Source organism: Mirounga angustirostris, unplaced genomic scaffold (assembly GCF_029215605.1).
Source record: "Mirounga angustirostris isolate CCGP_5_RB_7025 unplaced genomic scaffold, mMirAng1.0.hap1 SCAF_1, whole genome shotgun sequence".
Classification (NCBI taxonomy): Eukaryota; Metazoa; Chordata; class Mammalia; order Carnivora; family Phocidae; genus Mirounga; species Mirounga angustirostris.
The window spans coordinates 125,711,630-125,999,987 of record NW_026991709.1 but is presented as its reverse complement, the minus strand read 5'-3'; the positions used below and the strand labels follow the sequence as shown (position 1 = coordinate 125,999,987).

The 288,358-nt window shown below is 41.0% G+C and overlaps 5 protein-coding genes, 1 long non-coding RNA gene and 2 pseudogenes across 19 annotated transcripts; 5 read left to right on the top strand and 3 right to left on the bottom strand.

Moving 5' to 3' along the window:
* The first annotated feature begins 25,629 nt into the window (after positions 1–25,629).
* On the top strand, positions 25,630–43,363 carry CDV3 (CDV3 homolog). 7 transcript variants are annotated; one of them, XM_064587537.1, is made up of 6 exons: positions 25,631–26,256; positions 27,003–27,079; positions 35,672–35,817; positions 39,388–39,547; positions 40,987–41,036; positions 41,442–43,363. In XM_064587537.1, the coding sequence occupies exons 1-6, from the start codon at positions 26,017–26,019 to the stop codon at positions 41,456–41,458; spliced, it is 690 nt and encodes a 229-aa protein (XP_064443607.1). In that variant the 5' UTR covers positions 25,631–26,016; the 3' UTR covers positions 41,459–43,363. The 7 variants fall into 7 exon arrangements, with proteins under 7 accessions (XP_045759716.1, XP_064443607.1, XP_064443614.1 ...); XM_045903760.3 differs by lacking the exon at positions 41,442–43,363 and having other exon boundaries at positions 25,630–26,256; positions 40,987–41,435; XM_064587544.1 differs by lacking the exons at positions 40,987–41,036; positions 41,442–43,363 and adding an exon at positions 39,984–40,741 and having other exon boundaries at positions 25,632–26,256.
* A 7,977-nt stretch (positions 43,364–51,340) lies between these two features.
* Positions 51,341–54,468, top strand: LOC123862936 (cyclin-A2-like; annotated as a pseudogene).
* Positions 54,469–72,942: 18,474 nt separating this feature from the next.
* On the bottom strand, positions 72,943–145,320 carry TOPBP1 (DNA topoisomerase II binding protein 1). Of its 5 annotated transcripts, none has more exons than XM_064587520.1 (28): positions 145,147–145,320; positions 144,437–144,527; positions 141,512–141,646; positions 139,675–139,818; positions 138,625–138,806; positions 137,366–137,562; positions 135,810–135,989; positions 134,949–135,118; positions 132,748–132,911; positions 132,351–132,598; positions 117,911–118,227; positions 117,086–117,258; positions 110,648–110,859; positions 109,094–109,380; positions 100,764–100,937; positions 100,564–100,673; positions 95,478–95,601; positions 94,757–94,903; positions 94,536–94,638; positions 92,389–92,581; positions 90,572–90,792; positions 89,581–89,747; positions 89,236–89,347; positions 85,850–86,013; positions 84,716–84,853; positions 82,690–82,779; positions 82,361–82,522; positions 72,943–73,700 (listed from the first exon to the last, which is right to left on the bottom strand). In XM_064587520.1, the coding sequence occupies exons 2-28, from the start codon at positions 144,518–144,520 to the stop codon at positions 73,557–73,559; spliced, it is 4,542 nt and encodes a 1,513-aa protein (XP_064443590.1). In that variant the 5' UTR covers positions 144,521–144,527; positions 145,147–145,320; the 3' UTR covers positions 72,943–73,556. The 5 variants fall into 5 exon arrangements, with proteins under 5 accessions (XP_064443590.1, XP_064443595.1, XP_064443593.1 ...); XM_064587525.1 differs by having other exon boundaries at positions 134,949–135,103; XM_064587523.1 differs by lacking the exon at positions 145,147–145,320 and adding an exon at positions 144,881–145,133.
* Positions 113,314–117,059, bottom strand: LOC123841232 (glyceraldehyde-3-phosphate dehydrogenase-like; annotated as a pseudogene). The gene has a single exon (XR_008505814.2). The product of XR_008505814.2 is annotated as a glyceraldehyde-3-phosphate dehydrogenase-like (transcript).
* Positions 145,321–161,303: 15,983 nt separating the features above from the next.
* Positions 161,304–203,219, top strand: LOC123862935 (inhibitor of carbonic anhydrase-like). The gene is made up of 13 exons (XM_064587506.1): positions 161,304–162,056; positions 173,908–174,080; positions 176,995–177,103; positions 178,048–178,209; positions 179,459–179,618; positions 180,470–180,525; positions 188,448–188,626; positions 190,006–190,177; positions 191,100–191,242; positions 193,887–193,977; positions 195,166–195,207; positions 198,210–198,365; positions 201,771–203,219. Exons 1-13 carry the CDS (start codon positions 162,014–162,016, stop codon positions 202,028–202,030), a joined length of 1,746 nt encoding a protein of 581 aa, XP_064443576.1. The 5' UTR covers positions 161,304–162,013; the 3' UTR covers positions 202,031–203,219.
* LOC135364033 (inhibitor of carbonic anhydrase-like) lies at positions 203,203–208,125 on the top strand. The gene is made up of 5 exons (XM_064587512.1): positions 203,203–204,209; positions 204,417–204,681; positions 205,208–205,392; positions 206,681–206,867; positions 207,914–208,125. The coding sequence occupies exons 3-5, from the start codon at positions 205,375–205,377 to the stop codon at positions 207,946–207,948; spliced, it is 240 nt and encodes a 79-aa protein (XP_064443582.1). The 5' UTR covers positions 203,203–204,209; positions 204,417–204,681; positions 205,208–205,374; the 3' UTR covers positions 207,949–208,125.
* Positions 208,126–227,416: 19,291 nt separating this feature from the next.
* Positions 227,417–265,538, bottom strand: LOC135364025 (uncharacterized). 3 transcript variants are annotated; one of them, XR_010410454.1, is made up of 4 exons: positions 265,215–265,538; positions 261,571–261,743; positions 240,343–240,452; positions 237,786–240,259 (listed from the first exon to the last, which is right to left on the bottom strand). It is a non-coding gene; the product is annotated as an uncharacterized LOC135364025 (long non-coding RNA). The 3 variants fall into 3 exon arrangements; XR_010410455.1 differs by lacking the exons at positions 237,786–240,259; positions 240,343–240,452 and adding an exon at positions 227,417–227,958 and having other exon boundaries at positions 265,215–265,532; XR_010410453.1 differs by having other exon boundaries at positions 237,786–240,452; positions 265,215–265,534.
* LOC123863811 (serotransferrin) lies at positions 233,045–288,107 on the top strand. Its single transcript, XM_045903756.3, is given in 26 exon segments — positions 233,045–233,184; positions 235,038–235,210; positions 241,457–241,565; positions 242,319–242,495; positions 243,213–243,360; positions 244,175–244,230; positions 244,774–244,955; positions 245,747–245,924; positions 247,185–247,339; positions 248,924–249,014; positions 249,609–249,647; positions 251,006–251,164; positions 254,169–254,313; positions 255,613–255,677; positions 258,665–258,849; positions 260,069–260,258; positions 262,706–262,714; positions 263,981–263,987; positions 265,458–265,531; positions 265,534–265,704; positions 266,454–266,548; positions 267,383–267,460; positions 271,091–271,173; positions 275,764–275,900; positions 277,163–277,217; positions 286,839–288,107. Coding segments are annotated over 26 exon segments (3,012 nt in total). The 5' UTR covers positions 233,045–233,141; the 3' UTR covers positions 287,047–288,107.
* Positions 288,108–288,358: the final 251 nt, after the last annotated feature.

The window sequence follows — 288,358 nt, the reverse complement described above, 5'->3', positions numbered from 1 at the left end:
CTTCCTGGAAAAGTAGACCTAGAATATTATCTGAGCTGGTCAATGTTGTCTGAACCTCCAGGGTTTGGGAGTAAACAGGCATGGTGACATCATTTAGGATCACATGCTACTAAAGTAATAAGGTGGTTAAGTGAATGGCTTGGAAGAGATCCAGAATGTAAGAGTCAATGAACCTGACCAAAACTACCTGATTCTTTGAAGCTAACTCAGAATGCAAAAATACTTCAAGGCAACCTATCCCCTCTGTTTCCTACTTTCATAAAGACAGAGCTTGGTTACAGATCAGATTTTCATCTATCTCCCTTCTGCTTCCCATAAGCCCCCTGCTGCATTTATTCAGCATAAGAAAATTTCTATAAAAATGTATAAAAGCAAAGACTTCAAACTTAAGTACATTTTCTCATGCAAACAAAGCAATTCTATCTTCCTGTTGAATTTTTGTCTTCTAAGTCTTTAATTCAGACACAAATCACCAATTTAAGAAGTGAGAGAGGAGATATCACTATAGATTCTACAAAGATTAAAAGGATGATAAGGTACATTTATGAGCAACTTTATGTCAATAAACTTGATAATTTGATGAAATGGATGCATTTCTTGAAAGACACAAACTACCAAAGCTCACTGAAGAACAAACAGATAACCTGTGTATCTATTAAAGAAATTAATTTATAGTCTAAAACCTTTCCATGAAGAAAGCTCCAGGTCCAGATGGCTTTACAGGTGAATTCTACCAAACATGAAAGAAAGAAAAAATATCAATTTTATACAAATTCTTTTGGAAAATTGAAGAGGAGAGATTACTTAGCAACTAATTCTATGAGGCTAAAATTACACTGAAATACAAAGACTTTAGATCAAAATTAAAAATTGCACTTAATATTAAGGGAAGAAAAATATCACGACTTTTGTAATGTTAGCCAACATGGAATCCTGAGCTCCTAGCAGCCACAGGAAGTAAGCAAGGTTCATTTGTGTCCCTTTTGCAGATAAAGAAATAGTTGGAAAAAGCTCAACCTACACACCTTTCCTCTGGTGTTAGGGAAGGCAAAGATAGGAGGACACCAAAAATAAACTATTTCACAATTTCTGTGTGAATGACGTTAAAATGTTCAAAGTCACCAGAGAATGTTAAAGAGGGTCCTTAGAGATGGACTTCAGAGATGGCAATTCACACCTCATGGGAAGGGTTTTTTTTTAACTTTTTATGACAGAGAATTTCAAACTTATCTAAAGGAGATAGAATATAATGAAGCCCCATACCCATACCCAATCCCAACCATCAACCTTCAATCAGTCTATGCATCCAGACCTTCATCCATTTCCTCTATCACACACTATTTTGAGGCAAATCCCACCCCTAGTATCACTTTGCCCATAAATATTTCAGTATGTATCTCTAAAATAGGACTTCTCAACCTCAGCACTGTTAACATTGAATGCCAAATAATTCTTTGTTGTGAGGAGCTGTCCTGTGCATTGTAGGATGTTTAGTGGCATCTGTGGTCTGTACCCACTGGAAGCTGGTAATACTCTTTCCCCTCGGTTTTGACAACCAATAATGTCTCCAGATGTGCCAAATGTCCTAGAGGGCAAAAATCTCAAAACTGAGGACCACTGCTCTAGAAGATGAGGACTCTGTTTAAAAATATAGCTATGGGGGTGCCTGGGTGACTCAGTTGGTTGAGCGTCTGCCTTTGGCTCAGGTCATGATTCTGGAGTCCTGGGATCGAGTCCCACATCAGGCTCTCTGCTCAGCAAAGAGTCTGCTTCTCCCTCTGCCTCTGCACCTCCCCCTGCCTGTGCTCTCTCTCTCTCTGACAAATAAATAAAATCTTTAAAAAATATGTAGCTATGATACTATTATCACATATAAATTATTAATTATTTCTTAATGTAATTAAACATCCAGTGTTCAAATTTCTAATTGTCTCATAAATATTACGAGTGGATTCTTTCCAATAGTTTTTTTTTTTTAAGATTTTCTTTATTTATTTGACAGAGAGAGACACAACAAGGGAGGGAACACAAGCAGGGGGAGTGGGACAGGGAGAGGGAGGCCCCCTGCTGAGTAAGGAGCCCGATGCGGGGCTCGATCCCAGGACCCTGGGATCGTGACCTGAGCCAAAGGCAGATGCTTAACGACTGAGCCACCCAGGCACCCCACCAATAGTTTTTTTTAATAAGAATCCAAATAAGGTCCATACACTGGGATTGATTGATATATCTTTTAGATAGCTTTTAATCTGTAGGTTTCCCCTCCATTATTTTATTTATTCATTTATTTATTTTTTTCCCGAAAGAAAAGAGGTCATTTGACCTACAGAGTTTCCCACAGTCTGGATTTCACTGCATACACATTCATAGTGCACTTTAACATTTTCTCTGTGCTCCTTACTTCCTGTAAATCGGTAGTAAGATGTAAAAGCTTGATCAAATTCAGGTTCCAAGACTACTTCAATATGACGTTGTGTTCTTCCATGGGGCACCTGATGTAAACAGCCACTGATGATCAGTGTCATTCTAATTCTATCATTCTTTTTCTGTGTATTAACTAAATTCTTCTGTAAAGGGAAATTTTCCCTGAGAAGCAATTGTTTTAGATTAGTACTGGCCACCTGCACCTGCAAAACTAGGATGATCAAGACTCTGAAGCCTCGTCCAAACTCAGTAGAAAGAAAGGCGAGCATTGATGACTGATGCCTGACATGGACATGTGACTGAACAGTGGTAGTTAATTCCTACCCCCTAGCTAATTTACTCCCCTCTTTTAGAACTGAAGACTCAGTAGAAAGAAATAAGACCATTAAGAGTGGCATGGGGCGCCTGGGTGGCTCAGTTGTTAAGCATCTGCCTTCGGCTCAGGTCATGATCCCAGGGTCCTGGGATCGAGCCCTGCATCGGGCTCCCTGCTCCGCGGGAAGCCTGCTTCTCCCTCTCCCACTCCCCCTGCTTAAGCAGTGTTCCCTCTCTCGCTGTGTCTCTCTCTGTCAAATAAATAAATAAAATCTTAAAAAAAAAAAAAAAAGAGTGGCATAGAATGGGACCCTGCTCGGCGGGGTCTGCTTCTCCCTCTTCCTCTGCCTGCCACTCCCCCTGCTTATGCTCTCTCTCTTTCTGTCAAATAAATTAAATCTTAAAAAAAAATAAAAGAATGGCTTAGAATGTGTTGAATGTGATTATGGAGTCAGGGTGGGCTCAGAACCAAAGTGCTTGGGGCGCCTGGGTGGCTCAGTCGTTGGGTGGCTCAGTCGTTAGGCATCTCCCTTCGGCTCAGGTCATGATCCCAGGGTACTGCGTCAGGCTCCCTGCTCCACCGGAAGCCTGCTTCTCCCTCTCACACTCCCCCTGCTTGTGTTCCCTCTCTCGCTGTGTCTCTCTCTGTCAAATAAGTAAAATCTTAAAAAAAAAAAAAAAAAGTTTGCATATCCTTTGACCTAGAAATTCTACTACCAGAAATTTATACAAGGGATGTGCAGGGAGACTTAGCAAAGATTGTTCAGGGCAAGCCTGTAATAAGGAAACATTGGAAACAATATAAGGGTTTGCCTAGAGGGGGTTAGCTAAAGGCAGAATGCTATCTAATCCATGACCTTGCAGTCATTCCAATATTACAGAATTCGTAAGGGCATGGAATGATGCTCGTGACATATTGAGTGGAAAAAAAACAAGCCTGAAGTAGTATATTCAGTAAATCTCAATCCCTATTTTTAAGAAAGGAATTTACACATATAAATATATGCGTGGGAAAAAAGGTCACAGTAGATGTACCAAAATATTAATAGTGAATTACTAATATTACCTGATGGTAAAATTAGGAGTAATTTCTATTTTCTTCCTTTTGCTTATATGATTTTTCAAAATTTTCTATAAGTAATTCACATTATTTTAAAGGAAAAAGCTTTACTAACAAGTACTTTTAATTAGGGTTGCCAAATAAAATACACCATGGGAAACACTTAATACTAAAAAATCATTGTTTGTCTGAAATTTAAATTTAAGGAGGCATCCTGTATTTTTATTTGCTAAATCTGGCAAGCCTACTTTTCATGCAGAGTAATCAAAGGAAAAGGGGTGCCCGACTGGCTCAGTCAGTAGAGCGTGTGACTCTTGATCTTGGGGTTGTGAATTTGAGCCCTGTGTTGGGTGTAGAGATTACTTAAAAATAAATAAATAAATAAATAAATAAATAAAAGACTTTTTTTTTTTTTAAGTAATCAAAGGAGAGATTGGGGTGCTTGACCCTGATGTGCTGACCCCTTTGAGGACAGGAGAGGAAATGATTGCTCCAAGTCCTTCAAGCCAGGAAATAGGATTTAGCGGAATAAGAAAAGAACAGTTTGGAAGCCACACAGTCCTCTGAAATTTGGACTCTACTACGGCTACCGGCATCACCATCCCCCGCCCCTCCCCAGCCCCATTCACCCCGTAATCAGTATGTCCTGGGGCAAGTTACTTGTCTTCCCTGAACCTCAGTAATAATGCCCGTCTTGCAAGGATCGAACGAAAAGTGTTTGATGGCACTTGGTAAATTGCAAAGTGCCAAGCAGCACGTTATAATCATGTTAGTAAATTATACACACAAGGACGTGTTGAACAGGAACAAAACATCTGCCACAGACGACTACAGAATTGTTCCTTGCAGCAGATTTTTGATGGCTCTCTGAGGTCAAAACAACTCAAGGTTTAGTCACTCGGACACTGAACCCCGATATTAACATCTATCCAAATTGTTCTTACGATCCTATCTATAGATGCGCTGATCACTGGATATTGTGGGAATACTTTGCCGCAAGTCGGTTGCTAAATTGGTTGGCAAGCAGCGGGCCGCGAGTGGCTCAGAGGAAGCCTGTGTGCTCTCCGGGTTTGGCAGCTCATCACTTCAGGCCCTCACCTTGTCCTCACACACTAGTCTCAGTCACCTTGGAAACTGCCCTATTCTAGATGCAGAGCACAGAACGCGCAGGCTGGCATGGAATTAATCAGCAGCCGCTTCTCTTCTGGTCCATTACTGAAAAACCATCAGTACCTGTCAAGCCACTTTGGGGAGGGTCCATGGTGGGGTTTCAAGGCTCTTCCCGGGGGAAATTAATGCCAGAGGTTAGGGTTTAGGGAAAAATGGAAAAATAAAATAAGGGAGAAAAAAATTAAGGGAGAAGGAAGAGGAAAGGAGGGAAGGAAGAAGTAAAAGAAGAAAAGGTCAGAAGGAGGAACATGAGATATTATCCTGTTTTACAGATGAGAAGGCTGAGGCCCAAGCTCACATAACCAGGAAATATCAGAGCTGCATTTCAAATCCAAGGGAAATACAATCCCTGAAGGAGGGGAAAAAAAAATCCCTAAGATGATTGAATTTTCCAACGTCCAAAACAGTTCCTGGTGGGAATCAGACACTCCGGAAACAGTGCATCCAAAATGCAACATGTGGCAGGGGACAGAGGAGGGACTCGGTGAGAGGCAGCCCTCTGCGAGCCAGGAAGAGGGCCCTCACCCCAATACTAACCCTGATCTTGGGCTCCCCAGCCTCCAGAACTGTAGGAAATAAATGTCTGCTGTTTAAGCCCACCAGGCTGTGGAGTCTGTTAGAGCAGCCCGAGCTCACAGAGGCTGCACAATTTTCCATCCCCGCCCTCAGTGTTTGAGGAGCGAATGCCAGTGTGGAGTCCCACCAGCCTCAGCCTCGGTCTTAGCTCTGCCACCGACGTGACCCAGTCACCTCCTCTCACATAACCTCTCTGGCTTTCAATGTCCCTACTGGTAAAATGGGGGTGATCAAGTTGATGAGGGTTGCATGGATGACATAGGAAAAGCTCCTAGCACACACTACTCCGTACATGTCAGTCGTTTCATGGTTGTTGCCGAGAGAATCATGAAATCTCAGTGTGGGAAGGGGCCCGATAGGCACAATAAATGATTTTACTTCACGGATTATCACAGCAGGATTCTATATCGTGCGTCCTGCCGGAAGGTCCTCACCACCACTCACTGTGGGGCACAATGGGCCAGAAGCACCCACTGGACATCGGATAGCATTTCCCAAGTGTGTTCTTGGAAAGTTGGCTTTCACAGGGTATAAATGAGGATTATGAAGAGGGAAAAAGAATTCTGAAGTTCGATAACTTTAGGAAACACAGAGTCAAAAACACCAAAGCAGGTTTCTCTCCTGCAGGACTTCTCAGAGCATTGAGCAAGATAGTGCACTTTGAAACCATTAATGAGGAATGGAGATGGCAACATTACCTCAGCTTCCCTGTCCTGGGAGACCTTTCCCAGCTGGGCAAAGTCTGCATCAGGAAATGAGGCATCTGTCTACACAGTGCAGAAACTGTGTACAAAGTGAACCTTAGCCTTGAATTCTAAGTACTCACCCCAACCACAGCATTGCAAAATTTTCTCCTTTGCCACTTTATCCCAAATGGCAATTTAGAAACTGCAGCCACTGCGGCTCTGCAATCCTCCTTAGCGTCCCCAATCATCCCTGCTGCATGACGCCAATCTCCCAAGTGCAAATTCGGGGTGTTAGATAATCTTCCAAGGCTGAGAGATGAGGGTCACCTTGTCAAGACTGAGGAAGTCCACCCTCCCCTTCCCCATCCTGTAGCAGGTCCTGGACAAAAGTGGGCAGAGCTAGGTTTCCCTTCTCAGCCAGGTTTTTCAACTGCTGAGTTCAGTAAATGTCCAGAGCACTCGCGTTCTAGGGTTCTGCCATTGTCCCTTTGTATGTTAATGCACTTTTTAAAAAATCCATAGTAAGTTTAGGGGCCATAACTAAGAGATCTAAGGAATGGTCAGGATCTGGGAGAAACCAAAAGACTTAGTAATTTCCTGAGACACGAGGCAAGGGGTTGGAGACAGGGTTCCAGAAGACCTGCCCTCCATCATTCACATGTAATGCAAATGCAAATAAATTACCCCCTTCTGTTGCACCTTCCAGAATGGTGGATAATTCCATCTCAGATGGTGACCAGATAAAATGACTCTCACTTCACATATAAGCTTACCTTGAGTCTTCTATTCTCAGAGGCACTGAGGAAACTGAGGCCTTTTTCCTGAACTCTTTTAACTGAAATGAAAAAGACGGTCCCAGGATGACCCCAAGACAGGAACAATGGCACCAGTGAGTCTTCATTAAGCACGTACCATGTGACAGATGCATGTGGTCCAACAGCCAGAGAGGAGAGCCAACAGCACGCGAATGCATACAGCTGGGATTAGTCCTAGCGGGCCCCAGGACCACCACCAGCAGCTCCTCCAGACCGTCTGCTCAGCGGGAGTTTGGGAAACGGAGCAATGTCTGCTATGTAAGGAATCCAATCCATCCAACCCTTATCAAGCCAGTCAGAAGGCAGCAGTTGCCAGTGAAGACTTTGGGGAGATTTGCTCAAGTACGAAGCTGGACGTGGGACTTGCACCAATACGCTTGAGGGGAGGAGGCACTGGAAGGAGCAAGAAGAAAGGCTAGCTGAACGCTGCGGGTGGGGCAAGGTGGACCTCTGCGTGGGAGGCAGGGGGCCGGGCTGCAGAAACTGTGGGGTGGCACGCATCTCAGGCCCTTGCATGCCCCTGAATCCGCAGTTTGGGGCAGCGACAAGTGTGTTGAGGAAGAGAAGCAGCCCGCCGTGGCGGGGTAAAAGGTCAGCAGCGTGGCTGGACCCCAACAGGCTGGGTGATCTGACCAGCTCATTCCCCTTTTCTGACCTCAGCTTCCTTGTCAGCAAGAAATGAGATGGTTGTTCCGAATCTGTGGATTGGGACTTTTTTTTCTTGTAATAAAATTCATGTAACATAAAATGTGTTGTTACTGACATTTGGTACATTCCCAGTGTTGTGCAACCATCATCACTCTCTAGTTGCAGGGCATCTTCATCACCGCCAAAAAGCCTGTACCCATGAAGCAGTCACTCCCCAGTACCCCCTCTCTGGGGCCCCTGGCAACCATGAATCTTCTTTCCGCCCCTGTGGACTTGCCTGTTCTGGATATTTCATATAAACGGAATCATACAATTCTATGGCCTTTTGTGACTGACTTCTGTCACTTAGCACAATATTTGCAAGTTTCATCTGTGTTTGAGCATTTAGCAGCACTTCGTTTCTTTTTAAGGCTAAATAATATTCCATTGTAGAGCTATACTACTTTTATCTACCCATCAGTTGATGAACATTTGTATGGTTTCCACCTCTTGGCTACTGTGAATAGTCAAACATTCCAATATTTGTGTACAAGAATCAGTATATCTGTTTTGAAATCTTTGGGGTATGTACCCAGGAGTAGAATTGCTGGGTAACATGGTGTTATGGACCAAATGTTTATGCCTTCACAAAAGAAGTCCTGAGCCCCACAGTGCTGGTATTTGGAGGTGAGGCCTGTGGGAGGTAATTGGGTTTAGTTGGGGTCATGAGAGTGGGGCCCCCCGATGGGATTACTAACATAAAAAGAGGAAGAAATCAGAGCTCCTTCCCGACTCCCATGTGAGGATACTGTGAGAGGCAGCCATCTGTGGGCCAGAAAGAGGGTCCTCACCAAGAACCTAACCCTGATCTCAGACCCCCATCCTCCAGAACAGTGAAAAATAAATGTCTGTTCTTTAAGCCACCCAGTCTATGGTATTTTGTTGTAGAAGCCCAAGCAGCAGACTAAGACATATGGTATTGTGTGTGTGTGTGTGCGTGTGTGTGTGTGTGTGTTTAAAGATTTTATTTATTTATTTTATTTTAGAGAGAGAGAGCAATCACATAAGCCTGGAGAGGGGCAGAGGGAGAGGGAGAGAATCTCAAGCAGACTTCCTGCTGACCATGGAGCCCAACATGGGGCTCATTCTCATGATCCTGAGATCATGACCTGAGCTGAAACCAAGAGTTGGATGCTTAACCGACTGAGCCACCCAGGCACCCCTATGGTATTGTATGTTTAAGTTATTGAGGAATCCCAAACTCTTTTCCACAGTGGCTGAACCATTTTCCATTCCCGCCATCCATGTTTGAAAGTTCTGTTTTCTCCCCAACCTTACCAACATGGGGACTCTTTTAAGCAGGAAGGGCATTTAGTAATAAAACTGCTTCTTTTTTTTTTTTTTAAAGATTTTATTTATTTGTTTGTCAGAGAGAGAGAGAATGCAAAAGCATGGGGAGGGGCAGAGGGAGAAGCAGGCTCCCCGATGAACAGGGAGCCCGATGCGGGGCTCGACCCCAGGACCCTGGGATCATGACCTGAGCCGGAGGCAGACGCGTAACCGACTGAGCCACCCAGGTGTCCCAATAAAACTGCTTCTTATAATAAAATCTTTCTCTGAACCTTACTATAAGATAACAGATAAAAGAGAAACCGTTGGGGTGGAGGTGATAGTACCTCTGAGGAACCCCTAGGACTCTAAGAAACAGTGTGAAAACCATTTGCTCCAGATAGGTTTGTTGGATCCTTCCTGGCTTGGAATCCACAGATCCCATCTTGACTTACTTCCCTGCATCCAGGTCCTTGGAGGTTTGGCCTAGAGAGGACTCTCCCCATCTCCATCCCACACTTCTAGGGAAGGCCCGAGGTTACAGTGCTCTTCCAGTTGTGGTATGGGGCCCATCTGTGCAAGAATCATCTGGATCTTGTTAAAATGAAAATTCTGGGATCCCACCCCAGTCTTACAGAATGGGAATCTTTTCCAGAAGAACCCTGGAATTTGCATTTTTTTACATACTTCCAGATGATTTTGATGTCCCCAAATTTGAGAACCACTGGCCTGGAAGGGGCTGAGAGGTGAGGGATTTGCAGGTAGATGCTTCAGTGGATAAGGCCAAAGAGGAACCATCTTGCTGAACTGTGGTGAGCTTCCTCCCTTGCTCTTTAAGTGAGAGAGAGGTGTTGGATTTTGCTTTGGGATCCAAGTGCCAACTGGGGCTACCCAAAGGTCATACTGGCACCACCTCCTTCCCACAGGACTGGGAAGTTCCAAAGGATAAGGACCCTCTTATGCCCCTCAGAAACTGTGCACAGTGTTTAAGCATTTCCAAGTGCTGTTATTTTTTTTAATGATGGTTATTATGGTTACTTTTTTGAAATTTGAAAATATAGCCGATCAGTCATAAAGCAATGACTATTTATGCAAGTTTTAGCAGCGTTAAGCAATGCCTTCCTTGTGCTGAGAATCAACATTATTTACTTTGGGAATCTTGCCCAGATTTCTGTTAACTCATTCACACATAGCTTCTCCTCCCAGCCTTGTGACTCAGTGAGGTTTTCCCCGGCTGGGCAAGGAAAACTGTTATGCACAGACCCAATCTAGTGCAATGAACTCATCAAGGATCATCAAAAGCCCCCTATTCCAGTTACACCCCCAGAGTAGAAACCCCCTCTTCAGAGAGATCCATTTTGGTTATCCATTGCTATGTAACAAATCTTGCCGAAAATTAGTGACTTAACACAACAACCATTTTATTAGTCCTCACTGGTCTTTGGATTGACAAAGCTCAACTGAGCAGTTCTGCTCCTTCTGTTGGCTGTTGAGGCTACAGCCATCTGGGGGCTCAACTGGGCTGAAGAATCCAAGCTGGCTCACTCACATGGCTAGGAGCTAATACTGGCTGTCAGCTGGGAGCTTAGCTGGGCCTGCTGGCTGAAATGTCCCATCCATGTCCTCCTCACGTGGCTTGGGCTTCCCACAGTATGGCAGCTGGGCCGCAAGAGGGAGTATCCTAAGATCAAGTGTTCCAAGAGGGAGGAAGTGGTTTAAAGCACTGATCTGGGATTCACCCCTAGCTCTAAGACCTTGGATAAATCATTTAATCTCCTAGAACCTAAATTTCCCTATCTACCACATAAACATAATGCCTTTCTCATCAGAATGATTTGAAGACTGAGGGATGCCTGGGTGGCTCAGTGGGTTAAGCATCTGCCTTCTGCTCAGGTCATGATCCCAGGGTCCTGGGATCAAGTCCTGCATTGGGCTCCTTGCTCAGCAGGGGGCCTGCTTCTTCCTCTGTCTCCTGCTCCCCCTGGTTGTGCTTTCTCTCTCTCTCTGACAAATAAATTAATAAAATCTTAAAAAAAAAAAAAAAAGAGCATGTAGAATGATTTGAAGACTGAGATGGTGTATATAAAGCTCTTCACACAGTGCTCACACAGAGTGAGTTATGATCATGGGCACAGCAACACCTAATCCTAGGACATGCTGGATAGTACATGCTGGATCTCTCCACTTTTTCTCCCAGCCTTACCCAGATTCCTCAGTTGCCACCTCTCATTTGAAGAAAAGGGGGAGGTTGCTCTCTTTAATGGGATCCTGTAGGTCTACATGCAGAAATTAGAAACTATGACATGACTCCTTGCAATTTATCTTAAAAGGAAAAACATTTTACACGTATTTGAAGATAGCTGTAGGAAAATGTTCCTTGCAACAGTGTGAAGAACATGTTACAATAACATGCTATCAAACTAAATGTCTATCAGTAGGGGGTGAGAAATGATAACATTCATATTCTACTGGATATTATTTGCTCTTAGGGCATCTAACAACCGATCATCCTTCCTCTTAGGGGAAAACTCTAAGATAGGAAATAAACACCGCTGCTGTCTGCTAGAGGCAAGAGGAAGGCAGATAAGGCCACTCCTGCTCCCTGGAATGCATGTAAGCTGAGTGTCGCCAGCGAAATGCTCTATTTTCAAGATTGCCAAGTGACATGTAGCTAAGTGTCTGGTGGAGCAGAGCTGACCTAGACAGCTCAGCTTGGGACTGTTGTGTGCGAGAGAAACTTTCTTCATTAAGCCACTCTAAATTAGGCTTTTTATGTTATAGCAGCTTAGCTTATACTAGTTATGGTGACTTTAGAACATGGCCACATTCCTTCTGTTGAGAAGAGAGTCTGTGTTCCCTCCTCTCAAATCAGGGCAGGACTGTGACCACTTAGATCAATGGACTATAGTGAAAGAGGACTTCCAAGGCTAGGTCATGAGAGGCCACATAGCCTCCTCCCTGCTTACTAGAACACTAGCTCCTGGAGCACTGAGCCACCCTGTAAGAAGTCAGACTACCCAGAGGCTGCCACACTGTGAGGAAGCCTAAGCCATATACAGAGGCCCTGCATACGGGGTCAGTTGGTAGAGCTCATGGGGCGCCTAGGTGGCTCCATCAGTTGAGTGTCCAACTCTTGATTTTGGCTCATGTCATGACCTCAGGGTTGTGAGCCCACGTTGGGCTCTGTGTTCAGTCAGCTTGAGATTCTCTCTTCCTTTCCCTCTACCCCTCCCCCCACTCTCTCCCAAAATAAATAAACAAATTAAAAAAAAAAAAAAAAAAAACGAAAAACCTTCTACCTCAGCTCAGGGTTCAAGTCATCCCAGCCAAATCTCAAACATGTGAATGAAGAAGCTTCCAGCTGATTCCATTACCCTCTCCCGACAACAGATTTCATCTCTTACTTTGAATTTTCCCAGCCGAGGTCCCAGACATTGTGACATCATCCCTGCAGTATCCTGTTAGAATTCCTGACCCACAGACTATATGAGCATATCAAAATAGCAATTGTTTTATTCCACTAAGTTTTATGAATTGTTACACTGCAATAGCTAATAGAACACTAAACTAACATATAATAGATTCTGTGGGCTATCAACACTCTTTCAAAAAATTCCTCTTTTGCTGATTCAGTTAACCAGACTTGGTTGCTGTCGTTGCAATCAAGAATCTTGACTGGTAGATATACAATGAAACACTCCAAAATGCTTAAACTGATGGAGCTCTGTATTAAGTGTCACAGAATCACAATGTAGTTTTAAGTGAAAATGGCAGGTTCCAAAACAGGTACAGAATAGTTCTATTTTTGTAAACTAAAATTATTTTTGCATAGAATAAATTCTAGGATGCTATGTACTAAAATTATACAGTATTGTGTTTAGGTATTAGAATTACAGGGTTTTTGTGTTCTTTGCTTATCTGTATATTCTAATTTTTAAATAATGAATATCATTACATGGTTACTTGTATAATTTTTTAAATTAAAAAATATTTTTTAAAAATTAAGCCAGCATTATAGATCAAAGAATTTGAGAGTATTTGGCATACCTCTCCACCTTTGAGGATTTTGTACATTGCCCAGTGAGAGACCCAAAAGTACAGTCTTTAGGAAGTATGATAGTCCCTAATAATTCCTCCTCTCCCTATAAACATATGTTGTTTCTCACATCAAGTAGTGTTTGAGGGCGCTTGGCTGGGTCAGTTGGTAGAGCATGCAAGTCTTGATCTCAAAGTCATAGTTCAAACCCCATGTTGGGCACAGACATTACTTTAAAAAAATAGTAGTGTTTAGGGGCGCCTGGGTGGTTCACTTGGTTAAGCGACTGCCTTCAGCTCAGGTCATGATCCTGGAGGCCCAGGATCGAGTCCTGCATCAGGCCCCCCGCTCAGCGGGGAGTCTGCTTCTCCCTCTGACTCTCCCCCCTCTCATGCTCTCTCTCTCATTCTCTCTCTTGCAAATAAATAAAATCTTAAAAAAAAAAATAGTAGTGTTTAGTTACCCTTTTCTTAAGTCTGGGCTGTGCCTGTGACTGCTTTGGCCAATAGAATACAGCACATTTGAGGATTTCTGATCTCAAGACTTAGGAAGACTGGAAGCTTTTTTTTTTTTTTTTATAAAGATTTTATTTATTTGAGAGAGAGAATGAGAGAGAGCAGGGTCAGAGGGAGAAGCAGACTCCCTGCCGAGCAGGGAGCCCGATGCGGGACTTGATCCTGGGACTCCAGGATCATGACCTGAGCCGAAGGCAGTCCCCCAACCAACTGAGCCACCCAGGTGCCTGACTGGTAGCTTTTGTTTCTTCCTCTTACATGCTTGTTCTTGGGATGTTCCCTCTTAGAACCTAGCCCAACCCATGTGGCAGAGAAACAAGATTCTCCAGTTGGCAGCCTCAGCTGAGCTCCTAGCCAACAGCCAACAATAACTGCCAGCCATGTGAGTCATTTGGAATTTCAACACAACCAAGCCCCAGATGACTTCAGCTCTAGCCAACAATATATAGGGCAGAAAAACCACCCAGCTGAGCACTGTTAACCCATAGACTCATGAGAGGTACTAAAATGGTGGTTATTTTGGGGCACCTGGGTGGCTCAGTCGTTAAGCGTCTGCCTTCGGCTCGGGTCATGATCCCAGGGTCCTGGGATCAAGCCCCGCATCGGGCTCCCTGCTCAGCAGGAAGCCTGCTTCTCCCTCTCCCGCTCCCCCTGTTTGTGTTCCCTCTCTCGCTGTCTCTCTCGCTGTCAAATAAATAAATAAAATCTTAATAAATAAATAAATTAAATTAAATGGTGGTTGTTTTAAACCACTAAGTTTTGGGATAATGTGGTAGCCAGCCTCCAAGATGGCTCCAATGATCCCCACCTTCTGATATTCACACCCTTGTATAGTCCCTTTGCACACTGTACCAGGGCTGGTCTTGTACATACAGTAGAAGTGATGTGTGGTATGTTACTTCCAAGATTAGATTATAAAAGACCTCATTGCTTCTCTCTTGGTCACTCTCTCAAGTGACTCTTCATGTTGTGGAAAGAAATCTACATAAGATGACCAACTTGTCGCCAGGTTGCCCAGGACTTTCCCGGTTTTAGACTGAGAGTCTCATTCTGAACCCCCTCAGTCCTGAGCAAACCAGGATGGTTGGCCACCCTACACTCATGTGGGAAGGAACTGAGGTCTTTGGACAACAGTGTGCTAGAAACTGAGGCCTCTTGCCCATAGCTGCATGTGGTGTGCCATCTTGGAAACAGATCCTCCAGCCCCAGGCAAGCCTTCCAATGACTACAGCCCCAGCTGACGACTTACAACCTTGTAAAAGACGCTGATCCAGAACTACCCAGTTAAGCTGATCCCAAATTCCTCAGCCCCAGAACTTGTATAAGATAATAAATACTTGTTATTTTAAGATGCTAAATTTGGGGTTATTTGTTAAATACCAATAGGTAATTTATACAGGTGGTCTGTTACACCCAAAAACAGAAACAGGCATGTTCCTGTTCTACACCCTGCTGTAAACAGCTGTGATGATCTTTCTGTCTGGGGACTTCCTCTCCTTTCCTGAAAATCAACCTGAGGGAATTTTGCCTCTGGAGTTCCTGAGGGCCCCTGCTTGCTGCTGGGGAAGCTCATTCCAATTCTAATTGTCTTCCAAGCGTTAACAATGAATCTCTTGGGCTCACAAGGTCCTCCCACTTCTCCATTTCCAAATGCTCTCTGAGGCCCTCCTGATTTCCCAGAAGGCCTGAGGTGCTTACCGGACTGCTTAAACAGCCTTCTCTGCTATAAAGTACTCTTTGATCTCTGACAACATGAATATCTGTGTGCAGAAAACAATGCATGGGGTGTGTGATCTGCAGGGCTTGCAGACGGTTTGTGAGGATCTGGGAGACTTGACCTCAAATCTTTTCTGACCAGGCACCAAAGTATTTGAGATTTCACCTTTTGAATGTGATCAATTCACTTGGAAGGGCCAGTTTATTCACCAGCACCTTCTTCTGGTTGAGCTTTGAAGAGTTCTTCCCTGCCCAGGGTAGCATAAGAGCAGTGGGGAAATTAGTCCAGGGGAGCACAAAAGGCAGGGGGGCCCCCGGAAAGCTGATCTTGGCTCCATTTCCAGTCTCATATGGGGTGACACTGACTCTGTGTGCAGGCAGGCTATGGGCCGCACGCATGCAGGGCGCCCAGCATGCTCGGCCAGTCTGCTCTGTATGCCCGGAGAGCAGAGACCCCTGTAAAGTGGGTAAAGATACAAGTAACATGTGCTGAGCTATTGGTTTTCTGGAGCTGCCATAGCAAATTATCACAAACTGCATGGCTTAAAATAACAGAAAACTATCCTCTTACAGTCCTGAAGCCAAAAGTCCAAAATTAAAGTGTCAGCAGGTTTGGTTCCTTCTGGGGCTGTGAGGGAGACTCTATCCCATACCTCTCTTTTAGCTCCTGGTGGTTTGCTGGTAATCTTAGGCATCCGCATCACCCTGATCTCCTGTTCATATGGCTTGCTCCCTGTGTGTCTCTCTCTCTGTATCCAAATTTCCCATCCTAATTGACCCCATCTTAACCTCATCATATGCAAAGATCCCATTTCCAAATAATATTATATCCACAGGGACTAGGAGTTAGGACTTCAACATCTGTGAGGGAACACAATTCAAACCATAACACTGAGCATTTAGTAAAAACAGTGAATATCCATGAAATGCCAGGCATTTGGTAGGATAGGCCTTTTATATACATCATTCCTGCTCTTCACAAAGATTTCCTAATTTTATAGCTATAGAAACAGGATCAGAGACACCTGGGTGGCTCAGTCAGTTAAGTGTCTGCCTTCGGCTCAGGTGGTGATCCCAGGGTCCTGGGATCGAGTCCTGCATCAGACTCCTTGCTCAGCAGGGAGCCTGCTTCTCCCTCTGCTTGTTCCCTCTCTCTCTCACAAATAAATAAATAAAATCTTTAAAAAAATAAAAAATAAAACAACAGAATATTTAAAATAATAATAATAAAGAAAGAGGATCAGAAAGATTACAGGGCTTATCCTAACTCACATAGCTAGAAAATGTAGGCTCTGGAATCAGATAGCCTGGCTTCACCACTTAGCTGGGAAGGAGGCCTTGGACAAGTTACAACCTCTCTGAACCTCTGTTTCTTCATTTGTAAATAAAGTGAAGATAATAATCGTACCTCCATCCATGCTGAGTTGTTGCAAAAATTTAAAAAGATAATGCACAGAGCCTTACACATAGTAATTCCTGAACTCATGTAACTGTTATGATAAGTAGTGGGGTCAAGATTTAAATCCACATCTCCTTAGCTCTGATACCTTCATTCTCTCCTCTATGATGCAGCACAACCAGGTGCCAGGCACTTCTTCATCCATGATCTCACTGAATCTTCACTGTATTTTATGGATGGGGGAACTGAGATAGAGAGAGGTGAGGTGACCTGACTAAGGTCACCTAGCAGATAAAACTTTCTAATCTAGCTCTGCTGACTCTAATAAATGTTCCACTATGTAACCCCTCATCCCAACGCACAGATACAATGTAGTAGAACACTGTCCTCTATCATGGTTTGCTAATAATCTCTGGACCAAAGGAGTCAGCCAAGATTAAGAGTTCAGTCAGTGGCCTACCCCAAGACTATGGCAGGCAAAGAATTCTGTTTCCATAACAGCTCCTGCCCGTTCAGAAAGCTCAGTCCAGAAGAGATACTATTTTTTCTTGAGAAAGTCCTTCGGAAGGAAGAACTGTCTCTCTCTCTCTCTCTCTCTCACACACACACACACACACACACACAGAGAAAGCTTATACGGGGCCTCACCCCTGGAACAAAGTAACTAACCATTGAAAGGGGATGGGTTATATAAGATTTCTCAGTTAGAAAGCCTGAAAAGTAAGAACCAGCTGCTAGGCCCAATCCAAAATTCCCTGGCAAACGAGGATAGAGAAGATTCCAAAAGGCAAAAATAAAAACCAAAAAACCATGTAAACACCTCAGAGGTAAGCTCCTTCAGATTTCTCTGTCAGGACAGAGAGACAAGGCAGCCAGGTTCTCTGGCCGGGCCTTTCTCTGATCTTCCTTCCACCACCTCTGCCCCAGTGGCCCTTCCACACCAAGCTCAGCCCTACAAACACCTAAGTAGAGCGGCCTTGGAGTAAGGCCTCTTCTGGCCCATAGACAAGTTGGTTTAGCCTGCACACAGTTTTTGTTAGTTATTAACACTTTCAAAGTGAGACATTTCACATAAAACTTCTTGTTTTTGGCTTCTTTTGGAAAATCAGAAGTTCTGGCCAAGTGGCTCTGTGTCCCTGAGTGGCCACTGTGAGCCAAAGCTGAGTAGTGGCTACCTCCGAGTTGATTATTTTTATACCTATCCCACTTGACTCATTTATCTTCCTTGCCTCACCCCTCTAGGCACGTGAGGTTTTCACTCAGGCCAACTGAGACCTCCCCTCTGCTACCAGATAAAATAGATCTTGCCCTCCCCTGGCATTCAAAAGTCCCTCACAGCATGGCTTACTCAGACTTAGCACCTGTGACTATACTTCATTCCAAATTTATCTACTCCTTCATCTCCAAACAGGTCCTGGATTTTCCCACATTGGTTCTTTGGCTAGGGCTGTTTTATTTCCTCCAAGATGTCTTCCACCCCAGCTCGGCCAGAACTCTTTCACCACACCCTGTAAGGTCATATGAAGATCTTCTCAGAACTTCCCAAACAGATGCAAGCTTTCTTTCATTCAATGCTCGAAAGCACCTTGTCATTTGGAAGTCTTCTCACATTTGCATATTACAATTTCTCTTCCTGTGATTCTTCCCCCCGCCAGCCAGTGGCTCTGGCTGGGCCCAGCCTTGCAGTCGGCTTCACCACAGCATTAGACCCGTGAATAAGGACGCTATCTTGACCCTCCAGACCAGCCCAGTCGCCACTGATCTAATGCCTCAGTTCATGCCACATGGAGCAGAAGAATTGCCTGGCTAAGACTTGCACACATTTCTGACTTTTGTGACAACTGTGAGAAATAGTAAAAAGGTTGCTGTTTAAGCCACTAAGTTTTAGGCTAGTCTGTTACACAGCAGTGGATAACTGAGACAGTTGGGAAAATAACAAAGTGTTTAATCTTGTTAATTATTTTCTTCAAGTCTTTTTACCAAAAAAAATATGTGTGTGTGTGTGTGTGTGTCTACATGCACACACAACTTAGAGAAGGGGAAGAGAGCTAGTATTTATTGAGTTCTTTATTTGATTTCTGTCTGGCCATTTTACATGCATTATCTGTAATACTCAAGACAATCCAGCTTATTTTTTTTAAGGTTTTATTTATTTGTCTAAATAAAGTTCAGTAACTAGCAGATGATCACACAGCTCATGAGTGGGGGAAATGGGAATTGAATGCCCAGTCTGGTCTATCCAGCTACAAGATTCAGGTTTTTGTTACCACCTCACCTCCCTATAACACCTCTCTGGGCTCTGACTGTGGTCTACATTCCACTTAATGTGACACCATATGTGGTCTCTTCATATTGCTGCAAAGCCTTCAGACCTTCCTATTAAATGGCCATATACATATATTTTTTAAAAATTTATTTATTTGAGAGAGAGAGAAAGCAGGGGAGGGGCAGAGGGAAAGGAAGAGAATCTCAAGCAGACTCCCTGCTGAGCACGGAGCCCGACACAGGGCTCGTTCCCACTACCCTGAGATCATGACCTGAGCTTAAACCAAGAGTCGACACTTAACCGAATGAGGCACCCAGATGCCCCAGTAAATGGCCACATATTATTCTAATTATAGTTTACATACCATTCCCTTCCTGTTGAGCATTTACGTTCCTTCCAGATCTTTTTTGCCATTAAAAGCATTCTGACAGTTGCATCATGCCACAAAGAGTAGGAATTCTAAACGGCGGGGTGGGCCTTTCTTGGGTTTCTTGGGTCTTACCAGGAATTTCATCTACCCGACTTCTCCAGCCATCCTCCTCTCCACACTGACTGCCATAGTGAACCTGAGTATGCAGTTGCCTAGGGAGAGTGTCCTAGGTGGAGCAGAGAAAGAGGAGAAAAAGAATTGCCTTGAAACTCACACCCATTCAGCCCAGATGAGTTAATCACCTTTTATCAAGTTAAGGCAGACCTCATTGATCTTAAATAGCTTTGACAGCTGGAAAAATGAAGATTATGTCAGGATTCTTGTTGATTTTAAAAAGATTACAAATCCTGTTATTTCTAAAGGGCCAGGTAAAAGGTTTTTAAATCCTGTTAAGAATTTTAGCCAATACCCTGAGAGCAGTGGGTAGCCATTAAATGGTTTTAAACAGAGGAATGATGACCTAATCTGATTTTTATCTGGAAAGAACACCCTGGATGGAGGGCAATGACAGGATTTAGTGATTGAGAGGATGGAGGGTGGAGGTAGGGAGGACTCCAGCATAGCTGGGTGGGTAGAAGGAGAAGCAGGAAGGGAATAATGGGACCAGATGAACTAGGGGTGTCTGGGGGCAGCACCTGGGCCAGGCTGACTTCTGCCAGGACCAGGGACACAGACCTGGGAGGGAGGGCCCCAAAGGCCAGGAGGGAGAGAGATCTGGAGAGCCACAGCAGGCCCAATAGGAGAAGTGAGGACATGGGGGAAGGCCCTGAGGCCTCAGCAGTCCATGAGGCTGCGAGCCCTTTCTTTCCTAGGAAGGGAGTCCTGAACCACCCCATCTTAAGGGGCTGTTTGAGCTGGTCATCACGTCCCTGGAGGATTTCAGTTCAAAGATTCCCATGGATTTTATACTTAGGGGAAAGCACTACCCCAGATGGAGCCCCAGGATGAAAATCCCCTTGTTTCTGACCTCCCTTCCTTGCCTACCTGTAGTTTTCTTTTTGCCCTCTTTCTTTTTAAGCCTAAGAGGAGGAGATAAGGTATGTAAAAGTAAATCTATAGAACACGAAACCTATCATCTTTCAACAGAAAGCCAGTATTCACCAAATCTACAGGAGGGCCAGTGGTGCTGTGAGTTTCATGGGGGGGGGGGGGGAGCTAGATGGGGCCAGGTAGGCAGGGTCAAGGAAGGAAGTCCAGGAAGGGGCAAGCCTGGGCAGGGGACTCTGGGGACAGCGTTTGCAGACAGAACTGGAACAGAAAGTCCTCAGGGAACCCAGAAGGTTATTAGTCTAGCTACATACTTAGAGTCGGCTTCAACTGAGTCTGGTCAGGCAAGTCCAGGTCATTTTTGTTCCAACTGTCATATTTAAGAGTTAAGAGGAGATTTTTCAGGCTTCACATTTTCTATACCCAGGCAAAGAGGTTCCCTTCCATGTACGCTATCCTGGGAAATGTGAAGGGCCTAGGGATGTGGCAATTGGGTGGGTAGATGGTGATAAACCCTCTTGGAACAACTGCAGATCTGCTGCAATTTGGCGGGTGGAGCAGGGGTAGGTTGGGATCAGAGCTTCTTTGCCATGGGCGGGGGGTGGGGGGGTGCAGAGGGAAGGAAGAGGCACAGTATCACTAAGAGCCTTTAATTAACTTTGCCATTTTACGGAGAATTTACGAATGGAGTTATTCTTGGTCCAGCTATGCTTGTCAGCAGGTTGAATACATAACATATAATTGTTACATAAATTTACAATTGTTTACAAATACATGACATGATACTTGTTCCTCTGGGGCCAAGACCCACAGATGCCAGTAAGAAGGAGATTTGCCAGCAACAAGGGAGAAAGCCCCAGGCAAGCTCACAAAAATTTTCCAGTTTCTAACCTTTCAGCATTCCTTAGGCTGGGCCTCCTATTGTGTGGAACGGTCCCCTGAGGCTGGTGGGGGGGGGGCTTGTTGAGGGGGGCAGATCACAGAATCACACCATCTAGGATTAACTCCATACAGGAGGTTGGGTCATGGTCATCCAAATGCTTTCTTCTGTGTAATCATCTGACAGGAGGCTTATCAATGACTACCTGAGGAGACCCGTAGCTTCTTCCCTCATACGCTGAACTGAGGAGTAGTAGGCCAGTAAGTCCAGTTTGTTTGGGCTGAGTGGGAGAGGGACTCCCCAGCTCAAAAGATTGAGTGGAACAGCAGGTAGTAGTGAAGTGCTCAGTCTGTCACTAAACAGTGTTCTGTATAGCGGCCATTTTGATCCAGACATCTTGAGGTCACAGATGGTTTAACGTGAGTAAAAACTATATAATCAGATTTAAGAGAAAATACCAAAATACTAAGTTACTTCATATTTAGTAACTGCAAATATAAAGCATGACACTTTTTTTTCTGTCAACTAGTGTTCAGTGATTGTCTACTCTGGGGTGGACACTTACTCTGTAGGCACTGAAGACCCAGTAATGAAGAAGAAGCAGGATTAGAGAGGACAGATACAAGGAACAGTCACCAAACACCCCCACAGAACTATGATTCATGATACATGCCTTAGCAATAACATGAACACTCTTGATAACAACAATACCTAACATTAATTGGGTTGACAATTCCAGGCACTGAGCTGAGTGGTCCTCTATTCATTCCCTCCTACAGTCCTCACAACTCCACATGCAGGTGTGTTCATCATCCCCTTTACAGATGAAAACACCTGAGCTGCAGAGAAGTTACGAGACTTGCTGGGAAGAGGCAGAGCTGCGATTTGAATCCAGGTCAGATTCCAGAAAGCAGGCACTTGACCCTGAAGTAAAGAGCAGAAAGAAGAAATAAAGGACTTGCCTTTGGCATGGAGGAGATCTCTCTGCGCTCCCTGTACCCTCATCCTTTCCCTGCCTTCTTAGCCCAAGTAGGAATGATGATTCCATTGACCTACTGACCTGGTAACCAGGGTCAGAGAATTTCACATCTACTTGTTGGGTCATGAAATAGGACCAGGAATGGAGTCGGAGTCAGGAACAGGATAATCGTGCCTTTCCAACATAATTACATCCTTTGCATTCTATGATCAAAATGATTGAGTCATAAGGTTGTGCTTAGTGCCAGAGCCATCTGACTTGCTCTCAAAGAGGTCACCCAGGGTTGTTTTACTTTGATGAATTTACCAGAGAGCTGAATTTGTTTCACAGCCAAGTCGGTGCTCTGAGGTCCAGCTGCCTGGAGAAGCCTGACTCCCAGCAATCCAACTCATAGGAGGCTGAAGTATATAACCAGATACTCACGTATTCATTCACAGTTGGTGTTAGTCCTTCAGTAAATAGAATGCTCCTCCCTCAACTGGGGCACCCTTTTCCCAGTATCAGCAATCAGAGAGCCAAATCAGCCATCAGCTGGCTGGTTGGTGAGTATATCCCAAGAGTTAGCTGTGGGCAGATTTCTTTTAAGTCAGGGTGGGGCTTAGTGAGTAGGTGCTCATTTTAAAAAATGTCTTACATAAATGAATGAGTGAGTGAATGAATGAAGTTAAACAACAAGCAAATCATGGAAATACCAGGAAGGCATCAAATACCATACCAAACAAAAGGTCTCTGGACCTTTAAAGGTCAGGAGCCAGGCTGCCTACAGAAGTCAGCCTAGGCCCCCCAGAGGAAGTGGCCTGAAGGCATTTGCTCCCCAGTTGGAAAAGGTTGATGGAATAGCTCAGGCCGTAGCATAGTCTGCCTCACAGATGTGAGAGAGGAAGCCACAAACGACAAGAAGCCACAAATGAAAAGTTGCTCCCTATTTCCTGGCAAGCTCTTTGGCCAGCATGAGCTGCATTCCTTTGAGCTGAGCATGTGTGGAATTTTCAGCCTAGGTAGCAGAATGGAACTTGGAACAAATAGCTCAGCAAAAAAGAACCCAGGGACAATGGGCTGGGTCCAGCTGCCCTTTGCCAGCTCTTGAGCTCACAGAATGTTGGCTCCGTGGGCCTTTTTGAGGGAGATAAATGATGTCCTTTGGATTGTACCATTTCAGAGGGCTGAGAGACATTTCCATGTTCAGACAGCACTAAGATCCTTAGAAGATGTGCTGAAATACCTGGGAATGGTCTGAGTCCTTACCACTGTTCAACTTTCCATCTAGCAAGGAAAAGTTAAGGTCTGTTTTGGGGAAGGTCTAAACATTGGAAGGCAGAGGGGAAGAAACCAGCAAGAGGGAGCTGGAGGATGCTTCAAGGTGAGGGCAGGTGATGATGAGGGGATGATGGCAGGATTCATGGCCCTGTGTAACCCAACCAGAGGAGGGTAGCAGGGGAGATTGAAGAGGAACTGGTGGGAATGTTTGCTGTCAGTTTCAAGGCAGAGGATTCAAATAGGAAGGGATCAGCTTTTTGGAGAAAAGAATAACTACAGACAATAACACAACCACAAAGATACGGGTGTCCCTGCTGGTCTGACCAGTACATATGATCAAGTTCTGGGAGCATGTCATGAATCACACTGGAAAATGTAGTGGGGAATTTTGTGGTGTCAAACCTCAACCGCTATTCCTTCTCTACATTTTACCAGTCCTTAATTCCTTCAAGACACTGATATAGTGATGGGGACCTAAGAAAAGGGCGGGGGGGGGGGGGACTGAATTCCAGTTATTCATATCTGGAATTTCTTGATTATAAGGGAGTTGAAGGCAGGAATGACAAATTACTCAACCTAGAATACGGCACATAACCTTAAATATAGCTAAATAGGTGCTTCATAGATGAGGAAAGGACAAAAGTTAGAAAAGGAGGGAGAGAGGAAGGGAAAGAAAGGAAGAAAATGAAATTTATCAGAGATGTTAAGGGAGGTGGGGTGGGGACAGTACTTAACTTGGCCTGCATCACAGGAAGATAAGTGGTGTCACAGAAGGAAGTTACCTGGGGCCCATCCTGGGTGGCTGGGGGCAGGTTATATCTGGGGAATTACAACTAAGCTTACTGTTGCCCAAGGCTAGGTCCTTGATTTACTTTGTTGACATATTCTGGACTTAGTTCTTTAATAGTAGTGAAGGTGGTGGAGGGAGGGAAGACAACCTTAAATGGGAAAACTATAAAGGAAAAGACAAAGAAGTCACTCCTTTTACTGGCTGTACTGTGTCTACCCCATGAAGCTACTAACATAGTCTGAGTCATTTCCTCAGTGGCTGCTCTCTCCTTTGTCCTTAGAAGGAGGAAGTTGAAAGTCTAATGCTTGACATTAGGCCACCGATTTCAAATGAAAGGATTCCTTTCATTCTCAAGTCCCCAAAAGTACTTAAATGGTAAAACCAGGTTTAACATGGGTATTTTATCCCTATCCCTGTGACACACCATTCTCCTCCTTTTACCAGATATAAAAGCTAAGGAAAATTGCAGCCATCATCTAGACTCAAGTCAGGGCAGGGAGCACTATTTAAATGTATTAAAAAATCACGCATCTCGCATACAGTGAGCCTTAAGCAAAGCGCTGGGCAGCTAACACGTCCTCTTTCCCCACGTATCTTACTAGAGAGAATACCCCCATTTTACATATCAAAAGCTCGAGGATCAGATTTTTTTTAGCTTGACCTTGGCAGACCTCTAGCAGAGAGGGTGGAGTTCAGACAAAATTAATCCCCTCCTATCTACCTACTGGCTTATTAAAGATCTTTTCGTAAACAAGACCAAAACTTCAAGCCCACTGCTCCTCTCACTTTCCTAGTACCCATCCCATAAAATGAAAATTAAAAGTTGCCAGACCAGAGGGGGTGAAAGTACAGAGTGCAGCGGAGGAGCAGTAACCATCTTTAACATAGCTAGCTTAACACAAACCCTTTCCGTTTCGCTAAAGTTCAAGCCACAAGGCCACAGTTCGCTCTGGGCGAGCAGACACGCGTGCACCCTACGCATGCGCTCAGAAGGGACCCAACCCCACCCGCCCCTTTCACCGGACCTCTTCAGCCAAGTCACCAATTAGCCCTCTAAATGCCCGCCCTCAAGGCTAAACCCTTGGCCAATCGGGAGGCAGGAGCCATCAGGCCCATCACTTATTTAGCATACACCCTCCTCTCCCCGTCCCAAGGCCCCGCCCCGTCTGAGGCAGGGATTGTCGCCTAAGCGCTTCGTTCTGGCACCTGATTGGCTCCTTTGCCAGCTCCGCCTCCGTCTCCTCCCGCCGCCCTCCCCTTTGCGCTCCCACAGCGGCGGGCGGAGCTAAGTACGCAGGCGCGGGCACCGCCTCTCTCTTCTGGTGGCCCGCCCTCCCTCCTCCCTCTCCCTCCCCTCCCCACCCCCTCTCCCTTCCTCTCCGGGCCTGCGCGCGCGTATCTTCCTGCTGCACGCGCCGGCGCTAGGCAAGCACTGTCGCCGGAGCCTCTGGCCCGCGCGTTCCTTTTCCCCTCCGGCTGCGGAGCGGGCGGGATCCTGTTCCGCGAGCGCGGCAGCAGCGGCAGCCCCGGCGGCCTCGAGCGGCGGTAGCGGCTCGCGATCCCCCCGGCGGACCGTACCACAGCCCGCCAGCACGCGGGGGGAGCCGCCCGCCCCGCCGCACACGCCTCGGCGACCCCGCGGGGCTGAGGCGTCGCCGCGCCCGGGAGCGTGAGCGCAGAGCCGGCCTCGACCCCGAGCTCGGAGCCCCGCGGGCCGCGCCCGCCGCCGGCCCCACCCATCCGGGTCGAGGAGGCTGCGGCCATGGCCGAGACGGAGGAGCGGAGCCTAGACAACTTCTTCGCCAAGAGGGACAAGAAGAAGAAGAAGGAGCGGAGCAGCCGGGCGGCGAGCGCCGCGGGCGCGGCGGGCGGCGCCGGCGGGAGCAGCGGAGCCGCGGGCGCGGCGGGCGGCGGGGCGGGCGTGGGGGCCCGGCCGGGCGACGGCGGGACCGCGGGCGCGGGGGCCGCCGGCCCCGGGGCCGCCACCAAGGCCGTGACTAAGGTGAGGGGCCGGGAAGGCCGGGATTCGGGGCCCGGCCGCGCGCTTGCGCCCATTTGCCCGCCCCCGCCGGCCGCCCGCCCGGGGAAGCGTCCGTCCGGGAGGGGCCGGCCGGGGGGGCGGCCGGGCGCGGAGGCTGGCCCTGTGGCGGGGGCTTCCCACGCCGGGCCGGCGCGCCTCTCCCGGCGGGACCCCCCAGCCCGCTTCCGCCCCGCCCCTCCGCCTCGTGTCGCCGGCCGGGACCGAGACCCAGTCGGCGGGACCCTCGAGGGGAGACGGGTCTGGGTCCGAAGTAGCCGGCCCGGAGCAGCACTTAGCGAGTGACGTGTTCTCGGAGTAATTTGGTGTTCTGACTTCAGCCGGGCAGTCTGAGCAGAATTTTCTAACAGTCGCTTTTGTGGTAGCTTTAATTGGCATGGCTTGGCCTCTGAGCCCGTAACAGAAGAAGTCTCATGACAACATTGCGGTAGACATTGAGTTGTGGGGTTACTGTTGACTTTTTCATTCGACTTTTCCTGGTTGCTTTTAAAGTAACAGCTCTCTGGAAGGAAGCCGGTGGAAGTAAGAGGGTTGGACTGCTGGGCACGTTTGTCCTCCTGCCTAGTCGGCCTCGGGATCAAACAGGGCCTTTGGCCAGAAAACGAGTCTATGTTTTAGGTTCCAGACACTTGATCCCCTTTTCATAGTCTGATACTTGCCTTAGTTGTGTTTCAACAAATAGCTTTAATTGATCGAACTGTGTTTTACAGGATGAAGATGAGTGGAAAGAATTTGAGCAAAAAGAGGTTGATTACAGCGGCCTCAGAGTTCAGGCGATGCAAATAAGGTATGGTCTGGTTACAGATGTGTTTAGATAACCCTTAGGATAGGTATTGTAGGTTTGGTTTTTCTCTGGCCCCAAGGCCGCATCACAGTGGCCTCCTGCTTTAGATATGCGTAGTAGGGCTCTAATGGATTGTGTCTTCCTTCTGTGATGGCAGCCCTTCTGTATACTGATCAAATTAGCTGCCAGCCCCAAAATCCTGTGAGAGCTTGCCTACTTATCTGAGACAGCTAAAATGAAATGGGTTTCGTGGCCTCAAAACTTTCACTTTTAACAGTGGTGCCTTGAACTTAGGGTTTTGGTTTGTTTCAAAAAATAAGGTGGTTTTCAGATCCTCTCCAATAAGCAAGTTAATGTGTATTTTTGTAATTGAAGTACATCTAACAGATACACAGATTTTATTATATGTTCACACAATGAGACCAATCTGTGTAATCAACAGCAAGGTCAAGAAACTGAACGTTACTCCTGCAGAGGAAACCTAAGCCCTTTTAGTCACTGCCTTCACTCCCAAGAATAACCAGTATCCTAACACTGAAGATTTATTCTCCCTAGAATTTTATAGGGATGGCATCAGGTAATCTAAGCATGTTATTTTTAAAGCTCAAGAAAACGGGCGCCTAGGTGGCTCAGATAAAAGGTTAAGTCTGCCTTCGGCTCAGGTCATGGTCTCTAGGTCCTGGGATCGAGCCGTACGTTGGGTTTCCTGCTCTGCAGGAAGTCTGCTTCTCTCTCTCCCCCTGCTTGTGCTCTCTCTTGTCTCTCTCTCAAATGAATAAAATAAAATCTTAAAAAAAAAGTTCAAGAAAACAGTAATTTTTTAAAAATTGGGTTGGTTGGTTTAGGGGATTTGAAATTAACGTAAGTCCAATCTGTGATAGTTGGTTTTAGATTCATGTGAATAGATGTCTTATTTTGATGGGCTCATAAAGTAGAAAAAACAGGTGAATATATGGTTCCACCGTTTTTAAGGTTAAAAACTCTTTTATTCCCAGTTTAAAGAAATAAAAGATCTAATGAACCGCCTCCAGTTCGAAGTTTGCAATTTGTGTATACCAGTGACCACGTGGCATGCTGGCTTAAGTAATTTTCCTTAACAGAATACTGTCTATTGACTTCTCCAAGTGGTAATATTTATGGCCTTAAGTAAGTTACTCAAATTAAAAAACCAGGGCTAATATTTTTGACATTTGTTGAATACCTCCTGGAGCACCAGGCATTCTGTCCTAGGTTCTTTGACCTCGTTTCATGAGCTTAACCAGAGTGAAACCTGACTGATTATGGGAGACTTTTTAGGAAATGGGGCTTCTCCGCTCTTGAGGTTCGTTTGTAGTAATGTTAAGTAGAAGTGATTAGACTAAATTTTTTTCCCAACAACTTCTTGAGTTTGTTAGATGTTTCTGGAGAGGTGTAGTGTAGAAAATACCCCTGTGTTCTCCTGGGGCTTGACCTGTGAAAATGAAGGAGGGCACGTGAAGTTCTTAGCCGTCCATCGGGGGTTGTGGCACTGCCTTATGTGTGTGGTTCCTGTTTGGCTGTAGAATAAGGCTCTTGGTCAGGCTTTCCTGACCACAGGTTCTTAACTGCAGATTCTGAAGACTTGAGTGACAGGAAAAATAGTGTTTGGCCATGTTGAACTTAGTAAGAGTAGCACTTTCTGAGGGGAAAGATTTCAGATTCACTGAATGCTAGAAATTGATTTTATTATATTATGGAGGATATTTAAACTGCCTATTTTTCTGTCATTGATTATATATCCCATATCCATATTCAAGGTTATTTTTTCTTTCTTTATGGCTACTCCAGAGATGATGAAACACTTCTTAAATCATTTATGTCTTTCACCTTTGCCAGGGGCATAGGTAAATCTCAGCTAGTATGAGTGTGTAAGTTCTGCTTGACCTGAAACTGGACCAGCTTTTATGTTGTGTTTTCATTATTCTTAGCATGTAGTCTTACTCCTGAGTGGTCTGCAACAGGTCTTCCTCTAACCTGCTAACGTTGAAAAACATACCTTCGGGAAGCTGCTTTTGTGGATCCTCAATCACTGTGGAGTCTAGAGTCTGTATTTCCATTGCCTTCACAACTCATTCAATAAAGAGGAATCTAACAGTCTTCAGGAAAGATTTGAGTGTGAGAAGTCATCTGAGGTTTAATAATAATGACTAAAATTTTCACACTATATACTGAATATCCTTGTAAACTTTGTATTAAATGTTCTTGACAGTGAAACTCGGTAGGGTTAGGGTCCCCAAGGAGAGACACTTTGGTTCATAGGAGTGGAAGTAGGTTACTCACATAAATGTGATGGAGTTGATAATGTCACAAAAACATGGACTTTGGGGAAAGACAAATCTGGGTTTTAGCCTGCTGCTTATGTGTGACCTTGGGCGAGTCACTTTACTTTTGATCTGATATGCAGAATTGAGACAACTCCTAGGATGTTGTGAGGATTTTTGAACAGGGTATTTGTAAAATACCCAGTCATTAATATTAATCATCTTCTCTATTTATTGGGTAAATTAGAATAACTTAGTGTTGGCACATTCTGTTATTTAACCATGAGGCACCTAATTTATAGTACCAAGATTTGAGGACAAGGGGTAGTGGAGGTACACTACCTACTACTATCATGACTAATGTTAGACTCTGGTGAGTCAATTCACTGTGGACCTAATAGGAGGAAAATGACACGTTCGGGTTGGCATTAGTATGACCATACAAACAAAAATCCCTCTCAGGATGTTAAACGTCGCTTATAGACCTTGAATTACTGTCTTCTATAGCTTGGTCCTACTCTTTTAGGCAGAAGCCCTTAGGAAGGGGCAGAGAAATGAGTTAGCTTTTCTTTGAGAAGTTGGGGGCAGGTGATTCTTTATGCTTTTCGTCTGTTAACCTTTTTCTACCTATGAGAGAGGCAGCCTTGCTATCTCAGTATGAGACAAGGGAATATGAAAACTTTGGAAGTTGACTTAAAATACCTTGAAATTTTCAGCCTTATAATCTTAAGTTTTTTCATCCAACTTTTTGCTTTGAAAAATTAGAAACCTCAGAAAAGTTGCAAGAACAATTAAAATAAGTACCCATATACTCTTTGCTTAGATCTTTTGATCATTTTTGTCACATTTGCTTTATCTTTAGTCAGCTGCAAATAGTGCATATAGCCTTAAAGTTCTTGACACTGGACCTTATAATAGGTTAGAATGCTGGACCTTTATTGAAGATAAGTGCATTTGAAAGGAAATTTTTCAGTAGCAGCAAACATACTGTATTAATGTTCTATCACATTTACCAACTAGCTCAGGATTTTCAGTATCAAGAGTGTTATAAGGGCTTGTGTCAGATTTTGTGTCTAAATTAATAGATGTATTCAAGGTTGTCATTACGTATAGACAAGTTCTTTAGAGGGATGCCACTGGGATAGTGATAAGGGGCCTAACACTGGAGCTTAGATTGTTGGTTGAGCAGTCTAAATGGGACCTGTAGGCCTCTCTGATCCTTAAAATGGATTTTTGGGGGAAAGAAAGATTTCATTTAATATTTGGAGGTTACTAGATGTTGAGCATTTGTCATGTTTCAGGAATGAATGGACTTCTTGGAGGGGCGCCTGGCTGGTTCAGTAGGTGGAGCCACATCTCAGGGTTGTGTGTTCAAGCCCCACGTTGGGCTTACTTTTAAAAAAAAAGTTTTTGGAGCCCAGTGGTTTTTTTAGGAAGCTTCTTAAGAAATCTAGAACTTTAGGGCGCCTGAGTGGCTTAGATGGTTAAGCGTCTGCCTACGGCTCAGGTCATGATCCCAGGGTCCTGGGATCGAGTCCCGCATCGGGCTCCCGGCTCAGCAGGGAGCCTGCTTCTCCCTCTGCCTCTCTCTCTCTCTCTGTCTCTCATGAATAAATAAATAAAATCTTTAAAAAAAAAGAAATCTAGAACTTTCGGGGCACCTGGGTGGTTCAGTTGGCTAAATGTCTCGCTTGAGCTCAGGTCATGATCCCCAGCAGAGAACCTGCTGCTCCCCCTGCTTCTGCTCTCTGTCAAATAAATGTAATAAATTTCTTTAAAAAAGAAAGAAATCTAGACCTTTAAACCCATTAGGTAGAGCTGGTTAAATTGTTCCTTGAAGAAATCACTCCAGCATCCAGGCTGGATTCATTGTAGCAAATACTGTGTGACTACAGTGTGCCAGACATCAGCGTTGTAGAAATAACTCCTACTAAACAGTAGATCATTTCAGTGATGGGCAGGATGCTGTGGAACACAGGAGACAGACACTTGGTCTCCCGGGAAGGGATTGAGAAAGAGTCCTTAGAGGAACGCAGTGCCATTTTGAGCTGCCAGCATAGCTCATCAGGCCATGTCTATCCATTTTACTGTTTTAACAGTGGTTAGATAATAGGGTCAAACCAATGGAGATGCCTAGCATTCTAGCAGAAACACAAGTCTGGATTTTGTTAGCTGCTAAAACCCTAGTGTCGGGGAAGAAGGGTTAGGATGTATGAACTCTCATGTAATGTCCTGTGAGATAAAGAGGTAAGGGTGTTCCATTTTTATTAATAAACTGCTGCAGGATGTGTAATCCCGATCAACCTTACTGAAAGTGAATTTCTCAAAATAGAGAAAATTTCTGTGTCATATGTTGGAGCTCTAAAGAGGATAAAATGAAGAGGTAACATGAAAGTATGAGCCAGATCCAGAGACCCAGGGATTGGCTTGCTACTTTATAGCCCTGGGGAAGGGGCTTAAATGTCTGAGTGTCAGTGTCCTCCTGTGTACAGTGGGTCTCCTGCCTGCCTTGGTGTTATTGTGAGGTTTAACTTTGTGAAGTGGTAGGACAGGGCCTGGCCTTCTAGATATTCAGTAAATATTCCCTTTTCTTAGCTTCATTCCCCTATTCCACCAGCAGTGCCTTTTACAGACTGTTGCATAGTTAAGATCGTATACTTTAAATTGTGATCATGTATTTACAAGTAGCAGTGTAGTTTTTAGAAATGTGAAATTTAGCTGATGATAAGCTATATATTCTGTTTGGGTAAAATACCAAATTTTAGCCTAATCATCTCTTGTGGAAATGATTCTTTGCAACATGTGTCTTATGGCATTTAGAGATTTGACATTTTCTAGAGTGTGTAAATAAGAAAAAGTAATCTGGTTATTTAAATCATTTCTACCCTGCCCTTAGTCCAATGGCCTCTTGGTATCTCTGGGCCTTCATTCCCATTGTTGGATGAAGGGTCATCTTGACTAGACAGTTTACAATGTTTAGTTTAACTAAAACTTCAGAATCTTAAGAACCAAAATATTAAGCTGTCTTGTGCCTGTTACTACAGATACACAATCCCTTTAATTAAATCACTCATTTCTTAGTAATAGTTTATAACTTAAAGGGATTTTTAGATTTTGTGTTTTATTAATTCTTCACTTGTCTCTGAGGGTGAAGAGGTAATAAATATTACAGTAAGGGAACTTTTTTTTTTTTAAGATTTTATTTATTTATTTAAGAGAGAGAATGAGAGAGAGCACATGAGAGGGGGGAGGGTCAGAGGGAGAAGCAGACTCCCCGCTGAGCAGGGAGCCGGATGTGGGACTCGATCCCGGACTCCAGGATCATGACCTGAGCCGAAGGCAGTCGCTCAACCAACTGAGCCACCCAGGAGCCCAAAGGAACCTTCTTTTACATGGGACCATCAGTATTCTGTCAGACCAAATAGGGGCTTTTCTTTAATATTTTATTGTGAATTAGAAAAACTATATTTTTTAAGGACATTTGAAAGGAATAACAGCATTAAAAATGTATAAGAATGATCCATAATCTCTTCTGCTTAGAGGTAATCAGTGTTAAAAAATTTTTTGGTTTTCAGTTGTTTGCTTACTACAAGCTGATAATTCCAGAGTTGAAGTATACTGATCACCATATACTAAAGTAATTATTTTAGAGTCCAGTATACATATTTGAACAATAGTGATTCAGCACATTTTGCTGAGTTAACTGTTTCACAATGATAGACCAACTGAAAGCTAGCATACCTTGGGAGTATATAGGAGTATAAAAGTCCCATGAAGGTTCTTAAAATCTTTGTTGGGGTCTTACCTCCTTGTCTGGCTGGGATTGGGTTACTGGGACATTACTAACAAGTCTTATGTAACTAGGTAAATAACACCCATGTTTTTACTCATGAACCAAGCAAATTGCATGAAAGTATAATTACATTGGCATCAGTTCTCAGAAGTGGGTGACAAAAAAATATTCTTTGGAACAGGTGTAATGTTTGGATACCACTGTTAGACTGCTGGATAAATTAGGACCTTCATATCCTTACGTGGTCATTCATTCCACGTATAAACTAGAAAACAGAGTCATAGTGTTTGGTATCTATTTAAAAGAACATGTTCATGTTGTGGGTTTTGGGATTTTTGAGTTGTTCTCTTTTATTTTTCTCCTAATATAAAGGTGGCATCTGTTTGAAAACTCAGATGGATATTAAAAAGCATGTAATAGTGGGGCACCCGGGTGGTGCAGTTAGTTAAGCATCTGACTCTTGGTTTCAGCTCAGATTGTGAGATTGAACCCCTCGGACTCCACACTCAGCATGGAATCTGCTTAATTACGATTCTCTCTCCCTCTCCTGCCCCTCCCCCCACCCAAAAAAACCCCATGTAATAACAATAAACAGCACTTACTATGTGCCAGGCACTTTTCTTGGTGCTTTGTGTCTTTTAAAATTTTCAAAATGGAGCTGTTATCCCCATTTTACGTAGGAGGAAACTGAGGCATATAAAAGTTAAGTGTCACATTCAAAGTCTCCTGGCTATCAGTGGCAAAAAAACCCAGATGATTTGAACCAGGAAGTCTGGTTTTAAAATCTGCTCGTACCTGTTTGCTGCATGAAAAAAATAAAATCAGGCATTCTAGCACCCAGCTACTTTTTAAAACCATTTTTAAAAAATCAAAATGTCCTTCTACTTAATATTAGGTGTATAGATTTTGTTTTAGTAAGCCATTGGCTTAACTGACATGCATATTACTTCCATGTCAGCATAGGCCTGACATTTTAAATGGCTGTACAGGATTCTATTATGTGTTAACAAAAAAGGGAAACCAAAGAGTGAGTTGGCCATATTTTCATTATTTTTTCCTCTTGAATTATAGTCTTAAGTAAAATCATGCTACAAATGCAGACTGAGGAGGAGCTCATTCCTCTCTCCCCTCCCCAGTTGCCACCCTAGGCCTCTAAATTCTGGAATCACCTCTGTTGGTGGGCACTGTCTTTGAAATTTTTCTGTAAGTGTCTTTAAAGGAGACCATTAGTTATTCAAGAAATTGTCTTATAGCTGGCACTTTCCTTGTTCTAATAGAAATGGAAGGAAAGCACCCTGAGATGTCCTTTTGCAGAAGCCAAGAGAGGCCATGATGTTCCCAGGGCCATACACAGTAGGGTGGGAGTCATCTGTACGTTGTTAAGGTCATGATCACTGATCAGGCATCAAAGGGAGAAAATGTCTAAAAGAGTGAAAGACCAAGGACAGCTTTAGGCAACAGCCCTATTTTTTCAGTAGGAGAGAGAAGCATGGTCAAAATGGTAAAGGAGGTTGATAGGCTGAAGTTCTAGGAAAAACCACCACTGTCATGGAACATAATTTCATGGAAAGGTTGGTAGTCTGTGCCAGAGGCAGCAGCAGCAAGGGCGAATCACGGCCAAAAGGGGGTTAGATTTGACAGGTAACCCTGATTCCTGACTCAAGCCAATTCAAGAATAAAGAAATTGGCATAAACACTGCAGCCAGTCTTAGGATACCACTGAGGGTATCTTTCACATTTATAATTAACTAATAAAGCCAAAGACTGAGGTTTTGTATTCTCTTCTTTTTTAAATGGGTGACATATCTGGTGATAGGGGCCAGTTCTATATATTCCCTGTGTCAAACAGTAGGGACTGGCACTAATAAAGTCTGTAGCACTGATGTCAACACTGAACACAGGCTTGTTTCTTCTATTGGAATGTGAGTTCTCGTTTTGTAATATGTACTAAAGGATTAGCAAGTGAAATTATACAACTTCAAAAAACGTTTGATCACTGAAAATGCGCTTACCATGAGTGCCTGTTTGGCCACTGTGGTCCTAGAAAATCCAGGGATTACACTTTTAATCCCTCTCAAGTCCCCTTTTCTCAGGTTAGCCTGGCCTCTCTTCCTCCCTCAGTTGCGTGAGGTTCTTAGCTGGGGTCCTGCTCTTCCTTGGGGCTGCTGTATGTAATCACATAGATTGTCATAAGCCTGGCAGGTCAGTATGGTAAATATTTCTAAATGTTCTTGAGTATGTGAGGTTTGCAAAAAGGAAAGCAGACACTATCAGACCAGGTGGTTTTCTAAACCTTTTGTAGCAATGAAATCCTTTCATATGAAGTCAGGTGGAAGTCCCAGTGTATAACCGATAACATCCCCTATTTCTGTCTCTCTTAAACAAGTGGGGCATTGAGGCTCTGAGAGGGTGAGGTGACTTCTCTTAGGGTCACACAGATCAGCATTGATACGACTTAGGATTTGGACTGACGATTTTCCTGGTGATTCTGTAACTGAATTCACTTACTTGCTTTTCCAATAGTGAAAAGGAAGAAGATGATAATGAGAAAAGAGAAGATCCAGGTGATAACTGGGAAGAAGGTGGAGGAGGTGGTGGTGGTGTAGAAAAGTCTTCAGGTCCCTGGAATAAAACAGCTCCAGTACAAGCACCTCCTGCTGCAGTAATTGGTAACCTTAATATTTCATTTTCATAAAGCTGTCTATGTATAATTTTATATACTGTTGGCATTCAACTAAATGAATGCTTGTGGTAGAATGAGTGGGGTTCCTTTCTGTTCTTGGGAGAGACGTTTGTATATGTCTGTTTAAAGACTTTTATATCCTAAGTAATTTGGAACTTACGATATGTGCTTTTCTGTAGGCTGCTTAACTTTATATGTAAACTAACTTGTCCAACTTAAATGTTTAATTTGTTTCAATTTTTGACAGTTGGCTAAGGGAAATTGTACCTGTGTTTCCACCTCTGTTTGTGTTTTTTCCCCCAATCCCCATTTTATTCTGTCTTGAAGCATGAATTCTCAGAAGGGCACATTTTATCACTCCTAAGAGTTGATAAGAAATGGTTCTTGGTGGGGGGTGAAGAAATATCAGATCTTCTAATGGGCTGTTGCCCACCAGAGGGCCGAAGTGTGTGAGCACAGTATATACATGGTGTTAACATTTCCTGGTGTGGGGGCATGGTAGTTAGGAAATAGATGTCTAAAAGGGCTCCTTAGAATGGAAGTGTTGAGAAAAGTTTGAGAAACATTGCGTTAATATATACCCATTTTTTTTAATGCAGAATAATATAAAGAGTAACAAATCACTCCAAATCTTACTGCCCAGAGAATAAAGATAACTAGTGTGTGTCAACATTCTTGCATCCTTTCTAGCCCTTTGCTTATGCGTATGTATATGTTTTTCCGTTTAACTTTTTTTTACTGCATCTATCACTGATCCTGATGACCTCAGCATTGCTAACCTCTGTCCCAAGTCTCGGTCCTCACCCGATTTGCCCCATCAGCGGCGCTTGCCGTAGTTGATCACCCCAGGACACCACAGTCTCCTGCTCCCTCCGTGGTTGGTTCTCAGTCTCCCTGGCTGGGATTTTTTTCTCTCCTGCCTCTGAGAGAGAACCTACCCCAGTGCTCAGCCCCTGCTGCTCCCGCACCCTTCCTCCCTCACCAGGCTCCACATGCCAGCAACTCCGAAATTCACATCAGCTCAGATCTCTTCTGACCTCCAGACACGCAGATCTTAACTGCCTAGCCGGCATCTCGATATCCACATATCCCCAACTGAACTCTTCATGTACAGTAGACCCTTGGACAGCATGAGGGTGGAGCCCTGAATCCCAGTGCAGTCAAATCCTCATTTCACTTGACTACTCCCGAACTTAACTACTGAGTGCCTACTGTGACTAGAAGCCTTACCAGTAACATAAACATACCAATTGACACATATTTTGTACATTTATGCTACTATATTCTTAGAATAAGCAAGAGAGAAAATATTAAAATCATCAAGAAAAAATACGTTTACAGTTTTATACCGTATTAGTAAAGAACATCCACGTGTAAGTGAAGCCATGCAATTCAAACCTGTGTCGGGTCAACACAACAGCCTTTGTAATTTCACTGCGATTCTTTCGGTCACTTAGGCCACAAATCTTGGAGTCATCTTTGATAACTTTTTCTTGCTCCAAACCTAAATCTAATTTGTCAGTAAATTTGTTGTCTTTATTTTCAAAATCAGACACTCTATGTGACTAGTTCTCTTCAGTTCCACTGCTCCCAGTGGTTTGAACCGTTGATTTTTATATGGATTAGTGAGGTCACCTCTTCACTGGTCTGCCTGCGTCTGTACATACGCTGTTCCCGAACCTCCAGTGCTGTCCCCTCTGCTCGGAGTAGAAGCTGAAGTTCTCAGGGACCTGCAAGGCCTTGGATGCCTGGCTTGTGATCCCTTCTTCTGACTTGGTGTTTCTTTTAATCTGGACCTCGCTTTCCCTGCTCCTTGAGGATACTAGGCACACTGCTGCTGCAGGCCCTTTGTGCCTGTGTTCTCAGCCTGAATCCGCTCTAAGTAAGCTCTTTCTGCAAAGGGCCAGATAATTAATTTAGGTTTTGAGGGCCGCACGGGAGATGGTTCTAATTACCCGGCCCTGCTGTGACGGCACAGAAGCACCCGTAGACGATACATGCACCCGGTGAGTGTAGCTGCGTTCCAGTAAAACATACACAAAATCTGGAGTCGGGCCAGATTTGGCTGGTTTACCAACTCTAGATGTGTGTTTGCCTCCTTACGGCTTTCAGGCCTTGTTCGGTTTTCACCTCAGCACTGAGACCCCTACCCATCGTGTGCTCCCTTGACGAACTCTTCCCCCGATCTCATCTTCGGTGTGGCACCAACCTTTACATGTGTGTGTCTCTTCCCTCAAGCCCAACACTGTCCCGTAGTACTTTCTGCAGTGATGGAATAGCCTCTGTTCGCTGTAGTAGCCGCTAGCCACAGGTGGCTATTGAGTACTTAAAATTCGACTAATATAACTACGGAACTGAATTCTTGAATTTATTTCATTTCAGATGGCTGCATGTGGCTAACAGCCTGAATATCCAGTTGTTTCGGGGTTTTTTTTAGATTGATTGATTTATTTAATTGACAGACCGCGTGAGGGGGAACACAAGTAGGGGGAGTGGGCCTGGGAGAAGCAGGCTTCCGGCCGGGCAGGAAGCCCAATGCGGGGCTCGATCCCAGAGCCCCAGGATCATGACCTGAGCCGAAGATAGTCGCTTAACCACCTGAGCCACCCAGGTGCCCCAGAATATCCAGTTCTTGAAGGCATGTCCTTAACATTTGTATCCCCACTGTGTAGTTTAGAACAGCACCTGACACATAGCAGGTGCTCAGTCACTAATGAATGCGTGTGATATTATAGCTTTCCCACACTTAATTAAAAGCTGTATGAGACAATAAGCCTTTATAATAGTATTCAAATGGCTGCATTATATTGCAGCTGATAAATGAGGGAGTAGGCGTTTATTTGAAATGAAGTTTTTGATAAATGGAAAACACGTAAAATACTGAATCCATATTGAGAATGGGGAGGAAAAAATGATATGTAGCGAAAAGCTGGAAGGTTCTGTCCCGAAAATGTTAGCCATCCTGGAAGACATGGGGCTGCTCGGCTGCTTAGTTTTTTTTTTTCCTGCTTTACCTGTGTTTATAAAATACAACGAAGAGCCTTAAAATCCATTGATGTAGAAAATTATTAAAGATATGTAGTAGTTTATTTTTACTAGTCTTTTAGAAGTAAATATATACACAAGCATTTTTGTAAATAAATTCTTTACACACGGCATGTTATGTAACCCACCAACCAGGTAAAGAAGTGATTATCCACATTTACCTATATGTAAACTGAGGGGTGAGATAGTGCTGTTCTGAAAGACAGTCCCTGATGGACTGTCTCCCAGGTGCAGAAGATTCTTCTCCCACTTCCAGTAAGTTGACTTCCAGAAAGAACTCATGTACATAGGTAATCGAAGTTACACATGATAGAGAAGTTAGAAGACTACTCCAGAAAGATAAGAGTATTTTCAGTTTCACACATTTTCTCGGATAACTTTCCTTCAGTTGTCCAGAAACCTGTGTAGGTATTGGGTTTTTCCCCTGTAATTGTCAAGTGATCGGGAATGCGGGACTAGCTTACTAAAATGCCAGGCATTTTAGTTTCTCTAAACTGTTACGAAATGTTAGTTACAGAGACCCCAGAACCAGCAATGACTAGCGGTGTGTATAGGCCTCCTGGAGCCAGGTTAACCACAACAAGGAAAACACCACAAGGACCACCAGAAATCTACAGTGATACACAGTTCCCATCCCTGCAGTCCACTGCCAAGCATGTAGAAAGCCGGAAGTAAGTACTCTCAACTCTTGTCTTTTGTCTGGGAGCCCTGTCCCTTGGCCAGCAAGTGGGATGTAGGAGATAGGAAAACCCACCTGAGGTGGAGGGGAGGGGGTCTCCTTGGTAAAGGCCAGGCTGTAGCTGACAGGCAACTGAAAATTAGGTGGGACTTATGTGCCTGGGAGTGGGAAACGGGGTAAGGACCCTGGAGGGGGGCAGCGGGGAAAGAGCGCCAAAGACATTGTCTACAAAAGTTGCTTTATTCCTGGTTGGTGGTGTTCTGTAGCTATGACATCTATGTAGTTAGATTCTTTGTAAGCACATGTTCCTTATAGCATGGAAACTAGAAATGTAAGAGCAGTATTTTCATTGTATTCCCTGTTGATGTGAATAGATGAAAGATGTTGGCATTTATAAATCTAATATTAAAATAATCTTATTTCAGCAGGTACTTAAAATGAATGCTACCTGGAATTAAATGACCACATATGGCACTTCCACATCCTTTGTAGGGACATGAATTTTTTTTTTAAGTAAATAAAATGGGAAGAAATGTAAAGGACATCAGTTGGAAATACTGTTTGCGGGGGCGGGGGGTGGCTTTTAAAGTAAATTCCAGCCTTTTTGCTTCTTTGGGAGCCCAGCTGGCTTGAATTTAAGCCTCCATTGGACTCGCTACTCTGCTCTGTCCTACAGAATAAGGGGGCAGTGATCCCCCACACTCACCTTGCTTTATCTGATCCCCATTCATAAAGTAGACATGAGGAGAAATCACTGAATAATGAGTAGAACCTGACTTGAAGAAGAAAATTGTTGCCCTTATTTATAAAGAGATGTATTTATTATTTGCTTAAAATAAAAATAACTCTTAGAAGGAATCAGTGTGTCATCAGATAGCCTTTTGACTTTGCAGTTGTCTTCAAGTTGGTCCCAAAATAGGTTTGCAGTAAATAGTATTCAAATAGATCTGCTGCCACAGAAAATAGGACCATAGAGCTTCAGTATTTGTGTTTTCTGTTCCTTGGAAGCCCGGAAAATGATCTGATGATGATTTTATGGGCAGGTTTCCCCTGCTGTCGAAAGTAGAGCATTCCTATGAAACCCCTCCTAAGCCAGAAAGGCATAAAGCAAAGAGGGTCCCCCGCTTTCTGAAAGGTTGCATTACGCCACTTGACTTTGATAGGAAGACCTATTTTCTTGCGCTAATTTGCGCTGAAAGAAATCGGAAGAGGATTTTCACTGTTACGAAAAAAGCTGTCGCCATACTAACTTCTGTAAAAGCAAGTGGTGTACGCAGACTTTGGGAAAGCGGGATACCTGTTCCGGTTTCCCCTCCTATTAACTCCCTCAGGATACTTCTCAGGGGCGGCTTTTTTTTTTTTTTTTTTTTTTGGAGGATCAACAACCTAGTGAAGAAGAAATACTTACTGATTACATTTCTTTTCCCTTAGGGATAAAGAAATGGAGAAGAGCTTTGAAGTAGTAAGACACAAAACTAGAGGTAGGGATGAGGTTTCAAAAAACCAGGCCCTTAAACTTCAGCTAGACAACCAGTATGCTGTGCTTGAAAATCAGAAAAGCAGCCACACACAGTACAATTAAGGAATGGTCTTTGCTAACGCTTCTAAGGTAACTAGGCCGCAGCTAACCACCAGGAACAGCCATTCATCATCTGACCGCTGCTGGACCCACAGCCGATGCAGACCACTCGGTATAAGTGACCGGCCCTATGGTACTGGGGAAGTACAGGTGTCACGGCTGCTGTTTGTATATATTGGATTTAGGGGGAGTCTCGTTGTTCTCTAAGTGCGTGAACTAGATTCAGCGGTGTTCTTTCATTATTACTCTGCAAATACAAAACCAGAAACTGCAGCCAGTGGTCATTTCAAAATGTTTTTATGTTCAGATACTGAGCCTTCGTAAGGGCTGACTACCTCAGGTTTGCTGCACTCGTTGCGGACTTCATGTGGATCACAACTTCTGGACACGAAGGTTACAGCTAGTAAGTGTCGGTGTGAAGGTTGAGACCAGCTCTACTGGATTCCTATCAGAAATCCTGCAGAAAGTCAGCCATCTGGGTTCTGACCTGCTGTACAAGATGAAGATTTAAGTGACCTTAATTAACCTGCCCTGTGCCCCACCCTTAAGGATACTCCGTAGTGGGCTGTGTTAGACTTCTGGAACGTGCCGCTCTCAAAAGAACTCCTGTGTTCAGATAATCTCTGTAGGGTTGTGATTTTATTATTTAAACTTTGAGTTGTATTCTGAGGTAACCACAAATTAAATTCAGCCAAACTTGGGTCCACCAAGTGGGAAAGGGGGTAGGGGAGGGAGTAATCTTATTTCTTTTAGTAATTTTTTATTTGGGTAGTGCTTTTTCTGTGTTCCACACATTAAGGCCTTTTTTTTCTTTCCTTCTTTCTTGACTTGGAATAAGTTCTTTGACAGAGCATATTGCTTGGTTAAATAAGTGACCTGAAATATGCATTAGAATTGTGAAATGTCTCGTGAATTTGCCAATCCCTAGAGTGGAACCAAATAGCCTTTGGTGTCAAGGGCAGTGGATGTGAGGGGCTCTACTTCAGGTGCTGCTAAGCCTCCTCTAATCAGGTCTAAACTGTACGGTAAACTGCAGGGGAAAGAGTATGGGTTCTGCTCAGGCCAAGGGATTCACTGACCGGTCCTTATCAATTCAGAGCAACATGAGCAGAACCTTAGCCTAAAACCCACGTAGGTTTTCACGGATCTTGCATGATCTTTGACAAGATTTCCAGATACACTTGTGCCCAAATTTTTCAGGTATTGGACATGCTATAGATGCAGTGATTGTGCCAGTTTAGCTCTGTTACCAACCTTCTGGTATGTCTTTATGTTCATTTGAAGAGTCAGGGGCGAAGACAGGTGATGTAGCACTTCTGTTTTTAATAATTACAGCTTAAACTATCCAGTAATTTTTGGTCCTTAAAGGGACTTCAGGAAGCTACCCAGGATTACTGAAAAGTCCATCTAATGAGATAGTCTGGTAATGTACTAGTTTTGTATCTTTGGTTCAGTAGATATATTTCAAAGTGGTATGTGACCACTTGACGCAGAGTCTGGGTTTCTCTCTAATAAATCCCTTTGCCAAATGCAGGAGTTGCAGACTTGCTACTGGCAAGAGTGAAGCAAGTGAGCGAGTAAAACTATCCTGGTGTGGGGGCATATCTCCTACAGGAGTGCAGTCTTGATGAAAAGTGTCAGTGCAGGAATCGGCTCCTGGGAGGTCACAGTATCTCCTGACAGGACCTGCCCACCACATCTGGGCCAGGATGTTGGCGTTGTTTGAGGTGGCAGGCCGGGTGCCTGCCTTCTGGTGTATTGGGGTGAGCAGCTGAGCCAGCCAAGGAGAGGTTGGATGATTAAGCAAGAAACGAGGGATTCTTGGTTAAACTGAAGACTTCATTTGGGAACCAAAAATCTTAACAAATAATCTCTTGGACCTTGAGCCACATATTTCCCCTGAAAAGTATGCATTTTTTCCCAGCAAAATTGCGTCGGGGGTTATGTTACTGAGGAATGAACTGAGATGAATATGTGGAACTTTTATTTAATGGCATACTATACTAGAACTCTGAAGACCTGCAGGAGATTTAAAATTCCAACTCTTGTTATAACTTTTTAAAAGATTGTGAAATTATAAAAATGCACATGAATCAAGTTTTAATATACTGTATGATGGGTGGGTGAGGCTGTCCATTGTACCATTTCTTTCTTTGAATTCTCAGGCATGGTTTGGCAGTGCAAGAACTCTGTAACATTAACAAATTCAATAAAAAGTAAATATATGGATTGTGCAGTCTGATTGTTTTTATTCATACCCCCCCTCCATAGTTTTTATTCTTAATCCTTAAAGTATCCTGTTTTTTGAAAATGGCTAATTGATGCCATGCCTCCATCGCTGTAGGAGGATGGTACTCTTCATCTCAGGGGGGTACCTTCTGTTGGAAGAATGCAGAGTACTCTGAATGTTAACAAAACAGCTGGAATGAAGGGGCTGCAAATCTAGGATGAGTATTCTTTAAAGTTAAAAGCATTGAAATGTACTTTTTTTCTTTGTTAGTGTATTAAATTTGTCATAAACCATTGTGATGCTGTTTGATGGCTTTTTTAAAAAAGATATATTTCTTTTAGAGAGTGCGCACACGTGTGCACCAGTGACAGGAGGGGCGGAGGGAGAGAATCTCAGGCAGATTCCCCACTGAGTGCGGAACCTAACTCTGGGACTTGATCTCACGACCCTGAGATCATGCCCTAAGCGGAAACCAAAAAAAGAGACACTTAACCAACTAAGCCACCCAGGGGCACCTCTCTGATAACATTTTACCCGCAGAACTTCTTTAAGAATTGGGAGTCAGTGCTCTCAAACCCCGCCGCTGCTCTATCAGCTCAGTTTATGTGATACTCGCAGTCCTTTGTTGCCATTTCATTTTTTATTTAAGATTTTGAGAGGGAAGGAGAGAGAGCACAGGAGCATGGGGGGGAGGTGCAAAGGGAGAAGCAGGCTCCCCACTGGGCAGGGAGCCTGACTTGGGCTGGATCCCAGGACCCAGAGATCTTGGATCTGAGCCAAAGGCAGACACTTAGCTAAGCCACTCAGGCACCCCGCTCTGTTACCATTTCAATAATCTACGCATCTTCCATCAGAAGTTTCCATCTCAAGAAACCACTTTGCTCATCCTTAAGAAGCAACTCATCTGTTAGTTTTTATCATGAGATCGCAGCAAGTCAGTCCCATCCTCAGGCTCCACTTCTAGGTCTGCTATTTCCACCACATCAGCACTTATTTCCTCCACTGAAGTCGAACCCCTCCAAGTCATCCATGAGGGTTGAACTTCCAAACTCCTTGTTAATGTTGGTATTTTGACTTTCCCATGAATCACGAAATGTTCTTATAACTAGGATGGTGAATTCTGCCCAGAAGGTTTTCAACCTACTTTTCTCATCCATCGGAAGAATCGCTATATGTGGCAGTTAGAACCTTATGCAATGTATTTCTTAAATAATAAGACTTGGAAGTCAAAATCATTCCTTGATCCATGGGCTGCAGAGTGAATGTTGTTAGCAGGCATGAAAATAGTAATTTTGTCCATCTCCATCAGAGTTCTTGGGTGACCAGGTGCGTTGTCAATGGGAAGTAGTATTTTGAAAGGAATCTTTTTCTGAGTAGGTCTCAACAGTAATACTTAAAATATTCAGTAAACCATGTTGCGAATAGATGTGCTGTCCTTCAGGCTTTATTGTTCCATTTATAGAGCACAGGCAGAGAAGACTTAGCATAATTCTTTAGGACCCTAGGATTTTGGAAGGGTCATTGAGCACTGGCTTCAACTTAAAGTGACCATCTGCACTGGCCCCTAATGAGAGTCACCCTGTCACCCTGTCCTTTGAGGCTTGGAAGCCAGGCACTGACTTTTCTCCAGCTATGAAAGTCCTAGATGGAATCTTCTTCCAACATAAGGCTGTTTTGCCTACATTCAAATTTTGTCGTTTCATGTAGCCACCTCCATTCATTATCTTAGCTCGATCTGGATAATTTGCAGCTTCTACATCAGCACTTGCTGCTTCACTTTGCACTTTGATGTTATGGAGACGGCTTCTCTTTCCCCTAAACCTCATGAACTCTCCTCTTCTGGCTTCAAACTTGTCCTCTGAAGCTTCCTCACCTCTCCCAGACTTCCTTGAATTGAAGAGTCCGGGCCTTGCTCTGGACTAGGCTTTGCCTTAAGGGAATATTGTGGCAGGTTTGATCTTTCCAGAACACTCAAAACTTTCTCCGTATCGGCAATAAGTCTGTTTTGCTTTCTTATCATTTGTGTTGTTCACTGTGGTAGCACTTTTAATTTCCTTCAAGAACTTTTGCTTTACATTCACAACTTGGCTACCTGGTGCAAGAGGCCTACCTTTCGGCCTATCTTGGCTTTTGACACACCTTCCTCACTAAGCTTAATCATTTCTAGCTTTTGACTTAAAGTGAGAGACATGCCACTCTTCTTTCGTTTGAACACGTAGGGTTCTTAATTGCCCTGATTTCAATATTACTTACTGTGTCTTAGGGAATTGGGAGGCCCAAGGAGAAGGGGAGAGATAGGGAAATGGCCATTCGGTGGAATAGCTAGAACACACACCACACATTTATCGGTTAAGCTCAGGTCATGGGCACAGTTTATGGCGCCTCAAAACAATTCTACAACAGTAACATCATCGATCACTGACCACAGATCACCATAGCAAATACAACAATAATGAAAACGTTTGAACTACTGCAAGAATTACCAAAATGTGACACGGAAACATGAAGTGAGCAAATGCTGTTGGAAAAATGACACCGATAGATTTGCTCGATTCAGGGTTGCCACAAACCTGCAATTTGTAAAAAACGCAGTATCTGCAAAGTGCAATAAAGCAAAATGCATAAAACAAGTAATGCTGCTATTTAGAAAGTGGAGACAGAAGTTAGTGGGGGTAATCAGCTAGGCAGGAGAATCAAAGTAGAGAATCATAAGCAGATACTCTAATAACTAGACTCAAACTGCAGGTCTGTGATGGTTTTAATTCATCACCCAGCTATGTAACGAGGCATAATGGGGCCTGCAGAACGCAGGCAAGTTATAAATTGCTTCCTGAGCTTGATACAAAGGTAATGAATATTATGGATACATTAATCAAAGAAAAGAAATAACTGCTTTAAATAAGCATTTTTATTATCTAAAAATAAATGAGAGGAATTGTGTCCACATCAAGGATTTAGGATATTATATATATATAATATCATTAAGGTAGCCTTTTGACATTGGAGCCAAATGAGACTAGAATTCTAAATGATAACTGGATGTATGTAGTAACAGAAGCTGGGTCAAGCTTCAGTTGTCAACTCATTTCACCTGGGAACACCCTCCTCACAGCTGAACTTTCCAGGGATCCCATCAGAGCATGCAGCAAGAAACTTTTGTAAGGGTGAGTTCCTTTGTCTCCAAATACAAAGGAAAGTAGTGTGTAAGTACGTAAGTCCAAGGGACACAGCACCCAGTCCCGGAGCTGTCTTAGCTGTTACAAGGCTTGAGCAAATAGCTTTAATACCAGGTGAGAAGCCCGGTTAACAACTAAGTAGGAGGCAGTCATTCTCTCACTTAAAGGGGTAGTAGATTTAACAGGGAATAACTTCAAAAGTTTCTTACAAATACTTAGTGTGATGGTCCACATTTTGCAGTGACATTTCAGGAAACACGGTCTTCTGTTTTTGTCTTCCTTTAGACCCGAGCGGTTTTTTACCCCAAGCTCTGAAGGTTTAAATCTTAAACCAGCAGATTTACCTTTTCGTACCTTGTTAGGACAAAGTGGAAATAATTTTCTATATCCTCTCAACACCAATTGCGTGATTTTACCTTTTCCCCCCGGGAAAACTCAAACTTTGATTTTTAAATTTTTTTTCAACTTTACATACAAAATAAACTTGATTATTTTGAACATTAGCATATGGAAACACAAAACATTACCTCAGGACAGAGACTGTGTCCTTCCTTTTTAAAGCCAAAGTTTAGATAGTATATCATCCCTAAAAAAGACTGCGGCTGAAGTTTTTATCCTGGATGAGCAACTTTCTCCATAGCAAGGTGACTCTACAGCTGATGTCCCTGGTTCCCAAACTGCTGCATTTTGGCATAGCCTAAAGGTTTTTTAAAAAATACTGATGTCTGACTCCTGTGCGCCCCCACCCCATGTGGTGTGACTTGCCCACAGGGAATTTGTTTCTTTCTTTTTTTTTTTTTAATGTTCCCCAGTTAATTCTAATGTGCAGCAAAGTTTGGGACCCACTGGGTTACTTCAAAATAAGAGGCAGATAATCTGTGACTGAGTTGGAAAAGTCACAAGGCTAGAGAAATGGAGAAAATGTTTTCTCAATTGTATTCTTAGCCCAGAAAGGATGATCATGTTTGTAAATGCATTCTTGGATACTGTGAAATGGGGGCAAATTCATACTGAAATGGGGGGGGGGCTGTAAACTGAAATATTAAATTCTTTTGGTTTTTATGTATACCTTTTTATAGTTCAGCAATTATCGATATAAATACCATTTTTAAGATTTCCCATCATTTCTTAGAAAATGACCTCACAAATCAACAGGATTACTGTAGCAACTTTGTTTTCCTTCTCTATACAATGATCTTATTCCGTTGGCCTTCTGTCTTGACAGTAAATCTGACTGTTCCAGAATTCACTCCCTGCAATTGTTAATCTGCCCTACCCTGCTTGTGGCTACTTTTAATTTGCTCGTCCATTATGTTGCCCAGTTACAACACCTCTGGGTTTTACGGGTTTCTTTAGAATCATGCAATTCTCTCTGATGACTCTGAAATGAACCATAATTAACTTTGCAAGAGATAAGCATCAGCAACTGCAGAATCCCACAGCTCCTCTACTCAGGAATTGGAACCTCAGACGCTTCTACCACCCACACTCTTGGCCTGAAATTCACTTCACTCATCAGCTCCTTCCTTTTAAGGGTCAGATGGGTTGCATTAAGCATCCTTTTTAATGGTGTGTAGGCACAGAGAGGAGTCCTCTTAGGCTTGATTTTGGCTTTAATGTGCTGGCATCATTGCGATTTTCTTCCTGGGTTTCTCTAATTTTGCAGTTCAAATGTATGTCTTTAATTAGAACCTGAATTAAAGTTGGAAATCAGGAACTCCCACCCTCAACAGCACCCTGAGAATGGGGGTGGAAGAAGGTTGCAAGCTTCCATTTTATTCCTTTGTTCTTCCCTGACATTCCCTTCTTCCTTCTCTCTCTTTCTTTTAAATCTTAGCTCCATTTGGGAGCCAAGTGTTTAAAAAAAAATCATTAAAGTGTTAAATAGCAAATCATTCATTGGAATTTTAAAAAAGCATTCATACGGTGGGGCACCTGGGTGGTTCAGTCGGTTAAGCACCTCTTGATTTCAGCTCAGGTCATGATCTCAGGGTCATGGGATTGAGCCCTGAGTTGGGCTCCATGCTCAGCGTGGAATCTGCATGGGATTCTCTCTCTCCCTCCTTCCTCCCCTCCCTCTGCTCATGTTCTAAACAAACAAATAAATAAATAAATAAAATTTTTTTTTAAAGTACTCATATAGTATTTAACCGTGAGCCAGGCATGCTTCTAAACAGGAACTAGTGGTGCTCATTTAATCCCTGGCAGTCCCTTCAAGATGAGAAAATAGGTTCTTAGAGGTGAAGTAGCTTGCCTAAATCTCATGGCTAGTAATGAAGGAGCCAGGATTCCGCCCCAGGTGTTTTGGCTCCAGCACGATCTTAACCATGAGGCTCTGCTTCCACTCCTCCAGCTGGATTTAAGGCTGGAGAAGCGAGGTGGGAAAGAAATGTTTCTTCTGGTTTGACTTGAAAACGCCTTCTGCCATATTCCCATCCCAAGGTCAGCATGGGTGCCGCCCTAGAGCCTGGCTGCTCCACTGCCTGCCCCTCAGGGCAGCAACATACAGACTTCCCGGTGTGGAGGTGAGTTGTACGATCCTGTATTTAATTGCTGGGGATGGGATTTGATTTTTCTTAGGATGTTTTATAATGAGGGGCGCCTGAGTGGCTCAGTCGGTTAAGCATCTGCCTTCAGCTCAGGTCATGATCCCAGGGTCCTGGGATGGAGCCCCACATCGGGCTCCTGGCTCAGCGAGGAGCCTGCTTCTCCCTCTCCCTCTGCCTGTCTCCCTGTTCATGCTCTCTCTCTGTATCTCTGTGTCTCAAGTGAATAAATAAAATCTTAAAAAAAAAAAAAGATGTTTTATAATGAAAAATTTCAAATACATGGGTACAGAGAATAGTGTAATAGATGCCATTGACACCATAACCCACCTTCCATGATTATCAATTTTCAGCCACTCTCCTTTCATTTATGAACACCCTCCCCATTCCCTGGATTACTTTTTTTTTTTAAGATTTTTTTTTTAATTTATTTATTAGAGAGAGAGAGAGCGCAAGAGGGGGAAGGGTTAGAGGGAGAAGCAGACTCCCCGCCGAGCAGGGAGCCCGATGCGGGACTCGATCCCGAGACTCCAGGATCATGACCTGAGCCGAAGGCAGTCGCTTAACCAACTGAGCCACCCAGGCGCCCCTCCCTGGATTACTTTTTAAAGCTAAACCCAGACCTGTTTCATCCATAAATATTTCACCTAGGGATAAAGGCTCTTAACTGTAATACCATGACCACACCTAAAAACCTAACGTTTTCTTAATATCAAATATCCAGTGGGTGTTCACATTCTCTCATTTCGCATGGTGCTTTACAGTTGGTTTGTTTGAAACCGAATCCAGGCAAGGATGACCTGTTGCATTCAGTTTTCTAGGCCTCCCAGAATTTCCCCACTTTATTCTTACCGTTCAGTTATTGAAGAAACCTGCTCATCTGGCTTGTAGAATTTTCCACATTCTGGATTTAGCGGGGTTGCTTTCCTAGATTTCCTGTGGGTCGTGTGCCCGTCTTTAATTTGTTGCCTCTAGCTTGCAAAGCTGCCCTTCTTTGCCCCGTGTTGTGATTCAGGGGCTCTGGACCCTGTGCGCATCCCTCCTTCGCCAACTGGCTCTGCCAACAGAGGGCGCTGGAGCAACACTGTAGAGTCCGCCAGGGTGAAGGCCTCTCTTCCCGTCTGCAGGGCGCCTCGCAGATCACGGTACGGGGCCCACCGCGTGCACCTCAGCAGCCCTCGTGGCTCAGCTACGACTCCCGCCCTCCAAGTTTCTCTGCCAAGGTCAGGCTGGGTGCTGCGGAGGCGAGCACGTTCTCCGCTCACGGGTTTGAGCCTCACGTTTGAGCAGGACCCCAGCTTTAAGTTTCTACGTTCCCTCAGCCGCAGCAGCGGAGTCTGCTGCCTGGGGTTGCTGCTGCTGTACCCCTACATACCCTTTCACCCCTCTAGTAGTTAACCAGGCTTTTTACTAGTTCGTAATTCTTTATATTACATTTTCCCTGTTACATTTACTGGTTTGTTTCCTGGCTGATAAAATGGTACCAGGAACGGTCTCAGGGGAAAAAAACGTTCCAAGTTTGGCTTTGGGGATTGGTTTGCTAGTGCCTTTGGATTCAAGTGAAACGATGAGCTAGCTCCCTGCCCGTGGGAATGGGATGCTCATAATCCCTGACCTGCAATGGCATTATGATCCAGCTACTACCTCTGCTGGTGATGAGGCAAGTGCCTTGGGAGCCCCTGAGACTTGGGCTGCACTTGACCTTTACAGCAGTAATGATGTCTGCGAGGACCCAGGAGGGGCTGCCTCTGCACCCACTGGAGTGCCTCTGAGAATAAATGGCAAGCTCGGGTCCTTAAACTCTCAGCTCAAGTCACAGTCCAAGGACCAGAGAGCCTCCAGACCAGACCTACTAGAATCATTTCATGTAGCTGGAGGACTGATTGATGTTCCTGAAACCAAATGAAATTGTACAGAATGCAGAATTACAACATCAGTTGAATTCACAACCTCATTAAGTGTCTCGTGTGACATTTAGGATATTGAATGGGAAAGATGGTGCATGAAACTTGGAATGACAACATCTGGTTGGACTCAGACCAATCAGAGTCTTAAAACTTCAAGTCTCAGGATGCCTGGCTAGCTCAGTCAGTAGAGTATGCGACTCTTGATCTCAGGGTCATGAGTTAGAACCTCACGTTGGGCATAGAGCTTACTTTAAAAAACTAAACTGGATTTAATAGAACTTAAAAAACAAAACAAAACAAACAAAAAAAACCCTTCAGATATCTCTGAGCTTTCCTTGCCAGTGGACATGGTTTGCCCTCCTGTGCTAGCTGAGAAAGCGAACCTTTTCTTGAAAATCCTGAGATTCCTCACTTTGAGACAGATTGCCTTGCAAAGACATGCTAATTCTCAAGAACTTCTTTGTTACCACTACATCATAGCTAGAGTGAAGAAAAGGAACGAGCTTTTCCTGACGAAGTCTAGGGAGTAAGTGTGGGAGTGTATTTGAAGGGTTAAAGCCAGGAGAACAGAATGTAACATTAGATGGAGCTGAATTCATTGATAGGGGTGCACTTACTAGAGATTCTGGATTTAAAGTATTAGCTCTTAAGACTAACAGCTTATTTGGTTGGTCACCAAAACTTGGACTCAGTGGTAGCCTGTGTTGTTTGTTTTTGTTTATATTGAGGTATAATTGACATATAACATATTAGTTTCAGGTGTACAACATAATGATTTGATATTTGTATATATTGCAAAATGATCACTACAATAAGTTTAGTTAATGTCTGTTGTCAACATAGTTACAAAAATTTTTTTCTTGTGATGAGGACTTTTAAGATTTATTCTCTTAGCAACTTTCAAATATTCAATACAGAAGTAATGACTACAGTCACCATGCTGTACATTACATCCCCAGGACCTACTTCCAGCTTAAAGCTGGAAGTTTATACCTTTCGACCCCCTTCACTCATTTCTCCTACCCCACCCCTTACTGCTGGTCACCACCTATCTGTTGTCTGTATCTTTGAGTTTGGTTTTTTAATTTTTTTTTTCGTTTGTTTTAGATTTCACACGTAAGTGAGATCATCTGGTATTTGTCTTTCTCTATCAGACTTATTTCACTTAGCATAATGCCCTCAAGGTCCATCCATGTTACAAGTGGTAAAATTTCCTTCTTTTTATATGGGTGAATAATTTTCCTTTGCAGTGTGGGTGTGGGTGTTTGGGTGTGTGTATACATCAGTGTCTTTATCCTTTCGTCCATGGATGGACTTTTACTTAGGTTGCTTATTGTAAATAATGCTGCAGTGAACATGGGGATGCAGATATCTTTTCAAGCTACTGTTTTTATTTCCTCTGGATAAATACCCAGAAGTGGAATTGCTGGATCATAAGGTAGTTCTATTTTTAATTTTTTGAGGACCCTCCACACTGTTTTCCATAATGGCTATAACAATTTATATTCCCACCGACAGTGCAGGAAGGTTCCTTTTTCCCCCACCTGCTTGTCAACACTTGTTATTTCTTATCTTTTTGATAATAGACTTTCTGACAGAGGTTAAGTGATACCTCCTTGTGGTTTTTGATTTTTGTTTCTTTGATGGTTAGTGATGTTGAGCACCTTTTCACATACCTGTGGGCCATCTCTATGCCTTCTTTGGGGAAAATGTCTATTCATCCTCTGCCTGTTTTTTAATTGGATTGATTCTTTTTGCTATTGAGTTGTATGAGTTTTTATGTATTTTGGATATTAACCCCTTCTCAGATATATGATTTACAGGGGGCAACTCTAACCCTCCACACCTGGCAGTTCCTGCCTACACCTTGTACAACCTCCTCAGAACTGTGTGATCCCCAGTGGGCAGGCTGGCCTGGGCCACAGCAGTGGCTATGGCTGGAACATTTCCTGCTGGGCTCAGCGGGACAGAGTGCATGCTGCTTGGGGCCACAGGCTGATTCCGCCACGACCCTGGGAGCACTGATGATGGGCAGCTCTGAGTCCGGACCTGAGGCCGGCATACGGGGCTCCAGGATGACCAGGAAGCTTCAACCCCAGGGCACCGGGGTGGCTCAGTCAGTTAAGCCTCCGACTCTTGATTTCGGCTCAGGTCATGATCTTAGGGTCATGAGGTTGAGCCCTGCATTGGGCTCTGTGCTGGGCATGGAGCCTGCTTAAGATTCTCCCTCTCCCTCTGCCCCTCCCCTGCTGCTCTCTGTCTCTCTAAAACAAAACAAAACAAAACAAACAAAAGCCCCACCTCAACCCTGAGAAGGCGGCCCCCACCCGGCAATACCCCCCACCCCAGGCTGGCAGTACTAAAGGCCAGGAACCCACACATTCCAGCACTGCAGCAAAAGCCCAAGACATGATGGGTTGCACCTTGTAAGGATCCTCCTATAAACAATGAGCATGTCACTGTTCCTCCCTGGAAAGCAAACCATAAACAGCCTATATTTACCATTCATGTGGATGAAGCAGAAGGAAAAAGACTCAAAAGAGGTCAGCTGAATCTAAAAAACAGAACATGAAAATGTTTGGGCTTTTAATTCAGCTATTACTTTACCTGGACCAAGAGAACCACTGGTACCTCTTCACTATCCAGTGGATGGTAGTTTTGAGTCACCACCCACTATGGACATATCAATTGTATTAGAAGATGAAAAGCCAATGAGTGCCAATGAAGTCCCAGACTACCAGGAGGATGTTCGCACATACTTAGGGAAACAGAGGTTAAATGTAAGCCTGCAGTAGGCCACATGAAGAAACAGCCAGACATCACTAAGAGTATAAGGGCTGTCCTTGTGGACTGGTCAGCCGATGTAGAGAAGACTATAAAATACAGAATGAGACCCTGCATTTGTCTGAGCACTACATTGATTGGTTCCTTTTCTCAATGTCTGTGTTGAGAGCTCGTGGGCACTGATGCTATGCTGTTAGCCTCAACGTTTGAAGAAATACAGCCCCCAGAAACAGCAGAGTTCCTGTGCATGACTGAAGATACCCAGACCAAGAAACAAGTCGCGAGAATGGGACGCTAGTTTTGAAAGTGCTCGCTTTTGACCTAGCTGCACCAACAGCAAATCTGCTTCTTACCCAATACTTTCTGCACCAGCCAACTGCAAAATTGAAAGTTGAGCAATGTTTTGGGGAGAATCAAGTTTGATAGACGCTGCCGCATACCTAAAGTCTGTGCTGTCAGTCATGGCGGGACCGGCCTCTCATCTGGTGCTCTACACAGTGACAGGACAAAGCTGGCCTGGACTTTTAGTTCAAAAGACTGCATATACCTTGGAAAGTCTTCAGCCTTGTCTCATGGAGCTTCGCCAGACCTACCTCAGAGCCCCACAGCATGCACAACAGTCAATAAGAGACAAGTGTAAAAGTATCATGGTGTTTCTCTCCTCAACCCACCAGAGACACTACATGTGTAACAGTGAAACAGCCTTTGTTTTCTAGGATATAAATCACTCAAAGCACATGGTATACAGTTTTGCTAAGGTTTTAATTTTCTTTAAAGATTTTTATTTAGGAGAGAGCGCATGTGCACACGTACACAGGATCGGGGGTGGGGGTGGTGGGGCAGAGGGAGAGGAAGAAGCAGACTCCCTCAGAGCAGGAAGCCCAACAACAATGTGGGGCTCGAACCCAGGACCCTGGGATCATGACCTGAGCTGAAGGCAGACGTGTAACCGATGACCCAGCCAGGTACCCCTCGAAGGTTTTAATTTTACAATCATTGCTGAATGCAGAAGTTATGGCCAAGCACAAATTATAGTATCTATTACTTTTTAAATGGCTTTAATTTGTATAGATTTTGTACATGTAACTATCTTAGATAGTTGGCTAATTTTAAGTGGTTTTGTTGAAGTATTAATGACGCCAGCTGTCAGCACAATAAGAATAAGAACTGATAGAGTTGGGGAAAAATACATGCTTTACAAATATCTTCTCCCTTTCTTCGGTTGCCTTTTCCTTTTGTTTTGTTGGTGGTGCCTTTGCTGTACAGAAGCTTTTTGTCTGATGTAGTCCCACTTGTTTATTTTTGCTTTCTGTGTTAAGTCCAAAAACCCCTCACCAAGACCAGTGTCAAGATACTTACTGCCTATGTTTTCTTCTAGGAGTTTTATGGTTTCAGATCTTATATTCAAGTCTTTAAGTCATTTTCAGTTAATTTTTGTGTGTGGTATAAGATAGTGGTCCAGTTTCATTCTTTTGCCCGTGGCTGCCCAATTTTCGTAACACCATTTATCGAAGAGGCTGTACTTTCCCCATTGTATATTCTTGCCTCCTCTGTCATAAATTAATTGACCGTATATGCATGGATTTATTTCTGGACTCTGTTCTGTTCCATTGATCTGTGTATCTGTTTTTATGCCGACACTATACTGTTTGTTAGAGCTTTGTAATAAAGTTGGAGCATGGAAAGGGTGATGCTTCCAGCTTTGTTCTTTTTTGTTTCTTCTTTGGCTAAGCAATCTTGAGAAAGAAGAACAAAGCTGGAAGCATCACAAATCCAGATTTTAAGATGTGCTACAAAGCTGTAGTAATCAAGTAGACATTTGATTACACAGTTCTTCAAAGAAGACCTACAGATGGCCAATAGACACATGAAAAGATGTTCAACATCACTAATCATCAAGGAAGTGCAAATCAAAACCACAAGGGGATAGCACCTCATGCATGTCAGAATAGTATCAAAAAGAAAAGAAATAACAATTGTTGGCAAAGATGTGAGCAAAAGGAACCCTTGTGCACTGTTGGGAATGTAAATTGTTACAGTCATTATGGAAAACAGTATGGAGGTTCCTTAAAAAATTAAAAATAGAAATATCTTATCCAGAGGTGCCTGGCTGGCTCAGTCAGTAGGCATGTTACTCTTTTTTTTTTTTAAGATTTTTATTTATTTGTCAGAGAGAGCATAAGCAGGGGGAGCAGCAGAGGGAGAGGGAGAAGCAGGCTCCTCACTGAGCAAGGAGCCCGATGTGGGACTCCATCCCAGGACCCTGGGATCATGACCTGAGCCGAAGGCAGACGCTTAACGACTGAGCCACCCAGGCATCCCAGTAGGCATGTTACTCTTGATCTCAGGCTTGTGAGTCTGAGCTCCATGCTGGGTGTAGGGATTACTTAAAAATCTTTCAGAAATACCCAATAATTCGACTATTGCATACTTACCCAAAGAAACGAAAACACTAATTCAAGAAGATATATGTACCCCATATGTTTATTGCAGTATTATTTACAATAGCCAAGATATGAAAGCAGCCCAAGTCTCCATTAATAGATGAATGGATAAAGAAGATGTGGTGTATACACACACACACACACACACTGAAATATTATATAGCCACAAAAGGATGTGATTTTGCTATTTGTGACAACATGGATGGACCTAGAGGGTATTATGCTAAGCAAAATAAGTCAGAGAAAGACAAATGCCATATGATTTCACTCATATGTGGAATCTAAAAAAGAAAACAAAAAGCAGAAGCTATCAATACAGCAAACAAACTGAACGGTTGCCAGGGGAAAGAGGGGAGAAGGCATGAACGCAATGGGAGAGGGAGCGTGAGAGATACAGGCTTCCAACTACATAGTAAGTCACAGGACTAAAGCACAGCATATGGAGGATACTCCGTGATACTGTAAACGCATTGCACAGTGCGCAGCCTCGGATGGCGGATGGCGGCTACACTTGTGAGCTGACCAGAACATATAGAGAAGCTGAATCACTATGTTGCATACTTGAAACTAATGTAACCTTGTGTGTCAACTATACACAAACAAAAGAAAAATTTTTTAAAGATTGCTTTGGCCATGCAGGGTTCTTGTGTTTCTACACAAATTTTAGGATTGTTTGTTCTATTTCTGTGAAAAATGTCATTGGGATTTTGACAGGGATTGCATTGAATCTGTAGATTGCTTTAGTTTTAACATTTAACAATGTTAATTCTGGCCTTAACAATGTTAATTCTCCCAATCCATGAGCACAGAATATCTTTCCGTTTATTTGTGTCATCTTCAGTTTCTTTCACGGTGTCTTCTAGTTTTCAATACACAGGTCTTTTGTCTCCTTGGTTAAATTTATTCCTAGATATTTCATTCTTTTGATGCAGTTGTAAATGGAATTGTTTCCTTAATTTCTCTGATAGTTCTTTATTGACCTGATAGTGTATAAAAATACAACTGATCTTTGCATATTGATTTTTATGTCCTGCAACTTTACTAAATTCATTTATTAGTTCTAATAGCTTTTTGGTGGAGTCTTTAGGGTTTTCTGTGTGTCATATGTCATCTGCAAATAGCAACAGTTACTTTTTCTTATCAGTTTGGATGCCTTTAACTTATTTTTCATACACACACCACCCCCCCCACATTTTCCTTATTCATTCATCTATCTATGGACACTTTGGCTGCTTCCATAATTTGGCTATTGTAAAGTACTGTGATTACTGGATTGTAGGGTAGTTCTGTTTTTAACTTTTTGAAGAACCTCCATACTGTTTTCCACATGGCTGCACCCAGTTTGCATTCCCACCAACGGTGCACGAGGGTTCTTTTTTCTCCACATCCTTGTCAACACTTGTTTTTTCTTGTGATTTTTATTTTTTATTTTATTTATATTAATCTGACAGGTGTGAGGTGAAATCTCATACAGTTTTTTTTTTTTCCCGTTATAGTTTTGATTTGCATTTCCCTGATGAGTGTTGTTGAGTGTCTTTTCATGTGTCTGTTAGCCATCTGGATGTCTTCTTTGGAAAAGTATCTATTCATGTCTTCTGCCCATTTTTTAACTGGGTTATTTGTTTTTTGGGTGTTGAGTTTGATAAGTTTTCTGTATATTTTGGATACTAGCCCTTTATCAGATATGTCATTTGCAAATAAGTTCTCCCATTGAATAGGTCGCTTTTTAGTGTCATTGATTGAATGTGTGCACTGTGCAGTATCTTTTTATTTTGATGTAGTCTGAATAGTTTATTTTCACTTTTTTCTTAAAGATTTCATTTATTTATTTGACAGAGAGAGACAGCAAGAGAGGGAACACAAGCAGGGGGAGTGGGAGAGGGAGAAGCAGGCTTCCCGCGGAGCAGGGAGCCCGATGTGGGGCTCGATCCCAGGACCCTGGGATCATGACCTGAGCCGAAGGCAGACACTTAACGACTGAGCCACCCAGGCGCCCCACTATAAACTTCCCTCTTAAAACAACTTTTGCTGTATCTCAGAGGTTTTGGACTGTTGTTTTCATTTTCATTTGTTTGCATTTAGTTCTTCTTTGATTTCTTGGTTGATTCATTCATTGTTCAACTGCATGTTATTTAACCTCCATGTATTTATGATCTTTCCAGATTTTTTTCTTGTGGTTGATTTCTAGTTTCATGGCATTTTGGTGAGAAAAGACACATGGTACAGTTTTGATCTTTTTGAATTTGTTGAGGCTTGTTTTGTAACGAAATAGCCTAATATGTGATCTATTCTGGAGAATGTTCCATGTGCACTTGAAAAGAATGTGTATACTGCTGTTTTAGGATGGAATGTTCTGAACATATCTGTTAAACCCATCTGGTCTGGTATGTCATTCAAAACCACTGTTTCCTTGTTGATCTGTTTGGATCATCTGTCCATCAATGTAAGTGGTGTATTAAAGTTCTGACTATTATTATATTTGTTATTAACGGTATTATGTATTTGGGTGCTCTCAAGTTGGGTGTATAAGTATTTACAGTTGTTTTATCTTCTTGTTGGGTTGTCCCCTTTATTATTATTTATTACTATATTATTATGTCCTTCTTTGTTTCTTTTACAGACTTTGTTTTAAAGTTTATTTTGTCTAAGTATTGTTACTTGACTTTTTTTTAAAGATTTTTTTTTTAAGATTTTTGTATTTATTTGAGATAGAGAGAGTGAGCGAGAGAGCAGGAGCAGAGGGAGAAGCAAACTCCCTGCTGAGCAGGGAGTCTGACATGGGGCTTGATCCCGGGACCCTGGGATCATGACTGAGCCGAAGGCAGACACTTAACCATCTGAGCCACTCAGGCGCTCCCTGTATTTGTTACCATTTTGTTACTTGTGGTTTTTGTAGTTTTTCTCTGATCCTTCTTTTTCTCTTTCATGATTTGCTGGGGTTTTTTAGTGATCTATTTGTATTCCTTACTCTTTATTTTTTGCATATCTATTACTGTTTTTTGATTTGTGGTTACCATTAGGTTTATATATAACATCTTCTGCATATAGCAGTCTATATTAAGCTGATGGTCACTTAATTTTGAACTCATTCTTTACTCCTCTCCACATTTTGATACTTGTTATCATATTTTACATCGTTTATTTCGTGCTCCTCTTGACTGATTTTTATAGGTATACTTAATTTTTTTGCTTTTGTGCTTCCTACTTTTCTTACTGTTACTTACAATTTTTGCTTTCTACTCAGAGTCCTCCTTAACATTTCTTGTAGGGCTCATTTAGTGGTTATGAATTCCTTTAATTTTTGTTTGTCTGGGAAACTATCTCTCTTTCTATTCTAATGATAGTTTTGCTGGATAGAGTGTTCTTGGCTGCAGAAATGTCCATTTCAGCACTTTGAAAACATCATGGCACTTTCTTCCGTCCTGCAAATTTCTGCTGAAAATCAGCTAATGGCCTTATGGGCTTTCCTTAGTATGTTATTGTCTTTTTTTTCTCTTGCAATCTTTAAAATTCTGTCATTATCACTTTCTTTTTCTTTGCTCAAATATATTTATTTATGATGATTTTATAAGTTTGTCATTAACCCATCTATATATTACTTGTCTCGTAGTACAGAGGTTAGTATTTTTTCTTACTTGTTTGTACTTATGTACTTTAAAAAAATTTTTATTTTATTATGTTAGTCACCATATAGTACATCATTAGTTTTTGATATAGTGTTCCATGATTCATTGTTTTTGTATAACATCCAGTGCTCCATGCAGCACATGCCCTCCTTAATACCCATCCCCCCACCCCCCATCACCCTCCCCTATAAAACCTTCAGTTTGTTTCTCAGAGTCCATAATCTCTCATGGTTCGTCTCCCCCTCCGATTTCCCCCCCTTCATTTTCCGCTTCCTTCTCCTAATGTCCTCCACGCTATTCCTTATGTTCCACAAATAAGTGAAACCATATGATAATTGACTTTCTCTGCTTGACTTATTTCGTTTAGCATAATCTCCTCCAGTCCCATCCATGTTGATGTAAAAGTTGGATATTCATCCCTTCTGATGGCTGAGTAATATTCCATTGTATATATGGACCACATCTTTATCCATTTGTCTGTTGAAAGGCATCTCGACTCTTTCCACAGTTTGGCTATTTGTGGACATTGCTGCTATGAACATTGGGGTGCATATGGCCCTTCTTTTCACTACATCTGTGTCTTTGGGGTAAATACCCAGTAGTGCAATTGCTGGGTCATACGGTAGATCTATTTTTAATTTTTTGAGGCACCTCCACACTGTTTTCCGAAGTGGCCGTACCAACTTGCATTCCCACCAACAGTGTAAGAGGGTTCCTCTTTTTCCACAACCTCTCCAACATTTGTTGTTTTTTGCCTTGTCCATTTTTGCCATTCTGACTGGTATAAGGTGGTATCTCAATGTGGTTTTGATTTTAATTTCCTTGATGGCTAATGATGATGAACATTTTTTCATGTGTCTGTTAGCCATTTGTATGTCTTCTTCAGAGCAGTGTCTGTTCATGTCTTCTGTCCATTTTTTGACTTGATTATTTGTTTTTTGGGTGTTGAGTTTGAGAAGTTCTTTATAGATCTTGGATACCAGTCCTTTATCTGTAGTGTCATTTGCAAATATCTTCTCCCATTCTGTGGGTTGCCTCTTTGTTTTGTTGACTGTTTCCTCTGCTGTGCAGAAGCTTTTTATCTTGATGAAGTCCCAAAAGTTCATTTTTGCTTTTGTTTCCCTTGCCTTTGGAGACATGTCATGAAAGAAGTTGCTGTGGCTGATATCGAAGAGGTTACTGCCTATGTTCTCCTCTAGGATTTTGATGGATTCCTGCCTCACATTGAGGTCTTTCATCCACTTTGAGTTTATCTTTGTGAATGGTGTTAGAGAATGGTCGAGTTTCATTCTTCTGCATGTGGCTGTCCAATTTTCCCAGCACCAATTCTTGAAGAGACTGTCTTTTTTCCATTAGACATTCTTTCCTGCTTTGTCGAAGATGAGTTGACCATAGAGTTGAGGGTCCATATCTGGGTTCTCTATTCTCTTCCACTGGTCTATATGTCTGTTTTTGTGCCAGTACCATGCTGTCTTGGTGATCACTGCTTTGTAATATAGCTTGAAATCAGGCAACGTGATGCCCCCAGCTTTGTTTTTCTTTTTCAACATTTCCTTGGTGATTTGGGGTCTTTTCTGATTCCATAGAAATTTTAGGATTGTTTGTTCTAGTACTTTGAAAAATGTCTTTGGAATTTTGATTGGGATGGCATTAAGGTATAGATTGCTCTGGGCAGCATAGACATTTTAACAATATTTATTCTGATCCATGAGCATGGAATATACTTCCATCTTTTTATGTCTTCTTCAATTTCTTTCATGAGTGTTCTGTAGTTCCTAGAGTATAGATCCTTTACCTCTTTGGTTAGGTTTTTTCCGAGGTATATTATGGTTTTGGGTGCTATTGTAAATGGAATCGTTTCTCTAATTTCTCTTTCTACAGTTGCGTTGTTAGTGTATAAGAAAGCAACTGATTTCTGTGCATTGATTTTTGTATCCTGCCACATTACTGAATTGCTGTATGAGTTCCATTAATTTGGGGGTGGAGTCTTTTGGATTTTCCACATAATGTATCATGTCATCTGTGAAGAGAGAGTTTGACAACTTCTTTGCCAATTTGAATACCTTTTATTTCTTTTTGTCTGATTGCTGTTGCTAGGACTTCTAGTACTATGTTGAACAATAGTGATGAGGGTGGGCTTCCTTGTCGTGTTCCTGATCTTAAGAGAAAGGCTCTCATCCTTTCCCCATTGAGGATGATATTTGCTGTGGGTTTTTCATAGATGGATTTTATGAAATTGAGGAATATTCCCTCTATCCCTATACTGTGGAGAGTTTTAATCAGGAAAGGATGCTGTATTTTGTCAAATGCTTTTTCTGTATCAATTGAGAGGACCATATGGTTCTTTTCCCTCCTCTTATTAATGTGTTCTATCACATTGATTGATTTGTGAATGTTGAACCACACTTGCATCCCGGGGATAAATCCCACTTGATCGTGGTGGATGATACCTTTAATGTATTGTAATCCTATTAGCTGGGATTTTTTTGAGAATTTTGGAATCCATATTCATCAGGGATATCAGTCTGAAATTCCCCTTTTCGATGGGGTCTTTGCTTGGTTTGGGGATTAAGATAATGCTGGCCTCATAGAATGAGTCTGGAAGCTTTCCTTCTGTTTCTATTTCTTTGAAACAGCTTCAATAGAATAGGTATTATTTCTTCTTTGAATGTTTGGTAGAATTCCCCAGGGAATCCATCAGGCCCTGGACTCTTGTTTTTTGGGAGGTTTTTGATCACTGCTTCAATCTCGTTACTGGTTATTGGCCTATTCATGTTGTCAATTTCTTCCTGTTTCAGTCTTGGCAGTTTATAGGTTTCCAGGAAGGCATCCATTTCTTCCAGGTTGCATAATTTATTGGCATATAGTTGTTGACAATAATTTCTAATAATTGTTTCTATTTCCTTGGTGTTAGTCATGATCTCTCCCCTTTCGTTCGTAATTTTATTAATTTGGGTCCTTTCTCTTTTCTTTTGGATAAATCTGGACAGTGGTTTATCAATCTTATTAATTCTTTCAAAGAACCAGCTTCTAGTTTCATTGATCTGATCTACTGTGTTTCTGGTTTCTAATTCATTGTTCTCTGCTCTAATCTTAATTATTTCTCTTCTAATGCATGGCTTAGGCATCATTTGTTGCTTTTTCTCCAGTTCTTTAAGGTGTAAAGTTAGTTGGTGAATTCGGGATTTTTCTATTTTTTTGAGTGAGGCTTGGATGGCTATGTATTTCTCCCTTGGACTGCCTTTGCAGTATCCCACAGGTTTTGGACCGATGTGTTTTCATTCTCATTGATTTCCATGAATTGTTTAAGTTCTTCTTTGATTTCCTGGTCAGCCCAAACATTCTTGAATAGAGTGGTCTTTAGCTTCCAAGTGTTTGAATTTCTGCCAAATTTTTTCTTTTCTTTTTTTTTTTTTCTGCCAAATTTTTTCTTGTGATTGAGTTCCAGTTTTAAAGCATTATGGTCTGAGAAGATAAGGGAATAATTTCAATCTTTTGGTATCCGTTGAGACCTGATTTGTGACCTAGTATGTGGTCTATTCTGGAGAAAGTTCCATGTGCGCTCGAGAAGAATGAGTATTCTGTTGTTTTAGAATGTTCTATATATATCTATGAGGTCCATCTGGTCCAGTGTGTCATTCAAAGCTCTTGTTTCTTTGTTGATTTTCTGCTTAGGTGATCTGTCCATTCCTGAGAGTGGAGTATTGAAGTCTCCTACCATTAATAATATATTGTTTTCAATATGACTCTTTATTTTGGTTAACAGTTGGCTTATGTAGATGGCTGCTCCCATGTTGGGGGCATAGATATTTACAATTGTTAGATATTCTTGTTGGATAGTCCCTTTAAGAATGATATAGTGTCCTTCTGTGTCTCTAACTACAGTCTTTAGTTTAAAATCTAATTTGTCTGATATAAGAATTGCTACCCCAGCTTTCTTTTGAGGTCCATTGGCATGGAAGATGGATCTCCATCGCTTCACTTTCAGTCTGGATGTACCTTTAGGTTCAAAATGAGTCTATTGTAGACAGCATATGGATGGGTCCTGTCTTTTTATCCAATCTGCAACCCTGTGCCGTTTTATGGGAGCAGTTAGCCTTTCACTTTGGGGGTGATTATTGAAAGATACGAATTAATTGTCATCATGTTGTCTGTGAGGTCCTTGTTTCTATAGATTGTCCCTGTAAATTTCTGTTGTAGATCACTCTTGGGGTCTTTCTCCTTTTATAGAGCACCCCCCCCCTTCATATTTCTTGCAGGGCCAGCTTAGTGGTTACATATTCTTTCAGTTTCTGCTGGTTTTGGAAGCTCTGCATCTCTCCATCCATTCTAAATGACAGCCTTGCCAGATAAAGTATTCTTGGCTGCATGTTCTTCTCGTTTAGTACCTTGAATATGTCTTGCCAGGCCTTTCTGGCTTGCCAGGTCTCTGTGAGTAGGTCTGACATTATTCTGATGTTCCTCCTTCTGTACGTAAGGAATCTCTTCCCCCTAACTACCCTTAAGGTGATTTCCTTGGTTCTAAGATTTACACGTTTTACTATTACATGCTGAGGTGTTCGTCTTTTTTCTTGATCTTGGGAGGGGTCCTCTCTGCCTCTAGGATGTGAATGTTTGTTTCATTACCCAGATTAGGGAAGTTCTCAGCTGCAATTTGCTCAAATATATCTTCTAGTACTCTCTCTCTCTCCCCACCCCCTCAGGGATCCCAATAATTCTGACATTGGAACATTTCATGGCATCACTTATTTCTCTAATTCTGTTTTCATGGATTTTGAGCTTTTTCTCCCAGGCCTCCTCTTTTTCCTTCTTTTCTATCAATTGGTCTTCTAGATCACTAATTCGTTCTTCTGTCTCATTTACCCTAGCTGTTAGAGTATCTAGATTTAGATCGGATCTCATTGGTAGCATTTTTAAGTTCTGCCAATTCAGCTTTCATTTCTGCTCTTAGAGACTCTATGTTGCCATTAATCGATTTCTCCATTCTAGCTATTGTCTTCATAACTGTTACCCTGAAGTCCATTTCCGACAGCTTGGTTATATCTGTATCCATTTGTAAATCTGTGGCAGAAGGTAAAGTCTCTGAGTCTTCCCTATTTTGGGAGTTCCTCCTCTTAGTCATTCTGTTGATGGGTGTTTGAGGGAATGTATAGAGTCCAAATTATTGACCACAACCCAAGCAAGATGCACCTGTTTTCTAGGGACCTTAGGGTTGTCGGCCTCTTGTTCTCCCAGCTTGTCTTCTGGGGGAGGGTCCTGCTGCGCTGTTACTCAGGCAACCCTTTTGGGGCAGAGTTGCCCTGCCCCCTGTTGGTGGGGAGGGATGGGCTCAGTGGGAATCAGTTTTTGGGGCTTTTGTTCTCTGGCGGCTTTCCCTGGCAGCTTTTTGTGTCTCTTCCAAGAGTCAGAGCAGAAGAGACCGTTTCCAACCCTCTGCCTCAGAGCAGAGAGTTCGCAGTCTATTCTTCAGTGAGCTCTCCAGGTCACAGGATCTCTGTTTCTGTCTGTGCTGCTATAAACTGCAACATTCTGGGTTGTGTGCCCCTCCGCAGTGCTCCCAGTCCTCACCTCCAGGTCAGGGTTCGGGGGCACGTCTCTGCCCTTTGTGCTTCTAAAACCGCTGGCCATCCCCAGTTTGCATGCATGGCCCCGCCGCTCCAGGTTTCAGTCTGGGGGGCTGCTCTAAACTCCTTTCCCTGCTGCTACTGTTCTGTGAGTCTGTGCCCTGTCCCCAGCATGAGAGGCTATTGCTCACCGGGGTGTAGGATCCTCATGGCTCCCTCCCCATTCTGTTTATCTTCAGATATGTGCCTGCAGAATCACGGCTCCCTGCTTCATACCTTGAAACCAATTGCCTGCGATATTCTGTCTGTAGAGATCCAGATATATCTTCTTACATCTCAGGCTGATTTCATGGGTGTTCAGAGTGGTCTGGTAGATAGCCAACTCAATTCAGGGGACTGGTTGGAACAGGGTCCCCTACTCCTCCACCATCTTTTCCCTTCACCTCTTTTTTTGTTGTTGTTGCCATTTTAATTACTGTTGTGTCTTGATGTGAACCTCCTTGGGTTGAATTTGTTGGGGGGATCTCTGTGCCTCCTGAATCTGGATCTGTGTTTCCCTTTCCAGATTCAAGAAGTTTGTAGCTCTTATTTTTTCAAATACCTTTTCTGGCCCCCTTTCTCTTCTCCTTCTGGGACCCCTATAATGGAATATTAGTATATTTTACATTGTCACAGAGTTCCTTTAACCTATCCTCATTTTCTAAATTCTTTTTTCTTTTTGCTGTTTAATTTGGTTGCCTTCTACTACCCTGTCTTCCAGATCATGAATCTGTGCCGCATCCTTTAATCTATTGTTGATTCCCTCTAGTGTATTTTTCACTTTACTTATTGTATTCTTCAGCTCTGATTGGTTCTTTTTATACTTTTTGTTTCTTTGTTGAAGTTCTCACTGAGTTCATCCACTCTTCTCTCAAGTCTGATGAGCATCTTTATGACCATTACTTTGAAATCTTTATCAGGTAGATTGGTTATCTGGTTTTGTTTTGTTCTCTTTTGAGGTTTTGTCTTATTTTTTCATTTGGAACCTATTCCTGTCTCCTCAATTTGTCACTGTGTGTTTGTTTCTGTGTATTAGGTAGGTCAGCTACATTCCTGGTCTTGAAGGTAGTGGCCTTATGTAGAAGGCAGCCTGTGGTACCTCAGGTAACTCAGTCCTCCTTGTCACTAGAACCAGGCGCTCCAGGGTTGCCCATGTGTGGACTGTGTGTGTCCTCCTGTTGTGACTTGGCTGCAACTGCTGTGGACATGCTGGTGGGTAGGGCTGGCTTCCAGAACAGCCTGCTGAGAGGCCTTGTGGTAGCTGCTTGTGTGTGCTGTTGGGTGAGGTTAGTCTCCTGTGCAGCTCCCTAAGAGTCCTTGCCCCAGTTCTTGCTGATATGTTTGTGGGCAGGGCTGCCTCCCCCTCCCTGCTGGTCCTGGCAAGGGCTGTCTCACATGTGTATTAGGGTAGTAGTCACTCCAGAAGGATGCTGGTCTCACCCAGAGCTGTCAGTTGGCCGTGGCTGGGCAGGAGCTCCTTTGGAGGGGCACTTTGCCAGGGTGAGTGGGATTGGTCTGGCGGGAAATGTTGGGGTGGGGTGAGTGGCACTAGCTAGGTAGATGTAGAGTGTTAGGACTGGCTCCCATCAGCACTGGAGAAGTTAGGTTGAAGGAGGGCAAGAAAAATGGTGTGTACGTGCACTTCCATCTCTGGAGAAAGTTCTTATAGATCCCTGCCCCTTTGGCACACGCCTTACGGTCAATCCATCTCCTTCACATATAACCCAGGTGCTTTTAAAACTGCTGCCTCTGTGATGGGTCTTGGAGTGGGTGATATCGTGTGTTTGCCCTTTAAGAGTGGAGTCTCAGTTTCCTATATCCTTCTAAGTCTCCCAGAATTTAGCCCTGCTGATTTTCAAAGCCAGAGATTATGGGGGCTTTTCTTCCCAGTGCAGATGCCCAGGGCAGGGTGTGCTGGATGTGGAGCTTGATCCCCTCATTCCTCAGGGAGGATCTTTGTACCTGTGATAATCCTCCTGTTTGTGGTTCCCCACCTGTGGGTCACCATACTGGGAGTTTTGGTTCCTAACCACATCTCTGCCCTCCTACCTTCTTGATCTGGCTTTCTCTGTATGGCTTCAGCTGTGGAAGAGCTGTTCTGCCAGTCTTCGTGTCATTTTCAGAGTTGCACTATATTTAGCTGTAGCCTTGATGTGTCTATGGGAGGAAGTGAGCTCAGGATCCTCTTACTCTGCCATCTTTTCAAGATCCCCCCTTGTAGTCTCTAACTTTTGACACTTATAATGTGGCTTCGTGTGGGTCTCTTTGGGCTCCTCCTATTTGGAACTCTGGGCTTCTGTCTAGATGTCTGTTTCCTCCCCCAGGTCAGAGAAGTTTTCAGCCATTATTTCTTCATATATGTTTTCTAGGCACCCCCCACCCCCGTCTCTTATCTCCTTCTGAGAGCTCTGTAAGGCATATATTGATTTTCTTATTGATTCCTCTAAGTCCCTTAAGCTATATTCACTTTTTTAAAAATCTTTTTTCTTTTTGCTACTCTGATTCAATGAGTTCCACTGTCCTGTCTTTGAGCCTACTGATCCTTTCTTTTGCTTCATCTAACCTCCTGTTGAAGCCTTCTATTGTACTATTTTTTTCTTTTTCTTTCTTTCTTTCTTTCTTCTTCTTTTTTTTTTTTTTAAGAAAGGGAGAGGGTTGGAGAGGAGCAGAGGGAGAGGGAAAGAGAGAATCCTAAGCAGGCTCCACACCCAGTGTAGAGCCAGACATGGGGCTCAATCCCACAATCCTGAGATCATGACCCAAGCAAAATCAAGAGTTGACTCTTAACTGACTGAGCCACCCAGGTGCCCCTCTCTTGTACCTTTTTAGTTATTGTATTCTTCAGGTCTGTGACTTCTGTTTGGTACTTTGTTATATTTTCTCTTTGTTGAAATTTTAACTTTGTTCATTCATTATTTTGAGCTTGGTGGGCATCTTTATGACCATTATTTTGAACTCTTTACAAGGTAAATCCCTTATCTCCATTTCATTATGGTCTTTTTTTTTTTTTTTTTTTAAGATTTTATTTATTTATTCATGAGAGACAGAGAGAGAGAGAGAGGCAGAGGGAGAAGCAGGCTCCCCGTGGAGCAGGGAGCCCGATGCGGGTCTTGATCCCAGGACCCTGAGATCATGACCTGAGCCAAAGGCAGACGCTTAACCATCTGAGCCACCCAGGCGCCCTTCATTATGGTCTTATTCTGAGGTTTTATCTTGTTCTTTCTTTGGGAATGTATTCTTCTTTTTCTTCATTTTCCTTTGTTCTCTGTGTTAGTTTCTATGCATTAGATAACACAGCCACCTCTTTCAGTTTTGAAGGAGTGGTCTTGTGTAGGAGATGATCCTTATTGTTGAACCCTGCCCTAGCTCTTGGGTGTCTCTTGAACCTTTGTGATTGTCCAAGCGGCCTACTTTATTATCAGTGACTCCTAGTAGTTGAAGTGTGCCAAGACCTATCAGTGTCCCAAAGGGGAGGATCTTGGTCAGCACCTAAATTCAGGCTGATTGGAAGCCAGACGCTCATACAGTAGCTTTTAAAGTATGCAAATATACCGTTTTCAGGGGAATACTGGGAAATGGGCATTTCTGTCTGCTCCCTCTGCACTGAGTCCTGGGATGATAGCCAGTTAAAAGCTTTTTTTTTTTTTTTTTTTCCCGCTACTGTCCCATTGAACCTGTGAACAGCAGCCCCACCAGCCACCCCAGTTAGGCTATCATGGGACGTATGTTCTGAGTGGCAGCCGTAAATGCTGGAGCACCAGATGTATACACACATTCCTTTCTCAAAGACACCAGTGACCTGGGGTGGGACAGAGGGAGAATGAAAATATGGTGCCCACTGGACCCCCTTCCTGCAAAAGATGGTAGTTGGCCTCCAGATGTGTGTTTAATTGGAAGCCAGCCCCCCAGGCCACAGCTATAAAGAAGCTAATTGGCCTCTCACAGTACGACCGGGGGTGTGTTTCAGGCTTCTGTCTGTGCTGTGCCCTGAGGGCGGTAGCTAAGAACTGTTTCTGGGGTTATTGTTAAAGCCCTATGGGACCTGTGACTGTAAGCCCTGCTGGCCACCAGACCCAGGTGGTCAAGCGGTGTCTCCCAGGGAGTAGTTACAAAAACGGGGCACCAGATGTGTGCACGAGCTCCTTTTTAGGAGATACTGGTGACTTGGAGCCAGGCAGAGGGAGAGTGTGAAGATAGTACTGCCCTCTCGGGGTCTCTGGTGAGGACTGTCGTTGGCGCTTACCTTCGATGCATGTTTGATTAGAAGCCAGCCCCTCAGGCCACAGCTATAGAGCTAAGCTAATAGACCTCTCGCAGAAAGGCTGGGGGTGTGTTTGTTTGCTGTCCCCATGCTGTGCCCCAGGAGGTAGCTGGTGAAGAACTCTTTCTGCATTTGTTACAATATGGGACCTGTGAATGTAAGCCCTGCTGGCCAGCGGAGCCAGGTGACCAGGGATGTCCTCTGGACAGAAGCCACGCACACCAGATATGTGCATAAGCTCCTTCCTGGGAGATGCCGGTAACCTGGAGGGGGGCAGGAACAGTGCCCACAGGTCTCTAGATGTGTTAGATTAGAAGCCTGTCCTTCAGGCTGAAGCTTTAAGATAAGCAAGCAGGCCCCTTTCACACGAAGCCTGCGGTTGTGCCTGAGTTCCAGTTGGTTGGCTCCGCGCTACGTCCTGGGGGCAATAGCCAGTTAAGAACCGTTTCTGCTTTTGCCACAGTCCCATGGGATCCCCAGATGTAAGCCACTTGTGCCAGGTGGCCAAGGGGTGTCCCCTGGGTGGCAGCTGCTGCAAAAACTGGGGCACCAGACATAAAGCAGGGCACCAGATGTGTGCACGAGCTCCCTTCTGGGAGAGAGTGGGGGCTGGGAGTGCGGCAGAGGGAGAGCGCAAGATGGCGCCTGCCAGGCCTCAGACTTCCGAGTATTTAAGTAGGTCCTTCGGGTTTTAAATTGGATGCCTGCCCCTCAGGCTGAAGCTTTAAGATAAGCAACTAGGCCTCTCTCACAAAATGGTCACTTTTCAGTCAGCTTCATCTGCTCTGGGCCCTGGAGTGGATGAATCCACGCCAGCCCTTTAAGAAGCGGTTACTCGGATTGCTGTAACCATGGGGGTCTCGTGGAAGCAAGCCCCTTTGGCTTTCAAAGCTAGTTGTTTTGGGGGCTCATCTCTGAGGGGCAGGTCTTAAAAGTTGGGGTGCCAGATGGAGGGTTTAAACCCTTCACCCTTTAGGGAGAAGCTCGGGGTCATGAGTTCCCTCCAGATCGTGGGTTGCTGCACCAGAGGTGAGATTTATGCTGAGGTGTGGAAAAATGGAGCTGGGTGGCTTGCTTTGTTGGTAGATCTAGATTAAAGAGTCTTTTTAGGACTAGAATGGGAATCAGCACACTATGGCCCATTGCCTATTTTTGTATGGTTTCAACCTAAGAATGGTTGGGATAGAATGCCACAAAGACCCAGCCCACAAAACTTAAAATGTTTATTACCTGGACTTCTACAGAGAAGTTTGCTAACTCCTGATACAAAGCAATGTGTATTAAAGCACCGCTGGGTGAAATGTGTACCTGTGAAATAGTAGGTTTGGATTATGACAGTGGTTTGTCTTTTTGGGGTGGGAAGTCACAGATCTGAGTTGTAAAACTGAGCTCTGCCCTAAAAATGCACATATACCAGACTGTGCCTATGCCAGTTCCAGCCACGAGGGCCCCCAGGTTAAGAATCTTTGCACTGTAGGGAGCCTGGGTGGCTCAGTTGGTTAAGCGACTGCCTTCGGCTCAGGTCATGATCCTGGAGTCCCGGGATCAAGTCCCGCATCGGGCTCCCTGCTCAGCAGGGAGTCTGCTTCTCCCTCTCCTGCTCCCCCCCTCTTGTGCTCTTTCTCTCTCTCACTCTCTCTCTCAAATAAAGAAAATCTTAAAAAAAAAAAAAGATTTAAAAAAAGAATCTTTGCACTGTAATATTTATTAGCCCTGCTTAAGCTGCCAGAATTAGGGCCCCTGGCCATATGATCTTGCTTAACCTAATTACCTCCTTAAAAGCCCTATCTCCAGGTTGCCACTTTGGGGATTAGGCTTCAACCTCTTAATTTGTATGTGTGTGCAACACAATTCGGTCTGTAATACAGATCCTGCCTCTTTAATCTCTGTGAGGAAGCATGCTTTCTAAAGGTGGTTTGCTCCTGAATCCTGTGTACTACTTCTATGCTAAGGAGTATTTGTTGCATTGACAAACGCTGGCCATCAGACTGATGCACAAGAAAATCCACGGAATATATGATTCTAACTTAAGTGTCGCATTAAAATACTAGAGCATTTCTGAGGAGAAACTAAGAATCATCAAGGAAAGCTTTTGTTCCTTCCTAAATGAGAGAACTTCCTGTTCTTAAAACTACTTGCGTGTAAGGCCTCGCTGGCATTAGGACATCTAGAGTCTGAGAGTGGAATCCAAAGCGGAAATGGCTGACAGATTCTGGAGAATCAGGAGGAGCAGGTGAAATCTGGAGTCTTAAAATTACAAACTATATGTTTAAGAACTGACTGGAAAAACAGTTCATAATCTTGGCAGAAAAGAAAATGGTACATTATGTAATTTTATCTGGGCTAGAGACAAAGAGGATCTAACATTTACTTTAACAGAGCGCTCATGAAGTTGTTTTGAACAGTAGTGACTATTGCAAAGAATCTAAGGGATGAAATTTGGGGAAACTTGCCACAAGCTGCCAGTGAAAAGAGTGGAAAGACTCTACTCACAAAATGGCTCCTGTAAAACCAGGTCGGGGGTTTCTGTTTGGGGAGGGGCATGGTTACACGACAATGCTATCTATTTGGCTGTGTAGGAATTTTTGTCCTGAGCTGTGAATTTAGTTCAAAGCCAAAAACTGAAGGGCCAGGATAACCCCCACTATTACCCTCCATTCAGAGGAAGATCTGATAAAAACTTGAGGGGTTTTGTGTCTAGTTTAAGAACTTCCACCCTTCACCATTTGAGTTTGCCTTTCAAGAGTCATTATGAAATGGGACCATTTACATCAAAATCATAGTTCTGATTCTGGTTCTTCCTTTCAGCAAAATGAGGTAGCTTTACATTTAGAGGATTGTGGTAACACATATAGTATTTGGTGTTTAGGTTTAGATTAATACAGGCTAATGCAATTTTGTAGTTTCAGTAAAAGGGTTTTTAACCCAGTAATATAATAGCCTAACGAAGTAAGTAACAAACATCAGAAATATAACTAGCAATTAATTTTTGAGTTTTTTAAAAGAGTTATTTGAGGGAGGGAGGGGGCTGAGGGAGAGGGACAGGGAATCCAGGCAGACTCCGAGCTGAGCCCGACTTGGGACTTGATCCCATGACCTGAGCCACCTGAGCTGAAACCAAGAGTCGGATGTTCAACCACCCGCACAACTCCAGCGCCCCAGCAATTTCTTTTTTAAGCTAAATTTTACAAATCATTTATTGCTTCAACAAGAGAATGGACACCAGAATGCTTTGCATTTAAAAACTTATCTGAACTAATATGAGTCCCTTTTATTCTTTGTTTTATTTTCCAAGTTTTGGCACCCAAACTTGGCAAACATCATGGAGATCTGTACAGACATGCATATACATATATACACTCACACATATTTAAGTTTAAAGCCTCAGTTCCTCATTAAACCTTGTACTCAGGCTCCTGTTAAAAAGAGGGAAAGGGGTGAGAAGAATCAGGGAAAACATGAAAAAATCCCAATTGACAACTTCCTTATTGTTATGAATTAAAGCTGGCATTTTAAGGCAAAATCCATCACCTTACTAAAACTTCCACTAAGCTACAGCCTCAGATATTTCTAAGAAAATAAATAAACAGCCCCCTACACACTTCAATGTGGTTTTATGACAAGCTAGCTGAGGATTTCTGTTGTTGTTTCAGGTAAAACAGTTAATATTTCAGTGATTAAAATTTCAGATGTTAAAAACTAACTACAAGCAAGGTCATCATTATACTCTGCAGCTGAATTCTTCTACAGACACTTGTCTTTAAATTACTATGCAAATCCAAGACAGTAACATTCAGGCTTTATAATTAAAATACTAATGTTTGGTGACTAAAGAGTAAACATGATTAGTTTACTCTAGGTCGTTTGATTTTATTTTTCTCTGTAGGAACTTTCCTCTTCTGTGATAATCCAGGCCCAGGTTCCTTATTATTCGGAAGAAATGAAATCGCTTCTGGTAGACAGTAATTTTCTACTCGAGGAGGGGATTCCTATAAAAGGGAAAAAAAACATTGTTCATCTTTCCTTGACTGTGCTTTTTAACCAGAAAAAAACTTAAAATTTGTCTTTTAAGGTACGCTACTTAGCACTTATCACATTTAGGGAACAGAACCTGTGTGACAAAAATCTCACCTTTTATCAGAAAAATAAATTTATAGCTCAGGTGGACTGGGGCCAGCTCAGATCTTGATAATGGTTTCATTTATAAGGTATGGTTAAGAAGTCAGTGTCAATTTTTAAATTTTTTTAATCTTTAAACATGTGAGATAGGTGTTTTTTAGTCCTTATTTTACAAATAAGATTAAAAAAAGTTAACATTATATAACTAGCCAGTGTCAAAGCCAAAATTCATACATTGCCTCTAAAACCCTTGCAGTTCTCTTCCTCACAACCATATTCCAACCCAAAATGACCTTTCCCTCCTTATTAAAAGTGTGATAAAACTTAATTTTCTAGCAAGATGGCAGACTGGAAAACATGAAAATGAATCACCATAAAATACTGAGTAAGTGCCTTTTGGTTCAACTCTTCTCTGGATGACAACTTCTGACCCAAATATATTAAAAGCAACTACCCCAAGACACTGGAGAGGAAATGAGATCAGGCAAATACCAGAGGGGTTGACACTGGGTAGGGAGTGAATTTCTCTTCATTTTTTTTGTTTTTGTTGTAAGGAGAAGTCTGTATCATGCGGGCTAAGTCGCAACAGAAAACATGCAGTGTTAATGGCGTGAAACCACAGCCACTGGAAAGTGAGGTGGGGAAGCCTCAAACTCGGTTATGAAATCGGCCCAAATCTTTGCCCTCTCACCATGGATGTGCAGAGGAGGCTCAAGTATGGCTAAAGCTTTGATCCTGCACTCTCTACAAAGGGTGCCTGTTAAGCAAATAGAATGGCATTCCCCTAAGGAACGTAACAGAATCTAGTTTTTACAACTTAGACGCATTCAAAATTACTCCACATCTGAAGAACATGACCCATTCTCAATCAGAATCCAAAAACCCAATAAAGATCTAAAACTTGTATGTACTGAAAATTACAAAATGTTCATGAAAGACGACTTAAATAAATATGCCGTATTCATGGACTGAAAGACTGAACATAGTGAAGATGTCAATTCACTTAAATTGATCTGTAGGTTTAATGTGATTCCTATCAAAATCGTAGCAAGATGTTCTCATAGGCATATAAGTAAGCTTATTTAAAAACTTAAAAGGTACAGGCCCTAGAAAAGCTGAAATGATCTTGAAAAAGAAAAGAGGAATCACTACCTAATATCAGAGATAAGAAGAAAGATGCTATTGCAGAGGGAAAGACCTAGATCATTAGACCCCCAACATATGCCAAACTGAATTTTGACAAAGGTGCAAAAGCAACTAAGTGGAGGATAGTTCTTTTATGGTGGAGCAATTGGACATTAGTGACCTAAACTTCACACCTTCTATGAAAACCTCACACCTCATATGACCTTTATGAAGCACACCAAAGGCATTCACTCTTGACTAGCCATTATGGAACTGCAAATTAAAACCACAATGAGAGATTACCACATACCAACTGAAATGGCTAAAATAAAGTGACAAATGCCAATGAGGATACAGAAAAACTGGATCATTTGTAACAGTGGTAGGAATGAAAAATATGACCACTCTGGAAACACACTCTTAGGAATTTATCCCAATGCAATAAAATCTTATTTTCACATAAAATATGTGCAAAAAAATGTTCATAGCAGCTTTATTCATATTAGCCCCAAAGTAGAAACAACCCAGATGTCCTTCAATAGGCTAATGGTTAAGCTGTAGTAGATCTCAACTGTAATAAAATTACTAATACAAGCAACACCTGAATGATTCTGACGAGAATTTTGCTAAAAAAAAAAGCCAATCCGAAAAGATTACACACGATACTGATTCCATTTAAGATTTAAAGAAACTGACAACAGATTAGTGGTTGACAGCTGTAAGAGACCACTGGGAGAAGAGAATGAAGGGGAGGAGGTGGGTGTAGTTAAAAAAAGGCAAAATGAATGATTGCTGTAGTGATAGATTGTTCTGTATCTTGACTGTGGTGGCAGACACATGAAGTACAAGTGGGGAAATCGGAATAAGCTTGGATTGCATCAGGTCAATATCCTGGCTGTAATATTGTACTATATTGTTGCAAGATGTTATCCACTGGGGGAAACTGTATTATTTCTTACAATTGCATGTAAACCTACGGATTACCTCAAAATAAAAGCAGTCTTGCTCATGACCCAGATGTTGGAAATAGTAGACAATGATACTAAAGCAGCTCTTATCCTTGAAATGAGTGAAATGAAAAAGTAGAAAAATAGCAACTATAAAAAAGAACCAGAGATTCTAGATATAAAAAAATCTAATATCTACATAAAAAAACCTCATGGAAGAGCCTTTAGAATGAAACTAACAGGAAAAAAAATCAGTGAAGTAATAAATAGGAATTAGTCCATCAGAAAACACAGAAAAAAGACTGCAACCAAAGTAAATATGGCCTGAGGGACCTGAGGGAGGGACCTGTGGGACAATATCAAAAGGTACGAGTGATTAAATTCCCATATAGACAGGAAAGAATGGAGAAGTAACTGTCAAAATTTCTCAAGTGTGGTGAAAGAAATTTACAGATTGAAGAAGCTCTGCAGAAAAAGCAGGATTAATACAAAGAAACTACACCTGTAAATATCATAAATGGTGAAAATCAAAGATGAAACAGTCAGAATAAAAAATGAGACACTGCACTGTATACTGAATTCAAATTACCACTGACTTCTCAGAAATAATGGAGGCCAGCAGAAAGTGGACTCTTTAGTAAAAGAAAAAACACTATCAACCCCAAATCCTATGCCCTACAAAAAGATCCTTCAAGCATAATGGTAAAATAGACACTCTCAAATAGAAGAAAACTAGAATTGGTCCCATCAAACTTGTACTACAAATCAAAGTTTTGGGCTGAAGGAAAACTGATACCAGATAGGATAAATATAAGACTATATTTTTCCTTTTAATTTCCTCAAAATACATAGGATTGTTTAAGCAAGTTTTGCTTTACGGCAGAGCTGTAAGAGACGATGGAAAATATATGACAAGTCTACAGAAAGTTTGCTGGCCCCTGCTTTACGTTGAAGGACCAGACATTAAATATTTCAGGCTGTGTGGGATAGACGGTCTCTCTTGCAATTACTCAGCCCAGTGTTGCACTGCAAAAGCAGAAGAGAGAACCTGTAAATGAGTGAATGGAGCTGTGTTCCAGTAAAACTTTATAACACAGGCAGTGGACAGGGTTTGGCCTGTGGGCTACAGTTTATTGACCCCTTTAAAGGATAGGGGAAGTAAAGGAACCTATATGACTAAGATTTCTACATTCTATGTGAAGTGGCACAATATCATTCTAGCTAGACTATAAAAAGTTAAGTATATTATAATCCATAGAGCAAAACACACCCTGCCTCCAACAAAAAAAAAAGGCAAGAAAGAAAGAACACAGGAACAAAGACAAATCGAAAGCTGCAAACCCCCCCCCCCTAAATCCAATCATATCAATAATTACACGATGGACTAAACATTCTAAATAAAAAAGCAAGACCCAACGAGACCCTTTTTAAAAGAAAGCCATTTCAAATATAAAGGAAAATTCCACTTACAATTGCATCAAGAATAAAATACCTAGGGACAAATTTAATCAAGGAGACAAAAGACTTGTACATTGAAAACTAGACAACACTGGGGCACCTGGGTGGCTCAGTCTTAAGCGTCTACCTTCGGCTCAGGTCATGATCTGGGGGTCCTGGGATCGAGCCTCGCACTGGGCTCCCTGCTCAGTGGGAAGCGTGCTTCTCCCTCTCCTACTCCCCCTGCTTGTGTTCCTGCTCTTGCTATTTCTCTCTCTGTCAAATAAATAAAATCTTAAAAAAAAGAAAACTAGACAACACTGATGAAACAGAAGATGACACAAATAAATGGAAAGATATTCCATGCTCATGGACTGGAAAAATTAACACTATTAAAATGTCCACACTACCCAAAGCAATCTACAGATTCAATGCAATCCCTATCAAAATTCCAATGGCATTTTTTCTAGAAATAGAACTAACAATCCTAAAATTTGTATGGACTCACAAAGATTCCAAATAGCCAAAGCAATCTTTTTCTTTTTTAAGAGTTTATTTTTTGACAGAGAGACACAGTGAGAGAGGGAGTGGGAAAGGGAGAAGCAGGCTTCCCGCGGAGCAGGACCCTGGGATCATGACCTGAGCCGAAGGCAGACGCTTAACGACTGAGCCACCCAGGCGCCCCTAGCCAAAGCAATCTTGAGAAAGAAGAACAAAGCTGGAGGCATCATGCTCCCTGATTTTAAACTGTATTACAAAACTATGGTAACCAAACAGTATGGTAATGCCACATAAACAGACACATAGATCAAGAGAACAGAACAGAAAACCCAGAAATAAACCCAGGCAGGGGCGCCTGGGTGGCTCAGTTGGTTAAGCAACTGCCTTCGGCTCAGGTCATGATCCTGGAGTCCCAGGATCGAGTCCCGCATCGGGCTCCCTGCTCAGCAGGGAGTCTGCTTCTCCCTCTGACCCTCCACCCTCTCATGCTCTCTATCATTCTCTCTCTCTCAATAAATAAATAAAAATCTTAAAAAAAAAAAAAACCCAGGCATACATGATCAATTACAAAGGAGCCAAGAACATACAATAGGAAAAGGACAGTTTCTTCAATAAATGGTGTTAGAAAAACTAGAGAGCTACACGCAAAAGACTGAAACAGGACCACTATCTTATAGCATACACAAAAATAAACTCAAAATGGATTAAAGATTTGGATGAAAGACATGAAACTATAAAACTAAAAGAAAACATACATCACAAGCTCCCTGACATTGGTCTTGGTAAAAATTTTTTGGATTTCACACCAAAATGAAAAGCAACACAAGCAAAAATTAACATGTGGGGAGACATCAAACTGAAAAGCTCATGCATAGCAAAGGACACCATCAGCAAAAGGAAAGGCAACCTAAGAAAGGGAGAAAATATTTGCAAATCATCTATCTGATAGGGGTTAATATCCCAAACCATCTGATTAAAAAATGGGCAGAGATCTGAATAGACATTTTCCCAAAGACACAGATAGTCAACAGGTATATGAAAAGGCGCTCAACGTCACTAATCATCAAAGAAGTGCTAATCAAAATCATAACAAGATATTGCCTAACACATGTTAGAATAGCTGTTATCAAAAAGACAAGTGTTGATGAGGATATGGAGAAACGAGAACTCTTGTGTACTTTTTTTTTTTTAAAGATTTTATTTATTTATTTGACAGAGAGATAGAGAACACAAGTAGGCAGAGAAGCAGGAGAGGGAGAAGCAGGCTCCCCGCAGAGCAGGGAGACCAATGCGGGACTCGATCCCAGGACCCTGGGATCATGACCTGAGCCGAAGGCAGCTGCTTAACCGACTGAGCCACCCAGGTGCCCCAAGAACTCTTATGTACTTTTAGTGGGAATGTAAACTGATGCAGCCATTATTTTTTTCCTCAAAAAATTAAAAATGTAACTACCTTAAGAGTACACTTAGTTTGATGAGCACTGAGCAACTGTTGAATCATTGTATTGCACACCTGAAACTAATAACACTATGTTAAATACAATCTTAAAAAAAAAAAAAGGAACTACCTTATGATTCAACAGTTCCAACCTCTATGTATTTATCCAAAAGAAATAAAAACATTAATTCAAAAAGATATCTGCTCTCCTATGCTCACTGCAGCATTATTTACAATAGCTAAGATATGAAAACCTGAGTGTCCACTGACAGATGGATAAAGAAAATTCACACACACACACACACACACACACACAATGGATTAATCAGCCATAAAAAAATATTTCCGCCAAGGAAACCCTGCCAACTGCAGCAACATGGATGGACCTTGATGGCATGATGCAAAGTGAAATAAGTCAGAAAAAGAAAGACAAATACTAGATGATTTCACTTACAAGTGGAACCTAATATAAAAAACAGGGGTGCCTGGGTGGCTCAGTCAGTTAAGCATCTGCTTTCGGCTCAGGTCATGATCCCAGGATCCTGGGATTGAGTGCTGCATCGGGCTCCCTGCTCAGTAAAGAGCCTGCTTCTCCCTTTTGCACTCCCCCTGCTCGTGCGCTCTCTGTCAAATAAATAAATAAAATCTTAAAAAAATAAAACAACAAAATAAAACAAAAAACAAAACAAAAACCCCAAATGGGATAGATACAAAGAACTGACTGGGGGTTGCTAGATGCAGGGTGTGAGGGCTGGGGGAAATGGGTAAGGGTGAACAAGAGGTACAAACTTACAGTTATAAAATAAGCCCTGAGGATGTAATATACAACATGGTGACTATAGTTGTTAATATTGTATGGTATATTTGAAAGTCAGTAAGAGACACAATCTTGGGAGTTCTTATCATAAGAGAGAAAATCTGTCATTATGTATGGTGATAATTTTGCCTATATAGTCATGAATATATACTGTAATGCTGAACATCTGAAATTAATGTCATATGTCATTGTATCTCAAAAAAAAAAAAAGGTGGCCAGATTCCTCCTTCAGGCAGACTAGAAGACTCCTCTTTGGATAAACTGAAACAATTCAAGAAGTATATGCAAGTATGAACCCAGAAGACAGTCCCCAACAACTAGACCACCAAGACTATTGCATCCGGATCGAAACTGCCAAGACCCAACTGTGTGCTCAGTACTTCCAATCAGCTTAGACAAAGACCCAAACAAAGAGGAAAATGCAGTTTAGTGGATAGAGAATATACTGAAATAAGTTAAAAAAAAAAAAAAATCAATAAATCCTCTGAGATCCAGTAGAAGGTATTACATCTATGAAGCAAAAAAGATATTAAAAAATTAAAAGTAAATTCAAAAAACTTTTAAAAAGGTCTTGATTATTAAAAACATGATAGCAAAATGAAGAGCTGATAAAAGGAGAAGACTGAACTGAGGGAACCTCTCAAAAAGTGAAGATTATAAAAATAGTGGTGAAATAAGAAAATCCAATATACAAGTAGCAGAAGTACTAGAGAGAACAGAAAGTGGAGGGAAAAAAATCATCATTGAAATAATTCAAGATTTCCCAGAACTGAAAGACACAAGTTACCAAACCAGAAGAGGCCTACCATGTGCAATATAATAAAAAGAGGCCCTCATGATAGCCTATCATTTTGAAATTTCAGAAAACTAGGGACAAAAAGAGCTTCCTACTAGATTAGTTACATATAACAGATTATGAATCAAAATGGCTTTAACTACTCAACAGCAATACTAGAAGCAAGGAGATAAGCAATCAAAAGTCTAAAGAGAAAATAGGTTCCAACCTAGAATTTGATGCCCATCCAAATGACAAAAGAATGCAATCACAGAAAAAAAAGAATTTTCACACAAAGAAAATCTCAGTTTATCTCCCATGTGCTTTCTCAAGAAGTTACTATAAGATGATCTTCAACCAAATGAGAGCAAATCAGGATGACATGGGATACAGAAACAGGAGATCCAACAGAGAAGAGAAAGGATGGTGAATGGAGATCCTGGGATGACACCAGTTTGTAGAAGTAGAGGGTGACCATCCAGATTGGAGCAGTATGGCTAAGGACATGTTGAAGGCTGTCACCACCAAGATCCCTGCAGCCACTACACCCAGCTTTTTAATTAATGCCCACCGCCACCCCCTTCCCCCCAGCATTTAACCTGAGGTCAGAACACTGGGGTGGGCCTATCTCAAGAGCCTTACTTGTGCTTGGCTTATCTTGACCATGAACTTGAACATGAAGTCATTACTCTCCCTTCCCTAGTCTACTCCTTTGCCCCCACAGAAGTATTCTGTTTTACCTACTTCTGAGAGCTAGGTAGGAAATAATGAGCTCAGATGTAGAAATACAGAGCAGCCCACTCCCCCCCACTGCATTCCTCCAGAAATCTAGTGTCTGACACACAATACAACCCTGAGAAAAGCAGGGAACAAAAAAACTTGAGCTTTTAAAAAAAGTGATTTAGGTGTTTCTAGGAGTTAGTATTGGCTTACCAATTCCAATCAGTACATCCCACTGCTTTATGACAAAGGTTTTATTGTTTATGTTTTAGCCATTCTTTCTATATATCCTGAGCAACTCCCAAACACAAATAGTAAAAATTACACAGCAGGCTGAGTTTTGGCTTCCCCTTATTTCTATACCATTATGTTTGAAATCCTTTGTAGTAAGACATTTATTATCATGTGTCATATCTTGCTGATTCCTGATGGCATTTTAGGTGTTCTGGCATCAGAAAGATTTTTCTTTGCCCATTCAAATCAAAACTTAGGCTATTTGTGAACAGCAATATTCCAACATTATAAAGGGCACTTTTAAAGCTTTTAGAGGTACCTAGATTTTTATACCTGCTTCATTTAACTCCAAGCTAAATGTTTACATGGTACTCAATATTATAAAAAGTAGAATGAAACTGAATGAAATGAAAGTGAACAACTGGAGCCAAACATTCTATTAATAAACAAGCCAAGGGTTTTGCTGTGTGGTCACATCCCTATATATATAAGCCTATCTCTGGTAATGAGGAGATCAAGGACAAAATCTTACAAACCTGCATCAGATAATCAGCAATGTACTCTGTTTTCAAGCAGTACACATTTTGGGCGGCAGCTTCTGCTATATTAACTCCTGAGTCATCTGGTTTCAGTTTATTGAAGTCAGAAAAGAGATGTGTGGCTTCTTTAAACAAAGGTACAGAATGACCAGGTAGTACCTAAAGAAATAAGAAGCTATCAGTGTCCCAAAGTAGTTCAACTGTAAAATCTGTACTTAAGGATTGTCATTTCACAAAGTACCGAAAATTAAGAACTGATCACAGCAATCTTGTTTGGAAAATAATCTGTGTAAAAAATTCTGTAAATTGACTGAATACAAACAAACCTTTGCTCCTCCTGACTGAAGAAGGCGTTTGAATCCTGCTTCTCGGGATTGGTCAACATATAAGATAACTTTCCACCCACTAAATGCCCCCTACAAATGAAAAAATAATCAGTGTTGAAATTATTTGGGAAATAAATGCAAATAATACATTATTTTATCTGTAAATTCAGTTTTATGTCAACAAATAATCTTATAACCTTTACCATCTGCCACAGTGGTAATTGTCTCTGGTCAGAATACTCTGAAAACACATAGCCATGGTGTTTGGCACATAGTAGGTCATCAACAAATACTTGAAGAATGAAGGAAAATGTTTAATGATTAATATGAAAACAAAGCAACTTGACTTTTGTTTAGCCTTTTCTTTTATTTTTTCTTATAATTAATCCAGGGTAGAACTTAATGCACAACTTCTCAAATTAGATGAAGCCCCCATTATATTTCTCTTGAAAATGTTTGCGAATCAGAAATATAAAATATTTCACTAGGGAATAACAACAAGAGCCAGTGGAATTACTCTAAAAGAAGGGAATTAAGGCTAACAAGGGCTTGGACACAGTAGAGAACTCAGAATACATTGCACAAGATTATTTAAAACTTGGGTTTCTAACCTTTATGTGAGCCATGGACCCCTTTGACAGTCCAGTGAAACCTATGGATCTGTTCTCTAAATAATTCTTTTAAAGAAACAGCTTTATTGAAATGTAATTTGTGCCATATTAATAATGTTTTAAAATACTGGTTTTAACATAAAGTGTAAAGGATTACCAAAAAACCCATTTTATTAAAAATAAAATATTTACAAATTTGTGACATAATAGATGTGCTTCTGTATTAATGAATTAAATAAAAGACCTAGTGGTGGCTGGATAGATTATTATAATTTTAAAGTATAAAGACAGATGGTAGCTACACTTGTGGTGAGCATAATGAATAGCTGTCAATCTGTTACACACTTGAAACTAATGTAACACCGTGCATCAACTATATTTCAATTAAAAAAAGTGAACATAAGCAGTATCTCAAGATACTTGGAATTATAATGCAAAGCAAAGATATCTTATTTCTGTTGGGGTAAAATCACAAGTACTATTAATAGTGTTGTGATTTTTACCTAGACTTCTACAGTAAAAGGAAATGTTTTCAATTGGAGGTTAGTAAAAATAAGGATGTATTCCCTGCCCCATCCGAGGTGTATAAACAGCCTTCCTGAATGTGATCTACAACTCCTTTGGAAGAGTCTGTGGATCCCACATTAAGAACCCCTGAAGGTAGATGCTGAAGAGTTTTTGGAAGAAATACAGTATGGGTCACATTTTACACATATATTTAAATTATTTTTATGCCTTTTTACTTTAAAAAAAAAAAAGATTTATGGGGGTGCCTGGGTGGCTCAGTTGTTAGGCATCTGCCTTCGGCTCAGGTCATGATCCCAGCGCCCTGGGATCGAGCCCCGCATTGGGCTCCCTGCTCCGCTGGAAGCCTGCTTCTCCCTCCCACTCCCCCTGCTGTGTTCCCTCTCTGGCTGTGTCTCTCTCTGTCAAATAAATAAATAAAATCTTTAAAAAATAATAATAAAATAAAAAAAGATTTACGTATTTGAGAGAGAGCATGTGCGCTAGTGTGCACATGCACAGTGAGGGGAGAGGCAGAGGAAGAGGGAGAGAATCTCCAGCAAACTCCCGGCTGAGCGAGGAGTTTGATGGCGGGGCTTGATCTCATCACCCTAAGATCATGACCTGAGTTAAAATCAAGAATTGGATGCCTAACCGCCTGAGCCACCCAGGCACCCCATTTACACATATATTTTTAAAAGAGCCATCAACATTATAATCTTCCTCGCAATCATAATTAAAAGAATTAGGAATTAATATTAAGCCCAATTTAGAATGCCCGAACTAAGTATATCAACAAAGCATAAAAGACAAGAATTATTATTTTGTTAATAAGCACATTCTCTTAAAATTAAAATCTGTAATAGTCATGACACTGAATGCTGTTCATATCACCATATATATGTTAATACCTCAACGATGCCCGATTCTTGTCTTTGCTGGAGTTTTTTCCTCCATCTCATTGCTGCAAGTGCTAGTCTTCGTTGCTGAACATTGATTCCAGTCAAAACATCGAGTATGGAACTACTTCCCCATTCATAGTCTTCTTCCTAGACAATTAGTACAACAAACTTTGGATCTGGTCCTACAATATGTCCTCAAGGAGTCCACGATCACGTAAGAGTTAAAAGCTATACATTCAATTGTTATAAATACAGAGCACTAAATAAGCATCAGTTTATGAGCATAGAGGAAGGAAATGTACATTAATTTGGCTTCATAGGAGGGTCAAGTATATCTGGCTTTCAATTAGAAATCAGAAAAATACTGTATACATTCCTAAGAAATACAGATAACTACACCTTAGTAAGTGGTAATATATAGATTATTGGGCTTCATCCATTTTAAGATGAACTTCACAGAAGGACATGTTCTCAGTGGAGGTATGTGTTAACACCTTGATTACCTGTCCATAGAAATCAGATCCCTTTCAATCAAGATCGAAAACTTCAAAAACTACATGATAGATATTACTGTGATGGTTAGGGACCAAAATATTTCAGACAATTTAATATTTAAAAAAAAATGTTCTTTTTTTAAAAGATTTTATTTGTCAGAGGGAGACCGAGCTGAGTGCGAGCATGAGCAGTGAGTGGGGAGGGGCTGAGGGAGAAGCAGGCTCCCCACCGAACAAGGAGCCAATGCGGGACTTGATCCCAGTACCCAGGGATCATGACCTGAACCAAAGGCAGATGCTTAACTGACTGAGCCACCCATGCGTCCCCAAACAATTTAATATTTAATGGGCTGGCAGTAAGGATAAAAAGCTTACAATGAGGTATTCCTGAAATTTTCTAATGTTATTCCAAAGAGGGAAAAAAGAAAAGCCCAGATTAAAATTAAATAAAACTCATATAACTGAGAATCTGGGTCTGTGATCTCTAAATTTTTTTGCTCTGTTAATGTGGACCTTGTAAAATTGGTATAATCACTGGTCGTATTTGGTTATTTCAATTATATGAATGATTAGTGTAAAAACTAGAATCAATTATTAGAACAATTACTTTTAACGAAAAATGATTCTTCATATTAATTTGAATACACACCAGCACGAAGTGTCCAGCAGTCCGGCATGCTTCCAGGTAGGAGCGATGAAGCACCCATTTCCCAGCTGCCACTGAGGCTAAATACTTCTCGTTTCGAAGTGGATGTCCCACAACAATGTGTGTACAATTGGGATCAAAGCACTGTTTCTCTATTACTAATCCACCTAAAGTAGAGAAAAACTGATACGTGATTGGAATTCTTAATTTCTTCCTAGGAAAAACATGTCAACTCTGCATAGAAATTATTTATAAATAAAATGCACCAAATAAACTGAAAAACCTTGACTGACACTTATTTTACTTCACATACATATTTTTTAAAAATAATATATTTTTTTACTAACATAATAAAATAAAAAATATATTTTTTTAAAGATTATTTGACAGCGAGCATAAGCAGGGGGAGTGGCAGGCAGAGGGAGAGGGAGAAGCAGGCTCCCCGCAGAGCAGGGAGCCCAATGCAGGGCTTGATCGCAGGACCCTGGGATCATGACCTGAGCCGAAGTCAGCCACTTAACCCCTATAACATTTTTATTTTATTTTTATTAAATATTTTATTTATTTGTCAGAGATAGAGACAGAGAGCACAAGCAGCAGGGGCAGTAGAGGGAGAAGCAGACTCCCCGCTGAGCAGGGAGCCCGATGCAGGACTCGACCCCAGGCCTCTGGGATCATGATCTAAGCCGAAGGCAGGTGCCCAACCAACTGAGCCACCCAGGCATCCCCCCATAATATTTTTAATGAAAATTTAAAATAGAAAGAAAAATAGTAAAATGAAATCCTATATACTGATTCTTAAATTATCAAAATTTTGCCATCCTTATTTCAGTCTACCCCTTTTGGGCTTAACTATTTTAAAGTAAGTTCCAGGGCACCTGGGTGGCTCGGTTGTTGGGTGTCTGACTTCGGCTCAAGTCATGATCTCAAGGTCCTGGGATCGAGCCCCGTATCAGGCTCTCTGCTCCGCAGGAAGCCTGCTTCTCCCTCTCCTACTCCCCCTGCTTGTGTTCCTTCTCTCACTGTCTCTCTCTCTTTTAAGATAAAATCTTAAAAAAAAAAAATAAAGTTCCAGACATCCTGTTACTCTACCCCTATCCATTCAGTATGCATCTCTAAAATACATGGTAATTTTTTTATACAGCCCTAATGCTATTATCAGATCTAATATAATTAACAAAAATTCTTTACTATTTCAATACTAAATTCCTATGCAAACTCTCCTGTTTGTCTGCACTTGGTTTTTTACAATTAAAATATAAAAACAGAATGTAAATAGAGGCCATATACTAGGTTGGTATATTTCTTAAGTCTCAACTACTTTTGCAATTTCCAAGCATTGAATATGGGTAATCAAGGACATGGAAGTCAAAAAGGGGCTCCTATAGACTAAAAGCAGAAGAAAATTTTTTGAGTGGAAATAAGGTCAGCAGCCCAACAACACAGAAGCTTGGAAGGAAAACACACATGCTAGGGAAACAGAGATGAAGCAGCAGGTGGAAGCTGAACCCTCTTCTCAGATACAGCGGTACGATGCCTGACTTTGAGGAAAGAAGGCATAAATTTATGTAAAGCATGGCTTTATTGATTGATTTTTGATTTATACTTTAGAAGTTAACTTGATTATGGGTTAGAAAGAGTTGTATTCAAGACTTTGTAAGAATTCAATGAAACATATGAACTCTACTCATGCTTTACAGATGACTAAGAGAGGCAACAGTTTGAGCACATAGTATACACAGAGTAATATCAAGTAATACACAAGTAATATCAATATCTGACTGCTGGAAGTGCACCAGATTATTAACTCATTTAATCCTCACAACTCTATGAAGGCAGATCACTATTATTATCTGCAATCTACCCATGATGACACAAGTACACAGTAACTCACCCAGGATCAGAGTGACAAAAGAACAAGAAGGTGAAAATTCCCTATTATACTGGGATCGAATTCTATTTAACAGATTTATTCTGTAATCCAGACAACATAATAGACTATTTATGTGAATCAGTTGGCCACAGTTGCTTTATTTATAAAATGAAGGATCTCTTTGCATTCTACTATCAAAACCTTTCTACTCAGACTCCGTTCCAGCACAATCTGTCCTCATCTGCCTCTCTTCGCTGTCTTCTTCTAGACAATTCTCTGCTAGTTGATACTACTCTTGTCCAGAGTTTACAGAGATGGAACAAAATATAGGAGACAGACACATGAAGCAGCTTCTTCTGTTCTGAAAGCTCTAGGTAAAGTTGAACGATTTTGATTTGTAACTCTATCTAATTTATTGGGTGACCAGGAAACAGTGTTCCACATTGAGTCCAGTTTCCAAGAAACATAGCTTCTCAACTGTATGACTGTATTTGACACAAATCTTTAAGAAAAAAAAAATCATAGTTTTCCACATTCTTAAAAGGACAGCACTAAGTTACATTTAACCTTTTCTTGACTCAGGGCCGTCATTAAAAACAACCGTTATTTAAGGTTTCCTCTATATGAAGCTGTCAGACTGAGTTCTCTTCCTATACTTTCCATCTATAGAGCTACTTTGTCCAATACAGTAGCCACTAGCCACACGTGGCTATCAGACACCTGAAACACAGCCAGACCAAATTGAGATGTGCTAGAAGTGCAAAATCTACCTGAGATTTCAAAAACTTAGTAAGGAAAAAAAAAAAGGGTAAAATCTCATTTTTTATATTAATTACATGTTGAATATAATATTTTGTGTATAGGTTAAATAAAATCTATGTTTTATTAATTTCACTCGATTTTTTTTTTCCTTTTTAAAATGTGGCTACTACTAAGTTTAAAATTAAACATGTGGCTTTCGCTATCTTTCTATTGGACAGTACTGCTTAGAGCACCAGGTTACCTGTCTAGTATGCTGCTTCCAGAATGATGTCAGGTGGAGAGTCTGATAATAATGGAATAAGAATGTTACATAAGAAGGAGCTCCTCTCTGGGTATTACTGTGCCTTCAACTTCACAAAAATGCAGTTTTATTTTAAGTCTATAATTTCAGTGAGTTCATCAGTGAACAAAAGCCCAAGGCAGCACAAGAGATTCTTAAATCATTTTAATGGTTGGTTTCAATTTAAATCTTTAAATGTTTAAATCCTATGACCCAGTGACTTTAGATTTAGACCTATATAAAGTCAAAGTTCTAATGCTGAGGCAATACATACTGCCTAAGACAAGTTACCCATCTTTTAAGTAGGCTTCACACCCAAACTCATGAACCCAAGATCAAGAATTGCATGTTCTACCACCTGAGCCAGCCAGGTGCCCCACCCATCTTTTTTCTCTCAATTTGTACATCTTACAAATGATATCAACTACACTGACTTCCAAGGAAGGTTACATTTTTAACTTAAAATATTTGTACCTAGTTTTTCAATCAGATGACAATAATCAATACGTTCTTGAGGATTCAGAGATGACAACTGAAATATATACTGTTTTTTTAAGTCTTCATGTGTTTCCTCTATTGTTATAATCTGAAATGGAAGAGTTTTATTTTAGAAAAAATTAACAGTAAAAAGGGTATCAATCAGGTAAATGGTTTTAAGTGACATTTTTAGTCTTTTGACTTATCAAATACAGAAATAATAGCATGCAAAGAAATGCAGTTTCAACATTTGTGAACTCTTGGTAGTGGTATCAGCATATTCTTAATGCAGCGTAACAGTAATATCAAAAACGTGTATCATCACACTAAGGATAAACTAACCTTTTCTCTAGGGTGTGGAGCCACTGGTGGGTTGGCTAGGGGGAAGGCAATACTGGGGGCTTGAGGTGTAGGGATCAGGTGGCTGTCTTTTACCGGTGTTTCCAGTTCTTCAGAGATCGGGTGTTTTGGGGCTTCAGTCACACACATGTTTTCGGGATCACAGACAGCTGAGGGCAATAAAATGCTGCAGTGTTATGTTATCCAAATACGACTAAGAAAAAATTCAGGCAAATATTCTCATCTGTCTTAACCAAGATGAAATTAAACACAAATTCTGCAATGTAAAAAGTACATGCAAAAGAGACAGCCTATTTCTAGAGCTTATAAATAAATGCAATTGATTAGCTTTTTAAAAAGGCAAATGGTGTTATCTGTGGGCTTCTCCCAACTTTTCTTTATATACCAAGCTTTCATCAGTAAAACGTAACCTAAATTTGTAAAATGAAAGCAATGTTACACTTGGAGAAAATCTACCTAGTGCAGAAACATAATCATGTGATATGAGAAAATGGGGGAAAAAGATGACCAAAGATGAAAGACAGGAATCATTCTGTCTTCAAGGTAAAGCCCAAGGGGAAAAAACCAGGAGAATTCAGAAAGGAACACATACAAATCCAAAGAACAAATGTAGGTACCTACTGGGTGGAATTTAGAAGACTTAGATGAAAACTAGATGACTAGGAAGAAAACAAACATTAATGATACAAATGTACAAAGGAGGAGAATGACAGGAAGAATAATAGTGAAAACTAAGTCTGGAAAAAACTGCCCAAGCCTCCATTTCCAAATTTAAGAATCCAAATATATTTTTCAATTTTACTGATAAGTTACCTCAATTTTAATTTTTTCTCTTTCATTTAGACCAAAATCAGAAATATCTAGTAAGTTTTTTGTTTGCATGTGTAATTCAGAGAACCGCAATGTGCTTATCTATTTTTAAGAAGTCAACATGTACTTAATGCAAACAAATGAATAGATTTCTTCTCATTACCCTGTTTAGCAATTTCTGAATCATGTAAAGGCTCCTGGGAAGGAGAATCCTCCAATTTTTTAATGTCAACCTGAAGCTCAGAATACTGTGTGGGACAACTAGGCCACTGCAGATTGCTGGCAAGCCTTGCTCTCTCCTCCCTGGCTGTCGGGTCATCCCAAATGATCTGTTCATTCTGGGAGGGCTCTGTGTTGACATCAGGTACTATTTGACGCGACTGCCTAAGGAATAAAAGTGACAATTTTAATAAACGGATAACCATAACAAAACCTACACTCATAAATTCCGTAAGTTAGATTGCAATTTTGAGGCTCACCTTTATATGCCCACCATCTAGCAAAGAGAAAGCTACCTCAAAATATTGAGTAAATGCACTTTGGGACATTTTTTTCTTTTTAAAGTATTTCTTCCAGAAACTTACAAAATATTTTAGTTAGAAAAGAAAACATCTATTTTGATTAAATGTCCATTTATTTAAAACTTCAAAAGGGAAAGTTTACTGTCAAGAAATTATTTTAAAATTCTAAAATGATTGCTATATTTAAAAATGGAATTTCTCTTAATTATACAGGCTTAGGGAAGCATGGTAAAGTTTAGAAAACTTTGCTTACGAGTACTTGTATTTTTATCACTTGAAATAATAAGAACTATAATTAGTACTATAAAAGGGTACTATAAAAGCTGCCTTAAAAGAAGGTCCCTTTGGCTCTTGGTAACCAAACCTCCCAGAGTCTAAGATAGACCAGCCATATACTGAACTAGAGTGAAGTGTGTTTTATGTCATAATTTTAACAATTCCACTAGAGTAAATATAATTCCAACTATTTTCCTTCTATGTATGTATATATATATATATATATATATATATATATGTGGAATCTTAACAAATATATTTTACCAAAGCTCATGGTACCCCCAGAGTTCATTTGCCTCAAATACAAGGAAGACAGCCTTTTATTCTGAGTTTATTTATCTACTCTGACTTGGCACAAGATTTAGGCTCTCTATAATGACAACACATGATCTGAAGTATATTAAACAAAAAGCCACTTTCACTCAGCATGCAGATATAGAATTGGCCTCATGAAATATATAGGTAGCTTAAGACAGATGCATAGTTCTATCAATCAATTCAAGATACAAGTCCCCTAACACTCGTCATACAATTGGAGATTCTTATATCAGGAAAAAGATGAAGTTATACTACTGAACTTCAATCATATCACACTGAGATCTGTAATCACCTTTCCTAGAAGATAAATTTGTAAAGAGAATACAAAATACATGTAGTTTTAATAAGAAATAACTAATTTAGAACTAATATTTACACTAACATGACAAAACAGAGAGAATTACCCATTGAATCCATTTCAAATGAGGCAAACTGGATCTTAAAATCATTTTCTTCTCAGGGGAGGTTACAAAAAAATATTAATCACACCACAATGTCAAAGCAGTTGCTTGGTATGGAATAAAGCTTTGTCTGCTTCCTACCCCAAAGTAAGAATTCTAGAACTGCTTGGAACAAGGGACGGAAGGAGAAAAAGCCAGGGAGGAAGGAAAAGCTAGCCAGTAAAAGGCCACATAACCAGTATATAATATATATAGTTTGGGCTAAATAAAGCCCAGTAGTATAACCCTTTTCCTGGTCCTGATATTCTAATCTTTTTCTTTACTGATTGCCACACCCCCACCCCAGAAAAGGTGCAAAATTAGGCTTAACTCGTGGAACTGAGCCAGCAGGAAGCTAAAGAATGAGGTACCCTTCTCTCAAGTCACCGAGTCACTCCTTTCTGCCATCAGTGACGGGTACATACCTCAGTGCCTCCAGGACTCTACTTCGCCCACTGCGGGCAGAGCGAGTGCTATCAGGGGTTGAAGAAGCACTGTTACAACCACTTCTTGAAAGGGAAGCCCTCTGTCCTTGGGGTTTCACTATTGATGTTGCAGACATTATTTCCTGCAGCTGCTTTTGAAAGTTTTCTCTCATCTCCAAGGTCTGTGTCAGAGCTTGAAAACACACAAAAATACACCAATTAAGTTTCTCTTTTTTTAAGTTTCTCTTTTTTATCGCATCTCATTCACATTAACTGTTTTGTCTAGATCTGGCTGAACACAAATTTATTAACTTGACATTTACTGAATACTTACAACAGGCTATAGTAATGTACTAAGACTAGGAATACTCAGAACATAAAGGCAGTCCTTACCAGGACAACTGTGTATGAAAAAAATCAAGAAGCTCTACTAAGACACACTGCTAAGACCTGGTGATTATCCCTTTTGTAGAGCCCCCTGACTGCTTCTGACCCTCTCCTGTGTTATGTACCACACTCTGAGGTACATTACAGAAATTAACATATGTGATTTTCCCCTTTGGTCCTTGAAAACAGACCACAATATATTTATTTTTGGTTTCCTTGTAGATTAAACGCAATGGGACTAAATAAACATTTTTGGAATGAACTGAGTGGGACTAACTAAATAGGTAAGTCATAAGGAAAGCTCCAGTAAGTAGGGTAAAATGAGTAAGGAAAATAGAAAATATTAATCCATTAAAAATAGGACATATATAGATACAAATTTATTCACTGCAGCACTCTTTGTAATAGCAAGAAATCAGAAATAACCTGGATGCCCATAAAAGGGACTGACTAAATGGCCATTCATCCAGTTGTGAAAAGAAGATTCAAAATGAAGCACCGCTAAGAGAGTCACTCAAAACAGTCAAAGGACGCTGAGAAAGTAGGGCCTACGCACAGTCTCCTGTTTCAATTCCCAGAACACCATGAACTGTTAACTACTGTCAACTGTGACTTGTCAATTGCCAACTCCAGCACCTCCTAGAACATATCCTTCTATTTTGGACTGAAAAAGAGATACGACCTGTTAGCCAAATAATAATCTTGTATCAGTTTAAACTCTGACAGCATTAGGGGCACCTGGGTAGCTCAGCTGGTTAAGTGTCTGCCTTCAGCGCAGGTCATGATCCCAGGGTCCTGGGATGGAGCCCCACATCTGGCTCCCTACTCAGTGGGGAGCCTGCTTCTCCCTCGCCCTCTGCCCTTCCTCTGGCTTGTGCTCTCTCTCAAATAAATAAAATGTTAAAAAAAAAAAAAACTCTGACAACACCAATCATATTTCTTTCAAAACAAGTTATATAACCTTGTGGGGTTTTTGCCTATATAAGCCTGTAATCCCTGCTTGCAATAAGGAGTTTCAGTGGACTATATCACCCGCAATCCTGAAAACCCCAAATAATAGCTTTTGGTTGCTTTACAGCCTCTTCTTCTTGGTCAACACAATGAATACTATACAGTCGGAAAAGAAAAAAAAAAGAAAAAGAAAAAGACCAAAGAAGCTCATGTACCAATATGAAACACTGTACAAGTTGAACTATTAAGCAAAAAGATAAAGATCAAATTATAAAACAGCATATATAGTATGTCCACCCTTTATACATTTTTTTAAAAGTACAGAAGAGGAGAATATATGTATTTATGATTGATTGTGTATGCATAAAGCTCTAGGACACCTAAGAAACTAAAAACATTAGAAGAGTGGGAGAAACTCTTCATGCATCCTTCCATACCTTTAAACCATGTGCATATGTCAAAATATATTATACATATACTAAAGCTTTTTGAAAGTTACTGGAATGAACTGAACCAAAGAACAAATTTTTACAAAACCATCAATTCCACCTACCTTTCACAAAATAGGGCTGTATCACACTACCTCTGTAAAATACCTAGTTCCACAGATTTCACAAGTTTCACACTTATAAATCACTAAAGCTTTGCATATTATTACTTAATGACTGGCATGGAACTTCAATTCAATCCTCAAATATATGCTTTATAGCGACACAGAAAACAACTTTGTCTTTCCGAGCAAAGGAAGCATTCTGTATGAAAGATATATGTTTGTAAACAAAATTTTTTTGTAATTTAAAATATTTTACCTCCTTTAGAGTCATTCCTTCCATCTCCATTTGATTTTGCTGATTCTTTGTTACTGGTGGTTATACTGTCTATATCGTTTTCTTCTATAAGCAAATGATTTGGCTATTCAAGGAAAAAAGTTACAATTTCTTAAACCAAGTCACTGCATAAAGTTTCACAGCACTGTATGATTATACATTCAGCTTAAGGAGGAGGTAAATGTGTTATCCATATTATCTACCTCATCATCCTTTGTTGTTGAATCCGCTGAGAGTAGTCGACTATTAGAGAGTCTGCCATCTTGCACTGTACTGATATCCAAGCTCATTTTGGGATTGTAAGTATGTGGATAAAGAGATTCAGGAAGATGTTTATACTCTTGCGCACACTGCAATATAATGGCATGCTTTAAAACAGGACTGAAAAACATCTTAGTGAATAAATTACGTTAAGTAGAATAAGGACAACCAATAGGTTATGTCCTAAGACAGCAGAAGTTTACAGAATTAAAATTTTGAAAAGTAGGTGACACTGAAACATACCATCATACAAATGACAAAATTGTCCTCACTAATTTTAATGTCATGTACACTGAAGAATAAGATCTAATTCATTCCTATGCTTTTGCCAAGGTATCATTCATACTCCTGGGAATACCCAGAAAGAAAACAGTTCTGAACTGCATTGCCATGCTAAATTAATTCTCCTTAAATTACTATAATATTATCTTTCACATCATCTTTAATTAGGGAAAAGAATCAGAGAAATTGGAAAGAGTACCCATTAAAGACTTAAGTATTTAGGGACTGATCTTAAGTTTTTAATGCTAAAGAAATGAAATGTGCACTGTTAACTAAGGTTATCAAACTTGTTTACGTACATGGAAACTGGTTTGTGTCCTGAAACAATGTTTGTATACATTCTCATTTAACAGAGAGGGAAGGAAAAAAAGTATTGCTTACTTCTAAAAGCCAGTGTTCTGAAACAATGTGTACTCCTCTTTCTTTTACAGATTTATACTCTCGGTTAGTGTCATTTGGTCGGCCTTGATAAATGAAATGAGTCACCGTTTCATCAAAACTCCATCTGAAACAACCAAATTTTAAAAAACAAATAACTAAGAGAAATATCTGAGTTTAAGATGATCATTACTCTCTACGAACAGAATATATTCACTTTCACCCAACTTTCACTATCTAGAGTAATCATGGACATTAAATGACAGGCTCCATTTTTTTTTTGGTCAAATTTTACATATATCTCTCTAGGTATGTAAGTTCAGAGAGAGATCTGGAGGGTAATCTTTAAAAAATATTACTTGCTTCTTTATACTTTTTTGAATTGTTTAAATTTTCTTTTTTTACAATGAGTATCACTTTATAGTAACAATAAAGGTATTTTAAAAATCAATCAAATAGGCAAAGCACCATGAGAGACGATGGACTCTGAAAAACAAACTGAGAGTTCTAGAGGGGAGGGCGGTGGGAGGATGGGTTACCTGGTGATGGGTATTGAGGAGGGCACATTCTGCATGGAGCACTGGGTGTTATGCACAAACAATGAATCATGGAACACTACATCTAAAACTAATGATGTAATGTATGGGGATTAACATTAAGAATAAAAAAAAAATCAATCAAATGGGCAAAGCCTCCAATCTGTCCTCCAGTTATTGGCAGTTACTAGTCATTGTACATTTGCTCTGTGTGCCATAATAAACTATGTACTTTACACAACATCTCACCTATTCCTCTCAACAATCCTAACACACTGATATTATTATATCTACTTTACAGATAAGGAAACTGAAGGTTAAGTAACATGTTTAAGGATATTCAGTAAGTGGTAGAGCCAGTTTTGACTTCAAAACCCATACTCTTAATGAGTACATTAGCCTACAATCTCTTGATTCTTCCCATGGAATAGTTTCTTGACCTAGGAAAATAATTTAAAAATTGTAAAATATATACTATCCTTCTTAAAATCAAGTAAAAACCAAAGAGAAAGTAAAAATTTTATTTCTGAATATAATCACCAAAATAAATAGGTTTCTCATTATGGACGCTTAACATACTTTCCATTTCCTAAATAAGAAATAACTCTACTTTCTAAATAGCCAAGTTAAACAAATTAAGAAGGCCTATCTCCCTCTAAGTTATATTATAAACACCTCTATTTCCTACTCTATTGTCTGTGTTTCCTTCAAAATAATAGTAAAGAACACCTTGCCTAATTTGTTAGTCTAATAGTTGTTTCTACTTCTGCTGTTAGGGAAAACAATAGAAACTTAAATAAATTATAATTAAAAAAATAAGAGGAACATTTCTGCCTGATTCATCTTGCTCATGCCTCACTGCAGTAATATGGAAAATGTGAGTTTCAGTCCTCTGAGACCCTTTAATGACAGACTGTCAATGATCCTCAAAGGTTTAGATCAGGAATTAGCAAATTTTTTCTTACAAGGCCAGATAATAAATTTTTTAGGCTTTGCAGGGCAAAAAGTTGTAAATGTAAAAAGTTAAAACTACTCAACTCTTCCCTTGCATGAAAGTAGCCATAGATAATATGTGAACAGGCATGGCTGTGTTCCAATAAAACCTCACTTACAAAAACAGATGGCTGATTCTCTGGCCTAGATCAGTGCTTTCAGCAAAATTGTTACTTTACAAGCTATTTTGTAAATTTGTGGGAGTGATTTTGGTTGTTATAATAATGTGTTTATATGATGAGCATTTAGTAAGGTGAAGGGATGCTAGAAATTCTGAGGAAGAGTTATACATACAATTATCCCATATCTTGCATGATTTTCTAATGTCCTGACACAAATTCAGAGGTTAAAAAAAAGTTTGTTTATAATTAGATGAGTCTGAGGCCTGTTTTACTTATAAACACAAGTGAGGTTTTTTTTTTTCCAGTTTAAATATACACTAATGTATCAAACATCCAACTACTAAGCAACTGATGGAAGACTATACTTTGCTTAATTTGTAACTTTGCCAGATTATGAACAACTCTTGGTAAAGTCCTGTTACTGACAGAAATGCTGCTCCTGGTATCTGAGTCCCTATATCTGTTTCAGCCTTGTGGCTGCAGCATTTTAGGTGATTTTACATATGTATGTAAACATATGAATAAATACTCTGTTTTCTTCCAGTGTCATCAGGCACAGGCATTTACATACTAAAATTCTATGATTATGTGCCTTCTGATGACTTTCATTTTTTAAAATTATAAAAGTAGTTAAGTTATGGGGCGCCTAGGTGGCTCAGTTGGTTAAGTGTCCGACTCCTGATCTCAGCTCAGGTCTTAATCTCAGAGTAATGAGTTCAAGCCATGTACTGGGCTCCACATTGGGCGTGGCACCTAATTAAAAAAAAAAGGTAGTTGTTATATTTGTGAAATCCTTTTAGAAGAGGTAATGCTATGACATGCTGAAGAGATCTGGCCTAGATGTTTAACTGTAGGAAGTGGGAGGCAGTATCAGATATCTCTTCAGGATGCTCAGGTTCTAGCTTATGGATGGGAATAAGTGGGACAGTTTCATTTGAGAACAGATTACCCTATGAACATATAAATATTGTAACCTCTACATATTAGAGACTTCACCAAATCTGAGAAATCCCTTTCAGAAATATTTTGCTTTAAAAAAGATTTTATTTATTTATCTGAGAGAGAGAGCACATGAGAGGGGGGAAGGTCGGGAAGGTCAGAGGGAGAAGCAGACTCCCTGCCGAGCAGGGAGCCCGATGCAGGACTCGATCCAGGGACTCCAGGATCATGACTTGAGCCGAAGGCAGTAGCTTAACCAACTGAGCCACCCAGGCGCCCCAGAAATAGACTTTTTTTAAAGATTTATTTATTTAGAGAGTGAGTAAGCGTGTGCACGAGTTGGGGGTGGGGATGGAGGGACAGAGGGAGAGGGAGATAAAGTCTTAAGCAGACTCCTTGCTGAGTGCAGAGCCCGACGTAGGGCTCAATCTCATGACCCTGATATCACAATCTGAGCCAAAACCAAGAGATGGACACTTAACTGACTGCACCACCCAGGCGCCCCAAGGAATAGATTTAAGCAAACTTTTAATCAGTTAAATCTTATTTAGGAATTTCAGCAACAGAATCTATTTTTCACACTGAGAGGACTGGCATTTTAAGTCTTATTAAAATTCAAGTTCTATAGGTTCTTTTTATGTCTTACATCAAGTCCACATGCAAAGAGAATATACAATAAAGCACTCAACTTTGACAAATATATACACCCTCACAGGACTCTTGTGAGAATGAAATGAGATAAAGCTTGGCTCTTACTAAGAGCTCAGCAACTGGTAAAAGGTAATATAAATATAATAATATGTAATCATATAGTAGATATATTAATATACAAAACAGGTAATACAAATATTAGTTCTAACAAGTAAGAAAGCTTTTCTTTTCTACAACAGATACATTAAACACATTAAGATGCTTATAACTAGGGCGCCTGGGTGGCTCAGTTGGTTAAGCGACTGCCTTCGGCTCAGGTCATGATCCTGGAGTCCCTGGATCGAGTCCCGCATCGGGCTCCCTGCTTGGCAGGGAGTCTGCTTCTCCCTCTGACCCTCCCCCCTCTCATGTGCTCTCTCTCATTCTCTCTCTCTCAAATAAATAAATAAAATCTTTAAAAAAAAAAAAAAGATGCTTATAACTATCTCAGATACATTTTATTTTTTTTCTCTTTTTTTATTATGTTTTGTTAATCACCATACATTACATCATTAGTTTTTGATGTAGTGTTCCATGATTCATTGTTTGCATATAACACCCACTGCTCCATGCAGAATGTGCCCTCTTTAATACCCATCACCAGGCTAACCCATCCTCCTACCCCCCTCCCCTCTAGAACCCTCAGTTTGTTTTTCAGAGTCCATAGTCTCTCATGGTTCATCTCCCCCTCCAATTCCCGCCCCCCGCTATCTTCTTTTTTTTTAAACATATAATGTATTATCTGCTTCAGAGGTACAGATCTGTGATTCAACAGTCTTGCACACTTCACAGTGCTCACCATAGCACATACCCTTCCCAATGTCTATCACCCAGCCACCCCATCCCTCCCATCCCCCACCACTCCAGCAACCCTGTTTGTTTCCTGAGATTAAGAATTCCTTATATCAGTGAGGTCATATGATACATGTCTTTCTCTGATTGACTTATTTCGCTCAGCATACTACCCTCCAGTTCCATTCACGTCGTTGCAAATGGCAAGATTTCATTCTTTTTGATGGATGCATTCAGATACATTTTATTTTTATTCTCCTGATCTAATTTATCAGATAGAAAGCTAACCAAAGTAACACTTAGCAAAGGTGAAGATAAAGCCAAACGTATTTCTCAAACTGTCTGTTACTTATAGAACCAATCATTATGCTATCTACAAATGATTGAATACAAGTGATTAAGAAACCTAGCACTGCCGACAGTGGAGTACGATGGACTCAAGATTGGCTGGCATGGATAAGGCTCTCTCAATCCCTGCACACATGCCATCTATGCTAGAGGCTGTCTCTAGTGTGGCTGTCAGGTGGAGGGCAGATCTGATAATCTATGCCTCTAAAGTAGGGAAAATGAATAGAAATTAAATCATCCTACAAAAAAGACCATTTGATTCCTGGAGGGCTGCAGCACTGCTCACAGAAGGGCTCTACTCTGAAACTCACCTCATATCTCATGAGTGAATGTGCTATGAATCTTTTATTGAATGTATTAGGCATTCTTCTTGTACTCATAATTCACGGAACCCAAGTTTCTAAGTTTCTAGAATAGTGAGTGGCACAAAATAGGTTCTCAAATATTGGTTGCACATACCCTAAAAAATACACATATCAATGTGAACTGATAATGGGAGTGGGTATTTTTCAAGGATGTAGTAAATGAAAAATCAACTGGAGATACTGCAGACAATATGACATGCTAAAAGGCAAAATAAATGTTCCTTTGTGGATGCTCACAATAGCTTTAGGTTTTTCTATATGTGTAGATAATATCAGTACCAAAACAGAAAGATGTGTCAACTACCTGTAATCTGCTCCTAGAGAGGCTGCAATCCCATTCAGTTCACCCTGCTTCTTACTGAGTTTCTTACTCACACATACCACTACCTTGTGAAGTGGCTTGGGGGCTTCTTCCTGTCCATAGGAAAGAAAAGAAACAGATCAACTATTATTGTTTGAAATATTTTATCTACAACTTGCTTTTAATAAGAGATCTAATTCTACCTTCTCCGATTGGGCACCCTTCAGCTGAGGGCTGGCAGACAGAGCAACAGCATTTCGAGAGCTATTTGCCAAAGCAAGTTTCAAGTTTCTGACAATGACTTCTGAAAGTGGCGTACTCAGTTTCCTTTTCTGCTGGCTAGGACCTCCTGGAGTTTCCAAGGCTGCAAGCGCATCCTATATGTACGTCAGGGGAGAGAGAAAGGGGGAGAAAGAAAAGTAGGAGGAAGAGGATTGAAAAGGACAGAAGGGAAGAAGAGGGGACAGAAGGGAAAAGGAAGGTAAACAGTACAGGGAAAGAGAAAAAGGAGAGGTAAGAGAGAAGAGAGATAATCCTCAAAATTAATTGGATTACAGCTTTAGCCTCCTCCAGTTTTCCTCCAAACAACAAAAAGAATGAAATATTATCTGCATCTGAACATAATAAAGAAAAAAAAACTTCATACTGTCCAGCAAATGGGTTGGAAGAGACTAACATGCTTACATTTTCAGCTGTGCTCACCATATTTGGCTGAACCTTGGAGTGGGAGGTGCAGTTAAAATTAAGGACACCAAAGAGCAAAATAAACAAACAATAAACACGGAAGGAAACAAGCAAGGATGGATATAAGCAAGATCTGAACTGTAAGGTGAGTCAGTCGACTGAACTGAGAATTGTGAAAAATCCTCAAAAGGACAAAATACATTCCTGTTCCCAAGCCATCCACAGTTCCTTCATGAGAAGGGATCACTGTTATTCAGGACACTGCTGCTCATTTTCTTTTCCATCTGTATAGTATTCCATGCACACAGCTGACTGTATTTACCACTGCTCAACTGATGAATATTTAGATTAACAATCTTTTGCAAGCATAATGATGCAACCAACAACCTTGTACACACACCATTTTGCACACGTAAGAAAGAGTAAAGGGAAACATTTAAGCAAAACTTATGTAACAATGTTGACATTCTCACGAGCAAAGCATTAGAGTGTTTCCCAACATGTTTGACAGCACAGTGGGTAATGAGATTTTTCTTTTTTGCCCATCTGATAGGTCAAAAAAATTTAACTGTATGCTTTAATTTCCCACCCTTTTATACTAAACGAGATTAAACATCTTTATGCATGTATAATACTTCTATTTTTTTTGTGACAGCTATCTCTTCCTAACTTTTGTCCATTTGTCCATTTTTTCCCCATTGTTTTTTTTTTTTTTTAAGGTTTTATTTATTTATTTATTTAGAGAGTGAGAGTGCAGGGGGAGGGGCAGAGGGAGAATCTCAAGCAGAATGAGCACAAGCCAGACGCAGGGCTCGATCCCACAACCCTGACATCATGACCTGGGCTGAAATCCAGAGTCAGATGCTTAATGGACTGAGCCACCCAGCCATCCTGCTTTGTCTTTTTTATTCACTTGCCTGAATATATTTGTATGAGTTTGTATGTATACATATCCATTGAGATATACATGCATTTGTTTCCAATTTGTTGTCAAATTTTTGCCATGGAGAATTTTTAAATACTTTTATTACACATTTATAAAATCTAGGGCTGAATGTGGAGAATTTTTTAATGCTGTCAGATTCATATGAACCTTTTATTTCTTTTGAGGTATATGTTATAGTTAGGAAGGTCTTCCTTGGGGCGCCTGGGTGGCTCAGATGGTTAAGCGTCTGCCTTCGGCTCAGGTCGTGATCCCAGGGTCCTGGGATCGAGCCCCACATCTGGCTCCTGGCTCAGCGGGGAGCCTGCTTCTCCCTCTGCCTGCTTCTCCCCCTGCTTGTGCTCTGTCAAATAAATACATAAAATCTTAAAAAAAAAGAAAGGCCTTCCTAATGCTGGGATTATTGAAAAACAAACTTACTCTTTCATGGCCTGTTCTATAATTTTTATGCCTTCATTTCTTGTATTTAAATATCTAATCCTCTGAAATTTATTCTGATGTAAGGGGTGAGTTTTCTTTGCGTTTTCTCAGATGGTTACCCAGTTGCCTGATTTGAATGCCACCTTTATCATATAATACATTCTCCTATCTATGGGGTGTAATCCTGTGTATTAGTAGGAGTACTCATGTGATGACACACTGCTTCAATTACTGCAACTACATACAACGCTTGAATAACTAGTAGGGCTACTGCCTACCCTCAATTATCCTTTTCAGATTTTTTTTTTAAGATTTTATTTATTTGAGAGAGAGGGAGGGAGAGAGAGAGAGAGAGAGCTGGGGGAGAGGGAGAGGGAGAAGCAGACTCCCCGCCAAGCAGGAAGCCCAATGCGGGGATCGATCCCAGGACCCTGGGATCATGACCTGAGCCAAAGGCAGATGCTTAACCTACTAAGCCACCCAGCCATCCCTCTTTTCAGATTTTTAATACTATTTTTGCTTGCATTTCTAATAGGATTTATATTACCTTTACAGATCTTTACAATGTTTAACCTTCTTTGTGAGAATATGGTAAGACTTTCTATTTGCTAAAGTTTTTCAAAGATTTCTGTATAGCATTTAAAAGGATTCTTCAACCAAAAAAGAAATCAACCTCCCGTATCACATCTACCTGATTTCTGCGCCTGTGCCATTAACATTGCTTCCTCTCTGGTATTTCCCTCCACTTAAGCACTAGATCCCAACCTCTCTCACAACTCAAGGGATGTGGCTTCAGCAATTCTCCCCTCTTGTCTACATCAACTAGATCTCTACTAGATTGGCCATACTGGCATACAGTTATTTTCTTTTTTTCGTTTTTTTTTTTAAGATTTTATGTATTTATTTGGCAGAGAGAGAGAGATCACAAGCAGGGCGAGTGCACTGGGAGAGGGAGAGCAAGGGAGCCTGACGTGGGCCTGATGGCAGGACCACGGGATCATGACCTGAGCCGAAGGCACTGAGCCACCCCACCCAGGCTCCCCTACAGTTATTTGTCCTATCTTGAAAATAAAACAACCCTCTTTTGACTCTACTATGCCCTGCAGCAACCACCCCATTTCTTGGTTCCCCTTTACAGGTAAGATTCCTCAAACGCACTGTTTATATTCAATGTCTATAAACTTCTCACATTCCCATATGAATCTATACTGGCTTCCACTTCCACCATGTCATCAAAACCCTTTCTGTTAAGATCACCAGTGACCTCCATAATGCTAAATCCAGTAGTCAATTTTCTGTTCTGACCTTTCTTGACTTTCAGCAGCATCTGACACAATTAACTATTCTTCCTGAAATATTTTCTTATGTGGCCTCTAAGACAATCTCTAGGCTTTCTCTTCCCTCACTGGTGGCTCCTTCTCAGTCTCCCCTGCTGGTTCCTCCTCTAAATGTGAATCCCTCAGAGTATTCCTTGGACATTTTTCTTCTCTTGCTCACTTGGCATCTATTCTCATACGGCTTTAAATATTACCTACAAACTCGAATCCCCAAATTTCTTTCTCTAGCCCAGATCATTACCCAAACTTCAAGCTATGTATGTAACTACCTATTTGACAACAGTACTTGGATATCTAACAGGCATCTCAAACTTTATGTGTCAAAAATACAAACTCTTGATCTGAGGCCCTGATCCCAACCTGTTCCATTCAACTCAGTTGATTGGCAGCTCACTTCTTCTAATCTCTCAGACCAAAAATTTGGAGAAGGATTCAAATTCCAAACATTTAAACACCTGCCATGTACTAGGGAAAACTGATGGAGAACAATCATTATCTAGACATACCCTTGTAAAATTATTAAATTTTAAAGATATTCTAAAGAAAACTCCACATGGCCTTCAGGCAAAAAAGATGAAATTAACTTACAAAAACAACATAGTTAGATTGGCATCAGAATTTTCAAAAACAATATATACAAAGAAAGGCAGCAGTGGATTAGCATTTTCAGGAAACTCAAGAAACAAAAAATGCAAATCAGGAACAATACATCCAAACAATCTGTCAAAGAATCAAGGTCTTGGTAAAGGTTTTGAATGTGCAGAACTCAGGAAATATTGTATACATGTGTCCTTCCCAAGTATTCTAGAGGATGCACTTCATCCTACCAACAGATGACAGGGAAACTTCACAAAGGAATGACAGTGAGCATTTCACATATTTGACTATAGAGTTAAGACTCAACAAGGGTGAGGTCCATGAGTTAAAAATATATATATATTTTATTTTCTGACAAAGTAGATAAATGTAATTAAAAACAGTGGAAGAGAGAAAATGGAGAAACAGAATAAGATTACTGACTGCAACAGAAGCAGCAGGGGTCAAAACATCATTTACAACTGACAAAAGGTTAAGTAAGAAGGGGGTTTAAGGGCACCATAAGAATAAAACTAACAAACCCTTGGGCGGGGCGCCTGGGTGGCTCAGTTGGTTGGGCAACTGCCTTCGGCTCAGGTCATGATCCTGGAGTCCCAGGATCGAGTCCCGCATCGGGCTCCCTGCTCAGCAGGGAGTCTGCTTCTCCCTCTGACCCTCCCCCTCTCATGCTCTCTCTATCTCATTCTCTCTCAAATGAATAAATAAAATCTTTAAAAAAAAAAACCAACCAAACAAACAAACAAAAAACCAAACCCTTGGGCGCCTGGGTGGCTCAGTTGGTTAAGGAACTGCCTTCGGCTCAGGTCATGATCTTGGAGTCCCTGGATCGAGTCCCGCATCAGGCTCCCTGCTCAGCGAGGAGCCTGCTTCTCCCTCTAATCCTCCCCCCTCTCATGTACTCTCTCATTCTCGCTCTCTCAAGTGAATAAATAAATCTTTAAAAAAAAAAAACAACAGGGGTGCCTCGGTGGCTCAGTTGCTTAAGCGACTGCCTTCGGCTCAGGTCATGATCCTGGAGTCCCGGGATCGAGTCCCGCATCGGGATCCCTGCTCGGCGGGGAGTCAGCTTCTCCCTCTGGCTCTCCCCCCTCTCATGCTCTATCTCATTCTCTCTCTCTCAAATAAATAAATAAAATCTTTAAAAAAAATAAAAAAACACAAAAAACTAACAAACCCTTTCCTAAATAAGGAAAAAAACAAAAACAAAAACAGATACCTGAAGAAACACGTAACATACACACATAGATAACATAAAGTAATTACAATATATGACAGAATTGAGACCAAATATAAATCATATTAAATGTGAATGTGCTCAGGTCACCTGGTTGAAAGAAAAAGATTTTTTAAATGGCTCATAAAGCAAAACTCAATTCTATGCTCAATTCTACCTTTAAAATACAGCAATCCCCAAAGGCTAAAATGAAGGAATGCACAGGATTATAAGGCAAATGAAAATCACAAGATAGTACGAATTGAAATCCTGATACCAAGGTAGACTTCAAGCCAAAAAGTATTAAATGAGAAAAAGAACATATTACAAGCTACATTAATAGTTATATCTATGCACTAATTAACATAGCAAACCACACGAGATGCAAGAAACAGAAACACACCATATTAGGAAACTTGAAAACACCACTTAGTATGAGTTCAATGAACAAAAAATAGGAAAGGATATAAAAGATCTAAACAACATAATCAGTAAGTCATATCGTGTCTGTGTGTGTGTGTATAGCAAAGACTATCCATGTTGGAGAATGTATCTTCTCATAAAATGTTCTCAAAAATCAAGAAGTGTTCTCAAAAACTGATCATATATCAGGGCACAAAGATCAGTAAGTTCTATGAAGTAGAAATATTACAAACAACACTCTAATCACAATGTAATAAAACAAGAAATTAAAAACAAAACAAAGTCTTTCCATCTGGAAAGTAATGAAAATTCTATTTCTGAATAAAGGGTATATGAGCATTCATTCTAATATTTTTATTTTGCAACTTTTTGTAAGTCAGAAATTATTTCCAAGTGACAAGTAAAAAAAAAAACAAACCCAAACCAAAAACCAAAAACCAAAACCCCAACTTATAATTCCTTGTTGGCAAGGATGGGGGACACTGGGAGCTCAACGCATTACTAGTAGGAGTATAAACTGGTACAACCACTTTGATAGTTTGTTAGTCTCTACTAAAGTTGAAATATGACCCAGCAATTTCACTTTTAGGTATATACCAAAAAGAAATGCATGCACACATATTTCAAAAGACATGCACAAGAATGTCTACATGATTTGTAAGAGCAAAAATCTAGTAGCCATCTAAATGCTCATCAACAGTAGACTGGATACGTAAATTGTGGTATACCCATTTAATGGAATATTATGCAGCAATGAAATCAATGAACTAAAGTTACAGGAACAAGGACATAGCTTTCAAACAGAGGCTGAACAAAAAGAAGACTCAAGAAGAATATATATTATAATTCCACATTTAAAAGTAAAAAAAAAAAACAAGCATAACAAAGCTAGTGTAAGAAGTCAGGAGTGTCACCTCTGGGAGGAAGGAGGAAACAGTGATGAGAGGCATGAGGAAGGCTCTATGGCACTGGCAATGATCTCTTTCTGAATATGTACAGTGGCCTTCCAGCTGTTAACTTTAACATTTAGCAGCACATTTGTTGTACTTTTCTGATGTATGTCAATTAAAAATTAAATAGGAGATTTTTAAAATATGAGGCCTAACGTGTTCAATTTTGTGATTATTTCATGGACCCTTCTGTTTTCAGAGTAAAAAATCCAATGTACCATATTACATCAATTTGAAGAACCACTGATTGTAAGATGAAGTACCATTTTGTATATTACCAAAAAGAAAAAAAAAAGGCCCCCAAAACCAGCCCCCCAAAAAGAAAGGAAAAAAAAAAGAAAAAAGAAAAACCCTCCTAAGTAAACTATGATTCAAAATGATAAAACTTTTAAATGTGTTTTGTGCCTTCACTGAGACTATTTCAGAACCATCAGCTTTCTGCAAGGTATCTAAAGAAGAATGGTGTCAATGACTGGGAATATTTCTATTTTTCTTGCCTACTAGTATCATTTCATCTACTATTCAAAGAGTCTGTGAGCTAAGAGAACTTAGAGGTCATCTAGATATACTCCATGATTTTACAGATGGAGATAATGGAGCCCAAAGAGGTTGACCTGCCTTAAAAGACAGCAAGAAGCGGGGCGCCTGGGTGGCTCAGTTGGTTAAGTGACTGCCTTCGGCTCAGGTCATGATCCTGGAGTCCCGGGATCGAGTCCCGCATCGGGCTCCCTGCTCGGCGGGGAGTCTGCTTCTCCCTCTGACCCTCCCCCCTCTCATGTGCTCTCTCATTCTCTCTCTGTCAAATAAATAAAATCTTAAAAAAAAAAAAAAAAAAAAGACAGCAAGAAGCAAAGCAGAAGCCTGATTCTAGATCTGTTCTCAAACCAGTGATTTTTCTCTATTTCTTAAGGCATAATGATCAGTGTCAATGATAGTACCAAACGTTACTTTTTCGAGCAAAGGTTTTGCTTGGTGAAAACTATCCAAAGTATCAATTTATATTTATTTTCTGAAGATGAACAATCTGTAAATTTTATAAACCTACTCCTAAACACATCAGTAAAAATTATTAGAATGTTGCTTTATGTTTTTTTAAGTAGGCTCCATGTCCAGCATGGAGCCCAACACTGGGCTTGAACTCCAGACCCTGAGATCAAGCCCTGAGCCGAGATCAAGAGTCAGACACTTAACCGACTGAGCCACCCAGGTGCCCAGAATGTTGCTTCTTAATACCCTATCAGCAGAACTCCAATAGATGATTAGTACAGTAATTGTGCAAAGGCTCATGGATAAAAAATCATAAACAATGATTTCAATAGCCATTTGAAAGGCCAACAGCTACGAATGGAATAGTGAAGAAAATCATTTTTGGGGAATAAGAGGAAACCATTTATTGACAAATAAGCTCTTGATCTGTGAATGAATTTCTCAGAAAAGGAGCCATCCTCCAGTGCTCAGGAGATCAAACAAAGATGCAGACAACCCATCTTTTCAAGGGAAATGACTGCAAAATAAGGTGATTATAATAGACACATTTTTGGAGACAAAGCACTGAGTGTACTGCTAGAATCAAAATATAAGTAGCAATGGGTTTATATCGTAGTTTATAAAATTATTTCATCACACCATTTCATTGATCCTTAAAATAATCTGAGTTTTCAGAGCAAGTGATACCCTCTTTGTACAAAAGAAAAAGCCTGTGCTTGGATATGTTAAATGATCTGTCTAGAGTCATAGTGTTCGTGATCTAGGACTTGAACCCAGTCCTGATTTCACACCATTTTATCTCCAGCTGTTATCTCAACCCTAAGTATATGATGGAACACAATGATATGAATCTACCTGCCAATATCTCTGGAAAACTTACTACCACAAACTTTAGAGGTGATGCAGAATTTGGAGCTTTAACTTTAATATACTATAAATTGTTATTGTTAACTCCAGGACCATTTTCTATAAACCCTACCTTCACATCAAAGGAAGGCTTGAAGAGTTTGTCCTTGGACAGAAATTTTGATGGTGTATCCAGATGTAAGGAGGGCTCCTTCTGAAGTGGCTGTCCCACTGGTGGGGAGACTGAAACCTGTCTGGTGTGTTGTGAGATCACAGCATGGAAAGCTTTACTCTGAAAGCAGTTCATATCTAAAGGTGTAACAGCTGTTTTCCTGTGAGTTTCCAGGTGTGCAACAGGATGCTCCGGAGTATCTGGATTTAGGTTCACCCTGTTTGTTATTTCAGTTTCCAAACTTTGTTCTAGAGATTTAAAATGAAAAGAAACAAATGTGAGCCACTAAGGTCATCTTTTATCTCTAAAGAGGCATACACAAAGTGATACTTTTATATCATACTGTTAGTTTTATGTGAATTCTCAAGTACATTTTAAATCACAAAGTTATACACTTACTTTCCAAGAAACAAACCAAATGATGTATTAAAATACATGTTGAGTTAGACAAAGCATATCAACTGAAACAATTAATGAAATCAGACTTCCTATTTCATATTGTAGCTTGAAATATTTTTAATAAACCTCACGATTTGCCAAATATTATGTAAGTGTCATCTCAGTCAACAGCAGTTAAAAAAAAAACAACCCAATTACATGTACTATGAGTTAACAACTACAGTGAAGTTTTTAAAAAGTTCTTAGTGAAATTTTAACATGACCTAAATGTCACTTTGCCTCAGTTGTAAAATTTCCAGTCTGTTTGGGTAAGCAATAATGGCTCTGAGAGCTGTTCCCAAGCTACTGACTTGTCCCTTAAGTTTGCCTAGGGATGCCATCATCTTAGAAGAGGGGGTACTGTGTCCTCCCACCAGCCTTTTTTGAACATTTAACAAAAACACTTAATAGATGGCTATGCCATGCCAGATCCAATGCTAGACAATGGAAATACATAACACCCAAAACATGCAAATTCTTTGCCCTTTCAGAGCCTGTAACTGAGTAGGGAGATGTGAAAGCAAACTAGAATTACACCACTGGGATCAAAGGTTTAAAGGGGATAATGCAGGGAGTTTCGGCAAGACAAAGGCTATAGTTGGTGGGTCAAGGAAGGCTTCCTAGAGAAAGTGATATCCAAACTGAGAACTGAAAGATAAGGACAAAGAGGCAAGCATGAGGTGGGCTAGCAAAAAGGCACAGAAGTCCAAAGATGAGAGGAAGAGAGAACACATAATTGACACGGTATGTCCGTGTGAGCCACAGAAGGAACAATAAATGGGATCCTAGCCCACATCTTAAGACTTCAAACACTGAGACCCCAGGATGCTTCTAGATTATTTTGTATCTTCCAGCTTTCAGACAGTGCCTGCAGTAGAGAACAGGTACAAATTAAGTATCTGCTTTGAACACGTTTATTTTGCCACCCAATAAGGAATGCTCAACAGTGGTGCACGACACTCAATGTGAAAAGCAGAAATCAGTGAACTTTTCTAAAAACAAGCTTTGACACATTCATATTCCAGAAACCATAAAATTGTAAAAATACATATAAAAGAACAAAATAAAAGTATTAACCTTCTTTAGTTGACTTTTCAATCAGAAAATGGCTTTCATTTGCTCTCTTTCCCATTCTAGCAGTCTCCAACAACCAAGATATGGTGACTGCTGGTAAATTCCACTTCTTGGCAGCTTCATATTTAGATCCACCTGGTTCTTTCAGTACAAGATGCGTACTGGCAAACATGCCTTTCTTTGCATTGGATTTGCGAACAAAGAATTCCTGAACACTGAAAATTATATTTAAATAAAAGCAAATGGTCATATACACAACTAGTGAGCAAGCTAAGAAGGAAATTTCTAATACAGCTGTTGTTAGAGTTCTACATATAATACTCGCTGATAAAAAGTTGATGTTTCGAATCCTCTTACAAATGCTTACTCAAAGATAAAAATGTATTGCTACAGTAAAACTTTTTATAAAAACATAAGCAAATTAAATAGACTTTCAAGAACTAACCAGGAAAATTACCTCCTTAATTAGTCATCACCTACCCACCTTGGCCCTTCTTCCCAAAAGGAGGCATGGAATAGTCAGGGAGCACAGAAAAGGTATGAATAACACACTGTATCTTTCTAGCCCACTATGTCTTCCCAAAGCATTTTCAGACATAATCTCATTTGATACCCTTAATATTTGTGAAATAGCACTATTTTACAAAATATTGTTTTTTGGTTTTTTTTGAAGAGTTTATTTATTTGTCAGAGAGAGAGAGAGAGAGCATGTGCACGTCTGTGCGCACAAACGGGGGAGCGGCAGGCAGAGGAGGCAGAGGGAGAAGCAGACTCCCCACTGAACAGAGAGCCCGATGCAGGGCTCAATCCCAGGACCACAAGATCATGACCTGAGCCCAAGGCAGACGCTTAAGTGACTGAGCCACCCAGGTGTCCCTTTTACAACTGTAAAGATACAACCTGGGAAAAGATACAATTAAGTGACTTGTTCAAAATCACAGAATATTTATTAAACACAGAGAACATGGGAACAGAAAAGAGAAGTCCACCACTTGACATATAAACAGAATTTTTTTTTTTTTTAAGATTTTATTTATTTATTTGAGAGAGAGCACATGAGAAGGGGGAAGGTCAGAGGGAGAAGCAGACTCCCTGCCAAGCAGGGAGCCCGATGCGGGACTCGATCCCGGGACTCCAGGATCATGACCTGAGCCGAAGGAGTCGCTTAACCAACTGAGCCACCCAGGCGCCCCAGAATTTTTTTTTTAAAACAGCTTCTGGGTTTTATGCTCTAGTTCCCACTTTTAAGATTCTTTAAATCTCCCACATTTTTCCTAGCACTTTCATGGTTTCATTTTTCACATTTAACTCATAGATCCATTTGGTACTTATTTTGGTATGAGATGTGGCTCTAACTTTATTGAATCCTATTTACTGAATAAGCCATCTCTCTTCTTCAATGCCTTGGAATATCACTTTTTTTTTTTAATGAAGATTTTATTTATTTATTTGAGAGAGAGAGAGCATGAGCAGGGGGGAGGGGGAGAGGGAGAGGCAGACTCCCCACTGAGCAGGGAGCCCCATGTGGGGCTTGATCCCAGGACCCTGAGATTATGACCTGAGCCGAAGGGAGATGCTTAACTGATTCACCACCCAAGGCACCCCAGAATATCATTTTTATCATACACTAAATTCCTGTTTGTATTTGGTCTATTTCTAGACTTTCTGCTCGTTCACTGAACTTTCTGCAACTTATTAAAGCCACACTATTATTTAGTGAGGTTTTACAAAGTATATTTAAATAACTATTCTATTTCGGAATTTTCATGACTTTCCTGCTTGCTAACCTTTTCTTATGAATTCAAGAATTGTTTGCTTATTGCCCTCCTTAAAAAATTTGGATGGCATTTTAACTGGGATGTTTAATTTATACATTAATGTAGGGGACTGAACAATAGAAACTTCTTTATAATCTTCTTTCCAAGAACATGGATATCTTTTCTACTGTTCCCTTAATAGCATTTTATAAGCTTCTGTAGCTCTTCCAAGTTTCATGTTAAACCTGTTGGTAAGTATTTTATCTCTCATTGCAAACTTACTTTTCATTAGCTTTTCTAACTGGTTGTATGAAGGTCAATGATTTCTGGATATTAATTGGCCACTTTATTGATATTTATTAACAGCTACTTCACTAAATTTTTCTCCAAGCACTGCTTTAGTTTAACCCCTGGAACTTGGGTGTCATACTTTTGCTATTGTTACTTTCTAGATTTTCTGCAACTTTAGTTTTTTTCAAAAAGCTTTTTATTGTTTAGTATAATTCAAATACAGAAGACAGTGAAAAAGGAAATACAAAATTTAGTGAATTATTATTAAGTGAAAACCCTTGTATCTACTACCTACATCAGATGACAGAATCTTGCCAGCTACTCCAGAACCTCTCCAATGTGTCCCTTGCCCAATTACAACCTCTCCATACCTCCCTTCTTAGTAGTAGCCACTATATGGATATTTGTGGCAATCACTTCCTTACCTTTCTTTAGTTTTATCACGTAGCGCATTTTTAAAAACTACAGGTTTTTTTTTTTTGTCTTTTAGCTTATAGGCTCCGTCCTCTTTCCCTTTCCCCTTAATACATATTTGTTGAAGACACTGCATTATTTGTAACAAAGTTATCTCAGAGTCTGGATTTTGCTAACTGCATTTCTGTGCTATAGTTTAACATGTTATTCTATTTCTTTTTTTTTTTTTTTTTTGGCTGGGTACAGTATACTTTATTGATGACCTCCCCTTCTTCAGGGGGGTCTGGGATGGAAATGGTGGAGCTCGGGAGATTCTCAGTGTTTTGGGGGATAAGTTGGGGCAGGGACTCCCCAGCAGCTGAGGGCCTCTCTCTTCCTCTTGCTCTCGCTGGGGCTGGTGGTCCAGGGGGCTCTTACTCCTTGGAGGCCATGTAGACCATAAGGTCCACCACCCGGTTGCTGTAGCCAAATTCATTGTCATACCAGGAAATGAGCTTGACAAAGTGGTTGTTGAAAGCAATGCCAGCCCCGGCATCGAAGGTGGAGGAGTGGGTGTCACTGTTAAAGTCGCAGGAGACAACCTGGTCCTCAGTGTACCCCAGGATGCCCTTGAGGGGGCCCTCTGATGCCTGCTTCACACCTTCTTGATGTCGTTGTATTTGGCAGCTTTCTCCAGGCAACAGGTCAGATCCACGACGGACACGTTGAGGGTGGGGACACGGAAGGCCATACCAGTGAGCTTCCCGTTCAGCTCAGGGATGACCTTGCCCACAGCCTTGGCAGTGCCAGTAGAAGCAGGGATGATGTTCTGGGCAGCCCCTCGGCCGTCGCGCCACAGCTTCCCAGAGGGGACGTCCACGGTCTTCTGGGTGGCAGTGGTGGCATGGATGGTGGTCATGAGTCCCTCCACAATGCCGAAGTTGTCATGGATGACCTTGGCCAGAGGAGCCAAGCAGTTGGTGGTGCAGGAGGCAGTGCTGACAATCTCGAGGGAGTTGTCATACTTCTCATGGTTCACACCCATCATGAACATGGGGGCACTGGCAGAAGGAGCAGAGATGATGACCCTCTTGGCCCTGCCCTTCAAGTGAGCCCCAGCCTTCTCCATGGTGGTGAAGACCCCAGTGGACTCCACAACATACTCAGCACCAGCATCACCCCATTTGATGCTGGCGGGATCTCGCTCCTGGAAGATGGGAGATGGACTTTCCACTGATGACAAGCTTCCCATTCTCAGCCTTGACTGTGCCGTGGAATTTGCCATGGGTGGAATCATACTGGAAAATGTAGACCATGTAATTGAGGTCAATGAAGGGGTCATTGATGGCAACAACATCCACTTTGCCAGAGTTAAAAGCAGCCCTGGTGATCAGGCACCCAATATGGCCAAATCCGTTCACTCTGACCTTCACCATTGTGTCTCAGGGACGTGGCTGGCACTGCACCAGAAGATGCGGCTGTCTGTCGAACAGGGAGGAGCAGAGAGCCTATTCTCCTATTTCTTATAAATCAGTAGTTGAATCTAGAAACTTCATCAGATTGAGGTTTTATCATTTTGGTAAGGCCACTTTAAGGTGGTAGTGTGTTCTTCATCAGGAGGCATATAATGTCTGTTTTCCTTTTTATTATGTGATTATTGATTTTCAGGGCCTAGGTGTTTTCATTCATCAGGAGTTATAACCCTATCCTTCTTCATTTATTTGTTGGAATACCTCTTAAAGAGAAACTGTCTTATCCATTATTACGGTACTCTGATACAGATTACATAGGAAAGGCAGGATAAATACTTGATCCTTTCACTTTATCTGACAGCTTTCAAATAATGGGCTGGTTTCCCAGCATCTTTCAAACATGACCAATTAGCTTTGTTTGGAAGTCATTATGAAATCATGATTTAAACATTATTTGATGTGTTTGGATCCACTGCTATTATTCCCTTTAGTGATACTTAAATTTTCCTGTCTTTGTCCAGTGGTCCTTTTGACACAACTTCCTTAGCAGTTCTTGCTATCTGGTCTGACAAAATGTTCCATACTCACTGATACCTTTTCTGCCCCAGACCTGGAATTAATTTTTTTTAAAGACTTTATTTATTTGAGAGAGAGTGCAGAGAGACAGAGAGAGCAAGTGAGGATGAGCATGAGTGGGGGGGGGGGGGGGGTAGAGGGAGAGGGAGAAGCAGGCTCCCCACTGAGCAGGGAGCATGATGTGGCGCTCGATCCCAGGACACTAGGATCAAGACCTGAGCCAAAGGCAGATGCCTAAGGGGCTAAACCACCCAGGCGCCCCCGGAATTAATCACTTCTTTACATTTTAGTTTCTTTTAGCAGGAAATGGTATTTTTGGATCACAATCTGGGCACTGGGATTGCTTATTACCATTGTAAAGAACTGTTGATAATGATTTCTAGGCTTATAAATGGGTTTGAATTCCTCTTGGAACCAAGAGTTATGAAATAGTTCTAAAATGTCCAGTTTATAAGGTCTTTACATTTTTTTTTTAAAGATATTTTTTATTTATTTATTTGACAGAGAGATACAGAGCACAAGTAGGCAGAGTGGCAGGCAGAGGGAAAGGGAGAAGCAGGCTCCCTGCTGAGCAGGGAGCCCGATGCGGGCCTCGATCCCAGGACTCTGGGATCATGACCTGAGCCAAAGGCAGCTGCTCAACCAACTGAGCCACCCAGGCACCCCAGGTCTTTTCATTTTCTATTTTTACTATTCATTTCTAGTCTTTTTGCATCATGATTAGAGAGTATGGTCTGTACTCTTTCTACTTCAGGGAATTTACTGAGGTTTTCTTTGTGGCCAATTTCTTTATAGGCAATGTTTCTAAGTGTTCTACAGGCACTTGAAAAGGTATGTTTTCTGTTTCAGGGTAGATGACTATGCTATTGAAATCTAGATCCTTCCCTGTTTTCTATGTGACCTCTTATGAAATAAAAGATGGAAATTAAAGTCTCCTACAAGTAATGTATTTCTGTTGATTCCACCTTGTATCTCCTAATGTTTTCGTCTTATGGATGATAGTCATGTTCTTTTTGGCATATATATATTTTAACTTCAGTGTGAATAGCTATTTACAATGCTCTCCTTTTTCTTACTTAATGCTTTTTCATTTGAATCCAAACTTGTCTGACATTAGAAGTGCAACCCCTCCTTTCCTTTGTTTGCATTTCTTTGACATACCTTTGCCCATCTTTTTTTTTCCCAGATATTCTGAATCAATTTGTTTTAGGTGTGTCTCTTTAAAGTCATTTTAAGTGTTGCTTCAAGATCTAATCTAAAAGAAGTTTTTTATTTATTTTATTTTATTATTTTTTAAAGATTTTATTTATTTCTTTGACAGAGAGAGACACAGCGAGAGAGGGAACACAAGCAGGGGGAGTGGGAGAGAGAGAGAAGCAGGCTTCCCGTGGAGCAGAGAGCCCGATGCGGGGCTCGATCCCAGGACCCTGGGATCATGACCTGAGCCGAAGGCAGACGCTTAACGACTGAGCCACCCAGGCGCCCCAAAAAAGAACTGTTTTTTAAAATAAAAGTTGATTTCATTTACATTTACTGATATAACTTTTCTACTTCCTTTTAAAACAGTTACCACTTAAGGTTCACTTAGGGGTTGGGCTAATTTGAATTTTGGAAGCAATTTTCAAGTACTTATTTTTCCTTCCCAAGTATTCATTACTGAAAAAGAATAAATCTCCCGTATGGCCCATGGAAGGGAATAATGCTTGGATGTGCAATATTCAATAACGGCCCTCGTATCAGCTTTATATATTCCCTTTCCTGGTAGGTAAGCACTAATGCCCATGGTCTGAACCTTTGCCAGGTATCCATCTAGTAGTACTGAGCCATCACACAGGTACACGACACACTACCCATAAACATTATAAAGACACCCAGCTCAATTCCAGTTTGAATGTTCACCAATAAGTCAAAAGGTACACCATGATAGCAAGTGCACAAAAAATACTACATACCTTGCTCCAAGGCGATTTGCTAAGAATGTCAATGAATCTTTTTCTGCTCCTGCACACTGGCTGAATGAAATAACACAATCCTCTAAAGGAGTCATTCCTGCCATTACTGGGACTGGCATGAAGAGAGGATTTGACTTTGGATCAATTAAAGTCTGATAGTCTATACAAGTTACCTTTTAAAAACAAGAGACACAAGAACAGCAACCTGAAATAAGCAACTAGTGGTTAACACTGGTTTAGTTACAGTAGCAGTAATTTTAGTTTACATGAAAAGCGATTTTACTTGAAAGTAACCTTGTGTATGCTCATTCTCAATACACTTCACATTATATTAAAAAAATTAATTCATTACACAGGATATTAAGATCAGGCAGGTTTATCATTTAACTTACTAAATATTATGGTAAATTTAATTTCTCCCCAAGTATTAGTTTATAAATTTTCCTCTTAACTCTTGGAAAGTTAAAAAAAAATGGTGAAATTACCAGTGTTCAGCCAATAAAAAAGAACAATACAAAAGTGCACCTATGCTTTGGTTGTGAGAAAACAAGGAGGACTGAAATAGTATGAGATGACCTGGGGTAACATCTTAAGAAGGAATGCTGCTGCTGTGGCCCCAGGGAAACAATAAGCTCTACTCTGCCAAGACTGGGACCAAGAAAACTTGCATATTTTCCTCTTACAATTCCCTTTGCTAAACTCAAAATCTAAACCTTGCTCAAACACCGATTTACCTAAACTGAATTGCTTAGGAAATAAATATTAACACTCTCAGCACCTGATATCCTTCAACACTACATTTCAACTGCTACAGGGTTTTCTTACCAGCCACGTATTTGTGACAACTTCTCCCACAGTTGCTTCTACTTCACACCCCAGTAGCGGAACCACAGCATAATCAGCAACAATTCTGCTCTGAAGGGACACGATTTTTCCAGCATTTTCTCTTATGATATTTGCAATATTAGATTCATTTTCATTACTAAACCCCAAAACAAGGAAACTCTTTTGGCTAAATAAACCTTCTTCAGTAATTGTAGAAGTGTCAGGGAGGCAACGAGTGACAGAAGACTGATTTTCTTCTTGCAGAGAAATATGAGTAGAGTCATTGAAGGGCTCAACTTCAGACTTCACAGCTTCAACTGAAAGAGAAAAAGAAATGTCATCTAGCAGAAAATTTATCTTACACTTAAAGGTAACATGAAGCCTGAGAACTGTGACCACAGTCACAAAAACTAAGGCTCAGTAAGTACACAATGAGGAAAGGATACAAACTCATCCCATTTTCTTGGCTACCAAGAGTACTGTCATTATTTCCATCTTCCATTAGGAATGACAACAGCAATCATGTCACTGTTCTAGGTATTCCTAGTATACTAGAAACTCCAATTAATTGAAAATTATGAAGCTCTAGTAACTCCCTGGGCCTGTCTCAGTCCCCAAACTGTTTTGCTAATTCACACCAGAATTGAGAAAATATCATTAGGGAAAAAACAGAAGGAATGGCCTAAGTGGTCAAGCCCTTCACGTGGAAATAACTGTATAAATACAATAAGAGAATTACGGTTATTGCTTTTTATGGTTCCTTATCTTTCAAAAACCTAAAATTTTCATATTGAGATTACAGCTGCTTAGCTACTACAACATGGATTTAAGAGAACAACTGATGAAGGACCCAAGCAAATAGTCTCAATTATTACATTTCAGAATCAAGTTGGCTGATAATTAGAAGAAAAAAACATAAATGTCAGTAACAAAACATATATAGTCCCTAATATGCAATAAACACTGGCGATTCAAGGCTAGAAGTTTAAAAGGTAAAAACTTAGTACTATTTAACATACTACTGGAAGTCTTAGCCTCAGCAATCACACAACAAAAAGAAATAAAAGGCTCCAAAATGGCAAGGAAGAAGTCAAACTTTTACTGTGCAGACGACATGATACAATATGCAGAAAACCTGAAAGACCACCAAAACATTGCTAGAACTAATACATGAATTCAGCAAAGTTGCAGGATATAAAACCAATGTGCAGAAATCTGTTGCATGTCTATACACCAATAATGAAGCAGCAGAAAAAGAAATCAAGGAATCGCTCTCACTTGCAATTGCACCAAAAACAGTAAGATACCTAGGAATAAACCTAACTAAGGAGGTAAAAGATCTGTACTCTGAAAACTAGAGATCACTTATGAAAGAAATTGAAGAGCACACAAAGAAATGGAAAAACATTCCATACTCATGGATTGGAAGAACAAACACTGTTAAAATGTCCATACTACCCAAAGCAATCTATGCATTTAATGTAATCCCTATCAAAATACGACCAGATTTTTCACAGAGCTGGAACAAACAATCCTAATGTTTGTATGGAACCACAGAAGACCCCAAATAGCCAAAGCAATTCTGAAAGAGAAAAACATAACTGGAGGCATGATTCTGGATTTTAAGCTCTATTACAAAGCTGTAGTCATCAAGACAGTATGGTACTGGCACAAAAACAGACACATAGATCAATGGAACAGAATAGAGAGCCCAGAAATGGACTCACAAGTATATGGTCAACTAATATTCAACAAAGCAGGAAAGGATATCCAGTGGAAAAAAGTCTCTTCAACAAACGCTGTTGGGAAAGAAAACTGGACAGCAACATGCATAAGAATGAAACTGGACCACTTTCTTACACCATACACAAAAATAAATTCAAAATGGATGAAAGACCTAAATGTTGAGACAGGAAACTGTCAGAATCCTAGAGGAGAATACAGGCAGCATCCACTTTGACCTTGGCCTAGCAACTTCTTACTAGACACGCTGCTGGAGGCAAGAGAAGCAAAAGCAAAAATGAACTATTGGGACTTCATCAAGATAAAAAGCTTTTGCACAGCAAAGGAAATAGTCAACAAAACTAAAAGGCAGCCTACGGAATGGGAGAAGATATATGCAAATGACATATCAGACAAAGTGTTAGTATTCAAAATCTATAAAGAACTTATCAAACTCAACACCCAAAAAACAAATAATCCAGTAATGAAATGGGCAGAAGACATGAATAGACACTTTTCCAAAGAAGACATCCAGATGGCTAACAGACACACGAAAGGATGCTCAACATCACTCACCATCAGAGAAATACAAATCAAAACCACAATCAGACACCACCTCACACCTGCAAGAATGGCTAAAATTAACAACACAAGAAACAACAGGTGTTGGCGAGGATGCACAGAAAGGGGAACCCTTTACACTGTTGGTGGGAATGTAAACTGGTGCAACCACTCTGGAAAACAGTATGGAGGTTCCTCAAAAAGTTAAAAATAGATCTACCCTATGACCCAGCAATTGCACTACTGGGCATTTACCCCAAAGATACAAATGCAGTGATCCGAAAGGGCACCTGCACCCCAATGTTTACAGCAGCAATGCCCATAATAGCCAAACCATGGAAAGAGCCCAGACGTCCATCAAAAGCTGAATGGATAAAGAAGATGTGGTGTGTATATACGCAATGGAATATAACTCAGCCATCAAAAAAATGAATCTTGCCATTTGCAAAGACATGGATGGAACTAGAGTGTATTATGTTAAGTGAAATAAGTCAGTCAGAAAAAGACAAAATACCAAATTATTTCACTCATATGTGAAATTTAAGAAAGAAAACAAATGAACATATGGAAACAGGGAAAATTAAAAAAGGAGAAAGGGAAACAAGCCATATGAGGCTCTTAAGGATACAGTACAAACTGAGAGTTGATGGAGGGAAATGGGCTAGATCAGTGATACGTATTAAAGAGGACACTTGTGATGAGCACTGGGTGTTGTAAGTGATGAATCACTGAATTCTACTCCTGAAACCAATATTGCACTGTATGTTCACTAAGTAAAATTTAAATTAAAAAAAAAGGTAAAAACTTAGTTTTTGATAACTCTAGTGGTGCTGTGTACAGGGACTGGCTAACTACAGCCTAGGGGCCAAACTGGGCCTGCAGCCTGTGAGTTAAGAACGGCTTTTATGCGGGACACCTGGATGGCTCAGTCAGTTAAGCATCTGCCTTTGGCTGAGGTCATGATCCCAGGGTCCTGGGACTGAGTCCCACATTGGGCTCCTTGCTCAGCGGGGAGCCTGCTTCTCCCTCTACCTGCTGTTTTCCCTGCTTGTGCTCTCTCTCTCTGACAAATAAATAAAATCTTTAAAAAAATGGCTTTATGAGGCGGCTGTCTTTGGCTCAGGTCACGATCCTGGAGTCCAGGGACTGAGGCTCAAGTTCGGCTCCCTGCTTTTCCATCTTCCTCTGCAACCCTCCCTCCTCCCCCCACCCCACCCCCGTGCTTGTGCTCACTCTCTCTCTCAAATAAAATCTTAAAAAAAAAAAAGGAATGTTTTTTACATTTTTAAATGGTTGTAAAAAGCAGAACCCAAACAAAACAGAATATGTACAGAGACAAAACATGGTTGACAAAGACTAAAGTATTTACTGTCCGTTCCTTTACAAAGTAAATCTGCCAAGCCCTACTTTATGAGATCTCAAGAAGCCTGGAAGTTATTCAAGGATTCTTCATTTATTCGCCTATGCAGGCAGTGTGCTGAGGTGCTTTACATGTATGTAATTAGTGCTCGTGATACTCTGATGATGATACTACTGGCTTATCTTTTTTTTTTTTTAAAGATTTATTTATTCTTATTTGAGAGAGAGCACGTACCCGCGCACGAGAGGGGGGAGGGGCAGAGGGAAGAGGAAGAGAAGCAGACTCCTCACTGAGTGCAGAGTCTGACATGGGGCTTGACCTCAAGACCCTGAGATCATAACCTGACCTGAAATCAAGAGTCAGATGCTTAACCAAATGAGCCACCCAGGCACCCCACTATGGTTTATCTATACTCTTTCTTCAACGAGAATCTCAGGCTTAAAGAGGTTAAGTAACTTGCCTGAAGTCATATAGTTAAGTGGTAGAAATGAGACATAAACCAAAGGCTATCTGACTTCAGAGACCGTAACATTATGTTATATAAAGTGCCATCTTCTTATTTCTATCCTCATCTCCAAAAGACATTAAGTTTAATTTTTAAACTAATTCTTGCCATATAAAAAAAGTTGTAAATCTTTATAAATAAAACTTTCCTACTTCATACAAGTATTTAAATTACTCTTATTGACACTCTGAAGAAGAACAGTTTTATCTAAAGCGTTTACTGATCAGTAGATCAGGAGACTCTTTGACCTCAGTTTCGTACTATAGAGAATAAGAGACATGAGTGTATTTATAATTTTAGAGATATCGGAGGATGAATAAGCTTAGATGGAAACAAAGGTGATATGACACACAAAGGCAATAACATAGTTATCGCTCCTATAGTTTTTAAAATAGCTATTTTTGGGGCACCTGGGTGCCTCAATTGGTTAAGCAGCTCCCTTCAGTTCAGGTCATGATCTTGGGGTCCTGGGATCGAGCCCCACGCTGGGCTCTCTGCTCAGCAGGGAGTCTGCTTCTCCCTCTCCCCACCTCCCCATCGCTCATGTACTCTCTCTCAAATAAATAAAATCTTTAAAAATAAAATAGCTATACTTTTCTTTCAAATTTTATTTATTTATTTGAGAGAGAGAGAATGAGAGAGAGAGATCATGAGAGGGGGAAGGGTCAGAGGGAGAAGCTGACTCCCCACTGAGCAGGGAGCCTGATGTGGGACTTGATCCTGGGACTCCAGGATCATGACCTGAGCCGAAGGCAGTCGCTTAACCAACTGAGCCACCCATGTGCCCCTAAAATAGCTATTCTTAATATAAAACATAAAAAGTTTTTTCCCTTTGGGCGCCTGGGTGGCTCAGTCGGTTAAGCGACTGCCCTCGGCTCAGGTCATGATCCCAGGGTCCTGGGATCGAGTCCCGCATCGGGCTCCCTGCTCTGCGGGGAGCCTGCTTCTCCCTCTCCCACTCCCCCCGCTTGTGTTCCCTCTCTCGCTGTGTCTCTCTCTGTCAAATAAATAAATAAAATCTTAAAAAAAAAAGTTGTTTCCCTTTATAATTACTTTGTAATCACACCTAGAAGGCAAAAGAAACAACTCTGTTTAATGTCTATATACTGCTGGTGAGAGGGAAGATGGAAACCACAAGGAATTTTAAACTAGTACTATAAAAACAAACTAGCAATACTAAGTTCTTACAAACTGCAAGTAAAACCCTGAAGTTTTTATTTCTTTGACAATTTTTTTACTTATTTAAATTCAATTAGCCAACGTATAGTACATCATTAGTTTTTGATGTAGTGTTCAATGATTCATCAGTTGCATATAACACCCAGCGCTCACCACATCACATGTCCTCCTTAGGGCCATCACCCAGTTACCCCATCCCCCCCACCTCCCATCCGCAATCCTCAGTTTCTTTCCCAGAGTTAAGACTGTCATAAAACCCTGAAGTTATTAAGTGACTCAGAATAAATTAGATGTTCTACAGCAGTCCTTTCCATTTATTTGGATAATAGAACCCCCTTTTCAAACAGATCTCATTTAGAAGCCCAACACACACTTCTTGATAAGTCTCATACTGAACAAGCTCTCCCCAAAATAATTTTGCTTTAAGAACTACAAAATACTTGGGGCAGAGCAAGATGGCAGAGTAGTAGGAGACCTGGATTTCGTCTGGTCCCAGGAATTCAGCTGGATAGGGATTAAACCATTCTGAACACCTACAAACTCAACAGAAGATCAAAGAAAAGAATAGCAACAACTCTCTGAACAGAAAAGGGACCACTTTCTGGAAGGTAGGACGTGCGGAGAAGTGAATCCAAGGCGATATTCGGGAGGATAGATGGTGGGGGAGGGGGCCTCCATCAGCTGATACCGTAGGCAAGTGAAAGAGCTGCAGAGCACAAAATTGGAACTTTTAGAAGTTGGCTCTGCTGAGGGATGTCGCTCCAGTGGCTAAGCGGGGGGTGGAAACCTCGTGGGACAGTGTGGTCTCAGGACCCTTGGGGTCACACAAAGACCGGGGGTGCCTGAGTGCAGCAGAGCTCCCAGGTATTGGAGCAAGGAAGCCGGCTGCAGAGACAGAGCCGAGGCGCGGGCTCTCAGCTCGGGGTTGCCATAAACTGGGATCTGTGGCACAGGAGGGCCACTGCACTTCCAGCAGGGACCCAACAAGTGGCAGATCTGGGGAGACTCCCCTTCCTCCCCTGGGAGGAGCAGCGCGGGAGCGCACCACAGGGATCTGCTGGGTTTGGAGACTCCACACGGGGTCGTGAGCCAGAGAGAGAAATGCTCGGTCACAGGCCGGGTGAGCACGGAGTGCAGCCAGAGACCCGGGAGATGGGAGTGATTGACTGCTTTTCTCTGGGGGCTCACTGAGGAGTGGGGCCCCGAGTTCTCAGCTCCTCGGGGTGGAGATTGGGAGGCTGCCATTTTCACTCTCGGCCTCCAAAGCTGTACAGAAAGTTGCAGGGAACAAAAGCTCCCAAGAGCAAACCAGAGCAGATTACTTTGCCCACCCGACAAGGGTGGGGCAATTCCGCCTCTGGCAAAGACATTTGAAAACCACTGCGACAGGCCCCTCCCCCAGAAGATCAGCAAGAACTGCCAGCCAAGACCAAGTTTACCGATGAGAATGGCAGAACTCCAGTGCTAGGGGAATACTGCACATAGAATTCATGGCTTTAGTCTTTCATGATTCTTTAGTCTTTCAAAGTTAATTTTTTTTTTTTTTAATTTTTCTTTTTCCCTTTTTCAACCAACATCTTATCAATCCCTTTTTTTAAAAAATACATTTTTCATTTTTAGAGTCATATTCTATGCCTTCAAAATAGTTACCCTTATTTTTGGTATATGTATGTAAGTTGTTCTCTCTTTAAAATTTTGAGATAGTTTCTTCTAACAGATCAAAATATACCCTAAATCTCTAGTGTATGGCTTTGTTCTGGTCTCCTCCTGCCTGATCACATTCTTTTTTTTTTTTTAAATCCTCTTCTTTTTTCAACCAACTTATCAATTCCTTTTATAAAATCTTTTATAATTTTCATCTTTACAGTCATTTCATCCCTTCATCGTATTTACCCTTATTTTTGTACATATATAAGTTTTTCTTTTTTTAAAATTTTGGGAGGCACTTTCTTCTAACAGACCAAAATACACCCAAAATCTAGTGTGTGGCACTGATCTATGCACCAGCCTGATCATATCTGATCATACTCTGTTTTTGTTTTGTTTTTATCTTTTTCTATTTTTTTTCTTTTTCTTTTTTCTTTCTTTCCCTTTCTTTCCCCCCGGTTTCAGGTCTTTTCTGATTTGTTTAGTGTATATTTTCTGGGGACGTTGTTACCCTGTTAGCATTTTGTTCTCTCATTCATCTGTTCTCCTCTGGACAAAATGACAAGATGCAAAAAATCACCTCAACAAAAAGAACAAGAGGCAGTACTGACTGCCAGGGACCTAATCAATATGGACATTAGTAAGATGTAGGAACTAGAGTTCAGAATGATGATTTTAAAGATACTAGCTGGGTTTGAAAAAAGCGTGGAAGTTATTAGAGAAACACTTTCTGGAGAAGTAAAAGAACTAAAATCTAACCAAGTCGAAATCAAAAAGGCTATTAATGAGGTGCAGTCAAAAATAGATGCTCTAACTGCTAGGATAAATGAGGCAGAAGACAGAATTAGTGCTATAGAAGAACAAATGATGGAAAATAAAGAAGCTGAGAAAAAGATAAACAACTACTGGATCACGAGGGCAGAATTCGAGAGATAAGTGATACCATAAGACGAAATAACATTAGAATAATTGGGATCCCAGAAGAAGAAAGAGAGAGAGGGGCAGAAGATATATTGGAGCAAATTATAGCAGAGAACTCCCCTAATTTGGGGAAGGAAACAGGCATCAAAATCCAGGAGGCACAGAGAACCCCCCTCAAAATCAATAAAAATAGGTCAACACCCCGACATCTAATTTTCTCAGAGACACAGAGAAAATCCTGAAAGCAGCTCGGGAGAAGAGATCTGTAACCTACAATGGTAGAAACATTAGACTGGCAACAGACCTATCCACAGAGAGCTGGCAGGCCAGAAAGGACTGGCAGGATATATTCAGAGCACTAAATGAGAAAAATATGCAGCCAAGAATACTATACCCAGCTAGGCCGTCACTGAAAATAGAAGGAGAGATAAAAAGCTTCCAGGACAAACAAAAACTAAAGGAATTTGCAAACACGAAAGCAGCCCTACAAGAAATATTGAAAGGGGTCCTCTAAGCAAAGAGAGAGCCTAAAAGCAACAATAGACCAGAAAGGAACACAGACAATATACAGTAACAGTCACCTTACAGACAATACAGTGGCACTAAATTCATATCTTTCAAGGGTCACCCTGAATGTAAATGGGCTAAATGCCCCAATCAAAAGACACAGGCTATCAGATTGGATAAAAAACAAAACCCATCGATATGCTGTCTGCAAGAGACCCATTTTAGACCCAAAGACACCCCCAGATTGAAAGTGAGGGGGTGGAAAACCATTTACCATGCTAATGGACACCAAAAGAAAGCTGGGGTGGCAATCCTTACATCAGACAAATTAGATTTTAAACCAAAGACTGTAATAAGAGATGAGGAAGGACACTATATCCTACTTACAGGGTCTATCCAACAAGAAGATCTAACAATTGTAAATATCTATGCCCCTAACATGGGAGCAGCCAATTATATAAGCCAATTAATAATAAAAGCAAAGAAACACATCGACAACAATAATAGTGGGGAACTTTAACATCATCCTCACTGAAATGGACAGATCATCTAAGCAAAAGATCAACAAGGAAATAAAGACTTTAAATGACACACTGGACCAAATGGACTTCACAGATACATTCAGAACATTCCATCCCAAAGCAACAGAACACACATTCTTCTCTAGTGCCCAGGGAACATCCTCCAGAATCGATCACATCCTGGGTCACAAAAGGTCTCAACCGGTACCAAAAGATTGGGATCATTCCCTGCGTATTTTCAGACCACAATGCTTTGAAACTAGAACTCAATCCCAAGAGGAAAATCAGAAAGAACTCAAATACATGGAGGCTAAAGAGCATCCTACTCAAGAATGAATGGGTCAACCAGGAAATTAAAGAAGAATTTAAAAAATTCATGGAAACAAATGAAAATGAAAACACAACTGTTCAAACTCTTTGGGATGCAGCAAAGACAGCCCTAAGAGGAAAGTATATAGCAATACAAGCCTTTCTCAAGAAACAAGAAAGGTCTCAAGTACACAACCTAACCCTACACCTAAAGGAGCTGGAGAGAGAACAGCAAATAAAGCCTAAACCAGCAGGAGAAGAGAAATAATAAAGATCAGAGCAGAAATCAGTGGAATAGAAACCAAAAGAACAGTAGAACAGATCAACGAAACTAGGAGCTGGTTCTTTGAAAGAATGAACAAGATTGATAAACCCCTGGCCAGACTTATCAAAAAGAAAATTGATCCAAATAAACAAAATCATGAATGAAAGAGGAGAGATCACAACCAACAACAAAGAAATATAAACAATTATAAGAACATATTATGAGCAACTCTATGCCAGCAAATTAGATAATCTGGAAGAAATGGATGCATTCCTACAGATGTATCAACTACCAAAACTGAACCAGGAAGAAATGGAAAACCTGAACAGACCTATAACCACTAAGGAAATGGAAGCAGTCATCAAAAATCTCCCAACAAACAAAAGCCCAGGGCCAGATGGCTTCCCAGGGGAATTCTACCAAACATTTCAAGAAGAATTAATACCTATTCTTCTGAAACTGTTCCAAAAAATAGAAATGGAAGGAAAACTTCCAAACTCGTTTTATGAGGCCACCATTACTTTGATCCCCAAACCAAAGACCCCATCAAAAAGTAGAATTACAGACCAATATCCTTGATAAACACGGATGCAAAAATTCTCACCAAAATACTAGCCAATAGAATCCAACAGTACATTAAAAGGATTATTCACCACGACCAAGTGGGATTTATCCCTGGGCTGCAAGGTTGGTTCAACTCCACAAATCAATTAACGTGATACACTACATTAATAAAAGAAAGAACAAGAACCATATGATCCTCTCAATAGATGCAGAAAAAGCATATGACAAAGTACAGCATCCTTTCTTGATCAAAACTCTTCAGAGTATAGGGATAGAGGGTACATACCTCAATATCATAAAAGCCATCTATGAAAAACCCACAGCAAATATCATTCTCAATGGGGAAAAACTGACAGCTTTTCCCGTAAGGTCAGGAACATGGCAGGGATGTCCACTATCACCACTGCTATTCAACATAGTATTACAAGTCCTAGCCACAGCAATCAGACAACAAAAAGAAATAAAAGGCATCCAAATCTGCAAAGAAGAAGTCAAATTCTCACTCTTTGTAGATGATACACACTTTATGTGGAAAACCCGAAAGACTCCACCCCAAAACCGCTAGAACTCATACAGGAATTCAGTAAAGTGGCAGGATATAAAATCAATGCACAGAAATCAGTGGCATTCCTATACACCAACAACAAGACAGAAGAAAGAAATTAAGGAGTCAATCCCATTTACAATTGCACCCAAAACCATAACATGGATGGAGGTAGAGAGTATAATGCTAAGCAAAATAAATCAGAGAAAGACAAATATCAAATGATTTCACTCATATGTGGAATTTAAGAAAGAAATAGGAAAAGGGAAAAAAAAAAATGAGAGAGACAAAGCAATAAACAGACTCTTAATTACAGAGAACAATCTAATGGTTACCAGAGGGGATGGGGGAGCAGGAATGGGTTCAATAAGTGATGTGGATTAAGGAGTGCACTTGCCATGATAAGCACCAGGTGATGTATGGAATTGTTCAATCCCTATATTGTATACATGAAACTAATACAGCACTGTATGTTAACTAACTGGAATTAAAGTAAAAACATAAAAAAAAAGAAATACTGGAAATTCCCTTCTAGAAATGTGGTAGCTAGACATCTGAAACCCTCTCACTATCATGTACTTGAAAATATAGGATAAAATACTAAAAGCATCAGTACAAATACATAGCTGAATTTGCAGGAAAGCATGGGAGATCCTTAAGGACTGAAAATGGAAGTAGTAGTAATGAATGCAGAGCATTAAGTGGTCACTAAAACTAATGGTTACCCTGAATCTGAATCTATTTTGGCAGAAACTTAGACCCTCAGAATTTAAGGACATCACATGGAGGGAAACAGAGTCAAGTCTTTGGTCTCCCACAAATTAGAGGTGGGGCAGAGTATACCCCGAGGAAACAAACCCAGAAACCCTAAAGGGAAATAAATATCTTTAGTTACAATACAGTCCCAAATCAACCAAACAATAACAAAAACCGACCCTGTAAAGGAAATAACAAGTACATCTGACTTTGGCTTTGGGTCAAGGGGGAAAAACATCTCTCCTGAGAATCTGTCATCATAAGCTCGTCCTCAAAGTAGGTTAGGGTACAAATTTATACTAGCCTGATGGTCCAAAAAACATCCAGCCAATAAACTGAGAAGTGTCTGGAGTTGGAAAATTCCTAGACTTCTGGCAGATTTAAACATGAACCATTTCTAAAGAAACAAACCCTCACCTCAAGCTTCACCTCAAGCTTCTTAGACTTCGCACAGTCCTAATAAGAATGAGTTTACAATATCAGAAAAACATGAAGAATCTAGGCACCATTAACACTAAAGAGAATTACCCTTCCCCTCCACTCAGATGTAGCAGTATGTTTAATGTGTTTCAAGAAATAAGTAAAAAGACATGAATACAGAATAACAGATTATTAAGAGAACTAGAACTTCTAGGAATTGAAAAAATAATTACTGAAATAAAAAACTTTTTTTTTTTTTTTGAAATAAAAAACTTAATGGATGGGTTAACCACAGTAGGCAACAGCTGAACAGAGAAACAGTGATGTGGAAGGAAATCCTGAAGAAATTACACATAATAAATCACAGAAAGACAAAAAGATGAAATTAGAAGGGCAGGTTAAGTGTTCCACACAAAGAGCTAATGGGAATTAGAGAATATAGAGTGGGAAAGCAGCAATATTCAAAGGTAACAGATGAAATTTTTTTAGAATGAAAAAAAAAACAACCCCCTCACTAATCCTTAGATTCAGAAAGCACAATGAATTCCAAGTAGGACAAGTACATGGTAAAACTCTAGGACATCAGCATTAAAAAGGAGATATTAAAAACAGCAAGAAAAAAAGATTTCCTACAAAAGAATAACGATTACACTGAATGACTTCTTCTTATCCAGCAGCCATGGAAACAGGACAATGAAATAACATCTCTGGGAGCTCAAAGTAACTGTCTAGGATATTCCTAGCATAACTGTTTTTTAAGAACAAGGACAAAAAATAAAGACATTAATAGAAACTGAAGGAATTTCTAAAGGATATATTTTATAGGAGGAAAGAAAATGATCCCAGAAGAGAGTTCTCAGATACAACAAAGAATGTGAAGCAAAGAAATTGCTAAACATGATGGTAAATCAAAACAAGTATGGACCATGTAAAACAGTAAGTGTCTAACTGTCTGATTAAAAAAGAGAATGACAATATTAGCCCAAATCACATAAATTGAGTATATTAGTGTATGTAGGGGGTGTGATCAGCAGTGCTATTGAAGATAGTGTTATAAAGTTGTGTTATTCAAGATTAAGATAAAAGTTCTGATTAACTTTAGATTTCAAGTTATGATGCCCATTCAAGTTCCAAGTAATCACTGGAAATATAAATAGATGTAACTTCCACATCAGTAGAGGGAAGACAGGAAGGAAGTTGGGAGGCTGGGGTGAGAGGGGACAAGCTCAAGCTATCCAAAAGGAAGCAAAAATGTTAAACAAAGAAGCACAGAAAAATGGGACAAACAGCACAAATTAAGATGGTATAAAATAACAAGTAACAATAAATGTAAATTGACCAAATTTGCATTTTAAAGAAAAAGTCATACCAGATAAATACCATATCACATGAGGCAGGGACAGTTCTATTAATATCAGACAAACAGATTTTAAGGAAAAAAAATAGGAAAATGAGGATCATCATGTAATAAAACATCAAACTATATTAAAAAACTAAATTTGACAGAACTACACGGAGAAACTGTCAAAGCCACCATTACAGTGGAGGAGTTTAACACATCTGTGTCATTAATCCATACAGAGTAGACCAAACTTGGCATCATGTACATGTAAAGAAACCTCCAAGCAATCACAGAGACATGGGTAAGTAAGAACAATCTCAGCAGTACTGTTTGCACTGGCAAAAAAAGAGACACAATAAAAATGTCTATAGGTGGGAAAACAGATAAACTGTGGTATATTCGACCAGTTACTTGGATTAAATTATCTCTCATGGTTGGAGGAGAGCAGCAAAAGAGTACATACCATATGTCATCTATATAAGCTAAAATATACACAAAATGAGAGTATCTATATTGCATATAGATATATATACATGTAAACTATAAGGAAAATGGAGACTCACAGGGGGCTTTTGGTATAGTGGAATACTCTATTTTTTTAATACCTATGTAGTAGTATATGGTTATTCATCACATTATTCTTGACATCTTTTTCAATGTATTAAATATTTCACAAAAACTTTTTCTTAAATAAGAAATTCTGCTCACAACTCTTCACTGGTAAATTTCCTTCCCACACTGAGAAGACTACATACAGAGGCTGTGGTACACAGTGCAGCACTGTATGCATTAAAGAGCACAATAACCAAGTAAGAGGTAATTATAAGGTTAAAATAAAAGTTCATGCTGTTACATGGGCACCTGGGTGGCTCAGATGGTTAAGTGTCTGCCTTTGGCTCAGGTCATGATCTCAGGGTCCTGGGACTGAGCCCCTCGTTGGGCTCCCTGCTCAGCACGGAGTCTGCCTTTCCTTCTCCCTTTGTCCCCCCACCTCATGTGCTCACTCTAATGAATAAATAATATCTTTAAAAAAATTTTTAAAAAAAAGTTCATGCTGTTACAAACTCACACTAACAAACTGATGCTGGTATATAAAACAGATCAAAGAGGAGCCAGTGAGTTGAAGAGAGATGAGAGGGTCAAAGGGTTCAGCATCCCCTGGCCTTGCCTACTTAGAAAAAGTAACAAACATAAAACACTAAGGGAAGAAAAAGGTTTAACTTAAAATCTAGAAAACCCGGCAGAAATCACATGTGTATGTATTCTGCTACTAAAACATTTCTTAATGACTGTAAACACTAATCAACTATTTCTTACCTACTGTTGGGTTATTATTTACATACTGAGAGAGCAGATCTTCGTCAGCTTGTTCATGCTTTTCATCAGAAGCCAAGTCTTTCTTAGAGAAGCTGTTGTTCTTTTTTAAAAGAGCTGTTTTACTTTCAGGTTGATCTGAAACTGGAATTTCCACTGGCTGGTAGTTAGCATGGATATATGGCTCTTCAGGAAGCATATAACCTTTACTAAAACACTCTAGCAACCACTTTGCTCCCACTACATGAGGCCTACAAAAATAGTACATAATTATATATTAGTTTAAACCATAAAGACCATCATCCCACTTGCCATGCAGTTTCCATAATTGCATGGATATGCAATTTTAAGAAAAATCATTACAGAGTAAAAATTGCTTTAAATTAAAAACCGACAAAACCTGTGGGCCGATTTATCCCAAAACTGCTTCAGTTCATCATCATAATCTCCCACAATAACATGAGTTACATCTTCATTGAGCTGATTAAAACGAACTCCACCTCCACTGTTAATAAGCCTTCTCAGTTTATCTAGCTTTCTGCCACTAAAACCGCAAAGATAGATCTGCAACGAAAGAAAATACTTACTTTAGATTAATGCATTTAAGATGGTTTGTTTCTCAACAGAAACACATTAAAAATACATATCTAAATGCATTGTGTGTAAATAAGACAGCTCTGTGTACATTTAAAATATATTAAGAATCGAGTATATTCTGAAACTTTTTTTTTTTTAACAATTCGACATTTTTTTTAAAAAGATTTTTTAAATTCACTTGAGAGAGAGCGGGAACGAGTGAGAGCAGGAGCTGGGGAGAGGATCAGAGGGACAGGGAGAAGCAGACTCCTCGCTGAGCAGGGAGCCCAACATGGGGCTCAATCGCAGGACCCTGGGATCATGACCTGAGCCGAAGACAGATGCTTACCTCACTGAGCCACCCAGGCGCCCCAATAATTCTGAAATTTTTATTTTTTATTACTTCTTCACAGTCCCATAGCATTATTATCCACAGTAGACACCTGGTAAGTACTGTGAGGCTTTAATAAAATAGAAGCTAGAATTCAGTTATCTTCCTGATACTAGGGCATAGCAATGTCTAAAATGCAGGTAGCTTCTTAAATTATAAAGATCTTATTACCTGTAAATTTAAATTATAGAAACAAACTGGAGTTTATATATCTGAATTCAGAAAACTTGGGTTTAAATTTTGGTTCAGAGGCCAATAATTAACTACATGACCATGATAAGTTACTTAGGTTCTTTAAACCAATTTTCTTAACTATAAATTGAGATACCTTTTACACAGTTGATTACACAAAAAAATTTAAGTCGAGCTGAGGACAGTGCTTTGAGGATAATACATGTGCAATAATTTATTTTTAACTATCAGTATGTATGTAAACTAATTTAATAAATATAAAAAGCCTTCTCATCTGTATTTTACATTTAAAAAAAATTTCTTAAGAATGGCAAATCTAGGGATGCCTGGGTGGTTCAGTCGGTTAAGTGTCCGCCTTCGGCTCAGGTCATGATCTCAGGGTCCTGGGATCGAATCCCACGTCGGGCTCCTTGCTTGGCAGGGAAACTGCTTCTCCCTCTGCCTGCCACTCCCCCTGCTTGTGCGTGCTCTGTCTGGCAAATAAATAAATAAAATCTTAAAAAAAAAAAGAATGGCAAATCTATTTCTAACTGCATTTATATCCCAAACTAAATAACCTCTATTATTAGAAGATACTGTAACAAAAATCAGGAATCATAAATAAAAGTCAGGGGCATCTAGGTGGTATACTTGGTTAGGCGTCTAACTCTTGGTTTTGTCTCAGGTCATGATCTCAGGGTACTGAGACCGAGCTCCATGTTGGGCTCCGTGCACGGCACAGAGTCTGCTTGAGATCCTTTCTCCTTCCCCCTCTGCCCCTCCCTCTTGTGCTGTCTCTCTCCCCCTCTAAAATAAATAAATCTTAAAAAAACAACTAAAAGTCATATCCATAATTAGTAGAGTCTAGGATAAAAGATTATATAAGACACTTTCTGTTCTGCCAATAAATTGATGTTTTATCAACTAATATATAGCCTATTCACTCTAAAAGTAGAAATATATTAAATAAGTATTCAGCTCTAGGAGATCTGTAGCATATGATGTTTCCATCAAGGCACTTATAAGATAGTTTATTCATACACTAAAAAAAATTAAGTAGCCTAAGAGACATTAAACAAAGTCTCTTAGGTCTAATGGTTAGGAACATAGGATTTGGAGTAGATGGCTGTCTACTTAATGTCTGTGTGAATCTGAACAAGAATTTTAATCCGCTAAGCCTCAGCCTCAGGGTAATAACCATTTTAGAGTTATTTGTGGGAATTAAATGAGAGTATATACAACATATTAACAATATATGTGAATTGATTACCACAGTTTAGGGTATTAGAAACACTTAAAAAATGACAGTTAATGACAGACGTGGCCTAATGTTTGCATCTGCTTAGCTAGAGTGAAGGGTTTATATGGATAAGGAACAAGCCCAACTCTGAGGGGTCTTCAAAGTCAGGCTAGGAAGTACTAATGTACATTATCACTGCATGTATTACATAATAAAGACATACCCGACAACCATCTAATAAATCTTCAGGTGCTTGAAATGCACTGACATCCAGATTTTCTAGATTTTCAAGTGTAGGCTCCACTTTACTATTAAGAACTGAATTACACATCGATTCATTTATGCAACTTGCACTGATGTTGGAAATATGGCTGACATCTGAAAGAGTACGACCTACATATCAAACAAAGATGTAGAAATTTATGGAGATAAAATTGTGATTACCTATTTTCCTACAGATTAATTTTTCTTATACACTAAGTGCTGTGGATAATTTCCAAAGTAAGCTTCAAACGTTTTTACTGAAATCTTAGTGGCCAGTTTTGAGAAGGGAAAATGAAACTAAGGTTCCTATTTTATTCAAATAAAAACATACTTAATACATTTTAATAGTGGCTAGCTTCCATTTAAAATATGAAGTTGCTGGCTGTAGGGTCCAGGAAAGAAAAAAGTGTAACATCTGCTAAATTGCCAACAAGGCACCTACAAAATAGAAATGGTTTTCAATTTTATATGAATACAGATGGTCTATAGTAATTGTAGCAAACTAATAAAAATGTATTACATTTGCCCACCAGTCAAGCTTGGAAAAATTCTTTTAAGTCTCTATTGGTACTCTCGATTTCTTTAATCATCTTTTGCAGTAAATCAACGTATGAAAGAAAATATACATCCGTTATAAAAAGAAATATCTAGACTTCTGGACTGATCTTCATACAATTTAGTTATTACACAATTATGCCTGGAAACATAGCAAGAAAGGATGAATTCCCTACTATATCTCACCGATCCTATTTACAAATCAATTCTTACAAAGAAAATGGTGTTAAAAACGACTGTTTACTCTAATCCCACTGAAACTTACTGTCAACTGTGTTGATCTGGCCAGTAGGAGTTGAAGTATCAGGCACAGTCTTTGTTTCTGGTCTAGGCTCTGTCTTGTATATGGATTCATCCTGACAAAAACCTCTGTCAACACTGTCAAAAAACCACTGTGTGGTTACACAGTGTACATTCCATCTCTTGGCACATTCGTATTTTTGACCTATCATGTTCATTAAGAAATAGAAATGTAAACCATTAAAATCTCTGCAGAAATATTTGAAGTATGATAGGTTATGGGAAAAAACTCACCTAAACAAAATTAAAGTTACCAGTAACTATTCTTATACAAACTATGTTATATAGTATATGCAAGGGGGTTTATCTCTTAAAATTGTGGAATTTATGTGGGGTAACTGAAATATTAGACTTGGTTTGAGTATAGCCTCCAATGCTTAATTCCTTTAAACCAGTTTCTTAATCTGTAACATGGGAGTAACTCACAGAATTATGTGGCTTTAGTAAGACTGCATAAAACAACTGTGAAGATTGTAAATGTCTGCAATATAAAAAATACCAGCTTTGAACAGACTATTCTAATGTCAATAGGATTTGACTTGAAGTCCAAATAGACAGGCATATTATAAGAAATATAGCTTTTTATTGCCTTAAAACAACTTTTAACACAATGTATTTAGAACCAGTGTCATAGAGAAACTGAGGTCAATACATAGTAAACAATAACATGAAAAGGATTTTTTTGGACATTCTTGAGAGCTAAGAGATGAACGGCCTTCAGATTCAGAAATTCAATAGCAGTTACCAACTCTACTCACAATTATAATATCATAATTGGCCATATGCAAAGTTCTGACTTAAGGACAGAACTAATTAATTTTAGAAGGTTTTTTTCCCCTAATTTTGTTATCTTGGTAGCTTAATAAAACACAGTATAAGGAAATAATAAAAACATTAACAAAATTCTTCTCTCATCAGTTTGTATATATTTTAATGGTATTGGTAAAGAAAAAAAAAAATCTTCCAAAACAGGTATAAAGGTTACAAGACACCAAAATTAAACATAATTTTAAGGAATTCTTATTGGTAATGTATTTTTCTTTTAACTGCCTCATTTCTGCAAGATGTATCTTCAAGTTACAACTTGTAGTTCATCCAATAAAGCTGATTCATTCAATTAAAAACTAAGTCAAGCTTTTAAAATTTATCATTAGAAAGAAATGTAATTTAGCTACATCTATTAGACTTTTTGTTATTCATCCAAATTTCTTGTTTCGTAAGTATTTGGTAACTAAGTAAGAAACCTTTTCTTTAAATAAATAAATAAATAAATAAAAATAAAAATCAAACAATAAAAACCACTGGAAATTGAAAAAAAATTTTTTCTATGATCTGGATAAACCTGGATAGTCATGTAATTTTTCTACAGATTATGAACCAAACTATCTTTGTAAGAATTTAGGGGGAAAAAATACCAGATTTATTAACACATCAGAAGCAAAAGCTATTCTGTAAAGATCTTAAAATGTTAAATACTAGAGAAAATTGTGCATTTTTTCCATTTGGGAAACATAGTTTTACCTTTTGGTTCTTGCACAATGAGGTGTGTACATTCATTCATTTTCAGTTGTCCCATGTATTGACCTCCATGCTTAATTGTGAGTTGCTGAACTGCCTTCCTGTCTAAGCTACACAAGCCAGTCACACAGATAATGCAACCAAGAAAAATAGGACACTTGAAGTCTTCCATGTTTACATCAGTATACCTAGCTATTTTTCTGGGGAAAATAAGTAACAAGGAAAAAATTAACATATTAATATACCAGAAGGTTTAAAATTTACCAGAAGAATAATGACAAACAACAGAAATCACTAATGCTTTCCTCATTTTTTAGAAAAGGGGCACTGACACTCAAAATTACACTAACTGCTCATCTAGTTCATCCATGTCACTAGTAAAAGGTAGTATTTCAGATAGAGTTTCTCAAATAAAACTGTTTTAAGGGTTAACTCTTTGAGTTCATGCTGGTCAAAGTGGTATATTTTCCAAAATTTTAAGTGTGAATTTACTTAAAAACTCAAATGGTTGCCTATTAGAAAAATGGACTTTCTATCCTTCCATTACACTATTTAAATAATAAGCAATGATTTTTGGCAGAATACCAACAAAAATATCATCACTGTTTTTCCATGTAAGACAGATGTGCTAGGAATGAAGGTACCAACGTGGAGACAGGTGTAGGATGTGCCGGTGTTGATAGGAAGACTGGAAAAATGCCCATTTCTAAGGTCCACCAGGGCAGGGATGCTATCCTGATTTGCTCAGTATGCATGTCTAATGCCTACCTCAGGCCAGGTTCATAAAATGAACTTGATTAACATTTACTGAATGACCACATCTTAGTTAATGGCTGACATGTTTACATTCAACTTTACATAGACACCTTTGAGAGGGAATAGGACTATCCAAATGGTTAATTTACTCTCCATCTTAGCACAGTAGTGGAAGGATAATGCAACTTAAGAGCTACAGTTGCCTCAGTGATCTTCTCAACTATTTTACAAGAATTTACCGACGAAAGCAATTTCTACTGTCAAAGCATTTCTTACCTTGTAGCTAATATTAAATCAAGAGCCTAATCTACCTATCAACTTATACCTTGATAAGAGCTTGCAGATTGTGCTTATTCTCAGTGAAGAGTAATAACCCCATCTTTTGTCCCCGAATAACAAATCCCAAGAGGACAACATAAAACCTCCCCTGTAATAACCCACAATATGCCATGATTGAACGTATCATTTTTTTTCAAGTCTAGAAAACACATAAATGTCTTTCTTACTTCTCTTGTGACTTTTCCCAAAGTGTTTTAATCCAAGAAGGAAGCAAAATAGGTTTTTTTAGGTTTGCAGCAACTAAATATTTTTTGCTGCCAACTTCTCCTGCAATAAGGTGAGTTACTGATATATTAAGGTCTCTATATACACGTCCACCCATCATTTGTACATATTTATGAACTTCTTCCTGTAAACCCAAAAGAAAAAACATCAATACTAAAGCAAACAATATCTCTTCCATTTTTTAATACAAAAACTCAAATATCTTTTGTTGTTGTTAGCTTGAAGGCACAAATGTTTCTCACTACTATAAAGTTAAATAATTGCTTTTTGGATAAAATATGAATTATAAATAAATTTAAAAATAATTACTTTCATATATTATTTCCTATAGTTGTTTCTTTCAACTCCATAAGTTTATTAACCTGTTGTTTCTAGAATATACTTTAATATACTGTGCATATATAAAAATATAAATTGTATACATTATATATAAAAATATGTTTTATCTCTCTTAGAAAGCATCATTGAAGCATTTCTTGCCTTGTAGCAAATGTTAAATCCACAGCCCATTCTACCTATCAACATTTTTTAAAATAATTTTTTTTTAAAGATTTTATTGGAGAGCGAGCGAGAGAGGGAGCGTGGGCACAAGTGGGGGGAGAGGGAGAAGAAAACTCCCTGCTGAGCTCAGAGCCCAACGACCCCAGGACACTGAGATCATGACCTGAGCTGAAGGCAGAAGCTTAACCAACTGAGCCACCCAGGCACCCCATCAACATTTTTTTTAAAAAGATTAACCATCTATATTGGAAAAATGTGACTAAAACTCTAACTCATCAATTGCATAGGGGAAAAAGGGGAGTTTTCTTTCAAGTAATCAGTTCTCAATAAAACAGATTCCATTATATTCATTAAAACAGAAAAGATATATATTGGTGTACACAAACTTTAAGTCATGAACAAGTACAAGGTCTTTCAAAGTGTCTCCTATGCAGTGAAAGATTAAGTGTGGAGGTAAATATATTGATCATCATATTCCTCTCAGCACCTACCCTTTTATCTTTTTCCAGGCTTGTACAAGATACAGTTACATCAGACATAACCATATTATAAACTGGATGTTCAGCTCTTGGGACGCATCGCTGGTGGTGCAAACAAAATATGACTACTTGAGGGCCAACAATTCTGCAGCCAAGCTACAAAAAAGGGGAGAAGGTTTAGTATGTAGGAAAAGACTTCCTGCTTATAAAATTACATTTTGTAATACTTAGCAATTCTTTTTTTTTTAAGATTTTATTTATTTATTTGACAGAGAAGGGGGGGAGAGAGAGAGAGAGAGAGCACAAGCAGGGAGAGCGGCAGGCAGAGGGGGGAGGGAGAAGCAGGCTCCCCACTGAGCAGGGATCCCAATGTGGGGCTCGATCCCAGCACCCTGGGATCATGACCTGAGCCAAAGGTAGACACTTAATCGACTGAGCCAGCCAGGTGCCTCAATATTTATCAATTCTTTACAGAAGCTGATGACCACTGCAGAAAAATCACTAAATTGTTATAAGAAAAAATAAGGACCGTTATATAATTTCTCAGACACTACTCATTAACACACATGCAAATCAAACAATGCAGTCTATCAAAAGAAATAAGCTTCAAGAGCCACATTCAGTCACAACTGCCACCAAATTTTAATATCTGAAACAAACACAGTCTTAATGATAGGGTATAGGAATAACAGTCTTATGCTCTAATTGGGAAAATCCATATATACTTTTTAAATGAAGTATCCAGCCAACCAAGCAGTTTAAAAGTTTAAGAGACTAATTAACCCCTTCTAAAATATCTATTCTTCACACAAACACACAAAAATCCTAGGCAGTTTCTACATTTGTTTTAAATACTTTGTCTTCAACTCAATGTCTTTCCAAGTAAGTATTTCTCAAAGATATTATGGGTTATTAAAAAATATGACCTTTTACTTTCATTGATAGCTGAGTTAAGAAAAGCTGACAGCTCAACATCAGCACATTCAGGCCAGATCTAGAAAGCATATGGTTGCCAAAGTCACCAAGGCATGACTGATTTAAAGATTTACACGGTAAAAAATTGTTATCTTTTTGTTCAGTCATAGGAAAATTTGAGTTTTTAATGCTATTGATTCTATCTGACAAGGAGTGTTATTTCCAAAAGGAGGGTAAGACCAACAATGCTTTTGGCAAAGGTGGGCACAGACCTTCCATAAATTGTGCAGATACTGCATCTACCTATTCTTCTATGTTTTCTTCTCCTTCAAACAAGAATCACTTCTTTGTAATCTGGATGGAATTACAGCCAGTTTACTTTTATTTCAATGCTTCTCTTGTCCAGACACCAAAAAAGTAATGAGTCAGTAGACTCTGGAATCAACAAAAAGAAATAAGATGGCTCATTGGTATATTAGCAACACTCATCCCCAAAATGCTTCCTTTAGGCATATAATGTTTCAGACCCTCTCTACAAGGTACAGGTACGAAAATTCTGCGTGCAAGAGCACATAGGAAAGACAATAAATAACCAAGCATTATGTTGAGATGTTTTCCAACTCTCTACTGAAACTCCTGCAATCAAACTGAGTTTAAGTATGGTAGAACTCTGTCACTAAAATGTTTCATTACTATACCATTCACTTAAGCTAAGTGAAGTTAAATCTCCTGAAATATAAAAATTACATATAACAAAAGCCTAGCGTAACATGACTAGCCTTTAAAAATATAATTCTGGTCTCCCAAAACCAAAAGATTCCTCTATATTAATAATCTGTAAAATACTTCGTGGTCACTAAAGAACTTATGTCCACTAAAGCAAAAATAAAACAAAAATCAGACTACAGAAGGAACACATGAAAAGTTAGCAAACCTTTTTGAGGTGATCAAAGACAACGCCACTAAATGGGTCACAGATATAAAGTGACCTATCATTTTCCTTTATCTTCAATGCTTCTTCTTCTGTAATAATCTGAAGATATTCTTCTGATTGGAACTCTTTTATTGACTGAAAGAAAAAAAATGAAAGAATGCACCTGAAATTTTTCACCTGTAATTAAGTCCTGTGAACTCTATCTTCAAAAATCCATCCCAATCCAATCTTTTCCCCCATTGAAAGCTACCATGATCTCTCACCCAGACCTCCGCAGAAGTCTACAAAGTGGTTCCTTTTCCTTTCCTTGCCCTAAATCTGTTCTCCCTGTAGCAACTAGTAATCTCTTTAATGATACAAACCAGGTCATGAGTCTGGCCCCTGCCTATCTCCCCACTCTTACCTTCTACCTCTCATCTCCCCTGCTTACTATTCTCTAGCCACTCCTACTTTCTTGGTAGGCCTGGAACAAGCCAAGCATGAACTCATTAGAGGATCTGCTCTTGTTCCCACTATGTGAAATATTCTCCCAGTCTTTACCTGACTTGATCCCTCACTTCAATCAGATTTGCTCAAATGAAAAGGAAAAAGTCAGAATCCTTACCACAGCCCTTAAGGCCCTTTACATGTCCTCTTTATTCTTACTCTCTAAAGCACCCGTTAATGTTCTTCCCCCATCCCTTGTTCACTATACTAATGTATAGCCACACTAATGTTGGATAGGCACTCCAAATACTTTCTCAGGGGCCTGTGTATGGCTGTTCTGTCTGAAAGCTTCTTCCCCAGACATCCACATGGCTAACCATCTCACCTCCTTCAAGTGTACTCAATTATCTTCTCCATAAAGCCTTCACCAATCACACTCTACTTAAGACTGTAAACTTCCCTTCTCCCCCAACAAACACCCTCTGGAACTCCTTAACCTATTTTGCTCTTTTCTCTTCCCATAGCACATAGCACCCTACAACATATTATAGTTTACTCATTTATCCTGTCTGATTTAGGTCTAGGTCCTCCTGCTAAAATAGAATGTAAGCTCTGAGAAAGTATGGATCTTTGCCTGCTGTGCTCACTGATGGATCCCAAGTACTATAACAGTGCTTAATAGGTCATGACACTCAGTAATTATTTGCTGAATGAACTTTAAAGAAAAACCCGCTACAACAGTGCTTCTTAAACTTTAATATACATAGGAATTACACTGAGGATCTTGTTAAAATGCAGATTCTAACTGGTCAGTCTGAGTTGTGCCCAAGGTTCTGCATTTCCAACTCTCCTGATGGGGTCTGTAAGTAGCAAGGATCTACGACACCCCCACATCTTCCCACATTACACTGTACACAGTGAAACATACTGTGTATTACCAAAAAATGAAGTGTAACCAGAAATTTGAGACTCAAATTTTTTCAACATACAAAGGTCTACTCTGGTTAGTAGACATAGAAAGCAATGTAATTTCCAAGAATAGCAAGTCTGCTACTTTCAATAAAAATGTCATAATAGGACGTCTGGGTGGCTCAGTCAGTTAAGTGTCTGCCTTTTGCTCTGGTCATGATCTCAGGGTCCTGGAATTGAGCCCCACATCAGGCTCTCTGCTCTGTGGGGAGCCTGCTTCTCCCTCTGCCTGCCACTCCCCCTGCTCCAGACACTTTTTTGGTGTCTGGACAAGAGAAGCATTGAAATAAAAGTAAACTGGCTGTAATTCCATCCAGATTACAAAGAAGTGATTCTTGTTTGAAGGAGAAGAAAACATAGAAGAATAGGTAGATGCAGTATCTGCACAATTTATGGAAGGTCTGTGCCCACCTTTGCCAAAAGCATTGTTGGTCTTACCCTCCTTTTGGAAATAACACTCCTTGTCAGATAGAATCAATAGCATTAAAAACTCAAATTTTCCTATGACTGAACAAAAAGATAACAATTTTTTACCGTGTAAATCTTTAAAGATTTTATTTATTTATTTATTTTTAAAGATTTTATTTATTTGACAGAGAGAGATACAGCGAGAGAGGGAACACAAGCAGCGGGAGTGGGAGAGGGAGAAGCAGGCTTCCCGCCGAGCAGGGAGCCCGATCATGACTTGAGCCGAAGGCAGCCACTTAACCAACTGAGCCACCCAGGTGCCCCGCATCCTTGTAGATTCTTATGCACACTGAAGTTTTGAGAACTACTGGTTTAGTTATAGTTTGGCAATGTCTCTGTAATCAATGAATTTGAGGTGGGGCTTCATGAAACCCCTCCGGCTTGAAACTGGTCAAAAGGTGATACAGTTAGCACCCAAAGTAATATCGGTTCGGTAAATCAACAAGTAGTTATAGAGAATGCAGTTTGAATCAAACCAATGTATATTCTTGAACAAGGGTCCGAAAGGAATCTTAAGAATACAGGCGTACTTCATTTTATTGTGCTTCATAGATACTGTATTTTTTATTTTTTTAAAGATTTTATTTATTTATTTGACAGAGATATAGCGAGAGCAGGAACACAAGCAGGGAGAGTGGGAGAGGGAGAAGCAGGCCTCCTGCTGAGCAGGGACCCCGATGCGGGGCTCGATCCCAGGACTCTGGGATCATGACCTGAGCCAAAGGCAGACGCTTAACGACTGAGCCACCCAGGCGCCCCGCTACCGTGTAAATCTTTAAATCAGTCATGCCTTGGTGACTTTGGCAACCTCTCTCTCCTATCACTCTCTGTCAAATAAATAAAATCTTAAAAAAAGTAATAGATTTCATGTTCCCCGAAATACATAATCATATATTTACATCAATCCAAAAATATGTAACAACACATCTATATTAATGTACACTACAATAAAACTAGTATAAAAATAAATTATTAAAACATAAAAAGTCCAACAAATCATAAACACTAAAAACAAGAAAATGAATTCACAGCATCAAACAAGGCATTTTCAACTGTTCTTACCTCAAGAGCTTTAAAAAAACATTCGGAGTTGTCTGAAGACTTTAAAAACTTCACAAGAAACGGTTCTTTGTCATTTCTGGACATTTTTGAACTGTCAAAATAAAAGAACCATTAACAAGGACAAAAGCACATCATGTATGAAGTTAAATGTTAAAAGCAGGTATTTTTCCGTGCAGACAACAATGCCCAAAGAGAGACATTCTGGCCTTGCCCGTGAATTCGTTCGTTAGTTTCTAAGAAACTCTGGAATGTGGGCGAAGTCAAGGACAAAGATGACAACACCAATCCTTGCAAATCAGAGAACGAAATTAATGTCCCTAAACTGACTACGCTCAGGGCCTTTGTTAGGAGGCTCTAGGGGTCTAGGGCTCAATGGGCATTCAATTGCACTTAGTTTAAGGACACACATAATGAAACTGTCCAGGGCCCTTGACGTTTGCTCACCCCTCAGTAAACGGACTTCAGAAATGGAAGCCGGTTAGCAAGGTCACGCCCCCAGAGGCCGAAAGCTCCTGCTTGCCAGCGGCCACAGAAGGGCCGGGCTCTCGGTCCAACCGCAGCCACGTCCTCTCCGGCGTCAAAGTCCCACCTGCCGGTCCGAGGGCCGGTTACACGGGCGGGAGACAAGGGCCCCGAAGGCCAGCGGAGGTGTCGCGGCCCCCCAACTGGGGTGGGGAGGGAGCTGGGTCCTCTCTCCGTGTCTCGCTCACCTCGGTGGAGCCTGGGGGGTCTTTGGGAGGCGACTGGACGGGCGCGCGGCCTGCAGGACCGTGGCTGGGGTCGGGCGCCAGCCCGGCGCACACCCGCCGCAGTCGGCGGCGCCCCCGACCCGAAGCAAACGCCGAACCCGGAAATTGCCGAGGCGGCGAACCGACTTTCGCGCCAACCGCGAGGACGCGCCCGCCTCTTCCTGCGGAAGTGACGCCATCCGCAGCGGCGGGAGGAGGACCGAGATGTCAAAGGTGGAGCTGGTGGCGGTGGGCGAGGCGTTATTGCCGGCTGGCTTAGGGGTTACCGGGGTTTAGGGCTTTGAAGTGGGTGCCTTGGCTCCGCTGAGAGTTGGCCAGTGCTGACGGCCCAGGGGCTGGGGCAGCAGGCCAGGAGTACCTTAGAGGAGATCCTAACACATCGAAAAATAAAGCCCCCGGGGAAAATTAGGTTTCCTCCATCAGTATTTCACACCTGCCATATGCCAGGCAGTGCGTGAGAAACCATATATTATCGCCCCAAACAACTCTATGAGGAAATAGTAGTATCTCTGTTTTACAGATGCGAAAACGGAGGCTTCGATAAGTTAAATGATGTGAGGTCACACTTTAAATGGTAGAATTAGAACTGCATCGAAGTCTTTTTGAACCCAGACAGGGTCCTTTTCCCTCCAATGTAGCAGGAATGTGAGCACCACCTACCACAGCCAAATGGTCTGAGGGAAGAAAGATGTCAGGATGACTTGAATCACATAGCCAATGCAAGAGATCTTTGTCAAGATCTTTAGTGGTCTCTGCCCCTCTTCAAAGGGCATCTCATTTTCTTTCTCCGTAACTCCCTGAATGCTGGGGAGATTCTGGGGTGGAACCTAATATTCAAATGGCAAAGTTCAGGGAGAGAGGAGTTAAATGGGCCTGCAGAATCTTGGCTTGTTGATAACCAGTGACAAACTTCTTAGCTGGTGTTTCTTATTTTATTCCTCACTCTTGAGATTGAGAAGCTCATGACTTTGGATTGAGTAATATGAGAGTTTAATGCCATGTATCCCGATTGTTTTTCTTTTTAGTGCTTAAGGATGGGTCTACGTGTGTAAATACACCTGTGGTAGGTGAGTCAGAATCAGTAACACTGGGGCTCAAAGGTAAAGGCCATCATTGGGGAGAGGGTGAAGAGAGTCTTCAAAATGAAGCAAAGTTACTAGAGTTGTAAACAAAACAAAACAAAAAACAAAAAACAACAAGAAGGAGGATGAGCTATCACCACTACAGCTTATTGTTAAAGAGCAAATCTGTCATGAAGCTGTGGTGATAATTACTGTTTGTGGGGTTCTTTACTGGCAACAAAGGACTCCTGCTTGCACTATTCCCGTTTACTCTCCTCAGCAATCCTCTAGGATGTGGGCATCATTATCCCGTGTTGTGTAGATGGGGAAAGTGAGGCCCAGGGCCACACAGCCAGGGAGTGGCTGTACCTGGGCTTGAGAAGAGGTGGTGTGACCGGAAACCCCTTGCCCTTCCTGATGCACCACCTTACTCCTTGTCATATGCTGCCTGCCCTTCTCTGCGCCAGGAGGCAGGAGCCCACTTCTGACACTTCTGGGCCAAGTGGAGGCTTCACTATAGGAGGAGAGTCATAGATGCTCTAATGAAGAGGAGGGGGGAAATGAACTTGACCTTTTAGCTTTCAGCCAGCTGATTTTAATAGCGGAGGAGTCGATCTTGTCTTTAGAATAGACCAGGTGACAAGTTCTCCCATCTGTATCTGTTCCTGAAGTACCTAATCTTGGAAAACAGAGCAGTGTTTCTCAATCTAGTGTAGCGCCTGGACCGGCTGCATCAGCATCAACTAGGAATTTGTTGGAAATGAAAATTCTTGGGCCTAATCTCAGACCTGCCGAGTCAGGAATTCTGCATGTGGGTCCTGGCGTTCTATTTTAATAAGCCCTCCAGCTGATTCTGATGCACATAGAAGTTTGCCTGAACAGCATCTCCGAGGAAAGGATGAAAGTGGTGATATGGGTTGTGGTCCATGAAGGTTTTGGTGAAAATGGGGAATGGCTGTGATTTCCCCCGCAGGCAGTTGCCTCAGAAGATGGGGTTCAGAATTAACTTTCCCTTCACTTCTCTGGCATTTAGGGTCACCTTCTTGTTTCTTTGGCACTTCTGTCTACAGTCAGACCCTCCAGACTCTGCTTGGAGTAGGATTAAAGGGAACTTGATATTTAACTGTCTGTAGAATGAAATAACACAAGAAACAAATATGACAAAATAGTTACTTTTAAAATATGGATGGAGGGAATATGAGTATTTCTTGTTATATTTTGTTACATAGATAAGATTTCTGAAAATTAAAAAATGAACTAAAAGTATGTATTTTTTAAGATTTTATTTATTTGACAGAGAGAGACACAGCGAGAGAGGGAATACAAAGCAGGGGGAGTGGGAGAGGGAGAAGCAGGCTTTCCGCGGAGCAGGGAGCCCGATGCGGGGCTCGATCCCAGGACCCGGGGATCGTGACCTGAGCCGAAGGCAGACGCTTAACGCCTGAGCCACCCAGGCGCCCCTAAAAGTATGTATTTTTTTTATTCTTATGTTAATCCCCATACATTACATCATTAGTTTTAGATGAAGTGTTCCATGATTCATTGTTTGTGCATAACACTCAGTGCTCCATGCAAAATGTGCCCTCCTCAATACCCACCACCAGGCTAACCCATCCTCCCACCCAGTATGTATTTTTTTTATAGGGTTTTATATTTAAGTTTCTAGTGCTGTAAATGGATAAATGTGGGGATTATAACTTAAAAATGAGATTAGTGGGACACCTGAGTGGCTTAGTCTGTTAAGCATCTGCCTTCAGCTCAGGTCATGATCCCACTGGGATCTAGCCCCGCATTGGGCTCTTTGCTCAGCGGGGAGCCTGCTTCTCCCCCTGCCTGCCACTCCCCCTGCTTGTACTCTCTCTCTCTGATAAATAAATAAAATATTTTTTTAAAATGAGATTAGTAAATGATCTTTATTGCTGCAGAAATCATCTTTGCAATGGCAAAACATTTGTTTAAATTGTATTAGATAACCTACAAAGTAAAGCATAAGCATATTGAGCCTACCGAGGTGCAGGGAGAAGGAAATAAAACGGAATGTTAGTGGCACGTGTTGCTACTGGCTGCATTTAATTAGGTACTATAAGAAAGAGACAAACTCAGAGAAGAATTGGCTTGTTTGTATGCAAAAAATAAAAGGGTTTTGCAAGGTTAGAAAGGCTGCTTATATCCAGGCCCTAAAAATAAGAGATAAACCTGAGAGGGGTTTTGCACAACAAATGTCCATTACAACCTATCCATGTGGGAAAGATCTAGTTGAGAATATGGTTGTTCCACCCAAGCTGGATGGGCACCATTAACAGAGAGAGAGAGAGAGAGAGAGAGCTGTGTGGCCAAGATAACAATCAGCTTGAAAATTAGTCTAGGGGAGAACTGTGTGTGTGGCCACTACTGTAGGGAGAGCTCTGCCATGACTTCCTGGCAAGCTTGCACGTATGCATATAGGGAAGGGTTTGGAATTGCAGCATATTTGATGGTGCCTCATCCAAACACCTTGTGATCCTGCTGGAACATGAGAGGATGGGAGGGCTCTAAGGAGCTGCTAGCTCAGAGGCCACCTCCCACTTGCCTTCCTGCCTCCCTGAGCAGGCTGTGATTAGTTTCCCATGCCTCCCAGATTCCGATGATGTATGGGGCTTTCTGCCCCATCCCCTCAGAACAGAACTACTTGGCTGCTGTCTAGATTTGGCTCCTTGGGGGTGGGATTCCCCACAACTCAGGTTGCGGTCCTCAGCCCTTTTGTTCCAGTGTCATCCCTTTTGGTGTATGGGACAAGGACCTGGGGAGCTGGCACCTTTGGCTTATTCTTTTTTACTATCTGTGAAAGTAACAAATGATCTAAAATTGTCTCATGTATCTTCACCAGGCTAATCAGTCAGGCCTTCCCCTTGCCCGGTGTGCGAGGTTGATGACTAACACATGAAACGGATTGGAAGCAAATAGACGTGAAGGATACTAAGGTTTTGAGATAACTGTTTTGTGAAGGCAGCCAGAAATCTGACGCAGTCAAGCTTTGACACAGTCTTCAAGCTTGCACAATAGGAAATGGGTGAAAAGTCATACAGCCCCCAAGGAGAACAAACTCCTCAATACCCAATCCAGATGTAGCTAGCGAAGATAATGGAGAAGGAAGACCCTCCCGGAACGAGATGCCAAAGACCTTGGAGTGTAATGACCAAAAATCTACTTTCAGAGAGCAGAATCTGAATCTAATCAGGCAGAGGAACCACCTAATACCTGCCTGGTAGGACTTCAAAGTTGATACTGACTAGCAACAGCTATGGGTCTCTACTCCTCCCCGTTATGAAAGGGAGTTTTATTATAGTTGTTCTGTTCCTGCTCCACCATTGCATATCAGGTATGTGATTGGGCAGGGGCGAGGAGGGGGAAGCAACTTGTCTTTTTAGTCCATATGTCACCTGACCATAGAGTAGATTCTGACAAAGACTATAGCAGACCTTTAGTGTTCCAGACATATCCCTTCAATGCTTAAGCACACTGGCAAACTTCCAATTGCCCGCATCTGTCTTTCTTTGCATAAAGGCATTCTCTGATGTCAGGAATCTGAATTACCACCTACACAGTAGGCTAGAGGGCGAGATTATGACCCATGACTGACAGGTGTACACAGACTCTTGTTTGCAAGCTTCTTGATTGGGATTCTCTACCCTGGTCCCCAGAGGTAACTGACTTGTTAGTAGGTGCTTTGGATGCTTTCTTTTCCCTGTCCCACTTTCTCATCCTCTTACCTGTGTTTCTTTACTTACCAAATAAGACACTTGAAAAGTCTTAAGAGTCTGTTTTCTGGGGGAACTCAAACTGAGACAAAAGTTGCAAGAAGTGTGTTTCCCTTTCATAGTGTGTGTTGTTGCTGGGAAGTTGTCCGGTGAGGGATTGCAATTCCCATCCTCTTTGCATCTAGGTGAGGTCATGTGACTGAGTTATGGCCAACAGAATATAGGTAGAAGTGGTCCACGAGAACCTCTTGTACTGTCTTCCACACTTCCTTACTCTGGATGTCAACACACAGGGCAATCTTGCAAGCCCCGTGTTGAAAATGGCAGAGCCACTCTCAGTCTTGATCTCTGAATGACTGACCAGAGCTGTTCAGGTGAACTCTCCACCCCTGCCCCTCTAACAAATCCCCACCACTGCGGCCAATTGGGCTTTATTCTTTTATGTTAAGTCACTGAGATTTAGAGCTTCATTTTTTATGGCAACTGGTACCAACCTAATCAATCTAAACTTGGCAAGGTTTCAGCAAATGTGTGGCCACTTCAAAAATTGTCTTTATTACCACAAAGGCCCTTGGAAAGAAGAAAGAGTAAAATTGCTCCAGAGACAAATGCCAGAGGCCACATGGGGAAGAGCATGGACTATGGAGGTGGGCTGCCTGGTTTGAATGCTGGCTCTGATGGGCGCTATTGTCTGACCTTGGGCAAGTTATTTAAACTCTCTGTGCTTCACTTTCTTCCTCTATGAAATAGGGATAATAATAGCATCTACTCATAGGGTTACTCTAAATTAATATTTGAAAAGCACTTATTTCAGTGCCTGGTACACAGTTAATGATAAATTTACAAATTCCTAATTTTCCAAAGGCCATCATGAAGTCTTTAAATTGTTTCCCACAATATAATTTCCTAACCTTCTGCTCTGCTATTGTGAGAGGTTGTGCCAAAGCAACAGAGATGGCTTTAGCACTTTGGATGTTCTTCCTTTGCAATATGACTTTGTTCCTGTACATAGGACATTTTCAGAGTTCGCTCCACTCGAGGCCAGACGGCACCTCTGCCCTATTGGATTCAGGCCGTGTTAGCTTTAGGTAGATCATTAACCTTAGGAGAAATGTTCATCTCTTGACCCTATTTGGTTTTTGTCCACAGGCCTGTAGAGAAGATTGCTTAACCCACTTTAGAGACAACCATTTATGTGCATTTATTCATCTGTTTGATACTTTTCTTGAGCCCTATATAATACCAGGCACTATTTTCTTTCTTTCTTTCTTTTTTTTTTTTTTTTTTTAAGATTTTACTTATTTGAGAGAGAGTGTGTGTACGAGCAGGGGGAGGGGCAGATGGACAAGCAGACTCCCCACTGGGTGAGGAGCCTGAAACGGGGCTCGATCCCAGGACCCTAAGATCATGACCTGAGCTGAAGGCAGATGCTTAATTGACTGAGCCACCAGGCGCCCTACCAGACACTATTTTCCAACATTAGGATTAGTATGTTGAACAACAAAAATGTGATATCTTCTCTTATAAACCCTATCTCCTTTCAAAGGTATGAATAAATGAAGGAAGAGCTGGAGCAGTTATAAATGAGCACAATAACCTATAAAACTCATTAATCCAGTAGTAATATACTAGAGTCTTAAAAATAAATATTAAAAATTAGTAGCTAACATAGTCCTCACTTGTGCCTCTTTCATGAAGAAGTAGCTTATGCAGGAATTGTGATCTTGTTGAGTACATCTGGAAGATGTGAATAAAGCACCATAAAACATATATCTAAGAGCATTAAAGACTTAGAAGAGTCAAATTTCTAGAAAAGGGAAACAACCACATTTCCTCGGGGGAGTTCGCCACTTCTGGGCAGAATGCAGGAGGTATCTGGATTTGCCTGGACAAAAGGCCACTGCTGGCAGAATTTATGGCAGTCTCAGGGCTGGAGAATCAGAAATAGAGGCAAGCTCCCAATGAGAAGGGAGGTACAGAGAGCTAAGTCTGATAAATGACCAGTTCTCCCCTTAAGATATTTGGCACAAGTTGAAGCTCCATGGAACGGGAGGCAAAGAAGACAATCCCAAACCTTAGTGTGGGCCCAAAGAATACACCAGGTTGTTAGCTTCCTATTGCTGCTGTAACTATTGCCACAAATTTGGCTTAAAAGTGGCTTAAAACAACACATATTTATTATCTGACGGTTCTGTAGGTCAGAAGTCTGAAGTGAGTCTCACTGGGCTAAACCCAAGGTGTTTAAGCCACAAAGTGGCTTAAAACAACACATATTTATTATCTGACGGTTCTGTAGGTCAGAAGTCTGAAGTGAGTCTCACTGGGCTAAACCCAAGGTGTCAGCTGGAGTGTGCTTCTTTCTGAAGACTCCACAGGAGAATCCATTTTCTTGCCTTTTCCTGCCTGTAGAGCTGCTGACATTTCTTGGCTCATGGCCCCATCCCCTTCCATATTCAAAGCCAGTGATGGCAGAGTCTTTCTTACATTGCATCACTCAGACATTAACTCTTCCCTTCCCTCTTCCACATTGAAAGGACCTTGTGATTAACTTGTCTCACCCAGCTAGACAATCCAGGATAATCACTTTATTTTGAAGTTGCCTGATTAGCAATTTTAATTCTATCTACAACTTTAATCTTCCTTGCCATGTAACATAACATATTCATACTTTATGAGGTTAGGACATGGATATCTTAGGGGGGCCATTTTTCTGCCTACTGTACCAGGCTTTCAAGTGGAAGCCATGGAAGCCTACCAAAACTACAGCCTTGTCTTGATTCAGCCCAACCTCGATTGGTTGAAAGTGATCAGTCTCCATTCTATCTTCTTAGCAGGATAAAGGAGTGAACACACTTTGGAAATGATAGTGTATCATCTGGAGCCTCTGAAAAAACTTATAAACATGTCTAGTTGTTCCAGCAAAAATTAAAAGGCATGCCAAGAGAACTAGATGTCCAGAAATTAACGGAAAAGCAACAATATAAATACATCTACAAATAACCCAGATATTGTAGTTAGCAGACAGAAATAGACCTTTAAAAACTATGATCAATATGGCCAAGGAAATAGAGAAAAATGTGATTACACCAGAGGAAAAGACGGTGAAAATAGTGGAAAAGATGGAGAATTTCATTGGAAAACTGGAATCTGTGAAGAAGAAATCAGGTGGAAATTTTAGAAGTGAAAGAGGCAGGCAGTTATTACACTATAGATGCAAGAAAAAGCATCCTTGTGCTTTCTATCTGTCTAATTGGAGCAGTCAAGATTGCATGGCAGAATACAGAAATTACAAAAATACAGAAAGAGAACTCTTGCAACTTGGAAATAATCTTGTAAATGGCAAAAAGATTCTTTTACTCCAAAAAACAATCTCTGTGATTTTACATGAAAAGGCAATAATTGGTGGCAATTTCTCAATAAATGGATTTAACAGTACAATAGATACACAGAAGAGGAGATCACTAAACTGGAAGGCAGGTCAGTATAAAGTATCCAACGGAAGCACAGTGAGAAAAAAAAGAATGGAAATATAGAGAAAAAGCAGTTTTAAAATGTTACTACATATATATTTACAGAAGTATAAAAGTGGAATCAACAGAGAACAGGCAAGAGGAATATTTAAATAAACAATGAGAATTTTCCAAAAACGATGAAAAACAGCCCACAGCTAGGGTAAAATCATAATTAGGCATACCATAGTCAAACCAAAGAGCATAAGGAAGATGAGTCTATTTTAAAAGCAGCCAGAGAAAAAAGACATGTTACCTTTAAAGGAACAGCAGTTGACTTCTCAACAGAAATTATGCATAAAAGAAAACAGTAAAGTGACATTATTAAATTTGTGGAAGAAAATAACAGAGTTAAACATACTTGGTGGGAAAAAAGTCCTATAAAACTGTTAGTTAAAAACATTTAAAACCCTGAAAAAATTCATTGTCAGGGATTTTACTAAGGGAAAGAAATTATTTGGACAGAATAAAAATGATCCCAAATGGAAACACAGAAATTGAGGATGGAGTGAAGAGCAATGAAGAGAGTAAATATGTGCTTAAATATAAATAAATATTGACTTAATATTTATAAATATAGACATTGATTTTATGACATTCGAAATGATAAATTGTAATTAAAAGTTCGTAACAATAACACAACAAAAGGGAGTAAATGAACTTAAATGTTATAAAGTTCTTAGCATTAGCAAGGAAGTTACAGAAGTAATAATGTTCCTTACACTATAATAAGCATTGTAATCTTTTGGGTACTCACAAAAGAATAGGAAAAGAATATGTAACTAACAAGTGAATAGAGAGTAAAAGATGGAGTAATTAAAAAATTGATTACTCTAGGGGAGCCTGGGTGGCTCAGTCAGTTCAGCGTCTGCCTTAGGTTCAGGCCAAGATCTCAGGGTCCTGGAATGGAGCCTCAAGTCAGGCTCCCTGCTCAGTGGGGAGTCTACTTCTCCCTCTCCCCCTGCCCCAGAGGCCCCCCACCCCAGCTCCTGCTCTCTCTGTCTCTCTCTTTCAAATAAATAAGATCTTTAAACAAATTGATTAAAAGAAGAAGAGAAGAGAGAAAAGGAAACATAAAACAGGTTAGCCAAATAGAAAACAAATAGTAAGGTGGTAGATAACACCTGAATATATCAGTAATTACATTAAATACCAACAAATTATATATGACAATTACTAAGATTGTCAGATGGAATTTTAAAAATATTTGCTGTTTATAGAAAACACTTTAAATATAAGGACACTACACTGAACACAAAAGGATTAAAATATATACCATGCATACAATAGCCGAAAGAAAGCTAGTGTAACTAAAACAAACAACAACAAAGAAAGCTAGTGTAACTATACCAATATTAAACAAGACTTTAAGGCAGAAACATTACTAGTGATATAAAGAGGCTTTTCATAAGGATCATAATTATAAAGGGACTAACCCACCAGGAAGGTATCACAATCCCAAATAGATATGCACTGAAAAATACAGTTTTTTTTTTTTTAATTTTTTTATTCTTATGTTAATCCCCTTACATTACAACATTAGTTTTAGATGAAGTGTTCCATGATTCATTGTTTGTGCACAACACCCAGTGCTCCATGCAGAATGTGCCCTCCTAAATACCCACCACCAGGCTAACCCATCCTCCCACCCCCCTCCCCTCTAGAACCCTGTTTGTTTTTCAGAGTCCATCGTCTCTCATGGTTCGTCTACCCCTCCGATTTCCCCCGCTTCATTCTTCCCCTCCTGCTACCTTCTTCTTCTTCTTCTTCTTTTTTTTTTTTCTTAACATATATTGCATTATTTGTTTCAGAGGTACAGATCTGAGATTCAACAGTCTTGCACAATTCACAGCGCTTACCAGAGCACATACACTCCCCAGTGTCTATCACCCAGTCACCCCATCCCTCCCACCCCACCCCCCACTCCAACAACACTCAGTTTGTTTCCTGCGATTAAGAATTCCTCATATCAGTGAGATCATATGATACATGTCTTTCTCTGTTTGACTTATTTCACTCAACATAATACCCTCCAGTTCCATCCACGTTGTTGCAAATGGCAATATCTCATTCCTTTTGATGGCTGCATAATATTCCATTGTATATATATACCACATCTTCTTTATCCATTCATCTGTCGATGGACATCTTGGCTCTTTCCACAGTTTGGCTATTGTGGACATTGCTGCTATAAACATCGGGGTGCACGTACCCCTTCGGATCCCTACTTTTGTATCTTTGGGGTAAATACCCAGTAGTGCAATTGCTGGATCATATGGTAGCTCTATTTTCAACTTTTTGAGGAACCTCCATACAGTTTTCCAGAGTGGCTGCACCAGTTTGCATTCCCACCAACAGTGTAGGAGGGTTCCCCTTTCTCCGCATCCCCGCCAACATCTGTCGTTTCCTGACTTGTTAATTTTAGCCATTCTGACTGGTGTGAGGTGATACCTCATTGAGGTTTTGATTTGGATTTCCCTGATGCCGAGCGATGTTGAGCACTTTTTCATGTGTCTGTTGGCCATTTGGATGTCTTCTTTGGAAAAATGTCTGTTCATGTCTTCTGCCCATTTCTTAATTGGATTCTTTGTTCTTTGGGTGTTGAGTTTGATGAGTTCTTTATAGATTTTGGATACTAGCCCTTTATCTGATATGTCATTTGCAAATATCTTCTCCCATTTGAAAAATACAGTTTTAAAGTATATAAAGCAAGAGTTGAGAGAATTAAAAGAATAAATAGACAAATCCACAATCATAGTAGGGAATTTTAACACACCTTTCTCTAGTGCTAATAGAAAAATCAGGTAAAAAAAATCAAACAGGAAACAGCAATACAATTTTCTTATATATACACACATATGTATGTATTTTATTTATATGTAATATACATTATATATAAATGTTTGTGTTATATATACAAATACCCAACAACTATAGGCTACTCATTATTTTAAAATGCACACTAAACAGCAAAAAGTGACTGTATGGGGGACCACCAAACAATCTTCAACACATTGCAAAAGACAACTCATTCAGAGCGTGTTTTCTTACCATAATGGAACTACACTAGACATAAACAGCAAAAGATAGCTTGGAAATGACAAATACTGGAAATCAAGCAATACACTTCTAAATAAATTATGAGTCCAGTAGGAAACCACAATGAAAATTAGAATATATGTTGAATTAGAATATATATTTTAAAAATATTTGGATAATCAGAAAGATATATCAAGAAAAAGTAAGCATTCTTTTTTATAGGGAAATTTATAGCCTTAAATGCATATATTAGAGTGGAAGAGAGTGTGAAAATCAATGATTTTAACTTCCTTTTATAAAAACTAGAAAAAGAACAAAACCAAAAGAAAGTTAAAAGAACGGAAATTAATGAAATAATAAATGAATTTACAATGGAGAAAATCAACAAAGCCAAAAGTTGGCTCTTTATGAAGATTAATGAAGTAGATACAACCCTGGCAGTAAGAATCAAGAAAAAGGAGAAAACATGAATTACCAATATCAGCAATGAAAACAAGGATTGTAGCAAAAATCCCCCCACATTAAAATGTATAAGAGCTTTCAGGTTGGTGAATGCACCCATGTATTGCTCTCCAGTTCCTCAAGGACAGAAGTTCCTGTGCTTGAAACCCTTCCAGACCTCACCTATAGTCTCTTCATCTGGCTGTTTATCTGTACCGTTTATAATATTTTTTGTAATAAACTGGTAAACATAAAGATAATATTGAGAAAAACTTTACATCAGTAAGTTTGAAATTTAGATGAAATGGACAAATTTTTTGGAAAACAAAATTACCAATACTTGAAAAAACTTGAAGAATCAGAAAATCTGAACATTTTTCTAGCCATTAAAGAAATTTAATCTGGTGGGCGCCTGGGTGGCTCAGTTGGTTAAGCGACTGCCTTCAGCTCAGGTCATGATCCTGGAGTCCCGGGATCGAGTCCCACGTCGGGCTCCCTGCTCAGCGGGGGGCCTGCTTCTCCCTCTGACCCTCTTCCTGCTTGTGCTCTCTGTCTCTCATTCTCTCTCTCTCAAATAAATAAATAAAAAATCTTTAAAAAAAATAAATTTAAAAAAGAAATTTAATCTGGAATTGAGAACCATTTCACTAATAAAACTCTAGACATGAGTGGCTTCACTGGTGGACTGTTCCAAAGATTTAAGAAGAAAATAACATTACTCTTATATAACATATTCCAAAAATGAGAACAGTGACATTTCCCAATTTATTTTATGAGTTAACATAGCCTTAAAACCAAACATATGGGGATATTAAAATAGGGTAAAATTGAAGAACAATTTCTCTCATGAAAAAAGATGAGATGGATGCGAAATATCCTAAACAAAATGTTGGAAATTCAAGTTCAGCTGTATATTAAAATCATTATACATAACAACCAAGTGGGGATTATTCCGGGAATGTAATAGTAGATTAACATTTAAAAGTCAGAGTAGTTCGCCACATCAACAGAAAAAGGAGGAGAAATCATATGATTATCTCCATAGGTACAGAAAAAACTTGATAAAAATTCAGCATTCATTCATGATTTAAAGAAAAAAATAGGCAAGCCAGGAAGGAAGGGAGCTTCTCTAATATGATAAATAACATCTAAAACGAAACAAAACACCAGCAAACATTTTACCCAATGGTGAATTATTGAAAACTTTCCTCCTCTATCACTACTTGTATGTAGTGATGTACTGGAAGTTCTAGTCAGTGCAGTAAATCAAGAAAAAGAAATAAAATTATAAGACTTGAAAAAGAAGAAACAAAAACATTATTCACAAAGGCAAAAGGATGTACACAGAAAATCCAAAAAACTTATTATAATTAATAAAATAATTTAGTAAGGTCATTGGATTCAAGGTCAATATACAAAAACCAATTATTTTTTCATATACCAGCAACAACCAAATGGGAAATGAACTAAAATCATGACCCCATTTATAATAGCACCAAAAACCAGTTGATATATAGGAACAAATCTAGTGAGGATGTTCAAGGCCTCTAAACCGAATACTACAAAATAGTATCAAGAGAAGAGCTAGTAAAGAAGGCCTAAATAATTGCAGGGATATACATATTCATGAATTGCAAGGGTTAATATTGTGGCGATGTCAAATCCCTCCAAATTGATCTGTATTTTTGTATAGTTCCAATCAAGCGTCTGCAGGTATTTTTTTTTTTCTGGAAATGGACATGTGAATTCTAAAATTTACATGGGACTGCAAAATCAAACAGTAACAACAAACAAACCCAATTCCATCTTGAAGGGGAAAAAACCAAGGACTTACATTATGAGATATCAAGACTTACAATAAAGCTACAGAAATTGAAACAGTGAGATATAAATGGAAGGATTGATATACGATCAGTAAAACAGAATGGAGAGTCCTGAAACACATATATAATTGCCTGATTTTTTTTTTAAAGATTTTATTATATTTTCCTGATTTTTAACAAAGTTTTGTACTAAAGTACAGTGAGGGAATGGTGCTGGGTCCATTGGTGTCCCACTAATATCATTTTAAAGTTATAATCCCTACATTTATCCATTACGGCACTAGAAACTTAAATATAAAACCCTATCACTCAAAAAATACATAGTTTTAGTTTTTTTTTAAATTTTCAGAAATCTTATCTATGTAGCAAAATCTAACAAGAAATACTCATATTCCCTCCATCCATATTTTAAAAGTAACTATTTTGTCATATGTGTTTCTTGTGTTATTTCATTCTACAAACAGTTAAATATCAAGTTCCTTTTAATCCTACTCCAAAGCAGAGTCTGGAGGGTCTGACTGTAGACAGAAGTGCCAAAGAAACAAGAAGGTGACCCTAAATGCCAGAGAAGTGAAGGGAAAGTTAATTCTGAACCCCATCTTCTGAGGCACTGTTTTCTGTCTAGCTTGTCTAAACATAATATTCATGAGCATCAACTGTGCTATTTCATATACATTCTGAGGCAGAGATATTGCAGGTTTGGTTCCATACCACCACAATAAATATCACAGTGAAGAGATTCAAATGAATTTTTGGTTTCCCAGAGCATATAAGATATGTTTACAGTATTCTGTAGTCTATTAAAAACACTTTATTGCTAAAAAATACTATCCGTCATCTGTGCTTTCAGTGAGTCATAATCACTGATCCCAGATGACTGTAACAAATATGATAATAATGAAAAAGTTTGAAATAGTGTGGGAATTACCAGGATGAGACACAGAGACACATTGCAAGCAAATGCTGTTGGAAAAAAAATGGCACCCACTGACTTGTTTGACGTAGGGTTACCACAAACCTTCCATTTGTGAAATATGACACACAGTGTCTGTGAAACACAATAAAGCAAAGTGCAATAAAATGAGGCATGCCTTTATTATAATTCTCATTGCTCTGTGGTATTCCAATAGTGACCATATCATTGAGTATTGATGGAAATTTGTTTTTTTTTTTTTTCAATTTAAGGCTATTATGAGGTAATACTGCTGTAAAAATTCTTGTATATGTCTGTTGGTGAACGTGTGTATGCATTTCTGTTGATACAGGGTACACCTATATTCTGCTTTAATAACTGCCAGTTTTTTACGTGGTTGTACAATTTCCACTTTCCTACATCCAACAGTGTATGAAAGTTCCAGTTTCCCCATATCCTTGTTAATACTCGGTTTGGGATGAAATACAAATTTATAAATTTAAATCTTATTTAAAGTTTAGCTATTCTGGAGTACATGATGAAGTTCATTATAGTTTTAATATTAATTACCCTGATTAATAATAAAACTGAATACTTTTTCATGTTTATTGGCAAATTAGATAACTTCTTTTGTGATGTGCCCATTTTTCTATTGGATTTTTTGCTTTTTTTATTGAGTTGTAGGAGTATTTTATATATTATAGCTAAGAGACTTTGTTGGATGTATTTCAAATATTTTCTCCCATTTTGTGGCTTGCCTTTCACTCTCAATGGTGTCTTTTGGTAAACAGAAATTTTAAATATTTCTGAGTGCAATTTTAACATATTCCTTTATGTTTAGCACTTTTTGTATACTGTTTAAAAAATCTTTGCCTGTACCAAGTTCATGAAAATGTTCTGTTTCCTTCTGAAAGCTTCGTAGATTTTACCCCTCACATTTAGATCTAGAACCCACCTGGAAATGATTTTTTTTTAATACATAGATTTATTTTTCCAGTCAGGTTAAAGATAAATTAGGTAAAAAGAAGCAGATGACTTCTCTTATTGTGACTTTTTTTTTTTTGCCCCAAATATTCACTCATTAGGTCTCTTTGAATTTTATTTTTTATTTTTTAAAAGATTTTATTTATTTATTTGTTAGAGAGAGAGAGAGCACAAGCAGGGGGAGCTGCAGGCAGAGGGAGAAGCAGGCTCCCCACTGAGCAAGGAGCTGGATGCGTGCCTTGATCCCAGGACTCCGGGAGGCAGACCCTTAACAACTGAGCCACCCAGGGACCCAGGTCTCCTTGAATTTAACAAATGATTTATAAGCCCTTTAATTTGTGCTATATAACTATAGTTATAAACTAAATAACTTGGTGAGATAGCATAATGTCATAGAAGACAAAGCTAAGTCACCTGGCCTAGATTTTTTTGGAATTGATGTTTGTGAATGGTGTGAGATAGGAGCCTCTATTCATTTTTTCTTCCATGTATATATCCAATGGACCCAGCACCATTTCCCCAGGTGGAGCTCATAGACTTCAGGAGGACTGGGCTGCAGGCTGCAGGCTGCAGGACCAAGCAGAAGCAGCCCTCGGGGGCTCAGCGTTTCACCTGACCTTAGTCTTCAGCAGAGGGTTGCAGGGAACTGTGTCTTTTGGACTGGGGAGGGGGGGGCCTTCCGGGAGGGACCTGGAGTGGGCAGCGGAGATGCCTTCGAAGAAGAGTCTGAGGATCCCCGAAAATTGTGTTCAAAACATCGTGTGTACGTGTGCACATGCTCTCCTGAGGGAAGAGTCCCTAGGTTTCATCCTGTGGACTGCCCCCCCTTCCCCTGAAGTCTGTGTTTTCCAAACATCTAAGAGCTGCTTGGCTGGATGAGGGCCCACGGGTCAGTCAACTTACGTTCCAGTAACTAACCTGGGAGCCCGGCGGATCACTTGCCTCCAGCCTATTTCTCTGAGAAGGCGGTCAGTCCAGCGGGCTCCGAGGTTGCTTCCGCTCGCACCTCCCGCTGGCCGACCCCTATCCCGCGAGCAGAGAGGTGCAGCCTCGCAGCTCCGGGAGCTGGGCAGAGTGGGTGGCCGCGGGTCGGCGGGAGCGTGGCTCGCAGCTTGTCGTCCTCCAACCCTGTGGAGGGCCGGGGTGCCGGCGAGCGGCCCCTGGGAGGGGTCGGGGGTGTAGCGAGGGTGATCTGCCCAAAAGGCTAACCCTTCGGAGTAGGCGGATCCGCGCCCCCTCCCCCCAAACCCACACCCCCGGGCACGTAAAGCCTGCTCAGGCGCCCGGAGCCGCGACTCAGTGTCGCGTACCGCAGCGGACTATGAGGCTCGCCATCTGCGCCCTGCTGTGTGCAGGGACCCTGGGTGAGTGTGCACTGGGAGCCGGGTGGGCTCTTGCTCTCTAAGACCCGGACTGGGTGCCAGCCGAGGGTCAGTCGTAGAGGGACACTGCACAGCCTGGATCTGAGGGGTCCGGAAGCAGCCCAGTGCCTGGCTGGTCTCAAAGTGCTTCTGCCCGTGGTGCATACAGGCTTCTGACAAACTTTTGTAGCCTAGGGCTGGGGGCCCTGTCCGGCTTGCTGGCCTCATGTTGTACAGCTGGATGAGCTAAGGATGGTTTTTACATCTTTAAATGGTTGAAAGAAGATAAAAAGAATTAATAGTTTTGACACATGTAAATTATAGAGATTTAAAATTTCAGTGTCTATAAATAAAATTTTATTAGAACACAATCATGCTCATTCAGGTAAGTATTGTCTGGGGTTGCTCTCCGACTTCAAAGACAGAACTGAGTAGTTGCTACAGAAACCATATATACCACAAAGCCTAAAATACTTACTCACTAGCCTATTACTGAAAAGATTTATGACACCTGGCCTGGACCCTGTTGCTCCCGTTCACAGCCAAGGAAACAGGATCAGAGGAGAGAAGGGATTTTCCCCAGGGCTCATGGATCTGTGTTAGTAAATGGGAGAAGGGCTTAATGTCAGGTATGCTTGACCCGTCAGGTATCTAATCAGAAGGGTTTTTCCTGCTTTGAACTGTACAACCTCTCCCATCCTTATCACACAACAAGGAGATAGAGGAACTTGTGGGAAAAGCGATCATCCTAGAATAGGATCCACCTGCCACTCATTTCTGTGTACTCTGGGCCATCCCTGGACCTCTCTGAACTGGTTTCCTCATTAGGTAGGAATTGCTTTTTTATAACCATCACTGCGAAAGTGGAATGAGATAATGTACCTAGACAGAGCTAGACACAGGTGAGTATCACTGGTAAAAATCCTGCGCATAAATGTAGGGGGCCCCTTCCTGTGTTGGACAGAGGGGGCCCAGGGCTCTCAGCGGGGTAACTGTAAGGAAGGTAGGTAATGGTACACCGTTAATGAGCTCACGCAAGTGAACACCTCCCCCCACACCCCCCAACCCTGGCCCCATGACTCAACAACTGTTGGTTCTTTCTAGCCCTGGTTCTGCCTGGCCTCAGGCTGTCTTAAATAACTTCCAGAGGGGTAAGGTTTCTTACCTGAGGAGAAAGGTAACCTGGGGACAGCAGAGGGAGGACAAGGCAGGAAGGGCAAGGAGTACCATGGTGGGCCTCCCTGGCCTACTACTGCCGCATGGGGCCACACAGCGAGCTCTGCTGGGGCTGGGGAAGGCTGGAAAGGTAGTGTACAGCCGTGTTCCACCTACAGCCACCAGGAAATCCAGAGTGAAACCCCCTGGTTGCTCCCCAGTTCCTCCTGGATAGGATGTGTGTTGTTTTTTCTTCCTCTATCTCCTCTCCTGGCAATGTCAGGCGCTGACCGAAAGCTCATTTCCCAATCCGCTCTATATTTACAAACCAGAGGCAAGAGTGGCCTACCTCCCCCCATCCCCACCCCCCACAGTCCTTCCCACTGGGCACTGGATATGGATCAGGCTGGAGTCTAGGATGTGCTTTCTTCAAAGCTCAGTGTTCTCTTCTGACAAAAGCTCTTCTGATGGCAAATGACAGAAAGGCAACCAAAGGAGTTTAAAATTAAAAAGATCAGAAGGGAGAGGGTTGTTATTAGTAGACCTTGCAAGAGCCAAGAACCAAAGGTTCAGAACAGCCTGTACGTCCACTTTGGCCTGTACCTCCTACCTCAGCCTCTCTGGAGCTTAAGAGGTTTCTCCACACAGTGAGCATGTGGCCACCAGCAGCTGTTCCTTCCTAGGATCAATCTGAAATATCCACAGTGGGCTCTGATTGTCGTTTCTTGAAATTGTCACATGACAGGCATGGAGTGTTATTGAATTGGCCTAGGCTAGCTGGCTTGCAGTCTCTCTCTTTTTTAAAATAATTTTTACTGAAGGATAATTTACATATAATAAAACGCACTCATTTTAAGTATACATGTAGTTCAATGGATTTTGGTAACTACACCTACCCATGTAACTACCACCACGATCAAGGTATAGAACTTGTCCATCACTCCCAAATTGTTCTCTTCCCCGTCATTCCCACTTTCTGCCATTATAGGTAAGTTTTGCTGTTTCACATAAATGGAATCATCCAGTACATAGTCTGTTGTGACTGGCTTCACTCAGCACAATTGTTTAGCGATTCATCCACATTGCGTGCATCAAAGTTCATTTCTTTTTATTGATTAGTCGTATTCCATTGTATGGCTTTACCACAGTTTGTGTACCTCTTCACTTGTTGATGAACTTGTAGCTTGTCTCCAGTTTGGGGATATTATGAGTAAGGCTGCTTATGAACGTTAGTGTACAAGTCTTCGGGTAGACATAGGTTTTCATTTCTTTCTTTCTTTCTTTTTTTTTTTTTTTTTTAAGATTTTACTTATTTATTTGTCAGAGAGAGGGAGAACATAGCAAGGGGAGCAGCAGGTAGAGAGAGAAGCAGGCTCCCCGCTGAACAGGGAGCCCGATTCGGGGCTCCATCCCAGGGCCCTGGGATCATGACCTGAGCCAAAGGCAGACGCTTAACGACTGAGCCACCGAGGCGCCCCAGGTTTTCATTTCTTTTGGGCAAGTTTCTAGGAGTAAAATTCTGGGTCATATTTAACTAGTTAAGAAAATGCCAAACTTTTTTTGAGTAGTTGTACCATTTTACATTGCTGCCAGCAATGTAGGAGAATTTCAGTTCCTCCACATCCCAGCAACACTTGGTATTGTCAGTCTTTTCACATTAACCACTTCTGTTGTGGTATTTCACTATGGTTTTACTTTGCATTTCATTGATGAACAATGATGTTGAACATCTTACTATGTTCTTACTGGCCACTCGTATATCTTCGTTTATGAATTATGTGTTCAAATCTTGTCCCATTTTTAAATTCAGTTATTTGACTTATTGAGTTAAAAAGCCCTTTGTATATTCTGGATACAAGTCCTTGGTCACATAGATGTATTGCAATTATTTTTTCCAAGTTTGTGGTTTAACTTCTTTTCATTTTCTGAATGCTATCATATGAAGAGCAAATGTTTTACATTTTGACCAAGTTCACTTACCAAATTTTTATGTTTCGGTTATTACGTTCTGTGTCCTCTCTAAAAATATAATTGGCTGCCCCTAAAGTTGCAATATTTTGTTTTATTTTAGAAGTTTTATAACTTCAACTTTTCTATTCTGGACTAGGATACATTTGTAGTTTTTGTGTATGGTTGAAGTAAAGGTTGAAATTCATTTTTCTCACATGAATATCCAGTTATTCCAGGACTTATTTTTGTTTTTAAGATTTATTTATTTATTTGACAGAGAGAGCACAAGCAGGGGGAGCGGCAGGCAGAGGGAGAAGCAGGCTCCCCACTGAGCAGGGAGCCCAATGCGGGACTGGATTCCAGGACCCTGGGATCATGACCTGAGCCGAAAGTAGACACTTAACTGACTGAGCCACTCAAGTGTCCCCAGGACTTGTTTTTGAAAAGGATATTCTTTCTCCACTGAATTAACTTAGCAGCTTTGTTAAAAATCTACTGACCCTATAAATGTGGGTTACTTTCTGGACTCTCTGTTCTGTTGTATTAAGCTGTATGTCTCTCCTTGTGTCAATATCACACTGTCTTGATTACAGTAGCTTTATAATAAGTCCAGACATTAGGTAGAATAAGCCCTCCAACTCTATGGTACTACTTCAGGCTTGGTTTGGCCATTTAGATACTTTGTGTATGCATATACATTTTTGAATTAGCTTATCAATTACTATAGAAAGCAAGTTTAGTCTTGAAATATTGTTGAGATTTCATTTAATTTATAGATAATTTTGAGAAGTGTTAACCTCAAAAAAACAGTCAGTTATTTTACCAGCAAAAATGGTTTTTTTTGGGAATAGCAGAAGATCATATTTCAGGGTATGCAAGCTATGGCAAAACCATAGGCAAGACTAGAGAACAAAAGACAGGAGATGCTTTTTTTTTTCCCCCTTTTTTTAAGAGAAAGAAAGGGGGGAGTTGGGAGGGGCTATTAAAAAAAAGTTCGGGGCACCTGGGTGGCTCAGTCGTTAAGCGTCTGCCTTAGGCTCAGGTCATGATCCCAGGGTCCTGGGATCGAACCCCACATCGGGCTCCCTGCTCAGCGGGCAGCCTGCTTCTCCCTCTCCCACTCCCCCTTCTTGTGCTCTTTTTCTGTCAAATAAATAAATAAAATCTTTTAAAAATTTTTTAAAAAGGGGCACCTGGATGGCTCAGTCGTTATGCATCTACCTTTGGCTCAGGTCATGATCCCAGGGTCCTGGGATCGAGCCCCACATTGGGCTCCCTCTCCGCGGGAAGCCTGCTTCTCCCTCTCCCACTCCCCCTGCTTGTGTTCCCTCTCTCGCTGTGTCTCTCTCTGTCCAATAAATAAATAAAATCTTAAAAAAAAAAATCCATTGGCATAAACTGGGAATTCTAAGTGTAGTTGGTTTTCATTGATCGAGTTGTGACAGTCTCGCATTAGTTGGGCTGTTGCCAGGCAAAGAGAAAATCTCTTCTTCCTGCTGGGGTAGTGAAGTATAGGCTTCTTCCTGTTAGGAATGCAGGGTACCTCTCTTCCTGTTGGGGTTTACAATTGACCAGGAGCGGTAGGGCGTGAGAACTTCCGCTTCTGGCCTTCCTGCTTTATTTTATTTTATTTCATTTTACTTTATTTTATTATTTTTAAAAGATTTTATTTATTTTAGAGAGAGAGAGTGGGGGAAAGGGGCAGAGGGAGAGGGACAAGCAGACTCCCTGCTGAGCATGGAGCCCTATGAGGGGCTTGATCTCAGGGCCCTGAAATCATGACCCTGAGCCAAAATCAAGAGTCAGACGCTTAACAGACTGAGCCACCCAGGCACCCCAGTTAGCAGGTTACTTTTATTTTAGCACCTTGATGATATTATTCCATTGTCTATGACTTGTGTGGATTCTGACAAAAAGTCTGTGATATTTATTATCTTTGTTCCTCTATACTTAATTTATCTCTTTTCCCTGGTTGCTCTAGAACTATGAGTTTATAGTTTTCATAATATTTGGAAAAATTCTGGGCAAATATTTCTTCACATATTTTTTCATGCCCCTTTCCCCCTTTTTCCCTAGGACTGCAGTTACATATATGTTAGATCACTGAGGCTCTTTTTATTCATTTTTCAAACTCTTTTTTTTCCCCTCTCTGAGCTTCATTTTAGAGAGTTTCTAATAATGTCTTTCAAATTTTATTTATTTATTTGTACAATATAGGATTGAACAACTCCATACATCACCAGGTGCTCATCACCACAAGTACATTCCTTAATCCCCATTACCTATTTCACCCATCCCCCCATCCCTCTCCTCTCTGGTAACCAGCAGATGTTCTCTACAATTAAGAGTCTGTTTCTTGCTTTGTGTCTCTCTTTCTCATTTTTTCCCCTTTGCCTGTTTGTTTTCTTCCTTAAGTTCCACATTTGAGTGAAATCATATGGTATTTGTCTTTCTCTGATTCATTTTGCTTAGCTTTATACTCTAGCTCTATCCATGTCCTTGCAAATGGCAAGATTTCATTTTTTAAGAGTTCATTCTTTTTTATGGCTGAATAATATTCCTCTATCTATCTATCTCATCTTCTTTATTCATTCATCAATCAATGGACACTTGGGCTGCTTCCATATCTTGACTATTGTAAATAATGCTGCTATAAATATAGGGGTGCATGTATCCCTTTGAATTAGTGTTCTTGTATTGTTTGGGTAGATACCCAGTAATGTGATTGCTGGATTGTAGGGTGGTTCTATTTTTAACTTTTTTCAGGAACCTCCATATTGTTTTCCTCAGTGGCTGCACCAGTTTGCATTCCTACCAACACTGCGCGTGTCCTTTTTACTCCACATCCTCGCCAACATTTGTTGTTTCTTGTGTTTTTGATTTTAGCCCTTCTGGCAGGTGTGAGGTGATACTTCCTGTAGTTTTGATTTGCATTTCCCTGCTGATGAGTGATGTTGAGCATCTTTTCACGTGTTTCTTGCCATCTGGATGTCTTCTTTGGAGAAATGTCTGTTCATGTCTTCTGCCCCTTTTTTTAAAAAAGATTTTATTTATTTATTTGACAGAGAGAGAGAGAGGGAGAACACAAGCAGGGGAAGCAAGCTCCTCAGTGAACAGGGAGCCTGAAGCAGGACTCGATACCAGGACCCTGGGATCACGACCCGAGCCAAAGACAAATGCTTGACCAACTGAGCCACCCAGGCGCCCCTTCTGCCAATTTTTAATTGGATTATTTGGTTTTGAGGTATAGAGGTGTATAAGTTCTTTATATTTTTTGGATACTAACCCTTTATCAGATATATCATTTGCAAAATTCTCCTCCCATTCCATAGGTTGCCTTTCAATTTTGTTGATTGTTTCCTTCTCTGTGCAGAAGCTTTTTATTTTGATAGTCTCAGTAGTGTATTTTTGCTTTTGTTTCCCTTGCCTCAGAAGACATATCTAGAAAGAAGTTCCTATGGCTGATGTCAAAGTAGTTACTGCTTGTGTTCTCTTCTCGGATTTTTATGGTTTCAGGTCTCATGTTTAGGTCTTTAATCCATTTTGAAATTATGTTTGTGTATGGTGTAAGAAGGTGCTCCAGTTTCATTCTTTTGCATGTTGCTGTCCTGTTTTCCCAACACCATTTGTTAAAGAGAGTGTCTTTTTCCCATTGGATATTCTTTCCTGCTTTGTCAAGGATTAATTGGCCATATAATTATGGGTTTATTTCTAGGTTTTCTATTCTGTTCCATTGATCTATGTGTCTGTTTTTGTGCCAGTACCATACTATTTTGATTACTGCAACTTTGTAATATAACTTGAAGTCCAGAATTGTGATGCCTCCAGTTCTGATTTTCTTTCTCAAGATGCTTTGGCTACTGGGGATCTTTTGTGGTTCCATACAAATTTTAGGATTGTTTGTTCTAGTTCTGTGAAAAATACTGTTGGTATTTTGATAGGGATTGCATTAAATGTGTAGATTGCTTTGGGCAGTGCAGACATTTTAACAATGTTTGTTCTTCCAATCCATGAGTGTTGATGTCTTTCCATTTCTTTGTGTCATCTTCAGTTTCTGTAATCAGTGTTTTATAGTTTTCAGAGTACAGGTCTTTCACCTTTTTGGTTAGGTTTATTCCTAGGTATCTTATTATTTTGGGTGCAATTGTAAATGGGATTGTTTTCCTAATTTCTCTTTCTGCTGCTTCATTATTGGTGTATAGAAATGCAGCAGGTTTCTGTACATTGATTTTGTATCCTATGACTTTACTGAATTTGTTTACCAGTTCTAGCAGTTTTTTTAGCAGAAGCTTTAGGGTTTTCTATATATAGTATCATGTCATCTGCAAATAGTGACAGCTTTACTTCTTCCTTACCAATTTCAAAGACTTATATTTCTTTTTGCTGTCTGATTGCTGTGGCTAGGACTTCCAGTACTATGTTGAATAAAAGTCATGAGAGTGGACATCCTGGTCTTGTTCCTGACCTTAGTGAAAAAGCTGTTTTTCCCCATTAAGGATGATGTTAGCTATGGGTTTTTCATAAATGGCCTTTATTATGTTGAAGTATGTTCCCTCTAAACCTACTTTGTTGAGGTTTTTTTTTTTCTTAAGATTTTTATTTATTTATGTGTCAGAGAGAGAGAGAAGGAATACAAGCAGGGGGAACGGCAGGCAGAGGGAGAAACAGGCTCCCTGCTGAGCAAGGAGCCCAATGCAGGACTCGATCCCAGGACCCTGGGATCATCACCTGAGCTGAAGGTAGATGCTTAACTGACTGAGCCACCCAAGTGTCCTGTTGAGGTTTTTTGTTTTTGTTTTTTTTTTTTAATGAATGGATGTTGTACTTTGTCAAATGCTTTTTCTGTATCTATTGAAATGATCATATAGTTTTTATCTTTTCTCTTGTTGATATGATGTATCATCTCGTGTAGATTGATTTGCAAGTATTGAACCACCTTTGCAACCCAGGAATAAATCCCACTTGATCGTGGTGAATGATTTTTTTTTAATGTATTGTTGAATTCAGTTTGCTAGTATTTTATTGGGAACTTTTGCATGTATGTTCATTAGGGATTGGCCTGTACTCTTTCTTTGTGTGTGTGGTGTCTATCTGGTTTTGGTATCAGAGTAATGCTGGCCTCATAGAATGACTTTGGAAGTTTTCCTTCCTTTTCTATTTTTTGGAATAGTTTCAGAAGAATAGGTAGTATCTCTTCTTTAACTGTTTGGTAGAATTCACCTGTGAAGCCATCTGGTCCTGGACTTTTGTTTGTTGGGAGTTTTTGGGTTTTTTTTAAGATTTTATTTATTTGACAGAGAGAGCTATAGCGAGAGAGGGAACACAAGCAGAAGGAGTGGGAGAGGGAGAAGCAGGCTTCCCGCTGAGCAGGGAGCCTGATGCGGGGCTCAATCCCAGGACCCTGAGATCATGACCTGAGCTGAAGGCAGACGCTTAATGACTGAGCCACCCAGGCGCCCCTTGTTGGGAGTTTTTTGATCATGGATTCAATTTCTTTGCTGGTTATCAGTCTGTTCAAATTTTCTATTTCCTCCTATTTCAGTTTTGGTAGTTATCCATTTCTAGGAATTTATCCATTTCTTCTAGGTTGTCCAATTTGTTGATACATAGTTTTTCTTTTCTTTTCTTTTTTTTTTTTTTTTTTTAGATTTCATTTATTTGAGAGAGCACAAGCAGGGGGAGTGGCAGGTAGAGCAGGCAGAGAGAGAAGCAGGCTCCCCTCTGAGCAAGGAGCCAGATGCGGGACTCGATCCCAGGACCCCGGGATCATGACCCAAGCCGAAGGCAGTTGCCTAACTGACTGAGCCACCCAGGCATCCCATAGTTTTTCGTAATATTCTCTTATGGTTGTATTTCTGTGGTGTTGGTTGTCATTTTTCTCTCTCATCTGTGATTTTATTTGCTTGAGTCCTTTCTCTTTTTTTCATGATAAGTCTGGTTAGAGGTTTATGAATTTTTAAAAATTTTTTCCCCAAAGAACTAGCTCCTGGTTTTATTGATCTGTTCTTTTTTTTAGTTTTTACATCATTTATTTCTGCTCTAATCTTTATTATTTCGTTCCTTCTGCTAGTTTTTGGTTTTGTTTGTTGTTCTTTTTCTAGCTCCTTTAGGTGTAAGTTTCAGTTGTTTATTTGAGATTTTTTCTTTCTTGAGGTAGGCCTGTATAGCAATATATCAACTTCCCTCTTATAACCACTTTTGCTGCATCCCAGAGGTTTTGGACTGTGGTGTTTTCATTTTCACTTGTCTCCATGTACTTCTTGATTTCTTCTTTTATTTCCTGGTTGACCCATTCATTGTTTAGTAGTATGCTTTAACTTTATGTATTTGTGGTCTTTTCAGTTTTTTTCCTGTGGCTGATTTCTAGTTTCATAGCATTTTGGTCAGAAAAGACACGTGGTATGACTTCGATCTTCTTGAATTTGTTGCGTTGTTTTGTTTTGTGAGCTAATATGTGATCTATCCTGGAGAATGTTCCATGTGCACTTGAAAAGAATGTGTATTCTTCTGGTTTAGGATGGAATGTTCTGATTATATCTACTAAGTCCTTCTGGTTTAGTGTGTCCTTTAAAGCCACTGTTTCCTTGTTGATGTTCTGTTTGAATGATCTTTCCATCAATGTAAGGGGGGTGTTAAAGTCCCCTACTATGATTATATTATCTATTCATTCTTTCATGTTTGTTATTAACTGTTCTATGTATCTGGATGCTTCTGTATTGGGTGCATTAATATATATAATTGTTATATGCTCTTTTGGATTGTTCCCATTATTATTACATAGTGTCCTTTTTGTCTCTTGTTACAGCTGTGTTTCAAAGTCTGTTTTGTCCCTTGTAACTATTGCTACTCTGGCTTTCTTTTGCCCATTGTCCACTATTTTAAAACTCTTTTTTTATATGTTTTTTCCACATTTTTTTTTAAGTTGTCTAAAGTACTAGGGCAAGTCCCATATCAGTTACTCTTTCATAGGCGGAAGCAGAAGTCCATCCTGCCTTTGGTTTTTTTGTTTTGTGTTGTATATTTCTTTTTTCTTTTTTGCTTTTGGTTAGTTCTGTGTTTTAATACTGTGTTTCTGACACGACTTTCACTTTTCCCCTTACAATACAAACTTCATTCACCCTGTTTTACACTCACACTTAAAAAAGAAGTTAGAAGTGCAGAAACTAGTTTTAGTCATTTGGACATAAGCACAGTGGTGACTGAAAATATAGACTTTCAAAAAGACTTTCCCCCAAAGTGCATACCTTTGAAAGAGAAAAAAACTGTAGCTGGATACAGTAGCTCTTTGTATAACTTAGCCAGCTTACAAAGCTATTTTCATTTATAGAGTTGTATTGTCTGTACTGTTACCAGTTATTTCTAAGCACAAAATGTTTTAGCAATCTATATTAGCAAGCAGAGTAAACATGCTTTGAAAGGCTCCAAATGCAAATGTAAGCTAATACTCCAAACGTTTCTATTCTGCACAAGGGCACATGGCCTCTAGAGTTCCATTCCCTAGCTTGCTCTCCTTTCCCTGGGCTTCTACTGTGGAAGACTTTTTCAGATAGGGTTGAGGGGCTCCATTTGTCATTCTGTCTTTCGTATGGGATTCTGCCTAAGGTAATTTGGCATCTCCTGTCCCATTTCTGTTGATATTTCCTACTTACAGTTGAAAGGCAGTACAGATTTTGGAGTCAGACAGACTTGGGTAATTCAAATATACTGGACTTCATCAAAAACAAGGACCTGCCACTGTTGTAACTTTCATCCTCTAGATTTTATTTAAAATAACTTTTGGCTCAAATACTACAGATTTGTAAAGAGCATTTTGCCTTTGTAATATTCTCTACGCTTATTACTATAGCTTAAAATGCCAGTGAAATAAACATGCAGTGATTTTAATGCCCCGGCAATTAGTGCCATGTAAGGTTAGAGTATCCAATGTCAAAAGAAAGACTAAATCGGTAGGCTCAAGATTCCTTCCTATAGGTTTCTTTTATCATTTTTCCTGAGGTGACATTCACTAACATCAAATCAATTATTTAAAAGTGTACAATTCAGTGGCATTTAGTTATTCACAGTGTTGTGCGACTACCATCTCTGTCTAATTCCAAAATAGTCTCATCATTCCAAAAGAAAATCCTGTACCCATTAAGCAGTCAGTACCCATTCCCTTCTCCCCCAGCCCCTGGCAACCACCAGTTTGTTTTCTGTCTCTATAGATTTACCTACTCTAGATATTTCATGTAAGTGGAATCATATAATGTGTAGCCTTTTATATCTGGCTTCTTTCCTTTAACATTATTTTTGAGGTTCATCAATGTGTAGCATATAGCAGTACTTCATTGTTTTTATGGTAGAATAATATTTCATGGTTTGGATACACCATATTTTGTTTATCCATTCATCCATTGATGTACATTTGGGTTGTTTCTGCCTTTTTTGACCATTGTGAATAGTGCTGCTATGAATATTTGTGTATGTGTATTTGAGTACCCATTTCCAATTCTTTGGGTTATATACTGAGGAGTGGGATTTCTGGGTCATATGATAATTCTGTGTTTGACTTTTGGGGGATGCTTTTGGCTTTTTTTCTCCAAGGGGAAAGACACAATCAAAGAAATGGGAGTTGAGAATTCATGTGAGCCATGCAGCCAACCCAATTTTTGTCTATCCTACTCAGCCAACCCTTTACCTTTCACCTCTTCTCCCAGCAAAGAAAGATGAGTGTTGTGGGTCCCTTACACCTCTGGCCTCTGTCCCCTAGGGCTGTGTTTGGCTGTCCCTGGGAAAACTGTGAGGTGGTGCGCCATCTCAGATCATGAGGCCAGTAAGTGCTCCAGTTTCAGTGACAATATGAAAAGAGTCCTTCCAGCGGATGGTCCTCACGTCACCTGTGTGAAGAGAACCTCTCAACTCGAATGTATCAAGGCCATTATGGTAAGTTGCAGCTGCCTACAGGAAAGTGGAAGAAAATCTATACTTCCTTTTTCTGGGGCTTGTTATTGTTTATTGCTTCAGAACAACTTTCTTCCCACAGGAACTAGACAATGCTTTAGACGAGAAAGAAATAAGCTGAAGACCTGAAAGTACAGCGACTGTGTGTAGAGAAAAATATAGGTGCTCAACATTCATTAATAGTAAAAACAGTAATAGTAATTAAATGACTAATAAAGAAGGATTCAGTAAAAATGCCTGCCATAAAGCAAAGCCAGAATTGCACTGGAAATCCATAGAGTCAGAAATAAACAAGAAGCTATAGTGTTACCGTTATTACTTAACATTGTTTTTGGAATTTCCCAGTAATGCAATACGATACAAATGCATATGATATAGAAAGACACAAATAAAATATCAATATTTTCAGATGATTGCATGCCTGGAATGTACAATGGGGTCAAGAAAAATATTACTATAATTATTTATTAATGAATAAATTAGTTTGACAAAAGATAAACATATCACAATGTCATTGTTGTGTATCAATGGTCATTAGTTGGGGGAAAGTTGCCCAAAATTGTGACTTATTTTCATTTAAAACAATATACTGTAATTCTATTATATTATAATATATTCTATAATATAGTAGAAAAACATTTCAGGAAAAAAATCATAGGAGAGATCTGCAAGATTGTTATAATACAAAAGTCTAGAACAAATGAACAATATTTATTAATGAATTAAAACATATGCCATATTCCTAAATGGGAAGACTAAATTATCATATACTTGCATATTTTCCCAAAGAGTAAGTTTAATATAATTTTCATCAAAATACAGTCTTTTTAAAAAGAATCAATTGAATAATTATAAAATCCTAAGAAAAAGCACATGGATGAGAATATAAATAGTATTATGAAAAAGAAAATTAGCAAGGGAGTGGCTGAGGCCTACCTGAAACTATAAAATATAAAAATAGCAGTGTTACAGAGACCAGGGTCCTAGTGTAGATGTAAGAGACCTGGAAGAGAACAAAATTCACACATTTAGTTACATACATTCATCCATCTACTTGTCTATGTGATATGATACAGATGTCAACTATGATCGATATCCAACATCAGGGCACTAGGGCCCTAGGTTTAATAAATTTAGGTAAGATACATGTAGATTTACATAGATATGTATGATAAGGCAAACTTTCTAAACAAATGGCTGAGAAAAGATTCTTTAGTTGGACAACTGGGTAACTATTTAGCAAAAAAAAACAAGTGAAATGTTTAATCCATATACCAAAACAAGCTTTCAGTTTGACTCAATTTGACTAATATAGATAGACATCACAAGATAAATTGCAGAGGAAGATAAATTTGGAAATGAAAAATTATAAATCTCTGACAAAAAATTTTTTAAAGCCTTAAGCATCTAAAAATATATTCACCTCAGCTATGACAAAACACCATAGTGCAAAAACTAGATAAAGATGGCATTTAAATTTATAAGAAATGCTTAAGAATATCAAGCTATACACAAACCATTCACAGAAAAGAAATTGTAACTAATAAATAATATAAACCGTAAAGGAAAAGTGTTCATCCTTTTTAATAATCAAATGCAAATAAATGCAAATAAAGCCATTTCTTAAAGTAACAGTTTATACCTAGAAATGTAATAACATCTCTTAAATGATAGCATTTCTTTCTAGTAAATTTCTGTGACATTAGGATACATTGCTATTGGCATTATAAATGATAAATTATGTCATTTCTGGAAAACAATTTGGAAATATTCAGTAAGAGTCATAAATATGCACACAAACTTATTTATTTATTTTTCTCTAATTCATGGAGAATGATTTGTTACAAGAATTTGACCTTACACAATCATGGGAGCAGGTTAAACTTCTCTATAACAGTACTGTCTTTGCATCTGCTCTTGGAGCTTGAGGAGGAGGCTGCCAGGAAGGGAAGATGTATGTAAAGTGGGGGAAGAGCAAGAACAATCTAGAACCTCAGTCTTGGAGCCCATGGGTGTGAACTGAAACCCATGTCTGTAATTGCTTCTGACCTTGATGGTGTTCACTAGGCCCAGTGGCCTTCTTGTCCTTTTACCTTTATACTAACTCCTTCCTTTTCTCAAATTAATTTAAGTTGGGTTCTGATACACGCAACCAACAGAGTATTAATTATATATAATACATACATATGTAAATACATAAGTGTGAATACATGTGTAATAAAAAGATGGGATGGGGAAAAAGGAGGCAAGTATATAGAAATGCAACACTAAATTCAGAAAAAGCCTAATTACTTTAAACGTCAATTAATAAATGAATTTAAAAAATGATTTCCATGATGGGTTGAGAAATGATCCAATCTCATTTCTGAGAAGAGGCTGGGAGGTTGCTGCTTCTCACAAGAAGGAAGGAATGCTGGGCTGACTGACATACTTGAAGAGGGAATCCAGATGTGTGAGTGCAAACCATGACTTCTTATGGATAGAAATATTTGACAATTCACTCATTCACTTATCCAGCAAATGTTTATTGAACACTTACCTGTAGAAGGTGCTTCTCTGGGTACAGTAGGAACCTTAGAAGGAAACACACACACACACACACACACACATGTGTCCCCACCTTGGTGGAGCTTACATTCCAAAGAGGAAGGCAGGCTGTAAACAATGAAAGTTTGTCAGGTGGTTGATAAGCGCTAAGGAAAAAACAAAGGGAGATCCAGCATTCATGCATGAAGTTTTAAGATACGGTTGTAGAGAGCCTCGATGAGAAGGTGACCTTTGAGCAAACACTGGGGAGGGAAGGAGGTCTGACCCATGCAAGTATCTATGGGTCAAACATCCCTGGCAGAGGGCTAGGTTAGGGGCTCCGTTCATGGTCTGGTCTCTTCTCTCTCAGGCAAACGAAGCAGATGCCGTGACCCTCGAAGCAGGTTTTGTGCTTGAAGCGAGCCTGCCCCCCTTCAACCTGAAGCCTGTCGTGGCAGAATTCCATGGGTCAAAAATTGGTGCGTTCTCCCTGGGGCCCCAGGTCTCTGATTTGACACTGAGCCATCAGGGAGAAGTCAGGGTCTCTGTCAACACTGCACCTGAAGGAAACAGAATTGCTGGAGCTCTTTGGATCGAAGGAGGCTGTCATCTACACTGCCCCACAAGGGCTGGAATGTTGACTCTCCCTGGGAAGCTGTGAACTGTGTGCATCTAGGTGGAAGTACCCTTGGTGCTGCTAGATAAGAGGGGGGCAGGGCTGTCTGGGGTCCATTGCCTACCCAGTGGGGCTGCACCATTGGAAGGCCCATCTCTGGAGACACACAGACCTGGACAGGCTCTTCCCTGTGCTGAGTCCCCTGCAGGTGCTACAGAACATGGGTCTGTGAATGCCATGAAGAGAGGTTTGCAGGGGGCGGGGGGGGGGGGGCGGTGAAGAATAAGGCTTTGCCTCCGCCCCATACTTGTCCGTTAGTGTCATCAGTGTGTGTATGAGCACAGCCCACCTCAATCAGACTCCAACTTGCAGAGCCCTGGCAAAATCCTGGGGTCTCCCCTGCATCTGTCCTCTCAGGCCTTCACCATTGTGTCTGGGCTGCAGACGGAGAAGCAGAGAAGGGAGAAAAGCCTTTGGAGAGACAGAGTAACATCACAATGACTGGGAGCTGAAGATCTCCCTGAGAAAGCCCTGTAGGCCCTGTAATAGCTGGTGGCCCCCACCCCCATGTCTCTACTGGCTTGGAGGGGCTGGCAGAAAGACACTAGTGTTTATTGCCTTGAAAAGCACCCCCCCCCCCCCCCCGGTTAATCAAAGGCTTTTTTCTTTTCCTTTTCTACCTGTTCACCAGGGAATGGTGGAGATCCTAGGATTCCCTAAAGTTGGCCGTTGCGCACACTCTGCAAGATGAGCTAGTGACAATGTGGTATCTTCCTTTAGCCCTTCTTTCTCTCCGCTCCTTTGCAGATCCACACACCTCCCATTATGCTGTGGCCGTGGTGGAGAAGGGCAGCGACTTCCAGCTGAAACAGCTCCAAGGCAAGAGGTCCTGCCACACGGGCCTAGGATGGTCGGCTGGGTGGTACATCCCCATCCAGACACTTTTTCCTTCTGACTCTGTTAAAGAAGGTGAGCTGGCTAAGGCTGGGTGCCCTCAGGCAGGGCTCCTGCTCCAGTCGCCCGCAGGGATTGTAGTGGGGCCATACAGTCACTATCAGGCGTATCAGTTTCATGAGCTGCAAGATGGGGTGAGGACAACCTGCTTCACGTGTGGTTAGCTGGGTTTGCTGCAGCAGCAACACCTGGGAACTGGCAGCTGAGTCTTCCCTCAGCAAAGGTACCTTGGTCTCTGAGCTCCCGACAGCCCCACACTCATTGTAACCCCGGTGGTTTGGCTTGACAGGGAAGTCGCTTAGGCTCACGACACACAGGAACTCCCTCTGGCTTCCCAGGAAGGCTCACGAGGGATTATAGCCATACCACCAGCAGTCAGGCCTTTGTGCCTGGGGTAAGGGCTTGGGATGGGGGCAAGAAGGGAAGAGTGGCCTGGAGCCATGATTTGTGTGTGTGTGTACTTCTTGTCCAGTTATGATGAGCCAAGCGAGCCTAGGGAGCCCCTTTAGCCCTTGGGAGATGATGGCCAAATCTTTCTGTGCTGTTGAGGCCTGCCGACTCTGCAGCATTCATGTTTGGCCTGTAATAGGGACAGGGGGCTGCTGGGGTCAGATGGAGTGCTAGAGCCTGGGCCACAGCTCTGACTCTGTGTGCCCTTTCTTGGGGCCTCCCTCGCCTCAATGTCAGACACTGCTGGATGTCTGTGTGAAAGCTTGTGAGGTGGCTGTTGGCACACCCCCTTCCCCACCACCGGGCAAGTTATCCCAACACCCTCCCATGGATTCCTGGAAGAGAAATCCCCACAAACTACCACAGCCCCTGGACCCAAAGGGGGGAGGAGTGGATGGGACCATGTCCTGAGGTAAGGAAAGATGGTCGGAGTTCCCGCAGCGTCTGGGGTTCTGCCTGCCGCACTTAGAGCCTCTGTGGTGAGTTAACAAGGTGAGTGGTCCTGGGGTTGCAGCTTGGTTCCGTGTAGGTCAGCCGCCCTCGTGTCTCGAGTGGACAAGCTAGGAAGCATCTGGTGGGCTGGAGCCCCAGGCCCACACAGTAGTGTGATACCTGAACACATGGGGACCCCGGGCCGTCCACTTCCTCAGCCACGGGCACTGTCGGCCACCTCTGCTCATCTGCTTCCTCAGGATGGTCCTGGGAAGTGTGTGCAGGCTCACGGGCTCTCACATAGGGCCACTCACCCCCACACATGTGCAAGCTGGAGGCCCCCAGCCGGTTCATGCCCTGAGGTCCTTATGTCTGTGTTAAGCAGCCACAGCAGAAATGGCCCAGTTCTTCTCCGGCAGCTGTGTACCCTGTGCCAACAGGGAGGTGTTCCCCAAGCTGTGTCAACTGTGTGCAGGGAAAGGGACAAACAAGTGTGCCTGCTCCTTCCAGGAACCATACTTCGGCTACACAGGCGCCTTCAAGTGAGTGGGGACACCCCCCTAATCCCCCACTCCTCCTCACTTTGATGGCAGGGAAACTAAGGTACAGGGAGTGGACAGGGCCTGCCCAGACCACCTAGGGTGTCAGTGTGAAACCCAGGGTCCTGAGTGCCTCCCGTGGCCTGCCCTCACTCCTAACCATCCTGAGGAACAGTCTTCTGTGCGGGAGCTCCTCTTCTCTCCCTACAGCCTAGGGTCTGTATGTTACCCTCCCGGACCAAGGAGGGCTGAAGGGACAACACTGTATCTGGGACTCTGGGATTCACAGACACAGGCTTGGGCTTCCAGCTGGGCCAAAGGCCAGGACCTCCCCAGCTTGCTTCTTTCTCCCTGAGCATCTCCCTGTGTCGTGAACATGTGCCTGCCTCTCTCCACCTCCCTCTCAGCCCCCTGCAGGCACCTCTCCATGTCTGTAAGAGACAAGGCTACTGCTCAAAGCCAGAACAAAACTGTCCAGGAATCCAAGGCTATCCTAAGTTTTTATCCTCTGTATTAGGCTTTATTAAAACAAACAAACAAACAAACCCAAAACCCAGTCACTTTGGTTTGCCTTTGAAGGGGAAGGTGAGGGTCCTGCCCTCACATCATCCCTCCCTACAGTTACCTGGGTTGTGATTTACAGAGCTCCTGCCTGCTTCAGACCCAGGTTGGCTGTGGGAGTACAAAGGCCCCTCAGATAGGGCCATGGCCTCTGAGGACACACTGAAGCCTGGGCAACTGTGGGCAAATCCCTGTGAGCCAGTGGTCAGGGCAGAGCCTCAGAGGGGTTGCATGGGGCAGGGGTGAGCTCAAATCATGGGGATTGGCCTGACGCCTGCTGTCCTGTTCCTCAGGTGTCTGCAGGATGGTGTAGGGGATGTGGCCTTCGTGAGGCATATGACAGTGTTTGGTAAGTGCTGGATGGAGGAAGAATCACGTGAACCATATTGGCCAGGGCAACTGGTTCCTGCCTGACGGTTTCCTTACATCTAGAGATGGGTGATGACAAGACCGTTAATGAAATGGGAGAGTTTCTGAACTACTAGTCTCCTCAAATAACATACTACATCCACTAATGGCAAGATTTAAAAAAAAAAAAAGGAGACCTTCTGTACAAAAACCATTTCTGTTATTCGTACTTTGTTTAGTGTTCAATTTGTTCAGTCTGTAAATCTACTAAACAAATTTTCTGAACATTTAAAGAGTATTTACCAATTAATAAAATGAGGCAAATTTTAATAATTCAATTCTCTTAGCCACTGCAATATCCATTTTAAATGTAATCACACTCTCCTGAATGCTTCATTGTAAATGGTTCCTAAATCCTATAAATACCTTAAACAAACAAATTATAATGATTTCAGAACTTATTAGCACATCTTCAATTAGATGTGTTGCAAAAGCATTATTACTGTGGACAAAAATATATATATATATATATTTTTAAAAACCTTTCAAGAGTTTTGGCCAATTTATCAGAAAGAAAGAAAAAAACAACATAAATCTCAGACAAGTTGAAGTTACAGAATTTGTGTTTTGTTTTGTAGCCAATTAAATTTCTATCAGATACAGAATACACTTGTATCAGGTATATTCAGTATGCTAGGTTCATTTTTGAGATAAATGTCTGCTACCTCAAGGGAAATTTAAAGTCATCACTTTTTTTTTTTTTTTATGGGCCTTAGTTCCTTACAACCTAGTGTCTTTTTCTAGCATGAAATAGGAGCTCGGTGTCCTTTGTTCCCTTGTTCAGCCATTCACAATTCACTGTTCCTTCATTATTACACACTGACCTGGTTTGTTAGCATTTTGGCAATCGAGGACTGTCTTATTATCAGTACATTTAATTAGTGGGGTCATCTAGGGGTTTTGTCTCCCAGAATCAAGTTGTTCCAGATCCTTGTCCTTGCTGTTTCTTCTGGTCGCTCCAGTGAGTGCAGTTATGTTGCCAGTGGGCAGCATCTTCTAACACTCACCCTGATGTGTTTGAAAACATCTTCACTTTCTGAAAACACCAGGTTGTCCCAGAACGTCCTGGTTTATTTTTGCTGAAAGTCACTTGTCCGCTAATATATAAGATCACTCACTGCCTTTTTTTTTTTCTTTTTTTTTTTAATTTTTTTATTCTTATGTTAATCCCCTTACATTACAACATTAGTTTTAGATGAAGTGTTCCATGATTCATTGTTTGTGCACAACACCCAGTGCTCCATGCAGAACGTGCCCTCCCAAATACCCACCACCAGGCTAACCCATCCTCCCACCCCCCTCCCCTCTAGAACCCTGTTTGTTTTTCAGAGTCCATCGTCTCTCATGGTTCGTCTACCTCTCCGATTTCCCCCGCTTCATTCTTCCCCTCCCGCTACCTTCTTCTTCTTCTTCTTTTTTTTTTTCTTAACATATATTGCATTATTTATTTCAGAGGTACAGATCTGAGATTCAATAGTCTTGCACAATTCACAGCGCTTACCAGAGCACATACACTCCCCAGTGTCTATCACCCAGTCCCCCCATCCCTCCCACCCCACGCCCCACTCCAACAACACTCAGTTTGTTTCCTGCGATTAAGAATTCCTCATCTCAGTGAGATCATATGATACATGTCTTTCTCTGTTTGACTTATTTCACTCAACATAATACCCTCCAGTTCCATCCACGTCGTTGCAAATGGCAAGATCTCATTCCTTTTGATGGCTGCATAATATTCCATTGTATATATATATACCACATCTTCTTTATCCATTCATCTGTCGATGGACATCTTGGCTCTTTCCACAGTTTGGCTATTGTGGACATTGCTGCTATAAACATCGGGGTGCACGTACCCCTTCGGATCCCTACTTTTGTATCTTTGGGGTAAATACCCAGTAGTGCAATTGCTGGATCATATGGTAGCTCTATTTTCAACTTTTTGAGGAACCTCCATACAGTTTTCCAGAGTGGCTGCACCAGTTTGCATTCCCACCAACAGTGTAGGAGGGTTCCCCTTTCTCCGCATCCCCGCCAACATCTGTCGTTTCCTGACTTGTTAATTTTAGCCATTCTGACTGGTGTGAGGTGATATCTCATTGAGGTTTTGATTTGGATTTCCCTGATGCCGAGCGATATTGAGCACTTTTTCATGTGTCTGTTGGCCATTTGGATGTCTTCTTTGGAAAAATGTCTGTTCATGTCTTCTGCCCATTTCTTGATTGGATTCTTTGTTCTTTGGGTGTTGAGTTTGGTGAGTTCTTTATAGATTTTGGATACTAGCCCTTTATCTGATATGTCATTTGCAAATATCTTCTCCCATTCTGTCGGTTGTCTTTTGGTTTTGTTAACTGTTTCCTTTGCTTTGCAAAAGCTTTTTATCTTGATGAAGTCCCAATAGTTCATTTTTGCCCTTGCTTCCCTTGCCTTTGGCGATGTTTCTAGGAAGAAGTTGCTTCGGCTGAGGTCAAAGAGGTTGCTGCCTGTGTTCTCCTTAAGGATTTTGATGGACTCCTGTCTCACATTGAGGTCTTTCAACCATTTGGAGTCTATTTTTGTGTGTGGTGTAAGGAAGTGGTCCAGTTTCATTCTTCTGCATGTGTCAATCCAATTTTCCCAACACCATTTGTTGAAGAGACTGTCTTTGTTCCATTGGACATTCTTTCCTGCTTTGTCGAAGATTAGTTGACCATAGAGTTGAGGGTCCATTTCTGGGCTCTCTATTCTGTTCCATTGATCTATGTGTCTGTTTTTGTGCCAGTACCATGCTGTCTTGATGATGACAGCTTTGTAATAGAGCTTGAAGTCCGGAATTGTGATGCCACCGGCTTTGCTTTTCTTTTTCAATATTCCTCTGGCTATGCAGGGTCTTTTCTGGTTCCATACAAATTTTAGGATTATTTGTTCCATTTCTTTGAAAAAAGTGGATGGTATTTTGATGGGGATTGCATTGAATGTGTAGATTGCTCTAGGTAGCATTGACATCTTCACAATATTTGTTCTTCCAATCCATGAGCATGGAACGTTTTTCCATTTCTTTGTGTCTTCCTCAATTTCTTTCATGAGTATTTTATAGTTTTCTGAGTACAGATCCTTTGTCTCTTTGGTTAGATTTATTCCTAGGTATCTTATGGTTTTGGGTGCAATTGTAAATGGGATCGACTCCTTAATTTCTCTTTCTTCTGTCTTGTTGTTGGTGTATAGGAATGCCACTGACTTCTGTGCATTGATTTTATATCCTGCCACTTTACTGAATTCCTGTATGAGTTCTAGCAGTTTTGGGGTGGAGTCTTTTGGGTTTTCCACATAAAGTATCATATCATCTGCAAAGAGTGAGAGTTTGACTTCTTCTTTGCCAATTTGGATGCCTTTGATTTCTTTTTGTTGTCTGATTGCTGTGGCTAGGACTTCCAATACTATGTTGAATAGCAGTGGTGATAGTGGACATCCCTGCCGCGTTCCTGACCTTAGGGGGAAAGCTCTCAGTTTTTCCCCATTGAGAATAATATTTGCTGTAGGTTTTTCATAGATGGCTTTTATGATATTGAGGTATGTACCCTCTATCCCTATACTCTGAAGAGTTTTGATCAAGAAAGGATGCTGTACTTTGTCAAAAGCTTTTTCTCCATCTATTGAGAGGATCATATGATTCTTGTTCTTTCCTTTGGTAATGTACTGTATCACATTGATTGATTTGCGGATGTTGAACCAACCTTGCAGCCCAGGGATAAATCCCACTTGGTCATGGTGAATAATCCTTTTAATGTACTGTTGGATCCTATTAGCTAGTATTTTGGTGAGAATTTTTGCATCCATGTTCATCAGGGATATTGGTCTGTAATTCTCCTTTTTGATGGGGTCTTTGTCTGGTTTGGGGATCAAGGTAATGCTGGCCTCATAAAATGAGTTTGGAAGTTTTCCTTCCGTTTCTATTTTTTGGAACAGTTTCAGAAGAATAGGTATTAATTCTTCTTGAAATGTTTGGTAGAATTCCCCTGGGAAGCCATCTGGCCCTGGGCTTTTGTTTGTTGGGAGATTTTTGATGACTGCTTCCATTTCCTTAGTGGTTATAGGTCTGTTCAGGTTTTCTATTTCATCCTGGTTCAGTTTTGGTAGTTGATACATCTCTAGGAATGCATCCATCTCTTCCAGGTTATCTAATTTGCTGGCATAGAGTTGCTCATAATATGTTCTTATAATTGTTTGTATTTCTTTGGTGTTGGTTGTGATCTCTCCTCTTTCATTCATGATTTTGTTGATTTGGGTCATTTCTCTTCTCTTTTTGATAAGTCTGGCCAGGGGTTTATCAATCTTGTTAATTCTTTCAAAGAACCAGCTCCTAGTTTCGTTGATCTGTTCTACTGTTCTTTTAGTTTCTATTTCATTGATTTCTGCTCTGATCTTTATGATTTCTCTTCTGCTGGGTTTAGGCTTTATTTGCTGTTCTTTCTCCAGCTCCTTTAGGTGTAGGGTTAGGTTGTGTACTTGAGACCTTTCTTGTTTCTTGAGAAAGGCTTGTATTGCTATATACTTTCCTCTTAGGACTGCCTTTGCTGCATCCCAAAGATTTTGAACAGTTGTGTTTTCATTTTCATTGGTTTCCATGTATTTTTTTAATTCTTCTTTAATTTCCTGGTTGACCCATTCATTCTTCAGTAGGATGCTCTTTAGCCTCCATGTATTTGAGTTCTTTCCGACTTTCCTCTTGGGATTGAGTTCTAGTTTCAAAGCATTGTGGTCTGAAAATAGGCAGGGAATGATCCCAATCTTTTGGTACCGGTTGAGACCTGATTTATGACCTAGGATGTGATCGATTCTGGAGAATGTTCCATGGGCACTAGAGAAGAATGTGTATTCTGTTGCTTTGGGGTGGAATGTTCTGAATATGTCTGTGAAGTCCATTTGGTCCAGTGTGTCATTTAAAGTCTTTATTTCCTTGTTGATCTTTTGCTTAGACGATCTGTCCATTTCAGTGAGGGGGATGTTAAAGTCCCCCACTATTATTGTATTGTTGTCGATGTGTTTCTTTGCTTTTGTTATTAATTGCCTTATATAATTGGCTGCTCCCATGTTAGGGGCATAGATATTTACAATTGTGAGATCTTCTTGTTGGATAGATCCTTTAAGTAGGATATAGTGTCCTTCCTCATCTCTTATTACAGTCTTTGGTTTAAAATCTAATTTGTCTGATATAAGGATTGCCACCCCAGCTTTCTTTTGGTGTCCATTAGCATGGTAAATGGTTTTCCACCCACTCACTTTCAATCTGGGGGTGTCTTTGGGTCTAAAATGAGTCTCTTGCAGACAGCATATCGATGGATCTTGTTTTTTAATCCAGTCTGTTAGCCTGTGTCTTTTGATTGGGGCATTTAGCCCATTTACATTCAAGGTAACTATTGAAAGATAGGAATTTAGTGCCATTGTATTGCCTGTAAGGTGACTGTTACCGTATATTGTCTGTGTTCCTTTCTGGTCTATGTTGCTTTTAGGGTCTCTCTTTGCTTAGAGGACCCCTTTCAAGATTTCCTGTAGGGCTGGTTTTGTGTTTGCAAATTCCTTTAGTTTTTGTTTGTCCTGGAAGCTTTTTATCTCTCCTTCAATTTTCAATGACAGCCTAGCTGGATAGAGTATTCTTGGCTGCATATTTTTCTCATTTAGTGCTCTGAATATATCCTGCCAGTCCTTTCTGGCCTGCCAGGTCTCTGTGGATAGGTCTGTTGCCAATCTAATGTTTCTACCATTGTAGGTTACATATCTCTTCTCCCGAGCTGCTTTCAGGATTTTCTCTTTGTCTATGAGACTCGTAAGTTTTACTATTAGATGTCGGGGAGTTGACCTATTTTTATTGATTTTGAGAGGGGTTCTCTGTGCTTCCTGGATTTTCATGCCTGTTTCTTTCCCCAAATTAGGGAAGTTCTCTGCTATAATTTGCTCCATTATACCTTCTGCCCCTCTCTCTCTTTCTTCTTCTTCTGGGATCCCAATTATTCTAATGTTGTTTCGTCTTATGGTATCACTTATCTCTCGAATTCTGCCCTCATGATCCAGTAGTTGTTTATCTCTCTTTTTCTCAGCTTCTTTATTTTCCAGCATTTCATCTTCTATATTACTGATTCTCTCTTCTCACTGCCTTTTAAGTAGCAGCTTATGACTACCCACCAGGCTTTTGGGGTGCAAACGAGTGTTGGTGGGGAGCTACTTCCACCACTGGACCCCTGAGTGACTGATGTCGAAAAGTTCTTTCTTTCTGAAGCTAGGAAATCATATGGATTCTTTTAATTTAAATCTGACATTACTAAATCATTTAAATTTTTTCTTTCAATATAAAGATTTAAAGAGTATTTTCTCTACAACATACATAACTAAACTTGTAACCATTCACAAGGACTCTAATTGTACTCCTTCTCTTTCAGTATGAGAATATATGAACCCCACAAACCTCTATGAGTTTGCTAGGGCTGCGATAACAAAGTACCACAAACTGGGTGCCTGAAGCAACAGCAATTTGTCTCACAGTTCAAGAGGCTAGAACTTCAAGATCAAGGTGTCGGTAGGGTTGGTTCCTTCTGGAGGTTCCTTGCTTCTCCCCTGGTTTCTGGTGGTTTGCCGGCCATCTTTAGTATCTGTTGGCTTGTAGTCACATCACCTCACTCTACCTCTTTCCCTTCACATGGCATTCTCCCTGTGTATGTGTGTGTCCTTTGTATCAGGACACCAGTCATACTGGATTAGGGGCCCACACTACTCTAGTATGACCTCATCTTAGTTAATGACATCTGCAATGACTCTTTTCCAAGTAAGGCAACATTCTGAGGTACTGGGGATTCAGATTTCAACATGGGAATTTTGGGGGGATGCAATTCAACCCAGAATACCTTTGAATACCTAGACCAGGGGAACCAAAGAGCCTGTTTTCCTCACAAGGTTTTCTGGTCTTTGTACCTATAGAGTATGCTGACTGGGCCTCTAGGCCTCCTTCAACTCTTCCCCCAGCTTTCCCCAGCAAGCTCTGCCTCCAGGCGGGTAGTGCCACTGTAATAGGGGGACCCGGGCTGTCCTAACATGGCGATGCATCAGCCTCACACTGGCTGACAAGTCACTTTCTGTCTCTAAGTCTCCCCATCTCTAGAATGGGATCAACCTATTACTGGCCTCCCCTGGTTGCTATGAGGATTAAATGAAACAGAGCATGGAGAGCCTTCGGGACAATCTTTGCTGTGCTGTGAATGCTCAGAAAATATCATCATCCATATCAGCAGAGTTACAGATATGTGGGGATACCTGGAAGGGACCTAGGCAAGCGTGCCTCCCCAGCCTCGTGTCTATCTGCAGTAGGAACCAGTCATTTTGCCTCCTAAGGCCTCAGGTTCCTCATAGGTATAAAATGTATTTGGAAAAGATTCTCTTTCAGTCTCTTTGGGTTGTTAAAAAAATTATTAAAGGAGACAAATTAGGTGATACAAACAAACTTGAACATTTCACGAAGTGGACAGTCTCGTTTTGGAGAACTGCAAAATGGGGCAGAAGGCAGGGAGCTTCTATAGGACAAAGAAGAGGAAGAGACAAACACAAAGTATCTGATTGGCTGGGGCCACACAGTCAACCTTGTCTGGGGTGAGAGGCCCAGAGTTGGCTTTGTGTTTGGGGACTGGCTGACTGAATATACTTTGCTTCTGGTCAAGTGGAGCATTTATAAGAACACAAAAGTCATCTAGATTTTGGCTTGCTTAAGTGGCACCTGGGCAGGAGCAGGGCCTAGAAAGTTATTACAACAAGGTCAAAGAGTCTGTGATTCAGGGAGCAGCAGGGACCACAGCTCATGGTTCTGCCTGCAGTCGGCTCATCTGGGCTTTCCTCCTGCAGAGAACCTGGCAAACAGGACTGACCGTGACCGGTATGAGTTGCTCTGCCCGGACAACAGCCGGATGCCTGTGGATAAATACAGGGAGTGCAACCTGGGCCTTTTCCCTTCTCATGCCGTCGTGGCTCGAAACGTGGGGGGCAAAGATGACTTGATCTGGGAGGTTCTCAACCAGGCCCAGGTATTCCCACTCTCCATCCTCACTTCCTGCTTTGTGTGTGTATGGAGGGGTGCCTGCTTAGATTTGGGGCATTTTCTTACATTCCCTTCTAGCCACTCTGAAAGTTCTTTTGGGTATCAGACAGGAACCATGTCATACATCATCTGCTTCACCGAGAAACCACTCAGTCTGTGTGTTATAGACAGCAGAGGCCATGAACCCCTCACTTGGCGTCATCGACTCCATGGACCAAAGACGCCATAGAAGTGCCTCATTGCTCCATTTTTTTTTCTTTTCAGTTCTAAAGGGGTCCTCAGGATGTGGAGTAGATGCCCCTTCTCCATGGAGTGTTCCCCTATTATCTTACTGGCATGTGATCCTGCCCTCCTCACTTCCCTCAGTGGCAGGTTCCCTGGCCATGAGCATGTCTCTGTCTGGTGTTGGTGGCGGCCTCTCCTGGCCAGCTGTCATTCATTCCCTGTCCCTTCTCTATTAGTGCTCTCTGCTCAGCACTGGGGATTCAGAGATGAAGTGGACGGGGACTTGCCCTTGAGTTGCTTCCAGACGTGTGGGGGACATGATGAGTACACATACAAATTATCACCAGATGAAATGGTCCAACCTTGGGCACATGGATTGCGTACTTTGTAGAGGACAGGAACTGAGTTGCAGGGTATATCTAGGAAGATTCTTGAGCCCTGGGAAGAAAGCTGTGCGTACCCCTAGGAAGGCGGGTATTTGCCAGGGAGGGCAGCAGGTGACATTTCACGTAGAGCCACCACAAAAGCAAAAAGCAGACAGACATTGGAAAGAACTTGGGGATAGGTGCCATAGTCAGGAATGGCTTTGGGCCAGTTAGTGGGAGTTGTAGACAAAGGGCCCTTCCAGTTTTTGGAGGCCAGAAAGTTCCCAGCTGGTCCTTCAGTGGTAGGCCTGAGGTCAGAGAGGAGCCCAGGGCTCCTGACCTCCAGGCTCAGTGGCAGGTGTTGGACCACCAGCCGTTCTGGGATGAAGGCCACCAGAGCTACTTGGGACAGTCGGCTGGCCAGGAGTGAGGCAGACTTCACTGCCTGCCCTGTGGGAATATGCCACTGGAGAAGGGCAGCTGCCTGGCACGTGGCAACCATACCTCTTGGTGTGGAACTCGGGGAACCGCCCCTGGCTGTTTCCGTGAAGCTGCTTATGGCCAACTAGCTGGGATTTGGGTAAAGCATTCCCTGGAGAGAGGCAGGAGAACCCTGGGAACCACAGGGGTTTTGGTGGGCTGGGTGCTTTGCCTTAGCTCTCGGGTGTTCATATTTTCTCTCTTCCAGTTTTCCTTGTCTGGTTTTGGATTTGTTTTCCCTTTCCCTTGCTACGCCAGCTTCCCTCCTTCTCTGTTTCTTTTATCCTTTGAACAGGAACATTTTGGAAAAGACAAGTCGACAGAATTCCAGCTCTTTGCCTCTCCTCATGGGAAGGACTTGCTGTTTACAGATGATACCGATGGGTTTTTAAGAGTTCCTCCTAAGATGGACGCCAAGCTATACGTGGGATACGAATATTTTGCTGCCTTTCAGCATCAGAGGATAGGTGTGTAAAGTCCTGGGAGGAAAGTAGAGCAGGAAAGCCAGAGAGGCTTTCCCAGTGCCTGCAAGCGTCACCTCACCCAAACTTCACTGGCCCATGGAGCCCAAGGGAGCTACCAACTGCACTGGGTTAGTGAGAGGATTTTCTGCTGAGCTGGAGAAAAGGCCTGAACTATGAGATCACAAAAGGTTTTTGAAGATCTTCAGATTACAATCAGCTTGAAGTAATGATGGTTCTTGCTCCTGTGTATTAACCAGGGTCACCCCACCCAGTGGCAGGTCTATATGACAGGGAAAAATAGCACATCCCAAACTGAAGTGGGGACATGTCCTCTGCCACTACCAGGAGTGAAACTAGAATTTCAGAGGGTATTAATCCAACCTTTGCCTTCCTCTAGATCACTATGGTTCATTTCTTTTTTCCTTCTTTCTTTCCTTTTGTTTTCATTTAGTCAACCAATGGTTAATGAGCATCCACAAAAGTCAGTGTGTTAGATGTGGGCATACTGTGGTGATCAGACATTGGGTGAGGGGGAGAGCAATCAGGCTCACCCAAAGGAGAACACATGACTACCAACTGGGGAATGCTACTGTTGGGAGAACCCAGTCCTGTCAGAGCAAACTCTGGAAGGTCCTGACCTTCTGGTGCTCAGAAAATGTTCCCCTCAGGAGGATATCCTCAAGGAGGTGAGGTCAGGAGGGTGGGGAACTGCTCTGCCTTCACTACTCTTTCTGAGTACCGAGCTCCCCATTTCTCCTGGAGGGTGATAGACAGGAATGAGCAGTGATATGGGCATGAGACATATCCACTCTGCTGCTGTCAGTGAGGGCCCCATTGGACAGCCATTCTATAGCCAGTGGCACTAAGCTCCCAGACACATCTTCGGACTTCTTTTGGATGCCTGGCTTTTCTCCACCTGTCCTAGGTGTGGAAGACACCCAGAGGGTGCTGTGGTGTGCAGTGGGCCACCATGAGAGGGTCAAGTGTGATGAGTGGAGTGTCCTAAGCGGTGGTGCCTTACAGTGCACCATAGAGGAGACCACTGAGGACTGCATCGCCACCATCGCAGTAAGGAGGGCCCCACCTCCACAGCTGGGCTTGGACACCCAGACATGTGGCCTCTCTGCCCTCTTCCCATGTCTTCCTGTTGGCCATGAGGCTAAAATGCACCCACCCTCCAAAGCCCCACCCAACTCTACTGAATGTGCTCCTGTAGCTCAGGCTGGCCCGAGACCCAGACTCCTTAGGTCAGCTCTGGAGTCCTGGGAGCTCTGAGTATTGTCCTGCCCAGGAGATGCAGGAAGGGGGGTGACATCCCAGGGGGTGGTCAGGGCCCCTGTGGATTGTGAAAGCAAATCAACCTCAGTCCTTGAGTTGTAAATATAATTTTTTTTCTGGTGATAAAAATATTATATGCTGGAAGTGAAAGGAAAGATAAGATCATTCACAACTTTCTAACTCAGAGATCATTACCACATAATTTCTGAGTTATGAAGTTGTGTCATTAACTTTCCATTTCTCTATGGGCAGATAATATTTTTGTGATTAGAAAAATAAATTTACAATAAAAGACTAAAAAATTGACAAACTCAGGAGATACACATTCTTCTTTAATAAGATCTTTATTTTTTTTTTAAGATTTTATTTATTTATTTGACAGAGAGAGACACAGCGAGAGAGGGAACACAAACAGGGGGAGTGGGAGAGGGAGGAGCAGGCCTCCTGCCGAGCAGGGATCCCGATGTGGGGCTCGATCCCAGGACCCTGGGATCATGACCTGAGCCGAAGACAGATGCTTAACGACTGAGCCACCCAGGCACCCCTAAGATCTTTATTTTGATAAACCTTCCTGGGGCTAACCCATCACTAAGATCTTGCAATTTATACAGTCTCCTAAATGTGTCAGTTTTAAGGATTAGATGAATTTGAGTGCTCAGGACATTGCCTAGCATATAGTATGTAGTCAATAAATGTTATCTATTGTTGTTATTTAAAGTCAGCACAGTAGGTGCACTTTCTTAGGTAACGGAATATTCATTTAAAATGTTTTTAATGGCTGCACAATATTCCACCAATATTTCTGCCTCAATTTATTGAACTGATTTCTCAATGTCTACATTTGAATTATTTCCAAATCCTTTGCTATTGTAGATAATATGGGATTGAAGATTTTTGTTCTATAACCTCAATATTTCTGGGTATATCTTTAATAATAATAATAGCTAATATTTTGGAAGTTACTTACTATGCGCCAAACATGTTTATGAGCTCTTAACTTGCATTAACTCATTTATTTATTTATTTTAAAGATTTTATTTCTTTATTGTCAGAGAGAGCACACAAGCAGGGGGAGCGGCAGGCAGAGGGAGAGGGAGAAGCAGACTCCCCGCTGAGCAAGGAGCCCGAATGTGGGACTTGATCCCAGGCCCCTGGGATCATGACCTGAGCCAAACGCAGATCCTTAACCTATTGAGCCACCCTGGCGTCCTGCATTAACTCATTTAATCCTCACAAAGAGCCTATGAACCCATTTTATGGATGAAAAAGAATGTGTATAGAATAGTTTTTAGGTATGTGTTCTTCAGAATAGTCTGATTCAGGAGGCCATGTGGTATACTGGTTATGAGCAGAAGCTAAGGAATTAAACTGTTTAAGTTTTAGTTTTAGTGAGCATCTGTTGGAGAAATTATTTAACTTCCCTCTGCTTTACTTCACTAATGTATAAAAGGGGAAGAATTATAGTACCTACCTTATTGGATTTTGTGAGGAATACATGAGGTAATCACTGTAAGATGTTTAGAAAGGGCCTGGCACATAGTAAAGGCTTGGTAAGTTTTTGTTTGTATAGTTGCTACTGTTTTAAGATAGATTTCTAGAAGGACAGTTAATGGGTCAAAAGCCAAGAGTGAGTATGTATCTGTTTGTTTTTATCTCAATGATCTTATCTATCACTGTAAGTATACATTTTTTGCTCTGTTGTTGGAAAATTTCATTGATTAAAATAAGTTAATTATTAATGAATTATTTAATTAGAGAAATTGTTTCTTGCAAGTCTTTGTTGTGCCAGGGCTCTGAGTATAGTGCTAATGGGATTATGGGAACAGAATTGAACTCCACCATACAGAAGAAGAAATTCCATAGAAACATAGTAAATACAGGGGCGCCTCGGTGGCTCAGTTGGTTGAATGTCCAGCTCTTGGTTTTGGCTCAGGTTCTGATCTCGGGGTGGTGAAATTGAGCTCCATGTTGATCTCCGCGCTCAGCTTGAGAATGTGCTTGAGATCTCTCCCTCTTCCACACGCGCCCCCTCCCCGCTCCTCCCCATTTGTACTCTCTTTCTCTCAAATAAATAAATAAATAAAATCTTAAAAAAAAAAAGAAACATAGTAAATACAACCCCTGAGTCTGGCCATGTAGATTGTTGAGTGACAGTGGTCACAAAGAAAACGTGGTGAGGGCATGTCCAGTACTCAAGATGGGTCTAATGAGAGGTCAGAGATGCCAGGGAGCAGGATCTGGGTTGGGCACTTATTCCTGGGTCAACATGTCCAGTTTTCTAAACCCTGTGGTGAAATGGCAGAAGTTTTGGGTGATCCATGATTTGATGAATCAAAAGGACATGTGACATAAAGCCAATGAGAGATACCTCTGAGAGTCAGTGAGACAGGAAATGGCCTCACTGTTGTGCTACTGATTTATTTCTTAACTTCAGAAAGGAGAGGCTGATGCCATGACTTTGGATGGAGGCTTCATCTACACAGCGGGCCAGTGCGGTCTGGTGCCTGTCCTGGCGGAGAACTACAGTAAGTGGAAGGGGTGCCTGTCAGTGTTTTATTTTCTCTGGGCCGTGGACATAGAAAGAAGGAGAAATGATCCAGTTCCTTGTCGAGATAATAATTAACTACGGGTAGAGTGTAAGAGGCTAGCAGACAGTATCCTCCTTCTGCAGAGTCAGAGCCAATGAAGATACGGACACAGGAGTTAGCCAGAACGAGATGAAAAGACCTATTACCGGAAGGGTGATATTGGAGGGCATGGTACAGAGCTGGCTTCAAGGCTGGCCAAATTGCCCTGGAGTTAGAGTCACCCACTAGTTCAGGAGAACAGGTCTGTCGGCTTACCCTACGGCTCAGGGTCCGGGAGAATGCATATTGTCATAGAGCTTCATCGAAAAGATCTAAACTGCCCTCTCCCCACTCTCTTCCATGAAGAAAGGAGGGGCTGAGCCACATGTGCCTCACTCAATACTTTTGCTAAATTTACTAGTCCGAAATTAACTCACCCCAGCTGCCCTCGAAGGTTGAGTGGTGAGGCTACAAGGTCATGTTCTTCAGTGGGGATCCTTTCACATAAAAAAATAAAGCTGGGGAAAAGGGGATTTCACCAATATAATTTATTAAGCACCTCATCTGCTAGGCAGTGAGCAAGAAACCATACATTTTCCTTCAAAACAAAACAGCTCTGTGAAGTAAATAATGGTAGCTCTGTTTTACTGATATAAAAACTAAAGCTGGGAGAAGTTAAATGAGGTGTCCAAGGTAGAATGAAGACTGTATCCAGGTTTTTCTGACTCCATGGACTGGTTTTTTTCCCCTCCAACATGGCAAGAATATAATGATTGCCTACCACAGTCCAGAGCTCTGAGGGGAAAAAGATGTCAGGATGACTTGAATCACATAGCCAATGCAAAAGATCTTTGTCAAGATCTTTAGTGGTCTCTGCCCCTCTTCAAAGGGCATCTCATTTTCTTTCTCCGTAACTCCCTGAATGCTGGGGAGATTCTGGGGTGGAACCTAATATTCAAATGGCAAAGTTCAGGGAGAGAGGAGTTAAATGGGCCTGCAGAATCTTGGCTTGTTGATAACCAGTGACAAACTTCTTAGCTGGTGTTTCTTATTTTATTCCTCACTCTTGAGATTGAGAAGCTCATGACTTTGGATTGAGTAATATGAGAGTTTAATGCCATGTATCCCGATTGTTTTTCTTTTTAGTGCCTAAGGATGGGTCTACGTGTGTAAATACACCTGTGGTAGGTGAGTCAGAATCAGTAACACTGGGGCTCAAAGGTAAAGGCCATCATTGGGGAGAGGGTGAGGAGAGTCTTCAAAATGAAGCAAAGTTACTAGAGTTATAAACAAAACAAAACAAAAAACAAAAAACAAGAAGGAGGATGAGCTATCACCACTACAGCTTATTGTTAAAGAGCAAATCTGTCATGAAGCTGTGGTGATAATTACTGTTTGTGGGGTTCTTTACTGGCAACAAAGGACTCCTGCTTGCACTATTCCCGTTTACTCTCCTCAGCAATCCTCTAGGATGTGGGCATCATTATCCCGTGTTGTGTAGATGGGGAAAGTGAGGCCCAGGGCCACACAGCCAGGGAGTGGCTGTACCTGGGCTTGAGAAGAGGTGGTGTGACCGGAAACCCCTTGCCCTTCCTGATGCACCACCTTACTCCTTGTCATATGCTGCCTGCCCTTCTCTGCGCCAGGAGGCAGGAGCCCACTTCTGACACTTCTGGGCCAAGTGGAGGCTTCACTATAGGAGGAGAGTCATAGATGCTCTAATGAAGAGGAGGGGGGAAATGAACTCGACCTTTTAGCTTTCAGCCAGCTGATTTTAATAACGGAGGAGTCGATCTTGTCTTTAGAATAGACCAGGTGACAAGTTCTCCCATCTGTATCTACATAGGCAGGGAGGGTCTGTATCTGTTCCTGAAGTACCTAATCTTGGAACACAGAGCAGTGTTTCTCAATCTAGTGTAGTGCCTGGACCGGCTGCATCAGCATCACCTGAGAACTTGTGAGAAATGCAAATTCTTGGGCTCCACCCAATCCACTGAGTCAGAAACTCCAAGGGTGGGGCCACTGCTCTGTGTTTTAACAAGCCCTCCAGCTGATTCTGATGCACATCGGGGTTTGAAAACAACTGTGGGGGAGGATTCTGAGATGAAAACAGGTGCTCACTTGGGTTTGGAGTTTCTTATGGGACAGGTAAACTGGGGGAAGTGGGTGGGTGGGTTTGGACCACCACAGCACCAGCAGCAGCTCTGGTCCCCGCTGAGCGCAGGGCCACAGAGGCCCTGCAGGCCCATGCCCCACCAAGGCCTCTAGAGTGCAAAGCTGCTCCCCTGCAGCAGCTCCCCTCCATGTGCAACAGGACCCAAGCCCTAGGATATGCTGTCCCCGCCCCCTCTGCTTTTATGGCTAACAGTCTTCAGTGAGCTGCGTCTTCATCCCCAACCCGAACGGCTGGCATTTTGTCAGCCATGCAGTCTCTTGAGTATGGAATACGTGAAGTCAGAAAGAACTCCGCTTCAAGAATGGTTGACATTTCCAGGAACTGCAGTATATGCAAATGCAGGTCAACAAAGATGCTTAGAAGACAGTTCAGGGTGGCTGGCTGTGATGCAGAAGGTTAGATTTGAGTAGAGACAGAGAGGGATCAACTCCAAAGACAAAGACACACACACAACACACACACACACACACACCCGATGGCAATAATTAATGCCATTTGTGCAGAATTAGTTACACCTCCAGAAAGGTACTGCAACAGTATTTGGCTGCCAGAACGGTGTAATAGGGCACAGTCTGGTAAGCAAGGGCTTGCCCTGGCCTCAGGAGAATCTGCCTCACTGAGAGGGGGGCTCTGGTACTGCTTGTGCCACCAGCTGCATGGCCGGAAACCCAGCATTGTAACCTCCCCGTCCTATCCTAATGTACCATGTGCCCATATTAGCACATCTGATCCCCCCGAAAGCCCCCTGGATGGGTATCAGTGTCGCCATTTTACTGAGGAATAACTGGCAAGGCAAGTCTTCTACCTGCCATGTTGACTTCCAATTTTTCCAGGCTTGAATATACACACCCGAACCATGACGGCAAGCAAGGGAGTGTAGAGGGGAGGGGGGGTTCGGAGTAGTGGTGGAGGACCACATTCCCTTCTAGTTCTGAAGATTTAGGATTCTAATCTTCTTATAAATTCTGCTTTACTGTTTAGGCCTCAGTCAATAAGTACAATGCAGTTACAGAGTATTGGGATAGGAATATATCAAATATCAGTGGTGTTCCCGTTAGAATCAAGAACACGAGAAGAAGGCCCACTCTCACCAAAGACACTTGGTATTACTTTGGAAGTGAATGCAGGATGATTTAAAAGATTAGAAAAATATTTTTCATATTGGAGAGAAAAGAGATTAAATTGTCACTATTAGAAAATGATGTTATCATAAATCTAGAAAATCAGAGACTTTAAAAAAGAAGTTATTAAAGCTCTTTCTTTTGGATTTCAACAAAAGTATTTCTTTTTTTTTTTAAAGATTTTATTTATTTTTTAGAGAGCGAGCGAGAGAGAAACAGCATGAGAGGGGAGAGGGTCAGAGGGAGAAGCAGGCTCCCCGCTGAGCCGGGAGCCCGATGTGGGACTCGATCCCAGGACCCTGGGATCATGACCTGAGCTGAAGGCAGACGCTTAACCATCTGAGCCACCCAGGTGCCCTCAACAAAAGTATTTCAACAGGCACACACTTATATGTACAAGATTTATATAGGTGATTTGTAATATGGCAAAGTGGGTCACACTGTAAATGCCCACTAGTGGGGGGATTACAAAATATGGTACTTCCATACAGTGGAACATAACTTAGGTTCAACCAATAAACAGAATGAGATAGCTATATCTACTTCTGCTGAATCAAAAAGGTGCTCACAATATATCACGGAGGGAGAATAAAGCATCTCGCAGTAAAGAATGTATAGCAGGAATCCATTGAAAAAGTATGAAGTATGTGTGTAAATATTTCTGGATGTCTGTATGTAGAAATGTCTGGAGAGCAGTAGTGGCAGACTGTTTGGCCCCATACCTAATAATGATAGTTATTGGTAGGGTCTTCTGCTAGAGTAAGGGGAGGTGTTCAAGGCATTCCCCTTCCCCTGGGAGAGGGGCAGGCAGGGGCTAACTGTAGCAGCTCTAGAATACATTTTCAGAGGGTCCTGGAGCTACTGAAATTGCATTTTGTTATCTCTGTTGCCAGGTCATTATGTCGTGGCAGTGGTTAAGAAATCAGATCCCTACGTCACTTGGGGCTCTCTGCAAGGCAGGAGGTCCTGCCACCCCGCAGTTGGTACTTCTGCAGGCTGGATCATCCCCATGGGTTTGATATACAACAAAACCGGGTCCTGTAAATTTGGTAAGTGTATTCTGTGATGCGGTGCAGCAGCCCCTTCCTTGAGCCTGTACCTGCGTAGGACAGGAATTCAGTTCAATGACAAGGAATGTCAAGGGATGGCATAAATTGATAGTGGGGTCAAGGGCTGGGCAGACATTACAGGTGAGCTTCACCTGTCCTTGAGCAGGTGCTTCCCTTTCTCCTCACCTCCTTACTTCTGAGGGGAGTGGCTTGGCCCAATGGGTAGATATCAGGGAAATACCCTATTCTTTATGTTTTACAACTGGCTCAGGGAACAAGCCTGGGGTTGCAGAGTAAGAGTGGTGTGTGTGTGTGTGTGTTGTTTTCCCATATAAACCAGATTAGCTGCTTTGTAAAAATTGAAAACCATATACCAGTAAGTCCTTGGGTGCTTTTTCGCTTGCATCCTTATCTCCCTTAGAGTCTCAGATCTATCATTTTAGCAGTAGTCTTGCCAATACCTAAAAGGCTCCCGGTGCCCTGCTTTTCCCAGCCATCTGACAAATCCCACCTCTGCATGAACCCCATTACCTGCTCCCTTCACTCGCTTAGCAGCTAAGGAAGCTTCATGTCCTTAGCAGCTAAACATGGCTGGAGAAGTCACAGGGTAGATCAGTTCGTTCCACTGGAAATGGTCCAGAAGCTGGCCCCGGTGGGCCTCGGGCAGGCACACCCTCACTGTGTTGCTCCTCCACACCCCTGTACTTCGCAGTAATTATCCTAATGTCCTCGCTGTCCACACGTTTCCAGCCAACACCCATCTACCACCCGTTCTCAGCACATGACTCATCTCAGCTGCAACGGACAACTGAAAGGGTCAGAAAGGTTCCCCCTCACCATCCCACTGCCAAAGCTGTGGGCCTCCTCATGGCTGTATCCGCTCAGCTTCCCTCCACCTGTACTTTGGGTGTGGGCCTACAGAAAAGGGGCCTCCCCTCCCTAGAGCCTCATACCCTTGGTTACTACTTCTCATTCTAGTATAGCCAACAATTTCTTTCAACGTCAGTGTTTTCCATCTTTAAAAGTCCTCCCTCTCCCAGCAGTCTCCTCCAGCTTCTGACTTGTTTCTCTTCCCCCTTGCTGCCAGACTCCTTAACAGCATGGTCTGAGCCACTCATCTCCCACTCACTCCTCCACTCCCTGTCCTCTGGCTTCTCTGCATCATTCCATAGGAAGGACTCTGGTCAAGGCTACGGTGACCTCCATGTTGCTCAGTTGGAAGGTCATGCTCCAGGCCATTCCTCTGTTACTTCTCTTTCTTCAGATCACCTTAAAACACTATCTTCTGGCTTTTGTGAAAACACTGGCTTGGTTTTTCTCCCACCCTTACAAAGCCCCCTCTCCCAATCTGGTTAATAAATGTTTCAATTGCTTAAAGCAACTTTCTTCCCCCACCCTAACTCAATCTGCAGGCACTCACATCCATGCCTCGTTTACCATCTAAGCAAATAATACTATACATACAAAACTAGGCACTTGCCGTTTGCAACGATGTGGATGGAACTGGAGCGTGTTATGCTGAGCGAAATAAGTCAATCAGAGAAAGACATGTATCCTATGACCTCACTGATATGAGGAATTCTTAATCTCAGGAAACAAACGGAGGGTTGCTGGAGTGGTGGGGGGTGGGAGGGTGATAGACATTGGGGAGGGTATGTGCTATGGTGAGTGCTGCGAATTGTGCAATACTGTTGAATCACAGATCTGTACCTCTGAAACAAATAATACAATATATGTTAAAAAAAAAAAAAAGATAGCAGGAGGGGAAGAATGAAGGGGGGGAAAGCGGAGGGGGAGACGAACCATGAGAGACGATGACTCCGAAAAACAAACTGAGGGTTCTAGAGGGGAGGGGGGTGGGAGGATGGGTTAGCCAGGTGATGGGTATTAAAGAGGGCACGTTCTGCATGGAGCACTGGGTGTTATACACAATGAATCATGGAACACTACATCAAAAACTAATGATGTAATGTATGGTGATTAACATAACAATAAAAAATTTTAAAAAAAAACTAGGCACATAGCCAGCACTAGATAAATGTTTGCTGCTATCACTATTATTGTTATATCTATATGCTGATAACTATTACATCTTTATCCCTAGCACAGATCTCTTTTTGACCTCCACACCTGTGTATATTGAACTGCCTATCTGACGTTATCTAATTGGATATTTCAAAAGCACATTAAGCTCAAAACAAAATGTATCATCTCTGCTGAGTCTGCTCCAGAGCTGCCTAGCTCAGTGGAGGACCCTACATCCATCCACTTGCCCCAGCGGGAAACCAAGCTGTCATTCTCCACGTACCCATCCATCACCAGTGATGTCCCCCTCTACTGTCTCCCACCCCTTGTGTTACTCTAGTCCAAGCTGTCCTTATCTCCCCTGGACTACTGCACCCCTGCACCCCACATCTGCCCTGGATTCCATTCATCCCACTGGCAGACCAATCTTTGCAAAGTGCAGATCTGGCTATATCCGGCCCACTACCCCTGGTCCAGCATTGCTGTAGGCCTTCAGAAGCTCCTGATTTCTCTAAGGATAAAGAACAAAATTTATACAAAGGTGTAAAAGCGGGTCTGGACCTTGCCTCCTCTCCACTCACTCTTGTACTGGATGGTCTAGACCAATGGCCTCTTATTGAACTTTCCATGCTATTTGCCCTCACTCCCCACCCCTGCCCTGGGCCTTTTCAGATGCTGCTCCGTGTCTGGAAAGCTCTTGTCCTTTCACCCTTTACTTAAGTAATTGCTATTCATTCTTCATCTCTCGACTTGAGGCCTCTCCCTGATTCCCAGGTCTTTACCAGGTTCCTTTATGTACAACCATGTAGAACCATATTCTTCTTTCCCATTGCAAGCCGGGTAGGAGGTGGGGGGTATGAATTCACTAGTGTGGCTACTTGAGTTATGACTGTTGCTCATGGACTTGGGTTCCAGGAGCACAGGGCCTATGTGATGTCCTCACCGCAGTGCCCTGGGGCCCAGCACAGGGCTTGGCAGCTGAGCCTCTCAGCCCCTTCCTGCATTTGGAGTCAAGATGGAATACCTTATAAGGGAGGGCAAGGGCAGCAGAGGTCAGGGAAAATGTGGGAGAGGTTCGACCGGGTGGGGCTTTCAGTTTTGTTCTCTCTCTTAGAATTGCATCTGTGTCTATCCTTCCACACCTCCCACCCTGTGCCATTTCTGTTCCACAGACCCTTGTCCCAACTTCAGCCAGTCCCCCTTCACTTTGCTCTAGTTGCAACTTTTTTTTTTTTATTCTGTAAGGTTCTTCTTTGTAATAATATGGTACCAAACACCCAAATGTGTCTCTACACCATTCAAGCAACTCTAGGGACAAAATCGGAGGCTTTCTGGCCAACACAGGCAAGAAGAGCTGACCTCCTGTGTTTTCCTGCACAGATGAATTCTTCAGTCAAAGCTGTGCCCCTGGGTCTGACCCAGATTCCAGTCTCTGCGCTCTGTGCAGTGGTGGCAGCAGCCCAGCCCACACCTGTGCCCCCAACCACCACGAGAGATACTATGGCTTCAGCGGGGCATTCAGGCGAGTAGTGTCTGTGCACCACCTTTCTCTTGGGCACCAACCCAGCGAACCTCTTGTCCTTTCATCTTTTCCATCACCCCAGGATCTGGCTGCTACAGTTAGGAGGAGCCAGAATTAGAAAACAGAACGGCAAATTCCCACTGGCTCTAAGGACTCAAGCCCAGCTCCTTTCTGGAGCGCTTTTCTGCAGACCCAGCTGACTTAGGGCACCTGAGGAGAGGCAAGAATGAGGGGTGCAGGATCACAACCCTGGGTCTACTTTTGTTCTTTTCTTCTGTGTGATTGTGGACAAGTCACGGAATCTTTCAGAGCGCCAGTTTAAAATCAGAGGACGGGTACTGGACATGTGCTTCTTACACCTGGCTGATGAGTACATTTTAAAAATAGATATTCCTGGGCTGCTCCAGCCCTTCAAGAAACCTTTATTGAGCACCTACTATGTGGCAGGCACTGGTCTAGGTAGAGGGGTTATAGCAGCAATAAGAAACAGGTAGCTCCCCTGTCGCCTGTGTCTTATCTCAGGGGGAGAGTAGGACAATAAACATATAAATAAGGGTCAATCACTTCCTGACTGTGCTGAGTGCGGCAAAGGAACAAGGAGGGTGCTGTGGTAGTGACCTGGGTAGACCAAACGAGAGTCAAGAATTTTTAAATAAAATTATACAAGGGGAATTTTGTCTTCCTAGATATAAAAATCACATTTAATACTATATAATACTGTAAGACTATGATCAGTACAGCCTGGTTTGTGTCGAAGAATGACAAATCAGTGGAAGAGAATAGACTTCAAAGACTTATACATGGACACATTATATTTGGCGTATAACAAAGATAACATTTCAAACTGGGGAAAGATGAACTTGAAAGATCAAATAAATGAGTGTGGCGAACTGGCCCCTGGATCTGGTGGGAGCAGATTCAATAGTGAGTCAGTCCCATAAGCTGATTGGCAGGGGTCGGTGAGGGTGGGGTGAAGGGGTGCTGATCACAGGTGCAGTGATTCCTTTTAGGTGTTTGGATGAGTTGGGGAGGGAGGCCCATTGCTAAGGGCAGTGTGGGATCGAGACAGGGATTATTGCTTTTCAAAAAAGGAAAGAAGTATGAATGCTGATGAAAAGAGCCCAGTGAATGGAGAAAGACTCCAATTGCATAAGGGAGAGAGGATAACTATCAGAAGGTGCCTGAGGGGATGGGATGCAGGACACCTGGGGAGGACACTGTTGTAGAGAGGGAGACCTTCACTCCTTTGTGCCTGGAGGGCAGGAAAAGAGCCCTGGAGACTTAGGCTGACAGCTTTGGCAGAGGGAGGCTGGTAGAAAGCTCATGTCACGATAGCTGTATTTTCTCTGGGAAGCAGGAGCACATGGTAGAGTGAGTGTTGGGGAGAGGGTATGTGGAGAGACAGACGCATGCAGGAATTTGAAAAACATTTTAGTCACTGCTCTGTGGAATGGGGAGGTGGCTATCTCAAACAGTGGTTCTCACCACTAGAGCACAGATTCTCCTAGGGGGCTTGTTAAAACACAGATTGCTGTACCCCACCCCCAGAAGTTTCTGATCTAGTAGGTCTGGGGTAGGGCCCCAAGAATGTGCATTTCTGACAGGTTCACAGCTGGTGCCGATGCTGCTGATCCCAGCCCACACGTAGAGAAACACAGATCTAGAGTAGAGTGAGGAAAGCAGGAATGCCCAGGAGAAATGAATGATCAGGAGCTTCTCTGCTCTGCCTCCCTGCTGAGATACAGACACCTGAGGCAGACCATCATGCTTATTCAGGACTGGGATTATATGAAGGGCAGGAAGAGGAAAGAAATGGGGCAAAGGGAGCTTAGGAAAATTGAATAGGAGTAATTAGTCCTAGCTAAGTATAGAGGGACCTGAAGTTAGGAGAGAGAGAAAACTGGAGAGGTGCTCCTGATAACCAATCACTAATGTCAATTGCCAACTGATTGGATGTCATAGTACTGATTGTTAATGTGTTTGACATTTCTCATAAAGAATGGACCTTAAACACAGAGGAACAGTTTTCTGGGAATTAAGTGTGAACACATATCTAGTGATGCACATTCACTACTGAGCATTAAGGCTGACTAGGCGTATGGATGTGAAAAGGCTCCTTCAAAATCATGTCTTCCATGTTGATTTTAATCTCTGGTGTGAGTTTTGATCTGACCAGAAAGTCATTCTTGAATATTCCTATTAATAGGAGAACACAAACATCTCCTCTGGAGAAAATGATCCGTATTTAAAATAAGGAACCAAACAGTGGTTATCTACAATGGAAACAAAATAAGCAGGTTTCTTCTTCTTTTTTTAAAAAATTTTATTTATTTATTTGAGAGAGGGAATGAGATAGAGAGCATGAGAGGGGGGAAGGTCAGAGAGAGAGGCAGACTCCCTGCTGAGCAGGGAGCCCGATGTGGGACTCAATCCCGGGACTCCAGGATCATGACCTGAGCCGAAGGCAGTCGCTTAACCAACTGAGCCACCCAGGCACCCAGCAGGTTTCTTCTTATTATTACATTTCCCCTCGAAGTCTCTGGGACAGCCCGAGTGTTACAGTTGTGTGTGTGGATGTGGTAAGCATTAGGTGTGCCCACTGGCCTCAGGTGGAGGGGGTGTGAGCCTCTCAGTGGTTCCCTCTGGGTGTCTCTCCCTCCCACTCCCATTGGAGCTCCTCACTGATCTGACGCTTGCTGTGCAGGTGTCTGGTTGAAAAGGGAGACGTGGCCTTTGTGAAGGAGATCACCGTCTTCCAGAACACTGACGGTATGTGCCTGTGCTGTCATTTCCTCCCTTGGAAAAAGTCTGGGTCTCTCCCAGGAAGTCACTCCCCAATCGGGCAACTAGGGAAGTTTATTAAAGCATGGCTGGCTCTCTTCATTTATAGGCGTTCCTTATATATTCTGGATACAAGTTTTTGTCAACTATATGATTGACAATACCTTGTTTCTCTCTGAAAGGCTTACCTTTTCACTTTCTTAATGATGTCTTTCGATGAACAGGTATTTTAATGTTTAATGTAGTTCAACTTATCAATCTTCTTTCTGGCTAGTGCTTTTTTAGGCCTGTTTAAGAAACTTTTGCCTTTAACAGGACTGAAAAGGCACTAACCAAAGAGGCTATGAATTTATAACTATGCATTTTTCTCTTTCTTCTATTTTTAAAGTTTAATTATTTCATTTTTCTGTGTCTCTGTGATTCTCCCAGACATTGGTGGTTGGTCACATCCCCCCGGGGAGGGCACCTTGACCAAAGCTGTCAGCTGTGGCTGACCAACCTTCCTCCTCCCCAGGAAAGAGCCCTGAAGCATGGGCTAAGGATCTGAAGCTGGGTGACTTTGAGCTGCTGTGCCTTGATGGTACCAGGAAGCCTGTGACTGAAGCTTGGAGGTGCAACCTGGCCATAGTCCCAAATCATGCTGTGGTCTCAAGGAAAGATAAGGCAGCTTTTGTTAGCAGAATGCTCTTCAATCAACAGGTATGGGCACACAGGAGGTCCTTCTACACGGTCCCCCCAGCTGAGTACTCAGGTCACCTCCAGAACTGACACCCAGCCCAGTCTCACACCCTTTCTCCCTGGGCAGATTCTCACAGCCCTGCCTCTGAGGAAAGCAGAAAGCTAGCTGGTAACTATGTTCAATTTGTGCTCTGGGGGTGTCTAGGATATCAACATGGACTGAAAAAGCTTCGGACACATGAGTATCTGAAGGGTCTCCCTAAGACTCACTTACCTCTCTGGGCAGACTCCTGGTATCTCCTGGACTTGTTTAGTTCCTCCATGAGAGTTATCTCTTTCTTCTTCTGTCACAGAAATAAGGGATTTGGCTCAGTGCCCTTCACACTAGAGTGAGGAATTATATGTGGGAAAAGCAGACTAGAGGCTACTCTACCTGACTTAGGGTGGGTCCCAATGCATTACTGAACCTGGGCAGGCTGAGCTCTGCTTTAGGCTTCATGAAAGTTCAAAAGCCAACATTCAGACAACTTATGACCTCTACAGGCAGCCAACAAGGGCTATGAAGTAGCAGGATGCCTAAATCTTAAGGAAAACCCAAAGCCTTAGCTGCCTATCACACTCATATGCCCCATTCCTGGAAGAGCCCCATATGAGTAATCCATGTCTTAGCATATGCTGCCCACATGTTTAGTTAGAGGACTACAACCCAGGGAGAACTGGCAAAACCAGAGACTCTTGGTCAGGGACTCCTGAAGGCATGTCTCCCAAAAGGCAAGCTGCCCCCTTGGCTGTAGGGGGCTGAACAAAGAAAGAGGAGGGGAAGGAAGAGATGGAAATGGTCAGGTGCCTGGGGCACATGTAGAGAATAGAAGAGGCAAGGCAGCAAGGGCTTTGGGCAGCAGAAGACAGGTAGTATGACCCAGGAAGTTGAAAATATCCAGCAGTGACTGGCAGAATTGTGATACAGTGGCTACAAAACTTGAAGCTTTTTTTATTTAGCAATTACTTTACATACACCATCTCCATTTACAAATGAGTAAACTGAGGCTCACTGACACAGTAAAGAAGTTTCCTAAAGTCACACGACAAGGAAAAGTGAGGGCCACGATTTGAACCCAGATGCCGTGTTTTTTTGCCATTAATGGTGCCTCTGAAACTGTTGGCTGTGTCCCAGGTCTCCCGGGGGCTGGAGCTGAGCAGTGCAGTAGACTTAGATCTTCTGAAGCAGAACACACAACCTCGTGCTCTCTGGTGCTGCTGCTCACTCTCTGTCTGTCTGTCTGTGTGTCTGTCTGTGTGTCTGACCCAGGAGCTCTTTGGAAGAGATGGGTTTGAATACAGGATGTTCCAGATGTTTCAATCCTCAACTAAGGACCTGCTCTTCAGCGATGACACGGCATGTTTGGCTAACCTTCAGGATAAAACAATTTATCGAAAATACTTAGGACCAGAGTATCTTACGGCCATTGCTAACATGGGACAATGCTTACACTCTGGTGAGTAGAATAAAACACCGAGGAACAATACCATGGGGGTCAAGGTAAACATATTTGTATTAAGGACCATTGTGTGCCAAGCCATGGGCCAGTACTGATGGGAGCACAAAGATGGAGAAGGCTTGCTTCTGGCCCTGCAGGAGGATGCAGACCTACCAGTGAGGTAACTCAATTAGATGGCAGTATAAGAAACTACCTGAAAAATGACCAAATCATTTGAAGGAGAAAGAGAGTGCAATTGAGATCATTTGGAAACTAAACTTGTTTACTTGTGCATTTCCATTTTTTTTTTCCTAACAAAATGAAAAGGTATACATGTGTGAGCACTTCAGTGTAGAGAGAGGGTTGGGAAATGACCTATATATATCACTCATAGAGGATCAATTTTCAAAGATTTTAAGTAAAATGTATAAATAATATTAACAGAAACAGAATGAAGTTAGCACTGTATGTGCCCTTTCTAGTTTTATATATACGTATTAGAACGGCATAGTGTATATGTGTGTGTGTGTGTGTTTTAGAATGGTATAGTTGCCTCAAAAAGGATTAAGCTGGAGAAATAAAATTAGAGCTGGGATAATCAAATTGCTGGGAGTGTGCCTGAGTTTTTGTTGAATTATATTGTGTGTTGGAGATGATGAGAGCAGGAGGAAAGGAAAATGTAGGTATTTAAGGATAGCACTGACATCAATTAGGAGATACAGACACAGACACAGAGAGAGAGAGAATTTAAAAAAATTATTATTGGGGTGCCTGGGTGACTCAGTCATTAAGCATCTGCCTTCGGCTCAGGTCATGATCTCACGATCCTGGGATCGAGCCCCGCATCGGGCTCCCTGCTCTGTGGGAAGCCTGCTTCTCCCTCTCCCGCTCCCCCTGCTTGCGTTCCTGCTCTCACTGTATCTCTCTCTCTGTCAAATAAATAAATAAAATCTTTTTAAAAAATTATTATTACCTAGCATTTGCTCTTAGAAAACAGGAACAGAATTGTGTTTAGTAAGCACAGGAAGTACCTAAAAGTCTTTCTCTTATGTTTTGCTTCACAGAACTTCAAGATGCCTGTACATTTCATGTACATTAAAAACCGATCAAAGTGGTTAACCACAGATGCTCAGTGCCTGCAAATATGGTGGGGACACATCCTCACTTGTCTGCATGTGGGCCTCTGTTAACCTCAGTTGTTTTATATAATTATGTGCTGTAACTGATACAAAAATTAAAATGAATAAAAATTATTGTGTCTTCTCAGAAAACTTCATTATATGTTCTCAGATTTTTTGAGGGGAGAAAACTATGTCTTTATACTAGATTTATGCTTCTAAATTTAATATCTATTAGATTGTACTTTCTTAAAGAACTGCACAAGACTAGCTCATCTTCCCACCCTATTCTTTATTTTACTGAAGAGGTGAGTCACTTACATAGAATTTAAGCAATAAATCTGTGTGAAGGGAGCCTGAGTGGTGATTACAAGTGTGCAAAAAAAATAAAAGCATCAGTGTGCGCAGTATCAAGGACTTACATAATAAAAACAAAGGATGAGGAATGAGTTTGTGTATTTAAAAATATATTTGAACATTTAAAATTCATAATGTCAAGTGGAATAAAAATCCTGACTCAGATTAATTGGGAGACATTAAAATTGCTGCAAAAATCGAACCCTACTACCCTTTTACAGTCAACTTCCCGAAAGTCTGACTCAATTAAGTCAGTTTCTTAGTCAAAAGTCAGAGATTCTGCCATATCTAGTATTACCATAATTGCAGTTTATGGTAATGACTCAATAAATATTGAATGGGACCCTAAGTTATATATTGTTAAATGTTAGTTTTATGAGTGTGAACTTCTGTTTCTTTCTGTGAAAGAGTAACCAGTACAGGACTTGCCCTCTTTCCATAAACAACTAAAAAACTGGACAAAGTATATGAAACAACCATTGGACAATAGCAGCACAGGACTCCGGTCCCTCAGAGAAGGGAAAGAAAAGAGGTAAGCAGGATGGTGACCCTACTTTTTGCCTGGAGGAAGTTTCCAGATGATGACCCAGGGAGGGGGAACCCAAGAAAGCCTGTCACACTGAGTTGAGGAAACAGAGGTAAGAGCTTGGAGAAGCAAGATGACTGGAGTTTGTATACAGAAGACATCTGTAGAAGAGTCCTCCTTGAGTGTTTGGTGAAATACTAATCTGCATGAGTGTAGAATGAAATTGAAATCCATCAGACTAGACAAAGAATAACTGTGAGAGACCTATAAGCTGAACAATTCCCAGCACCCACACAGAGCTAGGAATCATTTGTGTTCCTACTATAACCAGAGTGAAGAGACCTAATTGAATATCTAAGGATTTTACTGAAGGTCAGGCCTTGGATGGGAGGATAAATAAAGTACCTGTAGACGAAGGGCTGCTCTATTACTGCACTGAGAGTGAAACTAGCCTTGGTAGGATCCAGCTGATCTGTAAGTAACTTAACTTCCTTCTAAAACAAGCCTCAATACACATAAAGAAAGACAACAAAATCTAAATATTCGGAAACATAGCTTACGTAATATCTAGCATCAAATGCAAAAATTACCAGATATGCAAAGAAGCATAAAATGTAACTCAGAGTCAGAAGAAAAATCAACCAATAAAAACACACCTAGAGGGGCACCTGGGTGGCTCAGTCGGTTAAGTGTCAGACTCATGATTCTGGCTCAGGTCATGATCTCAGGGTTGTAAGATGGAGCCCTGTGTTGGGCTTCATGCTCAGTGCAGAGACTGCTTAAGATTCCACTTGAGATTCCCTTTGCCCCTTCCCCCCACTCTCTCTCAAATAAATAAATACTTAAAAAAAAAAAAGCCCCACACACCTAAAAACCAAAGAGATGATAGTATTTAGACAATGGACTTGATTTAAAAAATTTTTTTTCTTCAAGTTTTATTTAAATTCTAGTTAGTTAACATACAGTGCAATATTGGTTTCAGGAGTAGGATTCAGTGATTCACCACTTACATATAATACCCAGTGCTCATCACAAGTGCCCTCCTTAATACTCATCACCCATCTAGCCTATCCCACACCCACCTCCCTCCATCAACCCTCAGTTTGTTCTCTATGGTTAAGAGTCTCTTATGGTTTGTTTCCCTCTCTCTCTTCCCCCCCCTTCCCATATGTTCATCTGTTTTGTTTCTTAAATTCCACATATGACTGAAATCATATGGTATTTTTCTCCAACTGACTTATTTCACTTAGGTAATACACTCCAGGTCCATCCACGTGTTGCAAATGGCAAGATTTCATTCTTTTTGATGGCCAAGTAATATTCCACTGTATATATGTACCACATCTTCTTTATCCATTCATCAGTTGATGGACATTCTGCCTCTTTCAATATTTTGGTTATTGTTGATAATGCTATATACATTGGGGTGCATGTACCCCTTCAAATCTGTATTTTTGTATCTTTTGGATGAATACCTAGTAGTGCAATTGCTGGATCGAAGGGTAATTCTATTTTTAACTTTTTGAGGAAACTCCATACTGTTTTCCACAGTGACTGTACCAGTTGTCTTCCCACCAACAGTGCAAGAAGATTCCCCTTTCTCTGCAACATCGCCAATACCTGTTGTTTCTTGTGTTGTTATTTTAGCCATTCTGACAGGTGTGTCTTATCATGGTTTTGATTTGTATTTCCTGATGATGAGTGATGTTGAGCATCTTTTCATGTGTTTGTTAGCCATCTGGATGTCTTCTTTGGAAAAATGTGTATTCATGTCTTCTGTCCATTTCTTAACTGGATTATTAATTTTTGGGGGTGTTGAGTTTGAGAAGGTCTTGGATACTAACCCTTTATCAGATACAGACAATGAACTTTAAAACAGTTGTTATAAACATTCCCAAAGATTTAAATGAAAACATGAACATAACAAAGAAAAAAGTATAAGGCTTAAAGAAGACCCAGTGAAAAGCTAGAGCTGTAAAATTTGTGTTTTTTAAGGAATTTGTCTATTTCATTTCAATTGTCTATTTTTGCTATAAACTTGTCCAAAATATTTCCTTACTATCTTTTAATATTTATAGGTTGTATAATGTGTCTATTCTTCCATTTTCATACTGGTAATTTGTGTTTTCTCTCTTCATTTTTCTTGATCAGTCTAGTCATAGCTTTATCAATTTTATTGAACTTTTCAAAGAACAAATTTTTTTTTAATTTTCACTATTTCCCTATTTTTTATCTCATTTTCTGTTCTATTTTTTTAAGACTTCATTTATTTGAGAGAGAGAGAGCATGCCAGAGAGAGAGCACGAGCAGGGTGTAGGGGCAGGCAGAGGGAGAAGCTGAGCAGGGAGCCTGATGTGGGACTTGATCCTAGGACCCTGGGATCATGACCTGAGCTGAAGGCAGTCACTTAACTGACTGAGTCACCCAGGTGCTGTCATTTTTTGTTCTTGCCCTTATTTCCTTTCTGCTACTTACTTTTCATTTAATTTGCTTCTTTTCTTAGATGCTTACGGTACAAGTTTAGATCAGTTATTTAGAAGAGTCTTCTTTTTTTTTTTTTTAAGATTTTTATTTATTTATTTGACAGAGAGACACAGCAAGAGAGGGAACACAAGCAGGGGGAAAGGGAGAGGGAGAAGCAGGCTTTCCGCCGAGCAGGGAGCCCGATGAGGGGCTTGATCCCAGGACCCCGGGATCATGACCTGAGCCGAAGGCAGATGTTTAACAACTGAGCCACCCAGTCACCCTGGGAATTTATAATTTTAAATGTCTATATTAGAAAAGAAGACTCTTGGGGCGCCTGGGTAGTAATACTTCTTAAGCCTATGTCATTGGATATTAATATGATTACTACATATTTCTTGTGAATGGTGTGTGCTTGGTAATATTGTTTTTCATTCTTTTACTTTAATCCATCTGTTTATATTAAGGATGGTTTCTTAGAAAGAGCACATGGTTGGGTCTTTATTCTTTCATTTGGTGTAACAATCTCTACCCTTTGAAAGGATGTGTTTAGTTCATTTATATATAATGTAATTATTAATATTTGTTTTCTATCTGTTTCCTCTGTTCTTTGTCTCTTGCTTCCTCTTTTCTGCCTTCTATTGGCTTGAGTGTTTTTTAGTATTACATTTTATCTTCTCTATTGGCTTTTTGGCTATTTTTTATTTTTTAATGTCTTCTCCAAAGTTTACAATAATTATCTTTAGCTTAAAACTAGTGTCAGATAATGCTATACCAGGATACAAAGTTAATATACAGAAATCTGTTGCATTTCTCTACACCAGAAATGAAGTAGCAGAAAGGGAAATTAAGAAAACAATAATATTTACATTTGTACCCCCAAATAATAAAATACCTAGGAATAAACTTAACTAAGGAGTTGAAAGACCTGTACTCTGAAAACTACAAAACAACTTGAAGATGACACAAACAAATGGGAAGATAGTCCATGCTCCTGGATTGGAAGAACCAATATTGTTAAAATGTCTATACTATCCAAAGCTATCTATAGATTAATGCAATCCCCATAAAAATATCAGTGACATTTTTCACAACTAGAACAAATAATACTAAAATTTGTATGGAACCACAAAAGACCCTGATAGCCAAAGCAATCTTGAGAAAGAAGAACAAGGCTGGTGGTATCACAATTCCAGACTTCAAGCTCTATTACAAAGCTGTAATAATCAAAACAGTATGACACAGGCACAAAAATAGATACATAGACCAACAGAACAGAATAGAGAGCCCAGAAAAAAAAAAAAAAAGACGAAAGAGGCAAGAACATACAATGTGGAAAAGACAGCCTCTTCAACAAATGGTGTTGGGAAAAATGGACAGCTACAAGCAAAATAATGAAACTGGACTGTTTTCTTACAGCATATAAAAAATAAGTTCAAAATAGATTAAAGACTTAAATGAAACCTGAAATCTTAAAACTCCTAGAAGAAAACATAGGCAGTAATTTCTTTGACATTGGCTATAGAAACATTTTTCTAGATATGTCTCCTCAGGCAAAGGAAACAAAAGCAAAATTAAATTATTGGGACTACACAAAAATAAAAGGCTTTTGCACAGCAAAGGAAACCATCAACAAAACAAAATAATCCAACACCCCAAAAACCCCAAGTAATCCAATTAAAAATGGGCAGAAGACATGAATAGAAAAATTTCCAAAGAACATACAAATGACCAACAGACACATGAAAAGATGCTCAACATCACTAATCATCAGGTAAATGCAAATCAAAACCACAGTGAGGTAACACTTTACACCTGTCCAAATGGCTAAAATTAAAAAGACAAGAAATAACAAGTGTTGGTGAGGATGTGGAGAAAAGGGAACCCTCATCTACTGTTTATGGGAATGCAAATTGTTACAGTCACTGTGGAAAATAGTATGGAGGTTCCTCAAAAAATTAAAATAGAATTACCATATGATCTAGTAATTCTATTGGGTATTTACCCAAAGAAAATGAAAATTCTAATTTGAAAGGATACATGCAACCTTATGTTTATTGCAGCATTATTTGCAATGCCAAGATATGGAAGCAACCCAAGTGTTAATCGATAGATGAATGGATAAGAAAGAATGGTATGTGCATGTGTATAATGGAATATTATTCAGCCCTGAAAAAGAATGAGATGTTGCCATTTGCAACAACATGGATTGACCTAGAGGGTATAATGCTGAGTAAAATAAGTCAATTAAAGAAAGACAAACACCATATGATTTAACTCATATGCGGATTTTAGAAACAATGAATAAATGAACAAACAAAGAAGAAAAAAGAGACAAAAATACCAGACTCTTAAATATAGAAAATAAACCAGTGGTTGCCAGAGAGTATGTGGGTGGGGGAAGGGGTGAAATAGATAAAGAGGATTAAGAGTACACTTACCCTGATGAGCACTGAGTCACGTACAGAATTGTTGAATCATTATATTATACACCCAAAACTAATATAACACTGTATGTTAATTATACTTCAATAAAAAATAAATTTAAAATAATGTTATATCACTTTGTGTATAATGTAAGATCCTATAATCTTACAGTTCCACTTTCATCAGTGATTTCTGGATAAACTTTTCTTTTTAAAGATTTTATTTATTTATTTGAGAGAGAGAGAACGAGAGAGAGAGAGCATGAGGGAGGGAGGGTCAGAGGGAGAAGAAGACTCCCCGCCGAGCAGGGAGCCTGATGTGGGACTCCATCCCAGGACTCCAGGATCATGACCTGAGCCGAAGGCAGTCGCTTAACCAACTGAGCCACCCAGGCACCCAATTTCTGGATAAACTTTTAACAAGCAGGTCTTCAAGGTAAAAAAAAAAAAAAGGCCCTGATTTGTATCATTTACCAATTTCATGAAGTAAATACTTTTACCATGGATGATTTCAAGCTACCAAAGTGATGTCAATGAATTCAGAGTTTAGAAGAGATACATACAATCAACTTTTACAAACCAGCATAAGCTGACTGCACTACCCCACTAATTTCCCTTTTATTTGTGTATTCTTGCTATCATATATTTTACCTCTGCATACATTAAAAACTTGACAATAATTTTATTATTTTTATATCATCGATTATCTTTTAATGAAATTTTTAAATTATAAAAAGAAATTTTTTTTAAAAAAACTTTATTTATTTATTTGACAGGGAGACAGAGAGAGCAGGAACACAAGCAGTGGAGTGGGAGAGGGAGAAGTGGGCTTCCTGCCAAGTAGGGAGCCTGATACGGGGCTCGACCCCAGGACAATGGGATCATGACCTGAGCTGAAGGCAGATGCTTAACGACTGAGCCACCCAGGCGCCCCAATAAAAAGAAATCTTTACTATCTACCCACATCTTTATTGTTTCCAGCTCTCTTCATACCTTTGTGTAGATTGCAGATTTTAGCTATTTTGTAGGCAAATCTATCTGGCAAACTTTCATTGTCAGACATGTTATAGACATGTTATTTTTTCTTGTACTAACTTTGTATGGTACTTTCTGTTCAACTCTAGGTGAAATTTGCTTCCCTGGACTTTTAGAATAAGGCTATTTTTCGGAAAGTTTTTCTTACTTCACAAAGCTCCCTCTTCTGTCATTTTGTGCATTATTTAAAAACACAGTAGCGGGCGCCTGGGTGGCTCAGCTGGTTAAGCAACTGCCTTCAGCTCATCATGATCCCAGGGTCCTGGGATCGAGTTCCACATCGGGCTCCCGGCTCAGCGGGGAGCCTGCTTCTCCCTCTGACCCTCTCCCCTCTCATGCTGTTTCTCTCCCGCTCACTCTCAAATAAATAAATAAATAAATAAATAAATAAATAAATAAATAAATAAATAAATAAATAAATAAATAAAATCTTAAAAAAAAAAACCACAGTAGCTTACTTTCTAGGGTTTCTTGGTTTCATTCCCTTCTCTACTTTGGTCTAGACCTTGTTTGTTCCTTCATCCTTGTTACCCCTTTTCAGTGCAATTTTTATTCCACTTCTAGATCTATATTGCTCCAGATCCTTTGGTCCTTCTTGGGAAAGGTATTTTCACATCTACTCCTAGGTCATCTCCCTGCCGGCTACCCCCAGGAAGCCAGCTGCATGTTCATCTTTTATGTTGGTGCTTCCAGAAAGACTCCTAGAGTTTCACCTGCTACAAAGTCCTCAGGTGCTCTTGTCCAAAGCCTCAGAGACTTTTGGCTCTGAAGGGCTTGAATTTCTGCTGCCAATTTTCCCCACCAGGAGAGCCAAACCTGTGAGTAATCTTCAGTGGCATATCCAGGCAGGAGCCCAAAGATCCTGGTCCAACAGAGACCTTTCACTGGCACTGACGAAGAGTTGTCACAGACCCTACACCTACTTTCTCTGAATTTTAAAAACTTGGAAAGAAGACCAGAGCAGATAAATAATGTTTCACATTTCAACATATTCAAGATACCACTGGACCTGTTTCAGATGTAATAAAATCCTGGGACTCTAACCTTAGTAACACACACACACACACACACACACACACACACACACACTACTTGACCTACAATTTTTGTGTATTTATAGCTCCAGTCCAGTGATTTTTCTGTACCTCACACCATTTTCCTCTGGGGTGAAGGAGTGAGGATGGAGGGTAGTTAACCTGTTTTCAGGCAGATTCTACCCTATGGGGCTAATAAGTCTTACTAAATTATACATATAGATAACTTGTACATATTTGTGTTTAAGGCCTATTTGTGGGAACATTTAGAACAATTAAAAGGGTAAAATCATTCAATTGTAGAATCCAGCAATTGATACCAATTGTCTACAGATCTGTATAGGCCAGAGGTTTACTTTGGAACAGCTGAGAAACCCAGTGGACTTTGCTCTTCTCTTCCCATGGAGAGCAGGGACATCAAACAGTGGCGTTTGCAGTGGGGCAGCAGAGGGATCAGTGATCTGTTTGTTTTGCCCCACGAGTACTAGACTATGCTCAGCGTAACCAGCCACTTTTCATGGGTCCACCTGAAGATCTCAGGACTGGGCTTCTCCTGGTGAAAAACCAATGGGAAATGAAATACCTAAATAACCTTGGAAGAAATTATGAATGACCCTCCAGGACAGTGAGTTACAGGATGACTCAGGATGTCAAGTGCAAAATAGGTTCTAGCTTTGCCTGCCCTGCTGGGCACCCCACCTATTACGTCCTCTGGCTGGGCCTCAGTTTTTCTCTCTGTAAAATGAAGTCAACGTATTAAATGGTCTCACAGGGTATGTTTTGTCGAAGGGCCCATCAGCAATAGACACAGCCATTAAAAAATTATGTGGGGTCACTTCATTAAGTCACTGAACATGTTAGTACTTAGTCCATACTAACTGTTTTGTAATAGTCATTGCCATCTACTGGCAGGGCCAGCACTTTAATAGCATTGAGTAATCTTCAAAGTGGCCCTAGAAGATACGTATTCATATTCTTTTTTTAAAAAAAAGCATTTTAATTTATTTATTTGTCAAAGAGAGAGAGCAAAAGGGGGGGCAGCAGGCAGAGGGAGAAGCAGGCTCCCTGCTGAGCAAGGGCCCCAACGCGGGACTCGATCCCAAGACCACGGGATCATGACCTGAGCTGAAGACAGACACTTAACAGACTGAGCCACCCAGGCATCCCTCATATTGTTATTACTAATGAGAAAACAAACATAAGTAACTTGTCCAACATCATGTAAGTTCTAAGTGGTCTATGATTTAAACCCAGGAATCTCTGACTCCAATTTCATACCCATTTTATTCCACAGATGGAACATGATAGTACTTAGTACCTGCCCTCAAGAATGGACAGGTGAATAAAAGGAGCACACAGCATTATTTTGTCTGTATACCAGTTTTATAGACAAAATAATGCTGCCAGGCTCTGTCTGGCATATTATCTATGATACACTGTCTAGGATCTAGGGGTCAGCATGCTTGTAGGATTCCCTGATGTGATGTGACCCGAGGGGCTGGGCTGACAGTGCTGTGTACACAGGACTTAAAGGGGAAAGATATTGGTCATGACACAAATAACAATAAGAAGGAGAATAATGTGCTGGGTACTGTACTAGGTGATTTACTTTAATTGGTAATTTAGTTCTCATAACAAGCCTATGAAGTAGGTATTATTATTCTCATTTTCTAGATGGGAAACTGAGGCACTGAGAGTTAAGTAACTTGCCTAATTCACTGAATAACTACAAGTCTTATTCTATACAAGTGAATGTATAAAGTAAATGACCAAACCACACTAGCTTTAGTGGTGTTCCCGGTCAGGGAGGACGAGGGCCATGTTCTGTTCTTGGCCTAATCTTTGCAGTTGCGATCATTTCTCATGCTTATTTCTATCACCATCTAATGCTACATTTATCACCACTACATTCCTGCTTTGCACTGGGTAGATGATTTCCAAATACAAATATGGAAATAAACTCCACTTCTGGGAACAGATTCTTATACCTGAGATCCTTCCCTTATTTTAAAATCCAGACTCCTTGACATTCTGGTATCCTGGCCCAATTTATACCATGCTCTCAAAATTACCCACCCTTTCTACCTCCTCCCTAGTATCCCACTTTGTGGTCAGGAAGAAGCCGATTGTCAGAGGGGCCCCTGGAATGGGGACTGAAGCAGCTTCTGTAATATGTTACCTGTTTCACAATTTTGCCTGAAACCAGCCCTGCCATGGAGCTCTAAACTATGCCCCTGGCCCTGACCCCTAACCCTGTTCCCATCTTTCCCAAGCCTGTCCAGGTGTCCAGCAAATGGCATGCTAGAGAAGACTAGCTTTCCCTTAATGCCAACCTTTGACCAGTGACTTTTGTTCCTTTACACATGAAAGTTTCCAGAGTCCACTCAGCTCCAGGGTCAGTGGCCTCTGCACCTGTTGGCCTAGAGGTCAGGTATGGCTGGGTTAGGTTGAACATTATACTGACAAGGAAAGGGTTTTCTTAGGAAGTTCTTTTGCTTGCAGAATGGATATCTCTAGATTTTGAAATGAGGACAGTCTGCAGTCTTTCCCAGTATATTATAGAAGAATGACTGAATTGAGAAAAAGAAGCCCAGAGCTTTGTAACATTGAATGATGCTGACCACCTTTGCTCAGTTACTCCTCAGTCTGCACAACATCCTAGTATCTGCCCTTCACAGTATACCATATGACTGTGAAGACAGACAAAAAGGCTCCTCTTTTACTCTTCCTTTTTCCTACCTTTCTCTCTTTCCTTCCTTTTTTGTTCTTTTCTTCAGTTCAAAAATATATATTTGTTCTCCACCCTTTCTTGTCCTTGAGGTGGCCATGGGCCGTGGAGCCTGACAGTCTGGGGCAAAGAGGCAGCTGGAGGTCAGAAGATTGATTATGTACAGAGGAAGTGTGCAAAGAGTTAAAAATATTGAGAATATTGGGATCCAGGTTTCTCTCTGTCAGAGAAGGAAGTTGCAAGTATGGAGAGGAAGAAAACTAGAAGATTTTTCGTGGTGTTCAATTGGAATTGGAGGAATTAGTATGAACTCATAGTTGAAGAGAGAGAGAGGGAAAGAGGGAAATAGCTGTAGATGTGTTATGTTTTGTGTGTGTGTGTGTGTGCATTCCTAGCTGTCTGTTGAAAGATCTTAGTATCAATTTCTTTCCAAAGCAGTTACCACATCCATCTCCCAGATTTTGGTTCCTAAGTACCATTCTATACTAAAAGAATAAAGTTTCCTAGAGAAATAAGATTCCATAAACAGAGATTCCAGAGCTGGTGTGGAAACTACAAGATAGGCCTGGATGTCTTATTCTGCCAGAAAGTGAAGTGCTTAAAAAATAATGGGGCTTGTGAAATATATACAGGAACAAGCTTGAAGGGCCACCCAGTGGCCAAATTTACAACATCTTGAACATAAAAATAAATAAGGAGGAAAATTCTGGGAAGACAGCAGAGTAGGAAGCACCAGGAATCTGTCTCCCCACTCAGACAACAATTACACTGGTAAGATCTGTTTGATATAGCTACTTTGGAATTATGGAGGCTACTGAAGGCTTCCAACATCTAGGAGAAGACTTGGAAGGAAGATAAATTGCCATTAATTTCAGTTCTTACCTTGGCTACCTACCCCCTTCTTCCCACCCTGCATCAGGCAGCTTTGCATATATTTCAAGAGAACCCTGGGGACGCCTGGGTGGCTCAGTAGGTTAAGCGTCTGCCTTCAGCTCAGGTCATGATCCCCGGGTCCTGGGATCGAGTCCCACATTGGGCTCCTTGCTGAGCAAAGAGCCTGCCTCTCCCTCTGCCTGCCTCTGTCTCTCTCTCTCTGATAAATAAATAAAATCTTAAAAAAAAAAAAAAAAAAGAGAACGCTGCACACAGCTGTGGGAGCCAGGGTGGGCAACAAGGATCCTGTCATGCAAATATCAGGGATCTGTATTATGGTCACTGATTGTTGCTTCTAAACATGGAGGTGCAGATACAGAGCAGGGAAACCTTTGTTATTGTACCTCCCTTCATTGTTGCAAGTCTTTCCTCCTTCAAGTGACTTCCAGAGAATTTGAAAGGCTAACACCTTTTTCCCCTTTCATATTTCTCTTTTTCTCCCTCTTGAGAGCCATACATTTAAGATTAGGGCATCCAAAAGCAATGATATGTTCCAGAGAAATTAGAAAGTTACTGCACAAACCCAGGGAAAGAAGTAGGATCAAAAAGACCTTAGGTTTTCACTTACATCAGACCCTTGGTACAGAAACAGCCTACAGAAATTAAAAAAAAAAAAAAAAAATCTGGAAACACTGGGGAAGAAGGAGAATTTTATTTCCAGAGTAACTACATTATTAGATTCAAATTTCCAGTTTTCAACAAGAGAATCACAAGGCATACCATGAAACAGGAAAGTATAGCCTATTCAAAGGAAAAAATAAACCAACAGAAACTATCCTTGAAAAGGACCTGATGATGGATCTACTACACAAAAACTTTAAAACAACTGTCCTAAAAATGTTCAAGGAACTAAAAGATGTGGAGAAAGTCAAGAAAACAATATATAAACAAAGTGGAGATATCAATAAAAAGACAGAAAACTTAAAAAAGAAATTCTGAAGCTAAAAAAAATATGATAACTGAAGTAAAAATTCACTAGAGGGATTCAAAGACATATTTGAACGGGCAGAAGAAAGAATCAGTAAACTGAAAGACAGGACAATTGAAGTTATAGAGTCTGAGGAACAGAAAGAAAAAGTTGGAAGAAAAGTGAACAGAGCCTAAGGGACCTGTGGGACATCAAATGCAGAACAATATATGCATTGTGGGAGTCACAGAAGGAAAGAAGAAAGGAGTAGAAAGAGTATATGAAGAAATAATGGCAAAAATGTCCCAAATTTGATGAAATACATAAATATAAATATCCAAGAAGCTCAACGAACACCAAGTAGGGACCCCTACCAAGACATATAATAACCAAACTGTTAAAGGCCAAAGATTAAAAGAGAATCTTGACCACAGCAAGAGATAAGTGACTTATCACATATAAGGGTCTTTGATAAGATTAATAGCACATTCATCTTCAAAAACTTTGTAGACCAGAAAGCAGTGAGCTGATATATTTAAAGTGCTAAAAGAAAAAAAAAGAACCTGTCAACCAAGAATCCTATATCCAAAGCAAAACTGTTCTTCAAAAATAAGGGAGAAATTAAGACATTCCCAGATAAACAAAAACTGGGGAAATTTGTTACTACTAGACATACAAGAAATGCTAAAAAGAGTGCTGCAGGTTGAGACCCAAGAACACTAGATGATAATGTGAAATCTTTGTGTACTTTTCTACAAAGATTTTATTTACTTAAGAGAGAGAGAAAGAGAGAGATCACGAGCAGGAAGGAGGGGTAGAGAGAGAAGCAGACTCCCCACTGAGCAGGAAGCCCCATGCGGGACTCGATTCCAGGACCCTGGGATCATGACCTGAGCTGAAGGCAGCTGCTTAACCGACTGAGCCACGCAGGCACCCGATAATGTGAAATCTTATGCTGAAATAAAGATCACAGTAAAGGAAAATAAATGGGCTATTATAAAAGTTAGTATTGTAACAATGATTTGTAACTTTACATTTTGTATTATATATATATATATGAAACTAATGCATTAAAAACCAATTATTTGTTTTTATTTTATTTTATTTAAAGATCCATTTATTTATTTTAGAGAGAAAGAGTGCATGCACACGAGTGGGGGGAGGGGCAGAGGGACAGAGAATCTTTAAGCAGACTCCTTGCTGAGTGCAGAGCCTAACGCAGGCTCAATCCCAGGACCCTGAGATCTTGACCTGAGCCAAAATCAAGAGCCAGCTGCTTATCCGACTGAGTCTACCCAGGTGCCCCCATTTGTTTTTAGACACACGATGTATAAAGATGTAATTTTATGACATCAACAACTGAAAGGGGTGAACAACAAAGCTTAAATTAGCAGTTTTTATATGCTATTGAAGTTAAGATTATGTAAATTCAAACAAGTGTTAAAACCTTAGAATGTTAAATGTAATCTCCATGGTAACTATAAGGAAAATAGCTATAGAATATATCCAAAAGGAAATGAGAAGGGAATTGAAATGTTTCACTACCAAAAAAAAAAAAAAAAAAAAAAATCTACACACAAATGAAGATAGTAATGCAGGAAAGGAGGAATAAAAAAGCTACAAGGCATATAGTAAACAAATATGATGACAGAAGTAAGTCCCTCCTTATCACTGTAATTACTTTAAATGCAAATGAATTAAACTCTTCAGTCAAAAAAAAAAACAACACAGAACTTAGCAGAATGGTAAAAACACACTATCCAATTATACACAGGACAAGAGACTTACTTTGATCCAAAGATACAAACAGATTGAAAATTAAAGGATGGAAAGATATTCCAAAAGAGAGCAGTGTTGGCTATAATATCAGGTAAAATATATTTTAAATCAAAAAAGTTCATGTGAGGCAAAGAAGGACATTATATATTAATAAAAAGCTCAATACTGCAAGACTATATAACAATTATAAACATTTATACACCTAATAACAGACCATCAAAATATATGAAGTAAAAATTGATGGAATTGAAGGGAGAAATAGACAGTTCTTTTTTTAATTTTGTATTTAATTTTTATTTATTTTTATTTTTTTAAAGATTTTATTTATTTATTTGAGAGTGAGAGAGAGCATGAGAGGGGAGAGGGTCAGAGGGAGAAGCAGACTTGCCACTGAGCAGGGAGCCCAATGTGGGACTCGATCCTGGGACTCCAGGATCACGACTTGAGCTGAAGGCAGTTGCTTAACCAACTGAGCCACCCAGGTGCCCTTATTTTTATTTTTTAAAAGATTTATTTACTTATTTGAAAAAGAGTGAGGGGAGGGGCAGAAAGAGAGGGAGAATGAATCCTCAAGCAGACTCCTTACTGAGCATGCAGCCTGATGCAAGGTTCAATCCCAAGACCTCAAGATCATGACCTGAGCTGAAATCCCGAGTCAGCCCCCCAGGTGCACCAGAAATAGTTCTATAATAATAGCTGGGGACGTCAATACCACACTCTCAATAATGGACAGAATAACCAGGCAGAAAATAAGTGTGGAAATAGAGGACTTGAACAACTCATTAAACCAAAGGGACATGTACAGAACACTCTACCCAATAACAACAGAATACAAATTTTTCTCAAGTGTGCATGGGACATTTTCCAGGACAGACCAGGACAAGCCATACATTAGGTCTCAATAGATTTTAAAAGATAGATATGATACCAGGATTCTTCTCTGACCATAATAGGATGAAGTTAGAAACCAATAGCAAAAGGAAAACTGGAAAATTCACGAATCTGTGGAAGTTAAACAATACATTGTTAAACAACCAATGGGTCAAAGAAAAAATTTCAAGTGAAATTGGAAAATACTTAGATATGAATGAAATGAAAACATAACTTATGGGACACAGCAAAAGCAGTCCTAAGGGGGAAATTTATAGCTATAAACACATTTAAAAAGAGGAAAAGATCTCAAATCAACAGCCTAGTTTCACAACTTAAGGAACTAGAAAAAATAATAAACTAAACTCAGCTGGTAAAAGGAGGGAAATACTGAAGACTATGGTAGAAATGAATGAAATAGAGACTAGAATAGAAAAACTAGAGAAAAATCAGTGAACCCTAAAGTTGGTTCTTTGAAAAGATCCACAAAATTGCAAACCTTTAGTTTGGCTGACTGAGAAAAACAGAAAGAAGGCTCAAATTACTAAAATCAGAAAATGAAAGCAGGACATTAGTGATTTTACAGAAATAAAAATGATTATGAGATTACTATGAATAATAGCATGTCAACAAATCAGATAATCTAGATGAGATGGACAAATTCCAAGAAACACAAAGCCTATCAAGACTATATCATGAAGCAATAGAACATCTGAATAGACTTTTATTTAGTAAGGAGATTGAGTCAGTATTTAAAAATCTCCCAACATTAAAAGCCCTGGATCTGATGTCTTGACTGGTGAATTCTACCAAACATTTAAAGAACCAACACCAATCCTTCTTAAACTTTTCCAAAAAATTTAAAAGGAAAGAACACTTTCTAACTTATTCTGAGGCTTATTATATGATATTATACTTATTCTATGATACTAAAACCAGACAAGGGCTCTGCAGGAAAAGAAAACTATAGACCAATATCCCTATGAACATTGATTCAGAAATCCTCAACAAAATACTAGCAAACTGAATTCAGCAGCATATTATATACCATGACCAAGTGGGATTTATTTCTGAAATGCAAAGATGGTTCCACATATGAAAACCAATTAATATAATACACATTAACAGAATGGAGGAAAAACCCCACATGATGCATAAAAGGCATTTGATAAAATCCAACAATCTTTCATGACAAAAAATCACTCAAACTAGGAGTGGAAGGGAACTACCTCAACATAGCAAAAGCCATATATGAAAAACCCAACGCAGAAATCATATTCAATGGTGAGAGACTGAAAGCTTTTCCTCTATGATTAGGAACAAGGCAAGGAAGTTCACTTTCACCTCTTCTGTTCAACACAATACTGAAAGTTCCATCAAGAGCAATTAGGCAAGAAATAAAAATAAAGGCATCCAAATTGGAAAAAGTAAAATTATCTCTGCTGGCAGATAGTATGATCTTACATCTAGAAAACCTTAATGATTCTCCCAAAAAATTTTTGTTAGAACTAATTAGCAAATTCAACAAAATAGTAGAATACAAAATCAACAAACAAAAATCAGTTTCTCTTCTATATACTAACAGTGAACAATCCAAAAAGGAATTTAAGAAAAACAATTCCATTCATGATAGTATCACAAAGATGCTTAGGAATTATCTTAACCAAAGAGGAAAGACTTGTACAATGAAAACTACAAAATATTGCTGAAAGAAATTAAAGAAGACATAAATAAATGTGAAGATACACCATGTTTATGTAATAGAAGACTTAATATTGTTGTGATGTAGATACTACCCCAAACAATCTACAGATTAAATGCTATCAAAATCCTAACAACTTTTTTTTCATAAATAGAAAAAAAAAATCCTAAAATTCATATGGAATCTCAAGTGATCCTGAATAGTTAAAATCTCTTGACAGAACAAAGGTGGAGGAATCATACTTCCTGATTTCAAGACTTACCATATGTTACAGATATCGAAAGTATGGTACTGGCATGAAGACAGACACATAGACCAATGGAATAGAATAGAGAGCCCAGAAATAAACACTTGCATATATGGTTAAATTATTTTCCACAAGAGGTCTAAGAGTTAAAAAGATAGTCTTTTCAACAAATTGGGCTGGGAAAACTGGATATAAATACATAAAAGAATGAAGTTGGATTCTCACTCAATATCATATACAAAAATTAAAAATTATTTAAAGACCTAAACTTAAGGCCTAAAAGTAAAAAAAAAAAAAAAAAAAAAAAAGAATCTTAGAAGAAAACATAGGGCAGGAGCTTTAGGACATTGGATTTGTCAGTGATTTCTTGGATATGACATCAAGACACAGGCAACAAAAGCAAAAATAGACAAATTGAACTTAATGAGAATTAAAACTTTTGTGCAACAAAAGACACTATGAGCAGAGGGAAAGGCAACACACAGAGTGTGAAAACATATTTGCATATCAGGTAACTGGTAAGCCGTTAATACCCAAAATGTATAGAGAACTCCCAAAACTCAACAACAGAAAAACAACCAACCAATTCAAAAGTGGGCAAAGGGCTTTTCTTCCTGAAAAGAAATTATACAAATGGTCAATAGGCACATGAAAAGATGTTTAATATCACTAATCATTAGGGAAATGCAAATCAAATCTATAACAAGATACTATCTCATACCCACTAGGATGGCTACTATTAAAAAAAAATACCTGGAAAGTAGTAAATGTTGGTGAGGATGTGGAGAAATTAGAATCCTGTGCACCATTTGTGGGAATATAAAATGGTACAGCTACTATAGAAAACAGTATGGGGATTCCTCAAAAAATTAAACATAGAATTACCATATCATCAATGGTGTTGGGAAAACTGGACAGCAACATGCAAAAGAATGAAACTGGAGCACTTTCTTACACTATACAAAAAAACAAATTCCAAATGGATTATAAAGACCAAATTGTGAGACTTGAAACTATAAAAATCCTAAAAGAGAACACAGGTAGTAACTACTTTGACATCAGCCATAGCAACTTCTTTCTAGATATGTCTTCTGAGATAAGGGAAGCAAGGAAAAATAAGCTACTGGGGCTACATCAAAATAAAAAGCTTCTACACAGAGAAGGAAACAATCAACAAAACTAAAAGGCAACTTACGGAATGGGAGAAGATACTTGCAAATGGCATATCTGATAAAGGGTTAGTATCCATAATACATAAAGAGCTTATAAAACTCAACACCCAAAAAACAAATAATCCAGTTTAAAAATGGGCAGAAGACATGAATAGACATTTCTCCAAAGAAGTCATTCAGATGGCCAACAGACACATGAAAAGATGCTCAACATCACTCATGATCAGGGAAATACAAATCAAAACTGCAATGAGATATCCTCTCACACCTGTCAGAATGGCTAAAATAAAAAACAAGAAACAACAGGTGTTGGCAAGGATGTGGAGATAGGGGAATCCCCTTGCACTGTTGGTAGAATGCAAACTGCTGCAGCCATACAAAACAGTATAGAGGTTCCTCAAAAAGTTAAAAATAAAACTATCCTATGATCCAGGAATTGCACTACTAGGTATTGACCCAAGGAATACAAAAATACTAATTCAAAGGGATACAGCACCCTCATGTTTATAGCAGCATTATCTACAATAGCCAAAGTATGGAAACAGCCCAAGTGTCCGTTGACTGATCAACGGATAAAGAAGGTGTGGTGTATATATACAATGGAATATTACTCAACCATTAAAAAGAATGAAATCTTGCCATTTGCAACAACATGAATGGAGCTAGAGAGTATAATGCTAAGCGAAAAAAGTCAGTCAGAGGAAGACAAATACCATATGATCTCACTCATATGTAGAATTTAAGAAACAAAACAAATGAGCAAAGGGGGGGAAAAGAGAGAGAGGCAAACCAAGAAACAGACTCTCAACTACAGAGAACAAACTGATGGTTACCAGAATGGAGGTGGGGGGTGGGGATGGGTGAAATAGGTGATGGGGATTAAAGAGGGCACTTGTGATGAGCACCAGGTGTTGTGTGGAAGTGTTGAATCACTATATTGTACACCTGAAACTAACATAATACTGTATGTTAACTAAACTGGAATTTAAATAAAAACTTAAAAAAAAAGAATTACCATATGATCCAGAAATTCCACTTCTGAGTATATACTCAAAAGAATTGAAAGCAAGGTCTTGAAGTGATATATATACACCCATGTTTATAGACATATTATTTGCAATAACTAAAATGTGGAAGCAACCCAAGTGTTCACTGATAGATGAATAAATAAATAAATAGGGTAAATACATAGAATGGAACATTATTCAGCCTTATAAAAGAAGGAAATTATTGACATATGCTAAAACATGTATGAACTGTGGACATTATGGTAAATAAAGCAAGCTAATCACAAATAGACAAATATTGTATGATTCCACTTAAATGAGGCACTTAGAGTGGTCAAAATCATAGAAACAGGAAATAATGTGATGGTTACCAGGGGCTAGGGGTAGACGGAAATGAGGAATTTTTGTTTACTGGGTATAAAGTTTCAGTTTTTCAAGATAAAAGGAGGTCTGGAAATGGATAGTCACAGTCACACAACAATATGAATGAACTGTACACTTAAAAATGGTTAATATGATAAATTTTATGTAATGTGTATTTTACCACACTAAAAAATTGAAAAAAAAAAATGATAGTAAAGGATAACTCACTGAGAAAGATGGAACCCCTGAGTCCATGCTGATAAAAACAAATAAGGGGCGCCTGGGTGGCTCAGTCGTTAAGCGTCTGCCTTCAGCTCAGGTCATGATCCCGGGGTCCTGGATTCGAGCCCCGCATCGGGCTCCCTGCTCAGCGGAGAGCCTGCTTCTCCCTCTCCCTCTGCTGTTCCCCCTGCTTGTGTTCCCTCTCTCGTTGTGTCTCTCTCTGTCAAACAAATAAATAAAATCTTTAAAAAAAAAAAAAAACAAATAAAAGGAAATAAACAAATAATTGGAGAACAGGAAGCATTTGTTTACTTTAGAATGCCAATTGATTAATGTACAAAGAATGATATAATCAGAAAATCACTATTTGGCAATCAATATAGTAATACTTGATCTAGGCAAGAAACATCAATGGATGCTAAAACTAGTCAGTGTATGTCTAATGAGGAATAAAATATTAAATAGTCTCAACATATCTTCCCACAAACTACTCATTAATTAAGAGGGAAATTTAGAGTGTAGAAATCTGTCAGACACCCCCTTAACCAAGCAAACAAAGTTAACAGAATTGATGATGAGACAAATCACTTTTGTGTTTCTTCTAATGCAATAACCTGAGAAGAAAATGTTATTTTTTCCTTTTCAATTCTTGTACATAGTATATCTTTTTTGTACTTGACTGAATTGGCAAGGTCCACAAGTAAAATGTTGAATAGAAGTGATAATAGTAGAACTTTTTCTTGATCTCAAAGGGAAAGCTTTCATTCACCATTCCACCACTGAGTATGATGATTTCGTATATATATATATGAATCATATATATATATTATATATATAAAACATTTCTTTTATGTATTCATATATATTACATATACACGCAATCGGATTAAACATGTTTCCCAGGATAAGTTTGCTAAGAGGTTTTAAAAGAATGGTTGCTGAATTTTACCAAATGCTGTTCCTGTACTGACTGATATGATCATATAATTTTTCTCTTTTATTCTGTTAATGTGATCAATTACACTGATTGATTTTTCAAAAGATAACTTGCATTCCTGGAATAAATCCAACTTGCTAATGATTTAGTATCCTTTTTAGATATTGCTGGGTTCAATTTGCTAATATTTTGCTTGGGATTTTTGCATCTATGCTCATAAAAGTTATTTTTTAAAATATTTCTCATGATATCCTTGATGTTTTTGGCTTTCAAACTATACTTACTGGCCTCAAAAACTAGTCAGGGAGTACTCCTTCTTTTTCTATTACCTGGAAAATATGTGTAAGATTGTTATAATTCTTAAATGTTTGGTAGAATTCACTGGTGAAGCTGTCTGGCCTTGGACTATTTGTGAAAATGATATTTTTATGGACTCCTCTGGGAAAAGAATGGAAGCCTGAGAATCTTCCCTTGTCCAGGGATTTCTGAGGGGACTGAGATAGAGAGAGCTGGGGGGGTGTGGCATTTCAACGGCCTGACATTTTTCTAAAAGGACAGTGCCCTTTGTTCTCACCTCTCTCACCACACACTTCCTGAGCAGTAGGTCTGTGGGGTAGTGGGTCGATGAGCATCAATTCTCAGGCTACCTGATCCCACCTTCCTGAAGACCCAGACTCAGGTCTTTCAGAGGAGAAGCCTTGGTGTTGGGCAGAAAGCAATGAGGGGAAGGGTGAGAGGGACTGGTTCAACCAGACAGAAGTTCTTTGTTTGCTCTGTTTCTTTGCAAATGAGGCAACATTTGGAAACAACAAATATTGGTTCAGAGAGCCAATGCATTCCTGCCCATCCCTTTAGGTCAGCAACCCACCCCTCACCCCCTGCACGTACACACAAGTTCAGCTCTTTCTACAAGAGACCCAATCCCACTGAAATTAAAGAGTTTTATTCAGTTTATGGTGGACGATTTGGGTCATGACTGGCTTGGTCATGGAAGTTCTCTTCATTCCCCTCAGCCCCTCTTATCTCCTTCCTTCCTTTCTTCCCTTCATTGCTCCCTTCCATTTCTGGATAAAGAAAGAGAAGATGAATATCCAGAAGGCAGCTGTAGTCTAGAGAAGGCTGGGACTTAGGAGATTTGAGTTCAGGTCCCAGAGCTCTATGAAGGAGGATGTGTCATTTTAGTGTAGTGTCCACATCTGAAAATTGGGGAACTGATCTCATCTCTCAAGGTAGTTGGTCAAGATCACAAAAATCTTACCTCAGAATAGTGCTTGGCACATGGAAGGACTGAAAATGTGATACTTTCCTTCCATCTGAGCATAATAAATTGGTGCATGCCTGAGGTTCTGCAGTTGGGGCACTCAGCCCACTCCCAGATGGGCAAACCTCTCTGCAAACTGAAATGTGGGGTGGTGTGTCTGTGAAGAAATGTCAGGGCTGGGAGTGCCCTGTTTGTCCCTCTCCGTGTGATCCCAGATGAGTCCCTTGGTCTCTGTATGTCCCTATTTCCTGGGAGAGGCAGTGTCCCTGGTGGATGGGTACATGCACTCTGGAACCAGACTGCTTGATTTTGCATCTGACTCAGCAGTTGATTTTGGAAAAGTTATTAATCCTTCAAGGCCTCAGTTTCCTTATCTCATCTTTAAAATGGGGCTTCTAGTACACTGGCCAGAAGGTGCTCCCTCTGAGGGGCTCAGGCTTCGTTGTGGGCCTGTCCCTGAAGGAGTTGCCTCAAGAAAGGCTCACTAACCCCTCTGGTATGAGAGTAAATGCAGTAGGGGCCCAGCCTCAAGAAGGGCTCACTAACCCCTCTGGTATGAGAGTAAATGCAGTAGGGGCGCAGGGGCGAGAATCATGGTCCATCTGCTTTCCATGGCCTCCACGGAGCTTCCCTGAGTTTGTGGGTTATTCAACATTGGGCAACTCTCCCTCCTACTTCTGGGCAGACCCTGCAAGCTCACTGCATGGCCTAAGGAGGCATCAGCTGAGCGCAGTCTCCTGTGACGACTCCTCCCAGCCAGCCCTTCCCCTCACTTTCTCCCTCCATCTTCATCTCTGTACCTCAAGGTCTCCCACAGGAAGCCAGACCACTCCCTAATATGCCTGCTGCAGGGGGATGTAGGAATATGCCCTTCCTGCCATGATTCTGGGTTTCCCATGGCTTAAGCAGGAGGGCCCATGAGGGGCAGGGACCGAAGGAGGGCAGCAGCAGTTACTCTTCCTCAATGGTGAGGCAGGCTGTCTAGGCTTGTCTTATGTCTCTACTGTAAACAGAAAGTCCCCGCTATAGCTATGCTCTCTAAAGTGGGATGTGTGTAACCGCTTGTATATGAGACAGTCTACTGGGGTATGGGAAAAGATAACCTAACTTCCAGTTACATTTATTCTTTTTTTTTTTTAAATAATTTTTTTTAAAGATTTTATTTATTTATTTGAGAGAGAATGAGAGACAGAGAGCATGAGAGGGAAGAGGGCAGAGGGAGAAGCAGACCCCCCGCTGAGCAGGGAGCCCGATGTGGGACTCAATCCCGGGACTCCAGGATCATGACCTGAGCCGAAGGCAGTCGCTTAACCAACTGAGCCACCCAGGTGCCCCAGTTATATTTATTCTTAATGCGAAAGATTAACAAACGAATATTCACTACTATTTTGAATGAGGATTGGCACTGTCTCCCACTGGTCTATAGGCCAGACAGACACAGGTCTTGTAGAGCCTCTAAAGTGTCTGAGGGAAGATGGGGGAACACCTTAAAAGGGGAGGAGTGGGAAAGGGGGTAATGGATGGTTGCGACTCTCTGACCTGTCCTTTGTTCTTGGCTTTTGTGGTTCCACATTTTGTGGTTTTCTCGTGCCCAGGAAATTGGATGTACAGATTAGGTGATGTGGTATAACTCACCAAACCTCATAAAATGCACAAGTGCCTTAAAAACATTTCTGCAAAGAAACTAGAATTAGAATATGATTCTGATATCACAAACACAAGTGAACAAAAATAAAATGACAATACTGACATCTTAGAAGGACTGGTATAGATTAGTTAGTGTAGCTAGAGCCCCAAACCACAATCATCTGATCAGACTGGATAAGTAACTTTTCGAGAAACCTAAAATTATTTTGATGACTTTCTGGACTATTGACTTACATCTACTATCAGGACCCTTGCCCTTTCCCTAAGTGTATTATTTTGCCTTGAGATATTATTCAGTGTATATAAGGCAGAATAAACAAAGGAACATTTTTTTTTTTAATTTATTTGACACAGAGAGAGAGACAGCCAGAGAGGGAACACAAGCAGGGGGAGTGGGAGAGGGAGAAGCAGGCTTTCCGCAGAGCAGGGAGCCCGATGCGGGGCTCGATCCCAGGACCCTGGGATCATGACCTGAGCCGAAGGCAGACGCTTAACGACTGAGCCACCCAGGCGCCCCAACAAAGGAACATTTAAAAAAGAATGTTTCATCTTTGTTTTATTGCTTTATAAATTTATATTCCTCACATGGCTGAAATGCACACAATATATTAGTTTAAAAAATACATACACAGATTGTACAACCTCACTATTTTTCCTAATAAGGATGTGTAATCAAAGCCAGTTGGAAACCACTTAGCTGGAGGGAGACAGGGATGACCCAGGCATTGAGACCAGGCTACATCCTCCCCTGGGCCCCTTGCTTTGTGCTGGTGTATCACTTTGTTCTGAATCTCTAGACTCTTCGTCGCATTCTTGGGTAGCTTCTTGTGGGAGATAATTTTTCTCCCCTGTGAATCTGTCCCTAGGCCAAGGTGTCCAGCAGGCTGCATGGAGGAAAGGAAGGTTTTTAATCCAGGAGTTTTAGTTTAGTGGGGCATATAGAGAGAGAGCAATTCCTCAGTTAGGAGGGCCTTTGAGAGCCCAGGAGCAGGGTTTCTGGGGACACCTGGGAACAAGTGAAGGGTGTTGAACTTGTCTTTGATTTGAGGCCAGCTTTATTCTTCTCTGACACCCTCTCTCAGGAAGGTCTTTGCCTATCATTCTGCATTTCTACTCTGGATCTAGGGTAGCTCCTTCCCTCTTTTATCTGTGAAATGAATACATAGGACTGGTGCAGGACCAGCTCTGGCATCCTGCGATTCAGGAGCAGAGCCACGGGCCCCAACCCCCGCCACTACCCGCTGCAGCCCTGCTCCTGGCACAGAGAGAGCACGCATTAACAAAGGGTTGATTTTTCTTTAATTCCCTTACAATCAGCATTTTTGTGCTGGAAACCATCCGTGGGTCTTTCCAGAGCTCAGGAAATGAGGTGATCGGCCTGGCGAAGGAATGAAGGGGGAGGGATGAGGGGTGATTGGGCAAGCGGGCTGCGCAAACACAGGAGGTCAAAGATTCTGCTTGACCCGCTGAGCCGAAGATAAAGGGGCACCGGACGTGGGAAGACGGCGCAGAAGCCCACAGGTCTGTGTTCCCGGCTCCTAGACACCGACCCAGGAAGATGAGTCTCGCTGTCCGCGCCCTGCTGGCCTGCGCGGTCCTGGGTGAGTGCCGGCGCGGGCAAGGTCCGCAGAGTCGCCAGCCCGGTAGCTCTTTGCACGCTCCACTCGGCCACACAGGCTCCTGGGTTCCACTCTTGGGCTGGAAGCCCGGAGCACTTCCTTCGCTCTTCCCCGCCGCATCCCTGCACCTGGTTCAGCTTAGGTTCAGCTCTGCGCCTGCGCGCAGCTGCTGGTCTTGGTAGTGCCTCTGCCCCCTTTCGTGCCCTCCATGCTTCCTTGCTTCCTCTCCTTGCTCTCCTCCTCCTTGTCCAGTAAATCTTGTATTAGAATACAGTAAGAGCACTTCCATCATAGTTTATCAGATCCCTTCTATGAGGCCTCCTGAGTTGAGTCTGAACTGCTAAGCATGGTATTCAAGGCCTCCCAGATCTGACCGCGCCCCCACCCTTGGCAGTCTGATGTCCCATGGGTGCCATTGGCGCTGAAGATGTCCTGCTAAGAAGCAGGGCTGCTGAGAGGTTCAAAGCATATTTGAATCCAGGCTTCTTGGGTCCTCACCGGTGAGAGGGCTGGGGCTGGGAGGGTCAGGCGAGGGTAAATGAGGCCATGGATCCAGGCACCAGTGGAGTGGAGTTCGTTGCACAAGTCCGTGCTGTGGGGCCTGTGAACTGGATGGCCTCTACCACACCCATCACCTCCTGAGATTGCCTGGCTCCCTTTGTCCTTTAACTTTTGCCTGCCTCTCCTGGTGCATTTGTTATACCTTTGGAGACTTGTGTTTAGATATTTGTCTCTCCTGGAAAAGTTTACCCTTGGGAGTTGGCCCTGTATTACTTGCCTTTGCCCCTGGCCCCCTCCCACCCTCAAAGCACCTCATAGGGCTGTGCAAGGTAAATGCAGGACTCAGGACAAATTCCTGCCCATGAGACCTCAGGAGGGGCAGTTTAGGAAGGGTCTGCCACTGATTCCTGATGCTTCCCATGACTTCTCATGGGCAGATGTGGGATAAAGGGTGGTTTGGGCACTGATTTCCCTGTGGCTCCTCCTTATGCATCCTGGAGAACTGTTGTCCTTTCCCTTTCCTGCTTTGTGCTTTGTGGATATTCATCAGCTTCCCTGAGTCAGCCCTGTGCTGTTATCCACAGAAAGTGGAGATGATAGAGGTCTTTGGGAGCAGTGCAACCACATGATTTTAATAGCTACAGACATGGCTGGTTTTAGTTTCTCCTAATGGCAGCCCAGAAGACTGATGAAAATTGAGGGAGGGGTCACTGGAAACAGAAGAACCACTGAATATGTGGAGTTCTAGTTATTCCTGGAACAGAGGATGATAGATGAGTATCACAGGCAAATTCATTATTTCATCAATCATTTATCCCTACCTACTGGCCAAGCAGATGGAAAATAACTCAGAATGTCATCTTCTTTTATTCCCTGGGCAGAGACAAAAGTCTGGAGACCTGGTTTCTAGGCCAGTATTGGCCACCAACAGGCTGGGTAATTCCTACCTTGCTAGCTTCCCCAAGTTGTCATATCAATCCAATGCCTTCAAGAGGCTGAAAAGGTCTGGTCACACTGATGAGGCTTATGTCCCTTGGCAGTCCCATGATGGTGAGATAAGGAGGCAGGGAAAACAGAGAAAAGCAGATTATTGTGGTCTCCACTTGAGAGCTGATGATCAAGCCAGCATCCCTCTGGGTAGCACAGGGTGGTTAGCAGGTGACTAGGAGGCCATTAGGGTTCCATTCTCTTGTCCCCGGCCTCAGAAGGCAACAGAATCTGTGCTCTGTGGTGTTAATGGGAGGAGTGGGAGGAGGGCAGGATGGAGGGGATGGAGACTTCAAGAGGGTGTTCTGTCTCTCCCACTAGCACAACCTCTGGCCTCTTTCTCCTAGGGCTGTGTCTGGCTGTCTCCCCTGAGAAAACTGTGAGATGGTGCACTGTCTCAAATCATGAGGCCAGTAAGTGTTCCAGTTTCATGGAAAATATGAAAACTGTCCTTGAAAATGGTCCTTTTGTCAGCTGTGTGAAGAAAAGCTCCTACCTTGAGTGCATCAAGGCCATTTCGGTAAGTCACTGTTGCCTAAAAGAGAGTGGAATAAAATCCATACTTTCTCTTCTGTCATTTTGGAACAACTCTTTACTCACAGGTAGGAGGCTGGTGTGGAACAGTCAACCCCCAGTGCTAATAAAAGCACTTCAGAAAGGGAAATTGGAGTGGTTATCTTTAAGGAGTCTTAAAATCCAACACACTCTGAAAAGGGGACTATTTTGAGGCACAAAGTTCTCTGAATTCAGGGAAAAAACAAGAATGTTTACTATCAAAATTTCCATATGACATTGTTTTGGAAGTTCTTGGTACATCACGGGAACTAGATGAATGATGCTCACAGGGAAGAGGAATACAGTGCCAACTGCAGATGTTTGCTGATCTCTTTGTTTTCTAGATTTTCTAAAAACACTTCACTCCTTCACTGTTGTCCCTGCACATCTGAATGTGGGTCAGACCCTGTGCTGAGCAATGGGGCTGCAGCAGTGAATTTCCTCCTTACTCTTGAGGAGCTTATAGTCTAGTCAGGAGAGAAGAAAAACATGCAAACAAATAAATTGTAAATTTCCAAATTGTGTGATGTACAATGAAGGGAAAGAGTAGAATGCTCTGACAGAGACTTTCAGAAGAAACTTGCTTTGGCCTGGGTGTCAGGCACAATCTCCCTGACAGGGAAGCAATGAAACTAAGACCCCAAGGATGAGCATGGATAAGCCTGCCAGGTGCCATTGGTGGAATACGCCAGGCAGTGAAGAACAGTTTGTGCAAAGGGCCTGAGACAGCAGAGCTGGGCTTTCTGAAGTTGCTGTAGGGAAGTCAGGGTGACAGGAGTAGAGCAATCAGGAGACTCGAAAAAGTAATGAGGTGGGAGAGGTAGACTTTGCCAGATGGAGCATGATTGAAGGAATCAGTCATTTGGTAAAAACAACTGGCTTGTGTTTTTAAATTGGATCTCAGTTATGATCATGCTTTAAATTATAACCCTTGAATTACGACATTTGTTCAGTTTTAGTCCATGCATGCCCCTTTTTATTTTTAAATGTCGATAATATGAAATAATACTATTCATGAACCTAACACAGGTTCTCAAAACTTCATCAGTACCAATAGCTTACTTCTAGGGCTGTTGTGTGGCAGCACTGGATTTTATGGGAATGGCACCCATGTAGTGTGGTGTAACCCACAACTACTGATGTGTTTCTCCATCCTGAGCAAATTGAATCCTACAACTTTCTTGCCTTTTATTTTAGTTTTAAGATGTATATAGGTATGCATGAACGACTGCACGGTTTTGATTCGTAAAAAGTTTCATAAACATGGCATTACTATGTGTTGTCTTCTTGTTTTTCCCTCCTCAATATTATGCTAATTCATCCACATCGTTGAATATAGCCATTGTTCATTCATTTTCAGAGCTCTACAATAGTCCATTATGTTAGTATAACACAATTTATTTTTTCTTTTCTGGTCATCAGGCATTTGGGCTATTTCCAGCTTTTTGTTATTCTAATCAGGGCTTGACAAATATTTTTATACAAATCTCCTAGGACACAAATATTAATAGTTTTTCTTGAATATATATATGTAGGAGCAGACTTGCTGTGCCAAGGGATATGTATTTGCCTTTTAAGACAATGCCAAATATGTTTGATTTTTAAAAAAATTAATGAATTAACATATAGTGTATTATTAGTTTCAGAGGTAAAGTTTAGTGATTCATCAGTTGCATATAACACCCACTGCTCGTTATATCAAGTGCCCTCCTTAATGCGCATCACCCAGTTACCCCATTCTCCACTCCCCTCCCCTCCAGCACCCTGTTTGTTTCCTATAGTTAGGAGTCTCTTATGGTTTTTCTCCCTCTCCGATTCCATCTGATTTTATTCTTCCTTCCTTTTCTCTATGATCCTGTATTGTTTCTTAACTTCCACATATGAGTGAAATCATATGATAATTGTCTTTCTCTGACTGACTTATTTTGTTTAGCATAATACCCTCTAATTCCATTCATGTCTTTGCAAATGGTAAGATTTCTTTTTTATGGCTGAATAATATTCCATTGTATATATATACACCACATCTTCTTTATCCATTCATCTGTTGAAGGACATCTCAGCTTTTCCATATTTTGGCTAATGTGGACATTGCTGCTATAAACATTGGGGTGCAGGTACCCCTTTGGATCACTATGTTTGTATCCTTTAGGTAAATATCTAGTAGTGCAATTGCTGGGTTATAGGGTAGCTCTATTTTTAACTTTTTGAGGAACCTCCATACTGTTTTCCAGAATGGCTATACCAGCTTGCATTTCCACCAGCAGTGTTTGATTTTTAAGTCAATTCAATGTGGTTCTTTTTTTTTTTTTTAATTTACCCATGTAGTTAGTTACCTTTATTTCCTTAAAATTTTTTTTAATTTAAATCCAATTAAATTAACTTATACTGTATTGTTAGTTTCAGGGATAGAATTTAGTGACTCATCAGTTGCATATAACACCCAGTGCTCATTACATCAAGAGCCTTCCTTAATACCCATCACCCAGTTACCCCATCCCTCCACCCACCTCCCCTCCAGCAACCCTCAGTTTGTTCCCTATAGTTAAGAGTCTCTTATGATTTGTCTCCCTCTCTGTTTTCCTCTTATTTTATTTTTCCTTCCCTTCCCCTATATTCATCTGTTTTGTTTCTTAAATTCCACATATGAGTGATATCATATGGTATTTGTCTTTCTCTGACTGACTTATTATGCTTAGCATAATGCCCACTAGTTCCATCCATGTCATGGAAAATGGCAAGATTTCATTCTTTTTGATGGCTGAGTAATATTCCATTATATATTCACACACCCCACATCTTCTTTATCCATTCATGTCGAGGGACATCTGGGCTCTCTCCTCTTTTTTGGGGGGGGAGTGTAGTTGACAATGTGATTATTTCAATTTCTACTCCTACCACCAGCATATGAGAGAATAATCCATATCATTCTGGGTGAATTTGGTATTTTATCATTAAGAAATTATCTGGCAGTTCTTTTTGACTAAACTCTATTTTTCTGATATTAACATACTATACCAACTTTCTTTGCTTAGTAGTCTTCTCCTGTGCCTTTTTTCATTCCTTTATTTTCAATATTCTGTGTGCTTCTGCTTTAGGTGCATCTTTTGAAAACTGTTTATTGCTGGATCTTATTAATGCAATCTGACAATCATTTATTTTATGTGAAATCTCATTTATTTTATTATTATTACTGGTAAATTTGGACTTATTTCTGCCATATTACTTTTTGATTTCTTTTAGTCCAGGCTTCCCCTGTTTTCTGATTTTTCCTTTTCTGATTTTTAAAAATTGAGTTTGCACATGTGTTTGTTCATTTGCATTGTTTTCCCTTTATTCCACTTTCCCTCCTACTGGTAATGAATTTAAACACTTTATTTATATTCCTTAATGAGTTCCTTAAATTTTTACTACATACTTTTAGCTTACCAATATATTACAGTAAAGTAATCCTGGTTCTCCTTCCCAAACAATAAAAGGACTCTGGGAAACAGTAGCTCAGACTTCCCTCTTCCCTGTTTAAATATTACCATTTAATATTTTATGTCTTTTTTTTTTAAGATTTTATTTATTTGACAGAGAGAGCACAAGCAGAGGGAGAGAAAGGGGGAAGCAGGCTCCCCGCTGAGCAAGGAGCCCAACATGGGACTTGATCCCAGGACCCTGGGATCATGACCTGGGCTAAAGGCAGCCACTTAACCAACTGAGTCACCCAGGCGTCCCTTATGTCTATCTTTTTTAAAACACTCAATGTAAATACTTCATGTATTTGTAGACACTATATATAAACTTATGTGTGTGTGTTTGTGTATCTGTGTGTGTGTACACACACCCAAAAATTTAGAAAGAGAGAAAGAGAACACTTAGATTTATCTACATTTTTGTCATTTAGTCTGTTTCCCATTCCTTCTCATTTTTCACACTATCCTTCTGGGATATGTTTCCTTCTTGAAATATGTTCTTTTGGTGATCCTGTCAAGCCAATCTCTTGGTGTTAAACTCTCTCAGGTGCTTGCTTGTTTTCTCTGCAAATGCTTTAATCTCTGGAATGATAATTTTGCTGAATGTATAATTCTAGTTTGACATTTTTACCCTGTTTTAAAATATTATTCCACTCTCTCCTGACTTCCACTGTAGTTGTGGAGAAGTCTGGTATTATCCTGTTATTCCTTCAATCATCTCTGAATAATTTTGAGGTTTCATTTCCTTGGTCTGTGACATTCTATAGATTCACTATGATATTTGCAGTTGCGAAAATCTTGGTACCTATCCTGCTTAGGGTATATCGGGTCTGTGGAATTATGTTTTTCATCAATTCTAAAAATTTGGAGCCATTATCTCTTTAAATACTGGCTTTTTTTCAGTTCCTCCATTTTTTTTTTTTAATTCTAGGATTCCAAGATAACACATATTAGGTCTTCTTTAATCTAACTTTTTAATCCTTCTTTCACAATTTCCACCATCTATACCTCCTTTTGGCAGCATCCAGGACACATTTTTCAGATATAGCTTCCAGTTCACTAATTCTTACTTTAAACATGTCTAATCAACTTATGGCCCATTCATCACTTTTTTATTTCAACAGTTATATTTTTTGTTTCCAGAAGCACCAGTTCAAATAATTTTTCTTTTTATTTCTGATAATTTCCTTTTCTATGCTTTGTCTCTGATTGCAGCCTTCAATTTGTATAGAAAAGTAAATACCTCATAGGCAGCTCTTCTCAACTTTGCATCAGACAGCTTCAACCTCCTTTGAGGGCCCAAGTCTGTTGTTCCTGTTGATGCTTGTGCATTGTGGCTTATATTCTTCTGAGTGTGTTTATCTGCATCTGGGAGGTCATACTTGATTTTAATCCTCCTCCTCCTTGCTGGTTCAGGTTCCCCTTGGAATCCTTGCTGCTCTAGTGGATCCCATGAGTTAGGCCTTGGCTCCTTGGTTCCTATTCCTCTGAGGCTCCAGTGATTCCTGATCAGCATCCTGGTGTCTTGGCCACAAAGCCCCAATCTCATTGCTCTGCGGAAATTTGTTTGTTTGCTTATTAATTTTTGTTCTGTGGTGTGCGGGGTGGGTGGGGAGAGGCCAGAGGTTATACTTACCTTTTCTGATACCAAGGAGGCCACAAAGGTTGTTTCATATTTTGTGTTTAGTTGTGGAATAGAGCTGTCCTTCACCAATGTGAATGTATCTAATGGCACTGAAATGTACACTTAAAAAAAGGTTAAACAGTAAATTTTATCTTATGTATATTACAATAAAACAAAAACGATCCCAACCCTTAAAAGTTGCTCCAAGATTAACTAACTAAATAACCAGCAAGTAACCGTAATGGAAGAAATGAACCCAGACGACCTGATTTTAAATCCCAGCTCCATGACTTACTAGCTATGTAGCCTGGAGAAGTGACAAACTTTCTGTGTCTTTGTTTTTTCATCTGTAAAATGGAGCTGAGTTGAACAGTGGTGACCTGTGACATATCTGAGTAGTCCATTAAACAAATAATGAGCCACAATGGAAATAATAATCAGCATCTAACCCTTAGTTCATAGTATAAACAAGAGGTAAAGCCCAAAGAAAGTACCAAATCCTTGAACAAGACTCTTGTAGTTATGGGGTCCCAGGACAGGAAGGAAAAGTACAAAGTACTGAATCAGAGTGGAGACAAGTGTCTTTAAGACTCCCCTCCCCCATAAGGAGGGCTTCACAAAGTGCCTGAAGAAGACCTCAACAGAAGGCCCAAGATGAAGAGGTTACCAAACGAAAGCAACTGGGTTCTCAATATAAATATGTGTAAGAGCATGGTTGCAACTTCCTTCAGTGTCTGTTATGCTTGGGCAGTGTACCCAGTCTAGGGTTGGGAGGGCAACTTTCCCCCATGAGGTCTGCCATGTAAAGCTTCTCTAATTCATGTTGATCTTGAAAGATCACACATAGGTTTCTGGGCCAAGAACCAGACTCTTCACCAGGGGAAAGAGAAACATAATTCATTCCTTTCTCTATGTGGGAGGAATAGGAATATGGTGGCCATATCCCCTCACCAGGGAGGTGGAGTCAACTGAAGCTCTTGGTGTGGTGTGGTGTGGTTTGGCCAAGGTGAGGGTTCTTTTGGCCCCAGGTCCAAGAAGGCCTGCCAGTCACCTTCACTTGCCTGGGTATAGGTGGACCTTCCTCAGAAGTAAGGACTTCATCAGGATCTGGTCTGTTTCCTTTCAGTCAAATGAAGCAGATGCTGTGACACTGGATGCAGGCTTGGTGTTTGAGGCTGGCCTGACTCCCTACAACCTAAAGCCTGTAGTGGCAGAGTTCTATGGGACAGGAGAGGGTAAGTTCTTCCTGGGGACGCAGGAAAGAGTTTGTGGCTCTTGTTCTCTCCTGGTAGATGCTGAGTTTGTCTTGCCCAGGCAGGTAATGGAGATTAAATACTGATGAGCATTCTCTATTGGGTGTCAGTGGGGAATGAGAGGCCTTATCAGCTGCCACAGGCACAAGTCAAGGCCTCTGGGGCTTTGGGATGGTTGAGGACTGGGGCTCTTGACACTGACCTTCTGGGCTAGGAAATGTGCTCCCTGGAGAAACAGAGAAGACTGTGTGCAACCTGACCTTAACCAGTAGGGTTTAGAGCTACATAGAGGAGCCCTCCAAAAACCATAGGTGCCACACACAGGGGAGAGGCCACACTAGAGTACATACTTGGAGCCCCAGCAGCCTTGCATTTCCTCTGAGAGCAACCAACTGTCCCTGGGCCTGTGTCAGTGAACAGGATATACTTAGAATGAATGTGGTCTCTGTGTTACAACTCCAAGTTCGTGGTGGGTTTGAGTTGGTAGGTGTAGGCAGACACCCTGCAGGGCCAGGGTAGGCCTGTGTTTGCTTGGACTATTATTGCAAATGTTCTCTCTGCAGTCCTTTCTTCCCCCTGCTAGTCTAGGCAGGTTTTCCTGATCTCTCTCTCTTTGTGACCCAACCAACATATATGTGCCCTGTGGATTCCCTTTCTCTACTCAGGAGTCCAGTAGTGATGAGCAGTGTTTCCCTGTGGCCCAGGTTGAGGGTCTTTCACACTGTCTCTTGGCAGATAAAAAAACCTACTATTATGCTGTGGCTGTGGTGAAGAAGAGTAGTGACTTCAAACTGAATGAGCTCAAAGGCAAGAAGTCCTGCCACACGGGCCTTGGCAGGTCTGCTGGGTGGAACATCCCCATGGGCTTACTTTATTGGAACCTGCCTGAGCCACGTGAATCTCTTCAGAGGGGTAAGTAGGCAAGAGGGTGAGTGCTATCAGGCAGGCCTACACAGGCCACACTGGGGTCACTCAGACATGATCAGGTGATCATGTGTGATGAGTCTAGGGGGTGGAGGTAGGAGGTACACCAGCTTTAAACTGATCAGTTCTGCCACACCAGCAGCCCTTGGGAGGTGTCAGCTGAGTTTTTTCTTCTCTGAGCTCCTAACACCCACCCAAAGGCTATCCTGAGAAGTGGCGGTGGGGGAAGGCCATCAAGCCCAACAGAAGGCTTCAGTCAGGGCCAAGTTTTCTGGGCCCTACTGATCACTTTCCTGGGGTTCTTTCCGGTCTGTGGCTGATGTGTTTCCCATTCTGCTGGAGCTTTTCTGGTGGCTATCTGCTGCCCATGAACTTGGCCTGTACCTCTCTATGTGGGTCTCCCATCTCTCAGATATGACCCCCAGAGGAGACCTCTCTCTGAGCTGTTCCAGTCTGATAGCAACCTGAGACAGGCCTAGGTCAATGGCAGGCACAGGCCTGGTTCTTGGGGAGGAGGGGGGGAGGACAAAGGTTAACTTGTCCCTTTTTGGAAAACCTTGATCTTGATCAGTGAACACACATAAGGATGTGCTGAGACTGGGTGTGCTGGTTTTGCTTTAGTCACTCTCTGTTCCCTAGAGTCTAGACTGGGAGCTGGGAGCTGTAATTGCTTGTAACCTGTGCTACATGTCTTATGTTGAGCAGCAGTGTCCAATTTCTTCGCGGGCAGCTGTGTTCCCTGTGCAGATCGGACAACCTTCCCCAATCTGTGTCAACTATGTGCGGGGAAAGGGACGGACAAGTGTGCCTGCTCTAACCATGAACCATACTTCGGCTACTCAGGTGCCTTCAAGTGAGTGAGACCAGCTGCTGTTCCATGGTGGCCAAAGTGTCCAATGTCCTCAGGCTGGGAGGCCCTACCTGGCCCATAGCAGAACCCAGTCTACAGAGGTGTCCAGGAGGCCTAATCCCCTCACAGTGACTCAGTGATCCAGCTGGGACTCTGTAGGCCAAGCCAGTGCATATGCCTTTCTTGTGACATTTGACAAGGGAGCCCCTCTCCTGGAGGTCTTTTCTATCTCTCCAGAGCCCTTGAACTTGCCCAGTGTGTTCTTTCGCTGGACTGGGCAGAGCCTAAGGGAACAGGCACATTCTTAGTGTCTGGACCATTCTTCAGTGACTGTCCCTCTGCTTTCTATTGTAGCAGTGTCTCCTGTTCATTGCACTGGCCTCTCTCCTGCCTTCCCTCATTGTCCCTGTGCAGACAGCTCATGTGGCTGATTTTTCACTCCCTCTTTTACCTTGGTTATATCCTAAAGTTTGATAGCCAGCCAAGGGACATTTCCTCTGTAAGACTCTATGTCTTTATCTTCCATTTCAGAAACTTGAAAACTCTTTTCTGTATTAAAATATCTTCAGTGATTTTTTTTGCTACTTTGGGGCACATGATAAGGGATTTCTAGTTCCCATGAGCTCAGCCCCCACCCCCCACCGTCTTAGTGGTATATCAGTGCCCCATAGTGCTTCCTCCTCTGTGGGTCGGCATAGAGGCCTCCACCAGTCTCTGCCCTTGTCCCAGGGCTGGATGATGTGATCAGACAGACCCTCAAGCCTGAGGTGAAGGGTCTGCCCTGCTGGGATCCTCCTAATGTATTTCTTTCCCACAGGTGTCTGATGGATGATGCTGGGGACGTGGCCTTTGTCAAGCATTCAACAGTGTTCGGTAAGTGACAGGAGAATCTACACATTCCTTCTAGGCAGTGGGTTTTCTTTTTTTTTCCCCTGTACCCCTTTTCATGGACAGTAGTCAGATATGAGCATACTGTATTCCTCCTTTATCACTGCTTGGGTTTCTACTTGTGCAGAGTTGTGTGCCTATGGGGTCCTCACCTGGACTCCTGGGCCTCTTTCCATCATTCAACCTCCTGGACATGGGGATCCTTCTTCCTGGTCAATGTTGCCACAGCAAGGGATTGGGGCCATGTCTGGCTGAACTTGGCCTGAAATTGGTCTGCTGAGATGAGACCTGTTGTGGGGTATGGGGCAGTCACCCCTGTACTAGGCATCAGAAGCTTTCTTGCCTGTAACTGGTCGTGGGATCTTGAGCAAGTCAGTTCCCTTTTGTGCTCTGGCCCTCAATGTTTGCTCTAGGTATCTCAGCTCGCACATGTTATGATTCATTGGGATTGCAAGGGATGGGGAGACAGACTACAGTTCATGACTCTGTTCTGTCTGCAGTTGGCTCATCCAGGCTTTCTTCCCCCAGAGAACGTGCCAAACAAAGCTGACTTGGACCAATATAAGCTGCTCTGCCCAGACAACATGCAGAGGATGCCTGTAGATAAATATAAGGACTGCCACCTGGCCCAAGTCCCTTCCCATGCTGTTGTGGCCCGAAGTGTGGGGGGCAAGGAAGACTTGATCTGGGAGCTTCTCAACCAGGCCCAGGTACTGAATTCGCTGTTCTCTCTCCTGCTTAGTGCTCTCTGCTTGGATTTGAGGCATTTTCCTACATTCCCTTCTTGCCACTATGGAATACCTTGTTTTTAGGACATAGTGGTAACTGTGCCACATTCATCCACTTGTCTAAAAGTGCCCAGCAGGGACTCAGAGTCACACAGAACCTAGTCCTGCATTATTGCCTGTCAGACCCTTACATTTTGTCCTAGTGACATGAAGATGCTCCTTACTGCTTAATTCTATTTCTTTCCATCTAAACCAGGACTTCTAGGCCAAGGGCAAATACTCCCTCCCCCATAAGGCCTTTCATGACCTCTGCAGAAGGAAATGATCTCTTTCCTAATGTCCCTCAGGCTGATTGCAAGGAAGCCACACACACGGCCAGCTTTACTTAGAGCCTAGAGCATGCAGAATGCCAGTACTGAGCCAACCTCCTCTCGTCTAGCCCTCCCATCAGTCTATCAAGGGTTTTAGTGGTAACCTCACAGTGTCAGCTTCTGAAGGAGACTGCATTTCTTAGGCTCAGTGAGCTGTCAACGCAACCAGGGAGACAGGCATGGAAACATATCCTGTGAAATAGGTTGTTGCATGACTGCAAGAAGGCTGGGAGTAGGGATGGTGCTGGGTTGGAAAGAACAGGTTTGACTGCCCTCTCTCCTGGAATCTTGAAAATTTCATGGTTTTAATTTCATTTTCTGGGGGTTTTGTTTTTCCTCAGTCCCCTTTTGCAGCCTTCCTGGCTGCTGTAGCCAATCACTATTGTGTTTTACTATACACAGGAACATTATGGCAAAGACAAATCTAAAGTCTTCCAGCTCTTCAGCTCTCCTTTGGGGAAGGACCTGCTATTTAAGGACTCTGCCCAAGGGTTTTTGAAGATTCCCCCTAAAATGGACACGTGGCTGTACCTGGGATATGATTATGTCACTGCTCTTCGGAATCTAAGGGAAGATGTGCGTAAGTACTGGGGAAGGATCATGTGACCTTTTGGAGCCTGGAAACCTGGTGTGGGCAAGGACAGCAATAGACTCTTTCCAGGTACCATAAGCCCACCCTAACATTTCTTTATTCGCTCTGCCTTCCTGCCCAGTGTTAGACTGATGCTAAATGGTGTCAGTCATCATGAGATGGGCCTGGACATCACCAAAAGGCATGAAAGGAAATTCATGCTTAAAATGACTTGGATTGATACTAGCATTATTTCCCTTGTGTAAATCAGGGCCGCCCTCCCCACTTTGTGAAGGCAAATAGCCTGTCACAAAGTAAGTGAAATAGAATAAAATTGCTACAGACTTGTACATCTGCAGCCAGTATTATGATCAGCATGTGCCAGAGTGAAGCTGGAGCCCTGCACAGGCTGATCCTGCTCCTGAATTTCCTTGGGTCATTGAATGTTTGCTTGATTATTCATTCATTCAACAGACATTTATTGCTCTTCTAGCCATAAACTGTGCTAGGTGCTGGGCATGCAATGGTGAGACAAACGTATATTAGGTTCTGCTGTCATGGAACTTTCTCACCAGTGGAGAAGACAAATGTCCAATGAATAGTCACTCTACTGAATGATTGATTAAAAATGAGAGATTGGCTCAGAATAAGGGAAAACAGACTCAACAGAACAAAATATCATGGTCTGATGAGACCATGAAAACAAAGAAAACTAGCTCCTGGAGCTGCAGTAAGACTTCCTTGAGGAAGTGACTTGAACTGAGGCTGACAGTCAAATAGATGTCCATTTACTCAGCAGACATTAACTGCACTGACCATAAGCCAGGCACTGCCTTTGAAAAATGAGGGTGCTGTGGGGATTAAGATAGGCATAGCCCTTGCCCTGGCTGAGCTTATGTTCTTCTGCAGGGAACAGACAAAAAAACAATGAACAAATAAATAAGAACAACTCAGGTGGTTAAGTGCTATTTCAAAAAGAAGAAGGAAAACCAAACCAAACCAAACCAAAGACAGCCTGAAGTGATAGAGGGGTTGGGAGGAAAGTTGGCTTCTTGGAAGAGATTATTTTAAGCCATACCTAAATGATAAGAAGCCAACAAAGAGATTGTTACCGCCTTTGTTTTCTAAGACGATGAATTCCTGGAATGGGACCTGTTTGTATATTGCTGGCAAATCCCAGCATTTTCATAAAGACAGTTAGTAGCATTCATAACCAGCAGGAACTTCTTGAGCCTCAACTGAAATCTGGCTCTCTTTCTTATGCCCTAGGCCCAGATACCCCAAGGGATGAATGCAAGAAGGTGAAATGGTGTGCAATAGGTCACCATGAGAGGGCCAAGTGTGATGAGTGGAGTGTAAACAACCAAGGGAAAATAGAGTGTGAAACAGCAGAGTCCACTGAAGACTGTATTGCCAAGATTGCGGTATGTCACTCCTGCCCCCGTAGGGCAGCATTTCTGCCACTGATGCCTGTCTGTCCTTATGGCTGAGTGAATGTTCTTAAGAAGATATAAAAACCTGTTCCCAAGAAACCTTGCCCTCATGTGGGAGCCCAGCCCCACAGGAGCTTCAGTACTTTAGAACTTATGGATCTGAAGGGCTCCTTGGGGCTCTGTTTCCTCCCAGTATTAGCACATGGTAGAGGGCACTCTGAGCTGTGTCTGCTTACAGGAGGCTGGACCATGGTGTGGGTATGCCTGAGACCCATGGTGTGCCATGATAGGTGTGACAGGGCTGTGCTGATTGTGTAAGCAGGTAGAAGTTTAGCTTTGTTGATCACAAGAGCATTCCATGTTTGCTTTTAGAGTTTTGAAAATCCTGAATGATATAAAAAAGAAAATGAGAAGTACTTGTAATCTTCTACTCAGAGAAAATCCTGTTAAATGGGATCATATCATATACACAATTTACTATACTTTTTTCACATATCTAGTTAGCTTTTCCTATGTCCCAAATCATTTTTCGAAAACATGATCTTTTTTTTTTTTTTTAATTTATTTGAGAGAGAGAGCGAGTGAGAGAGTGAGCACAAGTGGGTGAACGGGCAGAGGGAGATGGGGAGGGAGAAGCAGACTCCCAGCTCAACAGGGAGCCTGACGCAGGACTTGATTCCAGGACCCTGGGATCATGACCTGAGCAGAAGGCAGACACTTAACCAACTGAGCTACCCAGGCACTCGGAAAACATGATCTTTTAATGTTGTAATCTATTTCGTAGTGTGGATGTGATGCAATCTATTTAGCCATTTGTCCATATTATCTATAACATCATTTAGTCTGTTTCTTTCTTTTTTGCTGTTATGAATTATTCTTGCATGTTTTACAGTGGATGAATCACACTTGCACATGTACTTTTTATCCAAATAGTTTCCCACATATTTGATTACTCCTTTAGGGTGTATATCTAGAAAGTAGATTTCTAGGCCCAGTGGAAAGCTTGGCAATCTTGTGGAATTTAAGCATCTCTATAATTCAGGGCTTATAAACCTGAGAAATTGGTCATTCAAGAATATTTTACTCATTCATTAACACTTTGCCTACACCAAGCACTGAAATTGCACTCAGCCACATGGCCATGATTCAGGGCTAGAGCCCCAGCAGGAGGTGCTCTATGCCACAGACATAGCCTCGTGTCCCTGACTCCACTCATCTGTCCTACGAATAAGAACTCTTGGTGTCAGAAAGTTGTTGTGGAAATGTCTCTGGGACAGTGTATCCTATGAGAGGACAGGAGGACTAACTGTGGGTCTTTGCTCCTAAAGAAACTAAGCAAGGAGCCCCAAATTAATCCTTAATTCATCATGGTTTGGGTGAAAATGAGAGTATATTTTATTTTCTCTGCTGGGTGTTCCTGACTGATAGATCCTCGGGGATCTGGTACAGCACCTACTATCTCCTGGGGCCTTCGTGGCCTGTGCTGGGAAGGCTGCCTCAAGGAAATGGCTGGAAGAGCAGGTAGGACAGGAGATGGCCTCTTTTCACCTGCTGTAATGTGCTGTGTCTTTGCAGAAAGGAGAGGCTGATGCCATGAGCTTGGATGGAGGCTACATCTACATAGCGGGCCAGTGCGGTCTGGTGCCTGTCCTGGCAGAGAACTATGGTAAGTGGAGGGGGTGCCTCTCTGTGCTTTATTTCCTCTGGGCTAGGGAGAGACGACATGGGAAAATCATAGCCTGATTTACACCACATTGGCCAGAAAGCTCTTGTTTCCTGAGCACCTCCTACTTCCTAGGCTCTGGGCTCCCTCATCTCTAATCCCCACAGTCATTTTGAAGGATAGAATCTTCCACCATACCTTCCACCAGGCTGACTGGAGGCTTTGCACTGGGAAGTTCCAGCTAAAAGTGACCTGTCTGCAGAGGACAGCTGGGATTCTCAGCTGGGATTCCTGGCAGGTCTTCTTGCTTCCCAAACTCACACTTCTGGTGCCCTGGTGCAGGGATTCAAGTATAGTTGGCAGGGACCACTGTGGCCACAGGTCAAAGAGAGCAAGAAACTTGAAATTCACACTTTAGGGCTAAATTCCAGAGGCCAGTGAGCAAAAGTGAATTTGTATAATCCAGACAGCCTGGACTGTTTGGGAATTGGTGAAGTGTAGACTGTCTTCCTGGTTCTTTTTATTCTGAGCTACACATGGGAATGGCATGACTTCCAATGAATACATGTTTAATGACTTCTTCATTTTCTCCTCCAGAAACTCAGGGCCCTGAATGTAGCAGCACAGCAGAGGAAGGTGAGTTGCGATTGGTAACCTCATGAGTTTAATTTTTATTGCTTTTGGGAAAGGGTAAGGTATGTTTAAATTCAAATCAAAAGTAGGTAAGGCAATGGAAGAGACCAATTTTCAGAATGCAAAAGAACCACAGAAGGATGATAATTGATAATATGGTTAATCTTTTATACTTGCCATGACTTGCACATAGGTTTCTCATTTAATCCTGTAAGTGGGTACCGTCATCCTTTAAGGATGCCTAAGAGGACCAACAGCTCACAGAGGTTACAAGTTGTCAGGGTTCCTATACCCAGCAAGCAAGTTCACACCCTCCTCATCACTCCCAACTGCTTCACATTACATAAGGCCTGCACAGTTTTAGATGAGAGTTACACCAGCCAAGGAGTCTTGCTTATATGTGCCTGGCAGGGCTGAGCAGAGAGGCTCACACAGGCAGATGTCTAGGAGCATGAAATTACTCAGCCTCCCAGCCAGGGCTGGGCCCAGGAACCCAGGCCAATCCGGCTCTCAGCTAGTGCTCTGGTGGGGGGTGGATCTGAAAAGATGGGACAGGAACAAGATAGGAAATCTTGCCAAGGTGATCACAGGGTTTCAGAGCCCCAGTGCTAAGACCTCTCTGGTTGTTTTCCAGCCATTAGTGTGAAAGTCCTTGTGACTTCCCCTATTACAACCTCTCAGCCTCTCCTCCTCATTCTAGGACCCAGGCTCTTTAGCCGAAAATAGAAAGACTTGTTCTTGCTCCATGGATGATAAGGCTTCTCTGTTTTCTGCTGTAAATAGTTGACTGAATTAACTAATTTAAAAAGTTGAAATCATGGGTTGATCTTCTATTTGCAGTTTTAAGAAGCAGCATGCATTTTTCTGCTAAAGATGGCAGCTGTCTTGATTTTGAATTTCTACTTCACATACTTATTTTGGTGCAAACCTGTATTCTCCATATGCCAAAATACATGGCCAGAATATTCCCTGTAATTTATTGGTCATTTACTACTCTTTCCTAATTGTTACTGTATAAAATTTTGGGAGTCACGTGCTCCTCAGTCTCCATTTCTCTGATATTCCACAGTGGAGGGTGAGTTGCTGGTTTATAGCTTTTGTAGTTTTATGCATTTAGGGAAGGATTATACACCAGACATTGCTCTGATGATGATGTTTTCTTACTATTTTGTTTTACATGTTCAGAATAATCTCCATCTGACAGAGTGACTCAGTCAGTTTTGGGGAAGACCCTTTCAAAGACAGAAGGAATGATTCAGGATAATTTTGCTTTCACAGGGAAGTGGCAGGCTTTGATTGTAGACACATACTCTGGAGGGCCCGGGGTGTTAATACTTTCTTTTTTGGTGTCTTTCTTGTAGGGTATTATGCTGTGGCCGTAGTTAGGGCATCAGCAGATAATAGCCTCACCTGGAACAATCTGCAAGGCAGGAAGTCCTGCCATACTGCAGTAGATAGAACCGCGGGCTGGAACATCCCCATGGGCCTGCTCTACAGCAGGATCAACCACTGTGAATTTGGTAAGTGAATCCTGGGAGGGTGCTGTGATCAGGACCAGGCTGGAAAGAGGTGTTCTGGGAAAAGAGTAGTATGGTATAAAATGCTGTGGCCCTGGTTCTATAGTCCTAAAATTTGGTTAAAGTGAACCTCAAAGAGATAACTAAAAGAGATGCTAGGGTTGAGGAGCTGAGTCAGAATGGTTCTTTTTGGCTCCATAAATGGCTTCAGTAAATATATGTTCACTTCCATCTCTCATGAAAAGGACCAGGTGAGCAGTCTATTGCTGATATGGTCATTAGAAGCCCAGGCTCCTTCTCTCTTTCTGCTCCACTATTCTGAGCATGGGGCTTCTGTCTTCAAGGTCAACCATGGTTGCCATCACATCCATGATCCAGGCAGCCTGGATCATGTCATCTGCGGTCATTTTATTAAAGAAGCTATCCAGGAAATCTAAATCAGTTACTTCAAGTAACTTTTCATTGCTCAAAACTCAGGCACATAGTCACACTTGGGTTGTCAAAGAGGTTCAGGAATGTCATCTTTTATTTGGGCATGTCTCTGTCCCAGATAAAGCTACATCTTTGTTCAAAAATTAAAAATAGAATGACCATATGATTCAGCAATTTCACTTCTGGGTATTTAGCCAAAGGAAATGAAAGCCCTAACTGAAAAAGATATATGCATCCCCATGTTCACTGCAGCAGTATTTACTATAGCCAAGATACGGAAACAGCCTGAGTGTCCACTGATGAATGAATGCATAAAGAAAATATAGAATGCATAAAGAAAATAATTAACTATATATATATGTATGTATATATACATACATATATATATAGAATGCATAAAGAATGCAAAACAGACTTTTATTCAGCCATAAAAAGGGAAGAAATCTTGCCATTTATGACAACATGGATGGACCTTGAGGTTATTATGCTAAGTGAAATATATCAGGCAGAGAAAGACAAATATTGTATAATTTCACTTCCTTGTGGAATCTAAAAAAACCCAAGCTCAAAGACACAGAGAACAGACTGACAGTTGCCAGAGGTGGGGGGTGGGGAAATGGGCAAAATAGGTGAAGGGGCAAAAGGTACAAACTTCCAGTTATAAACTATATAAGTCCTGGGGATGTAATGCACAGCATGGAGACTATAGTTAATAATACCATATTGCATATTTCAAAGTTGCTAAGAAAGTAGATCTTTTTTTTTTTAAAGATTTTATTTATTCATTTGAGACACAGATACAGAGAGAGAGAGAGAGAGAGAGAGAGAGAGAGCATGAGCAGGCGGAGAGGCAGAAGCAGGCTCCCCGCTGAGCCAGGAGCCCGATATGGGGCTTGATCCCAGGACACTGGGATCATGACCTGAGCTGAAGGCAGACACTTAACCATCCGAGCCACCCAGGCGCCCCAAGAAAGTAGGTCTTAAAAGTTCTCATCATAAGAAAAAAATTTTAGGGGCACCTGGGTGGTTCAGTCGTTAAGCATGTACCTTTGGTTCAGGTCATGATCCCAGGGACCTGGGATCGAGCCCCGCGTCGGGCTCCCTGCCCAGCAGGAGGCCTGCTTCTCCCTCTCCCGCTCCCCCTGCTTGTGTTCCCTCTCTCGCTGTATCTCTCTCTGTCAAATAAATAAATTTAAAAAAAATCTTAAAAAAAAAATTAAAAAATTTTGTAATGATGTATGGTGATGGATGTTAACTAGACTTATTGTGGGGACCATTTTGCAATATATTGCAACATCCATGTTGAACACCTGAAACTAATATAATGTTATATGTCCGTTGTATCTCAATAAAAAGTAATGGAGAAAAAATTAAAAGATTAAAACAACTAAGACTTTGTTACTAAGGAACAAGGGGTTCCAAATGGCTGTTGGGTGGACAATCCCTCCCACAGGCTTTCTAGGTAACGTGAGCATGCAGGATCCTTGGATCTCTTTAAGGTCTTGGTAGTCTCACTGAGGTACTGCTCAGCTCCTAGGCCCCTTTAAAGGGATGGGAATCAGTTTATTTTCTGTGTCCTCTGAATATCTTCAGGTATGAAAATGCTACGTGTAAGTTAACCACAGACAAATGTTTCCTTTCTTTTTTTTTTTAAAGATTTTATTTATTTATTTGAGGGAGAGAGAGAGTGAGTGAGCAAGAGAGAGAGAGAGCATATGGTGGGGGAGGAGCAGGGGGAGAAGCAGACTCTCTGCTGAGCAGGGAGCCAACACGGGGTTCGATCCCAGGACTCTGGGATCATGACCTGAGCCGAAGGCAGACGCTAAACCGACTGAGCCACCCAGGTGCCCCAGACAAACGTTTTCTAATGGTTATTTACATCAGCTTTCTCCTTGCCACCACCAAATATGTGCAACTGCTTTAAAAGGAGAAGTCTCTAAAGACAGTTATGAACCAGACAAGACCTGTGTGTGGGAACTTGGAGATGAGACCACATTTCTGCACTGGGGTGTTCTCTGACACGAGAGGAAGCAAAATGTGGCTGGGGAGACATCCAGAAAGCTCTGGCTCCTCACCAGCAAGGGCACTGCCTCTGCTTTTCCAAGCCTCCTGGCAATTTCACAGCCATGGGGGAGCAGCTGAGCTGTGAGTAAAACCCCCAGCCCTTAACGGAGTCCAGAGTTTTAAGTTCTATTAAGGTCTCTTCTAAAAAATAGCAAGGGAAGGAAACTTCTGGAAATAGGTAGCACAAGCTTGGGGAGTGAGACCTCCAATTTTATCCTTTTTATGTCCATTTTTATGTAATTTCCCTCTCCTCTGTCTTTAGATAAATGGTGACACTGTAACACGCCCATGGATTCCTTTCTACCTGAATTGTAATGGTCTCCTGACTTCTATGCCTAGCCTCAATTAAGTTTCTTTTTAAAGCCTACAGCCTGGCAGGTCCTGAGTTGGTGGCAGGTCACTGAATATATTCCACCTCTCCTGGGCCATACGCGCCTGTTACGTGTTAGATGAAGGCTACTCATTTTGACTCACTTAGGAGGAGCTGACTTCCTCTGGTCCTTCCGTACAGATAAATTTTTCCAGGAAGGCTGTGCCCCTGGATCTCTGCGAAACTCCAGTCTCTGTGCTCTGTGTATTGGCTCGGCAAATGTTCCAGGAAAGGAGTGTGTTCCCAATAACCATGAGAGATACTATGGCTACACAGGGGCTTTCAGGTGAGTCTTTTAAACCTGACCCAAATATAATAAACCCAGTCCTGACAAGATTTCTTCTTAGGAGCTAAGGTGAGATTCTTATGTCCCTGGACTGTTAGTCTTACATGTGTTAGGGTGCCACAGTTAGCAACCCTCTGTAGAATCCTGTGTGAAGGAGCATCCAAGCCCCTGCAAGACACTCTCTCCAGACTGGCAGCACAGTGCAGATTAGAAGTTCTCAAAAGGGGGCGATTTCCCCCTCAGGAGGAAGTCTGGCAGTGTCTGGAGTTGTTTTTGATTATCAAATGGGGTTGGGTGCTACTGGTATCTAATTGGTAGAGGCTGCTAGGCATCTTACATGCATAGGACAGCACCCTACAATAAAGAATTGCCTGGCTCAAAATGTTACTATTGCCAAGGTGAGGAAACCCTGCCATAGTTGAATACGGGAGTCAGGAATCTGGTTCCTGCTCTTCCATGCACCTCTGGGGAACCTAGAGCCAGCCATACTCACCTGGAAATATACAAAAGTAAAGAACATGATTTCTACATTCCCAACTGCAATTCTATTTCATGGGATGTTTATTACTTTTATAAAGACACCTGTGTACCTTACGACCTAATTACTTTTTAAAAAGATTTTATTTATTTATTTGACAGAGAGAGAGAAAGAGAACAAGCAGAGGGAGCAGCAGAGAGGGCGAAGCAGGCTCCCCACTGAGCAGGGACCCTAGGATCGTGACCTGAGCCGAAGGCAGATGCTTAACCGCCTGAGCCACCCAAGCACCCTGACCTTACTACTTTTTAACTGTCTTTTCTGATTCAGGCTAGTGTTAGATCATGAGTCCATCAACTGCACAATGATGGTGGTATTGTAACTGAGCTTCTCAGTAGTGAAGGAGAAAACAAAGGTTATCCTAATTCTCCAATTAGAACCACGTTGTGAGTTTGTGCAAATACAATTCACAGTCCGCAAGTTCCCAATTTTTACAAAGTAGAATGTGAGTAAGGAATCACCTTAATGGGAAACTGCCCCTCTAATATCTGTATTGATACCAGGAAAATGCTGTAGCTCCATTGGAGAAACTGCCAGAATTTAGCACTCAGTGTGTGGGAACTGAGATTGTGTAACCACAAAGCAAATTGGAGGTTTTTTCTTGTGTATATTACTTACATGAGTAATATGTAAGATTAGCGATAGAATGGCAGTCACAATTGCCGATATCAAATGGTTAGCCCTGGGTCTACAAGCTGACGCTCCTGAATGACACATATGTCTCTGACCTCCTCTCTTCTTTCTCCCTGTCTGGCACTCTGCAGGTGTCTGGTGGAGAAGGGAGATGTGGCCTTTGTGAAACTCCAGACTGTCAAACAGAACACTGAAGGTACATTCACATGCTCCTCTGTCCCTACAAATTGGGGTTGCTGGGCTGGCTCACTTATGCTCAGGATGCCTTTGTGGACATGTTATGGACTCAAGCTCCAGAGCTCTGATTCTCAACCTGTTTGTTCAGTGAGGATAGAAGTGTTTACCTGGGTAGGCAAAACGGTGAGGACTGTGAGGTTCTGGTGGTCCTGAATTCTCTCCCAGGAACCTTCCCATAGGTGCAGACATTACCTTTCCCCTAAATACTTCAGAGCACATTTCCTAAGAATGAGGACACTCTTACATACTATAGTGTGATCACCAAGATCGGGAAATTTATACTAACATGGATTTAATACTCACTGTGTTCATAGTCCATATTCAGATTTGGTGAATTATCCCCAAAAGGTCCTTTTTAACTATTTCCTATATTTCTGGGCCCTAATACATATATTCCAAATATATTCTAGGTCCACTGAAAACACTTAGAGACAATAGTACACCAGTGGGAATAAACACCAAGATCTTGGTTTCTAGAACCATTCTCTGATAGAAGGAGTCAGGGCCCCTTGGAAAAAGTAGCTGATTCTAGGGCTGGGCAGGAAAAATATAAGGTGAGCCTGGAACATCGTGCTGAAGATGTTGGGATATGTCAAAATATACAGGAGCCTTTTTAAAGCCCTTCTACTGGCCAAATCTGGACACTTTGAGCACTAAAAGAAATAATGTTAGTAAGAATAAGGTAGGAATAAAATAGGAATATATGAGTCTATCCTGATTAAACAAATGAAGGTGAAGGGAAAGATCTTCCTTATTGTAGAATACGAATAAATGTAGAAATAATTATAAAGTTAAAAAACTATCATTTGGCAAATAATATAGTAATAATTGTTTCAAGCAAGAAGCATCAATGGGTACTAAAACTAGTGGGTGAATATTAGATGCTATGACACTGAAAAACCAAACAAAATTGTTTTTAAGTTGGTAAGAATGAGCATTCCACCCGTCCCCTCTGTATCACTAACTGCTTAGAGAACCTGCTACAGGCCAGGCAGATATTACCTCATTTCCTTTCTCATGTTCCTTCACCCAACCTCAGCACTTCCCAGCAACTCATCTAGAGTGAACTAGCTCAGCACCGACTCCTCCAAGAAGCCTTCTCAGATGGCATCCATCCCACAATAGCATCTTCTGTCCCTGCGGCTAGTATTATTGAGTTCATCTCATTCTGTAATAAATTGTGGCCACAGAAACTCTTTTGAGCTCCTTTTTCCTACTCTCATATCCCAACACTAACTATAGTAAGTGGCACATACAAGCTGCTAAGTACTTACTTGAAGGAATACTGTGTTGGCTAATTTTTCTTTCTTCTCTCCTATTATTTATGCTTTTTCCTTTAAAGGCTGTCCTTTTTCCTACTACCTGAGTGTTACCCTAAGATTGGTTCTTTGTTATCCCTTAATTTTTTTTTTTTTTTTTACTCCTCTGAATAGGGCTTCTCTCTCTTGGCTTCACCTCTCTACCCTGCAATGACTCCAAAAGCCTTACCCCCTGACAGGAATGTAGAGCAGAGGCCTAACCTCCCATCTAAATAACATCCCAGAGCCTCTATTTGCCATGTGGTCATTTTTATATACAAAGCTCACTGGCACTGCAACCTCAACCTCTGTAAGTCCAAACTCCTCATATTTCTCTCAAAATCCACTCCTCTTCTCTGTCCCTATTGAGGACTTTATCATATGCCCTGCCAGTCAGGCCTAGATTAGTCTCTTGGTGGTCAGTACAGTGGTTAGTACATGTAACAAACGTTACACGCCTAAAACCATGCCTCCTCCAGCCAGCTCTCCCTAATGAATATGTTCTCACCAAGCTGGTTCAGCTGACACAGCATTTAAAGTGTGCTCTGCAAAATATAAAATGTTATTATTATCTGTATCCAGAATTGTTATTTTTGGTATGTGTGCTATTTTCCCCCTCCAATAAGACTGCGGCTTACAGAGGGCATGAAACATAGTGTTGAGTAAATTCTTACATTATGAAGTGGAACAGAATTGGTTTGGCGAGAATGATGGTGGGTTTCATTTGGAAGGAGCTGAGTTGGAGGGACTGGTAAGAAAGGGAAGGAGAAATATTAGAAGGTGAGCAAAGGTGTGTGTAGTTACTTGTGGGAGAGACACAGGCAATTTGGAGTTTTCTATTAAAACTGTAAATATATATTTGGGGAGAGTAGGCAAAGAGGTATTTTTATTTTATATATAATATACAATTTTATGATAGTGAAGTCACATAGTAGTAGTTCAATTAGATAAAAAAATTAAATGAAAATTAAATGAAGAAAAAGATTTGCAATCCTGCCTTTTAGATGAGAACTAAAAATTGGGAAAACATATTTGAGAATTGCCTCAGGAGGAAGGAGCTGAAACCCTGAAAATGGGTGAGATTTTCTTTTTTTCAGAGAGAATACAGAAATGATGAAGCTAGGAGCTAAGAACAGAATATGGATCCGTATGCACAGAGGCATGTGCACATTTTCATGTAGAACCAGTATGAGCGTGTCAGATTTAGAACACTGGTCCAGCTTGCAAAAGGGCCTCTGGTTAAGTTCTTTTGCTTGCTAATGCCAGATGGTATTACACAGAGATTATCAGCCTGCTTAGAGGGTCACATTCTTCATGTGCTAGAGTAAGAAGTCCAGATGCTTTGGAATTTAGTAGAAATGAAGATGTTTTTGAACATCATCCAAGAATATAACTCACTTTCTCCTGGTTGGGTGGGGCAGTTTGGAAGGAGTGGTTGCTAGGAATTCCTGGTTGAGTGTGAGTTGAATCTGACCTATGGACATGTGAGTGTCTCTTCCTCTCCCCATCACTGTGACCCCAGTGTGTGTACTTCTGCTGGCCAATGGCCCCAGGTCCTTCACAAGTCAGTGGGTTGGTCACATCCCCTCAATGAGGGCACCTTAACCAAAGCTGTAAGCTGTGACTGACCCACCTTCTCTGTCCCCAGGAAGGAACACTGAAGATTGGGCTAAGAATCTGAAGGAAAAAGACTTTGAGCTGCTGTGCCCTGATGGCAAAAGGAAGCCTGTGACAGACAATACTGACTGTTTCCTAGCCAGGGCCCCAAATCATGCTGTGGTCTCACGGAAAGATAAGGCATCTTGTGTTAGGGAAACATTACTTCAGCAGCAGGTATGGACCAGCCAGGGCCTCCCATTCTTTCCTCCTGGGTGGGTATGGATGATTTGGGGGAGTTCAGTGCCAAGTGCAGCCCATACTCAAGCATTCTTTTTCTGGAAACTAGGATCGGGAGGCCGTGGATTGTGGAACTGGATTTCTTAGGCCCAGCTCTACTTATAACTCCGGGTCACTGCAGATTAGTTCCCATGTGATCCACCTGCTTTTGGGTCCACACATCTGCTTTCTTGCTCACCCTTGACCTTGCTCTGTGGTACCCTCATTTTCTCCACCTCTATCCTTTTTGAAAATGAAGGAGAGTGATCCTGTGTGCCAGTCCTCCATGATATAAGTCATGAAAGGAAATGTATTTCTCTTGTTTAGAGAATCTGACCTATGGACAGGTCAGACTGAGAACCATTCCAACAGCCAGAGAAACACAGGATCCCTATCCTGAGGGAGCTTGTCCTCTGGGGAGAACAATCAACCCAGGGCCAGCCTTGCCAGGGAGGTGGGGGTGGGGTGGAGAGGCTGCCTGAATATTTTAATTAGAAGAGTCCTCTACCTACAAACACCACTTTCCCCTCCACAACAGCTTCCTGCCTGCCATTAGTTTTCTTTTTTTCTTTTTAATTAAGATAGCATATCTTTGTGAGCCCTCTTAAGGTAAATGATAATAATAATTAGCATTTAATGAACATTTCTTAGGTGCTAGATGGAATGTTAAACTTTTCATAATCATGATTTCACTTATAATCCTACAAGGCCTAGAGTTAAGCCTCTTGCCCAAGATAGGATCAAAGATGCAGTCAAACATGAAATTTAACAACTACCTGTACCACCCCTCATTGGGTGGGGGGGGGCTCACATTTAATATCTTTCTTGACAGTAATACTTGGAAGGGACACATTTCTGTTCTCTCATTTCCTGGAAGCAGTCCCCAAGGCCATAGCCAATGAAATGGGGAAGGAGTGACCGGGTGGGTGGGAGGGACTTCCCAGAGGAGGTGAGACCAGGATGGACCCTATAGAGGATGCTGGGGCCTCAAGAAAGCATGAAGCTGGGGCAAAATGGGTGAATGCCAGGTGAAGGAAATGGAAACATCCTGAGGCATCCTCTGCAGCTCCCTTTCTTCTTGGGGCTGGTTCCCAGCTTTTATCCCCCTCAACCCTGTCCTTGGATTCTCAACTGCTCACTGCCACAGGTCCTCATTCATGTTTCATCCATTTGACAGTTTTTGTTTGGAAGAAGTGGAATCGACTGCCCGGGCAGGTTTTGTTTGTTCCACTCAGAAACCAAGGACCTTCTGTTCAGGGACGACACAACATGTTTGGCCAAACTTCCAGACAGCACAACATATGAATCTTACTTAGGAGCACAGTATGTCAGGGCTGTTGCTAACCTGAGACAATGCTCCACCTCGAGTGAGTAGGGGGAACAGCACGGGGGGAAGCTGCCAAGCAAACACGGGGAGGGAGGGGGAGCAATTCTGGGTGGTGGGTAGATTAGGAGGAGTGGGCTGTGGCCCTCCGGGGATGAACAATGGAAATGGGCAAGATGAGATGATGAGATAACACCGTAATCCCAGCACGTGTGAAAGGCTACTTGTATGGGTAGATAGATGGTAAGGCAGACACAGGCTCAGGGCACTAAGGTAATGAACTGCCCAGACATGAAGAAATTCCATGTTATTACTAAGACAAGGAAGAGGTTGTATGTGCCCATGCCCATTGCTCCGCAGTAAACTCCTTTTTATACAGAGCTGCATCATCCAATAAATACAGTAGCCTCTAATTACCTATGGTGATTTAAATTTAAATTTAAATTAATCAAAATTAAAAATTTAGTTCCTTAGCCACACCAGCCACAATTCAAGTGTTCAATAGCTACACGCAGCTCCAGATAGGTGAGCAAACATTTCCATCATTGTAGGAAGTTCTTTTACACAGCGCTACTCTTGTGAGCTTGAACAATGACAAGTTTTATAACCATAAAGTTGCCATACCTACTGCTCATCTAGAACACCGGTTTTCTAAGCATTACAATACAATAAAACACACCTTTGCACTATTACTATGTTGGACATCATTTAATCATTTAAAGTCATTTGGAAGATGTGGGAGAAGAACATGTGAATGGAGGGAGATTGTGCTCTAACTTTTGTGTGCATATAAGTGAGCCACGGTCCTTAAAACACTGATTCCCAGGCCCTGGGGAATACTGATTCAGCGAGTCTGTGCCAGGGCCCCATAATTCCAATGTAAGGAACGTGCTTACCCAGAGCCACTGCTGTGAGCACGTAGGTTACATTCACCTACCCTATATCCTCCATAAGGGGAGAAAGTTTGGCTTTGCTATTCTCTGCTCCTTCTCCAGCCCCTAGCATGGAAACTGGCATGTTCTAGATGCTTGTTTTATTAGTTCTTCACCTCTCTAAGGAGATCAGAGAGGACAGTCCTACCAGACTCCTCCCAGCTACATGGATTTAAGTGTGGGAGCCCTGCCTATGAGACACAAGGTGGGGAACGATACAGGGCAGGGAAACCATGTTACCATCCTTGGTGCATGGTACTGTCCAGAAAGACACAGGAGCTGTGCAGGCAAGTGGAGAAGGCCACTGGGAGAATGGCCTCGTCCACCTATCAGACCCCAATGGGTCTGAGTGCTTTTGTATCAGGCTTAACTATTCATTCACTCAACAGAAAATAAATATAGGTAGATTTTTGACTGTCCTACCTCTCTTCTCTGCCCCACAGAACTCCTGGAGGCCTGCACTTTCCACAGATCTTAAAATCCAAAAGGTGGAGCCATACCAGATGGAGAAGGGAGCTCTCGTGACCCATAAGCTTCCCTCTGGGTCTCGCTGGTCTGAGTGGTTTGTTTGGTTTCACAGTTTGGCGGTGGTACCTCTGTAGAATATAAAATAAAAATTATTATTGGTGTTATCTTTTAAACACTTCATTGTTTTCTAAATGTTTGGCCTGGAAGGATTTTTTTTAATACTATCTGACTAATACATGTGCACTGAGCCCTTCCTTCAGAGCTCAATGTTCATCTGACCCCTTCCACAGCTTTGGCTGTGGTGCCATAGCCACACCTCCTAGGTACAGTTCAAGTAGAAATTCTTTCTGAAAGGGGTCTGCATGGTTATTATAATAGAATCAAGTGTATGTGGCTGGGTTGTGTGTGTGTGTGTGTTGCAAGGGATGGGGCAGGAAGGAGGATATTGAGATGGAGTGTTCAAGGGAGTACAGAAAAAGAATATAGAGCAGGAGAGGATCAGCTGTCCTACCTCTCTTCTCTGCCCCACAGAACTTCCTGGAGGCCTGCACTTTCCACAGATCTTAAAATCCAAAAGGTGGAGCCATACCAGATGGAGAAGGCTATACTTGAATCAGGTCCTGATTCTAGTGGGTCGGAAAAGTGAACCACTGGAACATCTGAAAATTATCGCTTGACCCTGATTCCCACAGTAATCCCTCTCCTATCTCCTCACTCTTCCCACGCCTCACTTATTAATGGTTGAAAACACACAAACCAGTCTTTTGCTCCACTCACTTCCCTGCAGCTACCCTGGCCAAGGTCACTGCCCATCTGTCAACTATGAAAACCAATTTTAATTCTTTCAATCCTGAGTCTGTTAACTGCACTTGATACGGCTGACCACTCACCAATCATGTGACTGGTGTCCCTGAGTCTGAGATCGTTTCCACCATGCTTTGGAGCTACTGGGAATAGAAGAGGGGAAAATGTGTCTGGTGAATGAGACATTTTAATTAATGGAAAAAAGGGAAAAATTGTGTCACTATATTTATTTCATTGTAACTCTCCATTTGTTATTTGAATGAAGAAGCACAACACTTTCAGCAAGCAGTAGTCAGTATCTGCCTGTCCTTCCTCTGGGTTCATCTCCACACACCTCCTGGAAGTGTGTGTTGGTGCAGATGTGAGAGGACAAGAAAGCAGCTGATCCTCTCCTGCTCTCATTCTTGAGAATGGCACCACCTTCCCACATTTCTTCTGTGTACATTTCCTCTGTCTTTACCCAGGAAACATACTGAAAAAAAAAAAAGTCTGTGTCTTGTTAAAACTGTCTTCCCTTCATCATTCCCAAACTTCACCACCTAGGCAGAACTTTCTCATTCACATAGCTCTGACTAAAAATTCTTACACGGTTGGGACAGTCATGGTAGGTGTTCTCCCATTTGGCCCTTCCTCCTTCCCTGCACTTCTAGCTCCTAGCAGAGGAATCAATGGTTATTATAAAGGAGCTCTGTGTGTGTGTGTCTGTGTGTGTGTATGCATGTACACGGTGGGTGGTGGATACAAAGCAGGGTTGGTGTGGGGTACAATAAGAAAGAAAGAAAAAGAGAATATGGTAAAATTACTGTCATTTCTGATAGTTTTAATTGATAATGCTAATTTAAAATAAAATAGTTGGTTTACTTTTTATAACCTCACATCCTAAACATCCTTTCTTAATCTGGAGTCCCTATTTGCCTACATTTATCAATGAAATGCCTGGAGAATGAATTGTACTACGTTAGAGCATAGAGTTAAGCATAAAGAAGACCACTGCCTGGGCTTAATGGATAAGTTACTTAACCCCTGCCTCATTTGCCTCTGTAAAATTGGAATAATGGGTTGCTGTGAGGATTAAGCAAATTAACAAATTAAAATGATTTAAAACAGTGCCTGGAATAGCAAACACTCATTAATGGCAGCAATTTTCATCATTATCCATCCTCTTCTCCATCTACCAGTCTTGCTTCCATACCCATGCCCCTACCCCCCCCCCTCACCTCACTGTTCCCTCTGAGTTCACTTTTCATTCAAGCCCTCATCACAGGAGCCCCTCTGTTACAAGAGATGCTGCTGACCACTTCCAGGACATGTCTAACTCCTGTGTCACTGACTCTTCCTTCTTAGGCATATTTGTGGGTTTCTTTCTCCTCACTTTTCTTTCTGTCCCTGATTTTAATGACCATTTATTTATGCCTGAAACTCAGATGAAAATATAGCATTGCTGAAACTTTACATCTGTTTATTCTATCAACTGCTTAATATAAGATTTTAGAACTCCCAGAGGCACCTGAAACTCAATATATAGAAAAGAGAGGCAATTTTCATTTGGTTATGCCCTCAGCCCCAAAGTCCCTCTCTAATTCACTTTATGCACTCTGATCTTTTCAGTACCCCACACCAACTGCTTCAGATGCAGTTTTGGTAACTCTCCATCTTAACTCAGCATACCCAATTAATCACCACATCCTATATATTTTCCTTCTCCACATCTTTCAAATCTGTGGCCTCCTTTCCGCACCTACCTCTACTCCTGGTTCAGACCCTGTGCATCTTTTACCAAAACACTGCAACAGCTCCCAGCTGGTCTCTCTGCCTCAGTCTTTTCCTCTCTCCAATCACCGTTCTCCATTTATCTGCCAGTCATCTATGTTACCTCCAACTGAAACTCCTTATCTCATTCTGGATGAAGTCTGGGTTCCTCAGCATAGCACAAAATCCCTTCAGGTCGTACCTGCCAACCTTTCCTGCTTCATCTCCTGCCACTTCTGCTGAAATGACATCAGCTTAGGGACTGCAAACTGACAGCCCCTAAGTGGGCCACTTCCGGCCCCCTAAGGTGTTTTATTTTATTTTTTTTAAAGATTTTATTTATTTGACAGAGAGAGACACAACGAAAGACGGAACACAAGCGGGGGGGTGGGGGGGGAGGGAGAAGCAGACTCCCCGCTGAGCAGGGAGCCCAACGTGGGGCTCCATCCCAGGACCCTGGGATCATGACCTGAGCGGAAGGCAGACGCTTAACGACTGAGCCACCCAGGTGCCCCACTGAGGTGTTTTATTTGGGCGACAAGTTTTTGTTTGTTTGTTTTTAATGTTTTTCATTACTTGCTGAAATTTGAAAAGTGGAGCATTTCCCTTTCCGGCGTCTCTGCAAAAGCTGGAAGCACGGGCCACTTTGCTCCCACGTGCCTGCCTGGCAGAGTAGAGGCTGTCCACGCTGAGCAGGAATGACTGCTGCAGTTTTCAACAGCTTCACCCCCACGCACTGATTTTCCTAGCTGCTTCCCACAATGTCGAAATCTCAGTTGCATCCCTAGATTTACCGTACAAGGACACTGAATTGCTCGTTTTCTTCTACACAGAGTACTCTTTCTCCTTTTACACCTGCAGAGGCTGACCCATCCCTCATGGCTCAGTTCCCGTCACTTTCCTCCAGGAGCTTTTCTCTGAACCAGTAAAGGACTAGGAGTCCCTTTCTGTATTCCTATATCGCACCGTAATCCTCGGTCACATCCATGCCATATTATACTCAGATGAAATGTTTGTGCAAGGCTTGAGCTCCTCACGAAACTCACCTCGCGAACGGAGTGACTGGAAATCCTCACTGGAGATTTCTTAAGCCATTCATTTTATTCATCCATCATTCCGTCAACACCCATGAAGAGGGCGGCGATATTTAACTCATATCTTAAGGGATAAGAGTGTCACTCGTGAAATACCGCGAAACGCCGCTCGTTCGGCGGAAAGTGTGCAAGAGAACTGCGACTCCCATCAGGACCTTCGGGACCCCGGCCCCTGAAGGAGGAAATATAACTTAGGAACTACCACTCCCGTGATGCTCCGCTTCGGACGCCTGCGCAGAATCCAGGGCCACGTCGCTTTCGCGGCGCTGGAGACCACGCATCTCAGTCATGGCTTCCGCGGATTCCCGGCGGATGGCGAATGGCGGCAGTGTCGGCGGAGCCTTCCAGCCCTATCTAGACTCCTTGCGGCAGGAGCTGCAGCAGGGGGACCCAACACTGCTGTCAGCCGTGGCGGCGCTTCTCGCGGTGCTGCTGACGCTGGGTAAAGAGGCGGCGGGGTTCTGGGCTTGGACTGGGCTTGTGCAGACCGCGGACGCGGGGCGGCGAAGGCGCCGGGGGAGCATCTAGAGACGGAGACTCAACCTCATATACAAACCTGCCTTGCTGCCTGAAACAGCGGGAGTAGCGCTGCATTAAAGAGGATCCCCTGCGACCCTTGGAGTGACGTGCTGGTCCTTGGGGGCGCGGGTTACTCTTCCTTTATCGGCCCCTGTAAGCGCGCAGTCCCCCCGCCCCCTCTTCTTTGCTTTCACTACCAAGACTCACGCGGTCTTTACTCCCAAATTTGCGTCCTGGGCGTTGGGGATACACAGTTAATAAGACAAGATTGCACTTGAGAAGTCCACAATCAGCAGACACGGAAAGGTTGACAGTTGATAGTGGCAGGCACTCAGTGGAGTCCCTAATGATAGAGTAGGCAGTTGGTTAGACATGAGCTGGAGGCAAGGACGTTGATAAATAGGTTACACATTAGAAGCCTGGGGGCACAACATCACACGTTTATGGGGAATCCAAGAACCCAGACCTCCATTCACTCAGCGCAGACTCTCCCACCGGTAACACTAACAACAACAGTAACGATTATAATGGTGGTAAAAACAGTAAAAGTTAAGGTCCAGCTGAATGAGGTGTTCTGTGATAGACTTCTGTTAATTTCCCTACCCCAACCACCATACAGGCGTACTGTTGATGATCAAGGCATAATTTTGGTTGTTTTTCTCTATTCCACAGTGTTCTGGAAGTTCATCCGGAGCAGAAGGAGCAGTCAAAGAGCTGTACTTCTTGTTGGCCTGTGTGACTCTGGGAAGACATTGCTCTTTGTCAGAGTAAATGTTTTGATTTAAAGCTCTTCTAAAGTTGATAGGAAATGTTAGGCCATCCCATTATTCCTGTGAGGTCATAGTTCATTTTGGAAAGGAAGCTGATGCTCACAATTGGGGAGTTAATTCTTCATTCACTTGGAAAGACTTGAAAAACTTGAAAAGGCTCTTGAAAAATTCATAAACTGGAATTTCTTGACCATTTCTATTTTCTTGCACTTGCCAGATACTGACATTTAGTCCTTATCCCATTTAAGGGTTTTATGTAACTACTTTCATGTGGTTGCCAAGGATGCTGAAGAGATGGAAGACAGTGATCTGTATAGGGTGTATAATTCTTGTGTAACAAACTCGTCTGAGAACTTGTCAAAGAAGTTTTTTAAAAGGTTGATTCTTTGACATATTGGGCTACTTAGCCATGTTTTCACTAATACTTAATCTGTTTAGTATTTTAAACGATTTTTTGTTATGGAGAGTAGCAGAGGTTTTCTTATTATTCCTTTTGAGGGGATAAATTATTTCCTTTCCACTACAGAAAAATAATTTGTAATCATTTGTGATGATTAAAATGTTTATGGAAGTTTGGTGAATTTGGCCACTAACCATTTGAAACTAGGTTTTTTGTTTTTGTTTTTGTTTTTCATTGTGAAGAGGGGAATGAAGATGCAATGAATTAGATTTTTCTACAAGGAAAAAACAATATCGTCCTTTTCAGTTGTTGCAAGCAACATTCATTTATTTGACCTGACCCATTGGAAAGTTAGAACAAAATTACTCTCTTTAGGTTTGCTATTTATGTATTTATCCTGATTTTCCTCAAATTGTTTTTTTTTTTTATAGTTGTTAACTGGCCTTTACAGAGATACTCAGACTTCTATCACCGACAGCTCTGCTGTGTACAGAGTCAACAATACCAGGGTAAGGGGTTTGTAGAATGTTGGGAGTCTGACAATTTTACTTTACTTTGGTGTGTCAGGAAAGGACATTTGTAGGATGAATTAGTCTGAGGGTGTAGGTACCATTCATAGCTTATTTTTATGGATAAATAGAGTCCATGTGACAAATTCTGCTTTCGGCCATCCAAGCAATGTTTTAATCATGCCATCCCCTGTTTTATTGTACTTCATGCACACTGATGTTACATCACATTTTACTAGTTTTTGTTGCTATGTCTTCTCTCCAACTTTACCATGAGTTTTTGAGGGTGAGCATTAAACCTTTTCCTTTATATTTTGAATAGGTAATATATATATATGGGACAAAAATTCAAAAGGTTAAAAAGAATATTCAGTGAAAAGTAATTTTGCCTTTCCTGTCCCTGCTACGTCTTCTCCTTAGAGGCAATAACTTATTTTCCTGTGGGCCCATCAGATGGTCTCTGCATATGCAAACATATCTGTGTATCTGTTAATTTTTTTTTTAAGATTTTATTTTTAAGTAATCTCTTCACCCAACATGGGGCTTGATCCCACAACCCCGAGAACAAGAGTCTCATGCTCTGCCAGCTGAACCAGCCAGGCACCCCAATTATTTTCTTTTTAACACTTGGTTCTGCCCACTGTTTTTTGTTTGTTTGTTTTTTAAAGATTTTATTTATTTGACAGAGAGAGACACAGCGAGAGAGGGAACACAAGCAGGGGGAGTGGGAGAGGGAGAAGCAGGCTTCCCGCGGAGCAGGGAGCCCGATGCGGGGCTCGGTCCCAGGATCCTGGGATCATGACCTGAGCTGAAGGCAGACGCTTAACGACTGAGCCACCCAGGCACCCGTTTGTTTGTTTTAAAGATTTATTTATTTATTTGAGAGAGAGAGAGAGAGAGAGTACCCATGCAGCAGGAGGGGGGTGGAGAGAATCTCCAGCAGACTTCCTCCTGAGCATGGAGCCCGATCTGGGGCTGGATCCCAGGACCCTGAGATCAGGACCTGAGCTAAAACCAAGAGTTGGGTGCTCAATCCACTGAGCCACCCAGGTGCACCATGTTTTGTTTTGTTTTTTTAACAGTGTGACTGATACAGTTGGGTTGTTTTGTTTTTCTCCCTCATTTGTACACATAGTACTACCTGGTTGATTTGTGAGCTACATAGTATTCCATTATGTAGCTGTACCATTCAATTAAGTTCTTATTTAATAAGAGCTCTATTAACACACATTTAGTTTGTTGGTATAATCTTTTGCTTTTACAATGTTACATTGGACATGTTAAAGAGTATACATGAGTATATTTCAAAAATACCGGTAAGGAAGTGTAAGGAATCATGAGAAGGACTTTTTATGTACCTATGTAGCTCCAGAATGTGGATAGTGACTGCCAAGTTGATTGCAATGAATAATAAGTATTTGGTGAGTAGAAGAAAGGCTGGGGGGATGGTTGGAGGGGTAGATGTATAGATGGATGAATGAGAATGGTTATCCTAGAGACCTTTTCTCCTTTTGTTTGCCCCCAGCCCCCTTTTCTGGTGCCTCCAGAATTAAACATTATAAACAAAGATAAAGAGACATTCTTCTAAATGTCTTACAGATATTTTTTGCTTTTTTCAATAATGGTACTCTTTCTAGCCCAGTCCTTTTTAAATTCCCAAAATTTTAGATTTTGAAAGTTCAGGTTTGGGAGACCTTTAATTCTTGGGGGACTTGTGCCAGATTTTTTAAGTGGGATATTCCAGGGTATACTTTAGACCTGTACTTTCCAATGGAATAGCCGTTGGCTATGTGTGACTATTGAGCACCTGAAATGTGACTAGTCCAAATTGAGGGGTGCTCTAAGTGTAAAGTATACACCAGATTTTGAACTTGGAATGAAAAGTAAACCATCGGGGCGCCTGGGTGGCTCAGTCCTTAAGCGTCTGCCTTCGGCTCAGGTCATGATCCCCGGGTCCTGGGATCGAGCCCCGCATCGGGCTCCCTGCTCAGCGGGAAGCCTGCTTCTCCCTCTCTCACTCCCCCTGCTTGTGTTCCCTCTCTTGCTGTGTCTCTCTGTCAAATAAATAAATAGTCTTTAAAAAAAAAAGTAAAATATCAACGATTTCTTGATTTTTTTACTTGTTAAAAAGATATTTTAGATATGTTGGGTTAAATATATATTATTAAATTAATTTTTATCTTTTTACTTTTTTAATATGGCTTTTGGAAAACTTAACGTTACATATGAGACTTGCATATTTTTATTGAAAATGTAGGGGCGCCTGGGTGGCTCAGTCAGTTAAGCAGCTGACTCTTGATTTCAGCTGAGGTCATGATCTTAGGGTTATGAGATCGAGCCCTGCATAGGGCTCTGTGCTAGGCATGGAACCTGCTTGAGATTATCTCTACCTTTCCCTCAGCCCCCACCCCCTGCCTGCTCATGCGTGCTCTCTCTAAAAAAAAAAAAAAAAAAAAAAAAGGAAAATGTAGAACATTCCTCCCTTCTTTTTTTACTCCTCCCACCCCCCCACCCTCATATGTTTTAGATGTAGTCTCTCTCTCTCTCTCAAGTTAGTAATGTATCTAGTAATGTGTCTTTCTGAATTGCTTAGAGTGGTGTAGTGCTAATTATGAAATGTGGTAATGGGTCCTAACCTGAGATCCCGAGACTCTTACCAGTATTTTTTTTTTTAAGCTAGCATACATCATATTCTTACCCATTAAAGACTGCACAGAATAAGTAACAGGTCATAATGAATTCGGCTGTAATTATGTTAGATCTGTGCATGATCCTGACTCCCTCCTGCTGAACAGTGGTTAAGGCTGGCTATGGATAAGGTAGAACATCTGAGAAATGTTCATGGACCTGAAAAGTGTACCAGGATTATACCCGAGAGTCTTACTGAGCATAGCCACATCCACATTGAACCTGAGCTCAAGAAGGAAGCCTGGAGTGAATAGCTCTTAAGGGAGTGTTTAATGAGTCAGCTCAGTATGGGCACAATACCTCCCTGTTTCAGTGATTGACATAAAAAATTGGCAGTTGGAACAAATAAACGGTGGGTCTAGTCGGCAGATATTTAAAAATTAAATTACAGTGGACACGTAAAGGAATGTTTTGTTGTTACAGAGATTGGGGATCCCTGTAATGGTAACATGCTATATGATAAAGTGTAGGTCTCCTGTTACATTATTTAGTTTGTGAATATTTACTACTATTTTCACATGTTTTTGTTTTTATTCATACTAATGTATTTCCCCAGCCTCAGGTGGACTGCACTTTCCTGACTCCCCCAAACAGGGTCAGTTTCTCACGTACCCTTGGAACATTTATCAAAGTTGTAACTTTACATTTATTTGTAATTTTACATTGTGTTGATCTTTCTGATTATATTATAAACCCTGTTGGAACAGGGATTATGTCTGTTTGTGCTCACTGTTAAATCCCTGGAGCCTCTACTCATGATTTATAAATAGAAGAGGTTTTGTGAACATTTGTTTGGTTCTTTAATTAATTATGGTGAGCATTTTTTTGATTCATTAATAAAATGGACACCGTTATGGTACCTGAAATCTCGTATGAGAAGTTTATGTTGTGAATGTGAATCAAGACCAAAACGTCATTTAATGTTATTGCTGCTATCCTTAGGCCACTAGCCTGACCTTGATTGATCTCCCTGGCCATGAGAGCTTGAGACTTCAGTTCTTAGAGCGTTTTAAGGCTTCAGCCAGGTAAGTAGGATTTGGAGTTAACTTGCCTGAATTTGTATATCAAAGCCACACATACTTGCTCTGGTGGTATCCCCCTCCTCTAGATGGGGGAGAGAGCATGAACCTTGGGGACAGCCATTTCTGCACGCCCACCTTTACTAGGATTTTATGAGGATTATATGAGATAATGTTTGAAAGTGTTTCTCAAGAGTGTTTAGAAAGTGTTCACCTTCACCATGTTAGTAAATTTTTCATTTACTTTGAGGATAAATTTTAATAACGTGTAGAACTATTAAAATCCAAAAAAGGAATTTGAAAGCTAGGTGAAATCCTAGAAGCTATTTAAATCCAACATTATATATTTATGTTCTTAAATTACCTAAATTTAGTGCCTCAAAAGTACAGAACACTATTTTCATGTGTCTTTTACTATTGTCCTACTCTTCTTAAAATTCTTGTGCTTCAGTTGAAGATGCTTGATTCTTGTTTTGTCTCTAACACTGATAAGAACTTAAGAGGAAAATCAATATGCCACATTTCATGATTTTTTAATACCATATTTCATTGATTTTAAGGCATTTTAATATCTCTGAAATCAGAATGCTAGTTATGGTTGTTTGTGTCGTAATTGGCAGCATTTTCCTTTTCTTAGTTGTACTTGAAATAATGTGTCTTTTAATTGATGGAACCTTAGGTTTGATGGAATGAGGCAGTTGTTTCTTTCCTTATTTTTGAAGGTATCTTGACTTATATTTTGTTGTTGCTTCCTTGCCCACAAGATGGTGGTGATGAGCAATCTATCTGTTGTGTGAATTTTTTAAAAAATAGACTGTTTTTTAGGGCAGTTTTAGGTTCACAGCAAAATTGAGCAACAGGTCCAAAGATTTCCTATATTACTCCCCACTCCACACACATGCATAGCCTTCCCTATTTTAAGCATCCTTCACCAGAGTGGTTCATTTGTTACAACTGATGAACCTCTTTTTTTTTTTTTTTTTTTAAAGATTTTATTTATTTATTTGAGAGAGAGAGAATGAGAGAGAGAGAACACATGAGAGGGGATAGGGTCAGAGGACGAAGCAGACCCCCTGCCGAGCAGGAAGCCTGATGCGGGACTCGATCCCGGGACTCCAGGATCATGACCTGAGCCGAAGGCAGTCGCTTAACCAACTGAGCCACCCAGGCGCCCACAACTGATGAACCTCTTAACACTGACACATCATAATCATTCTGAGTCTGTGTTTTATATTAGTATTCACTCTTGGTGTTGTACACTCTACGGATTTGAACAAATGTATAATGACATGTATTCACCATTTATAGTTTCATAGAGTATTTTCACTGCCCTAAAAATCCTCTGTGTTCTGCTAATTCATCCTTCTGTCCCCTAACCCCTGACAGCTACTCATCTTTTTAAGTCCCCATATTTTACCTTCTTCAGAATGTCATATAGTTCGAATCATACAGTAGGTAGCCTTTCAGATTGGCTTCTTTTACTTACTAATATATATTCAAGTTACTTCCATGTTTTTTTCATTGTTCAATAGCTCATTTCTTTTTAGTGCTGGATAATATGTCATTGTCTGGATGTACCACAGTTTATCCGTTCACCTACTTAAGCACTTCTTGGTTGCTTCCAAGTTTTGGCAATTCTGAATAAAGCTGCTGTAAACATCTGTGTGCAGGGTTTTGTGTGGACATAAGTTTTTGGGTGAATATCAAGAACTGCAATTGAGGAATCATATGGTAAGAGTATGTTTAGTTTTGTGAGAAATTGCCAAACTGTCTTCCAAAGTGGCTGTACCATTTTGCATTTCCACCAGCAATGTATGAGGGTTCCTGTTGCTCTGCGTCCTCACCGGCATTTAGTGTTGTCAGTGTTCTTGATTTCAGCCATTCTAGTACATACATAGTGATATCAAACTTCTTTAAGTTGCATTTCCCTGATGACATTGATAGGATGTGGATCATCTCTTCATATACTTATTTGCTGTCTATAGCTCTTGTTTGGCGAGGTGTCTGTAAAGATCTTTGACCCGTTTTTTAATTGGGTTGTTTTTTATTGTTGAGTTTTAAGAGTTCTTTGTATATTTTGGATAACAGTTCTTTATCAGATTTATCTTTTGCAAATATTTCCTCCCAGTCTTTGGTTCATCTTTTCATTCTTTCGATGGTGACTTTTGTAGAGCAGAAATTTTTATCTTTAATAAAGTTCAGTTTATAGATTTTTTTCCCATGGGTTATGCCTTTAGCGTTGTAGCTAAAAATCATTGCCAGACCCCAAATATCTAGATACTGTCCTGTGTTCTCTCTCAGGTTTATGATTTTGTGGTTTACATTTAGGTAAGTGATCCATTTTGAGTTAATTCTTGTGAAAAGGATATGGTCTGTATCTATTCATTGTATATATTCATTTTTTTTTTTTTTTTTTGCATGTGGGGATGTTTGTTCTAGCATCATTTGAAAAGATTATCTTTGTTCTGTTGTACAGATCTTACTTAACAATGAGGTTACATTCTGATAAACCTATAGTAAATTGAAAATATCTCAAGTTGAAAATGCCTTTAATACACCTACCAGATGTTGTAGCTTAGCCTAGCCTACCTTACATGTGTCCAAAACACTTACGTTAGCCTACGGTTGAGCAAAATCATCTAACACAAAGTCTATTTTATAGTAAAGTGTTGGATATCTCAGTGTAATTTGTTGAATACTATACTAAAAGTAAAAACCAGAATGGTTCTGTGTATTAGGTGCTTACCCTCCTGACCCAGTGCCTGACTGGGAGCAGTGGCTCACTGCCGCTGCCCAGTATCACACGAGATTGTACTGCATACGGCTAACCCAGGAAAAGATTAAAATTTAAAATCTGAAGTATGGTTTCTATTGAATGTGTATTGCTTTCGCACCACTGTAAAGTTAAAAAGTGGTAAGTTGAATTGTAAGTTGGGGACCATCTGTACTGCCTTTCCTCCTTTGTCAAAGATCACTTATCACTTGACCAAATACATAGCGGTCTCTTTCTGGACTTTATTCTGTTCTACTGATCTCTTTTTTCATCAGGACCACGCTATCTTGATTACTAAAGCTTCATAGTAAGTTGGGCAGTGTCAGTCCTCCAGCTTTGCTCTTCAGTATTGTGTTGGCTATTCTGAGTTCTTGGTCTCTCCATATAAACTACAGAATCAGTTTGTCGACATCTGCAGAATAAGTTGCTGAGGTTTTGATTAGAATCTATGGATCAAGTTGGGAAGAACTGACATTTTGAAACTGTTTAGTCTTCCTATCCGATTGTGGGATATCTCTGTTTATCTAGTTCTACTTTGATTCTGTTGATCAGTTTTGTAGTTTTCCTCATATAGATCTTGTACATATTTTATTAGATTTATACCAAAGTTTCAGTTTTGGGGGGATGATAATATAAATGGTATTGTATTTTTAATATTTTGGTGTTGTGGTTGCTGTTTTTTACTGCTGTAGGATATGAAAGCCTCTCTCCAGAATGGGTTCATATTTCCTTCTGTTGGGGACCCTCGGAGTTCATTGAGTCTGGCCCCGTTTTTATATAAATCTTTCTGCATCTTACACCACAAAAGAATGTAAATTCATTACCCGCCCCCCCCATCTGTGTGGCACAGGAGGCCTGGTATTTCAGTTCCTCTTGGATTACTTTCCCACACCCTGCTCCACTAGATAGCTTTTAAGTTGTAAGTTTCGTACAGGGGGTTCAGTTCCAGCTCCCCGACTGCATGTTGGCCATTGCTCATTTCCAGCCACATCTGAGTATTCAAACCCTTGTCCCTAGAGTCTGTTATCTGCTCTTATTCCTGGACTGCTTTGCTTTAGCTTTGATACCTCTTTATTTGTGGCGCATGAGGATTCTCACTGTTGCTTCCTTAGGTTGGGCCCTACCAGGTTACTCTGCTTCTAGTTTGGTTACCCTCTTAGATTTATCTATCTTCCATTAAGCCTGATTTCTACCCTGTGTACCAGCCTACCTTGAATTCCCTAGGCCATGCTGTTCTACTCCTTTGTGCTCTGCACATACTACTTTCCAGACAGTCTGTGTCCCAATTTTTTGTCTGGCTAAAATTCAGCCCAGTTGTTGACATCCTCCTTTAAAGTCATCTTGACCTGTTCTCATGTAAATGGTCTTCCTGTTTGTTCCTGTTATAACAGGTGCATAGGTCTGTTTTAGCATTTTATCACAGTTTTGTATATGATGATTTCCTGGTCTTTGAGGGCAGGCATGATTTCCTTTTGTCTTTTTGGATCAGTCATTGATATACGGTAACAATTAGTAGTCCTTTGTTTTTTTGTTGTTGTTGTTTCTGCATTTTTGTAAAACTTGATAAAAAATAGTATTTCAAACTGTACAGTCACCAGAAGTACACAGTTACCAAAAATGCACACACTTCACTTGGCATCTCCTCAGTAGTCCTTTGTTAAGTGAGTATTGGTATGGTGTGATTACATGTGTGCACACTTGCATGTGAGTCTGCTGTGTGTTATTCATTAGGATTGAATTGGATGAAATTAAGAATATAACTTTTCAATATAATGCTGCACTACTGCATGCTTACATGCTGGTTTTTCTATCTCCCCCTACAGGGCTGTTGTGTTTGTTGTGGACAGTGCAGCCTTCCAGCGAGAGGTGAAGGATGTGGCAGAGTTTCTGTATCAAGTCCTCATTGACAGTATGAGTCTGAAGAACACACCATCATTCTTAATCGCCTGCAATAAGCAAGGTGCCATCGTGTTTTCCAGCAATAATAACTGAGATTTTTCTGGGATTGCACTAAGAGCTAATACAGTTATCTACAGTTGTTATTATTGAGGATGAGAGATAATTGTTAAGGAACTGTGAAGGATTTTAAATCTTAAAATTGTTTATATATCTGCATTTTCATTAGTTTTACCAGGCTGTTCTAAGGAGTAACTATCACCAGTTTTTCTTTGATACAGTGTTTTGCATTTCACAAAATTATAAATCATTTTACTTTATTTACCAAGTTAAGTTTGTCAGATTGACAGTATGTCCTATCACACACAATTGTGGAGGGCCAGGGAAGAGTCTCTCCTTTCAAACAAATTTACCTTCCAGCCCGTTTTATCAAGGGGGGTTTGCATAAGTTGTGTTTACTTTAACCTCATGACCGTTAAACATTTTCTATCACACCCGATAAAACTAGGCTTCAGTTTCATTACCTCTAACATAAGATAAACTAGTTGATTTTACAGTCTACTTTCAGATTAAAATTCTGATTCTACAAAGAGCCCAGTGCATTGCTCAGAAGTGATCAGGTAGTAATAACCCTAACAATACCTAATCCGGAATTGGTGTTAGGATCAATACCTGGCCTCTTTCTTTCTTCTCTTTGGTATAGGAAGAGAAGGTAATATTTATTTGGCTTTTGCTGGGTGCCAAACCAGTGTTCCTCTCTTACCACGGTGCACTTGAGTGACTTACCATCTTAGTATCAGCTGGGAATGTGCTTAGTTTACTTTTATATGACAAGTAGGATATTTCTGTCAGAGTGAAGGCTCTTGTTACAATCAAAAAGCTGGTAGGTTTTCTTTCTGTTACACTGGCTGGACTTACATATATGTTGATTTAAGAGGTTTGTAAGATGTAGAAAACTTTCATGAAAGAGCTAATCAATTTTAGGGATGTGAGCTTAATACATTTATAAGCATTATTGTAGGAAAACCGATACATGAAAATTATAAAGCTTACTTTGGTAGTTAAGCTACTAATGGTAAAAAGTTCTTTAGAAAAAAAGGGAAAAGAAACTTATTGGTTTAAATTGGAATTTTCCATATGTGCAAGAAGTCTTTTGTGTGTGTGTGTGTGTGTGAGTAAAGTGTTAGAAGTTTATTAAGTGAAGATACAGAAAAAGCTCTCAAGAGTGAGAGGGGTCCTGACAGGGCTGCCCTCCATATGTGCAAGAAGTCTTGGGAAAAGACCCTTTCTGGTTTAAACTATAACAGTGTCTTCATTTCTTTACAGACATTACAATGGCAAAATCCGCAAAGTTAATTCAACAGCAGCTTGAGAAAGAACTGTGAGTATGAATAAATCATATTGATTAATGTATATCTTAAAACTTAGGAAATATGAATATACTGCTTAAGGTCTTTGGTTGTGTATGATTACCATAGCCCAAATAGTGTGAAATATATTTGTTAAATAATTGACAAAGGAATTAGTGGAATTCTAAAAAGCATCAGTGGGATGTTTATGGATATTTTAAAAATTTGTGGAAAGAAGATTTCAGGTTTATTGAGACCATAAGCTCAATTCATTTTCCCACTATTTCTAGTTCATTTGTAGTAGATATGAAAGATTTTAGAAACTAAAACATTTGAAAGCCATGGAAATTTTTGTTGACAGAATAAGAAAGGAACTCTTTAGAAAAATTTAAAAACCTATTATACTATTTTATAGCTTATTTTTATTATTTTCCAGCTACATTGCAATATTATTTAGCTTGATTTTAGTGTTTAAAAATTTGTAAAGTGAGCTATAGCCTTTTGAGTTTTAAGAAATCTAGCATGTCTGTCCTCTGCCGGTTTGTAAGAGCTAGCTAAAGCTTGCTTACCCAGGAGCTACCATCAACATTATAATGAAGCAAGTTAGGTTTTCTTGTTGCTGTTGTATAGACTTTTTAAAAAATTATAATTATTATTAAAGAAAAGAATCTGATGAGGAAAAATTGTATAAATACAACTTTGAGGGGCACCTGGGTGGCTCAGTTAAGTGTCTGCCTTTGGCTCAGGTCATGATCCTGGAGTCCCAGGATTGAGCCCCATGTCCAGCTCCCTGATCAGCGGGGAGTCGGCTTCTCCCTCTGCCCTGCCCTCTGCTCGTGCTCTCTCTCAAATAAATAAATAAAATCTTAAAAAAAATAATTCAACTTTGAGCACATTTTTTTCACCACTAGGATTTACTTACTGTTTTATACATTTAACAAGTACCTATAATTCATCTAGTATATGGCAAGCCCTGCATTCAGGATGTGGCTATAGGGGGAAATGTGATGTGGTTCCTATACTCAGGAGCTTAGGGTTTCATGAGAAAATACTTAAGAATACTCCTGCTCAGGGTGTGCAAACAAGAAATAGTTTTACATTTTTAAAGGGCAGGTAAAAAAATAAGGAAAGTAAAAAATATGTGACAGAAACTAAATGTCACCCATAAGCCCAAAACATTTAATGTATGACTCTTTACAGAAAAATTCTACCAGGCCTGGTCTGTCATTTTCTGTGGTTTCTTTTTTTTTTTTTCTTCTTCTAATTGAGAATGACATATTTAATTCCATATGCTTTAAACTTTTTAATATATGAATAGAAGAGTAAAGTTAGCTGTTCAATCAGATTTATCAAAGACCTCATGCTTTCAAGTTGAATATCAAAAGAGATTTTTTAAACCCCTTTATGGAGGGGTAATTGATATGTAAAAAGCTGTGCATATTTAATGTGTACAACCCCATGCATTTGGGGATAAGTATCCAACTTTGAAAGCATCACCAACATCAAGGCCATAAAAATATCCATTACTTTCCAGAGTTTCCTCCTGCTCCCTTTATTATTTGTGTGTGTTTGTGTGAGAATGAGAGAGAGAAAGAGAAAAAAAGAGAACGTTTCATGAGAATACTTAAGATTCTAAGTATACAAGGCAGTATTGTTAGCTATAGACACTATGCTGTATAGTAGATCTCTAGTACATACTTATTTGCATAACTGAAACTTTTTTTAAAAAAAGATTTTATTTATTTGAGAGAGAGAGAGATATGTGAGTATAAGTTGAGGGGAGAGAGAGAGGGAGAGGGAGAAGCAGGCTCCTCTCCCTCCATGAGCAGGGAACCTGACATGGGCTGGGATCATGACCTTAGCCGAAGGCAGACGCTTAAGGAACGAACTGAGCCACCCAGACGCCCCTGCATAACTGAAACTTTATAACCTTTGACCTAATGGTCAAAGGCTCCCCATTTCTCCCTCCCCCCACCCCAGTAACCACCATTCTACTCTGCTTCTATGTGTTTGTTTTAGATTCCACATATAAGTGTGATCATATATTATTTGTCTTACTGTGTCTGTTATATCACTTAGCATAATGTCCTCTAGGTTCATCCATGTTGTTGTAAATAGTACGATTTCCTTCTTTTTCAGGGCTGAATCATATCCCACTGTATGTATGTTCCACATTTTCTTTATCCATTCATCCTTTGGTGGACATTTAGGTTGCTTCCATATATTGGCTATTGTAATAATGCTACAGTGAACATGGGAGTGCAAGTACCTCTTCAAGATCCTGATTTTAATTCCTTTGGATAAATACCCAGAAGTGGAATTGCTGGATCATATAGTAGTAGTTTTATTTGTAATTTTTTGAGGAATCTTCATGCTGTTTTCCATAGCGGATGTACCAATTTACATTCCCACCAACAGTGTACCAGGATTGCCTTTTGTCTGCATCTCCACAACCTAACTTGTTTTGTTTTAATATTAGTCATTATCTCAGGTGTGAGGTGATATCTCATGGTGGTTTTGATTTGCATTTCCCTGATGATTAGTTATGTTGAGTACCTTTTCATGTACTTACTGGCTATTTGTGTGTCCTCTTTGGAGAAATGTCTGTCCTTTGTCCATTTTTCAATTGGATTGTTTCTTTGTTATTGACTTGTAGGAGTTCCTTATATATTTTGGATATTAACCCTTATCCGATATATGGTTTGCAGGTATTTTCTCCAGTTCCAGGTTACCTTATTGTTTTACTGATTGTTTCCTTTGCTCTGCATAAGTTACTTAATTTAGCAATCACATTTATGTTTCCTTTTGTTGTCTGTGCTTTTGGTGTCATATCCAAAAACTCATTGCCACAACCCAGGTCACTGAGCTTTTCCCCTGGTGTTTTCTTCTTTGATTTTTATGGCTTCAGGTCTTACGTGTAAGTCTTTAATACATTTTGAGTTGATTTTTGTGTATGGTAGAAGATAAATGTCTAATTTTATTTTGCATGTAGATATCCAGTTTTCCTGGCACCATTTATTGAAGAGACAATCCCATTGTATATTGTCATTCTTATAAAAGGTTAATTGACTGTATGCGTGGGTTTATTTCTTGCCCCTCTACTTTATTCTATTGGTCTATGTGTCTTCTTATGTCAGTTTCATACTGTTTTGGTTACTGTAGCTTTGTTATATAATTTGAAATCTGGAAGTGTGATGCCTCTGGCTTTTTTGTTTTTACTCAAGATTACTTTGGCTATTATGGGTCTTTTTGTGGTTCCATATGAATTCTATCATTGTTTCTTCTATTTTTGCAAAAAATTCTATTGGAATATTGATAGGTATTGCATTGAATCTGTAGAGGGCTTTGCATCATACTGACATTTTAAACAGTATTTAATTATTGCAATACAGAACAAGGGATATCTTTTCCTTTATTCATGTCTTCAATTTCTTTACGAATGTCTTATAGTTTTCAGTGTATAGATCTTTTGCCTACTTCATTACATTTATGCTTAAGTATTTTATTTTTGATGCTACTGTGAATGGGATTGGTAATTCTTAATTTCTCTGATAGTTCATTAGTAGTGTATAGAAACATAACTGATTTTTGTATGTTGATTTTGTATCCTGCAACTTTACTAAATTTGTTTAGTAGTTGTGGTTTTTTTGGTGGCATCTTTAGTGATTTATATACATAAGATTAAGTCATCTGTGAACAGAGATAATCTTACTTCTTTTGGGATTTTCATGCTTTTTGTTTCTTTCTTTGCCTAATTGCTCTGTCTAGGACTTCCAGTGCTATGCTGAATAGACGTGGTGAGAGTGGGCATCCTTGTTTTGATCTTAGAGGAAAAGCTTTCAGCTTTTCACTGTTGAATATGGTATTTTCTGTGGGCTTGTCATATATGGCCCTTATTATTTTGAGCTAAATTCCTTCTCTGCCTATCTTGTTGAGTTTTAATCGTGAAAGGATGTTGATTTTTGTCGTGATTTTTCTTTATTGAGATGATCATTACGATTTTTATCCTTCATCTTGTTAATGTGGTGTATCACTTCTATTGGTTTGTGTATGTTGAACTATCTTTGCATCTTGAGTAAATCCCGTTTGATCATAGTGTACAATCCATTTAATATGTACTTTTGGATTTGGTTTGCCAGTATTTTATTGAGGATTTTTATATCTGTGTTCATTAGGTATATTGGCCTATACATTTCTTGTAGTATCCTTGTCTGGCTTGGATATCAGAGTAATGCTAGCCTTGTAAAATGAGTTTGGGAGTGTTACCTCCTCTTTAATTAGGAAGAGTTTGAGAAGAATTGGGGTTGATTCTTCTTTAAATGTTTGGTAGAATTCACCAGTGAGCCATCTGGTCCTGGGCTTTTCTTTGCTGGTGGTTTTTGATTATTGATTCAGTCTCCTTCCTCATTATTGGTCTGTTCAGATTTTCTATTTTTTCAAGATTCAGTTTTAGTATGTTGTGTGTTTCTAGGAATTTATCCATTTCTTCTAGGTTGTCTAATTTGTTAATAATAGTCTCTTATCCTTTGTATTTCTGTGATATGTTACCCCTTTCATTTCTGATTTTATTAATTTTAGTCTTCTCTCTTTCTCCTTGCTAAAGGTTTGTCCATTTTGTTTATCTTTCAAAAAAACAACTCTTCGTTTCATTGATATTTTCTAGTCTGTATTCCATTTGTTTCTGCTCTGATGTTTATTTTTTCCTTCCTTATGCTAGCTTTCGGGTTAGTTTGTTCTTTTTCTAGTTCCTGGAGGTGTCAAGTTAGGTTGTTTATCTGAGATCTTTCTTTTTTCTTAGAATAGATATGTATTGCTATACATTTCCCTCTCAGAACTGCATTTTGTTGCATCCTGTAAGTTTTGGTGTGTTGGGTTTCCATTTTCATTTGTTTCAATAATTTTTTTATTTGCTTTTGGATTCTTCCTTGACCTATTGTTCAGAAATGTGTTATTTACTCCCCACATATTTGTGAATTTTCCAGTATTCCTTCTGTTACTGATTTCTAGGTTCATACCATTGTGGTCAGAAAAGATACATGATGTCATTTCAGTCTTCTTAAATTTGTTGACTTGTTTTGTGGCCTAACATGTTATCTATCCTGGAGACTTCTATGTACACTTAAAAAGAATGCATTCTGCAATTGTTGGATGGAGTGTTCTGTATTTGTCTGTTAGGAATATTTTATGTATAGTCTTGTTCAAATATGTTGTTTTCTTATTGATTTTTTTGTCTAGATGATCTGTTCATTGTTGGAAGTGTGGTATTGAAATCCCCTGCTATTATTGTATTGATATCTATTTCTCTCTTTAGTTCTATTAATATTTGCTGTATGTATTTAGATTCACTAATGTTAGGTGCATATATGGTTATAATTATTATATCCTCTTGATGAATTGACCCCTTTATTATTATATAATGACTTTCTTTGTCTCTTGTGACAATTTTTGACTTAAAGTCTGTTTTGATGAAATAGGTATAGCCAGCCTTGCCCTTTTGGTTATCATTTGCATGGAATATCTTTTTCTATCCCTTTACTTAGAACTTAAATATAAAGTGTGTCTCCTGGAGACAGCATATAGTTCAATCTTGTTTTTTTAATATATTCATCCACTCTGTTTTGATTAGAGAATTTAAACCATTTACATTTAAAGTAATTACTGATAGGTAAGGACTTATTCTGTTTTGTTGATTGTCCTCTGTTTTATAATTCCTTTTTCCCTTTCTTCTCTTTCTTTAATGATTTGTTTGTGGTGTTATGCTCTGATTTTTTTCTTTTTATTTTGTGTATCTACTATAGGTTTTTTCTTTGTGATTACAATGAGAATTTTGTAAAACATAGTATTGGTAATCTTATTTTAAGCTGATAACAGCTTCCACTGCATACAAAAATTGTACACATTAACTTTGTCCCCTTCATTTATACTATTGATTCCACAATTCACATTTTTATCTACAATTCACATTTTTATATTGTATATCCATTAATAAATTATTGTAGTCATAGTTATCTTTAATACTTTCGTCTGTAGCTTTTATGCTAGGGTTAAGTGATTTATGTGTCACCATTAGAGTATTAGAGTATTCTGAATTTGAATATACTCTTACTGTTATAGTGAGTTTTATACTTTCATATGTTTTCATGTTGTTAGTTAGTGTCCTTTTGTCTCACCTTGAAGAACTGCCTTTAGCATTTCTTGCAAGGCAGGTCTAGTGGTTATGAATTCCCTCAGATTTTGTGTGTCTGGGAAATTTTTTCTTCTTTATGTCTGATGGGACAGTTTTGCTGGGTATAGTATTGTTGGTGGCAGTTTTTTTTCTTTCAGTACTTTGAATATCATCCCACTCTGTACTGGCATACAGAGTTTCTGCCAAGGCTAAGAAATTTAGTCTTATGGGGTTTCCCTTGTTTGCGACCATTGGCTTTCCTCTTGCTGCTTTCAGAATTCTCTTTGACTTTTTGTCAATTTGATTACAATGTGTCTTGGTGAAGCTCTCTTTATGTTTAATCTGTTTGGGGTTCCCAAGCTTAATGGATCTAGATGTTCATTTCCCTTTCTAGATTTAGGGTTTTTCTGTATTATTTCTTTATAAATAAGCTTGCTGTTTGTCTTTCTCTGCTCCTTTTGGGACTGCCATAATGCATGTACTTGCTTCCTTTAATGATGTCTTATAAGTTATGTAGTCTCTCTTTACTCTTTTTTTCTTTTTGTTCTCATTGGGTAACTTCAAATTACCTGCCTTCAGGTTCTCTGATTCTTCTGCTTGATCAAGTCTGCTGTTAAAGATCTCTGAATTTTTCACATCAGTCATTGTGTTCTTTAGCTCGTAGCATAAAAACTTTTTATGGCTTCTCTTTGTTGAGCTTCTCTTTTTTTTTTTTTTTTTTAAGTAGGCTCCATGCCCAATGTTGGGCTTGAACTCACGAACCTGAGATCAAGAGTCTCATGCTCTACCAACTGAGCCAGCCAGGTGCCCCGAACTTCTCATTTTTATTCATATATTACTTTTCTCATTTTGTTGAGTTGTCTGTTCTCTTTTATAGCTCAGTGAACTTCCAAATGATTATTTTGAATTCTTTGTCATGCATTTCATAGATCTCCATTTCTTTAAGGTCAGTTATTGGTGCTTTATTTTGTTCCTTTGATGGGCTTGCTGCTGGAGTGCTTGGGCAGACTGGCTTGGCTCCTAGGTCCATGGGTATGTGGGCCTACTGCCTGGGTTCATGGAAGTGGGCCCGGCACCAGGGTCCACTTGGGTAGCCTGGCCAGGTGCCTGTGTCTACTGGGGCAGGCCTGGTGCTGGGGTCCACTGGGGGTGGTCCTGGAGCTTGGGCCCATAGGAGTGGGTTGGGGCCATGGGGACCAGCCTGGTGCTGGATTCTGTGGCATAATGAGTTTTTACTTCACTGTCCTTCCCCCCAAGTGAAGCATATCTCTCCATACTCGCAGGAAAAGTAATGTGGGTCATGTGAAACTGTCCTTCCTATTCTCTTTCAATGCATCCTTTCTTATTTCTGTATAACACCCAGGTGCCGTAATCTTGGACCTGGATTCCTTCTCTCTCGTGCATGGGTGGTTATTCAAATTGATGGTTCTGTGAGAAGACTTGTGCTGGAAACTCCTATTCTGCCATCTTGCTGATGTCAGTGTCAGTGGCTTCTGTCCCTTCTGAATGAATGTTTATCATTTTTCCCTTACTCCTAATGGTTACTCTCTTGAGACTATAAATTGCTTGTTAGGCTAAGGAAATTAGAACAACTAGATGATTTGGTTTTTCTAGAAATTCTGTTGCAGTTGTTGGGAATTGGGGGAAAAAGTGATCATAATACTTGTGTATCCATTTTGGTTTTTTCTTTTTAGCAGTATAGTGTATGTATTTCTGTGTTCAAAACATGTCTTTTCCTTAGTCCATTTGCTTTTCACTCTAAAGAGCCATAGAAAAGCAATACAGATGGAAATGCTATATTATAAGGTAGTGAAGTAAAATGTTAAAAGTTGCTAGGTGAGGGGCGCCTGGGTGGCTCAGTTGGTTAAGCGACTGCCTTCGGCTCAGGTCATGGTCCCAGAGTTCTGGGATCGAGCCCCACATTAGGCTCCGTGCTCAGCGGGAAGCCTGCTTCTCCCTCTCCCACTCCCCCTGCTTGTGTTCCCTCTCACGCTCTCTCTCTCTCTCTGTCAATTAAATAAATAAATAAAATCTTTAAAAAAAAAAAGTTGCTACGTGAGTATCAGTTAAATTAAGAGTCAGATTTTATTTTATTTTTAAAAGTTTATTTTTGTTAGTAATCGCTACACCCAGTGTGGGGCTCAAACTCATGACCCCAAGATCAAGAGTCGCACCCTCCTCCGACTGAGCCAGCCAGGTGCCCCAGGAGTCTGATTTTAGATTAATCCTGTGTTTGTGAGAATTAGCCCTATCAGCTTTGAAGCATTTTATAGTCTTCTGAATAACAAGGCTAACATATGTTCACATGGCCTTATGGCAAGAGCTGAGTACATGTTATGTTTGGCCTTTTTTCCTTTTTAAGTTTTTTTTTTTTGTAAAATATCTTACATATAAAGGGATACATATGACACATATATTCTTTTTTTTTTTTTTTAGATTTTATTTGACAGAGAGACACAGCAAGAGAGGGAACACAAGCAGGGGGAGTGGGAGAGGGAGAAGCAGGCTTCCCGCAGAGCAGGGAGCCCGATGTGGGGCTCGATCCCAGGACCCTGGGATCATGTGCTGAGCTGAAGGCAGATGCTTAACAACTGAGACACCCAGGTGCCCCTTTATATTGAATTTAAAGAATATTAAAATGAATACCCATGGACCCACCACCTTGCTTAGAAGGCCTTAGGGGCTCCTCCCCATTATCTTGAATTTAGTATCTAGAATTTTATATTAATTGTTTTTTAAAATACTTTTTCCATGTGTGCGTGTTTCTTTCTAAACAAGGTATTAGTTTTTCCTGCAGATTCTTCACGAATTTTCATGCAGTCTTACAGCTCCAAGAAATGCCTTTGTTTTGTAAGGAAGCACATTGAGAGCACATTCACTGCTTCTGGATAGCAGAAAAGGGTGGGAAAAGTAGACACATGAGCATTGCTGTGCACCCTTTTTTGGGGTCAGCAGGTGGCAGTAAGACAACTTAAATTGGGAAGGTTTTCATGGGTAAAGAGGTTGGAGAGTAGTAATTGTGCCCAAACCGGATATGAGAATCTGGAGTTTGTGGTTTTACTAAGCTCTGTATCCACATAGACTCGTGATAAATATAAATACTGCATTTTCCCACACTTAACTTTCAGAGACTTAAGTTATTGTAACACATACAGCATGTATTTAAAAAATATGTTCAAAAATGGCATCATGCTGATGATCCTAGTGGAAGGGGATAAGGGGGCCCTGGGCTGAGAGGTGGTTGGTGTGACCTGGGCACATGATTAAGCTGCTCTCGTCAAGCCAAGTCCGTCTAGACCCCTGTCTCTCCTGTCTGAGAGCAATCTATGACTGCAAAGGATTAGTCAACAGTCTTCATAGCATAATTCACAGTTTTATGTTATGAGTGCTGAAATGTTTATGAAAGAGTATGGCTTCCTAAAGGCCTTTAGTTGTTATATAAAAGTTACTCCTCTCCTTCCTGACTCGTTTTTCTTTTGTCTCGTAGCAACACTTTACGAGTCACCCGTTCTGCTGCCCCCAGCACACTGGACAGTTCCAGCACTGCCCCTACTCAGCTGGGAAAGAAAGGCAAAGAATTTGAGTTCTCGCAGCTGCCCCTCAAAGTGGAGTTCCTGGAGTGCAGTGCCAAGGGCGGAAGAGGGGACACTGCCGACATCCAGGACCTGGAGAAATGGCTGGCTAAAATCGCTTGAGGGGCGGGGCCGGAGCTCAGGACGGCGGGGCGGTGGGGGGGGGAGGAGAGAGAGAGTGAGAGTGGGTGTGGGTGTGGATGGGTGGGTGGCTGACAGTTTTGGAAAACAGTGTGGTAGCCTGGAGTTGATAAAGAAGGGGTACAAAATGTAATTAGAAACATTTTCTTGTTCTGGAAACAAATTGTTGTTGAAAGTAACTTGGAATTTTTGTTTTTAAGTTTAGTTCTCCCTCAGTGCTCTCTAGTCACTTACCTGCCTCTGTGTCTTCCCTTGGCTAAGGTTTAGGTTTTGGCCCTTTAGTGAATGCTTGACCTAGGGTTAAGGTCTTTGTGACCATAACAAGTGGATCTGCATAGAGCGGATATTATCATGAGAGTATGGTTATCATCGGAAAAGTTTCTCATCCTCTGCTTCTGTGTGTTATTCCCTTTTCCTGAAAACAAACCTGTGTATGGAACCAGTTGATTCCATTTGCCCTTGACATTCATGGGCAGTCCCTCCTCTAGTCCTTTGTGAATTCTCAGAGGTATGGGTGTAGTTACAGTGCAGTCTCCCGACATGCGAAGACAGGTAGGAAACAGCAAGGCTGTGTTGACAGCGGGTCTGTTCTTCATCAGCTTGGTGACTTGTCCACACTCCAGCCTCATAGTACTTAGGTTTCAAAAACATGCCCTGAACCCCCGGAGTCATTCCCAGATGATAGAACTATGAGTGCTACACCCCACATGCCAAGGGTCTAGTGTGGTCTTGTGCTTTCCCTTAATTGAGGAGTATATGAAGATTTAGAAGCTGTTGTGAGTTTTTGGATGGCTGAGGGCTCCTGGGCTACGTTCCTATGCTGTTTGACCAGCCTCTGTTTTGTACTCAGAGCTGGGATGTTAACGGAACACGTGTGAATGAAAGAAGTTCTCCATAGTTTCTTAAAGTGTATATTCACTGGTGGTTAAAAGAAAAGTCAGCTTTTTCAAAGTGATGTTCTTTGTTGTCTTCTTGAATGTTGGCTCTTTTATGGCTTTTATAAATTATTCATGTGTTACTTAGTAAATAAAACAACCTGTCTGGCTCAAAGCAATTGAATGGAATGGTAGAGTGAGTACAACTGGGAGGCTGTGTTAGAGTGCAGGGCCTGAAGATGGCAGCGTACGCAAGAACAAACTGCTGTGCCTACTTCACACACTCAGGGACAAGCCCCACTGAAGCTTCAGAGGGGACAAGGGTAGCTGTGGGTGAGGGAGAAGCTAGTCCCAGAACAGTGTGGTCAGAGCCATGACAGGAGAGGTGCTCGGGGTGCTCAGCGGGCGGCATGGGCACT

What these genes read in the sequence shown, in the direction of transcription:
- CDV3 (XM_045903760.3), top strand. Translation starts at nt 26,017, where the DNA reads ATGGCCGAGACGGAGGAGCGGAGCCTAGACAACTTCTTCGCCAAGAGG. An exon ending in CCACCAAGGCCGTGACTAAG is followed by an intron (nt 26,257 to 27,002) that starts GTGAGGGGCCGG and finishes TGTGTTTTACAG; the next exon opens with GATGAAGATGAGTGGAAAGA. An exon ending in GTTCAGGCGATGCAAATAAG is followed by an intron (nt 27,080 to 35,671) that starts GTATGGTCTGGT and finishes CTTTTCCAATAG; the next exon opens with TGAAAAGGAAGAAGATGATA.
- TOPBP1 (XM_064587520.1), bottom strand. Translation starts at nt 144,520, where the DNA reads ATGTCCAGAAATGACAAAGAACCGTTTCTTGTGAAGTTTTTAAAGTCT. An exon ending in TTGTCACAAATACGTGGCTG is followed by an intron (nt 117,259 to 117,910) that starts GTAAGAAAACCC and finishes TGTTTTTAAAAG; the next exon opens with GTAACTTGTATAGACTATCA. An exon ending in GCAAATCGCCTTGGAGCAAG is followed by an intron (nt 110,860 to 117,085) that starts GTATGTAGTATT and finishes TATAATTTTCAG; the next exon opens with TGTTCAGGAATTCTTTGTTC.
- LOC123862935 (XM_064587506.1), top strand. Translation starts at nt 162,014, where the DNA reads ATGAGGCTCGCCATCTGCGCCCTGCTGTGTGCAGGGACCCTGG. An exon ending in ATTCCATGGGTCAAAAATTG is followed by an intron (nt 177,104 to 178,047) that starts GTGCGTTCTCCC and finishes GCTCCTTTGCAG; the next exon opens with ATCCACACACCTCCCATTAT. An exon ending in GAGGCATATGACAGTGTTTG is followed by an intron (nt 180,526 to 188,447) that starts GTAAGTGCTGGA and finishes TTCCTCCTGCAG; the next exon opens with AGAACCTGGCAAACAGGACT.
- LOC135364033 (XM_064587512.1), top strand. An exon ending in GGGACAATGCTTACACTCTG is followed by an intron (nt 206,868 to 207,913) that starts GTGAGTAGAATA and finishes TTTGCTTCACAG; the next exon opens with AACTTCAAGATGCCTGTACA.